Raw genomic sequence first — 288,358 nt, forward strand, 5'->3', positions numbered from 1 at the left:
ACACCCACATTATTAAAGTGCTACATTGCACCAAGTATAGCCAGCATAACATATATATATATATATATATATATATATATATATATATATAATCCTTAGACTGAATATTAGCAGTTGTATGTGTATTTTATGACTCCTCTGCACTTGCCCAAGTGTCGTGATGTCACCCTACAAGCCCTGTCCCTATGTGTTTCATCACAGGGGCATGTGGGTGGAGCCCTGAACCACTGACAGCCCCTTGCTTATAATGGTAAAACCTCAACACAAGATTAGAGGCTTCTTCCATCCCAAAGCTCTTCAAAGCCTCTGAACTCCAGATCTCAACCTGGAAATTACAAAACCAAGAGAAAATGCAAAACCCAATTTTCTCTGCTCAAATTAGCCATTCTGGAGCATCTTAGTCTACATCCTCGAGAACCCTGTGTGCCATTGACCTCTTCTTCCACAGTGGCATGGCCCAACACTGCATAGTCAAAATCATATAAGGAGTGGGAGCGAAGTGCAATGATAGGAGACTTTAATTCAAAGTTTTCCTGACATGACGCAGTAAATGAAAACAAAATAAGGAACAATAGTTTTGAGCTTCCGTGCCCTTGCTCAAGTTTAGATTTGACCTGAAGGAAGGGAAGTGCCTCCACCATGTATTTACAAGTGACTCCACCATATATTTATATTTAATAAAAGTACATATTAAAAGGCTATTGTTTTTAGAACTATTGTACAGTTATGAGTACGGTAATTCAACTGTAAGATAAATCTTTGTAAAATATGTTTTTCTCTTGCAGACAGGCTGAGTTTGTTTCCTATCTTCCCCACTCTTATGTTACTTTTAGATTCAGTATGTCTCCTGATGGGTTTATCCTGTTAATGCTGTATCCAGATCAGATTGGGAGGTTCAGGGATTATAGACTGCCAAGTAGCAAAGAGATTAAAAATCAGAAAAGATAGATAACAGATGTCAAATACACTATGATTTACCAAGGGGAGGAGTGTGGCTCACAAATCAATTTTAACAGGAATCGGGCCTCCAACACTCTTATATGATCAGCCTTGCTTGACTCTAATGGGTTGTTTCTTTTGTTTTGATTTATCTTGGTTGGCATATTTCTCTTTCACTAGTAAAGATTTTTGATTAATGTTTTTAAATATATTGTATTGGTTGTATAAATGTAAATAGCTATATAGTGTATAAATGTATAAAATTGCACCTTATTAACCCCTTCAGGAAGGAGGGTAAAACAAATCTTAACATTTGAACACACTTTTGCAACTTTGATTGTGTTAGCAAAACTGTACATATGATTGCAATTACTTAGTGTATCCAGGTGGATTATACCTTGTTCTTTCTGGACAAATTGGGCTTTTATTTGGTCATAAATGGTAATGGATACCTCCAAATTGTTTTATTATCAAAGGAAAACTGGCACAAAATAGTAAAAAAGTATACTTTTTAAAATTTAGCTGTTTATTTCTTGCTACTACCATAACCTAACACCAAAGAACAACCAAAAATAAATTTTCCTGATTCTGACAATAACAGCAATACCACATACAGTAAGTGTATATTATTTGTTGTTTGTACCAGTAGTAGAGCCCAGAGACAATAGTGAGCATTTTGCCTTTTTATCTTACCTAAAACACACTGACACTAACTGACATTGATACTAAATTTAAAAAAATTTTTTTGTTTCATTCTACCTAAAATACATGGACGCAGACCACTGACCCTGACTCAAGCCTCTGACCATGACCTTTGACCCTAAACTTGACCATAACCCTGACCTAGATCAAACCTTGGTCTAGCGATTTGTTCTTTATTCTTTCTTTTTTTTTTCTTTTTATACACACCTCTTTGTTTACACTTTTCTACTTTTCTCCTCTAGCAAGGAGAAAAAGATTCAGTGTATCTTTTTCTCTATTCAAGAGGAGAAAAAAAACACAGTGACAGGCAGAACAGTGACTGGTCACTGTGATAGCCAATCAGAGACAATCAAAGCGATCAGGTAATCAAGAATCAGGCCTCCCAGTTCCTGATCGTTAGTATGAAACTAGTGGCTCTTGGTGAGAATTCTGTCTTTGTGCTGGGAGTGATCTCTCTTCTATGATTTGAAGGTTGTAAACGAGTTCTACCAATTTGAACCCAACTGGTTTTCAATGGGGGTTGTAATATACATGATTGCTACATGCACTATGCCATTCTGTTACAATACCATGCAAGTATACAGGAGTGCTGTGAATTTCAAACATCCGGTTTACCAACTGGACACTGACCCATGCCTGAAGGACATCATAGAAGGTGAAAGTAGAAGACATTTTTTAACTATGAACAGGCACAGGGAAGTTTTCTAGGCCTACTGCTTTAGGGGTATAATGTAGGGGTGTTGCCAAGTCTGTTTGTCAGCTGGACTGTTGGGTAGTTTGGCTTCTCCATCCCATGGTGAAGATCCAGTGGTAACACGTTATCATGGGTCAGAAGATGGCACGAGGGATAAATTACTGATGTGCACATGGTTTGATGTTATGAAAGCAGAACTCCAATTTATTTTTGTTTTGAACTTAATCGGGAGGATTCAATAATCTGCCATCATTTTAATGATGTCAGTGTACCTGTTGTGGACATTTTATTTCTTATTTGTCCTGTTGACAGAACAGGAAATAAGGAAATCTCACCAAAGGGGACACAGACAGCAACCGTAATTTAACAGAGGTTCTAACCCTTTCCAACTCTATTCATTAAATTGCTTTTATTGCTCTGTGCTTATAAATCATACTAATAGAAGAAAAGAGACCCTAAAAAAGAATCTAATCTCCTTTTTTGCTGTAAGTCTACTTCAAGTGTCACTGCCAATTCACAGAGCTCAGGGAGTCAAACATGATCTAATGACAGCACAGCATAAAGTGTACTAATTTGTTGTGCTGTATATAATATGAAATACATCCATGTGCAATCACTCAGCTGATCTACACTTCAGCAGACAGACATCCATGTACTTGGCTATTTGTGTGTCTTCACATGCTAAGACGCTTCATTGGCTGAAAGAAACACCCAGGATACTCACTGTAGTCAGAGAGTTTTTCTTTTCTAAATAATGCTAAATTACCTTCAAATAACTCTTAATTTCTCTTTTACAGCTGAAATGCAAATGCCCGAGCAAGAGCCTAGGAGTCGGCAGAGGCATAAGATGCCATCTGTTCATGAAACCCATCAATTGGCTGTTGCTCCAACAAGGCAAAGCAGAGCCCTCTTTCACAGTGGAACCAATAAGTACGCAGATCTTTATAGGATAAGTATTAAAAAGAAGGTTGTCACACACAAACTAATTTTTACTAAACATATGTGACAGACTGGAACATTGCTGTGCCTTTTACAGATAGTGTAGGGGGCACAGAAATATCCCTGCCTGCAGGAAAACCTCAGAGACTAATTTGTTGATATTTCATTTTCCATGGGAAACAGAAATAAGAATGAAACTTTCTGTGCATCAGACACTATGGTGCACAGTTAGGATTGGCAGTTGAAGTGAAAAGGTACAATGGTACATGATACAAGCTCTGTGAAGTCTAGGACATGTGACTTTGGCCATCATGATACGGTGGAAGGTATGGGAGCAGGCACATCTTGCTTCTAGATTTGTATTCTATCTGCTCTCCCACTGCATGGAAAGAGGAAGAAGAGGTTCAAGATTGTATTGAGGAAGTTAGTCAATGTTGAATAAAAAAAAAAAAAAACCTTGCAATGGATAACTCTTCGCCCCCCTACATTGTAAGGGTGAATTGCTTGTTAACTCTAAGAGAAGCCTAGCCCTAACCCCTCTGTTCTGGGCTGTGGGCAGTCCCTCTTTGTCATCATGCACAATAAAGGAATATTAGTCCTACATTGTATGTGAGGAGCAGGGGCGGACTGACAACTCATAAGGCCCTCGGGCAATAGGGGATCATGGGGCCCCTGTGTCCTTGCCCAAACTTAAAAAAGCCTATGAAAAAGGTACCAAGGACATCTCATGGGGCCCCCTACTGACCCCGGGCCCTTGGGCAGTGCCCGAGTTTACAAATGGTCAGTCCGCCCCTGGTGAACAGGCAAGCATGTGACTGTGGCTGGTAAAGTCTTAGAAAGAGGCTGCGGGGGATGGACTGCACAGGTGAAGGTAGTCAAAGTGAGGAATAAAGTGTTACATGTTATTCCTCTACCCTTAGGCAATAAATGACCCCCACAAACACACTCACACACAGCAAGGGCATATATCACCTGTTTCTAGAGTTGGGCTTTAAACAATATTCTGATGTTTACTTGGGTCAGTAATCTATAAATACAGAATCTTATATTTGTTTCCTTCATCAGCGATAAATAGAAAGGCATTTGATATTCCAGGAGAGAAAATGCCTGTGTTCCTATACATCAACAGGTTGTGAGCACACCTGGGAATCTTCCAAAGACATTGATGTCATCTTCAGAGGACCCAGATGAAGAAAGATTTCTTAGATTTGGACACCGCTTCATGACATGACATAATACCCGGACTGGACCTACATACCGATATATTCATGAAAAATTTGGAGAGGGCAGTTCATCTGTAAAGACATCAATATAATCTTTGGATGATATCTAAATGAACCAAGATTCCTCATATTTGGGCACTAATTCTTGATGTGACATAATACCCCGACTGGACCTTTACTACACCAATATATTCGTGAAATATTTGAGGTACCCAAAACAAAAAATTTATAACATCAACTTGCATTCAATATTCATAAAACAGCAAGTTTTAAATTGAAAACCATGAAAAGATATTAGGATGTCCAAACAATCCCCCACCTACCCTACCCACCCTATACAGCGTGCCATGAAAGAGCACACTGAGCCTGTGGAGGGGGTTGTGAGGGCTGCAGACTGAAAGTGGCTGCTTGTTGCCGCTGTGCGTGTTTGGACTCCAGAGGGGCTTTGATGGACACTGTGCTGCTTGGTCCTTCTACACTCCCTGGGCAGGAGACAAAGCCTAAGTTAGGGTGAGCCTGTGCCTTGGGGGGTCCATGAGTGGCAAATGAGCTGTGAACTCATTCTCTGCTCTGGTCACTACCCCGTCTCTGTGCCCCCTCTCCCTGTGCCCCCTTTGCTGTGTCCCTCTCTGTGTCCCCCTCTCTCTCTGCATCCGCCTTTTTCTCTTCAGAGGGGGGGTCAAAGACAAAAGAGAAAGAGGGAGACACAGGGATCTGGGAACATGTGGGGGAAACAGAGCAGAGGGGAAGCACAGAGAGAGAGAGGGGGCACACAATGAGAGAGGACATGGGGAAGACACAGAAAGAGGGGAACAGAGAGCAGGGAACATGGTGGGACAGCAGAGAGAGAGAGAGGGGCAAAAAGATATAAGAGGGACAGAGAGAGGGGGAACACAGAAAGAGTGGGCATGGAGAGAGCAGAGAGAGGGAATGGAGTAGACACAGAAAGGGGGGCATAGAGAGAGCAGGGAACATGGGGTTAGACTCAGAAGAGAGATGGCAAAGAGAAAGAGGGATGTAAGAGAGAGAGAGGTGGACGGAGAAAGGAAAAAGGAACACAGAGGGGGGACAGAGAGACAGAGGGGATGGGAGTGCAGAGAGAGAAAAAAGAAATGTAGAGAGAGAAAGAGAGAGAGCGAGTGGGGGACATGGGTGAGACACAGCAGAGGGGGCACAGAGAGAGAGAGCATGGAGGGGACACATAGAAGGGGACATAGAGAGAGCAGGGGACATGGGGGAGACTAAGTAGAGAGATGGCAAAGAGAGAGAGAGGGATGCAGAGAGAGAGGGGGGCAGAGAGAGAAAAATGAAATGTAGAGAGAGAGAGAGGAGAGACAGAGAGAGAGTGAGGAACATGGGGGAACACAGCAAGGGGGGGGGCACAGAGAGGGGAAGGGACACAAAGAGAGGGGGACTCAGAGATGTGAGGTAGTTACCAGAGCAGAGAATATGTTTTCAGCCCACCCACCTCTAATGGACCCCCCTCTCCCGCCCTAGAGCACAGGCTCTGCTTATCTTAGGCTTGGTCTCCTGCTCAGGGGGAGTAGAAGGACCAAGCCACCCAGGGTCCACACACACACAGCATCAGCAAGCAGCCACGTTCAATCTGCCACCCTCACAACCCCCTCCACAAACTCATGTGCTTTCTCATCACATGCTGGGTAAGACGGTAGGGTGGGTTGGGGGTTTGTTGGGCATCACAATATCTTTTAATAGCTTTTATCTTAAAGCTGGTTGTTTTATGAATATTTAAAGTGACTCTAAAGGCTCAAGGTTTTTTACCTGTATGCATTCTATGCATGACGTCACTCATCTATCTCCACCCACTGCGATCTGGGCCAGCTAGCTGTTGGTAGACCATGGGACTCTTAATCTTAAGGTTGTGGGTTTGAGCCCACATTGGGCGCATGACGTTGCAAACTTTTGACCGGAGCTGGGTGACATCCCCACACTGTTCCAGGAAGTGGATGAAAACCATAGTGGCTAGTTTTCAACAATACCTGATTGATTTTTTTGTGTTTTACTCACGTACACTAAGGGTTTAGAGCACAAACCAATGTGAGTGTAATTCTTTTAAATGTTTTTAACCACTTGTTGTTCATAGGGGCCATATGCTGTATATGGCTTATGGAACAAGTGGTTATATCAGGACCATGACTGCAGCCATAATCCTGGTATAAGATAATTCAGTTGGTGATTAGCTTTCTAGTAAGAGTGATCTGAGTGGCTTTACAGCCACTTTATCAGTTTTACAAGGCTCAGAAGACCCGGCCCCACTCCCCATTCCAGGGCTGACAGGTACCTACCCCCATTTCTGCTGCAATCGCCTGGTGATCGGAAGCAGACGTTGTCCTACCCCTCCCTCCCTGTATTCTTCTGGGACACGTGTCAGGTCCCAAAAGACTACAGAACCATTCAGAAAATGTAACGCGCAGTGGACACCAGCCTGTGACAGAATTACTTTCTCAGGGTTCATCCCTGAAGAAGTCAGTTGATTGATGTAACCCATAGGGCGGAGCCAGTGCTACCAGGAAGTTTGTGAGCGGTTTACATATCTGTTTGCTGGTTATCTTCAGTGCACTGATGTAAAGTGCTCTATTTAAGCTATTAAGTTTTGTAAGTATTTAAAGTTTTTTAATTAAATATCAAACTGGAAGCAGAGAGCACTATGTATTCTTCTTTTCTGAGCTTTCTTATGTCCTAGTCTGAAGCGTTATGGGGGATGGATCTGGATTGTAAATCATCTTGTGTCTGGAGTGGTGATCGATGCTGTGATATATAAGAAACACAGTTAAAGGGGAAGGTGCATATGGCCTCATTTGCAAAATGCAAAACCAGAACAGGTAAGTATACTATGTTTGTTATTTCTTTTAAAAAACATTTTTTTTATCCTTTACAATCATGGTAAAGTGATAGTAAACTTGAGTTAGCATAAAAAAAAATCTTCTCCCTGCAAGGGAATGTCATGAAAGTCTTACCTTAGACCAAAGCTCTCCAATGGCATGCTGTCACCACTGACATGACTTCAGTCTTCACCCAGTTTTCCTTCCGGGTTCACGAGATCTGGCTGCTTGATTTGCCAGGCCGCAATGACGCCATTCCCATGCATGCGCACGGGAGTCACGGCCGCGGCAGGGAACTCTGAAGGAGCGGTATAGGTATTCTGTTCCTTCAGAGCACATGCGTTGGTGACGTCACCAGCTGCAGGGACACTGAATATCTCCCAAACGGTGCATGTCTAGGAGATATTCCTTGTATCTATAGGTAAGCTTTATTATAAGCTTGCCTGTAGGTGCAAGTGTCCAGTGGGTCTTTACTCCCTCTTTAGTTTGTGAGGAACAATCTAGTTTACACAGCTTCAAAAGCACAAATGTTTAACCACTTGCCCTCCAGAGGATTTACCCCCCTTCCTGGCCAGGCCATTTTTTGCGATATGGCGCTGCGTCACTTTAACTGACAATTGTGCAGTCATGCAATGCTGCACCCAAATTAATTTTACTGCCTTTTTTCCCCACAAATAGAGCTTTATTTCAGTGGTATTTGATCACCTGTGCGTTTTTGTGCTATAAAAAAAGACCAACAATTTTGAAAAAAAGACAAATATTTTTGACATAAACATGCCCAGTAAAAAAATTTGAAAAATCAAATTTCATCATAAATGTAGGGCAAAATGTAATCTGCTACACGTATTTGCTAAAAAAAAATCCCAATACGTGTAAATTAATTGGTTTACATGAAAGTTAGAGTGGCGGTATATATACTGGGATTTTTCGAAAAAATTTTTACTAGTAATGGCAGTGATCAGCGACTTATACCGGGACTGCGGCAGGCATTCTGACACTTAGAGGAACTGACTTGGTGTCATCCTCAGTGACACCAATAGTGCTAATAAAAAGCACTGACACTGTACTAATGGCACTAGGCAGGAAGGGGTTAACATGTGGGGTGATCAAAGGGTTAACTGTGTGCTGTGTGTGTGCTTCACTGTAAGCACACTGCTTTGCATGGCTCTACGATGGAAAGCCTTGCATAGCAGTGTGCAGGAGATGACAGGGGAGAGAACTGTATTGTTTACTTACAGTTTTCTCCCTCCATCAGTAATGCTCCTCGATCACCGGGTGCCGGCGAGTAATCACAGTCCGGGACCTGGTGATTGACAGCCGAGGATGCGAATAGCACCATGGGTAGGGAGTATGTGCCCCACACCCAGAAATGCAAAATCACATATATATATATACGTGATTTTATGTACCCATGCCGCCCTGTAGCAGTATTACTGCTATAGGGCAGATGGGAAGCGGTTAATATGTGTATATGTAAATATCTGAATTAGGAACATACTGCATTATGGCCACTAGATGGAGCAGAGGATCATAGAAAATACACATATTAGACACATTACAGGACTTGTTTTGGCTGCGCCAATGCTGTGACATTTGGAGAGCTACGTTTTTGTAAATAGCCCATATACAGTGTCATTGATCAATTTTGAGCAAATACAACCAATTGCATTGAAATTATTCTGATTGGTCTGCATAGAAAATTCAGTTTTAGAAAAGCAGGCTCAGTAGATTGATATGATTGTTAAGTGTATGGTGCATAATATTTTTCTCCCAGATGGGAAATTGAGCAAAAATACGATCAAATATAAAATCATTTGGTGTATGGCTACCATAAAATGTAATAATTCTTGTTATTGTTTTTGCTGCAATCATTTAGTAAACATATTGCAGGGGTGGAATTCAGAGAGGGAATTATGCAAAGCACTGTGTTCTATTGGGTTTAAAATCCATAAAGAGACCATTAAGAACAGATTAATTCATTGGGTATGCAGATATGGTAATGCAATCTTTTAGCTATATATATTTATTCAATATTTATATTTGCAGCATTTGGATAATAGTGCCCTTTAAGCGGAATGGCTGTTTCAGATGAACACAAGATCACTTGGCCAGCATTAAATATAATCCCTTAGTAAATTAGCTTCAATCTCTCCTTCTCTGGTGCTGTAAATCCAACACGCAGTTAACAGACTACGAGGAATTGGCTCTGCTAGCATCTTTGCCTCGTGCAGACTCCCCACAGCAGCATCCAGCATTGTCCTATCGGGCAACATATACATCAAAAAGCTTTGCTAGAAGACGCATGTGATGGATTGACAAATCCTCGTAGTAGTAATAATACGATGAAGAAAAACATGCTTAATGCACAGATGCATGAGCGTGCCAACTGTAGTGAAATAAACATGGAGCTACACTGCCTCTTAATACTCTGGTTTCTTTTCAGATCGTATAAATCTTCCGCCTCTTAATATAAAGTGGTGAGGGAAAATCAAAGCAGCATGTGACATAAGCTCTTTCTCGTTTTTAGCTAAGGCGCCTCCCTTTCATTGGCTATGTGCAATGAAGCGACAGAGCTCTCCCGTATAACAAGAAATTCAGGAGCTCCCAGCCCATCAGAAAGAGAGAAATCCTCATGCAGCCACTGATGTGAAGCGTCTTCTCTGCACACTGCTAGAGACTTTTGTTTTCTCTTTTCTGCCAGCAGACACTACATAGGATCCCACCTTCCCTCAGTGCATGGGCATTAGGATCCGTCTGCCTGGCAGCAATCCCTGCATGCTCTTTTGTATGAGAAACCCAATCTGATGGAGTGCTACTACATAGTCATCAGCTCCGCACACCTGAGCAAAGGCCACTTTCGCAACATCAAAGGAGTTTTTAGAGGACCTCTCACTGGAAGCAAAAGTCTGGTGAGCATTATGATCTCGCTGTCTTAGCCCGCATGCTGCTTTGTCTATGTTTGCTTTTGATGTGTAGATCTCCGGACTTCCAAGCTGCAGGTTTGAATTAAAACCCTTTCTTTTCAATGGTTACAATAGATTTTTTTTTAATAAAGAATTCCAATTCCGAAATGCTATCTGAGAATATGAAAAATAAAGCATTACATGCCATTAGGTAATAATTTAAAAGGTTGTGAAATAACCATTATTATTTGAAGTACTGTGAGTATGCGATAGTTCAGACAGGCTAAATATATATTTTTATTATTTGCATAATAATACTTAATGATAATATTTGTGAGCTATTATATTTTTAGTGTTTCATTGTAGGCTTCTATCACCTTTATCTAGTATTGCCTGTAATGATTGCCTCTAAAAGATAAAGTAAATGTGGAAGGTATATTGATGCTGCTGTGGAATCCCCTTTCGTAATTAAGAGATAAAGTTCACGCTGCCAAGAGTAGTGGGATGACTAGCAAACATTCATAATGATCGCTTAATGACAGCGGTAAAGAAGTTACTCTGTATAGCAGTGATAGAAAAGAAACCTGGCATGAAGTTGCTGATGATGCACTTTCTAATTGTTGAAGCTTTGGCTTGCATTAATGTACATCATTAGCTGGAGGAGAGGATGGATTGCATTGTGCATGGTGGGTGTTAATAACCTGCGGGTGAAGTCCCAGAGTAAAACTTGGGTCACCATGATCCTCCTCCTACAAATGAAATGTACTGTAAATACATGAATTATTAACCATGTCAATACCTTGTGTGTGTCCCTGATGTTTTATGCCTTTGACACTAATATACCTGAGCTATTCAACAGAATAAATTACTAGTAATGAGTTCACACAGTATGACTTCCTATTTTCCCAAATACGTGCTCTATTCAGTTGTCTATTTAATCAAAAGGATTGCCTATAGTGAGCATGTCCTTACTATAAAGGAAAATAACTTATTTTAAGTGTACTTTTAACACAGAGCCCTCCAACCCAAACCAACCCTCCCACCTGCACTAACTCAAGCCACCCAAAACTCTTCCTTACCTCTTTATAGAGCTGTGTCCTTTTAACTGTTTTCTTCACCTTGGGTAGAAATTCTCTTCAGTATCGTGCCTGCAAACCGACCCCTTATAAACTTGTATAAGGCTTCCCTGAATGGAGGAGCTACATCCTATGCAAACATTGTACAGGACATTGCTCTGCTACAGAGTAAGACGCTGGTTATTTCAGGAGCAGTGGGGAGGTGGGTTAAAGCTTTTTTTTAATAATTTAAATAGGGAATGTTTTATTAAGCTTTCCTAGATATTCAGAGTGCAAAAGACATAAAAGAAAAGTCAGGATCGCTCCATGACATATGCTAGTGTACAATGTAGTACATTTAAAGTAAGCAGTTCGCTAAGTCTAGGTGATCAAAGATGGTAAATTGGGGTAACATTTCACATTGTGCTTTTGCACCAAGAATGATAGGCTTGGCCCCCAACGTGATCAGAGGATAAGTGTGCTCTCAAGTGATCCATAGGAATCATGTAGATAGAGGAAAAGAGGGAAGAAAAGGAAAAAAAGGAAAGAAGAAAGGAGGGGTAGAAATTTATCAGGAAACTATAGCTGTATATAAAAGAAGATTGCTGAGACCTCTACTAAACACTTATTACATTCAACTGGTCACTTAACCTAACCAAAATGCATGCATGACTTTTTTTGTAAATTTTATGCCTCTAATATTTGCTCATCTGTAAAAAAAAGTTGGCAAAAACAGGACCTGTATGGGGCCTCTCCTAAATGCCCAAAAAAATGTATATGGTTCATTAAGGGTTCTACAATTTACTTCTGTATACTCAATATTGGGTTGTGTATAGAATGGCACAGACATAACCTAACATCTGTTTTAATTATCTCCTTGTGGCAGGATCTCCAGTTCATATATTCCCCAGACTTATCATCAGGGTATTATAACTTTGTATCAAGTTGGAAAATCACTGTCAACTAACTGTTGCTAACTGCTAACTGCTTACTTCATACAGTATGTTTAGGAAGACCTTCGTCTGTCAAGTATTTTTTCTGTCTGTGTCCATATTTGGGGGATTTTCCCTCAACTCTTCCAAAAGAGAGCAGTAACAACCAAAAATGTTTTTCCTGGATTTCAGCTTTAAATTTGCACTCACCTTTGCAGTACTGAGATTAAGTTCCAGGTGCATTACTACAATTTGACTGACAAGGAGAGCCCCTACTGAGAAAGCCATTTAGGAGAACAAAAGCTGCTGCAAACAGCAGCAGATCAAGTGTACAATGGGCTCTGGGTTATTTCTGGTTCAATTACCCTTCTACCCATTACTCTCAGACATGTCAGAAGGGTTATATATCATATACAAATTAAGAATTTATTATGAGTTAATTAACAAAAGCTACTTCCTAGCATGTTATTGGATTACTAGCCCCAGCATTATGTGCTATCACAGTCAAGTAATAAATATGGTGCCATAACTGATTAATAACTATTGTGCTACTTTCCAACTCAGTCAAATGTGTCCCTACATTAGCTCCCTGTGCCAACTCCTTCACCCCACTTCAGTTCAATATGCTCTCTCCTCTCTCTCTCTTGCACCCTGGGTCCCCCCTGCACCCCACTCCCCTTTGACTTCCATTCTCCACATGTATTCACTCCCACACAATGGGATTGATTTACTAAAGGAAAATAGGCTGTTCAGCCTATTTGAGGCGAAGTTCTGCTGACATTTATCCTCTGAACATGTGTAAGCAAAAATGCTGTTTATTTTCCTTGCATGTGAATGGGTACTCTTTGCAAAGTGAATTTTCAACACATTGACTAGACTAGGGGGAAGTTCACGTGCAAAGTAAACAACCTATTTGCCTTTAGTAAATCAACCCCAATGTCTTAATCTCAACCCTAGCCATTAATAATTGCCCAATTGCCACTGCATGATATAATGAAGCAAGTAGTTGGTTAATTGTTGCATAAAGTATGGTATGCAGATTTCTCTCTCAGAGCTTACGGTACTTCCTCTCTTATTGACTGGTTGCATCAAGACCGAGTTTTACAGTTACACTAGAGAGAAAGTAATGTACGTCCAGGGAAAAGATAGAATAGCTCACTGGCTTTCTTTTATATGCCAGAGGGGTAACATATTTTTAATTAATAGGTACCATCAGACGGGGGGACTGGGAAATAATTATAAAAAAGTAAAAATGGTCTTCTTTTGAGTCTTAAGCCATTGGCTGTCACTGTTAGTATACCTGATAATGATAATAATGTTTCCAGGACCTGTATTTCGAAGATCTAAAGATATGCATGCTATTTTTACTTCTTACAAGCTGCCACACCAAAGGAAATCTACACAGACATCCAATGTCCAGGATGGAAGACGCAGTCACACAAAGGTGTCTCACTGGCACATTGCTTCTATTACAGTTGGTGCCAAGAACCCCTTTTCGTCATGTTTGTCCCTTGCCATCACTTGCGGTTTGGAGAATTTGCCCAGCCCCGACTGACCACCTATGAGCAGCTTAGTTGCAGGGGAAGCAATGGAATTGATGGCATTATATGCTCTTGTGTTTAGATGTATGTATTAAATATACCTGTAATTTGTTATTTAAAAAAGTATAGAGAAATTTAGAAAATTCGAATTAGAAACAAGTGTAGATTTTAAACTTTAGATGCCACTAGATGTCACTGAAAAGGATACTGCCATTGGCCCCTGACAGAATCCTACAGGATTATACTATCAGATTTAAAATTGCAAATGCTAAAGTGGTTTTAGTAGACTGGTAATGCTTTGTGAGTGCTATCAATTCAGGGCCAGGCAGGTTTTTCCACCATTAAGGCCTATTATGCTTAACAAGTTTCACTTTAGCCTTACTGCCATCACTAACCATAAATTCTCAGAACTTAATGAGAATGACTCATTACACTACTTTAGAATGCTAATAGCTGAAAACCACACTCAAAAAGAAAAATCTGTAAACCTGTTCGCAAGCCAGATAGGAAATTAATATATTTAGAATCCTATACAGCTTCATGTTTGAAAACATTTAAGAACCAATAGTAAGGCATTAAAGACAAGATTCACATTACTCAGATTGTCCACTTGGTTGTTCCCTTGTGAGGTACCTGAGTGGTGCTAAAACATTAGATTGTAATGGTCACAATTCAACAGATGTAATGTATTTGGATATTCAGGCTTCCATCTGGCTTGCCAATTAGTTTTCTATACTTGGATTGATTGATTATGTTTGGAGCTCCAACTGTTATCTAATGCACTGTATGCCAGTCATGAGAGGAATGCAGTGTGTGCAAAAGCTGCCATAGATATTAGATGGTAGCCTTCTACAGTGGCAGTTTTCAGGTGCAGCAATCTCATGTCTATAGAGAGCCCCTGACCATCCATTGCCACTAGGGACATCGGCCGGGCAAGTTACAAAACTGTTGTTCCAAGTGATATAAGTGGCAACTTCAATGTCTGACTATGCTGCTTATCCCTTCTCCTGCCATAGGTATGACCAGTAAAGTTCACATTAAAAAAGAACATTGTCGTTTATGTGGTTCTATTCAATGCTTCTACCTGATGGCAGCCACATTTTTCCTGCAAGTCCACCTGACCTGTAAAATGTATGCATGTCCTAAGTGATGGTCCACTTCATTTGTTGGCATGTACATTTCAATGATGACTTCTGTTCTGGTTCTTGAGATTTTATTAATGTGGTAAAAGCAAAGTATAGTATACCCGGGGCAACCCAGTAAGAATTAATCCCTCATTGATCCAACTTTGGTAAACTGAACTCTGTTTGATTGCTAAGTGTTATTACTGAGTTTACTGATTAATAGCATACAATGAAAATGTTTTCTAATGTGGATTAACCTTTAGATTGTAAGGATGGTGGACAGTGGGATATTCCACAGCACAGTGAAGACAAACTGCCTGCAGCAGGCCAACCTTTCATCGCTATAATGATAGCAAAAGTAATCTTTCCTTAGAAACTTCCTCGGCCTTTATGAAAAGCAATTTTCCAGTGATGAATATGCATTTCTGTTCATATATTTTTCAGCTCCTTTTCTTGGCTTTGCTCCCCTAATGACTGCTAAATGCCTTTGACAATATAAATCGCACAATTTCTGTTACTCTCGGGGGATTGGCTAATGTGCTATTTGCGTTTATGTAACACTAAACAATGTCAGCATTAGAAATAGTGGGTGTTATTTGCCTCTTGAAATATTAAATATGTTCTGTGGTGCATTAGTTTCAGGCAAATGTTTGTCAAAAGTACTGCACAGTTGGTCAGTGGGATACTTGTGGTTAATTATCCATTTCATTTATTCATAAAGCAATAGCTAAGGAAGAGATGTTTGAGTTGTTTTTTGTATAATTGCTCAAGATAAATACTTCAATGCTGAATAGTTACTTTTCCATCTCAAGCCAATTATTTTCAGTTAAGAAAATTCCATATAGTGTCTCTCCAGCAAACTAATGGCTGCTTTTGATTTAAGCTTAGTTTCCTGTAAATACTTAGTTCAGGCGAGAGTGTTATTTCATTTATAGGTGGAATCTGACAGGTTATGTTAGCCCTTGGCTATTTATATCATTTGAGGGCTCCAAAGGAGAGGTCTCTTTGCCAAAGTTGCTTGTAGCCTAATTATTTCTTACAGGTACTTATATAGCACCGCCAGTTTATGCAGCGCTTTACATATATATTGTACATTCACATCAGTCCTGAACCTCAAGAGCTTACAATCTAAGGTCCCTAACTAACATTCATACGTACACATGCTAGGGCTAATTTAGGCAGGAGCCAACTGACCTTTCAGGAAACTATAGTATCCTGAAAGAAACTCATAGAGGCACAGAGAAAACATGCAAACTCCAAGCAGGTAGTGCCGTGGTTGGGATTCGAACCAACGGCCCTAGTGCTGCTAGGTGGAGGTGCACTGTGCTGTCCTCATAATATAAAGTAAATTAAAAACCAACAAGGATAAATAAACTATATATGTTACAAACTCACGCACAGAGATCTCACACTAGACGTCCCTGAGAGTTATAGGAAACTGATGAGTTGCTTGAATCTGTAACATTTGCCAAAATCTGAAGCAGGGCTAGTGCAAGCCTTTTTCATTTGAACATAATACTGTTTAAAATCATGTGTTTGAATATAAAATGCAGCATTTGACAAAAAAAATGCACCAAATGCACCTTAATAGAACCTGCTGCATCCGAAGGAACACAACACAATGCATTGTAGGTCAAATGTAGCATCTGAACTTGTCATCCACACTACTGCATTGACATCAGTAGGAATCTCCTGACCTGCATTTGATATGCATTTCAAATGCATGTCAAATGCAGGAAAACAACACCTGTGTACACAAGCTTTTATTACCCTTGCAATACGTTGTTTCTTGGTGCTAGCAGCCCTTGACTTAGGTCTTTCAACACCAAAATAGGCAAAAAATTAAAGTGCAGAATAATGGCCTTGAACTGTAACCTATTCCTAATTCCTTCAACAGAACTCAATACTGCATTGTCATCAGTGAGAATCTCCTGACCTGCATTTGATATGCATTTCAAATGCATATCAAATGCAGGAAAACAACACCTGTGTACACAAGCTTTTATTACCCTTGCAATACGTTGTTTCTTGGTGCTAGCAGCCCTTGACTTAGGTCTTTCAACACCAAAATAGGCAAAAAAATTAAAGTGCAGAATAATGGCCTTTAACTGTAACCTATTCCTAAATACTTCAACAGAACTCAATACTGAACCTAAACCTTAAAATTAAACCTTAACGGTAACCTAGCCTTCTAAATTAACACTTAAAACTTAAGTTAACCAATAGCCTGAAGTCTAGCACTTAATCTAACTCTTCAAATTAACAATTGACCTAAAATTTAGCACTTAATCTAACCATTCAAATTAAAGGATCCTAGATTGTAAGCACGAAAGAGCAGGGCCCTTGACCCCCTCCTGTTTTGTTTTGTTACTGTATTGTCTCATGTTCTGTCCCCCACTATAATGTACAGCGCTGGGCAAACCTTTTAGCGCTATATAAATACTGTATAATAATAATAATATGTTAGTCTGCTGCTTTACCAGTGGCACAATCTTTGAAGTGCAACTGCTCTTTATTTTAGGGAAGTTTCTTCCTCCCTGGCAGAAATGCTGCAGAATCTCGATTACTAGCAAGGAAGTAGTGATAGAGTGACATCTCACTGGTATGGTCAGCAAGGCAGCAACTCCTTACAACTCCTTAGGAAAATGTAAGTGAACTCTGAGCATGCTATAGACAATTGGCACTGTGACTTGGACTAAGGACATTTAAGACCTCAGCAGCTCAACTCCTGCTATACTTTCTCAAATGTCTCGCTTTCAGCATATTTTTGGATCACTTGCACTTTGTCAGGTAAGTTCAAGTGTCCAGAGGTCCTTTTACCCTTCATAAGAAGCAGGACACCTCTTCTTTAAATACCATAAATCTTTCAAAGTAATTTTCCTCAGTACCTGAGATGATGTGGCACCAATGATATGTCATATTCATGACTGTCAGAGTTTCTTGGATGCGCAGATAGAGAATGCCCTTCTCTTCATGTATCAATGTACTACCACAAGTAAAATTACCTGAAAGTCCATCTCATTGTTTGCATTGTCTTGACCCTTAAGTGGCTTTTTCAAGGCGGGGTTCTTTTGTCTATACATGCTCTGTTCTTGAAGGATCTTGTCCAACTACTTTGCTTCTGAAAGCGGTCAACTCCATAACAAATGTTATTCCACAGATGGTGGATTACAGTACAAAAATATTTGCTTTCCTTGTCTTCCTGCTCACAGCTATAGTAGGACAAAGTTCTCAGTTCTAACATTGTAGGCACTTTGCTGTAGAGCTGTTCTAGATAATTTACAATAATTGTAGCTGTGCTAATAGGCAACAAAAAGAGGACATCTTTCCCTTCTCTCTAAACCCTGCCGAGTTCAATATATTTTGGAGAATTGAGGAACTTGGTAGTCTAGCAGTACTTCTCAATCTTTCAGCCCAGTTGCCAAATAATTTTTATTGTAGTCATCAAACTTAGGGATAGAAGCTTTTATGTTATCCATAAGCATAATCATTGAAGCAGTAGCAGATATCACGTTGTTGGAGTTTCCATGGCAAAAGTAGTTGTTACTATTGGTAGATGCCGAATGTATGGGAAGAATTGAAAACATTAAGGAAATAGTACTGTAACCTTCTTAGGCTTTTTCCATATTCTCCAACGGAAACAGTCACGGGATTTGATTTCTGACACTGTGATTCACCCGATCACATGGTACCACTGAGAATAAAATCACACATTTCATACATAATGCAAACATATCACAAGCACTCTTTGAGGTGCCTCTACTCCCTCTCTGGAGACTTGGTAATTATAAATTGGCAGAATTTATATATCACTTCTGAAGGAGGCTAAGGCTGTCTGAGGGGTCTCCAGTGTCCACCCCAGACCAGAGGTTGGATCCTAAACCTGGCCAAACATTAGTAGATTTCTCAATGAAAGTTTGTATTGACATATACATGAAAATTCTGATCCGTGCATTCAATGACACAACGAATGCTGGTCGAAACTACTTCAAAATGTAATTTGCTTTTAATTCAATTTTGAAATGAATGCAGTTTTACAAAGGAAAACCACATTCACTGTTGGAAATTTGTTTGATCAAAAGAAATTTCCATTCTTTTCCTTTTACATTTCTTGTCAATGTGGTCAAGAGCGAGCATCAATTTGACCACACTAACCATTAGGAAAACAAAGAATGTTCTGAAAATGAAAATTTTCTAACAAAATTCTGTTAGTGTATAGCCAGTTTAAGGCCTACCTCTCCATTCAAGAACATAATGTAATCCCAAGGATTATTCAATTTTGCATAAAAATTGCAGAGCTTTTTTCCCGTCAATCTTTAGCTGTCACAGAGAGGCTGTAAAATTGTACCTGCTCACCGAGCAAACAGCATGGTCTGATTGGCTGACACTTATCCAATCAGCAACCTGCTGCTAAAGCTTCACATGACTGCCTGCACAACTAGTTTTTCTACAAATGGGTCCCACAAGCTTGCTCAGTATCACATTGTAATGATGATGTGAAAGTCTCCAGTTTAAAGTGGTCCAAATCATCAGGAGGCCACTTATATTACATGAAAAACTATTAGGCGATAGATATATTTTAATGCCTTTCTAAACCACTGTGCTGTGTTCAAGTATTTAGTGACTTTTGAGACACGTTAGTAAAAATGAATTTCCAGCTGTTTTCATCATCATCAATTTGCGCTTGATGGGATTTTATTTTAATTACCGTCGATGTAAAGTCTTTTAATTAGCACACATCACACTTCTAAATAAAGAAATAATACAATGGAAGAAAGGGAAACAACTAAGCAAATGACACAGTAAATGTGCACACATGGAATTTGAAAAATGTAATCTTTAGCTGTACATGCCTGAACATCTCCAAGCCCAATATTCACACATGAGTTGTTTTATAATTCTCACACTTGTCAGAGCTTCAACGCAGTTCCATTTGTTAAATTAACATAGTTTTCAGTTGGGACCCTTTGACATGCTATGTGTTAGACTGCTTGTCTGGGCAAAAAATGCAGATCTGCTGTGCTCAGCATGAATTGGAAAATTGTTTTGATATAATTACTGGAGATAGACACTTCATGTAATTAAGGGGTTTCAAAATTGCACGTGTAAGCTTTAATAGTGCAATAAAACATATGTGACAATGCAGCAGTAGTATGAAATGTAAGAATGATGTAAAGGCGACCATCCAAAAGGAGGATGATTGTTCTGAATGAGCACACATGAAGGCAGACACATTCAATTATTTTATAAAGCAGCTAAATTAAACTGCAAATTTCATATTTCTCTTTAGTAAAGTATTTACTGATGGGTTTACATTGATTGTTTCTGAGTACTTTTTATGTATTTGGAAAGCGTTGGTTATACCATCTGCTCTAACTGACCTTCCTTCGTGTCCTGTAAAGGGTTATCGTTTCTGGTCAGCTTCTGGTCTGTGAAGCAGAACATATAAAGCCCAGATTTAATATTATTTAGACTCTTGTATGATTTCTTCTACCTATAGAGAGTCCCAGACGGCTTCCAAGAGACCACATAAACTGAAAATAAACCAACAGTGAGTTGACAAGGCAGACAACAATAGATGATCAACCCACCAGTGCGGAACAAGGAATTCCAAGGTGCAGGACCTGGGAATATTATTTCGTTACTTAAGCTTTTCATGGTGAGGATGGATTTAGGTTGCAGAGTACTGCCAAGCTACAAGTTTTGGGATTGCCTACTGAGGACAGTGACAGTTTGAGCCATAACTAAAGTAAACAGTGGGATAACACTTGTAGAAATTCTATTCTGCCTAAAATGAAACCTATTCAATAGATTTAACTTTAAACTTTAATATCATCAATATTTTCCTTGCAGTTGTGGGAATAAAATAAGTTTAATCATCAATGAAACATTCAATCTCCTATAAACATAAAAATATATGCAAGTATTATTAACTGGAACTATAGACAAAATACAAAATAGTGTAAAAGGGTGACAACACCATGGTCATATCTGCTCATTGATGTTACCACCATTCCCACCCCTTCCCTTTTATATAGCTGTTGTCAGCTCAGGGAACTGTAATTTGTCCAGTGGTACCATAAGGATCTGTCATGTGCACTGGGTTGACTTTTTTTGTCTAGTTGTTGGCAGCATGCATCATGATTGATGATGAATTTACAAGCTGTGTTTACCATAAATAACCTTATCCAGAAGGTGGGCTTTTAACCTGGGTGCCACATATAGTATATGAGCACCGCATATATTCATTGCCAACTTCAGACAAAAAAAAAACAGAAGAAAAAGCACATAGAACTCCCTCAAAAGGTCCCCCACAATCCCCCTAATTTTTTTTAAAGCTGTCAATGACATGTCATTTGATGGCAGCTTTAACCTTTTAGTGCCGGCGTCTCCCTGCTCTTTAGGAGTTTCAGAAGCCGGGAGGCAGACAGGGTTTTAGGGTCATGCGACTGCTGTGATTCGCCGTCACGGCAGTCACATGATCATTAAAGGTCCCGATCAAAAGGGGAGATCGGGACCTTTCCATGAGTCACGGACATATGTGCTGGGAGAACACAGGGCGTGCACTCTCAGATCATATGTATTTTCTAATTGTACACAAATATGCGGACGCTTGGCGTCAGGGCCCAGATGCCGAGAGACCGCATATTTGCATGCGCTCGGCTTCAAGGGGTTAAACACTTCTTTCCTTTGTCAATGTCAGTACCGCTCTGCAGCACTTTCTGTAAATCACAGGGGTGTGCTTCTTCTCAGCCAGTATTAGGACACTCCCATGCATGTAATTTAAAGAAATTGGGCATTTTTAATGTTTCGCTTTAAACATTTAGAAAAGGTATTTTAATTTGACAGATTCATCTCCAATTGACTTAATTGGGGTTCAGGTTCTATGTAATTTGATGGCAGTTTTAAACACTTTTTTCCTTTGTAAATGTCAGTAATATTCTGCAGCACTTTCTGTAAATCACAGAGATACATAGCACAGCACTCTTCCAGCACAGAGACCCGGAGCCCCGGGTCTCATACTAGCGATCAGGCTGTCTGTAGTCTTCAGCGGCAGACTGATTATCAGGGTAATGCAGGAGAACAATGGAGAGGCAGACAGGGATCGTTGTTACCCCATAACAGGAAGTGCCTAAAAGGGGACCTTCATGACAAAATCACCAGGTAAAATTTTATTGAAAGCCGCAGATTTTAACAGTTTGAAAATGACTTTTGAAATGACTTTAATATCTTAAGATCTATACTGTGTGAGGTTTTATTCAGTGGGATTGCATCCACTGTAACAAATTCTCTTTTTGTCGCCTGCTGCTGTTTTGGTGCATTTTCACTTTTTAAATGATGATGCCTGGGTGCTATTGCATCTCAGAAGTAATACTTATAAAAGAGAAAGAATTTTGTGTTAGCTCCATCTTTAGCCTTCCTGACTGATACAAGACACCAGTTCTGTTGCGGTAGTGTTGTATCCCAGGGGAAAGAAAGAGTTGCTTCAAATCATTCCAATTTTGTCACCTTCCCTGCCCTGTCCAGAATGTTATTAATGCTGTTGCATCCTGAAAAAAAATAAAACAATATTCTAATTTGACTTCTTAATTTTTTTGCCTCCCTCTTTGTGCTCTGATCCATGCCACTTAAGCTTCTATGATGCTGCTGCATCCAACAGAAAGGGATTTTAATAAAATAATTCTAATACCAGTCTCTCGTCCTGATCCAATATACTGATGCTGCTTGCTGTCACACCCAAAAAAAAATGATACAATAATTCTGCTTTTGTCATCTTGTTCAGTCTTCTTGCCTGGTCTGTGATGATGCTGCTTAAAGCGGAGTTCCAGTCTCCTAGCCAACATTGCATTAATAGCATTTTAGGGATCATTGTAATTCCTCATAAGCAGAATGGATAATGTTGCCCATGTACACAGTGGCGTCCCGAGGCAGGTGCGGGGGGTGCGCACCGGGTGACACCGATCGCACGGGGTGACATCGGCCCCGCTCCACAAAAAGGTCAGTTGTAAAGCAAGCCGACGATCCCCGCAGGATAGATCCGATCCATCCTGCGGGGATGGTCGGCTTTCTTTACAACTTATCTTTTCTTGGAGCGGGTCCAGTATCACCCCATATAGGTTGCATGCCGACGATCCTGCGGGGATCGTCGGCATGCAACCTATACGGGGTGACACGGGACCCGTTCCAAGAAAAGGTAAGTTGTAAAGAAAGCCGACCATCCCGGCAGCATGGATCAGATCTGTGGATTGAGCATAATGGATCGGAGTCCGATCTATTATGCTCAATCTGCAGATCTGATCCATTCTGAGGGGATCATCAGAGGGGGTGTCACCCAGTGTTACCGCACCGGGTGACACCAACCCTAGGGATGCCTCTGCATATACACATTGTAACTACTTACAAACTTCTTATTTTACTTTTGTCCCCCTCAATTCTGGCTGCGGCCATACAGGATTTGCGCAGCTGAAGCCGGCCTGGCTTCATTTCCTGGATTTCGTGCAGCTGGCTACCCAGCATGCACCCCGGGATCTCGCACATGCGCAGTAATGATACTGCGAGGAGTGCTTTGTGTACCCGCATTACCTGTACAAAGACTCCTGCGATCGTAGATATCCCAGGAGTCAACGGACCAGGAACATTACTAAAAAAAAGGTACTTTCTGCGGGAAATTTCTACATTTCAGGATCCATATCTTGATTAACTAGCGGTGTACATTACAATGTGGGTAATTCCTAAAAATGACTGGAGATCCGCTTTAAGTCTCCTATATTTTAGATAAAAATGTAAAGGGAATTTTATTTTCTATCTCATCACAGGTGCTGTTGCCTGATTTGTGATCATGAAGCTTTCTGGAACAAATTAGTGTTATCTATAAACTGTTTGGTCTCCTTTTGGTGCTATTTCTGGACTACTGTTTTAGATTAAACATTAAAAACATTTTTCTCTTAACAATGAATTGTCCCTTGTAAAAATCCCTTTAAAAAGTTGCAAAAAATGAGTAATCTACCAATACCCTTATTAAAACCTACATTTGTGATATATAATTTTATAGCAGGCATCTGTCAAAACCGAGAAAGATTGCAGAATAGAGCTACAAGCAAACCATCAGCTTTGACTCCATATCTGTTTGATTGACAATGATTAAAAAATTCAAAAGGCACAGAGGAACCACCTAATTTATATTGTCTGTACTGGCATGGCCTTTTCCCATCAGAAATCAAATCCCTTCAAGTGTAGTTACAGCTTAACAGGGAGATTTTGCTTCCAAAAGAAAAAATGATTGGTAAAAAATTCCTGTAGTGGGAAAGCTCTGAACCTTCAGAAAAAAAGAAAAAAAAAATACACCAAATTTGGATCAAGGAGGTGAAGAGTATGTTAAGTGACGGAGGACTAACTACAGATTTTTTTCCCCTTTTCTTAACCATGTCTATCCCATAGACTAAGAAAAGGGTTTACAATGGTATATTTCACAAATTTACAGTTTATGAGTAAATGTAAGTCTTGGGTTGCCTTCTTTTCTTTGCTCCATACCAGTGTTCATTTGGTTGAAGAAAATATTCTCATCCTAATTTTCATCAGTGGAATGCTTATAGTGACAAAAACTAAACGAAAATCAATTTGAATTTTCCTCAACTGACGAAAACCATGACAAAAATCAATTCCAATTTTCATTAATGAACAAAAAATGGAACGAAAATACGAGGGAGGGATGTTTCTCGTAATGAAACTTGGTTTTACCTATAAAGACGTTATGTTATGGCTAAATCTGTGTCTGTGTAGTTTGTTCAAACCTTAATATCATAAATAATGACATGTTATTAGATTTTTACTCCAGGAGTACTATATAATGAGTGTGGAAATTCTAGAGAAATGCTTAAATAATGCATTACAATTACAATTTAACTAAAACCATTAGATTTCAGTAATCTAAAATGTACTGTAGATTTTAGTCAACTAAAATGTAGGAGATTTTAGTCAACTAAAATGTACTAAAACAAGTCAGATGACTAAAATACGAGTAAAACTAAAAATGGTATTTTAGTCAAAACACTATGACTAATACTAAATTTAAATTTGATGTCAAAATTAACACTGCTCCATACAGAGAACTCTCAACCAGTTTGCGCATAAGCTGACATTATTCCCCCTACCCCAGTGAGCTTTCACACATCTATTGTTACTAAACCACATACCCAAATAGTGGATTTTGAAGCTGAACTCCAACGTTTTAAAAACTGTACACTAGAGTATTCTCACTTATATAAATTCATGCAATGAAAATGTATAACGACTGGATTATCCTGATTTCCACTGAGAGGTGTTAAGTTCACATTACACTGATCATTGGAAGGAATTCCACAACATGCTCCATAACAAACTCCTAAAGTACTGTAGGTGAAAAGTCCAAGACTGAAACTTTGGTTCTCCAAACCCCCCCCCCCCCCCCCTCCACCGTTTACCCTTCTGTGCAAAAGGACACATGCATGTAACATTTTCAATCCATAAGTACATGTGTCATTAAAAGCTTATGAATGGACCCAATTCTATTGTGGTCGTCAAGCATTTTGCAGTTCAAAAACCACTGGCTAGGTTAGACTTGGTAGGTCCAATAAATATCTTCAGTAAACAGGCACTGGAAAAATTATAGCATGATAATTGTATAGATGTGAACATTTATATTACTACTGCTTTCTTTTCTCACTGGAGTTTTGCTGTAAGGATTATCCACTTCTTGGAAATGTTGGCAGCAAGTTCTGGATGGAGATAAAGGGATTATAGAGAATGAAATAAAAACAATGGATTTTAAAATTAACATAGATTTGCAAAGTCAAACCTACAGCTTCATACAGTATATGTTTATTAGCTATAGATGCATTCATTAATTTCTGCTTCACTTATCAAAATAGCACAGTTAAATACAAATAGATTACCCTTCATTTTCTGCTTTTTTATACTACTAAATTATGTCCAGATTTGCTTTAATGATCTAATAACATTGTGCACAGCTTTCTATATGTATAACTAAAGCTATAAAGCAGAAATTCTAAGCTGCAAAACTCGCAATATATTGTGAACTGACCATCTGCATAGTAAAAATTTATATTTTTTATGTGTGCATGCTTTTTATATTTTTGCAAAGAGGAAAAAAATATTTACCGAAGAATTATGTTATTCACCGTTTTGATGGGATGCTGGGAAAGTTCAGGTCAGCTTTAACGTTTTAATGTAATTAATCATTTTAAATCTGCAGCTTCCACTAATATAATATATGGTGATCCTGCCATCAAAGGCCTTGTTCAGATACTTCCTGTTGGGCTCCTATTTGCTACCCTCTCACATGGGCTTCCAATGGACCATTTCAACAAACATTAAAAATTACCTAGGCACAGGGGCAGACTGACAACTCATGGGGCCCCCCTGGCAATAGGGGATCATGGGGCCCCTGTATCCACATGAACCCACTGGGCTCTTAAAGTGGACATGAGCCATCATCACCAGCGCTATATTTTTGTACTTACCTCCTCTTCACTCCTCCACCACTGTTAGGCCATTGTACAGCCTTTGGAATGAGGATAAGAAGTTCTGTTCAAGTTTCAAGCAGGGGCGGACTGACAACTCATGGGGCCCCCGGGCAATAGGGGATCATGGGGCCTCTGTGTCCATGTACAAACTCAAAAAAGCCTATGAAAAAGGTACGAGGGGCATCTCATGGGGCCCCTTACTGACCCTGGGCCCTCGGGCAGTGCCTGAGTTTCCAAATGGTCAGTCCGCCCCTGCCTAGGCATGATCCATTATTGTCACTATCACAAAAGCCACCCTTAGATATTACTGGAGTGCATGCATGTAGACCGAAAGTGGCGGCAAAGAGGTTGGAGGACAACAGCAGCACTGAGATGCAACAAAAGGATGAAAAAAGGCAGAGAGAAGAGGAAGACTGGGGCTACTGTGTGCAAAACAATTGCACGCAGCAGGTAAGTATAACACGTTTGTTATTTTTTTTTAATTTATCGTTTACAATCACTCTAAAGCAAACCTGTCATGAACAAATTATGGTGGGGGGGGGGCTATTTCTGACCTCCTTCCAAACATTTTAGATAGTTGGCTAGGCAGACCACTTTGTTTTTTTACTTTAAGACTTACTGACCCAAACAGGTATACAGCTCTGGAAAGGTCCATATATGCATCCTCTGTTTGGATCGGTGAATCATAGTATTCAAAAGAAGATCTGTCATGGTTTACATTTTTTTTTACAACAGGAAACAGGAATTGGAGTGATCTTGCTATTACATAGAAATAGACGTGTTCAAACATATGGGAAGATGCAGAGGGTTAATTCATATTGCGTATTACATAGAAAAAGCAATCTCTCTTTATTAAGGAGTTCCATATTGTATTAGCTCCTAAAATACTTTAAATGTTTTATAAAGACACTATACTCGTCGATTTGTAAGTAAAACCACTAATAGCAAAAAGACTTGAACGTCTGGTTTTCAAGCATAGATTATTTACATTCATAGACAAGGATGCTGTCTGAGACTTGGCTGTAATGATTCAGTATGAAGCTGATTTTTCCTGTTTTCCTGTCAATTGGTTGCAAAAACTGCCAGTGGCCAAACTCTGTACACAGAGATAATATGAAATTCTCTTGTGCTAAGCTGGTGCAGCTTAATACACTACAGGTTGGTATTAGATTCTGTACTTGTATCTCCCTGTAATGTAACAAAATGTATTGGTTTACTACTTTAACGTTTGGATCTGAAATGAGGGAAGCAATAGGAGACTTTTTACTTTGCTACTTTTAATTCTCAATATTCTCAATTTTGTAGAATGCTATACATATGCTAAACTAAATTTGTTTAATTGGGTGCCTATTTTTCAAACTTTCAGTTCCTAGATCTTCTAGGCAGTATAGATAACAAATAGATCATTAATTACATAGAATTGCCCTGGTTATTTGTAGGTTAGCTGACTTTGTATACTTGGTCATAAAGGTTCTGGCATTTGACATTTGAATTGCAGGGGGTAGGGCTAAGTACTGGGAGGGGCTGGACTTAATCCTGAATTGGAAAGAAGTTCAGGTAGGACCCACAGCCTGTCAAGGCCACAAAAAAAACAAATAAAAAATACAAGCACGTACATAACTGCTTACCAATCAGATTCCAACCTGAACTGAATACAATTAGAGACAGAGAATCAACTTGTGAAAGTGATTGCAAGCTTCGGGGGAGCAGAACAATTTTTCTGTACAATAAGCAGGACATTGCTTAAATAGCTCTACTGTAATCCACAAAGAACCAATCACCACTGTAATCCCACTCAATTTCATCTCCTCCAGTTTATGGTGACCATTCACTCCCATTTATCAGGGACAGTCCTTATTTTGTGGAGCCTGTCCCTGCTAAACAACTGTCCCTGGCATTGACACGTAAATGTACATTATGCAGGTGTCTCAGTCACTCCAAAATGGCAGTGCTTGACTCTGTAGCCAGTTGTGCATTAGTGACAACACTTGGGCAGCGGGCCAGCTTTTCTTTTACAACTTTTGATCACAGAGTCCAGCAGCAACATTTTGAAGTTGCCTAGGTGCTTGCACAGAGCAGGTCAGTCTACACAGCTGGAGCTGAGGAGCATGATCAGGTCATCAGGAGGGATTCCTAGTCCACAAGTGAATCGGGGTAAATAAACTAAATATATCATACACAGCATAGATCTGGTTACTACCTGCATTCTAACTGGGCTCACAACAATGAAGGAAACATTTTTGCCACAGAGGCAAGCTCCTGGACCTAGAGTTGCCTGTAGCAATCAATCAATTTATCGATTTTCTTTTTTTTAAAATTTAGGTGTAAAACATGAAGACCAGCATAAGGATATTTGATAATTAAGCAGACAGTTTCTAAATAATTGTATACTGATCTTCACTTTTCTAACATGAACTATGAAATCAGAAAAGCTCTAAATTGACTGGATGCCATAGACAACTCCAGGATCTTAAATTAAAAGAAAAGGTGAAGCTCTCAAATCAATCCCACTGTCCCGTAATCAAAACAATATATAAACACATCTCAGGATCAATCAATATTATATTTGTGCTAAAAATTATTATGCAAATACATAGGTGCTACATATAAATAATCTGCTTCATAAATATAGAAATTTATCAAAAACTAAAAAATTGGTATTCTCAAAGAACATTATGTGCGATTGTCCAAACATGATAATTATCAGTCCCCAAACACCATCCTATCTTTATGTGATAAACAACATCCAATTTCTTCTTTGTGTCACCAGAAAATCCCTCTACTCACTACTTGGAAAAAGACACCGTTGTGACCACCACCAACACACTCACCCTGTATGTCTCCTCACCTAAACAGATAGACCCCACAGGTAAACAGAGGTCAAAAACACTTGGTATAACCAGAGTTTGCATCCAAAGGACTCTCTTAATGGTCACCAGTTTCTCCAATATAGGTATCATACAAGGCATAAAGTGAAGACCATATAGTACAGACTGCAAATCACTGATTTTTATGAGAAAAATACATACTGTATATACACTCACATGGTAAAGACATCAGAAAAGCTTGTACTAACACGATGAACTCCAACAAGATAGTGTCTTGGCTTTGCCTCGCGTGATGACGTCACTGCCTGACTAACTCGTTGCACCGAATTGGCTTTTTCAAAGGCACCTATTTAGTTGCACAATAATTTTTTGCACAAATCTATTATTGATTGATACTGAGATGTATGTGTTTACATATATATATATATATATATTTTAATTATGGGACAGTGGGATTGATTTGAGCACTTCACTTTATCTTTTAATTCTATATGAGTGTGGTGATTGCATTTTTAAGTAGCAGCTGCTCAATAGTAATATTGAGTCTTATATTTATGTAATTTAATTTATTTGTATATATTTTTATGTCTCTATACTAGCATTACCATTAAGCACAGGGTTTTTTTTCCTATATATTTTTTCAGCTCCAGGAGCTTGCCTCTGCAGCACAAATGGCAGAAAAAATGGGAAAATGTATTGCCAAAGTGTAAAGCTGGCACAATCTCAAAGGTGACAGCCAAGGGAAGCAAAGGTTTCATGGGTAGGAAGCTGCAAATGCACAATATGTACTATATAAATACCATAAACACAATTTTTTTTATCTTGTCTTACTCCTGACTTCTGCAAACTATGCGTTATTTATTCCTGACCTTTGCCCTCTATGCATTACTTACTCTTGTTACACTGTTCTCTGCGAGTTTACTGATTTTGACCTCTACAATCTATGTGATATGTACCACTGCACTCTGGTGTAATCATGACCCATAACAAGAGTAGATTCAGGTCCTTTTTATCCATACCCCTTTAACACCCTCCCACTGTTACTTCAATTAAGCCACACACAAAATTTGTCATGGCACGCATAGTTCATCACGTAATTGTTCTCATGGTGCACAAGGCATTTTGTCTTTACACTTTGAATGTCTGACTTTTGTTCCAAAAGTCTGTCATCAATGGTTTCAGGATTTTGCAGGCCTGGCTACAAATGGTGGTGCCATTTTTTAGGAGTGGTTAAGTAGGTTGTCCGTGCATTTCATTTTAAAATCTGGTAACCTTACTCTAGCAATATGATGTGACCATTTTCCACCATTTTTAGGACATCATACCACCAAAAGTGGCAATACCTTGGTTTGAGCCTGGCAGGAAGATCTCATAGTAGCCCTGAGAAAGATCTGTTAAATGTATTGCATCTGTCCACCCTACCTCAGCACATCTAGGCCACTGACTAGAGTGACTACTATCCTGACACCCATAGCACTTATCAAGTGGCCTGGAGTCTAATAACAATTCTGCTCAAAAAAGGGTAAACTATGCATAGTCTACAAAAATAATCAACAATAATAAAGAAAAAATAGTTTACATCTGTACCTTGGGACTTTGAAAAGGATTCAAACCCCAGAGGAGGAATGAAGGACAAAATGGACCTCCATGGGGACTGTCCCCAGGAAATGGAGACTAATGATAACCCTTAGCAAAGAAATCACATCGTTCTTAACTCACTGGAAGACTGGAGTCTTCTAAGCTACTTGGAGTCTAGATAATAATTATACTTTATAATTTATTGTAACAAAAGAAAAATCCAAAGACTGTTCTGAGGTTTGATGCATTTTCATGTTTACAGGCAAAGTACATTAGCATAATGCATTGCAAAAAGTGGTTATTTGTATAGATTACACTGGAGAGCTAATTATTTTGGCTGTTTATGGCATAAAATGAATGGGCAGAAAAATGCCCTATTAAAATATAAATAATGATAACGGACACTTTTTTAAATCCTTCATCTCAATTAGGAAAATAATCTTGGTTCATAATATATTATATGTCCCAAATATAATGCAGCATGTGTTGCTGTTGGCAAATCTTTAAAGTCTCTTAGATAATCTATTTAAATCCATATAAGAAAGGATATGAACTATCACTGGATGCTTATGATTCTAGCACTTATGTTGTCCTGATTTTATACTCCAAATGAAAAACTTTGGTTTCATTTAAAAGTCTAATGAGAAGAGAGCTGAAAAAAAGGTTACTATTTTGCACTTTTCCTTACTTTCTGTTAGGGTAAAGTCCCTTCCACACATGTTCACATTTTTCTGCGCGCATTGACATCGGTTACATTGAGAATGCCCCTGAATACTTTTTTCCAGTGCAACTAAAGGTAACAAAAAGCAATATTATTATTATATTATTATTTCTTGTCTTCCCCCCAGCCTGGACACCACCCCCCATTGACTTCTCCATCACGTCCATCAACGCCACCATCAAACCCGCCCCGCAGGCCAGAGTACTTGGTGTCATTCTGGACTCCAACCTATCCTTCCAGCCTCAAGTTCAATCTTTAACAAACTCATGCAGACTCCACCTCCACAACATCGCCAAAATACGCATGTTCCTAACCCCAGAAACCACTAAACAGCTCATCCACTTCCTCATCATATCACGACTTGACTACTGCAACTCCCTCGTCACTGGCCTGCCTCGCCTCTGGCTATCCCCGCTTCAGTCGATCCTGAATACGGCTGCCAGACTCATTCACCTTTCCAACCGCTCCATCTCCGCCACCCCCCTCTGCCAATCCCTCCACTGGCTTCCAATTGCGCAACGGATCAAATTCAAAATCCTAACACTGGCGTACGAAGCTGTCCACCATACTGCCCCGAACTACATCACTGACCTAATATCCAAGTACCGCCCAGCACGCACACTTCGCTCCTCACAAGACCTCCTTCTCTCTAGTTCCCTGGTCTCCTCCTCCCACGCCAGCCTCCAGAACTTCTCCAGGGTGTCACCCATCTACTGGAACTCCCTGCCCCAACCCATCAGATTATCACCTACTCTCCTCTCCTTTAGGCGGACCCTGAAAACCCACCTCTTCAGGGAAGCCTACCCCACCCCCTGCTAACTTGCCGACCTCCTCCACTCTTCCTACCACTCCATCCCCCACAGCTTTCTCCTTCTGTGCCACCATCCCCTCCCTCCTAGATTGTAAGCTCGAAAGAGCAGGGCCCTCGATCCCCTCATGTTTTGCATTGTATTGGTATTGTTCTGTCCCCCTTTGTAATGTACAGCGCTGAGCGAACTATTGGCGCTTTATAAATACTGTATAATAATAATAATAATTATTATACAGTATTTATATAGCGCCAAAGGGTTTGCTCAGTGCTGTACAATAGCAAGGGGGACAGAACATGAGACAAAACAGTAACAGTACAATACACGAGGGGTTTGAGGGCCCTGCTCTTTCGAGCTCACAATCTAGGATAAAGTGCTTATTTTTTACTCATGTATACAAATTGGGGTGCCATTAGAAATGAATGGCACAGAATCTCATAATGCATGTGATCGTACCAATGAAAAAGCTTCTGTATGTATTGCACGTGTTACCGCAGTCTGAGAGCAGAAAGTACTCAGGTCCCTTTCACACGAGATGCAGTGGGACTTCATTGGGCAGATATTCCAGCACAGTCCCACTGTATGAAAAGGCAAAATGCCTTGTCTCCTTGTCTGCCTGGTTCACACCACTGTGTTGCGGTAGCGCGCTGCAAAAAAAAAGTACCATATGCAATACTTTTTTCCAGCGCAAAGAAGTGCAAGGCAATCCACTGCCTCGCACCGTACAGCTGCCAGTTGAACTTTATGAGATGTCTTAGTTTTTTTTTTTAACATTGTGGAGGAACATTGTGATGTGCTGAGATTGGTACATGAACAGGTTGGACTGCACTGCTCACAAGTCACTACAAGTCACTACATTGTAATGCAGCGTCTGGTATGAACATACCCTTAAGCGCCCCAAGTTCTAAAATTTGGTGTGCTCGTCCACTCCACTGTAACATGGTGTCTGACAGCACAGCTTACACTGTGCAAAGTTTATTTTTATTTATTTTATTTATTACAGGTGCTGTCAATTTATGCAGCACGTTACATATATTGTACATTCACATTAGTCGCTAACCCTCAAGGAGCTTACAATCTAAATTCCCTAACTAACATTCATACATATACATACTATGGTCAATTTTAGACAGGGGACAATTAACCTACCAGCATGTCTTTCGAGTGTGGGAGGAAACCTGAGTTCCTGCAGGAAACCCACGCTGGCACAAGGTGAACATGCAGACTCCATGCAGGTAAGGTCAAGGCTAGGATTCGAACCAACAGCCCTAGTGCTGTCAGACGGAAGTTACAATATGGGAGCTGAAATTATTTCCTGGTTCAGATGTTTTCAACTATGACATGCTGGGGACATTCAACATTTTGTATCCCTCTACCATGTGATGAAACTCCAAAATAAAGATAGATGTAAATTACCCAATTACTGCCCAGCCTGCCCAGAACTGGGAAATACATACACTCAAGAGAAGCCAGTCAGAGGGAAATTGGGTTAGGATACACCTGAGGTGTGTATTTATATTTCACAATTTCATGGGGACGGTGCAAAGAAGGATACAAGGTTTTATATAAAAATATACTTACCCTTTAAGATTCATACAGGGACAGTAGGAGGCATGGAAGCACATTAAAAAGTTAATTTAATGTCACAAAGGATGTGTTGGGTTTTTTAACTATATTGAGATTATGTTTCATTACCATTTTAGTTTAAAATAGTATTTAAGTTTTTTTATTGAATATCACAGTAGTTCAACAGAGGCCCTATCTCATAACTATCAAAGCCTGGTTGCATCACATGCATCACCTGTGAGGTGGACTGTGAAGCTGAATACACTTAGGAGAAAGAGTGTTGGGCTGCTTATGACTGTGACATGGATAAGCTGATGGTGACCTGGTCTTTGGGACCCATGAGGCAGGAGGGGATGTAATCCTGTTAAGAGACAATGTTTGTGGGCGGTGAGCCAAAAGTTTGATACCGCAAGGGTGGACTATTTTATTTTGTGCTGCAATCAAGCTATTTTTTTTTACTTTTGAGCAATATAAAGTGTTTTTCTTGTACCAACCTGCTTGACGGATAATCTCAGGCTCCCCAAGATCATAACACACTTAATCATTTTATTATAAATCTGTAGTAATTGATGTTGCTTTTAAAATTGCCTGGAGTTCACGTTAAAGCGGTTAAATGAAAACATATCCTGGCTAATCTGATATATTAGGAACTCCTGTGATGAAGTGACTGCTCCCAACACACAGCTGTGGTCATTGCAAGGTTGTCCTTCTTGTTACTGTCTCCTGGTTGGTCTTCCATGATGTAGAAAATTAAGGATTGAATTATAGGACTACAATGCCATCACCAACCATGTGAAATAGCGGTGGAAATCTCACCTTCAGGTTGACACAGTGAAGTACTAGTAGGATAATTTAACCCAGCAGAGCCATAAAAATGAAAACATCAGTTTTGGTTAATATGATCTATAAAACCAGCAGCATCACCGCGTTGATTTGGTTTATAATGTTGGACAGAGCCATATTAACTGATCTTATTAATACCAGCTTTTAGAGCATGTGATCTACTTCCATAGTTCTGTAGAATGCCACATGCCCTGACTCATATTAATTGTGAAATATATAGCCAAGTTTATGATTCGGTAGATCAGAAACCATAGAATGACTAGCACGGTTAACATGCACTAAAGAATACTGAAATGTGTGGGAGTAAGTTATAGAAGGGATAAAAAGTCACAATTATTAAATGCTTAATATAAGTGTTTTGCAAGCTATAAAGAGAAACGTATACAAATCAGGTCAGACATTCATCACTAATATTGGTTTAATAGACAAAACTGGAGAAACACTAAGCAATAGGATACTGCAATTATAAGACATCAGCAAAATAAAACCTAGGCTTTTGGAGCCTCCATATTATCCATGGTGCTGTCATTTCAGGGGCTGTTTTCAGCAATGAAATTGAAAAAGAATTACAGTCATGCAATATTAATGTGTGACTTTTTTCAATTTTCTTTAATGGTATTAAATGTTTTAGATGATTTGTGTTAATACCATAGTTATGAATACAGAATCATATATTTTATTATAATGTTATAGTATTATTGCAGTTCAACCCTCATCTTTGTAGATAATGTGTTTTTTAAAATTGGAGTAACTCTTTAACCACTTGAGCTCCAGAAGGTTTTATCCCCTTCATGACCAGTCCATTTTTTGCTATTTAGCACTGCGCTACTTTAACTGGTAATTGCGCTGTCATGCAGCACTGTGCTCAAATGAAATTTATAATGTTTTTCACACATATAGAGCTTTCTATTGTAAGTATTTGACCATCACTGGGTTTTTATTTTTTTTTTCTGTATTAACGAAAAAAGACCGTCAGTTTTGAAAATGAAAAAAAACCCACAACTTTCATTTACTTTCTGCTATAACATGTATCCAATAAAACAATTAAAAATCTAATTTCTTACCTTAAAAACGTTCTTCATAAATTTAGGCCAAAATGTATTCTGCTACAAGTCTTTGGTAAAAAAAAAAAAATCCCAATAAGTGTATGTTGTCTGAAAGTTATTCTATGGTGTATATATAGTGGAATGTTTTTATGTATGTATTTATTTTTTATACTGGTAATGGCGGTAATCAGCATCTTATAGTGGGACTGTGATAGTGCGGTGGGCAATCTGTCACTAACTAATGTTGACTGGAAGGTACACTGATTGTCACTGACATCACCAGTGACACTAATACAATGATCAGTGATAATACTTTACTCTGTCACTGTACTAATGACACTGGCTGCGAAGGGGTTAACATCTAGGGGCGATCAAAGAGTTATCTGTGTGCTTAACAATATGTAATGTGTGTAATGCATGCTGATTTTTACTAAATATCTGTTTGTTCCTTCTCCCTAGATTGCAGGGAGAAGAAACAATCTGGTCATTCCCTCTGTACAGAGTTCTGTCATCACATGGCTCTGAGCTGTGATTGGACACTGCAAATCAGCAGGTCTCAGCCATTGAATCATTGGCTGAGACCTGTTGACAAAATCTTGCTGTTTCCAATCACAGTGGGAGTCAGTCGCGTGGGCCCTGAACCTGGAAGCCACTGCTGACGTGCAGGTACGTGACTGTGCCTGTACCAACCGACCACCTGCAGTAAAGAAAGCCAATAGATTCAGTTATTTAACCACCTCCCACCCTCCGTATAGGGAAATGAGGAATGGGCGGGAGCTCTCTTGTTATTTGACGTCCTCCCACTCTAGCTGCGCATGTGCGCCCCTGGGGGCGTTCAGCATGGCAAACAGTGGTGCGCTCGGTGCAATAAACAGTGGTGTGCTGTGTCCCTAGGACACAGCAGATCACTGATCGCAGTAAAGAGCCGATGACATAGGCTCTACCATGTGATCAGCTGTGTCCAATCACAGCTGATCACATGTAAACAGGAAATGTTGGCTATCAGCAGTCCTCTCCTCACGCTGACAGCGTATGAGGAGAAGAGAGCTGGAAAGCTGCATTCCTCAGAGGGAATATCTACAATGATAATCAGGGCATTGATCATCAGTGCAGCCCCATCAGTTCTGCCTTTCAGTGCCCATCATTGCGGCCGATCAGTGCCCATCAATGCCAAATATCAGTGTCCATCAATGCCACCTATCAGTGCCAATCCGTACCAGCTATCAGTGCCAGTCAGTGCCGCCTATCAGTGCCCATCACTGACACCTATCAGTGCCCATCACTGACGCCTATCAGTGCCACATATGCCAATCAGTGCCAGTCAGTGCTGCCTTTCAGTGTCTATCAGTGATGCCTGTAAATGCCATCAGGTTGTTGTTCTGCCAATCAGTGCCTCCTCATCAGTGCAGTCTATCATTACCCATCAGTGCCACCAATCAGTGCCAATTAGTGCCACCTATCAGTGCTGACTATCAGTGCCACCTATCAGTGCCAGTCAGTGTCGCCTATCAGTACCCACCAGTGCAGTCTATCAGTGCCACATATCAGTGCCCATCAGTGCTGCCTTTCAGTGCCCATCAATAATGCCTTTCAGTACCCATCAGTGCTGTCTATCAGTGCCTTTTATCAGTGCTGTCTATCAGTTCCACCTATCAGTGCCCATCAGTGCAGCCTCATCAGCATACATCAGTGAAGGAGAAAAAATAATTATTTACAAAATTTTATAACAGAACTAAGAAAAGCTTTTTTTTTTCAAAATTTTGTCTTTTTTTGTTTTGTTTAGCAAAAAATAAAAAAAAAAGCAGTGGTGATTAAATACCACCAAAAGAAAGCTCTATATGTCTAAAAAAATGATACAAATTTGGTTTGAGTACAGTGTTCCATGACCACGCAATTGTCAAAGTGCGACAGCGCTGAAAGCTGAAAGTTACCCTGGGCAGGAAGGGGGTGAAAGTGCCCGGTAGGCTAGTGGTTAAGATGTATGGGTTTCATTTCTCACCCACCTTCAGTCTGTCTGCCATAACATACTGTGTATGGTTGGGATTTCACTCAGTATCACACCACTAGGGTTAAGGTGTATGGAGACGTCTACAACAGTAAGAAAGTTGGCAGCAGGAGATAGAGGAGTCAGGTTTGAATTACCACGTGCGCTGTATAGATTGGACAGATCAAAAGCATATTGTGTAGCCTTAGTGAACTAAACAATGCCATAAAACGTTTCACATTAGCTAGCTGCATCACATATGCAAGGATCTGCTTAGTTTTGTTACCTCCACTGGAGAGTCAACTTATTCAAATGTGCTTTTACAGCAACCTGTTCATTGTTCTGTGCTCTGGGGGTGGTTCCCCTCCTGTTTGGTGCTAGTTGGTACAGCCTTTGGCTAGACACTCCTATCTCACAATACTTTCCACTGCAAAAATAGGACTCAGAAAAGTCGTTGTCTTGTAAATTGGTCATACATTGGAAAGCTTTGCTGTTTGGATGTACAATGCTTAAGTGTTATCTGCAATGTCTTTTCATAGTATATGGTAAAATGTTTCTATTGACACTCTTATGTATAATATCATTCTGATGTATTTCTATTGAAAAACTAAAGCTTTAAAAATAGAAAACATACTCACAATGAAAGGGAGCTAGTATTGGGAGAAATTTGTAGGCTGTCTTCGCTGATTCTTCCTAAAAATTCTAGCTGCCTGGCTTTCAGTAACTTTAATACCTTAAAGCAATATTAATCCAAAAACCAAGTGGTGAATGTTTAGATTTCTCTTTTTTAGCATTTAGTATTTTTTTTTCACCTGGTGATCCAACTATTAAGTCTGTTATATTTCAAGTTCCTTTAACAGACCAAGCTGCCCAGTAAAAATGGCGGCTGGGGGATCAAGACAAACCAAACTCTGAGAAGTGGTACCTACAATTATCAGCTTTTGTTCTTTTATGTAAACCTTTATCCCAAAAGGAAAACAACACACTGCTTAACCACCTCCGCACTGCCCTATAGCAGAAATACTGCTACAGGGCGGCACGTGTGCGCAAAATTACATATATATAATATACATGATTTTGCAGTTTTGCCATTTGCGGCCTCGGTTGTCAATCGCCGGGTCCTAACCAGTGATTCCCCACTGGCACCCTGCGATCTCCAAGAATTACCAAAGGGGGAGAGACCTCTGTATAAACAACATAGATCTCTCCCCTGTCAGCTCCTGCACACTGCTTTGTATGGCTCTGCATAGCAAAGCCATATAAAGCAGTGTGCTTAAAGTGTAAAGTACTCACACAGCACACATAGTAACACAGCACACAGTTAACCCTTTGATTGCCCCACATGTTAACCCCTTCCTGCCCAGTGCCATTAGTACATTTCCAGTGCTTTTTATTAGCACTGATCCCTGTATTGGTGTCACTGGGGATGTCAGTGACACCAAGTCAGCTCCCCCTGTCACAATGCCCGCCGCAGTCCCACTATAAGTCGCTGATTGCCGCCATTACTAGTAAAAAAAATTATTTTTTTAATTCCAGTATATTTACCGCCATTTGTAAATGCTCTAACTTTCACATAAACCAATTAATTTTCACTTATTGGGATTTTATTTAGCAAAGACATGTAGCAGAATACATTTTGGTCTAAATTTATGCTGAAATTAGATTTTTTAAATTTTTTCACTGGACATGTATAATAGCAAAAAGTTTATTTCTGAAAATTGTCGGTCTCTTTTTGTTTATAGCACAAAAAATTTTAAAACTCAGAGGCGATCAAATACCACCAAAAGAAAGCTTTATTTGTGGGAAAAAAAGGATGTAAATTTCTTTTGGGTGCAGCATTGCAGGACTGCGCAATTGTCAATTAAAGGAACGCAGCGCTGTATCGCAAAAAATGGCCTGGTCAGGAAGGGGGGTAAATCCTCTGGAGGGCAAGGGGTTAAAGTGTTTGGCTTTAAAGTGTAACTAAAGGCAAATCTTTTTTTCATTCTGGATAGAGTAAGGGAGGGTTATAACATCTGTGTCCCATTAGAGAGGTTTCCCTTCACTTCCTTTCCCATAGCCAAAACAAGAAGTGAGAGTAAATCCCTCCACAGTGAGGGTCATCAGTGTCCCTATTGGGAGATTTATTAGCTTTCTAATGTAAAACCAAAATTTGAGGTTTTATTTTACTTTTAATGATAATGGTGAACAGGACAAATAGAGAGGGTGAATTCCCTTAATGGGGGCACAGACAGCCATAAAAACTGACAGGGGTTCTAATCCCTCTCCACTATATCCAAAACTAAAAAAAAAATATTGAGTTCAGGTACAGTTTACTCTAGTTCAACCTCCATCTAGAGTGGAGACACCCTGGATGAAGAAGGAAGTGTGTCACTGGCCAGATCACCATATGAAAATAAAGGAAAAAAAAACATAAAAAATAATACTAATGCAGGCTTTCCATTTGAAGATTGGTAAGTGTCAATATATATATATATATATATATATATATAATTTTTTTTTTTTGTTTAACCTCCCTGGCGGTATTCCCAAGTGTAGCTCGGGGTAAAGTTTCAGCACCACAAGCGGTAACCCCGAGCTACACTCGGGAATACCCTGCAGCATCGCTCCGGGATCTCTTCTGGACTTACCTTGTCCTGCGCTCCCGCGATGTCCCCGGCAATGCCCTCCGGCCGATGCCAGCATCTGTCTTCCAGGTTCCGTTCCATGCAACGATAGGACGTTCAGGGGGACGGAACGGCGGGAAATTTAAAAATGTGAAAAAGTGACATTCACTAAATACACTAAAATCACATAGTAAAACATTACTGTATCAAACCATTTCACATACATTTTGTCCCGAGTGCTTTGTCCTGTGCCCTGCCTGCATTTTTACTGTTCTTTCTGACTGGAAACTGAGAAAAGTCCATGGCGTCCAAAAAGCATCCCTTTAGGTCAAAAGCGGGTTTAGATCAGCTAGAGAACAGCGATAGTAAATCAGAACCACTTGTAGAATTGAGTGATAATGACTCGTGGGGAAATTCGTCATCAGACACTGATTTTGCGACTTTGCTCAGTGATGTGCGAACTTGGCGCTCTATTTCAAATTTCAGTGTTTTTGGTTTGATTATATTATTGAATTAAATATATTATTATTATATTATTATTTTTTATGATTATTTATTAAATTATAATTTATAATTATAATTTATGATTTTGTGTTTCAAATTTTAACATACCCGGGATGTTTACTAGACTCTTGTTTGGACAGATTTCAGTGAGTTATTCCTAAAAATTACAGGCCTACAATAAAAAAAACAACATATTTCCATGCAAAAAAATGTACCGCTTTGAGCACAGAAATACTGACATAATCAGACCGCTAGGGAGGCTACTGTCACTTTGAGCCACTGACCAGGAACAAGTATGCAACAATTGAGATGAAGTTGAGATGAAATTGAAATTGAAGGGTCAGGAACTTTTTTGAATGCAAAAAGTTGTGTTTTTGGTTCTATAGACGTCAATGGAAATGCTGCAGAAAAGCATGTATTGCATTTTGCTGAGTGTTTTGTGCGTTTGTGCATTTTGCGTCTTAAATCTGTCTAGCAACAAGAAAAATAAAAAAAATGAAAAAAAAAAACGCAACATGCATTAAAAACGTGTAAAAAATGCAAAACGCAAACCACGATGCAGAAACGGCTCAAATGCAACCTGCAAAGGTGTGAACCTAGCCTTAGGTAAAGTGGAAATGGATTAGAACACCTGTCAGTTTTTATTGTTGCCTGTGCCCCCTTTAGGGAGATTCATCCTCTCTATTTGTCCTATTTACCATTACTATTAAAATTGAAAGGAAAAGAAAATCCCAAATTCTGGGTTGTCCCCAGAAAAGATGGGAAATCTTCCAATGGAGACACTAGTTCTGGTGACCTGGGGGGCCCCAAGAGATCCCCTAACTTGCAGGTATTTACTCTCATTTCCTGTTTTGGCTATGAGACAGGAAGTGAAGGTAAATCTCCCCAGTGGGAAACAGATGGCAAAAAAAAACCATGACAGGGGTTATAACCCCTCTATCCAAGATGAAAAAAAAAAATGTTTTGCCTATAGTTCTACTTTAAAGTACAAGTTTGGAAGGCCACCTCACTGAAGTGGCAGGAGGCATAGAGGTATGCATGGGTACATTGGGGGGAGCGGGTACCTGGTTTTGACAGGTACCCACTCCCACTTCCAGCTCAGTTTGCCGTGGCAAAATGAGTCGGAAGTTCAGCCCCCTCCTCCCTCCCGTAATCTCCTGGGAACCTTCACAGGTCCCAGAAGACTGCTGGACCAATTAGGAGGAGCAGCGCAACTCGCACATGCTCAGTGGACACCAGGCTGTGAAGCCGCAAGCTGTTACAGCCTGGTGCCCACAGTTGAGATGCCAGTGCCATGGAGGAGAGAAAGGGAGAAGGGACGGTGCGGGTGAGAACATTGCTGGACTCCGGGACAGGTAAGTGTGTGTTTATTAAAAGACAGCAGCTACAGGGACCATAATGGATATGCTTCCCATTGAGTATGGCTGTTGTGGATGGAACTGGTCTACATTTAAATGTTGCTGCACATGAGTAGCAGCCAGGGCATCGGGTACTGGTGTCATTCTGTCATTTATTGGCTTTTAGTAACAGTGCTGCTGATATACTTTAACATACAATGATCTTCATATATAGCGGCAATCAGCTCCTAGCACAGGAAGCCACCCAGGACTAATCACTTATTTATGGCTTCTACATGTCACATGATTTACCAAGAGAGACGCAAAAAAGTTATTAATGATGGGAGACCTCCTGTACGTGTAGGCAGGTGCAGTATGTTTTCTCCACTGTAGGTGGCGCTCAAACTAAGTGGTACCACGGCATGGAGAGGAAGTATTAGGTAAACCTGGTTTTTCTATGGTTTCCTGGGTCAATTGGAGCAGTGTTCCAGTTGGCTACACAGCGGCTATGTGACATTCGGTAAACACCTTGGGTTAAGCCTTTGCCCTGGGTTTTGGTGCATTTTGTGAGTGGCTAGTGTAGGGAGAGAGACCCCGCTTGTTAGAGAAAGTACCTAGCAGTAGGGAAAGCCTCCCCTTTTGGTACCGGACCGAACTAGCCAGGCCAACTTCACCGTCTGAAACAGACACTGTTGGCACCTCTTCTCAGCCACATCTGACTGCATTGAACTGTGAGTTATTTCCCTAGCGGCGCTCTCAGGCCAGGTTGTTTGTAATGTTGGCATTCTGTTTAATACAAGTCCCAAGTGTTACTGCAACTGGACTCTGTGTATTTACTTCCCGCATCATGCTGTACCTCCCCACATGCTAGCAGCTGATTCCTGAATGTTAGAGGATATTAGCAGCACTGTCACTGAATGCTGGGTCAGGGTTCTTCCTACACACTTACAATAGAACCACATAGTCTTCAGTGGGACTGGAAGATAGATCAACCTCCTGCCCCATATTGGTCTAAGTCTTTCTACTGAGTATGCATAGGCAGTGGGAAGTCGAAGATGCACTGGCCACAGGTAAATGTTGTGGCAGAACACTGGTAAACTCAGTGCCAGAGATGTAGGAGCTGTAAGAGGACAGCGGAGGAGGGGTAGGGTGGATTAGATCTACCTTTTTTATATCCATCTACTTAGCTGTGTTTTTTCAAAACAGTAGGCAACAAAGTACAGCAAGTAAAAAGTCAGCCTCTATCTTTGATTAGTAATTTAATGGAAGAAGATAACCTTGTCAAGAACAAGATGCTGCTCATTCGACAGGAAATAAATATACTGTAAGTTAATAATGAAATCATAGAATTGACTACTGCAGCAATATCCTTTCACAGTGATAACCTTTTGAAATCAATAAACTGACTTTGACCTGGTATTTGATATGCAAATAAGTTTATAAATTTAACAATGCAGATGTAAAATTTTATACCGTACATTGTATAGGCTGATGCAGGTGACTCGATGAGTTGATATGCACTGACATGACTACATAGGTAAATAAGATCTAGATTTATATTGTGGCACAAACATTACTTGATAAATGCATAATATAAAGTAGATTTGAAGTGAACCTATGTTTAGGAAATTTAAGTATTTATATGTTCTGAACAAAGAGTAGAATACCCTCAAAACAAGTCCTCACTGACCATTGTAGCTGAAGGCACTGTGGAGTAAACCATTCCCAAAGTTCACTGCAGAATCACTGAAGTCATTCAAGTTGCTCTGTCAGTGGGTCATTTCATCTTGGTCTCTACTCCCCCTTCCAGCAGTGACTCCGTAGTCTTGCATACTTTTAATGCAGTGGTGCTCAATTTGAGTAAATATAGGGGGCCTCAAGTGTGACTCCCAACAAGTACAGAGGGACGCACAATATCTTGCAGCCCTCTGTACTTGTCGGGAGTCATGGTAATAATGTTACCATGATGTTAAGATAAATTCAAGTCAGGTTGGCATGTACAGAAAGTAGAATACTGGAGACATTTTCAAGGGTTTGCGCTCATCCAGGGCATCCAGCATATTTCTGGGGATTAATGGGGAGTGGGGAGTTTTTAAACTGATTGTATTAATCTGCAAAATTTGAATAATTTCCTTTTTTCTGTTTGTGAAGTTGAGATCAGGTATATAATTAGATATAATGTACCTCCTGCGCTTCTATATTCGTGATAAATAATATGTAAGCTGCTAACACACAAATCTAAACCTTATCGGTGTACGTGCAAAATGTTTAAATAAAATAGTGTAGCGCTAATTTCATATAAATAAAAAACCATACATATAGCATAAAAATGAAATAATATATAAATAAATATATAAATAGACAAATCCAACGTGATCTGATCCAATCGGGATCTATTTGTGACACGAAAAACGTTAAATTAACAAGATGGTCCCAAATTGGACCCCGTGTGGTGAAAAACCAAATGACACCAACAACAAACCCCCCAAAATCCCTAAATGGGATCAATCCATTTAAAACAAAGACTAGTGCAAACAACTGTGAATCCACAAAAATGGGGGATAATCAACCTAATCAAAGTGACAGGTGCTTAAATAATAAATAAATAAAACACTCAATCAAAGACCATATGTAAATATAAATAAACACAATGTTGCAATATGAATAAATGAAGTGAAATATATCAAATAAAATGCACATAAAAAGTCCACAAAATATCTGTGACACTAAAGCTCAGCCATTTATTGAAAATAGTTTCCCTACTGATACTAAATCACCAATAAATGCATTATATACCTGCACATAAAAAGTCCACAAAATATCTTATAAATAACAAGACATGATCCAATGAAACAGATTCATGCAGGTGATGAGGTGAATGTGCATTCACACTAACGGTGAAATCCTCAAAAGGCTAAATTGCCCCCTCACCTCCTTTCTGCGACCCACTGGGCCAGCACGCTTTCAGGGTCACACCAGGATTCTTCACAGGCAGTAACTCGTCACTGGATGGTATCCATAAGAAATCCCCTCAATGGTGGCACTTACACATCTCAGGTCCCCTCCAGATACAGGTAGCCGTAATAAAGCTCAATCTCCCATCATACAAGTAAATGGCTGCTCCCCAGACTGTCCTGCACAGAAATTTGGTTCCATCCTGGAACCAAACTGGGCCAGCGCGCTTTCAGGATCACACCAGGATCCTTCACCGCCAGTAATTCATCACTGGATGGTATCCATAAGAAATCCCCTCAATGGTGGCACTTACACATCTCAGGTCCCCTCCAGATACAGGTAGCCGTAATAAAGCTCAATCTCCCATCATACAAGTAAATGGCTGCTCCCCAGACTGTCCTGCACAGAAATTTGGTTCCATCCTGGAACCAAACTGGGCCAGCGTGCTTTCAGGATCACACCAGGATCCTTCACAGGCAGTAATTCATCACTGGATGGTATCCATAAGAAATCCCCTCAATGGTGGCACTTACACATCTCAGGTCCCCTTCAGATACAGGAAGCCGTAATAAAGCTCAATCTTCCATCATACAAGTAAATGGCTGCTCCCCAGACTGTCCTGCACAGAAATTTGGTTCCAGGATGGGGAGCAACCATTTACTTGTATGATGGAAGATTAAGCTTTATTACGGCTACCTGTCTCTGAAGGGGACCTGAGATGTGTAAGTGCCACTATTGAGGGGATTTCTTATGGATACCATCCAGTGACGAGTTACTGCCTGTGAAGGATCCTGGTGTGATCTTGAAAGCACACTGGCCCAGTGGGTCACAGTAAGGAGGTAAGGGGGCTATTTAGCCATTTGAGGATTTCACCGTTAGTGTGAATGCACATTCACCTCATCACCTGCATGAATCTGTTTCATTGGATCATGTCTTGTTATTTATAAGATATTTTGTGGACTTTTTATGTGCAGGTATATAATGCATTTATTGGTGATTTAGTATCAGTAGGGAAACTATTTTCAATAAATGGCTGAGCTTTAGTGTCACAGAAAAGACATGACAAAATGATATGGAAAGCAAATTTGAGTGACCAGACTGGTTGGGGGTCACAAAAGTTGAGCTTGTGACCATACTAACCTATTTAAAGCTAAAATCCAGGAAAAAATAAAAATAAATTACCCTTGCAGTGGAGTTTCCTTTGGGTTGCAAAGATTAAATGTTTGTTTCGTCTAGAAGAAATAAAAAAACAAAACACAACACTTATCTTATTCCTCACCTCCCCCTTCTCCTCTCTCTGATGCTCATGGTTATGAGCAGTCTGGTCTTGCATTACAAGTGATAACATTCGAGTGCCAGCGACTGACAGAGCTGCAAAGTTGAGATATAAAAAAATAATACTGATATATTTTAAGGATTAACATTCCACATCATACTTAAACTGGCATTAAACCCAAAAGCAAACATTTATTATATTGCAGCTTACCAAATCTTATATATGATGACTGCGTTTGGGTTTTTTTAGCCTTCCTTTCCTTTAGTTTCACCTGATGATCTAGCTCGTAAGTCTGTTGTTTTTCAACAAAACAAGCAGCCTGCAAATGTAGTAGTAAAAGCACTTTAAAGCAAACCCTCACTAACCTCTGCAGCTTAAGACATTGTGGAGAAATTCACCTTCAAATTCCCAACAGAGGCACCTAAAGCTGTATTAAACCCCTAAACTAAACATGTTATATTGCAGCCTACCAATTCTTAGACGTGATGGCTGCATTTGTTTTCTTTTTTTAGGCTTTTTTTCTATTTCACCTGGAGATCCAGCCAGTAAGTCTGTTGTATTTTAACAGAACAAGCTCAGAATGTATCAATTACAGACAACCATTTACCACTGTCAGGGGTGCTTACAATGATCAGCTTTTATTTATGTAAAATGTTTATCCCAACAGGAAAAAAAACTGTTGTTGTAACTGTGTGTAACTCCTACAAGTATAAGGTAGAGTTTGGCTTCAATTTGCTAGCGTATCGAGATTTGCTAGTATTGCTAACACTTCCCTCCACCCAGTCTGACAATGCTGCTACCTAAAGGTGTCTATGTTGCTCCTTTATCCAGAGTGGGGGCATGCTAATACAGGAGGTCAGGGGTGGACTGACAACTCATGGGGCCCCCGGGCAATAGGGGATCATGGGGCCCCTGTGTCCTCGCCCACACTCAAACCACACCCAAAAAAGCCTATGAAAGGTACCAGGGGCATCTCATGGGGCCCACTACTGACCCCAGGCACTCAGGCAGTGCCCGAGTACCCGAATGGTCAGTCCGCCCCTGCTGCTACCCAAAGGTGTCTATGTTGCTCCTTCATCCAGAGTGGGGGCATGCTAATACAGGAGGTGTTTTTCTAGCCAGATCACCAGGTGAAAAAAGGGGAAAAGCCAAAAAGAACTAATGCAGCCACCACATTGAGTGATTGGTAAGCTGCATTATATTACTTTTTTGGTTTGGGGTTTAATATCACTTTGATATTAAATTATATTTAGGTGAAAAAGTCACATTTTATTTTGTATATTTCATTTATTTCAGCTTTTGAACTTTTCACCTTGATGAAGGTATAAGGAAACATGTTCTAGTCTTTTCCAATGTAAAAGTATGTCAGTAAGCATAGCCTTAATAGCCTGTAGAGCAGATTGGATCCTCATTCAATTTAAATTTCTAAACTAGCTGAGAGCTGCAAGGAATGAGTAAGACAAAACATGCTGTCACTTTTAAAGCTTTCCTTGGCCTAAAGCGGCAGCTAATGTGCAATAAAGTTACATAAATGTCAAATAGCTAATATTACTCTGCAGATTTAGGCATATCACATACATGGCATACATTTGTTGCTGACATTGGGAGTCCATCGCTGTCAGTTTTCTTCACAAGGTTCTCAGCACAGACAAAAAAAAAACAAAACAGCAGCCTCCTAAGACTTTTTTTTTATTTAAGAAGAATCCTTTTGGTTTTTGAATAGAGTGGGAGAAAATTAAACTTTCTGTCAATTTTTGTATGTGACTATAGCAGTCTATTTGAAAGATTTCCCTCACTTCCTGTTCCCTTAATACTTCAGCATGACATGGGGGTGCAGCTGTCACCAGGACAGGAGAGATTTCCCATCACTTCCTGTGCTGAAATCATAAAAATCTGGCAGAGGCTCCAAAAAAGCTTTGCCTGGACTTAGGCTTTAACCACTTTAGGACCGCCCTATAGCAGCTATACTGCTACAGGGCAGCACCTGTGCACAGGATCACGTATATATAGGTCATTCTGCATATCTGGGTAAGGGTCACACGTGAGCCACGTGCGTGCTCTAACCGTGCCTCCATTCACGCCTGTGGATGCCAATCACCGGACCCCGGACGGTAATTACCCGGTGATTACTGAGTATCTCTGATGGGGATGAAGATTGTTTTGCTTACAAACAATCTTCCTCCCTGTCAGCTTGAGAACACTGCTCGGGATGGCTGTGCACAGTGCAGCCATTCAGAGCAGTGTGCTTACAGTGAAGCACACAACCCCCCCCCCGGCCCGTAGTAAAACACTCTGAGCACACAGTTAACCCTTTGATTGCCCCTCACATTAACCCCTTCCTGCTCAGTGTCATTAGGACAGTGTCAGTGCTTTTTTTAGCACTGATCACTGTGTTGATGTCACTGGGGTGTCAGTGACATCAAGTTAGTTCCCCCAAGTGTCAGAATGTCCGCCGGCATCCAGTGATCGAAGAGCATTACCAACGGAGGGAGAGAACTGTAAGTAAACGATACAGTTCTCTCCCCTGTCAGCTCCTGCACACTGCTATGCATGACTTTGCATAGTAGAGCCATATGAAGCAGTGTGCTTACAGTGAACCACAAACACACAGAGCAAACAGTTAACCCTTTGATCACCCCAGATGTTAACCCCTTCCTGCCCAGTGCCATTAGTACAGTGTCAGTGCTTTTTATTAGCACTGATCACTATTGGTGTCACTGGGGATGTCAGTGACACCAAGTCAGTTCCCCCCATTGTCAGAATGCCTGCCGTGGTCCCGCTAAAAGTCGCTGATCGCTGCCATTACTAGTAGAAAAAAAATCCCCATTATCTATACCACCATTTGTAAATGCTATAGCTTTCACGTAAACCAATTAATTTACACATATTGGGATTTTTTTTAGTAAAAACACGTAGCAGAATACATTTTGCCTTAAATATATGATGAAATTTGATTTTTAAAATTTTTTTTACTGGACATGTTTAATAGCAAAATGTCCAAAATATTGTTTTTTTTTCTCAAAATTGTTAGTCTTCTTTTGTTTGATCGCCTGTGCATTTTAAATTTTTTGCGCTATAAATACCACCGAAAGAAAGCTCTATTTGTGGGAAAAAAAGGATGTAAATTTAATTTGGGTGCAGCGTTGCATGACCACGCAATTGTCAGTTAGAGTAATGCAGCACCATAACACAAAATAATGGCCTGGTCATGAAGGGGGGTAAATCCTCAGGAGGAAAAGTAGTTATCCTAACTATCAAAGTGACTAATTTCACAGCTTAAAGACATGGGAAACATTCCTACCTGCAAATAGACACCAAAGTGTTAAGTATGCAAAGTAAAAATAATTAAATAAATAATGCTGTTTATAATCAAAAGCTCTAAGGCTCCATTCACACTAGGACACTTCAAATCGCGGGCGGAATCACTGCGATTTTGCCCGTGATGTGGAAACACGCTGCAAAAATGTGAAAATGCGTGATTATGTGTTCAGGTGCCATTCACTCTGATGGCACCTGAAAGCGGGCATTTTTTCCGTGACCATGGCTCATTTTTCCACGTGACAATTGTGCCAACAAATCACGAGACATGCTACACCCAAAAATGGTTCCGGAACCTTTTTAACACATTTTCTGCTGCTATTCGTTATTCCACTGTATCTGTGGAGTGAGCCAACATCAAACAGGTCTGCCTTTGCTCCTCTCCATTACATGGGGGTAATGAGATTAGTAGTATACACACATAAGATAACATTGTTTTAGGCTTCCAAGTCAACTCACAGGAAGTGACAAGGGCACTGCATTTCAGGCAGGATCAACACGTATTTTCTATACTCTTAGATTGTAAGCTCCAAGGAGCAGGACCCTCCTATCCCTCTTGTACTGAACTGTATTGTTCCTGTATTGTCTCCCGTTATATTGTAAAGCACTGAGCAAACTGTTGGCGCTATATAAATCCTGTATAATAATAATAATATAATACTTGCTGAAAATGTTCTCAGCTTGAGAAATGAGAACTAATGCAGCTTCCACATCTAAGTATTGAGAACATAATGCTCATGTTTCTTCCTCCCTTGATGCAGCACTAGTTCCTAGATCAGTCAATTGCCACATGGAGGGTGGGGAGAAAGACCCCTAGTCTGGCCATACATTATACAATCTTCTTGTACAATTTTACCAAAACCATAAAATAAGAGGTCAAACCTAAACACTTTTAATTTGTATGCAATCAGCCAGGCCCTTGCACTACATAGTTGAAAGTAAATCTAAAGAAAATTGAGCAAGAAAATTGCATAATGTATGGCCAGCTTTAGTCCCCATGTAAGCTGTGACCAGAATGACTTAAACAGAACCTTTTATTCTCATTCCAAAGGCTGTACAATGGCCAAACAGTGGTGGAGGAGTGAAGAGGAGGTAAGTACAAAAATATAGCGCTGGTGAGAATGGCTCACGTCCACTTTAAGAGCCCATTGGGTTCATGTTGATGGGTGATACATCTCCCCATTGTCCAATTATAGATGAAAGCAGTGTTAAAACCAAAACCAAAAATGTATTATATTGCAGCTCACCAATCTGCTGTGGTGGCTGTATCAGTTTTCTTTTATTTGGCTTTCTTCCTCCCTCTGTTTTCACCTGGTGATCTGGCCAGGAACACACCCTCCTGTATTAGTGAGACACCACTTTGGAAGAATGAGCACAGGACACAGCAGACAGCAGCACCGTCAGTCAGGGGAGAGGAGCGTGTTGAACGTATTAGCAGATTTTTAATACAATAACAAATTGAAGCCAAAATCCAGCTAACACTTTATAATCATTTACTGCAGCCTTTTTTTCCTTTTGGTATAAGCATTTTACATGAATGAATAAAAGCTGACCATTTTATTCATCCTTGCTAGTGGTAAATAAATGTTCTAACCTATGTAAACTAATACATTCTGCTGGAGAACCTGAGCTTCTGAAAACCAACAGACTTATGCTACTTTCACACTGAGGAGTTTTTGAAGCGTTTTTGCATTAAAAAAAGCACCTCAAAAGCTCAAGAAAAATGCTTCCCTATGTATGTGAATGTATATCTATGTATGTTTTTACACTGAGGCGTTGTACTTGCAGTGAGGTGTAAAAACTCCTGCTTGCAGCATCTTTGGGGCATGTTTGGTGAGTTAAAAAAAAGCCTCCAAAACGCCTCTTACCATTGAAATCAATGGAAAACACCTGAAAAACGCCTGAAAAGCGCCTCTGAGAAGCATTTTTGGTGCACTTTTTAAGTCACGTGTCCTTTAAAAAACGCTCAGAAAGCACGGCAAAAGCACAGTAAAAATGCAGTAAAAACACCTCTGCGTTTTTGCGGTGGATCAATGTGAAAGTAGCCTTGCTGTCTAAATCAACAGATAAAAATAGAAGATAGAAAGCCTAAAAAGGGAAACTAATGCAGCCATCACATCTAAGAATCGGTAAGCTGAAATATAATAAATGTTTGCTTTTGGGTTTAATACCTTTAAACTTTTTATAAAAATAACAAAAATAAACATAGTATTCCAGTAAATAAAAAAAAAGGACGGCTCTTTAAGAGAAATATCCGACATACGTGACTCAATCATAAATAAATCATTTTCTCTCCGACTTTAAAGAACATTGTTTTTGTTGGTTCAGCAATTAAATCAAAGCAGATGCTTCATTTCTTAAATAGGAAGTCGTTTGACACCAACACCATAAGCTTGTTTTGCTGGCTTTTATTTAGCAGTCATTAACCACTGCAGTGAAACTACTAATTACTACACTTCAATATGCTATATTTATCATTCTCATATTTAGCTGTGATAACTTCACCAAGTGCTATTTTAGAAAATATTTACATTTTTACAGCACAAGCTTTTATTTTATTTAAGTGCTATAAGAACTCAATCATGGAAGAAGGGTTATTAGCAAAAAAAAAAACAAATCTCAGCTACTGAACCATCTGGAAGATTTAAAGAAAGGATGTATTTTGTTCTTTATTTATTATAATTAGGAATAAATTGTAATGTTTTCATTTTTTTTACAGGTAAATACGACATAACAAATGACAAGAAAAGAGCTTGTGTTTTTGAATTCTTTTTTTACTTAGTAGCTGCACAGGCCCCCTGAGCTTTTAATGAAGCTGTTACTGATGCACAGCAAGTTACTTTTTATTCTCACCAACTTCAGAACATCAAATTATTATACATTATAAATTATTGCATAATAATAAAATGTTGTCTTATATTAAGCCAGCAGATGGTGATCTCAGCCCCTTTTCACAGGTTTTCATGTTTCTTCACACCTACTGCTGTAAAACCCAGTTGCTTACAAAACTCTGCAACTGAATGTGAAATGAACGCACACAAATTAATGTGACAGTGACTCATTCTCTCTTTCTCCACCTCGCTCTCTCTGTAGGGCTCCATCTGAGGTTTCAATCAGACAGAGCAAGCCTAAAAGCAGATAACTACTGCTGTGGTCAAAAGTGCTCTTGGAAACGTTTGTCATGAGTGCACTTTTTAACATAAAGATTATATATTAACAATATATAAAAAACAGTTTACAATTATAAAAACTTAAAATGGCTGTAAATGCTATTTTTTTAATTAAAATAACAAACATGTTATACTTACCTGCTGTGTGCAGTGGTTTTGCACAGAGTAGCCCCGATCCTTCTCTTCTCAGGTCCCCCGCCAGTGCTCCTTGCTTCTTCACTCCTTCTAGTGCTAAGGGAGCACTTATCCATGCTCGCTCCTGAGTCCCGCTCTGTGCGTCCATTGGTCCATAGACACACAGAGTACAGTTCAGCCCCGCCCCCTCCTCCCTCCTCATTGACTGTGATTGAGAGCAGTAGGAGTCAATAGCTCCCCCTGCTGTCTCTATGCGAATGAAGAGGGAGCAAGCCGAGAGAGTTGCTGCCTTTGTTTACATCTCTGGATCAAGATAAGGTAAGTGTAAGGGAGGACTGGAGGGGGAGGGAGCTGCATGCAAAAGGTATTTTTGCAAAGAATGCATTAAGGTTAAAAGAATAACTTCTGCCTGTAGAACCACTTTAAAAACTTAAAAATAAAAGTTTGACCCCTTATAGTTTACCCTTAAGATACATGTTTTGCATGCTTGATCAAAAACTGTAGAACTGCTCATGACTGATCTATGTACATCTATCAGCATGTATCAATAGGTATTTATGGTACAAATTAGCTGTATCTCTGTGGCCGAAGATAATAGTCCTGCTATGGGGACTATACTGGCTTCATACTGTTTTATCTATGTAACAATATGATACGGCAACAAAAAAATCTTTGATGATATAAGTATATATTGACATCTTTCTGATTGCTATGAAAGAAGGTAGCATGGGGCAAAGTTAGCCATTGTTTTCAACCTGCACAGATCTCAGTAATGGGATCGCCTCTAAAACTAAGACTGGAGATCCAGGTGACCCTAATGATTTTGCTTGGGGGTCCTTGACTACAATTACGTGCAGCATCATTCATGTTTTATTACAGCTCTCGGCTATCCTGCCAATGAAAACATAAGCGTCCACATTTTTACACGGGGCAGTAAGTTGAAGATAATTTTCTATATCACTAAACTGCACACTTCTACACTCTTAAGCTACCCATAAAAGACATTTTATGAGTTGTGTGGGAATGTTTAGACCCTCAAAAAATTCTTTTTTGGGAGGAACTAAAATCCAGAAAGCATATTTTAAATGAGATTTCAATTTTAAAATTAAAGCAGGCATTGCAAATAATATTTGTTATAGTTTAATGAATTAGGTATATTGTCTCATACTGCTGTTGTGTGTGAATGGATAAACAGCAGCAGCTCTTGTGTTGAAATGTATGATTGTGTTTTCTAGTCTTAGAAAGAAACAGTAAGTGCAGTTAGCCTTCATCTCCTGTTATGCCAAGGTGGAACTTTTACTGGTCCACTTTTAGGACTTATGTGCATTGACATCACAAAGTTGTAGAATGTTGAAGTACTTGGGATGAATCTGAGCTGGGAAGCAAGGATGGAAAAGGACACTCAGAGCCCCCAGGAGGATGGAGATGGGCTCCTGCCAAGCTGCAGACTCTGGAAGCACCTGATCTTCATTAGATTCCCTGATGGTGAGGCTGGAATGCAACAAACACTGTCCCCTGGATGGCTTCACTTTTTGTGAACAATAACTAGACAGTTTAGGAATTGTACAGAGCCTGGTAGAGTCAGTGACAGGCCCCTGCAGGTAGACAGGGCACCTGAGTCTATAAGCAGTGCTGATTCAGTGAAAGTGACTGAAGACTAGCAAAGCCAAGAAAAAGAACCAGAACACTTTTGAGTAGAGGGATCTAATGAAAGATCCTTCACAGAATGAGGTGGCAAGGAGCAAGAGTTCCTGACAGGATGTCCATGGACTTTCTTAGCCAAACCTGTACAAAGGAATGATTTGATTAGCAATGATGGCTTTTTCCCAGCCAATCACTATTTCCTCCCCAAGTAACCTTAGCTGGCTTCTGCATCTTCTCCTTCTTCTCCAAAGGCTCAAATGTCTATGTTTCATTCATGGGACAATGTGTGCTGTATGGTGCTCATTCATTAGAAAGCCTGTTTCACATCATGCATGTGTGGCTGGCCCCCATGCAGCATCAATGCCTACCTTCAGTCATCAAAGCGTACACATAGCTGAATGCTCTCTAGATCACTACGATCTGATCATACTTTGCACACAAGGTAGTCCATGTTCACGTCTATAGTGAATGGATGTTGTTAATGTAGATCAGCACTGCAATGTACTAAATGGACGTCAACTACACAGCAGTATATTAGTGTATCCACCAATGAATGTTGGCTACAATAACACATCAAACAGTACAGAAATGTTAAACTATGTGCTTTAATGATTTATTTGATATCTACAACCCCTGGCAAAAGGTATGGAATCACCACTCTTGGAAAATGTTCATTCAATTGTTTTATTGTGTAGAAATAAAAACAATCATAGACATGCCTCAAAACTATTGTCATTTAACATGCCAACCTTCTGGCTTTAAGAAACTCTTAAAAAATAAAAAAGAAAGAAAACTATAGTCAATTGCAGTTGTTTTTGCAGAGCAAGCTGAGGAAAAAAATTGGAATTACTCAATCCTTAGGAAAATATAGAATCATGAAAAAACACTATTACCACCACTAGTACTTTGTTGCACCACCTCTGGCTTTTATTACAGCTTGAATTCTCTGAAGCATGGATGTAACTATCGACAAACAGTATTCTTCATCAATCCAGCTCCAACTTTCTCTTATTGGAATTGACAGTTCAGCTTTGCAGGTTAGAGCCTTGTCATTGACCGTTTTCTTTAATTTTCACCATAGATTTTCAATTGGATTGAGGTCCGGAGTATTTGCAGGCCATGCCATTGACATTATGGGGTTTATTTACTAAAGCTGCAGAGTGCACAATCAGGCTCACTTCTGCATAGAAACCAATCAGCTTCTAACCTCAGCTTGTTCAGTTAAGCTTTGGCAATGAAACCTGGAAGCTGATTGGTTTCTATGCAGAAGTGAGTCTGATTTTGTACTCTTCAGGTTTAGTAAATAAACCCTATATGTCTTTCTTAAAGGAAAGTTTTCATGGCTTTTGCCCCATGGCAAGATGCATTATCATCCTGAAAAATTATGTCATCATCACCAAACATCCTTTTAATTGATGGAATAAGAAAAGTATCCAAAATCTCAATATAAACTTGTTCATTTATTAAAGATTTAATGACTCATCTCCCCCGTACCTTTACCTGGCATGCAACCCCATATCATCAATGATTGTGGAAATTTGCATGTTTTCTTCAGGCATTTGAAAATTTCATTGGAACGGCACCAAACAAAAGTTCCAGCATCATCACCCTGCCCAATGCAGATTCGTGGTTCATGACTGAATATCACTTTCATCCAGTCCTCAGCAGTCCATGACTGCTTTTCTTTAGCCCACTGTAAACTTGTTTTTTTCTGTTTAGGTGTTAATGATGGTTTTCAATTGACTTTTCTATATGTAAATCCCATTTCCTTTAGGCAATGTCTTGCAGTTCGGTCACAGAAATTGGCTCCATTTTCTGCCCATTTGTTTTGTTGTGCATTCTCTATCTTGACAATCTGATGTCTTCCTTGTTCTACCAGCACACTTCCCTTTTACAACCTTCCCATTTGATTTGTGTTTGGTCCAGATTTTAGACACAGCTGACTGGGAACAACATATATCTTTTGCAATATTCCATGATGATTTACCTTCTTGAAGAAGTTTTATAATCCTCTCCTTTGTTTCAACTGGCATCTCTGGTGTTGGAGCCATGATTCATGTCAATCAGCTTGGTGCAACAGCTCACCAAGGTGTGCAAGCACTCTTTTAACTGCAGACTAATTTGCAGATGTAATCTGATGCAGATGTTTGTTTTAGAACTCCAAAGTACATGGTGATTCCAGAATATTTTCCTCAGAATAGAGTGATTCTGCTTGATCTGCAAAAACTGTTGCCATTTATTACAGTTTTCTTTCTTTGTCATTTTTTTAAGTTTTCTTAAAGCCAGAAGGTTGGAATATTAAATGAAAATAGTTTTGAGGCATGTCTGTGATTGTTTTTTTTTCTTCACAATTAAACAATTGAATGAACATTTTCCAAGAGTGGTGATTCCATACGTTTTACCAGGGGTTGTATGTGCATAAGCCCTGGAAGTGGACCAATAATGGAGATAATGATAGTTGTCTTAAACACCACAACCAGAGTAAAATACACCTAAACCCATGAACAAATATTTAAGGGTTGATTCACTAAGGCCCCTTTCACACAGATGTTCTGATCTGGTTCGCCTGCCCATTTTTCAGGTGGACCCGATCAGAACCTCTATTCTCCTCTATGGAGCGGCAGGTGTAAATGGACATGTGTCAGTTTACACCCGCCGCCATCGAATCCGATCCACTGAAAAGAGACAGACGGGGTATTCCAGACAGATATTCCCCTTCCATACGTTGGATCGGATGGCAGTCAAATGGAAATGGACAGCGGGCTGTGTCCATGACCGTTGTGCATAAGCAGATCAGATACAGACCTGTCATCTGCTTGCTAAGTGGGGAAATTCCACTTTAAAATTGCAGGTTACTAGTCCTTAGATGTGACGTCTGTGCTAGCTTTGTTTTTTTTAGCCTTAATACATTTTGTTTAAGTACAGAAAAAATATCTGTTGATCCTGCCAGAAATCCAGTGTCCTACTGCACCCAGTTAAAATCTCAAAGTCTTAGCAGCCTTCCCAATTTTCTGCTTCCTGTCTGAACTACAGAACACCCCCTCCCAAGTTATGGAAATGAGAAGAGTGAGAAGTGTTTGTAGTTTAAGTTTAGTTTGACAAGGCTGCTCCTCCATAGATACAGTACAGTACAGATACAGTACAGTGGGTGTGTGTTGTCACCTTGACAGGTAGTGTGTTGCTGGTTGGATCACTAGGTGAAAGCAAGGAGAAAAGAGCCTGAAAACCCCCCCAAAATGAATGAATCTACTGTATCTAAGGACTTGAAAGCTGTGATATATCATATTTTTGTTCTTGGATTTTGATACACGGTCAGTGAATCAAACACTGTAATATCCTCTTAGAACTGCTAACTTGTGATGCATATCACTGACAACTTGCAAAGCTAACAGTGCGGTGTGAATGACAACCTCTATTCAGGTGAAGGGGGACCTTGTATATGGAGTGCACCTGTTTGTACGCAGATACATAAGGGAAGACTTGCTGTTTCTTTTGTAGTGCAGTTTCACACCTGTGTGCATGAGCTTCTGGTTTGATGTAGGGAACTTTTCTAGTTAAACCTGTCCCATTTGTTATACATTTCTTCAGCTACTGTAAATGGCATTGAATTCCAAGTTGTTGTCTTTTTTTTAGCTATTACACTGTCCCATAATCAGTATTTCTAATTAGCAGTAAACAAATTACATACCGTAATCTCAGTAAAGAGCATCTTGTGAAATTTGCAAATATACATAGTTACACCATTTGCACAGTTCAACAAGAGTCTGGAAGTGTGAAATTATACAATATATGTGTATTAATTAGTAACCAGAGCTGAAGAAAATTTCACATTGTGTTTCTTAAACTGGACCTGCGCTCAGATCATACAAACTATTGATATATTCTAAACAAGCAGCGAAAGTGCTTTAAAACAAATCCTCATTCATCTCTGTATCTGTAAGCATTGTGGCTTCAGAGTCTTTGTTGTGATCTTAAAGGATCTTTGAGAATAAATATTTTCCCATTAAAAGCAGCTAGAGAGGTCAAGGATGGCTCATTTCTAAACCGCATATCATGGTGGTGGGCAAAACAGAAACTAGAAGCTGACTGGTTTAACACGCATGCCAGCACATAAACAGCCAGCAGTATGCACATACCAAGGTGACAACACTGTCCCTGCAGAGGCACAAGCTCTGTCAGTGTTGTCACCCTGGGACAGAAAGTCTTTACTGGCAGTATCAATAGGTCAAAACTGGGATAATAAAAGCCAACTTGAAAGACAATGGAGTTCCCTATGGTGATGTCCCCTGCCACCAGGGGCGGACTGACCATTTGGAAAATCGGGCACTGCCCGAGGTCAGTAGGGGGCCCCATGAGATGCCCCTGGTACCTTTTTCATAGGCTTTTTTGAGTTTGGGCAAGGACACAGGGGCCCCATGATCCCCTATTGCCCGGGGGCCCCATGAGTTGTCAGTCCGCCCCTGCCTGGTACCTTTTTTGTAGGCTTTTTTGAGTTTGGGCAAGGACACAGGGGCCCCATGAACCCCTATTGCCCGGGGGCCCCATGAGTTGTCAGTGCGCCCCTGCCTGGTACCTTTTTCGTAGGCTTTTTTGAGTTTGGGCAAGGACACAGGGGCCCCATGATTCCCTACTGCCCGGGGGCCCCATGAGTTGTCAGTCCGCCGGTATTTTAGGAAAGTTCACAGTGGGAGTAGGGAGAAGTTGGGCCTGAGAAAGAGATAGAGAAGTAGAGTATGAATAGACATACATTTGCTTTCTCCTTCAGGAGAAAACTGGAACATAATTGGTCCGCTAGTTAGAAAGAATCTAGATAGTACATTTGTTTAAGGGCAAGTAAGTTGTCAATCGCCCTTTTGGGGTGGAGGGTTACATTATTTGTGTTTTAAGATCTACTGTATATCTTTCATAAGTTGTAATGTACAGCGCTGAGTGAACTGTTGGCGCTTTATAAATACTGTATTATAATAATAAGTATCCCTAGTTACAAAAAAAACACTCTTTCATGCATAGCTTGGGATCAAGTTACAGGAATTCCCTACAATGAGAGTTTCATCCCTGGTAAAATATTTGTATGTGTGTGGATTATGCAATTTAGTAAAGGAATGTACTCCCAATTAGCAGCTAGTTTCAGAAAGAGCACCAGCAAGGGTTCTCTTAGTATCTCTTGTATGGTTTCTGCAATAATGTTTACTAAAATCCTCCTTGCACTATACCTAGCTAAAAATGAGTGGATTGTCTTTTCTCATAATACCTAGACAATGCTTTAAATATGTTTTAGACAGTTATTTCCTCAGGCTCTCCTCTCTAAAGCTGAATCAATAATGCTATGAATGCTCAATGAACCCCTGATCCAATGTAGAAAAACAAAAAAGTTCGGGGATATAAAATAGCATGTAGGTACCTCCTGGGGTTCATCAATCCAGCAATGCAAAGATGGATTGCCAGGTAGTTGTGGTCCATAAAATTCATATCAGTGCTACCTTACTTTGTCTGTAGAGAAGTTTCATGAATAGTAATAATGTGTCCGTGGATGCTTAGAGGTCCTTATAGACATCAGATGTCCAATATCTATCTTCAGTTCTGACAGATTCTGGCAGTTATTGGACTGTGAGCTATGAAAGGATTTGTCCTCTGGTGGTTGCTATCAGGGGATTGTCAATTATCTTGCCTAGAAATTTTTGGATGACAGCCTATTGTTCTTCATTAACATTTCAAAGATAAGCAAACCACCATGGTACACACAGAACATGCTCCCTCATTGCACAGGATGTCAGTGCAAGTTTCAGGAGAGAGAGGAAGATATTTGGCTGGTTGGATAATTGCACACTGTCTGACTGCCATCTATTATCCATTGCCAATTTAGTGTGTGTTTACTGAGCATGTACTACGCCCCATGTTTAATATACAGTTAAAGTACATGCATAGTGGTTTTGTATATACTGATGTATATCTTTTTTATTACAGTCAGGAATAAAATATTCAGGAATGAAATATTACATGGGTGATAGGGCAAAAAAAAAAGATACACGCCCATGGAGATTAAGTTGAAATTCACAAACATATCTACAGAGTCAGAGCAGTAAACAATCTCCTTTTCTCTCCTCCATCCATACGGTTTTTACCAAGGTTCCCATCAAAAGACAGACTGAAACAGTCTGTCACTGTCCTAATATAGAGGTGAGTTTTGACTCACAAAAGAGAACTGGGCTAGTCAGCAAGGGAAAGTCATGGTGCAAGGAGCAGCCTGTGTGTAGACAATCAGTGAGTGTGTATCCAGGTCTAAAGGACAGGCACTTTGACAAGGCTACTGCCAAAGGGAAGATCTCTAGCCCAGGAGGCAATCGATTGAGGGCTTAAGTAGCCCAAAAAGCCAGGAGGCTGTATTGTTGAGAGTGATTTCAATGACTAGACCAGTGTTTCTCAACCTTTTTTCAGCTAAGGCACCCTTGTAAAATTATGGACAGTCCCGGGGCACCCTTTCAAATTATGGACAGTCTTGAGGAACCCCATTCTAAAATGGAGTGCCTCAAGACTGTCCATAATTTTAAAAGGGCACCCCATTCTAAAATGTGAAAAACTATTCTAATAGTTTTATATACAGTGATGCAGCAACATCCACACATGTAGGACACCCAACATCAGAGGTGATTTATTCTTCCAAAGCAAACGCACTTCTGCACACTGGTACTGACTAGTATTCCACTGTTTCTCTTCTCCCTCAATTTTTCTCCATCACTGAGTCAATGTGACCCCAGCACTGATGGAAAGAGGCAGCAGAGGATCAAACTAGGATGCTGTGCAGGGCAGGCAGCTGAAATCTTCCTTATCAACTGATGATGTCATTGGTTGTCAGGATGTCAGTGACTAGAAGGTCGTAATGGTGCACAATGAAAACCTGTGGCTTTGTGTACCTAAAAGGGAGGCTTGTTCCACCCGCTGGCTTGTATACATGTTTTGGACAATTTTTAGACAATTTGCCAAGGCACCCCCGAAGAAACCTCAAGGTTTCTGGGCACCCTGGTTGAGAAAGGCTAGACTAGACTGCCTGATGAGAAGAGAGTATAATACTGTTCAGTACAAAGAGAGACAGTGCTCAAAAAATAGACTGAAAGCCTACAGAGCCTAAGGTGGGCAACTCAATAGCCAAGAGGCTGAAGTTTTATGTTGTTGTTTGTAAACGTGATAATCCCCTCCAAAGAAAACTTTTATCTAAAATAACTTTTCTTTTAAATGAAAGCATTAAAAAAAATGCAGGTTTGTGAGTCCTTGAAGCTCTGCACTTGCAGCTAAAATCTCACAATATATATCTTAACAAGAAAGGGAAAAATATATAAGGAAAGAAAGGAAAAAAAATGTAATCCCAAACTTCTCTTAGGGCCTCTATCCATTGTGCTGAGCCTGAGTTGTCCAGTACAAGCTCAATACAGTAAAAAGAAATGCCCGTAGCGAATAGGGAAGAATGGAAATAGCGCAGGGCATACATGACTAGGCCCAGAGTGGTAGGGAACGGAAAGGGTTAAAATTTAGCTCCAAGGGGTGGGGAATGGATTGGGAATTATGGGATTGGCAGATGTGGAGTGTAGGAGGTGTCTGTGGCACCGTAGGGTGGGGGTTGCTGCGGAAGGGGTGTCAGTGGAGCTGGATGGGTGCAAGGACCAGAGCTTCATGTGAGCTTGGTCCTGAAAATTCCCCCTCCTATCTGACCTGCGGCATGGAGGTTCTGGTGGCACAGCTGCGGGTGGCAGCAGAAGAGCAAGGTATGGGCTGGTTGCAGGGCCGGTGCGCCCACGTGCTCGGAGGTCTAGGCCTCCGGAGCACTTCAGTCCGGCCCCGCCCCCTGGAGCTCAGCACCGCATTGGGAGCCCCCCTCGGGACCCTCCGGCCCCGCTGGCAGGGCGCTCACTGGCCTCTGCGAGCGGCGGTGCCGGGAGGAATCCCCGGCGATGGCGGAGCTCGGCGGGCGGGGTTTCGCCGAGTGGCCCCTCCCCCCCGCCCGCACGGAGAGGAGGACGAGGAGTGAGCTCGGCGGGCGAGGTTTCGCCGAGTGGCCCCTCCACCCCGCCAGCACGGAGAGGATGCCGGGGAGTGAGCTCGGCGGGCGGGGTTTCGCTGAGTGGCCCCTCCACCCCGCCAGCACAGAGAGGAGGCCGTGGAGTGAGCTCGGCGGGCGGGTTTCGCCGAGTGGCCCCTCCCCCCCGCCCGCACGGCAGCCTGGTGAGTTACCTGTTCCTGTGTCTGTCTCCTTTTCTTCTGCGTTGCGGGATCTGCTGGGGGGCGGTCAGGCCGCCCCGGTGGGTGCGGCCTCGGCGGCGTTCGCTGGCGGCGTTCCCCTGTCTGGTTTTGGTGGGGGTCTCGGGGAGGTACTTTCCGGTTTGCGGGACTTGGTGCGGCGGCTGGAGTGGGGCGGTGTTGGGACCCCTGGGCCTGCTTCTGCGTGGCTCCCGCCGGCCGGTGGGGACGGGCTCACGGTTCCGGGACAGGACAGCGGGGTAGTGCGGGGCCTGGGGGTCTCTTCTCCGCTTAGTTCTGGGCCTGGGGTGGTTACCGCGGAGTCTGGGGTTATGGGTTCTGCGGTTCCTTCCGCGGTTTTGGGGGAGGGTTCGGGGGTGTCCGGACCTGTCGGCATGGCGGACTCTGGGAAGGGGGAAGTGTATGTGTGTTTTGAAGGCCCCTTGGGTGCGCATTTGCAGTCGGCCGTGCGGGAACAAATTTGGAACGGGGAGTATGTGGACATATTCACGCTCTTGCCTTTGGAGCGTTTTCCGTTTGATGGGTCCCGGGTTGATGACGGTAGACGGGAGGATGCGGAGCGGCGGCGTTTTCGGCTTATCCCCCGTACTTTTGCGAATTGGTTGCAGGCTTTCGCAATCATGGCCAGTGTCATTGGGGAGAAAGCTCCGGAGCATTGCTCGGCGTTGTTCTGTTACCTGGACGCCATTAGTGAGGCTCACAGGGTTTACGGCGGGTCTGCGTGGCTTCGGTATGATGAGCAGTTTAGGCAGCGGAGGGCTGTTCGCCCGTCTTTGCGTTGGGACCACAAGGACATTGGCCTCTGGATGCGGCTCATGGCGCCGCCGAGGGCTCCTGGTCCGTTTTTTCAGGGCGGGGCCGGTGGTTCGTTTTCTTTGGGACAATCGGCCGCCAAGCGTAGGGGTTTCTGCTGGCAGTTCCAGGAGGGCACTTGTCGTTTTGGAGGGTCCTGCAGGTTTAGGCACGAGTGTTCCGGGTGCGGTGGATCCCATCCTTTCTCGCGCTGTTTCAGGCGGGGTAGAGGCCCTCCCGGAGAGCCTGCGGGTAAGAGGGACGACGCCGGTGCGGGTGGAAAGGCAGCGGTGCTGCTGGCAGCAAGTTTTTTCGGAGGGTTTTCGCATCCCCTGTACTTTGACTTTGGTCCCCCCCTTAGCTCGGAATTTACGGTCGGCCTTGCAGCATGCTGAGGTGGTTTCGGCTAAGTTGCGGAAGGAAGTGGGGTTGGGTCGTATGGGTGGTCCGTTTATTGTGCTCCGTTTGCGGATCTGGTGGTTTCTCCCTTGGGGGTTGTGCCTAAGAAGGAGCCAACTGCGTTTCGGTTAATTCACCACCTGTCCTTCCCTAAGGGGGGGTCGGTGAATGACGCTATAGATCTGGAGTCGTGTTCGGTGTCTTACACGTCCTTTGATGCGGCAGTGTTCTGGGTTCGTCGGTATGGGCGCGGTGCCCTCATGGCGAAGTCCGACATTGAGTCGGCGTTCCGGCTGTTGCCGGTTCATCCGGACAGTTTTCGTTTTTTGGGTTGCCGTTGGCAGGGCGCGTTTTACGTTGATAGGTGTTTGCCCATAGGTTGATAGGTGTTTGCCCATTGGGTGTTCTATCTCTTGTGCGTTGTTTGAAAAGTTCAGTTCGTTCAGGGGGTGGGTGGTTCGGGATGTTTCAGGGGTGAATTCGGTCATCCATTATTTGGATGATTTTCTTTGCGTGGGTCCGCCGGCTTCCGGGGTGTGCGCGGTTTTGCTTGCTACGTTGCAGCACGTTGCTGACCGTTTCGGGATTCCTTTGGCGGCTGACAAGACGGAGGGTCCGGCTTCGGTGATGACTTTCTTGGGCATCGTTTTGGATTCTGGCGCAATGGAGTGCCGGCTGCCGGAAGAGAAGCTGTTGGCCCTTCAGGGTGAAATTCGTGCGGTTCAGGGGAAGCGTAAAATTCAGCTGCAGCCCTTGCAGTCATTGTTGGGACAACTTAATTTCGCTTGTCGGATCCTGCCGATGGGTCGGGTGTTCTGCCGCCGGTTGGCGGCGGCGGGTATTGCCTCCCCTTTTCATTTCATTCGGCTGACTCGGGAGCATCGGGAGGACTTGCAGTTGTGGCACACCTTTTTGGATTCTTTCAACGGGCGGGCGCTTTGGATGTCGGGCCCGGTTAGTAATTTTGACTTGGAGCTGTTCACGGACGCGGCGGCTTCTGCGGGATACGGGGCCTTTTTCCGGGGTCGGTGGAGTGCGGCCTCGTGGCCGGCTTCCTGGCTGGAGGCAGGTTTTCTCAGTAACCTAGCGCTGTTGGAACTGTTTCCAGTGGTATTGGCGGTTGAGGTTTGGGGGGAGAATTTTTGGAATCAAAAGGTGCGTTTTCACTGCGACAATTTGGGGGTGGTTCAGGTCATCAATAGGGTCTCGGCTTCTTCCCGACCGGTGGTGGCCCTGCTTCGCCACTTAGTGTTGCGTTGCTTGCAGCTGAATGTTTTTCTCCATGCGGTACATCTCCCTGGGGTTGACAACACCTTAGCTGACGCTTTGTCTCGTTTTCAGTGGGACAAATTCCGGGAGTTGGCGCCGGCGGCGGAGCGACACGGGGTTCCTTGTCCCAACTGGCTGTGGGAGATTGCCTTGGAGTCATTGCGGGTTGGATCCGGCGGTCGGTGAGTGAGGCGACTTGGTCTGCTTACTCTACAGTCTGGCGGGAATGGCTGGAGCTGTTGCGAGCGACTGGTAGCTATTGATCCCTGGGGGCCGGAGGTGCGTGTGGCAGTGTTGTACTTCTTGGCGCGGAGTTTGGAGCGGGGGGTGTCGGCATCCGCGGTGGATCGCCGTCTAGCGGCATTGGCATTTTTCTTTAAGTTGCAAGGGTGTCGGGATTTTACTAAGGATTTTTGGGTTCGACAGGCTCTGCGGGGTTATCGGAGGGCTCATCGTTGTAGGGATTCTCGTCGTCCGGTGTCATTCGCGTTGCTGGGGTCTTTGTTTGAGCATTTGCGGACTGTGTGTTCTTCGGATTTTGAGGTGGTTTTATTTCGGGCTGCCTTTGCGGTGGCTTTTTTTGGGGCTTTGCGAATTGGGGAGCTCGTTAGTCCGTCCAAGTCGGTTCTTGGGGGGTTGTTGGTGGAGGAGGTTGTGTGCTCCGGTGATTGGGTGGAGGTTCTGGTCCGTCGGTCTAAGACGGATCAATTGGGCAGGGGTGCGAAGGTGCGTTTTTTCGCTCTTCCGGGTTCACTGGTGTGTCCTGTTCAGGCGGTTCGGGAATTTTTGTCCCGTCGCCCTGGGGGGCGGGGGTCCTTTTTCAGGCATGTTGATGGATCCCCTTTAACGCGTTTTCAATTTGTGGCAGTTTTTCGCCGGTGTTTGACGGCTGCTGGTTTGGATGCGTCTTTGTATGCTTTGCACTCGTTTCGGATAGGGGCTGCTACGGAAGCGGCCAGGTGGGGGCTGTCGGAGGATGTGGTGAAGCGCATTGGTAGGTGGGATTCCCAGAGATTTCGCCTGTACGTTCGGCCGCATTTGTTGCGGGCTTAGTAAGCGGTCCTGTGTTTTGTTTGTTTGGGTTGTGGGAGGTTGTTGCGGTTCTGTCCCTGTGCTGTATTGTTCTGGCGGTATTGTTTCTTTTCTTTCAGGTGGAGCGGTGTGCCTGGTGTGGATCCTGGGTCACTCGTATGTGTTTTGGGGGGCCAGGCGGGCTGATGTTCGGCCCAATGGCAGGCAGCTGGGGTTGGATAGACAGGAGGTTTGTGTCCGCTGGTTAGGTGTGCCGGGCATGTTGTGGAGTCGTGTCGTGCCAGAGGTGCGGCGTTTTGCGCGGCTGGATAGGCCACCGGATGTGTTGGTGATTCACGCGGGTGGCAACGATTTAGGGGGTAGGTCCATGCGGGAGCTGGTTAGAGATGTCAAGCTGGATTTTCTTCAGTTGCGGCGTGAGTTTCCGGGGATGGTGGTGGTGTGGTCTGACATGGTCGCCCACACTTCTTGGCGCTTGGCGCGGTCACTGGAGCGGCTCAACAAGGCTAGGATTAAGGTCAACCAGGAGGTGGGGCGCTTTTTTAGTCGTAATGGAGGATTGGTGGTTCGGCATGTGGAGTTGGAGGTAGATACTTGGCGGTACCTTCGCAGTGATGGAGTGCATTTGAATGCGGTGGGCACAGATTTGTGGTCCCTGGAGCTGCAGGACGGCATACTACGGGCGGTTCGTTTGTGGCGTGGCACGCATGGGTAAGGGCTTACCCAGCGTGCTGTGGCGGTTGTTGGTCTTGGAGGTGGTTCTCATCTTGGAAGGAAAACAATGGTGTGGGACCCCATCCGTGGTATGGGGGGCCGGTGGATATTCCCAGTTAACCAAGGTTTAACTGGAAGGTGGTGGTGCTGCACTGCGGACGGTATGGTTGTCTCCGAGCTGGTTGGTTGCAGCTGGAGGCCTAGTGTATAGGGTTGTCCGCAGGTGCATTTTGGATCGTTTGTGGGTGCCTTTGAAGACCAACAACAATTCTTTGGTTTCCGTTAAGGAACGGTTGATGTATGTAAAATGTGAAGTTGTTAATAAAAGGCCATGTTGGCCATTTACTCCAAAATGGTGTCATGTTTTTGTAAAGTTTATTTGGTTAAAGGGGGGGTTTGGAGTGGTATGGATAGGCAATGGTGGAAGTAGGAGTGGACAAGCCTATCTATGGTGCAGTAGTCAAGCCAATGTTTGTTGTTTCCAATAGGCCAGTTCATACCAACACACTCCCTTGGTGTGTGCTGGCTGAAAATAAAACATGCTGCAACATGAAGTGGCGCACATTAATGAACAAAAAATGAAGTACTTCTGTTCCTGCTGTAAAAGCACATCAACGTATTAAAAAATATGCGGGTCGACTCCAGTCAACGTAGCTTGTAAACACAATGCAACCATGCAAATCCAGCACAATGACTGCAACTGGCTATTTTTGAACCTTATCCCATAGGATACTCAATATATCTTATATACAACATACTGTATATACAGTGCATTGTTTGAATCCTGAACATAGACCAAACTATAATCCCTTCCAATTTTATGCTGTTAAAGCTGGCATGAATATATACACCACATTATCTGCACACAAGATGTGGCCAGCAAAGTAGCCAGCTGTCACTTGCTATAGAAACTCTGTTGTAGTGCAGAATACACATAAATAATGCTGTACACTTATGTTTAATGACTCAAAAAAATGCCTAAAAATTAAAACCAAAGTTACTGTACACCTTTCATAAAGTATAATACATTTCTGGGAACACAAATCATTTGCTCCTTAAGTTGAATCAGCATTAATGTAAATATTTTCTTTTGTTTTGTCAACTCTTTCATTTTAAGGAGTTTAATGTTTAAAAATCCTAGATTTTTTCAGTAGATGTTCTGCACATTTGGGGGTGTGCCAACCGCCAAGCTGCGCTTACTGAATTGAAGCATTTGGCACGAATATTATGTTAATGAAAAAGCCTGTACAAAACAGATGCATGAATTTTCCTAATACATAAAGAGATTATGCGGATTTAATGTTTGGATTAGTCATAAGGGTTAAACATCACTCAACCTAAAAAAACTGGATTGTACCCAAAGTGAAATTAGTTGACTGCCTAGATCGTCCATCTGTCCAGAAATGTTTTCTACGCAAAAGCTAACAGCAGAGCAATGACTTGAATTAATGTGGATATGCATTACTTGTCCAAAACAATAGCTGGAAAATATGCATAGGTTTCAGGAAGTCTGCAGTCTGAAGTCATGCAAATAGGACTTAGATTTTCCCTAATATATACACTATATACTCATGCATGATATTAACAGTAGTGGTGTGAACCTCCTGCGCTCCCAAGTGTTTCAACTGTATAACAAACACCAGGAAAAGCTGCTAACATTAAATCATATACCAGTGATTGTGATAAATAAATACAATAAAAAATGTAGCGCTACTCCTTTAGGTACATACACACATATATATATAATAAATTAATTAGTAATGTGTAAACTCAAAGTTACATTAAAAAAAAAAAAAAATTATGTGATAGTGATATCAATTAAAATTAATTAGTGCCCATTACTCATTAGATCTACAAAGTAAAATCAGGTAACTTAAAACGTGAAAAAAACATTTTCATATATATATATATATATATATATAATTCTGTGAATATAAAATCACACGTGCCTCTCATGTAGTGAAAAAAACACAATATAGCAGTAAATAAAACAGTGCTCTCAAAGTCCAATAAATGCTGATAGTGACCAAAGAATAAAAAACACTCGTGCTTCCAATAACTACTGATGGTGACCATAAATTAACAGGAACTCGTGTAGATATTTGGGTGCATGTGAATATGACAATCCGACCACCATCTGGATAAGCCTCTCACCTCATCACTTCGACCCTTGCGGATCAAAGCTCCAAGATAGCTATCACTCCAAATGTTTTGAATTGGATACGGCTGCCACGTGAGTGAGGAAGTTTTTGTTATCTGTCCCTACTTCATAAATAAAATATACTGCACTATGGGAGGATCTATTTTATGTCTCATTTGAGAGATTGATGCTGCAACTTGCCTGGAGAGGAGCCATTGGAGGAGTATTAACTTCTGAGAGATTTGGGTGCAACAAGGAGCAACATTTGGAGTGATAGCTATCTTGGAGGATCCGTGAGGGGGATCCACTAAAGCGCTTTGATCCGCAAGGGTCGAAGTGATGAGGTGAGAGGCTTATCCAGAAGGTGGTCGGATTGTCATATTCACATGCACCCAAATATCTACACGAGTTCCTGTTAATTTATGGTCACCATCAGTAGTTATTGGAAGCACGAGTGTTTTTTATTCTTTGGTCACTATCAGCATTTATTGGACTTTGAGAGCACTGTTTTATTTACTGCTATATTGTGTTTTTTTCACTACACGAGAGGCATGTGTGATTTTATATTCACAGAATTATATATATATATATATATATATATATATATGAAAATGTTTTTTTCACATGTTTTAAGTTACCTGATTTTACTTTGTAGATCTAATGAGTAATGGGCACTAATTAATTTTAATTGATATCACTATCACATAATTTTTTTTTTTTTAATGTAATTTTGAGTTTACACATTACTAATTAATTTATTATATATATATGTGTGTATGTACCTAAAGGAGTAGTGCTACATTTTTTATTATATTTATTTATCACACTCATGATATTAAACCCTCAGGTTTTCTCTCATTTTAGCAGCTGATTAATCGATTACTAAGCATGTAGCATCTTTCTCTTTTAATCCTTGCCTATGTTATAGTTTAAGCTGGTGCCATGACCACTGCCCCAAGTTTCTTATTTCAGGGTGGTTCCTTTGTATCCTATGGAACCACCCTGGCATGCAGGAACTGCAGTTAAGACTCCTTATTCCAGCCTTTCTCAACCTTTTTAAACCAAAGGACTTCCTAAAATAATTTTCAGGCCTCAGAGAACCCTCACTAAAACCATTTAACTGAGGTCAATAGCACAAATGCCCTTTACATTGGTGGTCATTATGAAGAATGCAACTCTTACAACAGTGTCCTCAGTGTCTGCCACCCTTGCAGACAAATGAAAAGATAATTAGTGTCATGTAGCTGGCTTTGCCAAGTGGTGTTGGTCTTTGTAATATTCAAGCGCCATCAAGTGGAAGGTAAATCAGCCATAGCTCAAGGAACTTCTAGCATTCTCTGGAGGAACCCAAGGGTTCTATGGAACCATGGAGGAGAACATCTGCCCTACACTATTTTCATCAAAAGAAACACACAGCCTAATGGCTAGGAGCTCCCCTGCTCCTCTTTCTCTTCCTCTCTCCTCTCCCTTCTCCAGACTAACAGACTGACTTGAGACTGCGCTGTTCATTGTTTACTTTATCCTGTGAAGGCTGGAAGTTTAGGGAAGAAGCACTGAGAGAGGAGGAGCTGGCAGCATTGAAAGTTGTAAACTGCAAGTTATGGGGGTAACAATTTAACAAATGGTTTACGAGGGTTTAACCTCCTTAGCGGTGTTCCCGAGTGTAGCTCGGGGTAAAATTTCTATACCAAAAGCGGTAACCCCAAGCTACACTCGGGCTTACCTTGTGGCGCTGCTCTGGGGGTCCCTGCAGCACTTACCTTGTCCTTCACTCCCCCGATGTGTCCCCTCCAGCGTCCCCGGCCATCTCCTCCGGCCGATGCCAGCATCCGGCTTCTGCGTTCCGGTCCCTGTGATGTCGGGACATATGGGCGCCGGAACCAGCGGGAAATTTGAATTTTTTAAAAAATGTCATTTTTGCTGTCATTGCTATTTCAATGCATTTCACATACATTTTGTCCCTACTGCTTTGTCCTGTGCCCTGCCTGCATTTTGAATGTTCTTTCTGCCTGGAAACTTAGAAAAGTCCATGGCGTCCAAAAAGCGTCCCTTTACGTCAAAAGCGGTTTTAGAACAGCGATAGTAAATCAGAACCACTTGCAGAATTGAGTGATAATGATTCGTGGGGAAATTCGTCATCAGCCACTGAAAACGATTTGCGACTTTGCTCAGCGATATGCGAATTTGCCTCTGTATTTCAAATTTCAGTGTTTTTGGTTTGATTATATTATTGAATTAAATTTATTATTATTATATTATTATTTTTTATGATTATTTATTAAATTATAATTTATGATTTCGTGTTTCAAGTTCTATCATATCCGGAATGTTTACTAGACTCTTGTTCGGACAGATTTCAGTGAGTTATTCCTAAAAATTACAGCCTACAATAAAAAACTACATATTTCCATGCAAAAAAATGGTACCGCTTTCAGCACAAAAAATCGGAAAGCATCATACCGCCAAGGAGGTTAATATTACTTTAATTTTGTACATGCAGTGGACCTCGGTCATGTCCAGTATATGCTGTTTTTTAATCTAGTTTGATATTTTATCTTCCAATTTAAATACCCCTCTGTATACTGCTTCACAAAGATAAAATATACTTGAAAACGTGAACGTGACTTTCACCAAACATCCTCTGGTGGGGAATCAATCACTGGAAGTTTTACCTGCAGAGAATGTTTGCTGGATGTCAGCTAAAAGCCTTATGATTCATAAACAATTTTCATGATTTTATTTTCATAAAATACTGTTTTTGTCTTTTTTCATCCTTTACTGTGTTTCAGTGCTGCTGTTCTCCGTTTTCGAATGATTTTCTGATTACACCCACTTACTCCAGCCTCTGCTGCACATACTTACTCTGGACCCGAGTTTATCTTCAAATCAGTTTGGGATGGAGAGTGCTCTTGATCGCTAGCTGCAAACAGTTCTGACCTGTCTAAGTTGAGTATAGGGACATACCAAGCTGGCCATAAACAAAATGCACAGATTAATCAATTCACCTTGCTTGTGTGAATCCTCCCCATTGTATTGTGACAGTGAGGACTCTCTGCTGACAGAATGCACTGATGATCCCAGAGCTCATTGCCTGCAGCCGGTTGATCAAGAAAATTTTCAACAAGCCTGTTCAACAAAAGTCATCTAATGACTGATTTCTGTTAAACAGGCATGGCCACATATGAGTTGTAATTTGGACAGTTCTTGCTGAACCAACTGAATTCTGATACATCTATGGCCAGCCTCACTCTCAATGCTAAGCTATACCCCACCATTTAACACTCCAGACTTGGGAAGTGAAAATGTTGGTACTGGGCTATTAGATGGTAGCTGATTCTATTTTGAACTGAACTTGGAAAGTTTTATTGTCCCTGGCTCAGTGTAACAACCAGAAACAGAACATTTTCAGAAATACATTAGTAATTGCAGCCTGCATATTATTCTTGGCACAAGATACCAGCAAGCAAGATGTAAGGCTTGGAGCCATAAAGGTGCGCAGGACCTCATAGCAGTCAACCAGAATGTAACTTCCATTTGTCCACAACAGTTGGATGGGTAAAAGAGTAATACTGTTTAGCCAATATGAGTTTCTTCTTTTGTACCATTCCCTTTGTCAACATTTGCTATGTCACCATTATAGTTTTGTGTCTCCAAAGATTGTAATGTGTTTACTGTAATAAGACACAGGGAATGGCACAAAAGAGGAAAGTCCAATGCTGAATTTGTAAAAATCATTAGTGAAATCTCTTTTTCTACCAATTGATTAGAGCTGAATCTCACTTTAAGGTAAAAGATTTTGAAGGGTGCATTCTTATGAGGTGATTGTTTATCCCTCTTCTCTGCTTGCCTCCTTCCCATTCCCTTTCTTTCCTGACCACAATGCTCCATTATGTGACCACTGCATATCCTGCCGGTTGCTCTTAGAAAAGCTATGTAAGGAAGGCTTTTGCTGTCTTTTCTCTTTAGTGGTGATATGCAGTTTGCTCTACTCAGCACTCTGCATTGAATATTAGCTGCTGGGGATAGAGTGATTTATAAGGCACTTTCTGGCTTCCTAGGCAGGAGATACTGATATCATTTGCTCTGCATTCTTGTGCAGCTCTTGAAATTACACATGACTGTAGAGCAGTCCACTAGTATTACGATTCATAGATGGAATGTTTGTAATTTTATAGTGTAGTTTTTATATATACATAGTATACTGTATATCTAATGGAAAATAGCAAAGTAGATGTGATAATTGGTAAAATTCATGAGTTCAAAACTTATTTACTTAGAGAATATTATTTTACTGAAAGAGAAGTTGATTCTTGTGTGGCACAACCCCCTTAGGAGTCGTCAGAGATTTGGGTACCCCTTCAGGCCTGCACAGCCAGGCAACACACATTTCCTTCCAGACTTGCACTCCAGAGACAGTAAACAGTCCTTGAACTTATTTTTTTTTGGATTTTATTAGAGGATTGAAACTTGGATGGCGATGAGCGGTACATGGGATGCCCAAGGATCTGTAAACTGAGTATAACTTCCTGGAACTATGTACAAGTAGTCAGAAAGGTTTACTGAATACCTCCTCAGACCCCAGATGAAATCACCTCTTCACCCAGCAGCCCGAGGGAATCCCTGGCCAAGAGGTCCCAGAAGCTGCCACCCTAACCTGTTCCTAACTGAGCTATAGCTGAAAGACAGCTACAGCGGATCGGCTAGTTCTGGGAGGGCGCACGTGGAGGTGCACACTGCACACCTCCTGGGGTGAACACTGCACGTGACCTGTGATCTCTGTTTCCTTCAGACACAGCTGATCACATGGCTACGAAACAGGCCAATCACAGCCGCATTTACCCATGTGACCAGATGTGTTCAATCACAGCTGATCACCGGGTAAATAGGAAATGCCTTTATCGGCGGTCCTCTGCTCACACTGACAGCACGTGAGGAGAGCTGATAAGCGGTATTTCGCGGGGGGGAGACATCTACACTGATCCTCAGGGCACTGATCATCAGTGTCCTGTGATCAGTGTAGCCCCATCAGTGCGGTCAATAGTGCCCATCAGTGCCCATATGTGCTGGCAATCAGTGCCCATTAGTCAATCAGTGCTGCCCATCAATGCCATCTAAAAGTGCCCATCAGTGCCACCTAACAGTGCCCAACAGTGCCACCTATCAATGCCCGTCAGTGCCGCCTAACAGTGCCCATCAGTGCCACCTATCAATGCCAATCAGTGCCACCTAACCATGCCTATCAGTGCTGCCTATCAGTGCCCATCAGTGACACTTAACAGTTCCCATAAGTGCTACCTATCAGTGCCGCCTATGAGTGCCCATCAGTGCCACCAATCAGTGCCACCTAACAGTGCCCATCAGTGCCGCCTAACAGTGCCCATCAGTGCCAACAATCAGTGCAGCCTCATCAGTGCCCATCAGTGCAACCTATCAGTGCCCATCAGTGACTCCTCATCAGTGCCCATCAGTGAAGCCTATCAGTGCCCATCAGTGAAGGAGAAAAATTACTTTTTTTTCAACATTTTTGTTTTTTTTAGTTTGTTCAGCAAAAAATAAAAACCCCAGTGGTGATCAAATACCACCAAATGAAAGCTCTATTTGTCTATTTGTCCTTTCCTGCTTCCCTGGCTGTCCTCTCTCAGGGGATGGTGAGGCTGAGAGATTCTCCCTTCCAGCTCCTTTGCCAGTAGGTAGGCCCCTCCCTTGGACCCCATTACCCAGGCTCTACACTCCATCCTGCTCAGTCCTTCTTCCACCCAAACTCTCCTGCTGCCGAGCAGGCTTGGACACTCTTAAGGGCTGTTCTGACCCCATGCCAACCTTCCTGCTTGAGGATTTTTCAGGATCCCTTGAGAGTACAGACCAGCCACTCCTTACTCCTGGCCACTGAATTTTAGAGACTTTTCCAAGTCTCTAAATCAGGGGGACATTCCAGAGAGCTGGTCTGCAGAGCCTTTCAGCCCTGACCCCCTCTAATCTTCCAGGCTGCTACTCAGCCTCTAACTAAAACATAATCATCTAGCTCCCCCTAGCTACCTAGGAGGGTGCTACACTTGGATTCGAATTCAGAGGTAGTGAGTCAGTCAACAGCAAGTGAATTGAAACATGCTTGGGACAAAGTTATCAAAAAAATATAAAGCATTTATAAATAAAAAAAAATGGGTCAGACTGCCAAAAGCAGAATGTATAAAGTCTAGGTTGATTTTATTCAGATTCTTATATCATAAAAAGCATAGCCAGCTTAACTGGAGCAATCATGCTAAAAACCCCTCAGGATGCACATTTTGTTCAATAGTACCAAACCCTGATGAAAGTGGACCTGTTGATCCGCTAAAACTAGTTGGCTTTTTATGATATAAAATCAAACTTGGACTTTATGTATTCTGTTTTTGGTGCTTTCTTTCTTGTATGTCCAGTCTCTACTCGAGAAATGAAATGCTGACAGAAATTGGACATTTTTCCCACTCTAGTCAAGACTAAAAAAAAAAGTTTTAGCTTTAGATGTACTTTAAGTCTAATGTGTATATGTTCTTATGCTATGCTGTCTTTATTGGTGCAAATGTAGTATATATGTTTACATTACATTTACCTTTACAGTTTTAAGATTTACTTTTCTTCATAAGTAATTCATTTGGCAGATGAAGGAAAAAATTCCCAGCACAGTAAGTAAGAATTTGACATTTAAACTACTTAAATCATTAGGATGCTTGACCTGGTTCAACAGTTTTTTACTTCTGGCTCATAAATATTTTGAATCACCAGCTTAAATGGATGAAATTACCGAATCTTTGAGATCTGTTAATCATATATTAAGAATATTACTGGAAATGATAATTAATATAAAAGATTTGGTACATATAGAGTATACTTCATTCAAAGCAGCATAGCTGTCCCTGTAACCACAATGAGTTGTACTAAGCTGACATTTTGTCAGGTAGACCCAAGTCACCTGGCCTGTAAAATGTCACCAGCTTGTGTTGGTTTTAGAACAGTCTAGAGCACAGCTGTCAAACTGGCGGCCCTCCAGCTGTTGCCAAACTACAAGTCCCATGAGACATTGCAAGATTGACAGTTACAAGCATGACTCCCAAAGTCAGAGGCATGATGGGACTTGTAGTTTTGCAAAAGCTTGAGGGCCATCAGTTTGACACCCCTGGTCTAGAGCATTCCATCTTGGGATTTTTTTTTTAAGAAAAAGTATTCTAACCACATACAGTGTCTCCTCTGCCCCAGCTAACTAGAGTCTACATTTCCAATCACCCTGACAATCCTGTAGTGAGCAGAATATGGTGTAATTACCTAACTTGATATAAAATTAAGGACAGGAGGTGACATACCTACATGACCAGCAATTCTGAGAGAGCTTTTTTCTTTGGTTGTGCAGAGATCTGTCCCAGGTGGGATGACTCATTGAGCTTGAGGCCAAGAGGGCACATCAAGACAAGAGGGAAGGGAAGCCTATGATAAGTGGGCAAACGCAATGGCTACATTGAATGGCATGCCGGTTGATCAAGTTAAGAGTCAGCTGAAGTGCAGAAAGCAAAGATGCCTAAGCCAAAGGAAGAGGTTAGATGTTTGAGCTTGGATTCTGTAGAATGAGTTAAACTCTTGCCACTAACCCTATAGTGAGCTTCAGAAATCTAGGAAACCCAAAGCAGAAAAAGGTTTTGGGAGACGAAAAGGTAGGAAATATTCAGAAAGGCACTCGCTAGAATTGCTGAAAGCAGTTTACCATTGTCCTGGTCTGTGTTAGTCTAGTGTGTCTAACAGGTTACATGTGTATGAATTCTGTGCTACATGATGTGTATGAATTCTGTGCTTCTGTGAAGAGTGTTCCAGCCACATATGGACAACATCACAATTCAATGATATAGCAGTTGATGCAGCTGAGCTATTTAGGAGGAAGCAGCAGAAGTTTATCAAAAGGTCCAATATTTCCAATCACTAGTTATTCCAAGGAGCATTACGATGTTAATCAAGATTATTCTGATGAAATATGGAAAACCCCAACCCCCATACCATTTGATTGCTATCTTCCTCATTCCCTTAAATATAAATCTTACCTCCACAGCTTGTTGAAAAGAGAATTATTCTGCAGCTATAGCACTGTGTAGTACTATACAACAAACCAAGCTGGGCTGTTTAAGTGTGATTGTACCTCAACAACCTCTGGTAATATATTGCAGATGTACTGTATATACACTTTCATTTGCTGTATATTCCTCATAACATATAGTATTAACCTTTTGTTTATACATCCTTGTTGTATGGTATTAAGTATAACATTTTTTTTTTTAAAAAAATGGGCATCCCATGTCTTTATTAACGTTTGTGGGCCAAGGCTTTTCACATGCACGGTCATTGCTCCTACTGTGACCCTTATGTAAAGAACATTAACCTCCCTGGCTGTATGATTATTGCAGATTTTTGGTGCTGAAAGCGGTACCATTATTTTGCATGGAAATAAGTAGTTTTTTTATTGTAGGCTGTAATTTTTAGGAATAACTCACTGAAATCTATCCGAACAAGAGTCTATTAAACATCCCGGGTATGATAAAATTTGAAACACAAAATCATAAATTATAATTTAATAAATAATCATAAAAAATAATAATATAATAATATAATACATTTAATTCAATAATATAATCAAACCAAAAACACTGAAATTTGAAATAGAGCGCCAAGTTCGCACATTGCTGAGCAAAGTCGCAAAATCGTTTTCAGTGTCTGATGACGAATTTCCCCACGAGTCATTATCACTCAATTCTGCAAGTGGTTCTGATTTACTATCGCTGTTCTCTAGCTGATCTAAACCCACTTTTGACCTAAAGGGACACTTTTTGGACGCCATGGACTTTTCTCAGTTTCCAGGCAGAAAGAACAGACAAAATGCAGGCAGGGCACAGGACAAAGCACTCGGGACAAAATGTATGTGAAATGGGTTGAAACAGCAATGTTTGTTATGTAAAATTTGTTTGGAAAAAAATGACATTTTTTAAAATTTTCAAATTTCCCGCCGCCGGCGCCTGAACGTCCCAACGTCACAGGGACCGGAACATAGAAGCCGGATGCCGGCATCAGCCGAAGGAGATGGCCGGGGGCGCTGCAGGGGACACATCGCGGGAGCACAGGACAAGGTAAGCTCTGCAGGGAATCCCTATGCAGCGCCGCATGGTAAGCCCGAGTGTAGCTTGGGGTTACCGCTTTTGGTACTGACATTTTACCCCGAGCTACACTCGGGAATACCGCTAGGGAGGTTAAGGTACAATACTGAGCCTTTTTATTAACTTGGAAAGGTGATATTATCTTTTAGTACTGTATATTAGTGCGTACATGATTTGTACATTATAGCTGAATTTTAGGTATACTGTATATTTTTGCAAAGTTACATGGGTCCAGCTGGGGCCCATATAAATATGCATGTGTCATACATGGAAGATACCCATGCTGAGAGGCTGTCCTGCTGCTTAGTGTTAGTGAGCACAGGAGGAGGTTGCTTGGGTATCGTTCAAATAACACTTCACAATTTCTCTATGAATGCATAGTGGTTGATTTACTAAAGCTGGAGAGTGCAAAATCGGGCACAGATCTGCATAGAAGCCAGTTTCCAGGTTTTTTTTTCTGTCGAAGCTTAATTGAACAAGTTGTAGTTTGAAGCTGATTGGCTACCATGCACAGCTGCATCAAATTTTGCACTCTCCAGTTTAGTAAATCAACCTCAAAGTGTTCTCTCACTGGATGGGGTGGAGATCGTAATTTCATGGCCCCACTTCTCTACCTTGCTTACTTGATATGGGTGCCATTCAGAGAATGGTTTGCATTCATTGAGAAAGTATTCTCCTAATAGTGCCCTTACCAAGCATGCAAGCATTTTGTTCAGTAAGCAGCAGGACAGCTGCTTGGCAGTACGGTACTAGTGGTCACTGCAGTAGTGGTGCCTAGTACAGTGATTTCAAGCTTCCACAGGGATCTGTTGGTATGACACATGCATACTTACATTGGTCCAACCTGGACCAATGTAGCTATGCAAAAATATGCATGCCTATATTTCAGCTTTAAAATGGTATTAAACCCTAAACAGTTAATAGAAATGACAGCAGCTTACTTCAGCATTTACCTTGTCTGGTGTTTATTTTCTTTGAATTCTTAAATGAGCCAGTCCAAACATTCCTGTTCCAAAATTTCTTTTCTGGGGTGTCTCCATTGCTTTGCAGGGTGCTCTCATGAACCCAGGAGAAAAAGCCAATACTGGTGTTAGATGCTATGCCAACATGCAAAGACAATCAGGGTGGCCTGGATGTGGTGTGCATGTGTGGTAGGCCTTGGAATTATGGGACTCGTATTCCTGAGGATGTTTACTGTACTTATGAGTGCACACCAGCCTGCTGGAATTTTGGGGAAGCATGATAAAGCAAGCTGGAGGCCAGCAGTTGCAAACAAACCAGGTTTAAGCATTCCAGAATTTAAAATGCTTTAGGCCTCATTCACACCATACGTGTAGAAAAACTGATGGAAACTGACATGCAGATTTCACTTGCAGAGACAAGGCAGTTTACGTCAGTTTTCATGTGTGCCTCAATGAGTTTTATACACTTTGCAGATTCCTGAGCAGAAAAAATCTGCATGTGATACCAGTGTTGTGGTGTGAACAGGGCACATAGAGAACAATTGATTTTGTTGTGCCCTTGAAGAACACGTGCAGAAAAACTGATGTCTCTGCACCATGGTGTGAACGAGCCCTTAATGTTCTATGCTCAACTGGCCTAAACAGATGTAATTATATTAAACAGGTGAGACTTTAGTAATATTTTATTGAGTAAAGTCCAGGCCAGTTCAGAGGGTGATCAGACCAAAGTAATTCATAGAAGGTTCATTGGTGTCCTAGCATCAGTGGTATTTTAATTTCTGTAGGGTGTACGCAGTTGTGGACTGAGGTCTTTAAGTACCAAGCAGAGGTGAGTGATATCTTGAAAGTTTACATAGTTGTGATTCAGGGCAAATCATCATCTATTTTCATTGTTTCCCTGCTAGTTTCTTTAGACATTCTAAAATCTTCTTTCCAAGTTAATGCTTCACCAACATATACAGCCAAAAAACAATGAACACAAACAGTTTTAAAAGAGGTTAAAATGTGTTGCTCATTTTATAAAGAATTGAGTAATCAATATAAAAAAGACCACACTTGTGGAAATATTTTGGCAGCTTAGCAATTCAGTCATCCCTTGCACAGAGTTCCCATTTAGATTCTTCCATTATTTCCTCCTATTGCTCTTCATTATTATTGTAGCACATCTGGTTTGAAGAACCTCAGGCCAAGAGAATCATTATACCAGAAAACAATTACCAATCTGCAGCACATACGGGCCTCCTAATTGACCTTATTGGTCAGTGTCTTTCGGTTTATTTGCAGTAAATCTTTTAGGTCTGCAGTTTTTCGTTACTTCTCAATCAGCTTACCACTTCTAGCTAAAAGAGAAGCAGATGAAATAGAGGCCCTGGAATTGGGAGCAAAGACTGTAAAAATTACGAATGAGGTTACTATAAAGTGGATTAGGGCTGCTCTCATTGTGGTTCACATAACACTAACAGTACAATAGAAATCCATGAGACAAATACGTTTTTTTTCCCCAGCTGAATTTAAAGCTATAAAATACTTACATATATATTGTATAGCGTCTAAGCCTAAGGACTTGATAAAAGAAAAAATAATTAATCACAGCTATACAAATATTTGAACCAGTCTATTTAGTCAAAGGCTGTGCTGTTCTATTTGTTAGAGAGTAACATAAAAACATTTAAAAAAAATTATTAATTCACAAATTCTAACAGGTGAAAAAATTAAACAAAAATTCCATTGTAACTGTCGAGTCAGAATCTGAATTATTTGCAATAAACGAAATGTGACCTGGTCTCAGCTCAGGTATAATGCCCCAATCTTGACCTATAGATAAGACACCATGTAGAGAAAAAGTAGTGTTTATCTCTTACTTGGGTGTCCCCATAGATTAAGTGCACAAACTATTATACCTTGGAGAATCAAAACATATGACTTTACCAGGGCAATAAAGCTTGTCATTGTCAGCACTAAATCAGAGAATAGCGGCTAATCAAGTGGCGACTAAATCAGACAATTAATGCAGGAGGTTAAACATGAACTGTAGCCAAATAACAGGCAGAAGGCCTGTCGATGCAACAAAGGTCTGATAGTCAGAGTAAGTTAAGGTCTGCAACAGAAATACAGACAACTGAACCCATAAGCCAGAAAGGTCTGTGGATGATTGAGAGACGTTAAATAAAACAATAATAAGTGCTCATATTCCTTTAAATTCAATCACATAGTGACCCCAACAGATGAAAAATATACCATTAAAGACCCAATGCTAGTATAAATATTACAGATGACTAATTTAAAACATACAGTATATATGTGTGTGCCAATGAGTCCAAAAAAAAGGTGCAAATACCAAGTGCAATGGGGTTTCAGGGAATATGTAGATAACCACAGTATGGGCAGCTCCAACAACTCATCAAATCAGATAATACAGTAACAATACAGTTCAATACAAGAGGGTTCAGAGGGCCCTGCTCCTTGGAGCTTACAATCTAAGACGGAGGGGCTGGTGTTACAAAAGGTATTAACTGTGGGGGATGGATTCGTAGGAGGAATAAAAGATTTTGTGATTAGCTGAAGGCAGAATAGGCTTCCCTGAAGAGATAAGTTTTCAGAGATTGTTTAAAATTGGGCAGAGTAGGCGATAGATAGAAATGAGCACAAAACAACAAATAAAGGAGTGCTTCCAACCCTGTGGAAGTTAGTAGAGTCACAAGCCCAGGAACAGTTAAAATCTAAATTCACTCTGATGTTGGGTTAAAAAGCATGACATGTAGGAGTGCCCAGATTGATACATCTCCAAGCCAGTGGAGAGGAGAAACACATATTCTCAGAAACTGGAGGATAACACATGATCCTGGACCCAACAGTAGGTTGCTCAGCCCAGGAACCTTAGGACAGTGGGAAGGGTGTATGGATGGTAGCTGCTAGGTTCACTAAGATGGCGCATCAGCCGGAAGTCATGTGTCCCAGATCCAGTTCTTCTGTCATACACCTGGCAAGAGACCACCCAAACAAGGGCTGGTGAGCTGGAAGCCTAGGGGAGCACTCAAGCCATGTGAAACCAAAGGAGAGAAGTTGATCATCATAATAACATTATGTTTCAGGGATTTACCCCTTCCTTAGATCATGTCGACATGTTCCAGTTCCTAGGTTTGTGACTCTATTGACTTCTACAGGGTTGGGAGCGCTCCTTTATTTGTTGTTTAGTGCCAATGAGTTCAAGAAACTGTATCAAAAGTACACCAGTGAATTAAAGTGCTTTATGTGATATTTAAAGTTCTTACAGTGTTCAGGTGCCATTCCCCTATGTTCCCCTATGCACAGCCTCTTACCAAAAAAATCACAAAATGCTTTATAAAATACCGAGGGTCCATGCAGCCAGCTCCAATATGGTAACACCAAAGGGCATCTCTGTCTTTAACCAACACTCCGGTCCACTGGCAATACCCAAATGAGATAAAGAAGTCTCATAGTGCAATAAAGCTTAAAAGGTATTTATATAAAAGATAATGCACTCACATCTCAGTAGGAACAAATAAACAATATGAGTATGTACAGCACTACCACAGGACCTGCCGGCCTGCATGATGATGTCACAGAACAGCTCCTCCTGATGTCAAGCGTCTATAGAAGTAAGCCCTTGTAGATCACCAAAGTGCCTAAGAGTCTATGCCCCAGTCTGTTTCTTCACCAGAGCCCATGATGGTGGTGGTGGACTTGCAGCAAGCTAGAACCAGGTCATGTCTCCAAGGTACGCCCAGCTGAGGATGCAAAGATCACTTGTGTGTGCAGAGTACAAACAGCAGGTGACTAAGAAAATCCAGGAGACAAGCTGAGGTCAGGGTGGGCAGTAATCAAGCACAGATGTCAATTGAAGACAGGGTTGGTACACGGGTAGTCAGGCACAGGATACACAAGTAACAAGTGAACGGGAGCTCAGAGAACTGTGAAGTTGCTCAGGCAAAGCAGACTGCACTGAGCACGTGTATATATAGGGAAACAAACTGGGAGTGACCCAAGAAGTAATAGAAGGGAAAAGGATATAAATCCACAGTGGAGCAGGGGACACCCATAAGTGAACAGAGAAGCCAGCACACATGTGAATGAAGTCACAAATCTAGCAGAACCACTGCAGCAAGGAGGTAAGAAATGCACAAACAGAAATCCGCAGGCTAGACCGTGACACCTGAAGCATTTTCCCCGTACAGGCGTCTTCAGGAAAAGATGCCTGACACTCGAGTATCCACTGCAGGTCAGGTAAGGGCAAACATGATCCATGATCCAGAAAGGCTTGGCTGTCTTATTCAGGACCAATGGGGTCAGGCCTCGTGACAATTTTTAAGGCAACTCTTGCTGCAAAATCACTGCATTTGGGAATTTGGCGTCCCTGTGCCTGAAGATTAGCATTACACACAATATTAACTTATCATAGCATTTAACCAGTGGCCAACTAACATTGTAAAACTTTAGGACAGCTTTATTCCAGCATTTGACTGTACGTTTGTTTGTATCGGGTAACCAACTTGATTTACTGAAAGTCCTGTCCACTCAGATAAATTGGCTTCTGGCAACCAATCAAAACACATTTTTAAGATGGAAACTCATATAAAAAAAATTGATTATGACCCCTTGGTGTGATATTGGTATTATTATCATGCAGTTGGCCGTTGTCACAGTAGTAAAAAAGAGTCAGAAGTGTGGTCATGTTGTGATACAATATTCAAGAAGGAAATAAGAAAGCCAAGCCACAATCACCTACAAATCCTCTTAGTTTCAATGGAAAAGACTGCTCAAAGCAGTGCCAAGAATGCATCTGTGAACTATGGGACAACCTTGGAACTCATCACCATGCCCCTCTATTGCAAATACAATGAAGAAACAAGAACACAGATCCTTAAGCGCCAATCACACAATTGGGGTAGCATAAAATCTGAAAGACAAAAAACAAATATATATAGAAGACGGTAGCTGTGCATTATATCCTTTTAATATTTATATCCTATTGTTTTAATATATTAATGGCTTAAACTGCAGGCTGTTTTGTGCTTTTTGGTTTGTTGTTTGCAAATTCAATGACTTATCATAGAGAAAAGAGTTATTCTCCATTATGAACTTAGTGCTTGATCTTAAAAAGAAATCTCTTGCAATGTATATAACCTGATATTTGTAAAAAAAAATTGATACAATAAGCCTTTTTTTAAGCTTTGTAATTTTTTTCCACAACATCAGAAGAATTTTGTACATATGCTTTAGAAGGTGGTTCCAAAGGGGCTAAAATTCTATCCAGTATTGTGGTTAATAGAACCTACTCCTGTCAGTATGGGCTAGCTTGATAAAGTGGGATGTTTATGGATTTTTGTGTGTATAGTACAAGGGTTATAGGATATTGCACATACAATACAAAGAAACACAATTGTTTGTGATTTCCTTCTTAACAACTTCTTAAAAATAAAACTGCTTCTTTGAAAAGTGTTAGGTACTTGCCACCATCTGCCAATTGTGATAATTTTTCTGACTCATACTAGGCTATTTCCATAACACCATAGAATTTCTCCTTGTTAGTTTGTGTAGTTTACCTACAAAAAATACAAAATGAGTGCAAGGGAAATGACTTACTTTCAGTGTGATGTTTCCCATGTTCTTCTGTTGAGTAGAAATCATCTGTCCTCCAAAGTCCCTTTCCCCCATGTAATTTTCTGATGTGGTGGGAGTTAATAGAACTAAGGAGCTCTCAAAGGCTCTGATCAAAAGTGCCTGATTTTGCTTGCCCCTTCTGCCCAGCTCCTCCATTTATATAAGGCGTAGTACAACTACTTTGATTGAAAGGAGGGACCGGTCCATTTTCCATTCACAAGCTCTGTTTCATTTTTTGAAGCTTCAATAACTGCTTCTTTCAATGTAGAAGCTGGGCGGAAATGGTGGGCCTAGTTTGGCACTTTTGATGAACGCCTGTGACAGATCCCTCTGTTCTATTAACCCTCACTGTACAGGAAGATTTCAATGATGGGTATGGGGGGGGGGGGGGGGAAACAGAGGATAGAAGATGTTTTACTGAACTGCAAGAATAGAGCATAAGGGACATATCACACTGATGGTAAGTAATATCCCTTATTCTTATTTTACATCTTTTTTAGGTACACTTATGCTTTAAAGTGTATGTACACCCTAAAGCAGAATGTCTCTTAATTGATAAGTGCAAAAAAACTGTTGATCTTGTCAGAATTTCAGTGCTGTCCTGTGTCATCTGTACACTTCCTGTGCTATCCTTCCCAGGTATTATCATGGAGTACAGAATAAATGGCCTTTATGTTGTAGATATCAGAGAGTAAAAGTGTTTGAATAGTTTAGCAAAGCACATTGGACAAAGCTGACACCACTCCGTCCACACAAATGCTGTGTGTTTTCAACTAATAACAGGACTTGGCAGTTAAGTGCATTTCGGACAAACCAAAAGTTATTTGCATAGTCTTTAAAGTTTATACTTACCTGCTCTGTGCAATGGAATCGAGCGGCCCCTGAACCTTCTCTTCTTGGGTCCCCCACCTGCGCTCCTGGCTCTTCCCCTCTACCAAGTACCCCCATAGAAAGCCCATAGAAAGCTCCCAAGCCTTGCTTACGGACAGCGGGATTTGGCCTTGTCCCCAGTTCCCTCGTCACTGACTTTGATTGACAGCAGCAGGATCAAATGAATCCCACTGCCTCAGCAAAGTCTGTGAGACCAGTATGTGAGGGGAAAAAGCCGCTGCACACAGGCACAGCACTAGATCAAATGAGGGCTCAGGTAAGTTAAAGGGAGGGTAAGGATGATTCCGGTACCTAAACATTTTTTACCTTAATAGAAGGAATTCATTTAGGCATTTAGACAATTTGTAGGCTTTATAACCACTTTAAAGGGATGAAAAGTGGGAAAATGGACATGTAATACAGCAAAACACTGCATATGTGTTTTCTTTTTCTTTTGCCTTGGTGTACGCTATAATAGTTGAATATCTATCACAGCTAGAGACATATATTTGGTAATGGTCAAGTAGGTCTACTCTACCAGAAAATGATACCTCCTTTTGTACAGCAACTGCTGAATATGTGGTAGGTAGGATCATTTTCCCTTTTCTTGGAAGATTAAGAATCTATATAGGAGTTGTTCTAGTAGAACCAAAAAGCTTCCATTTAAAACATTAATACCATCTAATGTGATAGACATTCCCTTGTTGGGGTATAGAAGACTGCTTTTGCTTGTTAAGTGGAGCCTCTGTTAAACAAGAGTCTTTACCCTCCCTGGTGTTTTCTTGCATTGGGCAGCCTCGGGCAACCTCTGTGTCACCAGTAAAAAACAAATGATGAAGAAGCTCCCAAAACATTCAGCATGCCTGAGGACAGATCAGCTGTGTCTACTTTGGAGGCAGATTCAAGATCCAGCTAAATTTTTGCATTATCACAGTCAAGTGTTTCTTTTTTTCTTATATTGTAGTTGGTAAAATTAATTAACTGCTGCAAAGTATTTTCCTGTTGTGCCAAGAACTCCTGAGCTGTCACAGCAGACCTATTAGATCTCTCTCTCATGTATATGTACTGTATATATCAGTGATGGCGAACCTTTTTGAGCCCGAGTACCCAAACTGCAACCCAAAACCAACTTATTTCTTTCAAAGTGCCAACACTGCAATGAAACCTGAATATCGAGCTTTTGGTTTAGAAAAAACAACTCGTACAGTAGTGCAAACTAATTAACAGTACAGGGATGACCAGAGACTGCGGACACAGTACAGGGATGACCAGAGACTGCGGACACAGTACAGGGATGACCAGAGACTGCGGACACAGTACAGGGATGACCAGAGACTGCGGACAGTACAGGGATGACCAGAGACTACGAACACAGTACAGGGATGACCAGAGACTGCGGACACAGTACAGGGATGACCAGAGACTGCGGACACAGTACAGGAGATGACCAGAGACTGTGGACACAGTACAGGGATGACCAGAGACTGCAGACACAGTAAAGGGATGACCAGAGACTGTGGACACAGTACAGGAGATGACCAGAGACTGCGGACAGTACAGGAGATGACCAGAGACTGCGGACACAGTACAGGAGATGACCAGAGACTGCGGACACAGTACAGGAGATGACCAGAGACTGCGAACAGTACAGAAGATGACCAGAGATTGCGGACAGTACAGGGGATGACCAGAGACTGCGGACAGTACAGGGATGACCAGAGACTGCGGACACAGTACAGGGATGACCAGAGACTGCGGACAGTACAGGGATGACCAGAGACTGCGGACACAGTACAGGAGATGACCAGAGACTGCGGACACAGTACAGGGATGACCAGTGACTGCGGACAGTACAGGGATGACCAGAGACTGCGGAAAGTACAGGAGATGACCAGAGACTGCAGACACAGTACAGGGATGACCAGAGACTGCAGACACAGTACAGGGATGACCAGAGACTGCAGACACAGTACAGGGATGACCAGAGACTGCGGACACAGTACAGGAGATGACCAGAGACTGCGGACACAGTACAGGGATGACCAGAGACTGCGGACACAGTACAGGGATGACCAAAGACTGCGGACAGTACAGGAGATGACCAGAGACTGCGGACACAGTACAGGAGATGACCAGAGACTGCAGACAGTACAGGGATGACCAGAGACTGTGGACACAGTACAGGGATGACCAGAGACTGCGGACACAGTACAGGGATGACCAGAGACTGCAGACAGTACAGGGATGACCAGAGACTGCGGACACAGTACAGGGATGACCAGAGACTGCGGACACAGTACAGGGATGACCAGAGACTGCGGAAAGTACAGGAGATGACCAGAGACTGCGGACAGTACAGGGATGACCAGAGACTGCGGACATAGTACAGGAGATGACCAGAGACTGCAGACACAGTACAGGGATGACCAGTGACTGCGGACAGTACAGGGATGACCAGAGACTGCGGAAAGTACAGGAGATGACCAGAGACTGCGGACAGTACAGGGATGACCAGAGACTGCGGACAGTACAGGAGATGACCAGAGACTGCGGACACAGTACAGGAGATGACCAGAGACTGCGGACACAGTACAGGAGATGACCAGAGACTGCGAACAGTACAGAAGATGACCAGAGACTGCGGACAGTACAGGAGATAACCAGAGACTGCGGACAGTACAGGGATGACCAGGGACTGCGGACACAGTACAGGGATGACCAGAGACTGTGGAAAGTACAGGAGATGACCAGAGACTGCGGACAGTACAGGAGATGACCAGAGACTGCGGACAGTACAGGAGATGACCAGAGACTGCGGACACAGTACAGGAGATGACCAGAGACTGCGGACACAGTACAGGAGATGACCAGAGACTGCGGACACAGTACAGGAGATGACCAGAGACTGCGAACAGTACAGGAGATGACCAGAGACTGCGGACAGTACAGGAGATGACCAGAGACTGCGGACAGTACAGGGATGACCAGAGACTGCGGACACAGTACAGGGATGACCAGAGACTGCGGACACAGTACAGGGATGACCAGAGACTGCGGACACAGTACAGGGATGACCAGAGACTGCGGACACAGTACAGGGATGACCAGAGACTGCGGACACAGTACAGGGATGACCAGAGACTGCGGACAGTACAGGGATGACCAGAGACTGCGGACACAGTACAGGAGATGACCAGAGACTGCGGACACAGTACAGGGATGACCAGTGACTGCGGACAGTACAGGGATGACCAGAGACTGCGGAAAGTACAGGGATGACCAGAGACTGCGGACACAGTACAGGGATGACCAGTGACTGCGGACAGTACAGGGATGACCAGAGACTGCGGACACAGTACAGGGATGACCAGAGACTGTGGACACAGTACAGGAGATGACCAGAGACTGCGGACAGTACAGGAGATGACCAGAGACTGCGGACACAGTACAGGAGATGACCAGAGACTGCGGACACAGTACAGGAGATGACCAGAGACTGCGAACAGTACAGAAGATGACCAGAGACTGCGGACACAGTACAGGGATGACCAGTGACTGCGGACAGTACAGGGATGACCAGAGACTGCGGAAAGTACAGGAGATGACCAGAGACTGCAGACACAGTACAGGGATGACCAGAGACTGCAGACACAGTACAGGGATGACCAGAGACTGCAGACACAGTACAGGGATGACCAGAGACTGCGGACACAGTACAGGAGATGACCAGAGACTGCGGACACAGTACAGGGGATGACCAGAGACTGCGGACACAGTACAGGGATGACCAAAGACTGCGGACAGTACAGGAGATGACCAGAGACTGCGGACACAGTACAGGAGATGACCAGAGACTGCGGACACAGTACAGGAGATGACCAGAGACTGCGGACAGTACAGGAGATGACCAGAGACTGCGGACAGTACAGGGATGACCAGAGACTGCGGACACAGTACAGGGATGACCAGAGACTGCGGACACAGTACAGGGATGACCAGAGACTGCGGACAGTACAGGGATGACCAGAGACTGCGGACACAGTACAGGGATGACCAGAGACTGCGGACACAGTACAGGGATGACCAGAGACTGCGGAAAGTACAGGAGATGACCAGAGACTGCGGACAGTACAGGGATGACCAGAGACTGCGGACACAGTACAGGAGATGACCAGAGACTGCGGACACAGTACAGGGATGACCAGTGACTGCGGACAGTACAGGGATGACCAGAGACTGCGGAAAGTACAGGAGATGACCAGAGACTGCGGACAGTACAGGAGATGACCAGAGACTGCGGACAGTACAGGAGATGACCAGAGACTGCGGACACAGTACAGGAGATGACCAGAGACTGCGGACACAGTACAGGAGATGACCAGAGACTGCGAACAGTACTGAAGATGACCAGAGACTGCGGACAGTACAGGAGATGACCAGAGACTGCGGACAGTACAGGGATGACCAGAGACTGCGGACACAGTACAGGGATGACCAGAGACTGCGGAAAGTACAGGAGATGACCAGAGACTGCGGACAGTACAGGAGATGACCAGAGACTGCGGACAGTACAGGAGATGACCAGAGACTGCGGACACAGTACAGGAGATGACCAGAGACTGCAGACACAGTACAGGAGATGACCAGAGACTGCGGACACAGTACAGGAGATGACCAGAGACTGCGAACAGTACAGGAGATGACCAGAGACTGCGGACAGTACAGGAGATGACCAGAGACTGCGGACAGTACAGGGATGACCAGAGACTGCGGAAAGTACAGGGATGACCAGAGACTGCGGACACAGTACAGGGATGACCAGAGACTGCGGACACAGTACAGGGATGACCAGAGACTGCGGACAGTACAGGGATGACCAGAGACTGCGGACACAGTACAGGAGATGACCAGAGACTGCGGACACAGTACAGGGATGACCAGTGACTGCGGACAGTACAGGGATGACCAGAGACTGCGGAAAGTACAGGAGATGACCAGAGACTGCGGACAGTACAGGGATGACCAGAGACTGCGGACACAGTACAGGGATGACCAGTGACTGCGGACAGTACAGGGATGACCAGAGACTGCGGACACAGTACAGGGATGACCAGTGACTGCGGACAGTACAGGGATGACCAGAGACTGCGGACAGTACAGGGATTACCAGAGACTGCGGACACAGTACAGGGATGACCAGAGACTGCGGACATAGTACAGGGATGACCAGAGACTGCGGACACAGTACAGGAGATGACCAGAGACTGCGGACAGTACAGGAGATGACCAGAGACTGCGGACAGTACAGGGATGACCAGAGACTGCGGACACAGTACAGGGATGACCAGTGACTGCGGACAGTACAGGGATGACCAGAGACTGCGGACAGTACAGGGATTGCCAGAGACTGCGGACACAGTACAGGGATGACCAGTGACTGCGGACAGTACAGGGATGACCAGAGACTGCGGACAGTACAGGAGATGACCAGAGACTGCGGACATAGTACAGGGATGACCAGAGACTGCGGACACAGTACAGGAGATGACCAGAGACTGCGGACAGTACAGGAGATTACCAGAGACTGCGGACAGTACAGGAGATGACCAGAGACTGCGGACAGCACAGGAGATGACCAGAGACTGCGGACAGCACAGGGATGACCAGAGACTGCGGACAGCACAGGGATGACCAGAGACTGCGGACAGCACAGGGATGACCAGAGACTGCGGACAGCACAGGGATGACCAGAGACTGCGGACAGCACAGGGATGACCAGAGACTGCGGACAGCACAGGGATGACCAGAGACTGCGGACAGCACAGGGATGACTGCTGACCTTTGGGGAGGGAGGGGGAGCGGGTACCTGAATTTGACAGGTACCCGCTCTTACTTCCGCAGAGTTTTTTTTTTTTATCTTACCTGTTCCTTTATCCAGCCGCGCGTTGTCTTCCCGGCTTCTGTAGTGTGGGCGGACAGCCGGATGCCCAGTGCGCATGCGCGAAAAGCGCTGCGCTTTGTGATTGGTCCGGCGGCTTCTGGGATCTGTCATGTGTCCCAGGTACCGCCTTACCATTCACAAAGAGCACTGCTTCTTGTGCATGCGCACTTGGGACCCGGCTGTCACGCACACTACAGCCGGGAAGACAGCGCGCCGCTGGATTCTCCTGGCGTGCCCACAGATAAGGCTCGGCGTGCCGGCTGTGGCACGCGTGCCACGGGTTCGCCATCACTGGTATATATGATATCTTCAAGTGGCCAGAGATTTCCTAAAGGCACAGAACAAGGTAAACAATATTGTACTGAGGCTTTATCCCATTTACTGCAATTGACATAAGGGGTATTGTGAATCAGAACAGTTTGCAGCAGGTCGTCTCTATATCTTTTATGTCAGCTGTTAATATGCTTAGCAATGTAGTGAGCTCAGGAAGGCAGATGATATGATAGTCTATAGAGGATTTTGGATTTTTGTTGAAATATTTGGGTCAGTCAGTGGTGGATTGTTTTTTTACCATATCAGAAAATGAGATTGGGTCAGATTTGGGTTTTTGAAAGGGTTAAAGGGAATTTACATAGATTAGGGAGAAAGGTGTAGAGGGGGAAGAGAAAGAAAAAGAGGAGTAGCATGTGATAGGAAAAGAGGGGAGAAAGAGAGGGTATGAGAGAGCTGGAAGATGAAAGATGAGGGAGGTGACTGAGGATGATAGCGGTTGTAAATAGGAAAAAAAAGGGGTGTGAGGGAAAGACAGAAAGCGGTAGGGTGGGGAAGGGCAATGAAGAGGAAGGGAAGAAAGGCTGAGTATGTAGAGGTAGGGTGAGGTTGCAGGGTGGTTGGAGAAGAGGTGAGTTAGATGGTGAGAGATGTATCTCTCTCTGAACCAGGACCTGAAAGGCACAAAAATTGCAGGATGTACAAAATCAGCTGCACCATCTTTTTTATTCTACAGGTCCTATGCTTTAGGAAAATATTTGGTTTGGAGGGGATTTTACAAACTTTCAAAGCTGTAAGTAAAACATTTTGAAACATAATAAAGAAGGTCAAAAAACACAATAAAATGGTCTGGCAACCTAAGGTTGAAATTGGAGAGCAAGACCTGGCAGCAAAAGGGTTAAAGGAAATGTGATCACATCCTATACTTAACAGAAAAGCAGTTGCTTTAATATGTAGATTAAAATCTGTCCAAGTGAACCTGATGTGAATTTTAGCATTTTTGTAAAGTTATGTGCATGAGGTTTATAATATTTTTTTATATGGCGTTCTCTGGATTTCCTACATTATTTGTCTTGTTCTTTCAGCATGAATGCATGGCTGATGGGCATCCTGTGACACTTGTTATGCTTTTCTACAATTTGCTTGCACTGTTACCATTATTACTACTTGTGTCACTTTCATCCTGTTTGAACCAAAAGTTCATATTGACATAGCGTCCTGCCCTAGACTGGATATATTTAGCTTTTGGAGTTGCTGTGCCCATCTGAACAGCAAATTATTTTTAGGACTGGTAAGGTCTATCTGACCTCAGCCAATCCCTAGGAGCGGGGCTCAGAAGGTGTGGCTGGGGAGAAGATAAATATTTTGGAGGATTTGTTCAGAGCTCTCTCTGTTCCTGGGGCCTCTGCACATAGGATGCAGCCTGTGTTACTTAAAGTGTTACTAAACCCAGGACCCTGCATTCACTCTATCTGGTCTCTCACAGTACACACTACATGGAAATGCAATTATTTTAGTAAATATCAACTGCTACGTAACTACCTTTTCTCATCAGCAGTTGGAGCAGTCTTGTGACTTCTATCAGTGTTTAGCAGAGCACTGGTTAAAGCTTGTAAGAGGGGTTTATTTCTACTGTAGGAAAATGCAGAACCCCTGACCTCTGACAGTGCTGATTGGCCCTGTGCTGATCACCTGCACTGTCCAAAGAAAAAAAAAACCTTTCTAGCAATACACACCAAAATGAGCATGTGCAGAGTGTCTCTACATGATATGTCTTATCAGGAAATAAGATGGGGACACTGGAAGAAGGGGAGGATCAGAGAAGTCAGGTTCAAACAGCATTCTTACACAATGCAGATGATTAACCTCTTAGGTTCCACAGTGAGTATAACAAGCATGCTTTACTGCATATACAGACTGATTTTACTGTTGTGGGTTTAGTAACACTTTAAGAACTGTTGCTATTAGCCCTCAGCATGTGCTTGGCTGAGGGCCTGAAAGAAACTGGACTTAAAGACGTTAGCTGGAAGATGCTACCTTAGGAAGTTGGGCTGGAGAAGGACCCCTTTCATTGAGTGTCATAGGGAAGTTGGTTGGGAGCTGTCTTTGGACATACTGAATAGGACTTTTACCTAGAACTCCAGGTGTGCTTGTGCTTTGAGGATTAGATGCCACAGGTTGCTACAAGGACTGTGACTGCTCTTACAGGGTCTCAGACTCACTGACTGTCCCCTTTACCCCTAGCAATACTTAAGGCTGCTACTGAAGGTCTTTGCTTGAAAATCTGTCCTCCTGCACTTGCTTGTGTTTTTGGGGTATCCTGTACCCTCATCCCTCTCCCATGTGCAAGTACTGCAATAAACCTTTGAAAAAGTCACATTGAGACTGAGCCTGTATTTGTAGGTGTGCGCTGGAACTCATACCTGGGCTTGCAGCCTCTGAACAGGCAAGGGAGACCTGGGTAATTTCCAGTGGCCTCTTCGAGGGTGAACACTACACTGAGATACTACACTGAGATACTGTTGATTAACACAGCTTAAGTAAATAGTATGACATGCAAAAAACAAATGTCAACTGCTTTAAAGTATATATATATATATATATATATATATATATATCAAAAACTTTCTATTCCTGTGGATAGTGTGGTGAAGGGATTAGAATCTCTGTCAGGTATGACTGCGATTCAGTGCTCTGTTAGATATTGATGACGTTTTATCAGAAAGGAAGTGAAGGAAAATCTGCAGCAGGAAAACAGACAACAGTAAAAAGTTAACAAGAGTTCTAGCATTCAATGCCTTTTTACTTTTGTTTGTAACGCTGTTGGAGAGTTTCTTTCATTTCTTGTCTAATGACAAAGGTTGTCCCCTGGAGAGTGAGTAAGGCAAGAGCATTTCATAACAGAAGCTCCAAAATGCTCAACCTCCAAAATATATACTGTATGATATGTAACATATGAGTGCTTAGACACCTGTAACTTAATGCCTGATGCTCAATTTTCATGCACTTTTCAAGCTTTTTGTTAACCTGTAAAAACTGGTCTGCCCCTAGTGCTTTTCATTGGCTAAACAGAAAACACCCAAAGCTTGAATACACATATAAAATGCTTAAAATACGCTTCTTAATAGCTCATAAATGGGAAAAAAAAAGTGAAAAAACAGTCAAAAAATATGCCCGAAAATCACTTTGGTTAGGTGGTACAGCCTTATGGAGTCCTGGACAACATTAAACTCTTACAGGGGTTAAAATCCTTCCACAGTCTCAAAAACTAAAATAAAAGTTTTGACCATAGATCATACTTTCAAAAGTCCCTCATTTGGAGGGACCGTCCTTCTTTTGGAACAAGATCCTCTGTTCCCCTTTCCTTTCCTCCTTAGTTGTCCCCCCTTTTGGACAGATGTGTAGGCCCCTATAACATATGCAATACCAAAAGTGTTACACTACACTAAACCCTTCATACAGGTTTTTATAATATAACATTATTATTATTTTAAAATCCAGGATAAAGGAAACATAGGGATGGAAAAATCACTTGTTGGTTTAACCAATCATTTGTTGCTTATTATCTTCATAGTTCATTTAGCTAGGGGTGTGGCAGGGTGTGTGTACTTTGTCTGTTTAGCTTTTATTAAAGGGTGTCCCTCTTTCTTTTTTTAGAAAGTTTGGAGGTATATTAAAGATAAAGATAAAGATTAATGTAACCCAATCCTGTGTGAACCTTATAAAAATAAATGGACTGCACACTAATGATGTCACCAACGTTTCAAAGCAATTTAATTCAGAAATACACAGCATAGCATCCATGGCTAAGATCCATGATTAAGCCCTTTTTTCAGGCAAAATGCGTTGTAGTGGGTGGATGACAGGTGGGCTGCCATGACTGGATTTAATTGCTTTAAACATTGGTAACACCATCAGTTTGTAGCCCATTTAGTCTTCTGAAGTTTGGTTATAGAGTGGGGATTTGCTCTTGGTCAGGCACCTGATGACAGCTGGAGAATCAAGAAGCAGAGACCAGCATGGATTACTCTTTGTTCCATTCATGTGTAGTGGTTAATAATGTAGGTGTGTGCTGCAATCCTTTGAATTACTATGTGCATTGCAGTGTATGGCCAAAGTTATGCGGACGGACACCCCTCAAATGATTAAGTTTGGGTGTTTCTGGTAAAGGATATGGTTAATACTACAGCATACAAGGACATTTTAGATAACTGGATGCTTTTACCCTTGTAGAAGCAGTTCAGGAAAGGCCCTTTTGTGTTCTACATTGACTTTGCTTCTGTGCACAAAGCCATCTCCATAAAGACATGGTTTGATGAGTTTGGTATGGAGGAACTCCAGTGACCCACAAAGATCCCTGACCTCAATCCTACTGAACAGCTTTTGGATGAATCAGAATGTGACTGAGAGCCATTTCTTCATATCCAACACCATTGCCTGACTTAACAAATACTCTTTTAGCTGAATGAGCACATATCCCGGTACCATGTCACAGGGAGCACATATCAGTTGTAAACAAACAATGGCTTGTCATTCATAGCCATTGGGGGTTATTTTCTAAAACTGGAGAGTGGTTATTTACTAAAACTGATGTTAGAAGCTAATTGGCTACCATGCACAGCTGCACCAGATTGTGAGTGCACCAGTTTTAGTAAACCTACCCCACTGTATACTATTGTGATGTTGTGATTGGTCACAGTGAACACATTGTACAGGATCAGTCACAGCGGACCTGTTCCATGTGATAGCTGTGGCCAATCACAGCTATAAGAATAGTACACAATGGCACATGAATGAAAACCCTTTGCAGTGTATACATGACCGCCTATACAGTGATCATCACTGTAATATGCAAACATTTAAAAAAATTCCTGATCACCTCCCCAGACCAGTACAGTTTCACAACTTCAACAAACTCAATATGCCTTTTACTGCTTTCCAAAACTGAGTTATTTTGGGGGTATTTGTACTGTACTGTCCTGGCATTTTAGGGCCTCAAGAAATGGCATAGGCTGTCAGTAAATCAGTACTAATGCATTGTCAAATACACTGTATCTACCATAGTTTTTAGAGTCTATAACTTTCACAGAGACTAAAACATATACATTGATTTGCATTATTTTTGTGACAAAAATGTATCAGAATACATTTTGGCTTAAATTTACGAAATAAGATAAAATATAAAAAGATAATAATAAGCAAATAAAAAAACCCAGTGATGAATAAATACCACCAAAAGAAAGCTCTATCTGTATAAAAATTATAAAAGTTTAATTTGTGTATAGTGTTGCATGACTGAGTAATCGTCATTTAAGGTGGGACAGTGCCAAAATATGAAAATTGTCCTGGGCAAGAATAGGGTGAATGTGTTTGGTACTGTAAAAAAAAATAAAAAAATTATATATATATATATATACAGTCATGGCCGAAATTGTTGGCACCCTTGATATTTTTCCTGAAAATCAAGTATTTCACACAAAAAAGGTATTGCATTAACACATGTTTTGCTATACACATGTTTATTCCCTTTGTATGTATTGGAACAAATATAAAACAGAGGCAGAAAAGCAAATATGACATAATGTCACACAAAACCCCAAAAATGGGCTGGACAAAAGTATTGGCACCCTTAACTTAATATTTGGTTGCACACCCTTTGGAAAACATAACTGAAATCAGTCGCTTCCTATAACCATCAATAAGCTTCTGACACCTCTCACCCGGAATTTTGGACCACTCTTCCTTTGCAAACAGCTCCAGGTCTCTCTTATTGGAAGGACACCTTTTCCCAACAGCAATTTTAAGATCTCTCCACAGGTGTTCAATGGGATTTAGATCTGGGCTCATTGCTGGCCACTTCAGAACTCTCCAGCGCTTCTTTGCCATCCATTTCTGAGTGCTTTTTGACGTATGTTTGGGGTCATTGTCCTGCTGGAAGACCCAGGATCTTGGACGCAAACCCAGCTTTCTGACACTGGGCCCTACAGTGCGACCCAAAATCCTTTGGTAATCCTCAGATTTCATGATGCCTTGCACACAGTCAAGGCACCCAGTGCCAGAGGCAGCAAAACAACCCCAAAACATCATTGAACCTCCACCATATTTTACCGTAGGTACTGTGTTTTGTTCTTTGTAGGCCTCATTCCGTTTTCGGTAAACAGTAGAATGATGTGCTTTACCGAAAAGCTCTATCTTGGTCTCATCTGTCCACAAGACGTTTTCCCAGAAGGCTTTTGGCTTACTCAAGTACATTTTGGCAAACTGTAGTCTTGCTTTTTTATGTCTCTGTGTCAGCAGTGGGGTCCTCCTGGGTCTCCTGCCATAGCGTTTCATTTCATTTAAATGTCGACGGATAGTTCGCGCTGACACTGATGCTCCCTGAGCCTGCAGGACAGCTTGAATGTCTTTGGAACATGTTTGGGGCTGCTTATCCACCATCCGGACTATTCTGCGTTGCAATCTTTCATCAATTTTCCTCATCCGTCCACGACCAGGGAGATTAGCTACAGTGCCATGGGTTGCAAACTTCTTGATAATGTTGCGCACTGTGGACAAAGGCAAATCTAGTTCTCTGGAGATGGACTTGTAACCTTGAGATTGTTGATATTTTGCCACAATTTTGGTTCTCAGGTCCTCAGACAGTTCTCGTCTCCTCTTTCTGTTGTCCATGCTTAGTGTGGCACAGACAGACACACAATGCAAAGGTTAAGTGAACGTCTCTCCTTTTTATCTGCTTTCAGGTGTGATTTCTATATTGCCCACACCTGTTACTTGCCCCAGGTGAGTTTACAGGAGCATCACATGCTTGTAACATTCTTATTTATCCGCAGTTGTGAAAGGGTGCCAATACTTTTGTCCAGCCCATTTTTGGAGGTTTGTGTGACATTATGTCGAATTTGCTTTCTTTCCTCCCTTTTTTTGTTTTGTCCCAATACACACAAAGGGAATAAACATGTGTATAGCAAAACATGTGTTAATGCAATACGTTTCGTGAGAAATACATGATTTTCAGGAAAAATATCAAGGGTGCCAACAATTTCGGCCATGACTGTATATATATATATATATATATATATATATATTGCATGTACAGTATGCTAGTTCAACAACAGTTGCATTTTACAGTTTATATTTACATTTTTACGAAACATTCAAATAGAAATAAAATAATCCAAATGATATTAAGTTGCTGTGTGATTCACAGCCTGCGTCGGTACATAAAACATTGAGCATTGTGAACGCTGTTACTTCCTTGTAAGCTGCCAAAGGACTTCCCAAGGTCTTTATAAAAGTTTTATTAGACAGAAATGTATTATAAAGAGGCAGCAGTAAATAATGACGAAGATCCACCTCCAGGGGATGCTTACCTAACTAATATTGATTCACAATGTGATGGATCTCTTCATTCTTGTCAAATGCACAGTTGTAGAAGTGTATTTAATTTTTTATGAAAAAAGCAGATCAGTTTGGTAACTGTGACCATATGCAAAGAAGGCTCTATTTTACACCTGGACCATACATAATACTTTCACAACTCTGAGTAACTTCCAACTTACCTCTCAGCTCAGCATTACTTACTACTGGCACCTGAAATCAGTGTTACTCTTTGCTGACTCCTGAACACTGGGTTACTTACTATTAACCCCTGAAGTCTGCATTAATCCTGACCTCTGAACACTAATTGGCTTATGCATGCTCCCCTATTAGTAAGTCCTGTTGAACCTGTTGAAGCTACTGAAATTTGAACCATCTATGGAGGGCCTTGTGGAGCCACTTGCTGATTGTGTCCAAGTACAGACAATTTCTGTCATATAGTACAGCAATAGTTATGTATCTGGATAAAAACACAGTCTTGGCAGGATGTTTTTGATCAGTTAGCACTGAAAATGTTCCACCATCGCGTTAACATGAAGATAAAAAAAAGTTTGGTTGTTGGAATTTATCCTTATATCGGCTACCACCTAAATACTATGGCTAACTGAAAACAGAATGTTTCTAAAAGCAAAGATTGCACTGGTAGGTCCCACCAACTGTATGTTCATGTCAGAGTATCATGACCAGTATTAATATGTTCTTAATAGAACTAAATTTTGGGAGCAGCTATCATGGTTTTAAGACAGCAAAACTTTGAAAGTTTTACTTAAACTGGTACATGGTTGAAAAGACCAAAGAATGTTTACCTTGTCTTGAGAAACTGCTGCTCTGTGATCCCACTGAAAACAGTCAGTGCCTAAATTCCCTAGTCATGTGATCTCTGCCAACGTGGATGGTTAGACTTTTCCAGCCAAGTAAAGAATGTTGTGTCTTCTGTTACTGTCTATGGGTATCTTGTTTTGATAAAACATTGAGTGTAATGCTTAGCTTCTTACCTGGGCTTACAGACACGTTCCTATTCTCTAGACCCCTATTGCCTTCTTATGAAATTTACAGACACTAAGCTTACTGATGAGTTGCAATGTATGTCATTCTACCTCTTTTAGGGTAAACCAAAGGGTTACTGAGAATAACCATTGGGACCTGATACAATCAACAAGGGTCACTTGTCATGTTTTCATTATTACTGTAACTACAATATGCACAAATACCTTACATAGTATTACAAACCTGTTACAGAATTCATCTTCATGGTCAGCATGATTTAGAATTAAGCATGAGCTTGGGGGTGTCAATCAAATGTAAGTTTGACACAAACCCAGCACATTAGCAGTTTCACAAACCACTGTACAAACATAGTTAGACAGTTTGCCAACGCAAATCCATGTCAGCTGTTTATAAATAAGCTAGCAAGGGATCCCAGGCAATGTCAATGACCAAATATAGTCTTGTCCATATTTGATGTATGAGGTCGAACCATTACAGGTTAAACTGGATGAACTGGTGTCTTTTTTCAACCATACTAACTTTGTAACTATGTAACTATGATCCCTGGCTGGTTGGTTTGCAAATAGCAACCAGGATTCTGTAATTTAATGGTGGTAGTGCACAGCCAGACACCATTGTCGGTCATCGTGTCGGTGAGGCAACATAGTCAAGTGGTGGGTCATGTTGGCAACAAGGCAACATTGTTAGGTGGCGGGTTATCATAGTGGCTGGTCTGTGTCATTGATGATGAATCTAAATTGCTGGACAATATGATTGATGTTTGATTTATATCATTGGATGTCATTTTTTATTTTTGTACAAAGGGCTTTTTCATGTTGTGGGAAGCTTTATTTACATTGGACTTTTTTAGGAAATAGGTAGTTAGGTGTTAATGTACTCAATACTCATTTCCCTGGTGTGGGGGTTGATATCTGGGGCCCCCTTTATTGAAGGGGAGCTAAGAGCTTCTGCTAAGCTCCCCCACAACCTTTGCAAGTGGAGTGGCTTTGCCAGCCTCCCTTGCAAAGTACCCCCCCCCAATGTTGAAAGACACGTGACCTGGTTAAGGAAGGGTTGGGGGTACATGCTCCCTGCCCTCCCTTTTTTGCCACCCAGGCTTTAACAGTAACCTCACAATGATACATGTCTCCCATGGCAGAGATGAGCTACCCAATTTTTAATGATAGCTTTCAATAGCTTTCTTGAAAAAGACCAAAAGAATTGATAGGATTTGGCTCTCATGGCCTTTAGTAAGATTTTGCACTATGTTTGGGATTAGCCAAGCTCCTGGGGTCACATAACCTCCAGTGAAATAAACTTTGCTTGGTTCTCTCATGTATAAAGCATAAAGGTCACAGGTTAGGGAACAACATGTCTAGATGTACAAGATAAGACACATAAGACATATAGTTTCACTGTGTTTTAAGCAGTATGCAATCCACTTACCTGCACTCTGTACATTAGAAAGTGCCCGATCTTTCACTTTAGGTCAATGTTGACTCTTTTCTGAACTGTTAGAGAAGGGTAAAACTATAATTTAATAAAGGCAGTTTTGTCATTTAACCATTTGGTAATGCTTGATATCAACAAGAGCCTCACACAGAGAAAGGGTTGGCCTAATGGCCTTACAGCCTAACACTCTGGTTTGAAGGGTAAAGAATACAAGGAAAAAAGTAATTGGAGGAAATGCTGCTGAATTCTAATAATTAAGGAAGAGAGATTCAATGTTATTGGAAATGTCCCATGATGACTGGTTCTCTGTAAAAGCAAGTCAACCACCCCCAGCATAAAAGCAGCAATAAGCTTTTCCCTCTCGGTTTTCATCTGGTGCATTGCCAGTCTGGGGGAAGTGGAGTGTTAGTCTGTACTAGCAGATTTAAATACACTAACAAATTAAAGCCAAACTTCCTTACACAAGCAGTTACAGCAACTGTTTTTTGTGGGATAAAAGTTTTACACATATAAATAAAAGCTGACTGTCGTAAGCACACCTATCTAAAATCCCGGAAAATTTGTTTACTATGATCATTTTGCTCAGCGGCGCCGCAACTGATTTCCAGTTTCTGGAAGTCCGAGTCGATTTCTTCACTAGCACAGTGGGTGGACATAATTAAAGACATTATGCTGATGGAGGAGATGCAGGAAAATGAATTGGACTCCTTGGATAAGTTCACTGCTTTATGGTACAGCTGGATTCACTATTCAGCCTCTGAAAAATTTAAAACTAGTCTCCTGCATTGGACACCCTGAGGTCCCTTGGTGATGGGCTTCCTTTTTAGATCTCCCCTCTGCAGATGAGTTAGTGACACCTACTACAAAATTTTATATGGGATATTACTGAACACCTGAGCATTCACAGATGGGTTGCATGGATTTCCCTCTTATTTTTAACCCCACAGTTTAGACTCTACAGGCTTTGGCCCAAGACAAGATTGACCTACCTAATTGCCCATCCTTTCTTTTCTTCCCCCTTTCTCCTCCTCTTCTCCTTTCTTTTTCTTTCCTGCTCCCTCCCCCCCCCCCTTCTTGGTTAATGATTATATCCTTCAGTCTCCAGGTTATACCCATAATGTATCCATTGCACTTCACAATTCATTTTCTCAGTTTCCCATATGTGATGTGCAGCTGGCCTGTGGGGCCATATATATTATGTTAATTCTTGCCTTTTGTATATGTTACTCACATGCCACATTTGAATTATATGTTCGACTAAGAACATGTGCTGTGCTGGAGTTATCATTTGATACTTTTCAATCTTACTCTTTTTACTGTATCTTCAATTAACATATATTCAACCTAAAATATAAAACTAATGCAGCTACCGCAAAAGTTTGTTTTTGAGTTTATTGCTGCTTTAAGCCCCCCTTCTCATAATCTTGTTTGGTTTGATATTGTAAATAATGGGAATACAGCAAAAATAAAGTCCCATATTCCTCCTTTTACAATACAGGAAGAAAACTCTTACTTGTCTAATCACAACAATTGCTCTACCTATCTGTTTTTTATATTTTATGGAAACTAGTTTATACAAAAACAACCCTGCTATCTGTATATCTTTTCTATTTTCAGCTTCATTGCATTATACCAAGTAACTTTTAAAGTGCATGTAAACCCTAACAATCAACGTCTCTTATTTACTCAGTTTTGATCTGCTAAATATACCATTGAAAGCATTTTGTTGTATCTGTTTAATAAGTTCAGAAAAACTGCTGATCCTGCCATAAATTGTGCAAACTTGTAACTGTGCGTGGTTTCTTTTTTCACAGACTGTTATCATTTACCTTAGTTCTTAATTCCCTCTGTGGACTACAGATCCCCCAATGGAGAGGAGAGTGGGAGGTTTTCTGTAGTCCTAACACTTCCTTTCCTAGAATGACAGCATTTCTGTTCTATAGATACAATACACTGAGTAAGTCTTGTCACCTAAGGAAAGGAAATGTGCTGCAGGCAGGATCACCAAGTGAAAATGAAGGAATGAAACCTGAAAAAACAAAAGCAGCCACAACAGCTAAGGACTGGTAAACTGTAATATAGTAAAATTTTGTTCTGAGGTTTAGATACGCTTTATTGCATACATGTGCCCATATGTGTGTTTACACCGTGTACTGCATGTATTTGATGCATTCCATATTATAATTTCCCTAATGGATTACAGTAAAACCGTGTTTCTAATTGTGAACCCAGAATAATGAGAAAAAAAAAGTATATTATTTTCATTTTCTGATAAACGAAGCATAGTTTATATTAACAATAAATGTAGACTATTGCTGATTAGGCCTTCCTTGGCACATAGAGCCAACATCCATCACCCTGGATAATTATCCACCAGTTTGTTTTCATATCAGAATTGACATTTTGTAGTAATTAATGTTACACAGGGGTCTCAAGTTCAAAACTTTATCCTTTTTGGACATTAATTGCAATTAATAAACTCCAGATTCATATACAGTGGAACCAAATATATACAAAAACAGCAGAATAAGCCAAGCGCCAGTAGCAACATCTCAAGACAGTTTATACTTTTGCATAAATTTCATGATAATAATCAGAATAATTATCCCAGAATGTGGGAGCTACAAATAAAATCAGATGGGGTAAAGGGTTTAAATGAGTGGTTTTTGGTGTGGTAGAAATTATGTGCTAGAGCAGGGGTGTCAAATGCTGGATGTATCTGTAAGACTAAATGTCCAGAGCACCCCCCATTACATCAGATGTCAAGAATCCCACACCATCCCTAACACCACTGTGCACCCCTTTTGGGGACAGAGCTGGAAAGCAGAAAGTGCAGGGTCTGGAGGAGGACCAGAGGAGAAGTGGAGTCAGTTAACAGAGTCTGCTGAATGCTGAGACTAGGGAGGTAGAGATGAGGGGGTGCTGCAGCTGCACTGAGAGGTGCAGGATATGGCAGAGGAGTTCTGTCCTTCTCTCTTCTGCCGATTGTTGAGACAAGGTGGAGGCGGACACAATCGGGTACCTGCAGGAGAGGTTCAAGGGCCACATGAAATGGCTTGGATGGCCGGATTTGGCCCACAGGCCTTGAGTTTGACACCTGAGTGATAGAGCCAAACTTACCCATGGTTTTCTATTAAAAACATTCTTTTATGCTAGAGCCGTAATGCTCTGGTTTGGTGCGGATTTGTATAGGTTTGTTTGAGCATTTATATTGTTTTAATTTAAAATTCAGCAGTAGGAAGAAAAAGGTAGGCCTTGCATTTGTAAAGTTTTGAAAATATTTTAAAATAGTAATGTTAATGCAAATTTGTTGCAAACTCAAAGAAAGTTACTGTCCATGAAAACTACATGTCAATGTGGTCAGTAGATACCGTGTATAGAAAGGCATAGGTTATTTGGAAATCTCAATTAATCCTGTAAATGTGTAGTTTGACCAATTCCCTTCCCCCCCCCCCCCCCCTTAGCCATCTATTGGTTTCCTTATGTCTTGGTCTGGTTACAACTCAAAATTTTGGCTTTTCTCTCACTTTCTGTCCTGGTGACAGTGGTCATCATGACCAAGATAGAACGAATCTCCTTAGCAGTGGAACAGGCAACCATAAGCACCTTAGAGGGTTCTAATGTACTTATCACTCTATCCAAAATGAAAAAAAAGTTTTGGCTTGGTGAAATGTTCGTTGTTTTTGTCACTCTTCTAGGATCTTATATGCTACTACGTGTAACAGACAAAGTGTTTGGAGGTACATAGAAGAACTAGGGTAGGGATTAACATGACACGTCCAGTGTACACCGATACTCAAATCAATGGAGGAAACAAGCACACCATTTACCTCCCCTGAACTCGTCCTTTACGCCCTTCACTTTAAAGACAGAACAAGCTTGTGTTTTGCAATAATGGAACAGTAAAGAAAAACTACTGCTAATACTGATTCAATGGGCCAGTTAAACTGAAGCAATCTGCTAACTGTGAATGTCATTAGTCGAGTTTATAAAAAAGTAAAAAAAAACTTTTTCACCTGCTTCAGCCATAAACATGACAGCACTTGGCAATTTAAATTTTTATTTTTTCAATTAATTAGTGTGAAACGAAGTTTAAAGTAAGTTATTGGAACAAAGATCTACTAATAAGGGCAAGAAGTATGGCACTTCAGTAGTAATTAAGAACTTTTAGCTTATCAATTCTCTGTTAAAAACCTCTCTTCTAATGCATCTTTCATTAGATATAACAACATTTTATTTTCAATTATTTAAATTGCACTTAATTTGAACATTTAAATAGAATGGCGCAGGAAATGGTATATGCAAATGAAATAGCTTATGTTAATGAAGACAATTTAGAGTGTCATTTTGCAAGGCTTTCATTTGATATGGCAAAATAGCAGTTGTTTTCATGTGCAAAACATTCTGGCATTTGCCTTGATTCTATACCCTGCATTAAGATCATTTTAAACACAATTGAATATGTGCACCGAATTCTAATAAAAATACGCCTGCCATCAACAGCTAGATAGCTGACAACATGGTAACAATAACGTTTTGTCAGAATGGGAAGTTAAGATAAATTACAGAGAGACTTTTTAAATACTGAGAAACAGAATACAAATAAACGTGCTAAATTTGATATTATTAGGTGACACAAAAATGAGCTACATTTGTAATAAAAGCTGTTGGTAGGAAATTTTTGAAAATATGTGAGCCGTGGTTGCAATATGCTCTTCCCACGCTACCCCCCGGCTAGTCTGGGGTTGTGATGTTGCTCGATATTGGCGTTCCCGAACCCCAATCCCGAATCATGGTCTTGTCATCTTTTTCCTTTTGTACTCCTCCTTCCTTTTCTATTTCTGTTTGTTTTTGGTGTGGCAGTGAATAGCTGCCTTTGGTTTGAGTTACTGTTGATGTTATACCAATGTTTTTGTCATTTATGTGCCATTGATAGCCCCTGCTTGGGCGCATCTTTTGCTCTTTTGGTGTTAGAGCACTGTTTTCTTTATTTGTTTGTGTGCAATTGATGGCCTTTGCGTGGGCGTGTTTTGTTGCTCCTGTTTTTTTTTTTTAAATGTTTATAAACTAATAAAAATCATTGAAATACAAAAGCTGTTGGTCGGTAAAAAAGGGGTTGATTTACTAAAACTGGGGAGTGCAAAATCTGGTGCCACTGTGTATGGTAGCCAATCAGCTTCTAACTTCAGCTTGTTTAATCAACTTTAACCCCAGTCCATTTCTGGCACTTTTTGTTTACATTTCAAAATCAGTATTTTTTGCTAGAAAATTTCTTTGAACCCCCAAACATTATATATGTTTTAAAGCAGAGGCCCTAGAGAATAAATTTGTGGTTTTAGTATTTTTTAATGTCAGCGCAGCTGGTTTTTCAAAGGCAATTTTTGGGGAAAAAATACACTTTTTTGAATGTTATTGCAAAAAAAAAACATAACCCATTTTTTTGTAAAATATAAAAGATGATGTTATGCCAAGTAAATAGATGTCATGTCATGCTTTAAAATTGTGCATGCCCATGCAATGACGACAAACTGTGTAAATTTTACTATTCGTAGACTTTAAATGCCTTAACAGGTTACCACTTTAGATTTGCAGAGTAGCTCTAGTGCTATAATTTTTGAATGCTTTCATATTTTTAAAAACGGCAGCTAAAGTTTCCAAGTAAACCGGAAGTGATGTCAGGTCATCGCTTCTGATTTACAATAAAGGAGAGCTGACTAAAGCTGGCTTTGTCCGGCTGTCCGGCCAGCTGGTGGACACACTGGCTGGTTGCTCGGGACTTCGGTGGAAGGGAAGATCGCAAGAGAGAAGTGGCGTGGTGGAAGATCCTGAGAGAGAGGCAGGCATTGTACAAGCAACTGAGTGGCTAGTACCACTCTGATTGCTTGTACAAGAGAGCTGGCCACCGGCTCTAAAAAAACAGTAATGGGGTGATGCCTACAGCTGCAGGCATCATTCTGGTTCAACCATGAAAATTCTAGTAACATATGGGTACATCCTTGGTTAAGAAGGGGGATTTAAGCTTTAACAAAATAACCTGGAAGCTTATTGGTTTCTATGCAGAGCGGCACCAGATTTTGCACTCTCCAATTTTAGTACATCTCCCCCAGTGTCTCTATTAAGAGGCAGCCATCATGGTGGAGGCAGAACTTTGCTATCTCATGTCAGAGCCTCCATATAAGGAGCACATTAGTGACATCACCAAATAGTAGAGGTAGTAGTGCCTTAAATTTCACACTGCAAACATTCAGCTATGAGGATGTAGGCACAGGAGTGCCTAGGCACACTCACATACTAGGGATTGCGCTGCCAATTTTCAAGAAGATTTCAAGGCAAATGGTAAATGTTTCAGTGTACTGCTTAGGCACAGTTAACAGTTTTAGATATTCCCTATAACATAGCAAATTTCCATTTTTTTTATTTCGGTTCTCCTTTAAATAACAATTGACCTAAAATCATTGATAGCCCTTTACATGGAAAGATACAATCCTTAACAAAAACACAACTGAAACAAAATATCTTTTTCTTCTTGCAGCAAAACAATCTATTGCTAAAATGTGGAAGCATCGGTTTGTTCATTTCTCTGAAGGGAAATTTAGATTAAATAATTTCATGATTAATCTGACATAACATTTTTTTTTGCAAATCTGGTACCTCTGGATTGCACCTGGTCACCTATAGTTTAATTTTTGACATGTATCTGCTCCCTTTCATGGTAATTCATCATCCAACTTATTCCTATTCCTAGACTCTCCTTTTTATACTTTAAATTATTTATTTTAAAATTATTGATAATAAAACTGGACTTTTATTAATATCTATATTTGGGCTCCAAATTTTAGAACTCAATATAATACTGATAATACAGTGAGATGGAAACATAATTATGCAAGCCCATATTGACCGAGCATACATTTTTACTGGGCTTATCTTAATTGAGCATTGGTGATGGCCTAAAAAATGTATTACAAATATAATGTCTGTGAAGGCTGAAATTTATCCAGGTCATGGATTTGCTTTCATATGATTGAATGACAGAAGTCAGCCGAGTTACACCTCATTCAATATGGGGTAAATGCCCTTGCAAACTGCAAATTCCCTTGTAATGTGAACAGTCCATTTGCCTTTAGTAAATCAACCCATAAAGTTCAACTCTTGTTGCACTTGCTGCACTATTATTATTGGATCACTATTGATAGATGGAATGCACTCTAGTGGCATTTCAACCATCCAACTTTCCAGGGGGGAAGCTTTGAGGCACAATGTTGTCAGTACCACCATCACCAAATGTATTATTTTTGGCAGCTTTTATTGAATGTTTGTATCTGGGGGTAAGGCTGAAGGGAGCTCAGCAAAATGGACTTTGCATTTTCATGCAAGGTCCACCTAAAAAGCTATGATTTTTCTCATTAAAAATCAGTTCTAGAGCTTCAATGAACAGATTTTGCCTAGGTTGATTGATGTCATCATTCTGTTGAAGGCTTGAGGGAATATTTCTTCAGTCTTCTTTCCCCCAGTGATCAGACTACAATAATATAAGTTTATAGAAGGTCACAAGGTGAGAAGCTGTAGCAGGAGCTGCTCTTCATCAGACATTTGTGGATGCAAAGGCAAAGTGTAGGAAAAACAATAATACTGCTCCAGTTTGGTCCTTTGCAATCCACAGCTAAGTGCACATCCAGCTTACCACTGTGAATAATATTTCAATCAAACAACAGATGACAACACAGTCAAACATATGGTGTGGACTCCTTCATATATATCCTTTATATTAAAAGGCAGAAAAAGACCTCTCACACTTTTCATGTTAAAAAGTGCTTAATTGTGGTGAGCATGGGAGAGACCCTATAGAGTTGATTTACTAAAGGCAAATAGATTGTTCATTTTGCAAAGGAATTTGCCCTAGAGTGGCAAGATGAAGCTTTCCTGACTTCCATCATCCAATCATATGCAAGCAAAAAATGCTGTTTTTTTAGTTTCCTTGCATATGATTGGGTATTCTTTGCCAAGTGAAATATTATCACATTCACTAAGCTCTGGGGAAAATTTGCCTTTGCTTTTATTTAAATCAACTCCCATGAGTAAATACTTTGTAGCTTGTAGTGCTTTATAGATCTTTTGTTACTTTTATGTATCCCATTTTAATATAATAAAGAACTTTGCATTATATGTTGGATTGTGCCATGTATCTAGACGGTTTAGTGTGGATTTCAGATTTAAAGTGTATCTAAACCTAAACAGTTAAAAAAAAAAAAAAAAATATATATATATATATATATATATATATATATATATATATACACACATATGTATCATTCCTTGAGTTGTAATGACATTCTTAGCAAATGTTTCATCAGTATGCTTACTTTTTGTAAAGAAAACAAAAAACATGTTTTAAATAATTGTGTCCAAGCCACTTCCTATATGTTCATCTGCACACATGTTGTGGATTGAAATATGTGCAATGCACCCACACATCCAGCCTGAACTGCCATCTACCCTTAACATGCTCCCATGCTGCCCATTACTTGTCAGTAGACAGAGACATGCATGTAAGTTACTAATGTGTACTAGCATCTACACCAAACTAGTAGCAATGTATAAAGTAAAGCATTGAATTTAAATAATAAATACTTTAAATAATTACTTGGTTATTTCTAAGCATCCTCATTTTTGCAGAAGGGTTCAATTATACTCTAATGAATGCAAACATTTTAGTTCTCATATCACAGGTCTCAATCCAGTTATTTCATACTCTTTTACAAGTAAAGTTATTTTAACAAAATTAATTCATTTTTTGCAGTTCCAAGGAGGCAGCAATCAGTCAGATTAAATGTAGTATCAACCACGGGCAATTTTTCATTGAAAAAGTAGTGGCGATATTTCAGCTAGGTGATAACAGCTGCCAAGATTGACAGTGCCTGAAGTAAATTCAAAGACAAAATTAGAAGCAAAATATAGACAGAGCAAGATAGCTCACTAGACGCATAAAGAATTAGTCAGGGGAATGAGCTTTGTCAGGATCCTGGGAACAGGTCAAGAACAGCAAAGTGCTGGAGCAATAAAGTGAATCACGTTGGTCTGACAACCCATGGATGAATTAAAATACAAATTGGAGGAGAGGGAACCGTCGGGTGTCAGAAGTTTTTACAAACTTAAAGTATTACATGGGTTGGAAGATTTTTTTCTGATCTAACCTACTGTGGTATTGTAGTATCTATAGTATGTAAAGTAAAAGTTAGTTTGCTATCAAACTTGAAAATATAAATCTGCATCAGGAAATAAAGTTGGCCATCCACTATATACAGTGGGGTAGGTTCACTAAAACTGGAGCACTCAGAATCTGGTGCAGCTGTGCATGGTAGTCAATCAGCTTCAAACTTCAGCTTGTTCAGTTAAGCTTTGGCAATAAAACCTGAAAGCTGATTTCAGGGGCGGACTGACAACTCATGGGGCCCCCGGGAAATAGGGGATCATGGGGCCCCTGTGCCCTTGCCCAAACTCAAAAAAGCCTATGAAAAAGGTACCAGGGGCATCTCAGGAGGCCCCCTACTGATCCTGGGCCCTCGGGCAGTGCCCGAGTTTCCAAATAGTCAGTCCGCCCCTGGCTGATTGGCTTCTGTGCAGAGTTGCTCCTGATTTTGCATTCTCCAGTTTTAGCAAATAACCCCCAGTTACTTAGCCAACTGCTGGGTGAATACGTCTTTATTAGATAAATATCATCTAAAAGATGTGTATTTCCAAGCACAGTGCCCATATCATGATGGCTATAACAGTGGCAATATAACAATGACTGCATTCACAAAAAGATTTTCTCCTGCACTGTATGTGCTATCCCAGCTTTCAGTTGTTGATGATCAACTATTGATTTCCACCAGAATTAATATTCCTCCTGTTCCCCTGTCAGGTTATCACACCTGTATCCCCATTGAGTGGATTTCTCATCACTTCCTGTCTGATGACCATACTGAGAGTGAGGGTTCATTCATAAAAACCTGTCTGAGGTTCTGACCCTTTCACATCCCACCACAAATACTGCTTTGCTATGTACAACCCTTTTGGATGAATCTCCTCTCCTCTTTTCTGTCCCATGCTTAGATTTCAATCTTTTTTCCTCTTCACCCAAAAAAAATGGCCTTGACTGGAGCTTCACTTTAAAGGCAAAAAAATCATAATATGTTGTGATAATTGTACCCTTTTTAGGCATGTTAAGACAATTAGAATATTTACAAAAGTAAAGAAAAAGCTACCAGAGCAGAGCTGCCAATCACCCAAAAATGCATGAGCAATCCATAGAAAATGGACATTAAAAACCAACTTATTTATTAATGTTTCACTCAAGATTCACACATTTTCTAATTGGATTTATTTGAAAAAAGTGAGAATCCTGGGTGCAAGTTGAATGAAACATGGGTGAAAACATTTATAAATAGATGTCTTCACAGTTCTATAAAATAATGGCCATAGGGGTGAATTTACAAGGCAGTGTCATTTACAACACATGCAACAGGAAGATTCACTTGCACTGAATATTTGGTGAATGTCACATTTACTGCTTTATAAATATACAAACCGTAGCATTGTACTTTCTTGCTTCTTAAAACCTAACAACAGCCAAACATTTTTCTCTTTTGTTTATATAGAGTAGAGTCAATGTTAAAAAATGTTGTCGTGTTTTTAATTTTGCCCATGGTTAGGATTGGAGATACACTGGCCATACACTAGTAGAATTTTGTTCCAAAATGGTTTGAGAACATTTGTTTGGTTTTCATACGTGGGGTCATGTTGAGATTCATATTTGACCACAGTGACAAGAAAATTCAAAAGAGAAGGATGCTTGTTTTTTCCTTGAATGATCACATTTCTAGCTGTGAATGTGTTTGTTGCTCAAGGAAGTCCATTCACTCCAAAATAGGGTGGTAAGGCATTTTATTTTTTTTTTAATTCTTTATTTAACAGTTTTGGAAGATAACAAGATACAATGATGATCAAAAGAAAAAGAAAAAAGCCTTCATTCCAAGGGAAGACCTGTGGAAAATGTGGAGTAAAACTAATAAAAATAGAACAGAAAGTAAAATACCTTAGTACACATACAGTCTTGCAAACATTGATCCTAATAACAGGGATGCACCAGCAGGTTGAACCACAAAGGGGTTCAGATCTATAGAGAGGATTCATTTTTCATATTTCGAATATAACTGTGATATTTGTCGTTGTGCTATTGGGGTACAAATATAAAGGGGGGGAGTGTATAGGGGTAGGGAATTGGGAAAAAATCCCCCCACCATCACATACCTGGTAGCAGTCTGACTCGTGGGTCCTTGGTAGTGTAAACAGGAGTGCAGAGTGGCATGCGTGCCTGTAAATCTTGCTAGCAACAGTAGGTATCTACACTGGGCAGGTGAAGTCAACAGGGATCTTCAGTAAGGCAGGCAGACTGGCAGGCAGCTGGGCAGCAGACTGAAGAAGACTGGTACTGGCGATAGCGGACAGATGAGACAATGGTTAGTAGCAGATTGTAGATCGGCAGGAACAGCAGAGTGGTGGCCAGGTACCAGTGGCAGCAGGCAAGTAGCAAAGTCAAACAGGCCAGGTCATACATAGCCAGAACGAATCAGGTACAGGGTATGGGCAGAAGCATGGTCTAGGTACAAGCCAGGTCTAGAAGCTGATCAGTGGAGCAGAAGCCAATTGAACAGACAGAAGCAAAGGTTAGAGGACAAGCCGAGGTTGGTGCAGCCAGAGTTCTGGGGGTAGTCATGATAATCAGAGTCAGCAACTGGAATCAGGATACAGGAACACAGGATACACAGGAGGCTGAAGACAAAGCAGCACTGATCCTGAGCACTAGCCCAGTTTAAATATCCCGTTTGGCACCAGCATTTGTCACAAGTGCACTGTACACCTATGCTCATGTGTATGCGCAGGGTATGAGCACCAATGTTTGTGCGCATATGTAAATTAGCATGTGCCCAATTTATGCGAACACAAGAGGGAACATGTATTAGCCTGTGCACAGAAGTCTGCCCAGAAGAGCCAGCTTGTCTATTGGCATGCCCTTCCTGACACCCCGTCCAAGCTCTGCCAACCTCACCTAAAAGCAAACATTTTTTTTAAGTACTTTTGAACAATATTTGTCAAATTTTTTTAATGTAATGTTTAGGATCTTCATATGAATATTCATGCAAATGTGCAAAATAGTGTACGGCCAACTTTAGACTATGGGTATTATGCAATCACTGCTTCTGTATCAAGGTCATCTGATTCAGGATGTGTTTGGTGCTTGTTTCCTGAACAGAGAGTTCTCTGTATTTATCCATGGTTAATTCGTGAAAGTGATGCTTCCAATCTGAACATTGATTCGGACAAACAGCTAAAAGCTGTGCCTTTTCTTGGGGATTATAACAAGTAGTGACAGTCAGAAGTTCTCATTACTGCACATAAAGTTTCAAGCTTGTGGGAAAATTTATTTTTAGAAAGGTGAATATGGATCCCTTTTCTACTAAGAAAAGGAAAGTAAAGTATGACAATGCATGTTCCACTAACACTTGTTTGACTTGTTTGCCACAGAGAGGGTCTCGGAGGTCCTTGCAAACTAGTATTTTATCATGGATACATGATAGCTTTCATTTTTGGGGTTGTATTTAATATAAGCAAAGAGAGATCACACAAACACTTGTAGGTTTAACATTTAATTAAGTAATGACAGATGCAGATAAAAATGTAATATTATTAGAAAATATAACAAAAATACCTAAAGATACTAAAGATGTTTCGCCATGGAGTCCCATGCGTGAACAGATGATTGGACCCAGGCACATGCTCACATTGGTAGAGACTGAATATTCCAAGTTTTAACTGTAGTATATAGGACTTGTGTTAAGGAATGGCCAAACCTCGGTCAACTCCCGTTGCAAGCAAAATGACCTTTTAAGGATCTGGTCAGTTTGCAATGATATTCCTTTGGTAAGAAGTCAGCTAAGGTAACCTGGATATTAGGAGCTATCTTAGTTATTTGTGAGCCAACTAGACAACTTTAATAAGGAAATTTGAAATTAAATTTCCCCATCAACTAGCAATAAGGTTGATAAGTTATTCTATACTGTACAGAGTGATTTCCACTTGCCTGAACATTGGTTCTGTCATGTGTAATAGTTTACTGTAAGTCCACCTCCAGTTTTAAGTGCCCCCTCTCCTGCCCACCTCCCCTTCCCCAATGTAATGGTGTGTGAGTGCCACTGTGTCCAATCGTAAATGAACCGAGGCCGAGAAAAACTCCCTGGAGGCTTGTCATGACAGCTTGGGATCACATAAAGTGGGTTAAATAAGGCTGGCTGTCATTCAACCTGAAAATTTGGCAATATGGTAACTGTTGGAGAGAATATTGCAGCATAAGCTGCTTTTTCCATTTTTAGGACTTCTAGGCTTCATAATTTTTAATAAAAAATATAACTGGAATCCTACTTTAAGTGATCATTTATAATATCATGACTAAATTATTGATACTAAAGTAGCACTTCTATAAATTAGACAGCACAGTGATGACACTAATGTGCAGTTAAGACAAATAACAATGTGCAATAACCCATACAGGCTATTGATCCGGGCATGTCATCATTTCTGTTTGTTCTGTTTTATTAAATAAGTCTGAAAGTTTAAGAAAAATTAGATTGTCTTTTGCCTCTAATAAAAGTTAACAGTTATCTGATATTTTTACAAGCCTCAGTCACAGGCTGCAAATTAAACACGCATATAACAGCTGATGTTTTGTGATATTGTCATATACAGCCACATTGATTGCAGGAAACATTGAAACAAAAAATAATGAGGAAGGTAATGCCATGGGCAGTGTGAACGAAAGCAATTTTTAGTGTCATTGACTTTATTTTTAAGCATATCACTCCATATCATGGAGAAAACACATTTTAAAAATTCCAAGTCTAGGCATTCTGGGTAATAGATTTTATTTTTACCATACAAGAACATTTTCTAAATTGTGTACATGTATCTTTCTAAATATTATTAGCAACTTGTTTTTACCTTGGGGCTAGTGCTTGTGTCAGCGTTATAAAAATAGTAAGTTACAGAATCAGTTAGACTTGTCAGCATAATTAAAGGAAACCTGTCATAAGGGACTAATATAGGTTGCTGATGCTGACATCCTTCTAAATACTCTCGCTGTCACACTGACATTGAGTCCCTTACCTGGAACAAGTATGTAGCTAGTGAAGTCAGAGTGAAGTCAATACTTCTTGTAAAAAATACTTGTTCCAGGTCAGTGTCTCATTACTGTAGCCCCAAGATCACCATGACATCCAAGAACAAAGCATTTTCTGCTGGAGGTCTGCAGTGGGAGCCCATATGACAGGTTCCCTTGAAAGGGTACATGCAGTTATTTTCACATATTTTGTCTTTATATTGGAATTTTTCATAATGTTCAGAAAAATAAAATATTATTTTAGCAAGGTAAGTATAAAATATTGCACATGAATATCTTATATCTACAGCTTGCAGCCAACAATTTAATTAGTACTCCTCCAATTTTGCTAAAGTTGGGCATAGACAGGTCTTTTTTTTTCCCATTCAGCCAGTGGTTTACTCCATCCACACAAATGAGGTGAATGGAGGAATCCCCCCCCCCCCGCTAGGACATTGTATTCTGACAGCAGGACTCTCCTGTTACGATTGGCTGCAACTGCCAATCGACAAAAGTTTTCCAACATTCTCATTCCACAAAAGTTGATCTAAAAATCAACTTCTCAAAAACAGGGAAAGCCACAGATGGATCGAAATTTCAATCCATCTATGGCCAACCTAAGTCATTTTCCTGCTCTGCTTTGAAAGGCTGTAATTGATCTGCTATTCACAACACAAACACAAAATACATTATCAGAGGAGAGGACACATCCTCCTCTTCCAGCTCTTCCAGACTAACAATCTGTTTCATTCAGATTAAGACAGAAATAGAGCATTTACTACTGGAATTTCTTATTAGAAGGTTCCCAGCAGTAAAGAAAGTAGTTAATAATATAAAGAACTAGATTATAACTTGTAAACAGTAATAATTAAAGAGGAATGAAACTCTGACAGGTAGAAGGCAAGGGACTAGTTACCAGTATTGGCTGTGGTCTCCCTCCATTATTGACTTACTGGGAGAGATTTACTAAAGCTGTTTCACTCAGAATCTGGTGCAGCTGTGCATGGTAGCCAATCAGCTTGTTGCCTCAGCTCGTTCAATTAAGCTTTAGCAATAAAACCTTGAAGCTGATTGGTTTCTATGCAGAAGTGCCTGAGATTCTGAGTGAACCAGCTTTAGTAAATAAACCCCACCATGTCTTGTTTTGCACTGGAGGGGATTTTCTAAAACTGGTGCACTCAGAATCTGGTGCAGTTCTGTATGGTAGCCAATCAGCTTCTAACTTCAGCTTTTTCAGTTAAACTTTGACAATAAAACCTGGCAGCTGATTGGTTTCTATGCAGAGCTGCACCAGATTTTGCAATCTCCAGTTTTAGTACATCTCCCCCACTGTCTCTATTAGGAGGCAACCATCATTGTAGAGGCAGGGCTTTCTCATGTCAGAGCTTCCATGAAAGGAGAACAGTAGGGAGTACATTAATGACATCACCAAATAGTAGAGGTAGTAGTGCCTTAGATATCACACTGCAAATATTCAGCTATTTGGATGTAGGCACAGGAGTGCCTAGGCACACTCACATACCAGGAGGTGTGCTGCCAATTTTCAAGATTTCAAGGCAAATGGTAAATGTTTCAGGGTACTGCTTAGGCAGTTCCTAGATGTTCCCTATAGCATAGAAAATTTAAATTTTTTGAGTTCACTTCCACTTTATATAACAGTTGACCAAAAATCATTGATAGCCCTTTACATGGAAAAATAGAATCCTACAAAAACACAACAGAAACAAACTATCTTTTCCTTCTTGCAGCAAAACAATCTATTTCTAGAATGTGGAAACAACAGTTTGTTCATTTCTCTGAAGGGAAATTTAAATTAAATAATTTTATGATTAAAGCGGTAGTTAAGTCCGCTGTCAGTTCTACTTTTTGGGGGCCCCTAGGTGGTCTATGTCATAATGTGCTAGTATGGACAACATATTAGCACATTATGGCATGCTTACCTGTAAAACCAAGCCCTCCAGAGCTGCACTGTGATTGATACATTGGGTCCCAGGATTCCATCTTCACCTAATCTTCCTTTTGGGTTCCGTGCCTTGGCCAGGACACAATGACATTACTCCCATGCATGCAATGGGAGTCACATCACAGTGGCACAGATAGGGGCAGTAAATGTTCTCTGAGTTGCACATGCGTGGCTCAGTGTACATGACAGCTGACAGGCAGGAGGAGGCATTTGTGACAGAAAAGACTGATATGCTCTCCCCTGTCATAATGACACTGCCTGGTAGTACCGGGTGTTGCGTCTATGGGAATGTGTGGAAGTAGTCGGCAGTGTGACAGCTGACACCAGTTTTTCATTTATGAGGTGAACTGGTGGTGAGAGTTGTATTCTGAACGAGGTGTCAACACCTGAAATCCATCAAGTTGATCTTCAGTGTCCATTGTGGGACCAAAAGTGCAGTTAGACCAAACATAATACTATGTGAGGTCACACTGCTGGAGGTGAGCAGACATCTGGTGGTGGAATTATGCACTCTTGTGTTTTAAGCATTTGGTGATCGCAAGAGGAAGGGAGTACCATAAAGAAGACATTTTTGGACTTTTTAATTTTAATATATATAATTTAAAATTTCCTTTAACACATTTGGATTCAGGTTGGGTTTGGTTTGTAGCGCTGCACTGCTTTCACTGTGTATATTAAAATTTAAGTTTACTTCCGCTTTAATCTGATTTATAACTTTTTTTGTAAATCTGGTACCCCTGGATTAAGTATGGTCACCTAGAGTTTAATTTTTGACATGTATTTACTTCCTTTCATGGTAATTCATCATCTAACTTCATTTCCGAGACTCTCTTTTTTATACTTTAATTTTAAATTATTGAATTTAAGATTGGACTTTCTGTAATATCTAGATTTAGACTTCGAATTTTAGAAATTAATATAATAAAGTGTTATATTAATGCCATAAATAGGTAAATCTGATATTTATGCTATCTTTCTATGTCTAGCTTTTTCTGTTATGAAATACTCCTTCTGGCAACTTGATTTGATATCTCTTACTTGAAACTAACAAAAACCATACTAATTTCTCTTTAAAGCTAGACTCAAAAGACACAAGTAGTGCAGTGCTATATTCTTTAATATAAAATTACATGTATTTGTTAAATGCAAGTAGTGTGAGTATATATATATATATATAAAAAAGAAAGCTGCGCTGAAAGTGTCTTTTCTGTAAACAAGCCGCCAGCTCTATATATAGGATACACTATACCAAACAATTTGTTAAACTGCTAAATTGTTTGCAGCGCTAAGTGAAAAACTGAAAAAATACCAGAAGTACTGTGACCCTTGTGAAAGAAGTCAACAACAGCATTTGTATACAGTGTCAATCCACCAATTGGGTCAAGTGCCCTTGATAAAGTCATTTATGACATAACGCGTCAGAGGGAGCTGGAGGCCGTCACATCTATGCACATGCGTGAGTTCATTCTGAGGAATTCTGGGATGTGTAGTTTTTTACTGAGATGCCTGTATACACTGCTAACATGAATGCTTTTAACCATTTTAACATTAAACTTGTACCGGATTTACACTAATAACATTTCTTTTTTTGAACATGTGGTTTATTTGGCCTATCTATATATATGGGAGGAAATCCGATAGGAGGACACCTATCTGTTGGTGATCAGTTGGCGATTAGTGGATTGATATACAAATGCTGTTGTTGACTTCTCTCACGAGGGTCCCAGTACAGGTAAGCATCAGATTGGCTGGTGAAACACATGTGGTGGTTTATATTCAGACTGCATTGAAATGGTGAAGAGGATCGCTTCTCTATCTGTCACTTTCATGCGCTTGATGGAGTTTATTTATAGGAAATTTGAACTTTCATTTTATTTATTTCTATTTATGCTATTCATGTATTTTTTCTATTCATGTTATTTCACGTATTTTTTTCACTTTTACATTTAGCCCTGCACAAGTTAGTTTACCAAGTAGTATGAGTACCAACATTTGATGTGGAATCCACCTCTTGCAGTCCCTGTATAACAGAGCCCTGGCTGGAAAAAGAGGAAGCAGCACAAGGAGGCGGTCGTTTGTGCTGCAATGCTAGCAATGTGCATGCTGATAAGGGGGGAGAGCAGAGTGGCAGCAAGATGAGCTCCTCATTATGCTGTTTCTCTGTTCACTGTCCAGTCACTGGAGGAGAAAAGAGACCTGCACTTGTTTCTGAACTGCAGCAAAGAATAATCAGGCATCCTGCCATGTCACATTGAACAGTGTTGTTATGCAGAGCTTTGTAAATTTTAGGACACAAGGGACAGATATATAAATCTTTTCACAGGTAAACAGCTATATTTATTTCATTTGTGTATTTAGCTGCTTTCCTATTTGCCATCTGCATTCCATTAGGGAGATTTCTCTTCATTTGCTGTCCTTTAGACACAGCAGGAAGAGAAGGAAGGAAGGCATATTAATGTTTTTCTGTTGCTCTTAGCAAAAATGAAGAGTGGAGAAAACAAGAGAGGTAAGGGAGAAAGATAGAATAGCCCTTTATACTGTAGTTTCTTTGGTTGTTCATAGCCACACATTGGAATAGTTAGTGCAATGATATTACTTACATCTGGGTAGGCTGCAGTAGGGCAGGGGCCTCCAAATTTTCTAAACAAAGGGCCAGTTTACTTCAGATTTCCTTCAGACTTTAGATGGGGCAGACTGTGGCCAGTGGGAATAAACAATACTTGGCACTAAAAAAATTACATGTGTGGTCAGTAGGAGGAATAGTGTTCCATCACTGGTATTAGTGGGAGGAGTAGCGTCCATTGGTATCAGTTGGGTGCCCCATTGTTGACATCAGTGGGAGGAATAGTGCCCCAATGTTGGTGTCAGTGGGATGAATATTGCTCCATCATTGGTGCCAGTGGGATGGACAGTACCAATTTGTTAGTATCGCTGGGAGTAATAGTGCCCCATACCTACGGTCAGTAGGATGTGGAATACTATCCGATTACTTGTATTAGTGTTAGGAATAGTGCCCCATCATTATAATCAGTGGGAGTAATAGTGCCCCATTATTGCTGTCAGTGGGTTGAATAATGTCCCATTGTTGGTGTAAATTGGCAGAATAATGCCCCGCTGTTGGTGTATGCAAAAGGAATGGTGTCTCATTGTTAGCGTCAGTGAAAGGAATATTGCCTTCTATCAGCAGGAGGAATAGTGTTCCAAGGGCCGTATAAATGCATGTAAAGGGCCACATCTAGCCCAGGGGCCACACTTTGGAGACCACTACAGTAGTTCATCAATATGGTACACAACCTTGTCATGAAGCATGTGAAGAATATGTCTCTCCACACTTAAAGTCACCTTGAGGGTGTAAGTTCTGGTTCTCCCTATGCACTGTCAGGAGTGGTGAGTGGGATAAGAGATGCGCTAAAAAAAGGTTCTGAAATGCTTGTGTTGCAGAGGCGCCTGGTGATGGTGTATTTTGCATATAAAACAGGCAGTTAGGAAGCTCTTACATCCTTGATAAAGTCTATTTTTTTTTAGTTACATTATGACACCATATAATGTGTTTTGTGACTACTCATCACTTCTTCAGAACAGGTGAGTCATATGTATTTCAGTTGGGGCTTTGAAAGAAGTTGTCCACAGTGAGAAGAGTGTGTTATGGCTTATGTTATGCTGTTGTAATTTAACAACAGCAATGAAATTTTATTGTAGACACAAGAACTCTCTAATGGTTTGCTCCACGCCCCTAATTCAACAACACCAGGTACCTCTGCAATACATGCATTTCTGGATCTTTTTTAGTATACCTTTAAGGGAGCATACCTTTAAGCATCTTTATTTGAAGATATCCCTATAATTCCTGTTCTGGGGAAAAGTCAAAGTTTTGAATTTACCCCACTTAGTCCGATGACTGTCATCACAGTGGGGACACAAACAGCAATACAAAACCTTACATGGGTCTAACCCCATCACTCCTTTATGCAAAGCTCAATATAGGTTGGTATTTAGATACACTTCAAGATAAGTTACTGGGTATCTGTAAATGGACTATGAGACCTAGGATTTATAGACAAGGTAGTAATAAATATCAGGATAATCTATTACTTGGCACAAAAAGCAGGGGAACCTGAATAGGAAAATTTGTGATAAACGATTTAGTATATTTTTTTTATTTCTTGTATTTGCATATATTTTCTTTTGAGAAACATTTGTTGTTATATGTAATTAAATATACAGTATAAAATAATACATACAAAATAACATTAAAATAAAAACTGCATATTGTAAGTAAGATAAGCCAGCAGCACTGTAGTGCTTTAACAATATACACTAATATAACCATCTGTGTCAAGGAATTGATGTCTTAATGCACTTAGATGCATTCAGCTGGGAGAATAAGAATTTGAAGATAATAATCTTAAGTGCCAAATGCACATGGTAAGTGTATTGGATGCATTATGACACAGAACATCACATTAAAATGAAATATAGTGTAAGTTTTTGGATTAGTTTTTATAAGGCCTGCACTTCAAACTTGTTAGATGATACCAACACTAATGAGAAATAATGCATTTGAGGGATTGAAAAAAATCTAAGCACCAATGTTTTTAAATGATTGTTCAGTTAGGAATGATCAGAGTCTCGGAAGATCAGTTTTCATGTAATGTGCACAGCCGCTGGACAGTGCAAGTTGAGTAATGTCATCTTAAAGGCTACAGGGTGTTAATCTGATTGCCACTGAGGTTAGGAAAGATTTCTTTTTAGCCTTGCCACTTTGAGGATACATTGGCAACAGTCTCAGCAAACTAACAACAGTGCTGAAGTGTAGACACCTTGTAGTGCCTACCAATGCCCATGTTAATCTTCAAATCAATTATTTTCTCCCTGTGGAGTCTTCTTGGATCCTAGGCCCATGCTGTACATTGTAACCCAACCTCTGGAGTAGAGATTGTGCGTAGCAATTTTTTCTGTTGCCCCACACCATTGCTATCCTACTGTGAAACTACAGAAAATGTACAGAAGAATGGGATTTTCAAGGTGTCAACAAAAATTTATACAAAATATCACATACACATATTTAAAAATAACAATTTAATAAAAAACAGCACAAAGTGCTATTAGGCATAAGCAGTACCTAAAGCTTGATATGTTTTGCCAATCACTGGCTTCCTCGGGAGACTTTTGAAATACTGCATGGAATGTCACTAAAGACAAAAACATTATATATGAATACATGATGTACATGAAATATATTTTGATACAATATTAGTGCATCACTTCAATTAACACTCATAACACTCTAAATATATACAGATATATATAGATGGATTGGATGGCTCTCTAACCTAGGGTGCTCAGGAATATTTGTATCAGATAGGAAAAATAAATACTGTATCAAACGGATGGTCTCTGGGTATACTGTATCAGTAGGCCATAGCAGGGTACACAGCCCAACCACAGCCTAGAAATGAGGAATGGCAAAAAATACCAACTACAATATTACATCATTGTGAGAGAAGTCTCAAAAAAGCCAAAATATACTGTACCTGCCACTTATTTCTTAACGATGAAAAAGACAAAAAGAAAAGATAATTCTTTTGTCTTTTTCACTATGCAGTCATATTGTATCAAAATATATTTCATGTCCATTGTGTATTCATGTATTATGGTTTTATCTTTAGTGGCCTTCCTCAGGAAACTCTCCTGAGGAAGCCAGTGATTGGAGAAACATGTCGATCTGAGGTTACTGCTTATGTGTAATAGCCACATGAACACTTTGTGCTGGTTTTTCTGAAATTGTTATTTTTAAATATTTGTATATTTCAATAAAATTTTTATATTTTTATAAATTTGTGATGGCATCTTGAAAATCCCATTCTTTTTTATATTTTTTTTAATCTATTTGGTGGGATGTGGTGCCTTTGAACCTCAGAAACCAGGTAACCTATTATTCTGTGAAACTACAGAACTTTAGTGGGCAATAGAGGCAGGTTTATTGCTTGAGGATGTGGGGCTTGTTGGCAGGTGCAGTCTGCTTCCTCCATTGTAGATGGCGCTTGACTGGAGCAATACTGGAAGTCAGGGGAAACCTGGTTTCTCTATGGTTTCATGGGCCCCTGGGGCAGCATTATGATTTGCTACTCTGCATCCATGTGACCTCTGTCAGCCATCTTGGGTCAACAGAGCCTTTTTTGGTCCCTGCCCCCAGGTTTTGGCATGCATTTGTGAAGTGGAGCGTGTAGGGAAAGAGTACCCATCTGTCAGGGAAAGGGATTCGTGACAGAGAGACATTCTGAATGAGTAGGGACAGGCTAGGGATACGTCATCTTTTTCGGAAGCCCCCATTGGGACCGGACCAGCCAGGCCACATTTCGGCCTCTGAGACAGATGCTGTTGGTGCACCTGAACCTGCTGTATTCTCATGTGTTTTCTCCTGGCGTGGTTCTAGTCCTGGTAGGCTGTTTATAAAGTTGACCCATTCCTTCAATACAAGTTTTTGATATCTGCAACTGGATTATGTATAATTACTATGCCATACCATGTTGCAACTACTCACAGGTTTAATTCATGCTTGAGTATAAGTTGAGGTTCTATGGATACTAGGGTCAACAGAGATGCTTGCAATCACCCCAAGAGGTTTGCATTTCAGCATTTTTGCTAGTAAAACACCAGCAGCTTCACTTCAAGACAATCAATAAATGTTGGTGTTTTAATACCGTATATCATTGACAGTGAGTAGACTTTCCTTTCTGTAGAACAAGAAGGCAGTTATAGGACTTGTTGCTATGGACACGCAAATATGATTTCAAAATTTCAAACAGAAATTATTAAGGTCCTATATACACAAACTTTAAAATCGATTGCTTGATTTGCTTTTTTCACCCTTGCCAAGGACTGCTTGATGCCTGGGGCAAAATATGTTTCAAGGAGCACATGCTCTAGGCAAAGGATCCGTGCTGCATGGCTCTTAAAAGCAAGAACGTGAATTGCAGCATCTGTGTTTTTTTGATGCTGAAAGTTTGGAGTATTTCATGTTCATCCCTTTACATCCAGAACCTGTGTAATGCCAAATTGGTTTAAATTCTAGATGTGCAGCAAAGACAAATGGAGAAAATATATATCTGATACCAATTAAAACAATCAATGCCCACAAAAAGTGTATTTATTTTGCAAATAGGCCTTCAAGACAAGGCAATTGCAATCAGTTTATCGCAGGTGCAATGTACAGGCTCCTACGTACCCCTCCTCTAGCTCCTTGTCTGTATGGACATTCAGTTAGAAAGATGGAGGAAGTGTCAATGGACTACAAGTGCAAAAATCACTGGACTGTTCCACTGAGAACTGGAAGTCTGTCAAAATTAAAAAATGACAGCTGCCGCAGGGGAGAAGAGTCCCCACATGCTGTTGAGGGGGCAGTTTGGGGGTGGGGGGCATAGGCTTGCAAGCATGTAACATCCAAAATATGGGTGTATATTTAAGATGGTCTCAAAAGATGGAGTAAGCCTTTAAAGCTAGTTGGGAGTGTTAGCCCTTTCCTCCTCTACCCGAGGATTAAAGCACAATTGGCTAAAACCGAATGTCAAATATACACTGTCAGGCCTCTAAAGATATTAAAACACAGAGAGGTTGATTTACTAGAGGCAAATAGACTGTTGACTTTGCAAGGGAAGTTGCTCTTTGCAAGAGAATTTTCCTCAGATCTTACTGAATGAAGTGAAGCCCAACACGCAATCATGTGCAAGCAAAAATGTGTTTTTAATCTCCTTTAACTGCCTCCCGCCGTATTGGCAAATGACAGATGGGTGGGAGCTCTCTTGTTCTGGGAGGACATCATATGATGTCCTCCCACGCTTGCCACACTGGCACGCCTGGCACATGGCGATCGGTTGTGCGTTGCTTCCCTCAGACACAGTGAATCACTGATAGTGGTAAACAGCTGATGACGTAGGCTCTTTACCATGTGATCAGCTTTGTCCAATCACAGCTAATCACATGTAAACAGGAAATGCCGGTTATCGGAAGTCTTCTCCTCATGCTGACAGTGCTGATAAACAGCAATCCTCAGTGTCCTGATTAACAGGGCAATCTCATCAGTACCCATCAGTGCTGCCTTTCAGTGCCAATCATTGCCATCTTTCAGTACCACATATCAGTGCCCATCAGTGCTGCCTTTCAGTGCCCCTCAGTGTTGCTTTTCAGTGCCCATCAGTGATGCCTGTCAAAGCCCATCAGTACCGCCTATCAGTGCCTCCTCATGAGTGCAGTCTATCAGTACCCATCAGTGCCGCCTTTCAGTGCCACCTATCAGTGCCAATTAGTGTCAGTCAGTGCTGCCTTTCAGTGCCCCTCAGTGTTGCTTTTCAGTGCCCATCAGTGATGCCTGTCAAAGCCCATCAGTACCGCCTATCAGTGCCTTCTCATGAGTGCAGTCTATCTGTACCCATCAGTGCCACCTATCACTGCCAATCAGTGTCAGTCAGTGCTGCCTATCAGTGCCCATTAGTACCGCCTATCAGTGTCCATCAGTGCTGTCTGTCAATGACACCTATCAGTGCCCATCTATCAGTGCCCATCAGAGCCACATATCAGTGCCTGTCAGTGATGCCTGTCAGTACCCAACAGTGTCGCCTATCAATGCCTCCTCATCAGTGCCGCCTATTAGGGACGTCTATCACTGCTGCCTATTAGTGCCACCTATAAGTGCAGCCTCATCAGCACACATCAGTGAAGGAGAAAAATTACTTATTTACAACATTTTATAGCAGAAATTAAGAAAAAAAAAATTTTTCCAAATTTTTGGTTTGTTTAGAAAAAAATTTAAAAAACAGTGGTGATTAAATACCACCAAAAAATAAGCTCTATCTGTCAAAAAAAAAATGATACAAATTTTGTTTGAGTACAGTGACCACGCAATAGTCATTGAAAGTTTGACAGTCCTGAAAACTGAAAATTGGCCTGGGCAGGAAGGGGGTGAAAGTGCCCAGTAGGCAAGTGGTTAAAGGTGATTGGACATTCTTTGCAAAGTGAAATTTCAGCACATTCACCACATTCACTAGGTTCTGGGTAACCTTCACTTACACAGTGTAAAGCCAATTTAATGATTCAAACCTACAGTATGCTCATTTCTCTAGATGCCCCTTTGTCCTACTGCCCGTTCAGTTCAGTGCTACAGCCTTTGTAAGCCTTTTCAGCAGTTGACACTTCTGGGAGTGTCAGATGCTTGTGTGCTGTGGTGCTCAGCGGTAGTATAGTGGTAGGAGACAGCATTTGTCAGGGAAGGGGGGGGGGGGAACATGCATTTTACAATCCTAGAAGTGTTGAATGCCAAAGAGACTTATGAAGGCTACAGGGCTGAAATGATAAGAAGAACAAAGGGGCTGCTTCTTCTATTACAGGACACTGCCATTTATGTATCTTTCAAGACCTGATATTTAGGAATGAACTTGGTTCAAATCCAAATTCAGCCTAAACCAAGTTCACTCAAACCCGCAAGAATCTGTCGCATGATTGAATCCCCCTAGCCAAGTGGTGGGCAACCTTTTTTTTCAACTGAGCCAAATCTCGCCAAAACTACGATTGAAATTTATTTTGAGAGCCACATTTTTAAAACTGAAAATACATCCCCATATAGTAATTCATCCCCCATAGTAATTCATCCCCCATATAGTAATTCATCCCCCATAGTAATTAATCCCCCATATAGTAATTCATCCCCCATAGTAATTCATCCCCCATAGTAATTCATCCCCCATATAGTAATTCATCCCCCATAATAATTCATCCCCCATATAGTAATTCATCCCCCATAGTAATTCATCCCCCATATAGTAATTCATCCCCCATAGTAATTCATCCCCCATATAGTAATTCATCCCCCATAGTAATTCATCCCCCATAGTAATTCATTCCCCATATAGTAATTCATCCCCCATATAGTAATTCATCCCCCATAGTAATTCACCCCCCATATTAATTAATCCCCCATATAGTAATTCATCCCCCATAGTAATTCATCCCCCATAGTAATTAATCCCCCATATAGTAATTCATCCCCCATAGTAATTCATCCCCCATATAGTAATTCCTCCCCCATAGTAATTCATCCCCCATATAGTAATTCATCCCCCATATAGTAATTCATCCCCCATAGTAATTCATCCCCCATATAGTAATTCATCCCCCATATAGTAATTCATCCCCCCTATAGTAATTCATCCCCCATATAGTAATTCATCCCCCATAGTAATTCATCCCCCATATAGTAATTCATCCCCCATATAGTAATTCATCCCCCATAGTAATTCATCCCCCATATAGTAATTCATCCCCCATAGTAATTCATCCCCCATATAGTAATTCATCCCCCATAGTAATTCATCCCCCATATAGTAATTCATCTCCCATAGTAATTCATCCCCCATATAGTAATTCATCCCCTATAGTAATTCATCCCCTATAGTAATTCATCCCCCATATAGTAATTCATCCCCCATAGTAATTAATCCCCCATATAGTAATTCATCCCCCATAGTAATTCATCCCCCATAGTAATTCATCCCCCATATAGTAATTCATCCCCCATAGTAATTCATCCCCCATATAGTAATTCATCCCCCATAGTAATTTATCCCCCATATAGTAATTCATCCCCCATAGTAATTCATCCCCCATAGTAATTCATTCCCCATATAGTAATTCATCCCCCATATAGTAATTCATCCCCCATAGTAATTCATCCCCCATATTAATTAATCCCCCATATAGTAATTCATCCCCCATAGTAATTCATCCCCCATAGTAATTAATCCCCCATATAGTAATTCATCCCCCATAGTAATTCGTCCCCCATATTGTACTTCATCCCCCATAGTAATTCATCCCCCATATAGTAATTCATCCCCCATATAGTAATTCATCCCCCATATAGTAATTCATCCCCCATAGTAATTCATCCCCCATATAGTAATTCATCCCCCCTATAGTAATTCATCCCCCATATAGTAATTCATCCCCCATAGTAATTCATCCCCCATATAGTAATTCATCCCCCATATAGTAATTCATCCCCCATAGTAATTCATCCCCCATATAGTAATTCATCCCCCCTATAGTAATTCATCCCCCATATAGTAATTCATCCCCCATAGTAATTCATCCCCCATATAGTAATTCATCCCCCATATAGTAATTCATCCCCATATAGTAATTCATCCCCCGTAGTAATTAATCCCCCATATAGTAATTCATCCCCCATAGTAATTCATCCCCCATATAGTAATTCATCCCCCATAGTAATTCATCCCCCATATAGTAATTCATCCCCCATAGTAATTTATCCCCCATATAGTAATTCATCCCCCATAGTAATTCATCCCCCATATAGTAATTCATCCCCCATAGTAATTAATCCCCCATATAGTAATTCATCCCCCATAGTAATTCATCCCCCATAGTAATTCATCCCCCATATAGTAATTCATCCCCCATAATAATTCATCCCCCATATAGTAATTCATCCCCCATAGTAATTCATCCCCCATATAGTAATTCATCCCCCATAGTAATTCATCCCCCATATAGTAATTCATCCCCCATAGTAATTCATCCCCCATAGTAATTCATTCCCCATATAGTAATTCATCCCCCATATAGTAATTCATCCCCCATAGTAATTCACCCCCCATATTAATTAATCCCCCATATAGTAATTCATCCCCCATAGTAATTCATCCCCCATAGTAATTAATCCCCCATATAGTAATTCATCCCCCATAGTAATTCATCCCCCATATAGTAATTCCTCCCCCATAGTAATTCATCCCCCATATAGTAATTCATCCCCCATATAGTAATTCATCCCCCATAGTAATTCATCCCCCATATAGTAATTCATCCCCCATATAGTAATTCATCCCCCCTATAGTAATTCATCCCCCATATAGTAATTCATCCCCCATAGTAATTCATCCCCCATATAGTAATTCATCCCCCATATAGTAATTCATCCCCCATAGTAATTCATCCCCCATATAGTAATTCATCCCCCATAGTAATTCATCCCCCATATAGTAATTCATCCCCCATAGTAATTCATCCCCCATATAGTAATTCATCTCCCATAGTAATTCATCCCCCATATAGTAATTCATCCCCTATAGTAATTCATCCCCTATAGTAATTCATCCCCCATATAGTAATTCATCCCCCATAGTAATTAATCCCCCATATAGTAATTCATCCCCCATAGTAATTCATCCCCCATAGTAATTCATCCCCCATATAGTAATTCATCCCCCATAGTAATTCATCCCCCATATAGTAATTCATCCCCCATAGTAATTTATCCCCCATATAGTAATTCATCCCCCATAGTAATTCATCCCCCATAGTAATTCATTCCCCATATAGTAATTCATCCCCCATATAGTAATTCATCCCCCATAGTAATTCATCCCCCATATTAATTAATCCCCCATATAGTAATTCATCCCCCATAGTAATTCATCCCCCATAGTAATTAATCCCCCATATAGTAATTCATCCCCCATAGTAATTCATCCCCCATATTGTACTTCATCCCCCATAGTAATTCATCCCCCATATAGTAATTCATCCCCCATATAGTAATTCATCCCCCATATAGTAATTCATCCCCCATAGTAATTCATCCCCCATATAGTAATTCATCCCCCCTATAGTAATTCATCCCCCCTATAGTAATTCATCCCCCATATAGTAATTCATCCCCCATAGTAATTCATCCCCCATATAGTAATTCATCCCCCATATAGTAATTCATCCCCCATAGTAATTCATCCCCCATATAGTAATTCATCCCCCCTATAGTAATTCATCCCCCATATAGTAATTCATCCCCCATAGTAATTCATCCCCCATATAGTAATTCATCCCCCATATAGTAATTCATGCCCATATAGTAATTCATCCCCCGTAGTAATTAATCCCCCATATAGTAATTCATCCCCCATAGTAATTCATCCCCCATATAGTAATTCATCCCCCATAGTAATTCATCCCCCATATAGTAATTCATCCCCCATAGTAATTTATCCCCCATATAGTAATTCATCCCCCATATAGTAATTCATCCCCCATATAGTAATTCACCCCCCATATAGTAATTCATCCCCCATATAGTAAATCATCCCCCATAGTAATTCATCCCCCATATAGTAATTCATCCCCCCTATAGTAATTCATCCCCCCTATAGTAATTCATTCCCCATATTGTGTCAATTCACTTACCTTTTCTCCGCGCGTTCCTCTCGCCGTGTTCCCGCGCCGTTCCGGTCTTCAGGGCGGACTGTGAGAGGAGAGGAGTTCGTCACGCTGCCCCGCCTACATCCTGACAGCCAATGTTTGCCACGCTCCGCGGGCCGGATTAAAAGGTCCGCCGGGCCGTAGTTTGCCCATTGCTGGGCTAGCTGCAGAGTCCTGACTTTTGGGGCGGCCGCCCGAGAGGAGGGAGGGGAGCGGGCGCCCGGCACACAGAAGAGCCGCATTAAAGTGTGCAAAGAGCCGCATGTGGCTCGCGAGCCGCGGCTTGCCGACCACTGCCCTAGCCCAATGAGTCCATTGTCATTTACCTAATATGGCCATGAGGCGATATCAAGGATATCACACATATCCTGGCCCCTTTGTATATGTGCAGCTGAGGGGAATCTCCTGTCCACAGCTCATTGGACCAGACCCACTTCAGATGGAACCCAAGCTAATCCCTGCTGTCAAGGGTCTTTCTAACTAATGGTAACAGTGTGCATAATGCCCTGTTGCAGCAAAAGGGTTTAGCATGCTGACAACTATGGGAATTTACAATGTTTTGAAGTCTGCGGTTGGTCCTGCTAGCTGTCTCTACAAATACTATGGAAAAAAGTTTAAAAATAGAAAGAGTAACCCTTATCATGCCAAATACACCCGAATTCCTTCATTTTCATATGTGCCTGTGTGTGACTTCTGAAGCTTGCCTTTGCAAACTGTCTACAAGCATGCTTCATGTACCCCATTCACAAAGCCATCTGCCAAAACAAGCTCATTTTACACTCTACTACATTTCTGCTGTTCCTAAATGACTCATGTGACAGTCAGAATAAAGATTCAACTCTTAAAAAAAAAGTTGTAAATATGACACTAAATACAGTGATTGTCTAGTAATTATTTTGCTTTAATTACAAAAGGGCAAATAGTGCACTATGTTCACATAAGCACAGTGTTTATTAAAAGGTGTGAAATTTCCCTGCAGCTGAAGCTAATTACAATAGATATTTTCAATTCATATAGGGGGGATGAATAAATTGCTGCAACACAATAAGATAACTTATAAATAGATTGTATTGCTCATGCTGCACATCTGAGAATCTTTAACCACTTGCCCTCCAGATGATTTACCCCCCTTCCTGATCAGGCCATTTTTTGCATTATGGCGTTGCGCTACTTTAAGTGACAATTGCACTGTCTTACAATACTGTGCCCAAATTAAATTTACATCCTTTTTTACCACAATTTGAGCTTTCTTTTGGTGGTATTTGTTCGCCTGGGCAGTTTTTATTTTTTGCACTATAAAAAAAGACTGACAATTTTGAGAAAAAAACAATATTTTTGACTTTTTGTTGTTAAACATGTTCAGTAAAAAAATTTTAAAAATCAAATTTCATCTTAAATTTAGGCCAACATTTATTCTGCTACATGTCTTTGCTAAACAAAATTCCAATACATGTAAATTAATTGGTTTATGTGAAAGTTATAGCGTTTGCAAATGGCAGTATATATACTGGGATTTTTTGTTAAATGTTTTAATTTGTGCTAGTAATGGCGGCGATCAGCGACTTATAGCGGGGCTGCAGGACTGCGGCAGGCAATCTGACACTGGGGGGAACTGACTTAGTGTCACTGACATCCCCAGTGACACCAACACAGTGATCAGTACTAATAAAAAGCACTGACACTGTACTAATGGCACTGGGCAGGAAGGGGTTAACATGTGGGGTGATCAAAGGGTTAACTGTGTGCTGTGTTACTAGGGGCTGTGTGTTAGTGCTTCACTGTAAGCAAACTGCTTCGCATGGCTGTGCTGTGCTGCTGTACAAAGCAGTGTGCACGAGCTGACAGTGAGAGTGATGACAGGGGAGAGATCTATATTGTTTTCCCCCTCGTCAGAGATGCTCGGCAATCACCGGGCGTCGATGAGTAATCACTGGCTGGGACACAGTGATTGACAACTGCGGCCATGAACGGCGACGCGGGAAGGGCGCACGCCCCCTTCCCCAAAATGCAAAATCACGTATATATACATGATTTTGCACACCCATTCCGCACTGTAGCAGTACTTCTGCTACAGGGAGGATGGGAAGCTGTTAATCAACTTTAAAAAAAAAAAAAAAGGACTAATGTGTGCTTACACTGTTTACTCTTACAATATTACCACAAGAAATGTATTTGATGGATTATTTATCATTATGACTGCTAAAATAAATAGTGTAGATATTGCCCTGAATGTCAATTATGACCTATCGGATTGGCAAGATATTGCCATGGCAAAATCTAAAGTTTCTATCAATACTACCCTAATTGAAGCAAATTATAAAACGTTCTTACGATGGTTCTTGGTCCCTACTCGGACTGCGAGGATGCATCCATCTGTTTCAGTGATATGTTTCTGGCGTTGTTGCCAGGTGGGTTCTATGTTTTATATCTGGTGGTAATGTCCGAAAGCAACCAGATTTTGGATGTGCATGTTTAAACGGAAACTGTGTAATTTCAGGTCTATGAACAGTGGTTCGTCCCCTTTCCCTTCCACATTTCCTACCTTCCCTTCTCTCCGTTCCCTTCCTAGTTCCCTCCCTCTTCCCTTGCCTACCACTGTGCCAGTCCCCTTTGTATGGCAGATAAGGGTTGTGGACCTTGGTCTAGATCATCCAATAATTACTCTACAGAGTTCTTAGTCTCTGGTTAACTGTTTTGTTCATCTGTATTACCTATTATTTGAAAAATCGTTCAATAAAAAAACTATTGAAACATAAAATAAATAGTTATTTTTATTAAACATTTTTTAACAGTACAAAGCACAGTAAAGTATTTCAGGTACTTATATAGCGCAGTCAATTTATGCAGCGCTTTACATATATATATTATACATTCACATCAGTCCCTAACCCTCAAGGGGTGTACAATCTAAGGTCCCTAGCTTACATTCATACATACACATACTAGGGCCAATTTAGACAGGATCCAATTCACCTACCAGCATGTCTTTGGAGTGTGGGAGGAAGCTGGAGTACCTGGAGGAAACCCACACAGGCACAGGGAGAACATGCAAACTCCAGGCAGGAGGTGCCGTGGCTGGGATTCGAACCAATGACCCTAGTGCTGCCAGGTGGAAGTGCTAACCATTTAGCCACTGTACTGCCCCCTTATGTGTCTCATTCCATTACATATCTATACAAAAGAACAATAATCCAGATTTCAGGACAGTGGGTAGAGCCATTCAAATCATTGCTTTATGCCTTATCAGCCAGGTGCACATTCAGAACCGCTGATGTCTAGTGAAAATATGGGCTAATATTATGGGGCCATTTATTTCAATCTGCATACTGCTGATTCAGGCGTTTTGGCTATTATTGGTGCAGTGTATGGAAACCATACCATCTATGAAATAATGATGACCTGGCTGATAGGACGCAAAGCAATAATTTGAATAACTCTACCCATTGCTGTAGAACAAGGATTAATTCTCCTAATTTTGGGGATATGTAATGTAATGAAGCATGTGAATACCTTCTGTTTTAAGAAGGCTTTACTGTGTACCCACTTATTTAGTTGGGAGCCTTTTTCGAGGGATTCAGTTTCAGGGCTTTTATAGTTGCTTTTTTCCCTTATAACCTGTATAGTTATTTTTTTTCTATTTTTACACTTAACCGATAGATGTATTAATATTGTTTTTGCAACAAAAAATTTTGTTTATATACAGTGAAATGTTCCTTTGAAGTTCTCAGATAAATTAACATATTATACATACATATACACTATATATATATATACACACACACACACACTATATTGCCAAAAGTATTGGGACACCCCTCCAAATCATTGGATTCAGGTGTTCCAGTCACCTCCATGGCCACAGGTGTAGAAAATCAAGCACCTAGGCATGCAGACTGCTTCTACAAACATTTGTGAAAGAATGGGTCTCAGGAGCTCAGTTACTACAAACGTGGTACATGATACCACCTGTGCAATACCTGTATCAAATTTCTTTGATACTAAATATTCCACAGTCAACTGTTAGTGGTATTATAACAAAGTGGAAGCAATTGGGAACAACAGCAACTTAGCCACAAAGTGGCAGGCCACGTAAAATGACAGTGTGCAGACGTCACCAACTTTCTGTCAAATCAATAGCTAAAGACCTTCAAACTTCATGTGACCTTCAGATTAGCACCACAACAGTGTGTAGAGAGTGTCATGGAATGGGTTTCCATGGCTAAGCAGCTGCATCCAAGCCTTACATCACCAAGTGCAATGCAAAGTGTCGGATGCAGTGGTGTAAAGCATGCTGTCACAGGACTCTAGAGCAGTGGAGATGTGTTCTCTGGAGTGACGAATCACTCTTCTCTGTCTGGCAATCCGATGGATGTGTCTGTATATAAAAATGCAGCTGCATTTTTATATATATGTATTGTGGGACTTTATATGAGTTTTCCTTTATGTTCAGCTGCTATCACCATTGACGAGCGCTTACTGTATATTTTACCTTATAGATGGATGTGTCTGGGTTTGGCGGTTGCCAGGAGAACGGTACTTGCCTGACTGCATTGTGTCAAGTGTAAAGTTTGGTGGAGGGGGATTATGGTGTGGGGTTGTTTTTCAGGGGTTGGGCATACCATCAGCATACCAAGACATTTTGGACAATTTCATGCTCCCAACATTGTGGGAACAGTTTGGCGATGGCCACTTCCTATTCCAACATGACTGCACACACTGCACAAAGCAAGGTTCATAAAGACATGGATGAGTGAGTTTGGGGTGGAGGAATTTGACTGGCCTTCACAGAGTCCTGACCTCAACCTGATAGAATACCTTTGGGATGAATTAGAGTAGAGCCTTCTCGTCCAGCATCAGTGCCTGACCTCACAAATATGCTTCTGAAAAAATAGTCAAACATTCCCATAGACACACTCCTAAACCTTGTGGACAGCCTGCCCAGAAGAGTTGAAGCTGTTATAGCTGCAAAGGGTGGACCAACTCAATACTGAACCCTATGGCATCCTTACACTTTTGGCAATATAGTGTGTATATATATATATATATATATATATACACTGTAATATAGTTACGGCTACAAAAAAAAGTTACAAGAGATTTTTTTTCACTTGGGTAAATATATACTATGAGAAATATTTTTTATTTCTACATTCAACCATCCGGTGAGCTCAGTAGCTCCTTTATGATGGTTTCCTACAAGGTTTCAATTAGAGACATAATGCCTAAAAAGAAACATTTTGTGCACTCTCTTTTGAAAACCCATCATGCTTTGAGAATTATTTGTCATGGTTCTTCTATGCCATCATTGTCTATTTGTAAAAGAGATTATCTATAGTAAAATAAGAATAACACAAATACAAAACATAATATTTCCTTTAGTATCCATGAGAGCAGAAATGTGATCTTATTTACATACCATTTTAGTTGCCTGTTGCTTTTCTGCTAATACTTAATGATGGCTGTATAATGGAGTTTTATATTGGTGTAGTTTGGTGGTTAAAGGGGAGTTATATATTTTTTTTAAATTTACATTAGAAATAGATCAACCCAATGCTGATAATTCTATGTGGGTATTATTGTTTTAAAAATGTATTTCTGTATATAGGTTGTAATTTCCAACAGTATGTACATGTAGGTGGTCATATTTGTTCATTACAAGTGCTTGTTGATTGTGCCTTTCTGATTCCCTTATCTAATTAAAATCAACCAAATTAAAATATGCCTGACAGACAACAACAGCCTGTCTGTAGTCTCCAAAGATGTGGAACACCCATAGGCCTTGGTTTTAGGTCACACAAGTAAGCTTGACAGCAGCAGATTTTAGGTAGGGCAAGAACTAGATACTGTTCTGAAAAAATGGATAATGTATTTTGTATTTTGTAATGCTAATATGTACCCCACTGATTCATATGAAGGCTGAATGTAGGTCTATTTTAAAATGGGGGCATAAATTTACTGTTAATTCCAAAATTTTTTAAAACTGAATTTATAGCTTATGTGATAAACTGCTCGCACTACATTAGGGATAAGAAATGTATATCTACCAGACATATTTCTTTATATTTAGTTCCCATCACCCCAGCTAAAACATTTAACACAGGCTTACATTTCATGCGCCTGAACTGAATAATGAAAATGAAGGGCTTAAATAAGAGGTCTGATACACTTTTAGCATTAATTGAAGGTCACATACAAAAATTTTGACAGTGTTATGTATTAAGCTGGCAATACATGAATTTGAGCCAGTTCCTGATGAACAGACTGAAATTTGCTTAGTGAGTGGTCCTGTTGGCTCCTTCCTGCTCAACATCCTTCAACTGAAAAATTGAATGAGCTGGGTGACTGTTTGAGTATTATGACAGACGCTGCTAACAGTATTATGACAGATGCTGCCAACAGCTGTCAAAATACAAGTACCCAGCGGGGGTATTCATCCATCCTTGCTGTATCGGCTGTATAGGCCAGAAGCCAAACTAAATAAATCTAATATTGTACAGCCAGCATTTTACTAGACCAGGGGTCTCCAAACTTTCTAAGCAAAGAGTCAGTTTACTGTCCTTCAGGCTTTAGGGGGCTGGACTGTGGCCAGTGGGAGTAGAAAATGCCCTGGCCTCAGTGCCCCATCATTAATTTTAATGGGAGGAATAGTGCTTTGTTGGTATCAATGGGCATAATTGTGCCATATTGATGGTGTCAGTAGGGGCAATGGTGCTCCATCACTGGTCTCAGTTGGTGGAATATTTCCCCAAGAGCCAGATAAAGGCAAGCAAAGTACCACATCTGGCTCCTTGGCCACAGTTTAGAGATCACTGGACTAGACCATAGAGAGAGGTTCCTCAAAGATCGCCAGGCAAGGAGACATCTGACCATCATCTGTAGAAAAAGGACTTGCTATTCTTTCTCATGTCACCTGCCAACAAGGAAGCAGCACATGTGCAGATAACCCCTTCTTCCCTCTTCTCACTTAAGATAAATGGCAAATGCTTTGAAAGAGTCATGCTTAAACTATCCAGATAGCCAGATGTCTCTCCAAGAAAATTCTGATTTGGGTCTGGAGTTTCCATGAAAAAAAACAGAAAGTGGCACAACCTATCAGATTACACCTATAACAGAAGAATTACTGATAAATGGGCAAGCCCATCAAATGTCTGCATGCATACTACTGTAACCCCATTACACAAAATATGAAGCAAACCCTGCCACTGAATTAATGGTCTAAAAGTCCTTGACACAAAAACTCCAACAGAGAATGGTCCAAAAAAGAGAAAATATCCAGTGAGAGGCCATTGTGTGGATGAAAATGCCTTGTTGATGTCCGAGGTCAGAAGAGAATGGGCAGACTGGTTCGAGATGATTGAAAGGCAACAGTAACTCATGTCAGTATGGAACAAAATCTCTGAGGAATGTTTCCAACACCTTGTTGATTCTATGCCATGAAGAATTAAGACAGTTCTGAAGGCAAAAGGGGGTCCAATGCGGTACTAGCAAGGTGTAACTAATAAAGTGGCCGTTGAGTGTATAATAACATGTAGGTAATAAAGTGGTTAGGTCTCTGCTCTCCATCCAGTTCTGCTTTCTTTGTGCTTGTATCCTTTACTCTCAGGTTCATCACTAGGGGTCATATGTCAAAAGATATCCAGTGCACAATTGAGGTGTGAACATTTAAAAAAAAAGGGGGGAGGGGGGGCAGTGGGTAAAAATGTTTGTTTACAACACACATATGAAACTTTCACTGGTGAAGCTCTTTGAATAAAATGCAGGAAACAAGAAAGTGGATTGCGTGGAGATCAGAAAATTAGATCTAAGGAAGTTCATGACTTACATATTAACCACTTATGGAACACCCACATTGTACTGTGATGTACATGCACAGAGATGTGCCTGTAAGTCAGCCTCTTCTTCTAGGTTCAGGGTGTCCCCACTCCACCCCCCCCACCCGCCAACTCCTGCTTTGTTTGGACACAATGGGATTTTGTCAGCAGGTCCCAGCCACTGATTCATGGCTGTGTCCAATCAGAGCCCAGAGCCCTATGCTGACAAACACACAGGACGGTATACGGAGGGAACGTTAGTTAGTAAAAATCGTTAGTAAAAAGCAGCACATATTACACACATTAACACTTGTTAGGCACACAGCTAACCCCTTGATTACCCCAAGATGTTAATCCCTTCCCAGCCAGTGTCATTGGTACAGTGACAGTGTATAGTATTATCCCTAATCACTGTATTAGTGTCACTGATGATGTTAGTGTCAGTTAGTCAATCTCTCACCCAGTGTCAGTTAGTGCAAGATTGCCTGCTGCACTATAACAATCCAACTATAAGTCTCTGATTACCGCCAATACTAGTATAAAAAAATAAATAAATCAAAATTCCAGTACATATACCTCCATTTGTAGATGCTATATGTTTCACACAAACCAGTCAATATACACTTATTGAGTTGTTTTTTGTTTTGTTCTTACCCAGAGAAAAGTAGCAGAATACATTTTGGCCTAAATTTATGAAGACTTTTTTTTTATTGGATATGTTTTATATCAAAAAGTAAAACGTATTTGTTTGTTTTTTTGGGTACAGCATTGCATGACCGCTCAATTACCAGTTAAAATAGCGCAGTGCTAAAAAGCAAATAATGGTGTTGTCATGAAGGGGGTAAAACCCTCCGGAGCTCAAGTGGTTAATATACTGTATGTATATTCTACTGTATGTGGTTATTAACATGTTTAATATATGGGAAATGCCCAGGGTGCTTGGTGCATTTGTGGAGGTAAAAAACTAAAGAGCAAGAGGTATGACAAATTGTAAGGAGCATCCAGATCTTTGCTTCCTACACAGAAAGATATTTTAGACTTTTTAGGCAGTACCAATTTTAGTTCAGGTTTACTGAAATTTAATTTTTTGGTGAACAATTGCCATGCTTTGGATAAATATCGCCAGACCCTGAGGATTATTGAACGTTTTAGCCCAAAATACCCCAATCTCCAATATTACAAAGGACATACTGCAATGATCTAATCTATTATATTTTTTGCTGTACAATCATGTATGTGTTGAAAATCTGCTAGTATTCATGATATTTGAACATACTGCTAGTAAACAAATGCAGACGCACACACAACAGCATAATCTTCCACAACCTGCAAAAGGCTGACAGCAGAAACTAAAACTATGAATACAATTCCCAAATATCAGGCAGTGTGGAAGATCTGTTTCATAAAACCTGGCAATATGTTTTCTTTGTTAAACTAGTGTAGGAAATGCTGCAGGAGATAGCATCCATGTCTGCTACAATAGCTAAAATAACAAAAATGAATAGAAAGTTTACTCAAATTAAATGTTTTAAAAATAAAAATATTAAAATAAAAAAATATATCATGATGAAAATGATAAAATGATAAAAATTGCATAAGAGCTGATTTAATGCTCAATGTGCATGTACTCTGACAAGATTTACATTAGCCATTGAATGCCAAAGACCTGGTATTATGTGTATTGCAGCTACCTTTCACTGCTAGTACAGTGAAGCACATCAGAAAACAGATACAGTATACATAATCTGAACTCGCTGCTGTCTGAGTTGGAATTCTGACTACTGAAATATAGAATGGGTTTGCAATATGTCAAGGGGGCTTTTGATGTCACTCAAAGCAAAGATTTTCTACATAAACATATAATAATTTTATTGTGCATGGAGAACAGCCAGATCATACATCATATGAGACTAATACAGGCATTGGTAATGATCAATCATGTTTGCACTTATCAGCTATTTTTTATTAGAGGTGAGTAAAGGTAAAGAACCTAGGGGGTTTCCATTATTGTCTATTAGGATGTGCTGATTAGATTGCCCCATGACATACTAAATGGCCAAGTCTGACTCAGGTTCTCATACTGTACATAGGAGCAACAAAGCCAGGGTTTCATGAATAAACAACCAACCACTACTTATTTCCTGTACTAAAACTTTGAGACTTTATTAAGGCTTTGGACTGATTCCTATCAATAACACTGACTACAGTTTTCCCTTTTTAAATAAGCCTTACCACTTTTGGGTACAACATAAAGTTGCAGTGGGTATTGATGCTTAAGCTGACCGCATTCAGGCACCAAGTTCAGGATCCAGCCTAGTTTGGGTGCACATTCATGAATTTTCAGCTTGAAAGAACTTGGGCTGTTGTGCATTTGTTATCCGGCTCTATTTTGGCCAGATTGTAGAGTGGTGGGGGTGGCCTTTTTATTGTGCATACCACTAGCACAAGGTCACAGCCCTTTGACATAAGATGATCATTGCCCAATCTAGCTGACAGCAACAGGGAGACAGTTGTATGTCTGTGGGCACACTGTGACCTCTGCAGATACCCCCTGGCTGACTGAATTTTGTTTTACATTTTTAGTTATTAATGTACCCCGATGATGACTCCACCATGAGTCCACATGCACACTTTGTCAAAACAATGCATTGTGTTTATGAGATCAGATCTTCATACTGCTATTTCATGTTAATGAAGAATTCCAAAAATTGTTTTTCCATGCAGTGGGGCTGTGCAAGACTGGTCCCTGCCACTCCTGCCCCCCCCCCCTGTTTCCCCACAGGCATAAAGCACACTCCCACACCATCCCACTCAGGCATCAACAGCAAGGCTCCTATTTTCCATTCATCATACATCAGCATCAGAGGCTGGTCATCAGCTCTGAGGAAAGGGATTCGTCCCCAAAACACGTCAGCCATTTGACCGCACTGACAGTGAGAACACCTTGCCTGCCGTTGTGGCCATTGTCATTTTTCTATGCTTTTTAGATACATGCTTCATCTGTGAGTATGTTTTTATTATTCTTTCACTCCTACAATAAACCTTGGATAATGCACTATGTGTGTGCGCCACCTGTTTTCTCTCTCTGCCTCAAAGGTGATAAAACTTTGTTTTGGGGACCTGATAACGCAAGCTAGAAGAATCTAAATAATAATACTCCAACATCAAATTTTAACAAAAACAATATTCTGCAAAATGATTATTGTAATCTCTCCACCAGATTATAAAAAAATGAATACAAGTTAATTATCAGGGCTTCCTATTTTACCCACACAATCCTAGGTCACTTCTTCATTGCTACATTGTAGGAGTCTCAGAGTATCCCATGTTGCAGTTTACATGCTATGATTATATAATTATTTCATTTATTCTTAGAAAATTATTTACCAAAGCTTTTTAAAATATTTCTTGCTTTTGTCCCTGAATAAACCCAATCCAGGAAAGATTTTGAATCTCTTCTATCTTTTCATTCATCTGAGTTTTCTACCACTCTGTTACCTAACAATGTCATGGATATAAGCTCAGTCTTTAATCATTACTTTCCAAAATGTAAACTGAAACCCATTAAATAGACTTTGTATCCCATATTTCCATCCAGTACTTGTCCCTATTTAAACATATAGTTTGAGGCTTTGTAATCTATCTGAAACCAACAGAAGTGCAATGCACTCTGTCAGATACATTAAATGTTGTCCAACAATGACATTGGCATTGAAAACAGAGAACAGGTTTAGAATTTAATGAAAGCACAATGCATTTCGTAACACACTGTGACATATTGTTTTAGTTCCATTTCAATGCATCATTTGCCACTTATCGTACAGTGCACATATAAAAGCTTTTCCAAATGCCTACCCAATTCCCTTTCATTGTCGCTCTCTCTATCAAACGTGAGAGCAGATTCTACCAGGCTTGGAAGTAAAATGGCAAGTTAATATGTTCAAGATAGAAGTCTTTCTGGCAACAATACTCATCAGTCATTTAAAACATTTTAGTGACAAGAAAATAGCAAATAACTACAAGTTTCATTTCAACAACAGCATACAAAATCTATTGCATATAGAAAAGTAAATGGCCATGGCGCTAATGTGTTGTACAGTTTAATCTTTACAAAAGTTAGCAGTTTAGATCTTTTGGAGGATAAACAATTATTAACCCCATAAATGGAAAGTACTTATAATCCTTTGTATTGGGTCCTGAAAGGTTGAAGGAACATCTGTTTTACTGGTATATAAGTAAAGAAAACAGGCTATTATAACAAAAGGACAAAATGTAGTTTTCTTGGTGTCACCCAGCAGAGAAGAGCACAACCTTGGGCCTTACAGGGCTTGTCCTCTTTCATTTAGGTAATGGAAAACTTTAAGGGCCCCTCCCAAATTCCCATCTGTAAGCTATCCTAAAAATATTTTGGGTTTTTATAACACTTTAAAATTATTTTCAATATTTTCGTGCTTGAACTGCAACACTGTTCCACTAAAACCATACCACCCTCTACACCTCAGCTCTAATCTACCAAAACCACTCCATTTCTTACACCTCACTTTTAATCCCCCAAAGCCACACCATCTGCTACACCACAACTGTAATCCCCCAAACCACCCCACCTACTACACCTCACCTCTAATCACCCAAACCACCCCACCTACTACACCTCACCTCTAATCCCCCAAACCACCCCACCTACTACACCTCACTTCTAATACCCCCAAAACCACACCACATACTACACCTCACCTCTAATCAATCAAAGCCATACCATGGACTACACCTCACTTTTTTTTTGTAGCAAAGACCCTAGAGAATGAAATGGAGGTTGTTGCAATTTTTTATGGCACATGGTATTTGTGCAGCGGTTTACAATTTAATGAATTAAAATAACCAAAATACTATATATACCCCAATTTTTTTGTAAAATATCAAAGTGGATGTTACATAGAGTAAATGGATACCTAACATGTCCCGCTTTAAAGTTGCGCACTCTCGTGGAATGGCAACGAACTATGTTACCTAAAAATCTCCATAGGTGACGCTTTAAAAATTACTTGATTTCAGGTTACTTGATTAGAGTTAAAGAGGAGGTCTAGCGCTAGAATTATTGCTCTCGCTCTAACACTCGTGATACCTCAAATGTGTGCTGCGAATACTGTTTACATAAATGTGCACGACTTGGGTATGAGTTCACATCTGCATGCAAACACGGAGGGATAGGGGCGCTTTAAAAAAAAAATTTCTTATTTATTTAATTTTTTTATTTTTACACTGTCCCTTTATTTTTTTAGCACTTTTATTCCTATTGCAAAGAATGTAAACATCCCTTGTAAAATAAATAAGAATCACAGATCCTCTTGAAGGAGAGATTTGGGGTCAAAAAGAACTCAAATCTCTCCTTTACCTTTAAAAGCAAAATATCAAAGAAAGGTTTTTTTTAATCTTTTACTTTTACTCTAAAAAAGAATAACAATTGTTTGCATCTGGCCTGGACCGGATGTGGCATCATGAAGTCACTCCAGTCCTGTAACACCATAGAGGTAATCAGAGACCATAGAGTCTTTCATGGGAGCAGCCAGCCGCAGTCGGATCATTTCTCGGTCGCACCAGTTTTAACAGTGAGCCTGAGAAACATCTGCAAGCGGTGGGAGGGGACCAGAAAGCCATCTATCAGCGGAAAAAAAAGATATCAGGGTTATGGTTGATATCTTCAGCCATAACCCCGGTAAACCACTTGAAAACCACAAAGTTTTTATATGTATTGCAGTCTTCAAGTGGTAAGACTTTATAGAGGAAATACTGAATTCACGTAATATATACCCAATAACAACTTGGAGTAAATAATCCATAGATATGAGCCTCACTTTACAGTTTCTCTCCTAAAAGCTCATCTTTCAGCCGTCAGTTTGTTAAAAAATTGAGTGCCACCTACATTTGTGTAATGTATAGTAGTGATAGTCATCTCCAGGGCTTTTTTTCTGGCGGAAAGTGCCGGAACGACATTGCAGCACCTCCATTGAAGCACTCTCTCTCTGTCATTTACTGTGTGCTGCTACTGCCTGAAAAAATTGACCATGGCCACAAAGGGATCAAATAGCTGCAGCTTGAGAGCGGAAGGCAGAGTGATCTGCACTCCACTCCGCCTCTCCCTGCGAACCGACTGGAAACTTGTTTTGGCGCCTGTCAACTGTGTGAGAGCACGGTGTGGAACAGCCGTATGGATGACCATTGGATTGGGTGTGAGCAGCTAGCATGTCCTCCTCCTCCTGTTAACTGTTGTGTGTTGCGGAGACAAGTTTTCTGGTGACAATACTGTTGAATGGGGGTTGTGCTGTGCCTGCTGTGACTATCTCTTTAATGTACTGGGCTGTCTCTGTGCTGGACTGAACTGTCACTTTGCTGGATTGGGCTGTCATTGCTAGTCTGAACTGTCTCTTTGCTGGACTGGGTTGCCTCTTTGCTGAATGGGACAGTCTCTTTGCTGGATTGGGCTGTGTCTTTGCTAAATTGGGCTGTCTCTTTGCTGAATTGGGCTGTCTCTCTGCTGGACTGGACTGTGTCTTTACTGGATTGGACTGTCTCTTTGCTGGACTGGACTGTCTCTTTGCTGAATTGGTCAGTCTCTTTGCTGAACTGGGCTGTCTCTTTGCTGTATTGGGCTGTCTCTTTGCTGGACTGAGCTGTCTCTTTGCTGGACTGAACTATCTCTTTGCTGATGTGGGCTGTCTCTTTGCTGGATATTTGGGATGTCTCTCACTGGAGTTTGGGGATGTCTCTTGCTGGATATGGGACTGTGTCTCACTGGATATTGGAGATATCTCTTCCTGGATATTGGGGATGTCTCTCACTGGATATTGGGTATGTCTCTTGCTGGATATTGGGGATGTCTGTTGCTGGATATTGGGGCTGTCCCTTTGCTGGATATGGGGACTGCCTCTTGCTGGATATTGGGGCTGTCATTTGCTGGATATGGGGGCTGTCTCTTGCTGGATATAGGGGATATCTCTTGCTGGATATGTTGATGTCTCTTGCTGGATATGGAACTGTCTCTTGCTGGATATGGTGCTTTCTCTTGCTAGATATGTGCTAGACGTAGAGCTTACTTTAAGTGCTGGATATATCTAATGTATTGTACATTTTACTATATTGCTTTTTATTAACAAACTCCATATAAATTACTTGTATAGCCCCCCAAATTATACTTGGTTCCCTGTTCTCTAAAGTGGGCTGTCGCTAGTAGGTGTTTGTGGGGGTGGAGACAAGGGGCGGTCCTAGGGGCAGTTCTAATGGTGGGTATGGGGCGGGAACAGGCATGGCCTAGGGGTGTTGGGTGAGTTCCTGCACCTTTTCACTGAGAAAAAAAGCCTTGGTCATCTCCATCTAGCGGCTGACGTGCATACTACTTAGCTCAATGTTTTTTCACTAGAGACTAACAGAAATGTGCAATGAGGGCCCCAAGCTTTCAACTGCTTAGGAGCCTCCACAGAGTTTCAGCTGGCACTGAGAAGGAAGGGGAAAAGCCAGCCTTTGATTTTTCTTTCCAAAGTCATTACTTGTATATCAGAAAATCTGTGTTTCCAGAATACTCTAGAAGACATTCCTTTATGTTTTTCTGCATTGTTCCAGTTTGCTTGTTTTGTTTAAAACAGTTTGCTACCTAAAAAAATACTTCTTCACAACTTTCAAAGATCTCCTCGTCTTTATAAATACCCCACTATTTATAGCTTTTCTGTTGTGCCATCTCAACAGAAGCCTGCACTTCACATAACAGGCTACAGCACCATGCCATTCAAGACCTTGTGAAATTGTAATTGTAGAACATGTTAGAAAGTGGAGATATGATTGAAATAATTCCTTTTTGTATACTGTATAATTACACAATGACATTTTCATTAGCAAACTAACACATGTTTAATATTTACCAGTAAAGGTGAATTGCACGTTACAGTAACCCTAGACATTAAACCCTTATAAAAATTGTTTTATATTTTAAGTTTTACCATAATGAGGCAATTACTCGATTCCCTAATGAGAACAGATAGTTAAAAAAGATAGGGCTGTGAGAATAGATTGCCATAGTGGAAATTTTTTGACATTTCCAATAGATCATAACCTAATGTCCATTCTCTGTAGTTTACCTACTGCCAGTGATTTTTTTATTTATTTCAACTCTTATTATCCTACTGTACTGTGGATCTCTGGATAATGATATAATTATAAAAAGAGTAGAGTTGTAAGACCAATGTAAACTTTAGAATGTCAGCTGAGAGACATCTCTAAGTCTTCTGGGGCAGCTAAAATAATTTAAAAAAGATGGCAGCACCCAGCAGCTGTCTCAAGGTTTTGGATGTCTACACACAGACATGCCTAAAACAAAATAAATGTGCTATCATCTTTGGAAAGATTTTTGTTAAAAGAAATGGTCTGGTCACAGTTTCTCTTTAAGAACCCTCATGGCTCTTTAATTCAAAGGCATGTTTCTCTACTGATATATAATAATAACAGCTTTCCAAACAATAGTTAGAACCTGTGTCATTAGGCTTGCGTCTGTAGGCAGCTAGTGGTAGCTAGATTCTAATTTGTTAGTAAGAAGCTGAGTAGCAGCCTGTGTAATAGTCAGATGGAGGTCAAAATCAGGTCAGGGCTGATTGGCTCTGCAAGCCAGCTCTCTGAGACTTCCACCTGCACTGGAACTTTGCATAAAGTTCTAGAAGCAGTGGGCGGAGGGAAGGAGTGGCTGATCTGCACTTTGGAGGGATCCTGGCCAATCCTCAACAGGAGGCTTGGCATGAGGTCAGGACAGCCCTTAAAAATGACAGAGCCTGCTCAGCATCAGGAGAGTTCGGGTGGAACATGAGTAAGTGAGGCTGGAAAGCAGGAGCCTAGGAGGGGGCACAGATGGAGAGGGGCTCACCTACAGGCAGAGGAGCTTAGAAGGAGGAAAGCTCAGGACTTCACCAGCCCCCCAAATGAGGACCACCGTTCAGAAGGGAAAAAGTGGCCCAGCTAGAAGGCCTGGCAGCAGCCACCAACCCACCAGCAGCACAGGAGAAGGACTGAGTAAGTAGACTTGCACCCCCTGGGCCAGTGAGGGGAAGGAGCACTCTGGAGGGAAACTGGATTAGCTTCTACCAGGGACTGTTTCACAGGCCCTGGATCCCCTGCCCAGGAATTCACCCAGTACAGCTGGATGAGGAGAGAATTCATATAGGGTCTGGGGTGGTACAATCGGAGATGCTGGCTAGCTCTCCAATAGAGAATTTTTGCTTTCTGAAGAGACTTGTATATAGTTCCAGGGGGGCTGTCCACAGTTGCTTTTCCCTCTGGGCATCCTATACACCCCTTACTTCATCCAAGTTCAATTCCCCTAATAAAACTTCAAAACAAAATTCAAGGACTAGTTACTGTCTCCTGGATGCACATCTGAGTGAAGGAAATGCATGTTGTTTGGCTGTGCAGGACTATAGGGGGGACCCACACTTCAGCGACTCCTAAGGGGATAGTGCTACATGTCAATGGAGTCAGTTTAACATCAGTTTCACTAGCTGCAAAGATCCTTCATAATTCATTGACAGTTGCATTTGACTAGCAGTTGACTTCCTTCTGAACTGCATTTTACCTATTACAACTTGGTTTTGCATTTTACTAGACTTGTATGGGAATGCGAAACCCAACTGAAGTGAACAAAAGCTAGTCAGCACAGGCCTTAAAGAGTTTCCCAAACTATACAGATTTAGTTTATGCAGATATATACTGTATGACAAATGCTTTTGCAACTTGTATAAACCAATGTGTAGCCAGAATGCTCTGTACCCCCTGGGATTTCTCGGGCCTGTGACAGCTGACTTGCCTATTACAGCTTTAGTTAGACCCCTGTGTCTACCTGTCCTCCTTTCAACTGCTGTTTATATACCAATATATACAAATAAACACACAAAAATCAGTGATATATCAAAATTAATCATAAATCCTCATGTACTGTATATGTCTGAATCTTCACAAAATGTAATTTGCAACAACAAATCGTCCAATATTAGAGTCCCATACACCACCCAATCTTTCTGTGAAATTCATGATCACCTTCACAATCCTTCCGTATTCCAAAATCACAAAATATATTCTCCACCTTAAAACAATCACCAGAGTACCCTTATGGGTGTCTTCTCACCTGGTCTGATGAACCCTACTATACCAAAGCAGGTCAAATGCGATTTTATACATATATCAGTTGTTCATCTCACAATCCTCCTGAAATGTGGTTCACCGATCTACCAGGGATGAAGATGGCATAAAGGAAGTATAAAAGACCAATAGTGCAGACCACTATTTCTTTTTTAATTTAATAAAAAGTAAAAATGCACTCACATATGATAAAAGAACAGTAGGCATCTAAAACAGTGCTGGGGATGACGTCATCGAGTTGGGCGGAGTCAGAACACCATATTTGGATGCCGAGTCTTCTAACACTGTTTTAGATGCTTACTGTTCTTTTAACATATGTGAGTGCATTTTCACTTTTTATGAAATGGATTGTGAGATAAACAACTGATATAGGTATAGATGATTTTGGAACACGGCAGGATTGTGAAGGTGATGAGGATGTCCACAGGAAAATTGGATGGTGTACGAGACTCCTATACTGGACAATATGTTGTTTCAAGTTTCTTATCTGCACAAGTTATGTTTTTGGAAGATTCAATCATACATATGAGAATATATAATTCACTTTGATATATCACTTATTTTTGTGTGTTTTATTGTATACTGTATAAGTATAATGACATTTTGAAATAGAATTGTATTAAGGAAGCACTTCACCAGTTTAGTATGTACTGTATGTGTATGTAACCACACGCAACATCAGACCCCGACCGCTCCAGCCCTGGCAGACTGATCACACCAAAACCCTCAAACGACACAGTCGTGCCCTGGAGCGACTATGGCGCAAAACCAAATCCCAACAAGCCTTCACCCGATACAAATCTGCCTTCCACACCTACACCTCCTCCCTCCATACTGCCAAACAAGCCTACTTCCTGACCCTCATCAAGGCCCTCTCCTCCAATCCTCGCCGACTCTTCTCCACCTTCAACTCTCTACTCTCGCCACCCCCACCTCCACCCAGCACCTCACTCACTGCCCTTGAGATTGCCAATCACTTCAAAAACAAGATTGACACAATTCGCAAGGACATTGCCGCAACTCACACGCCTTCTCAACCCGTCCCCTCTCACACAGCTACCCCCTCATCCCCCCTCCCCCTCGACATAACCCACAGGGACTTCGTCGCTGCTCAAACTCCCTCCAACCCCCTTCCCCCTCACTCAGCTACCCCCTCTACACCCCTCTCCCACGGCCCCACCACTGCTCTTACCTCCTCTCCCACCCCACCCTACATTCCTCATACTGAAGCTCCCCCAACACTCCGCACCTTTGACCTTACTACCATCGAAGAAGTCTCCCAGATCCTCTCTGATGCCCGCCTCACCACCTGCCCCCTTGACCCTATCCCCTCACAACTCCTACAACCTCCCTCCCCCTCCATCCTACGCTCCCTCACCCACATCTTCAATCTCTCCCTCTCCTCCGGCACTTTCCCTTCCCCTCTGAAACATGCACACATCACCCCCATACTTAAAAAGCCCTCCCTGGACCCCAATGACCCGAACAACCTCAGACCCATCTCCCTGCTCCCATTTACATCTAAACTCCTCGAGCGCCTAGTCTACACCCGCCTATGCTCTCACCTCAACGACAACAACCTCCTCGATCCCCTACAGTCCGGCTTCCGTCCCCTACACTCCACCGAAACTGCCTTACTCAAACTCTCCAACGACCTGCTAACCGCCAAAGCTAATGGCCACTATTCAGTGCTCCTACTCCTTGACCTCTCTGCGGCCTTCGACACAGTCGACCACCCCCTCCTCCTCAAAAAACTACACTCCCTCGGCCTCAGAGATTCTGCTCTCTCCTGGCTCTCATCCTACCTGTCACAACGCTCTTTCAGCGTTACCTATAATGCCACCACCTCCCTCTCACTCCCCCTCTCTGTTGGGGTCCCTCAAGGCTCTGTCCTCGGGCCCCTTCTCTTCTCCATCTACACCTCCTCCCTTGGCCAACTCATACACTCTCACGGCTTCAACTACCACCTCTATGCCGACGACACACAAATCTATCTCTCAACCCCCCACCTCACCCCCTCGGTCTCCACCCGAATCACACACCTGTTGAGCGACATATCAGACTGGATGTCGCTCCACTTCCTTAAACTGAACCTCTCCAAAACCGAGTTTCTTGTCTTCCCTCCAGCCCGGACACCACCCCCCATTGACTTCTCCATCATGTCCAACAACGCCACCATCAAACCCGCCCCGCAGGCCAGAGTACTTGGTGTCATTTTGGACTCCAACCTATCCTTCCAGCCCCAAGTCCACTCTTTAACAAACTCGTGCAGACTCCACCTCCGCAACATCGCCAAAATCCGCACGTTCCTAACTCCAGAAACCACTAAACAGCTCATCCACTCCCTCATCATATCACGACTCGACTACTGCAACTCCCTCCTCACTGGCCTGCCTCGCCGCTGGCTATCCCCGCTTCAGTCCATCCTGAATACGGCTGCCAGACTCATTCACCTTTCCAACCGCTCCGTTTCCGCCACCCCCCTCTGCCAATCCCTCCACTGGCTTCCGATTGAGCAACGGATCAAATTCAAAATCCTAACGCTGACGTACAAAGCTGTCCACCATACTGCCCCGAACTACATCTCTGACCTAATATCCAAGTACCGCCCAACACGCACACTCCGCTCCTCACAAGACCTCCTTCTCTCTAGTTCCCTGGTCTCCTCCTCCCATGCCCGCCTCCAGGACTTCTCCAGGGTGTCACCCATCCTCTGGAACTCCCTGCCCCAACCCATCAGATTATCACCTACTCTCCTCTCCTTTAGGCGCACCCTGAAAACCCATCTCTTCAGGGAAGCCTACCCCGCCCCCTGCTAACTTGCCGACCTCCTCCACTCTTCCTACCACTCCATCCCCCACAGCTATCTCCTCCTGTGCCACCATCCCCTCCCTCCTAGATTGTAAGCTTGAAAGAGCAGGGCCCTCGATCCCCTCATGTTTTGCATTGTATTGGTATTGTTCTGTCACATGTTCTGTCCCCCTTTATAATGTACAGCGCTGAGCGAACTATTGGCGCTTTATAAATACTGTATAATAATAATAATAATAATAATGTATATATATATATATATATATATATATATATATATATTTGTGGCACAGTGTAGTGATTGCACATTTTGGTGGAAGCTGCTTTCAATTAGCATATTACGGTAGTTTGTTGTATTATTTTACATATAATGGTGCAGGAGGTTTTTTTTTCAATCTTCTTTTCCTATTATTACCTGGCAAACATTATGCTTTTTATTATATTTATACGTTTTACATGCAGTTGTTTTGATTGGATTGGTATCATGTGATAGTATAAATTCTATTACATACTATAGAATATATTCTACTTGTTACGTAATATTTAATTTACTTTTTCATAGATTAAACCTTGTTTAACAGATTAATCATCTTTTGACATGCAATCCAAAATTGTGGATTGTATCTATTTTATAAGTAGATTTACTTAAGAAAAGGTATGTACATCTTGCCACTGGCAAGATCAGAGGTGTAACAAAAAATCCAGCTCGCAGATAATATGGAATATCATTTTGTCTTTCAGATCAAAGCTTGCTTAAAAAAAAAAGTTTGTAACTGAAAATAGCACTGCATCAGTATATAACATGTCCCTGGTCACAAATGTTACGATCATTTACTCGATCATTCAGTGGGAGTAAGCTAAAAAAAATTAGATATAAGAAGCGAACCAAAGACTCTCTCTCCGATCAACTTAGTGAGTTCTTGATAGAGTTGAACTCCACCAGTTGATACAGTTCAATTAAAGGATCATTTTAATAGATTGTTTAGGTTTATGACTGAGAGATCATATTTTCAATCAATATTTTCAGTCAATCGCTAAGTTCAAAACAATACTGTATGTTGCATTGTTCAATATTTTAATTGATAAAAATTGCTTGTTTGTGATTGATAGTACCTACATCAACTTCAAATTACCGGTACTACCATTAGGTCACCAATGGCCAGCATTAGGCTTATATATATTTTAATGTGGTAGGTTAATTGATTCACAAAAAGCAATTTGGCATTGCTAACATTTTTTTTGACTATATACTCCGGAGTTCTGGGTACTACTATACTTATCTATTTATCTTTAATTTATATAGATAAGGGAACATTACTTTTGGGCAGACTGATTGTTTTTTTAACATAGTGATGATCAGTCCCATAGCTGGACAGCATATTTAGGTGTCCGTTTATGACACAGAGAATAGCTGCGATTCAACAGATCTCAGCTATTCTCTGGTCATTCACAGTTTATGACACTCAGGAGATCATGTCAGCCCTTCGCTGGAGATCTGTGTTCTCCCTCTAGATTCTCCAGCCCAGAGCTGGAGAATCAGAGGGACCGAAAACTAAGCAGAGATAATTTACCTCTGTTTAGTAAACTGATTTTTTACTATAATCTCGAGAGATTATAGTAAAATGAGCCATTTTCCAGAGTTTGTAGACCGTTCTCCAGCGTTTGGAGACCGTTCTCCCTTCGTTTGGAGAACTGCTTCATAAACTGCATTCACAGGAGAACTGTGTTCTCCGAGAATGCCGGAGAACTGAGCAGCGATCTATTACCGCTGGTCCATAAACGGACACCTTAGTTAGCCTGGTTGTGCATGTAGTATGGGAAAGACATGCAATACCTGTTTGAACACCACTTGTGGCAACCATGATAAAGCAGAGAACATAGCACTACAAATTGTGAGAACTGTAGCTAATGGACTATCCACCATTATTTTTCATAGATGCAGGAGACAGAGGTAATTGTCATGGCAGTTAGCATTTCTCAGACAATTTCTGACCAGCCCTAAATACTCTAAATAGTATTGAAAATGCCTGTCCACCATGGCTCACCACTTATTGGTTAACATTTGCAGCAATAAACTTGCAATCAATCATCATATTTTTATTTCTGGATATGTTTTTAAAAATGCATAAACATTTTTAACAACCTAAATTATCAAATATATAAATACCGTTGATAATGCAGGAGTTTGGACCAACAGAATATTTCCCTAGAAATGTAAAAGTGTTTTATGTGCCAATTTATCATGCTGTCAAAGGAAAAAATACCCATTCTGAAAATTTCAACAGCGAGAAAAGTATGAAGGTTATTTTGTATTCTCAGAAGCACTGTGTTCGTGAATAATAAATATTATTTACTTTTGGTGTGAATTAAATCATTTGGGGAGACGCATGTGGTTGTAAACATGTCAATATGCAGAAGTCAAGTTTCTCTAATACAATTTTGAAGGACCTAAATCTTTAAAATTGCTATTTTATAGTATAATGGTAAAAACTAATAAAACAAATGCTGTGCAAAAATGTTGAAAAAAGTTAGCTGCTTAGTTCTGTAAGTCATATAATTCTAAGCAAGCTGACTACTGCTTGCAGAATTGTGTTTGAAAAATTGGCTTTTTGTGTTCCTCATTCTAAAGAAAATATCTACTTCTTTTCACATCTATCTCGCTATTCAGGCTACAATGAGCGAATGTGCTAATGAATAACATTTGTTCGCATTACAGTTTATCTAGATGTAATTGATTTTCCGTTTATTCATTTGCTTCTGGCTGACGTTGAATGAGCTCTTTTATTGGAAGCACTTTTTTATTTCTTTTTTATTTTGAAAGCCTACATTTGTGAATGAACCAGAAAAATAATGCATCTGTCCTTATTTTAAAAAGTGTCTCTGTTTCACACAAGGTGTCAATGTGTATACTTAGAATAACGTCTAGCTCTTAGCTGACCAAGGCAGCTAGACAAAAGTGGTTAGTTAGGATCAACTGATTGACATTATATAGAGGGATTTTTAAGGGATAACAAACCTATCCCATCTCATATACCCTACACTGCTTACCTTAGATCAGCCATTTACCTCCTCCACTGGCCACAATCAAGGCTGATTCATTTGGTTTTTTTATGTCTTTTTCAGGGTGCCAGAAGTCATAACAAGCTGTTTATGTGCAGCTTATCTCCATAGGCTCTAATAGAGAAGCCCTCTACTTGCAAGCCTGCACAGACATCACTTCTCTGTAGGAGGGCACCAGTTCATCTAGGGCAGCGGTTCTCAACCTGTGGGTCGCGACCCCTTTGGGGGTCGAACAACCCTTTCACAGGGGTCTCCTAAGACCATCGGAAAACACATATTTCCGATGGTCTTAGGAACCGAGACACCGCTCCTCTATCAGTCTCCAGGCGGGTCCGCCCACATGCAGATACGTCCACATTTCCCTGGACCGCGATGTGTGCGCGGGATGACATGCCGCCCGTCATCTGGCCACATCCCCAGGATCACTCAACAGCTCCGCCTCCTCACCAATGATTGGCCGCTGGAACTGTAGCTCAGAAGAAGCACACAGGCGGCCAATCACCAGCAAAGAGGAGGAGCCAAGCAGCAGCGCGAAGATCGAGCGAGGGAGCGGCCAGAGAAGGAAGACAGCTGACAGGTACAGTAAGTGTCTGTAGCGTGCAGATGGTGCTGCTGCAGCCAGGTAAGCTGGCTGTAGATGGGAGAGGGAGGGAGCGAGCCCAGGCTGGAGCAGGAGTCAGCAAGGTAAGTATCATTGGTGTCAGTGGGAGGAATAGTGCCCCATCATTGGTGTCACTAATACCAATGATGGGGCACTATTCCTCCCACTGACACCAATGATGGGGCACTATTTCCTCCCCCCCCCCCCACTGACACCAACGATGGGGAACTATTCCTCCCCCCACTGACACCAACGATGGGGCACTATTCCTCCCCCCACTGACACCAACGATGGGGCACTATTCCTCCCCCCACTGACACCAACGATGGGGCACTATCCCCCCCCACTGACACCAATGATGGGGCACAATTCCCCCCCACACTAGTATCAATGATGGGGCACTATTCCCCCCCCCCCACTGACACCAATCATGGGGCACTATTCCTCCCACACTGACACCAATGATGGGGCACTATTCCTCCCACTGATACCAATGATGGGGCACTATTCCTCCCACTGATACCAATGATGGGGCACTATTCCTCCCACTGATACCAACGATGGGACACTATTCCTCCCACTGATACCAACGATGGGACACTATTCCTCCCACTGATACCAACGATGGGACACTATTCCTCCCACTGACATCAGTGATGTGGCACTACTCTCACTGACACCAATGACGTGGCACTACTCCTCCCACTGCACAATTACAGTTATGAAGTAGCAACGAAAATAATTTTATGGTTGGGGGTCACCACAACATGAGCAACTGTATTAAAGGGTTGTGGCATTAGGAAGGTTGAGAACCACTGATCTAGGGTAATTAATTCTGGGTATATACGGGACATTCAGGGTGAAGGAGGGTAGACAGTTCCAAGTTGATTAAAAAGTGTGTTATCTTTTCACAAAAACCAGTGCAGGAATGAAAGTAAAAACAGCAGTGACATATTAAACATTTATTTCATGTTCAATGAAGACGTTGAGGTTTGGGAGCAGGTTATTTAGGTTGTGTAGCACCCTCCTAGATATGTTCTAGATTTATTTTGTATTTTTAAAGGTACATTTATTTGTCTCACTGTAGACAGTGTAGTTGTAATTGGTGTTAGGTAAAAGCATAACTTGCACACTTTAACCAGTGTTACTATGTTCTGTTAGTTAAATCTGCTCAGTATTTTCAGCTGCAGCAGCTGATAGTATCTCTGTATCCAGAAAGCCTGAGAATCTTTTGGATAATAGGTGTGTAGCTATACAAATGGAAGCATGAGTAAAGACATAGCCCTGGCCTATCCCAGCCAAAGAGGCTCTTAACTGCATATATTCAGTGAGCACACTGGGCTCTGTGTTTTTCCTGTATAGGATTGTTCCAGCCTGGAGAGGGCTTGCCGCCCTCACAGGCAATGCTGCTGGAATCTCTGCCGTTATCCTCAGGTGGGCAACCTGAGGGCCTGAATTTTGAGACCTGAGGTTCTGCTAAAGCTGACTGAGAGCCCATCTACTGAAGATCTGGTCTGGTATCACGGAGGAAGGCAACCTGCTGCTCTTGGGATTTGTAAGAACAGACACCTTTGAAGGATATTAGATAAGGTGTGCTTCTGAAACACCTCTAGTGCTAGGGAGTCAGCTGCAAGTCTAGCTAAAGTGGATATCAGCTGGTGTTCCGAAGCGCTCCTACTTCAAGGGACTCTGCTCTAGTTTGCTACTACCATTACTACTGCTGCTTTAAAGCTGAAGTCCACTGTTTGTTTCATGCAGAGACATCATCATAGTTTATCCAAAACACTATCTAAAGTCCTCAACTGTACATAGTTTCTATTTTGGAGAATCCCATCTATTCCCTCAACCCTATCCAAGTTCTCAAAAGAAAAAAAAACAACAAAAACAACACCCTTAGACTAATCATTGATGAAATGTGTGAATGAGCCTATGTGCCTGGCTGTGGGGCAAAGCTTTTGGGTAAGACCTTGACAGTATTCCTGTGGCTCCTACAGGACCACAAAAATGTTCACTTATCCAAAGAGACACCAAGTTGTCAGATTAGCAGTTCAGGCCCTATAGAGATAGTATACACACACATAGACATTTTAGCTTCAAACTCTAGACAAACCCTGTTCTTTTTTTAATCTGTTTTTTGTCCTGTTTACTTAATATATAAATATATATATATATATATACATTTCTAGTACATTGATGCCAGAAGCTCAGAGGCCGTATTGGGCTCTTGGCACCCTCGAATATTGTGCCCAGCAACCCCTTAGGAGATTCCTATCCTTTAAAAACTCAAGGACATAGTTGTAGCTAGGATGTCTAGATAAACAAAGGACTCTGTACTGCCGGACTGAATAACGATTTAGCCAGGCATCGTCACCATCTGGCAAGTAATTTGGATAAAAATCACTATACAGTTCAGGCACCTTAATCAGATTTGTATTGAAGCAATAAGTATACGAAGCTGATATGTATTGTTTTAGAATAGCAAAGATCTCTATTAGAATGTAGGTTAAGCATAAAAAATTTAATAAATATATCATGCTAATATGAATAAGTGCTGCCTAAAGCTCACTGTGGTGTAAACCATAGGCACAGTCTCTTGTGCAGTGTCATCTTCCCATCTGTCAGCTGAGATTTGGGATCCTGCTTTACTTCCTTGCTTCTGTTAACAGATTGACATTCTTTATTGTTTAAATATTTTATGTAAATCTGCTTCCAATACAAACATACTTTTTTTTATATAAGATGGGTTTTTAATTATTTTATCTTGACTTGGGACCAAATCTTACACACAAACAGCCCTGATGAAGAAAACACAGTAATTGCCCCAAAACATGTTGGATATCCACTAGGGATGCACCGATACTGATGCCGGTATCAGTGCCAATAACGAGTATTTTCCTGAGTATTTGTACTCGTAAAAATACTCCAGATACCTTAATCGATACTTTGCGGCACGATTTGCGTTAATGGACAAAAATTGTGCCGCAAAGATTAGCATGCAATTTGAACAGGAATGCGATTTCAGGACAAATTGCATGTGGTTTCCGCACTACTCCTGTGTGAACCCAGACTTGTCATTGCCTGAATTCACAAAGGAGTGGAGCAGGAAACCTCCCTGCAGGCATCCCATTCTGATTCTCAGTGGTAGGAGAGAAAGCGGTGAGGATTTGAAATCTCCACCGCTTTTTTTCCTCTCCTTGCAGCGTTGACAGTTCGAGCTAGACACCGTCTGTTTGGTCAACACCATCCATGTGACGGTGCTGACCAATCAAACGTTTTCTAGCCCAAACTGTCATCGCTGCAAGGATCCTCGCCACTTTTCTTCTCTCCTACCACTGAGACTCAGCATGGGATGCCTGCAGGGAGGTTTCCTGTACCACTCCTTTGTGAACTTGGGCTATGACAAGCCTTTGTTCACACAGGAATAGTGGGGAAACTGCATGCAATTTGGACAGGAATCTCATTCCTGTTTAAATTGTATGCTATTCTTTGCGGTGCAATTTGCTTCTATTATTGCACCGCAAAGTAACGGTAATAAGTATCATCGAGTACTTGAATTTGAAATATAGTGCCAAGTTCGCACATCGCTGAGCAAAGTCGCAAAATTGTTTTCAGTGTCTGATGACGAATTTCCCCACGAATCATTATCACTCAATTCTGCAAGTGGTTCTGATTTACTATCGCTGTTCCCTAGTCGGTCTAAAACTGCTTTTGACCAAAAAGGACGCTTTTTGGACACCATGGACTTTCCTAAGTTTCCAGGCAGAAAGAAAAAAAATGCAGACAGGGTATATGACAAAGCAGTAGGGACAAAATGTATGTGAAATGGTTTGATACAGTAATGTTTTACTATGTCAAATTAATTTCTAAGAAAATGACAGTTTCTAAAAATTTTTAAATTTGCTGCCGTTCCGGCCCCCATACGTCCTGACGCTCGCAGGGACCAGAACACGGAAGCCAGATGCCGGTAATCGGCCGGAGGAGATGGCCGGGGACGCTGCAGGGGACACATCGCGGGAGCGAAGGACAAGGTAAGCGCTGCAGGGAATCCCTGAGCAACGCTGCATGGTAAGCTCGAGTGTAGCTCGGGGTTACCGCTTTTGGTACTGAAACTTTACCCCGAGCTACACTCGGGAATACCGCCAGGGAGGTTAAAGCAAGACTAAACCCTCCTATCCTTTAAAGTGATTCTAAAGCTTTTTTTTTTTTTAAATAACAATCATGTCTATTACTCACCTTTCTTGTGTAAACAAATTATTTTCTTTCTCTGTAACATTTCTCTTCCATGTAGTGCCATTGCTGACAACATGAAATGGGAAGGGGTTTTCTTTGTTAAGTAATGTTCTTTTATAATCAACTGTCTGCTGGACACCTGTTTAATGAATAATTAGACTGACCTGTAGTTGAATTCTTGTTAATTAGAATTTTGTTGTCTAAAATTTAGCATTGCTCCTAAGACTTTCATCGGGTGTATTCAGTTTTGCAACATAGTCTTGAATGAATTTGTTAGGCAAAATACTTATTTGAGTGTGCAAATTAACAAATCTTGTTTGCAATCAATGGCCCACATTTATGGGAGTATTTTGTAGTAGTGTCCCAAAGAAAATGTTGATTCTGAAAGGAAAGCAAAGGTTTTCTGACAAATCTGTAGGGGTGTACTCATTTATGCTTAGCACTGTATATTGCAGCTTATCAGTCTTTAGATTTTGGGTTGCGTTAGTTTTTAAGCTTTTCCTTAATTTTCACTTGATGATTCTGTCAGAAACACACTTCCTGTCCAAGGGTGATGAACATAACTTAACCTACAGTATAAGGGCACCAGAAACAGGACAGGACTAAAGAAAACTCCTCCTGTCCTCTTCTCCTTAACAAAAAGGGGATGGGTTCTCTAGTCCTTAGAGATAACTGAGAACAATGTAACTAATAGGAATGCAGCACACAAAAGAAGTTATCAGCTAACAAGGTTTCTGGCAGGATCAACAGTTTTCTTTTTCGCACTTAAGAAACAGAATACTTTCAAAGATATATTTAACAGACCAAATAGGCCAAAATAAGGGAAGTTCATTATTAGGCCTCATGCACACTGGATGTTTTTGATGCTGCTCCTAGGGGCATCTGGAATTTTTTTTTTCTATCTTTAAAAGCTCTTGCATGTTAGCCTACAAGTCCATTTCCACATAAGCTTTTAGAGGAGGTTAGAGGCAGAATAAAAAAAACAGTGCCAGTGCTTCCAGGAGCAGCAGCTTTTTGGCAGAAAAAGTACTCAATGCCTGCAAACACATGTAAACGAGGGTTAGCATTTCAGCGTTATACTCATTTCGATGGCCAATATAAATTATTATTGTGGTCAATGAAATGATTAATATCCAAGTGCTTGACGTGCCCAAACATGCTTAAATGGGCCTACATGTGTTACACACTTTTCCAAGTGTCCAGAGTTTTTTCTGCCAAAATGCTGCTGCCAGAAGGAAAGGCATAAAGTTTTAGTTGACATACAATTTATGTTAGCATTTGAGTAGTGATTAGTTTAAGTTCTAAATACAGCAGCAAATCTTTTAAACCACTATGTGTGCATTGCATTGCAAGTATCGGCATTTGCAAAGTCCTAGCAGTTTGATTAGACCAGGGATCTCCAAACTATGGTCCTCCAGCTGTTAAAGTACTACAAGTCCCATCATGCCTCTGCTTCTTGGAGTCTTGCCTGTGGCTGTCAGAGTCTTGCAAGGCCTCCTGGGACTTGCAGTTCCTCAACACATGGAGGACAATAGTTTGGAGACCCCTGGGTTAGACTATTTTAATTCTTGACCTTAGTTATTTTGTACCTTTGAAACCAGAGTGATTCCAGACAGAGGTATTTTATTTAATTCCATTTTTCTTTTTCCAAGCCCCACTACAAATGCTTGAGCATGGGCACCGATAGCACAGGCACTGTCTGTGGACCTTGTAACTTTAATGTGTGGACACTCTTGGTGTGGAAGAAAAAAAAAGGAGCTGGTTGGCTTCCTTTTGGTCATTGGATATGCTGTCTATCTCTGGAGGTAGTTACTATGCAATCATCTATTCTTTCACGGTATCCATCAGTGCATCCTGCTGCATTCCCCTAGTGGGTTGATCCATTCCTCTTCACAACTCATGGTCAGGACAGTTTTTTGCTGGTGGGGTGTCCTTTTGTCTCCATCTGTTTTCTTGGGTGGTTTTTCAGCCCTTGTATTAATTTACATATTTTTTTATATGGACTCAGTTGCCAACACCTTTCATTATATATGGCATCTCTACAAGCTCTGTTTTCTCCTGAGCCTTTGCAAAGAGCTTGTGGTACATAACCCATGGATCATAGAGATCTTGCATTTTTATTTGTATATACTTTACAGGTTTGATGTATCATGTGTATTGACTTTTTGGAATGTTTTTGATATAATTTTTTCTAAAAATAAAAAAAATGATTTTTCGGCACAAAGTTCCTTGAGCAACTTTTTCCTTTTCATTATTATTGTATTTGAGACTGGGTCACACCTCATCAATATTCACTACTACTTACATTTGCTGTCAATAAGAGCTGGTATATGAAATGTATGTAAGGAGGTAGGAGAGATAATTCATCTTGAACTGCTTCTAATGCTATCCTGTGATGTCTTCACTGAGTAACGGACTGGAGGACATTACTCAGAGTTTAGGAACATTCATAACACACACTTCAAAGTGCAATAATGTGCTCTACATGACTTACATCTACTAATGTGGACCTAATGAGTTAAATGCTTACAGCAGTTTCAGGTAACATGCACACCTAGCCCTCTCGATGTAAACTATGTTCTTGAGACCTTCTGCTAGGCATGGTAGGTAAGGGTACTTTGTCTTACAATACACTTTCCCTTTAAAGTTAAACTCTAGGAATAACAAACATTTCAACATGCAATGGCCCCTCCTGCAACCACATACACACCAACACATATTCAGTCATGCTGCAAAGATAAAATGCTTGCTTTGTCTAGGGCAGTGGTCTCCAAACTGCGGCCTGGGGGCCAGATGTGGCCGTTTGCTTGCCTTTATCTGGCCTTTTGGGGCACTATTTCTCCCACTTATATGAGGAGCTATTCCTCCTACTGGCATCAACAATACAAGGAACTATTCCACCTACCGACAACAATATTGGGGTATGATTCCTGCCACTGACACCAACAATGGGGCACTTTTCCTCCCACTGAAACCAATGAGGAGCTATTGTTTGCTCCCACACTACAACATTTTCTACTCTCACTGACCGCAGTCCGGCACCCCTAAAACCTAAATGACAGTAAACTGGCCCTTTGGAGACCCCTAGTGTAGGGGGATTGAAATAAGCACACAACATAGCTTACTGCTCACTCTCCTGGTAGCTGGCGCTCTTCTATACTCTCCTATCCTCCTTGGAAGTGGGTGTGCTCTTGTGGTCCACATACAGTATACAATGTAGGTCTGCTGGTCCTGCATCTGAGAGCTGTGACTGGTTGAGCAAAGAGGAGCAGGTCTCTGAGGGACAGAGAGCAGGAGTTGCAAAGAGACGAGAAAGCCTGCTAAAGTGACGAATAAGGTATGTACTGTATTTCACATTATCTTTTACCCACTAAACAAAATAAGCATTTACCTTTTGTGGTGCAGGGGAGAAACCCACTGCAAAGTGATATTTTAGAAATTCTAAGTTAAATTTTTTTATTTTTAGAGTAAGATAGCAAAAATATAAACAGGAATAACAGGAACAAACAGAAACTTTAATGTTCATAGAATGCAAATATTTGTTATGCTATAAATTGTATTGCTTATTCCCTATCAATTTACACATACCTGTTATTTTCACAATACGCTGTATTATTACAGTGGAGGTTTGGGTATCTATAAGCTGCTTTTAATCTTTGGACAATTCTATAAAAATAGAAAGAGGTCATTTCAAAGCATAGCAATTCTGTAAATGTTTGTATTTTCAACCTTCACAACATGAAGCTGCAGGCCCCCATTGATCATTTCTTTGAACTCCAATTCCTACAAGCATAGAAGATATTCATAAGAAAATATGAAATATAAATTCCCTGCTGAGCTTGTTTTCTGTATCATTCTCCTCTGACTTCCTGCTTGGAAACAACACGCAGGCACTATCACTTTAGAAATGATAAATGACAACAGCTAGGAAACAATTTAATATCTATTGTCATTCCAAGGAGAAGGCAGTTTAACTTATTGATAGAGTCTTGGCTTTATCACATATATAATATCAAACATTGTGCATTGGCATACTCATAGCAGTTTAGAAAATGCTCCAAAAAGTGTCACAGTTTGTCAAAATTATTTAATTTTCAAGAGTGGTGTGTTAAGGGGAAAATATACCCCATTTGTTACAAGGGTTAATTTGCATTTTATTTTTCAGTGAACATTCAGTACAGAAATGAAAGCATTCTAGTGCATTTTCCATAAAGAATCTCATTATTGAACATTGTATATCAAGTGTTTATTGACCTGTAATGTATACTCACCAAGCAATTTATGAGAAACTCTCATACACCTGCTTATTTACCTGCCTATTTATGCAATTGTCAAATCAGTCAATCATGTGGCATGAGATGCATTACACAACAGTAACAATATGTGTTACACAACAGCAGCTGCTGTTCCAGTGCTACTGATCCAGTGAATTGCTGTTCCAAAGGTGCTGTTGCCACCAAGAACTCCAGAGTCATTTGACTCCAGCTTCAGAGGGGGTGCCTCATATATCTTGTCAGATCTCAAGTGTACATACCAAAACCCTTGGTTAGTGGTGAGATTCTTGTTGGTCATTTATACAGAACTATGTCGCTGGCTACCACAGTTAATGCTGTTGTCCATGTTGAGATGACCTGCAGTTTTGACCTTTGACCCTTCGAATTGCTCCCTCTAGAGAGGACAAGTGCTACTACTAGTAGTCTAAGGATAAAGACACCAACGCCTACAGACTTGTTAGCCACTGGCAAATGCTGTAGGTAGTGTTAATTATATAATCAATCAGGCAGTTTTATAGTTACTTTTTCCATAATCTATTAGCACCTTGTCATTTGATAATAATTGTTCACTATCTCTTTTATTTTGGCATATTATAAGTATTATTTGCTGCTGTGTTTCATTATTCATGGCCCAACAAACCCTATACAACACAAAGGTGTATTGTGAGGTTGGGTTCTACAAAAGTGGATCATAACTGAGGGAAATAGAATGGGCCATTCCAGCTAGCAGCTCTTCCAGGGGTGCCATCCAACTATCAGCTCCTGCACCACACATTAGGCTCCTCCAGGATTTTTTTTGGCCCCTATTGCAGTGTGGTGACCATGCCAAGAATTGCAAACCAAATTTGCAAGAAGGACCACTGCCAGGATGTGCAAAACACAGGAACTGTCTGTTGGAATTGGACCAGCAACTGCTGCCAACAGCTATTCTGAAATAGTCATTCTGAAGGCACAGATGTCTGAAATGACAGAAATGGTAAATCTACTATCCATAACAGTTAAGGCATTACTCGGAGATTAGTCAGAAGCAACACTTTGAATCTCATAGGAGATTCAAGTCCAGTCATCCAGACCTGTTACTTTACCTGCTTCTACCACAGTCCTTGTCAAGTTGATAAGCCCTTCACCTGCAGTGCCTGTTCAGGGAGAAGGAATTTATACAAGAGCTCGCTCTCATTGACAAGTTAAACTGTTTTACAGAGATTTTTTATGACAAGGACCTGAGGTACATAACACTATGAGAGTTTAAACACCTAGAGATTCAGGGATTGAAGCAGAGAATTACCCCTACCTACAGATCAAATTGTCATCTGACCCATTATTCGTCAGACAAGTGGGGACCTTTGACACACTAGCCATTGTGTGTTCTCACCCTTCAGGGTCCACAAGAAGTTCTTTGATTGTGGACAAACAAGGATCTAGTGAGATAACTGCTTGTTCTTATTGACTATTGGCACTATTGGACAGTGAAAGTGCTACAGCTGGAAGAGGTGCCTTTTGGACCTTACAAAGAAATGAGAACTCAGCGTCAAGGAGATTCATCCTCCTCACAGCTTTTAAAAGTTACAGTTAAACATTCTGAGAAACAGTGAAATCCAGACAGCAGGGTTAAATGTCAGATAGGACCAGGGGCGGACTGACCATTCGAGCACTCGGGCACTGCCCGAGGGCCCGGGGTCAGTAGGGGGCCCCATGAAATACCCCTAGTACCTTTTATAGGATTTTTCGGGTGTGCTTTGAGTGTGGGCAAGGACACAGGGGCCCCATGATCTCTATTGCCTGGGGGCCCCATGAGTTGTCAGTCCGCCCCTGGATAGGACCTACCATGGGAACAATTGGTGACTCAGAAGGTGACTGCTCTGAAGAAGTTATTGCTATTGAAGTGTCCCAAGTCCTTGTACCAGGGAGTGACAATCCTTGCCCTCTATACAACTTAACATAGTGAGGACTACGTCTAGATTCATCCAATAAGGGTGCATAGTTTGCAAAACTGTTACTTGGTTCCATGTAATGTTTATTTTCAGCTAAAACTGTGCTTACATTTTTTTTTGTTCCTGGGAAACCAAAGAATTATGGTGGGGTAGGGGTTGAGTGTTGCCCTCCAGAGGATTTACTTCCTGACCAGGCCATTTTTTTGCTATACAGCGTTGCATTACTTTAACTGACAATTGCGCAGTCATGCAACACTGTACAGAAATGAAATGTATGTCCTTTTTTCCCCACAAATCTTTTGGTGGTATTTGATCACCTCTGCATTTTTTATTTTTTACATTATAAACAAAAAAAGACCAACAATTTGGGAAAAAAACAATATTTTCGACTTTTTGCTATAAAACATATCCAGTAAAAAAAAATGTAAAAGAACACATTTCTTTATAAATTTAGGAAAAGATGTATTCTGCTACATGTCCTTGCTAAATAAAATCCCAATACATGTAAATTTATTGGTTTACGTGAACGTTATAGCATCTACAAATGGTGGTATATGTACTGGAATTTTTTTTTTTATATATACTAGTAATGGAGGCAATCAGCGACCTATAGCGGTACTGTGGTGTGCATTCTGACATTTGGTGGGAACTGACTAACTGCCACTGACATCCCAATGACACTAATACAGTGATCAATGCTATTAAAAAGCACTGACACTGTACTAATGGCACTGGGCATGAAAGGGTTAACATCTGGGGCAATCAAAGGGTTAACTGTGTGCTGTTTTAGGTTATGTGCTGTGTGTGTTTTACTAGGGAAACATAATGCTTTGTATTTCTCTGCTGTACAGAGAAATACAAAGCAGCATTCCCTTACCGGCAGGAGAGAGACCTGTGTTGTTTACATACAGGTCTCTCCCCTGTGAGCTTTCCCCAGCGATCGCTGGGTGCCGGGGAATCTGCAGCCTGGACCCGGTGTTTGACATCCCTAGCCACCAATGGCACCGCAGGTAGAGTGGCACGCGCCCCCTACCTGGAAATGCAAATCACGTATATATACGTGATTTTCTGCAGCCCTGCTGCCCTGTAGCAGTAGTTCTGCTAAAGGGCGGCAGGAAAGTGGTTAAACATCAGTAGGCGGCATTAAAAACTGAAAGAGTAATGTTTATTATTTTCTTTCTATTTCTATTTATATGAATGCAGTTTGGAGTACTTGGGGTTCACACTCATTCAGGATGAGGGGTTCCAGTTGAGAAGTGGTAAACTGACTTGCCCAGGATTGGTAAGTCCTTATATGGGATGGAATTTGGAGGCTTAGAGAAACTTTGGGTGGGAAAGAGCCTCCAATCCTCAGTGCAGGGACTTTGGTCCTCAAAGGGCTAACTCACTTGCAGGGAAAGTCTGAAAAGGAACAGGAAGGAGTCACCACCTATCTGTGAAATAAAGTGCAGCTGTGAGCAAGTATGAATTGTCTGGCAACTGAGATGCTGTTTGCTGAATTCCTGTGGTCTTTGTGGCATCCTGAATCAGATATGAACCCGAAACCCTGGTGTGGAACTGGAATACTAGCGGTGAGCCAACATTTTATTTTCATTATACCAGAAATAGGGACTATTTTTGTTTGTTTACAGTTTACTTTTACAAACAGCTTGCTGTCAGATGTCACATACTAGAAACTGCCATCTCCACCCCTTTCCCCAGTGTTGGTTAGTATGCTGCAACAGGATGTCCCCAGATATTAATGCACAAGTGGTGTAGTATGATTCCAGCTTGTTTTAGGTCAGGATAAAGTCATAAACATATATCGGAGGCAGTCTTGCAAAATCTCTTGATCAAAGAGATCAGATTCAAAAATAAAATAGAACAATAAAGAAAAGAGCAAAAAGTATCCTTATTTATGCTCTCCTTACTTATTAAAATAGTTTGATATACTTGGCAACAAAGCATACATTTCCCTTCTATGTGAAGGGGTGAGACAAAAGGGCCTCAATCACCCTTGTCACACTACATTCATCTTGCCATACATAGATTTGAAGACTTTGTTCTGGCTCCACCTGATCTCAGTGCCCACTACAGCAGTCATTATGACTCACTAAAGTTTCAAATTTGCCATAAATTGAGTTACTGCATTCCATTTACTCCAGCCATGCCTGCAGGCTTTGGGTACATATAACAGCTTTAGGAGCAAAGTTCCACAAACCACCTCCAGCTGCCCTTCTACAGTATATAACATGCATATATAAGCAAAAGTCATATACAGATGTGTTGTTCGAGAATAAATTTGATTGCTTAAAGCAATGCTGATAATATTACATCTGATGCCAAAACTAGGGCATGTTTATTTTAAACTGTAAAGACTGGTGCACAGCCATCTGGAAAAAGGACTACTACATGAGGTGATAATGGAAAAATCATTATTGGACCGGATGTATTTCTTGTAACCAGTGATATCCACTTTTATATTTACTAAAGAATAATAAGGATTTTTCTTCTGAGAAATTACTTTGTTTTCTACTAAATTTGTTATATACAGGGAATGGAAATATTTTTATCGTGATGCGTACAATGATTTTTTTTTATTTTTGATGTTATGTTAAGGTTGGCTTTGATGTTATGTTAAGATTTAGGTTTAGAATGTGGTTATGGAACATATTTATGAATTAAAATCATTCTAAACCCCCCCCCCCCAACACACACTCTGGAAAAAAAACATTTAAAGCACCTTTAATAATTTAATATCTATATGTGCCCTTTGCTTTTAATAAAAAAGTATCCTCGAATAGAAAGTACCTGGTGATCTTGCCGTTCCTAAAGCTTCCACCTTTCCAATGGCAAGACTTATAAAGCCACTAAAGTGTTGCTCCCCATTTAGCCTAGTATCTAAGCCATGTATTTGCTATACACAGCTTACTTCCTAGCTCACATGATCATTTTTCTTATTATTACTGCAACATGGCCCAGGCAGGGGCAGGGCTAAACCACAGTGCTTCACATGTTTAGGGACATTCCCTTAGCCATTGCATGCCCTCTCTTCCAGACCATTCAGAGCACAGTCAGGCATGTGCTCTGCCCCCTAAGTATATCAGATGCTTGATTGACAGCTCAGTTTGTTCTGAACGGCCTTGATTGCTGCAGTGATAATGGAAATCTTGATCACATGACCCAAAGAGAATTATAAAAAAAAACTGTTAGAAACACTGCAGTCTTTTAAACTATTTGTATATGTGACTGTGGATGTGTCCTCGCTATGCAAGGGAGGGAGCGGGGGGTAGATTTCTGGGTTTAGAAACTATTTTAGGTTTTTTTTAAGTGTATCTAAGGCCACATTTTTTTCCTGTTAGTTTTAAATAAAGTGGTGAAGGGTTAAATCCCCTTCCAGGTTTTTAGTGCTGACCCTATTAGAGTGATTCAGTCTCTCTAATTGCCCAGGGGACCATCGTCACTTAGACTGAAAGTGAGGGAAAATACAAAATTTTGAATTGTCACCATTGGGAACATATGTTCCAGTAACAACTATAATGGAGTGTTCTTCTCACTTTCTGCTTAATCTACCAAAAATGGAAATCTCTCTTATTAGATACAGATGGCGAAAAAATGATAAGGGTTTTAACAGTTTCTATTTTATATAAAACTGAAAGTTAGTTTTGGCCTTAGATATACTATAAGGGATCAGGCTATGGCTAAGAGATATGGTTTAGATTAATATTAAAAATCAGATACAGGCCCTAATTTGATAGTTAGGGTCTAGATTTTGGGGCTTGAGACTAAAGGTTAGTTTTAGGGGATTGGTTAATGCTTAAAGTGTTACTAAACCCAGAACAGTGAAATCAGTCTGTATATTCAGTAAAGTATGCTTGTTATACCCACTCTGTAACTTAAGGGGTTAATCTTCTGCATTGTGTAAAAAGAATGTTTGATTCGGTCTTCTCTGATCCATCCCTTCTTCCACATTCCCCATTTCATCTTCTGATAGAACAAATCCTTGGGGACACTCTGCACATACTCAGTGTGGTGTGTACTGCTAGAGGGTTATTTCTTTTTCTTGGGAGGGTGCATGTGATCAACACAGAGAAATCAGCACTGTCCAGACAGAGGGTAAGGGGTTCAGCTTTAACCAATGCTCACCTGGACACTGATAAAAGTCACAAGACTGCTCTAACTGCTGATGAGAAAAGGTATTTAGCAGTTTATATTTACTGAAATAATTGCATTTCTATGTTCTACGAACTGTGGGAGACCAGATATTGTGAATGCAGGGTCCTGGGTTTAGTAACACTTTAAGGTAAGGTGTATGTAATTTTCTTGATATTACAGTGGTCCTAGACACAGATATCTCTATATACAGTATATACTTTATTAATATATATGCAAGGGAATAACTATACTGTGCCTGTCTGGTCTCGAACAAGCTACCTAAGTATCATGCCTACTGCAATTCTTACCCAACATTGACATTGATGAATGAGCATTACTTGACCCTATTTTCCGTTCTACTCACTGTGAGTCCTTCCAGCAATTTGGAAAATCTCCCTGTGCAATATCAATCACTTTAAATTACCAGAATTATTCATTTTTGCACCTTAAAACCAGCCCAATAATCACAAACCATGTTTTGAACACAAGAGCATTGCTTGTAATTTTCAAGCTGTCTGCGGAAACCCTAATTTTGATCAATTTATTTTTTAAATGTACTCTGGAATATTTCATAAATAGGTGCCAATATGTATAGTAGAGGAAAGGTGACATACAATTTTTTCTGCTGAAAATGAATGCAATTCTGTCATTCCAAAAATAACCATGGCACTTTTCGGAGGCAAGAGAACAATGCACCACCCAAAATTGTCAAAATCAGTTGTGCTGTGGCTGTAGCTGAGGGGGCTGCTAGAGTTTGTAAAAGGTGAATTTATTGAAAATGTGGGTGTTTGTTTAAACTAGCTATGGAATACCATGGAAATGAAAAACAAAATCTGCTTACCAATAGAGTGGGCACAGAAGTGGAGTCTGAAAGATAAGATTATCTACATAAATCTTCTTTATAGCAACATTTTACCTACTGCATATTTTTCTGTTACTGCATCGTCCTGCCTGTTATTAATAAAAATAATAATTACTTTAGGCTTGCTTTCCGATTAAATTAAATTCTACTTCATGTTTCATTAAAGAAGCCCTAAAATTGTATTAACTTTTCCTCATTTAAATTCTAAAGCAGCCCAGTAATTGCCTGGACAGCATCCATAGCGGATAGATGTTTAGATTTATTAATAATTATGATAAGTCAGTAGGTCTGTGTCGCACAATACTATATCAGACTCTGATGTGGTTTAATATGCTGTGTAATCATGTCAGCCCAAAATTGTATATTGATTTTCATCTAGAAATTATTCAATTATATATCACTAAATCAAAACACAGCTTTCAGTATGCAAGACTGAATGTATCAAGTTTACCAGACAATATGTTATATCCTATTCATTTTAATTTAAATGTTTTGTCTGATTTATATTGAACTGTTAAAAGGAAGAATTGCAAATGTTTTATTACCATATATTATCTTAGATTCTGGGTTCTTATTTTTTCATTCATGCTGTTTAGATTTATAGTGAGATATACAGGAGGTTAGATAAAGGCCAGGTTTTGGACCAAATGTCCTATGAAGATGGGATTTCAAATTTGTGATGACTTCAGGGGGTGTTTCCATGTAGTCCATCAAACTATTTGAAAAATAAACCTGCAGTTTTATGCTGTAGAAAAGAAAGATAGATGTTGTCTTTTGCCAGTTTTGAGGGATCTAGGATAATTAGTCGTTGGTGACTTTTCAAATGCAAATGTTATTTGTCTTGTCAGGCTATCTCTCTGGCTTCAAAAGTTCAAGTCATGATGCACAGCAAGAAGGCAGATAAGAGTGTAAGAATTTATTTATTTCAGGTACTTATATAGCGCCATCAATTTACATAGCGCTTTACATATTGCACATTCACATCAGTCCCTAACCCTCAAGGGGTGTACAATCTAAGGTCCCTAACTTACATTCATACACATACTAGGGACAATTTAGACAGGATCCAACTAGCCTACCAGCATGTCTTTGGAGTGTGGGAGGAAACCAGAGTACCCAGAGGAAACCCACACAGGTACAGGGAGAACATGCAAACTCCAGGCAGGTGGTGCCGTGGCTGGGATTTGAACCAACAACCCTAGTACTGCCAGGTGGAAGTGCTAACCATTTAGCCACTGTGCTGCCCCAGCTTTCCTGATATTCATACTTGTTCCAGGTCTGTGAATTACTGAAGCTAGTGGGTCAGCATAACAGCTATCTGATTACAATTTTAGAAAGGAGGTCAGCGATAGCAGGCCTTATATTTCACTTACTAAAGGTTTACTTTAAATCCCAATTCCAGGTACCATGCTGGCCCTCTCTAAAGGCTCTCCTCCCTCTCTTGAATTCCCGTTTCTCCTCCAAGTCATATTTAATCTTTTTTGTTTAATATTTTTATCTTTTTACAATGTCTAAGGGCCAGTCATGTGGCATACCATGTCTTCTTCTTCTTCAGAACTTCTCCATTGGCAGTTGGTCCTTAGAGATCCAGACAGGTTGTTGGTGTGGTGATGTGTAAAGGACTATGTATTAGCTTTATCTCTGCTTGCAAAGAAATGAGATAACATTGATTAACCACTTGACCTCCAGAAGATTTACCCCCCCTTCCTGGCCAGGCCATTTTTTGATTTTTGGCACTGCGTTACATTAACTGACAATTGTGCAGTCATGCAATGGTGTACACAAATAAAGTTTATATCATTTTCTTTTCACACAGATAGAGACTTATTTTGGTGGTATTTGATCACCACTGGGTTTTTTTTTTTTTTGTGCTATAAATTAAGATTGAAAATGTAAAAAACATATATTTTTAACATATCCAGAAAATAATTAAAAAAATCAAATTTTTTCATAAATTTTGGCCACAATGTATTCTGCTACATATTTTTGCTAAATCCCAATAAGCGTATATTGATTGGTTTGATCGAAAGCTGTAGCATCTATAGTGTATATACTGTATACTGGAATTTGTATTTATTTTTTTCTATCCTTGTAATGGTGATGTTTAGCAACTTATAGCAGGACTGCGATAGTATGGCTGGCAATTTGACACTAACTGACACGTTTGACACTTTGTGGGAAACAGTGAAAGTAATACAGTGACGAGTACTAAAAATACATACTGACACTGTACTAATGACACTGGCTGGAAAGGGGTTAAACATCTAGGGTGATCAAAGGGTTATATGTGTGCCTATCCAGTGCTTTTGTGTGTACTTTCAGGTGCTTTCACTAAGGGATGTGCTGGATTTTATTCCCTGCTTTGCAGGGAAACAAAATCAAGCACATCCCCACTGACAGAACAGAGCTCTGCTTTGTTTACATAGGCAGAGCTCTGTTCTTTCTTTCTCCTTGCTGATCAGTGGGTGTCAGTGGTCATGCTTTGGCCGGCAACCGCTGATCGGCTTGTGCTGTGTCTAATCACAGCATAGCCTAGTCGGCAGTGGGACGAGTACGTAACCCCTACCCAGAAGTGCCGGATCACTTATTGGGTATGTGATCCAGTGCAGGAGTGCCACTCTGCTGCCATATAACTAGGTTATGCGGTCACATTTGGTAAGTTCAACAGTTTTTGCTTTTCCATTAAACAAGAGTGCCTTCAAAATCTGAAATGATCGGATGTTTCTATAGCAAAACTTTTTTTCCTGTAATTTTGTGAAAAGTTCCTCTTGTTATAAAAGCTATATCCATCATAGCATGTCAGTGTCAAATCATCAAACCCAAACCATTCAGCAGCCCTTATGCTTTCCATTCTCATAATTAGATTATTATGCAGTAAGCATAGATTGATAGCTTTGGCTGTGCTATGTGTAAAGCATAACTAATCTGGCTGCATAATAAATGTAATTACCTTATGGGAAAATGTTGCCAGTGTTTAATCAGAAATGTTAGAACTTGGCTCAAAAACACGCTTTACGATAAGGTAAAAGGAGCCAGCAATTTATTCAGTGTTGGATTATTGGGGTGACCAAGACTACCACTAATAAATGTGTTCTGGGTTTGTAGAAATTAAATCATATGGTTGTTTAAAGCTGAGCTTCGGACAGGCATAACAGTTTAACCCAGTGTATGTATTAATTAAATAGCCATTAAATGTTTTTTTAAATACAGCTTTTAAAAGTACTTTCATTGCTGTTAATATTCGCTTCCTAAAATCCCATTGCATAGCACTAGAAGAAGTAGCATTGTAAACCACTTCATGTTAATTTATTAGATTGGAGTGAATTGTTAACCAAACTCAATTAACTACTGTTTGACAGGTTTCTTTGGTCACCAGTTTTGCAGGTAAAACAATTTACATATATATGTATTTAAATTGTGCATTTTGTCATTATACTGAGGATCAGCTGTAACAACTCATTATAATCTGGTCATAACATTTTCTAATTAAAATTGATTTACTTAATCAAATTATTTGATACTGGTGTTTATGAAAAGATACAATTATAATTACCAGTGCGATGTAATAGAATATCAAATGATAGAAGCTAACATAATGTTATTCTAGCCAATCAAACAAGCGTAGTGTTTTTGTACTATTGGATATATTGAGATCGTGGATGTGTATAATATTTTTTTTTGGATAGCATGTGGGGTTCTTTTTGGAGTTGGTGCTGTGTAACTATTTTAATGTGTAATGTATAAAACTGTCAGTATAACACATTGAATTATTTCTTCACCATCATCACTTACTTTTAGAGTTTCAGCGCAGGTTTTGCTTGCTTGGCAGCTATGATAAAGTTTGAGGTTACCTAAGGTCAAGCTGGGAGGCTCTACAGGTTAGGGCTTCTTGAGCCCTCCCACCCTTTTAGAACACTCTGGCACTTTCTAAATGAGGGGAGGAGGCCTGAATTTGCATGTTTGAGGGAATCTAGCCAATCCCCAGGCAGGAGGCCTGGCATGGTTGCTAGGACAACCCTTAAATGTGGGGAGAGCCTGAGTAGCAGAGTAGTTGTTGGAGTCGGGTAGAAGATAGAGTAAAGGAAGGTGCTGGTGTGTGGAGCCTGGGAGGGGGCCATAGCCAAGGGGGGGGGGGGGGCTACCTACAGGCTAACGCTGGATAGAAGGATCTTCACTGCTCTAAAATCTACTAGGAAGGACAGCCTGTCAGTGGGAAAGGGGCCAGCCCAGTGTAAGGCCTGAAAGCAGCCACAACCCATTAAGCTACAGGAAAAGGACAGTGTGAGTACTTCTACACCCCCTGGGCTAAAGAAAGGAGAGGGTGGTCAGGTGCCATACCCAACTAGTTCTCACTGGTACTACTTCACTGTAGAACTTGGAATCCCTTGCTCAGGGACACCCTCAGGATGGGTGCATGAGGAGAGTTTCATCTGGGGTCTGAGGAGAATCACCAAAGTGGACTCAGTGCTCCTTACAAAGACTGTTGCTGATTTTTGTTCATATTTGCTAAGAAGTTGTCCTCTGAAGTTGTTCAGTTCCTTGGGTATCCCATATACCCATAGACCCTAGCCAAGTTGTTAAGCTCTAATAAAAACAACAAAACCAAGCTCAATGACTGTTTTACTGACTTCAAATGAGAGTGCTGGAAAATGCGCATTGCATGGCTGTGCAGAGATTGGAGAGGGACCCAAAAACTTAGCAGCTCTGAAGAGGGTAGCACTACACTATGAACTTGGTTCTGACACTTTAACAACTCAAGATTTCACTAAGTGAAAGACAGCAGTGGATGTGTTTGGGAATATCCCCTAAAATTTTACAAACAGATAAACCAATGGGGTTCACAGATCACTGCATTACTAATAGTGATTGCACACACTTGTATTTTATTATCCAATCAATGTGTCAATCAAAACAATCAAATCTGCTAACAATCGAATAGTCAAAACTTCAATTTGGACCCGATTTAAATCAGATTCAATTAAACTGAGTTGATCGGCCAGGGCAAGAAATTATTGATAAGTTTGCATCAGTTTGCAGCACTGAAAACTGCATGAATATGATCATATTTCAATTAGATTAGATTACATGGTGGAAACAGAGATGCGATCAATAATTAACAATTGATTGAAATCCACTTTTCCATGTATCGCTTGCATGGGTAAGAGATTGATCATTAAAGAAATCAATCACTTATCAAGACATATATGGCCATCATAAAAGGGACTGGGGTAGACAGCTGCATTGCGTCTACAGCTGGATGAACAACTAAAGCTGTAAGCAGGCAGTTTATGGTTCCTGCATACATTTTTAAATTTGACATTTTCATGTTAACTACTTTTAATTGCTAGTATAATTGTATAATTGAAGCGGAGACGTTAGACTGTAAGATTCTTCGGAATGAAGGACAGACTCAATTGGTACTGCTGTATATATTCTGCAGATCACTGCACACTACAGTATGTGCTGTATAAATAAAATAAGTACAAATCTAAAAGTTGTAAGAGGTTCTATTGGTCATATAGAAATCTGATAAAATTGCAGTAAAGCCTCTTCTTATATCAACTGGTAATAATCTAAATGCTTGAAAAACTGGAATACTAGAATAACTGCATCTATCACTAAAGTGGAACTCCAGCCAGTTTGCATAGAGTAAGTTATAATCCCTTTTGTTCCTATTGGATAAATTTCCCCTCAATTTCGGCCCAAGTAACTACACATGAAGTAAGGGTTAACCTCTCCAGTGGAGATAGAAGCAACAGTAAGGGCTCGTTCACACCGTGGTGGAGAGACATTAGTTTTTCTGCACGCGTTCTGCAAGGGTACAACAAAATCACTTGTTCTCTATGTACCCTGTTCACTCCACAACAATAGTATCACGTGCAGATTTTTTTGCGCAGGAATCTGCAAAGTGTATAAAACTCATTGACGCGTGCATGAAAATTGATGTAAACTGATGTCTCTGCAAGTGAAATCTGCATGTCAGATTCCATCAGTTTCATGCACGTATGGTGTGAACGAGACCTTAATCTTGGGGAAAGGTGAGAACCCTTGACATAAACTATATATTACTGTGGGTGGCCCTTTGGTGAAATTCCACTTCACTTCCTTGAGGTCACTGAAATAGAGAGAATGGGCAAATTTCAATAGGGTCACGGAAAACAAGAAAATCTTGTAGAAGATCTAATCCATTCCATACGCCTTACTTAAACTCTCCAACGACCTGCTAACCGCCAAAGCTAATGGCCACTATTCAGTGCTCCCACTACTTGACCTCTCTGTGGCCTTCGACACAGTGGACCACTCCCTCCTACTCAAAAAACTATACTACCTTGGCCTCAGAGATTCTGCTCTCTCCTGGCTCTCATCCTACCTGTCACAACGCTCTTTCAGCATTACCTATAATGCTACCACCTCCCCCTCACTCCCCCTCTCTGTTGGGGTCCCTCAAGGCTCCGTCCTTGGGACCCTTCTCTTCTCCATCTACACCTCCTCCCTTGGCCAACTCATACGCTTCACCTACCACCTATATGCCGACGACACACAAATCTATCTCTCAACGCCCCACCTCACCACCTCAGTCTCCACCTGAATCACACACCTACTGAGCGACATATCAGACTGGATGTCGCTCCACTTCCTTAAACTGAACCTCTCCAAAACCGAGTTTCTTGTCTTCCCCCCAGCCTGCACACCACCCCCCATTGACTTCTCCATCACATCCAACAACGCCACCATCAAACCCGCCCCGCAGGCCAGAGTACTTGGTGTCATTCTGGACTCCAACCTATCCTTCCAGCCCCAAGTCCAATCTTTAACAAGCTCGTGCAGACTCCACCTCTGCAACATCGCCAAAATACGCACGTTCCTAACCCCAGAAACCATTAAACAGCTCATCTACTCCCTCATCATATCACGACTCGATTACTGCAACTCCCTTCTTACTGGCCTGCCTCGCCGCTGGCTATCCCTGCTTCAGTCGATCCTGGATATGGCTGCCAGACTCATTCACCTTTCCAACCGCTCCATTTCTGCCACCCCCCTCTGCCAATCCCTCCACTGGCTTCTGATTGCACAACGGATCAAATTCAAAATCCTAACACTGACGTACAAAGCCGTCCACCATACTGCCCCGAACTACATCACTGACCTAATATCCAAGTACCACCCAGCACGCACACTCCGCTCCTAGAGAAAAGACCTCCTTTTCTCTAGTTCCCTGGTCTCCTCCCATGCCCGCCTCCAGGACTTCTCCAGGGTGTCACCCATCCTCTAGAACTCCCTGCCCCAACCCATGAGATTATCACCTACTCTCCTCTCCTTTAGGCGCACCCTGAAAACCCATCTCTTCAGGGAAGCCTACCCCACCCCCTGCTAACTTGCCAACCTCCTCCACTCTTCCTACCACCCCACCCCCCACAGCTATCTCCTCCTGTGCCACCATCCCCTCCCTCCTAGATTGTAAGCTCGAAAGAGCAGGGCCCTCGATCCCCTCATGTTTTGCATTGTATTGTTGTTGTTCTGTCACATGTTCTGTCCCCCTTTGTAATGTACAGCACTGAGCGAACTATTGGCGCTTTATAAATACTGTATAATAATAATAATACTCCTTCCAAAACAAAAAAAATCCACTTTATTGTCCTGAGATTTTTTAGTGATTGGATTAGTCATAACATTTTACCAATTTAACAAAACTGTTTGATCATGTTTTTAAGGACTTGGCTGAAAAAGAAAACACCCAAGAAAATGCTCTTGAAGCTCTGAAGGCAAATTTCTACTGTGAGCTGTGTGACAAGCAATATTACAAGCACCAGGAATTTGATAACCACATTAATTCCTATGATCATGCACACAAACAGGTGAGCAAGCTTTGTGTGGTCCTTTATCTAGTTATACAGGTATGAATGTGACAAATGTTCAATTTTATTTTGCCATAGAACTTCAAGCCAGAAATGGGATGATGTAGCCAATCTATAGTACCTAGTACACACGATGAGAAAATCAGATGTAAAAAAACGCTTTCAGAGCTATTGCCCAATAATATTATCGATAGTACACAACTTTGGAATTATTATAGTATTTGTACGAAAAAAAATATAGAGTGACCAAGACCGTGCATGTTTGGGAAAGAAAGACTACAATACAATACATTACATCACATCCGAATCTGTATTCTGTCTTATGAGAATCTTCATAAGACAGAATAACCTACCGTATTTTCCGGCGTATAAGACGACTTTTCAACCCCTGAAAATCTTCTGAAAAGTCGGGGGTCGTCTTATACGCCGGTGCGAGCCGATCATTTGTGTCAGGGCGGCACTTTTTCGAGGGGCGGCGCGGCGCCGCCCCCCCTCCTCCTCCAACTGACACTAAGTACAGGGGTGGGCAGAGGGGCTGCTGTACCTTACCTGGCTCCGGTCCCACGACGATCCGGTCCAGGAAGCGCGGCTGCTCCTTCTTTCAGTTCGGCCGCTCGATGGTCACGCGGCCGCTCGGCTCCGCCTCCTAACCGGTGATTGAGCGCCAGCACTGGAAAGGCACACAGGCGACCAATCACCGGCGAAGAGGCGGAGCCGAGCGGCCCCGTGAAAATCGAGCGGCCGAACTGGAAGAAGGAGCAGCCGCTCCTCTCCCCCACTGACACCAACGATGGGGCACTATTCCTCCCTCCACTGACACCAACGATGGGGCACTATTCCTCCTCCCCACTGACACCAATGATGGGGCACTATTCCTCCTCCCCACTGACACCAATGATGGGGCACTATTCTCCCCATTAATACCAATGATGGGGCACTATTCCTCCCCCACTGACACCAACGATGGGGCACTATTCCTCCTCCCCACTGACACCAATGATGGGGCACTATTCTCCCCACTGACACCAATGATGGGGCACTTTTCTCCCCACTGATACCAATGATGGGGCGCAATTCCTCCCACTGACACCAATGATGGGGTGCAATTCCTCCCACTAACACCAATGATGGGGCGCAATTCCTGCCACTGATACCAATGATGGGGTGCAATTCCTCCCACTGACACCAATGATGGGGTGCAATTCCTCCCACTAACACCAATGTTGGGGCGCAATTCCTGCCACTGATACCAATGATGGGGCGCTATTCCTCCCACTGACACCAATGATGGGGCGCTATTCCTCCCACTGATACCAATGATGGGGTGCTATTCCTCCCACTGATACCAATGATGGGGCGCTATTCCTCCCACTGACACCAATGATGGGGTGCTATTCCTCCCACTGATACCAATGATGGGACACTATTCCTCCCACTGACACCAATGATGGGGCACTATTCCTCCCACTGACACCAATGATGGGACACTATTCCTCCCACTGACACCAATGATGGGGCACTATTCCTCCCACTGACACCAATGATGGGGCACTATTCCTCCCACTGACTAATGATGGGGCACTATTCCTCCCACTGACTAATGATGGGGCACTATTCCTCACACACTGACACTAATGATGGGGCACCATCATTGGTGTCAGTGGGAGGAATAGTGTCCCATCATTGGTATCAGTGGGAGGAATAGTGCCCCATCATTGGTGTCAGTGGGAGGAATAGTGCCCCATCATTGGTGTCAGTGGGAGGAGTAGTGCCTCATCATTGGTGTCAGTGGGAGGAATAGCACCCCATCATTGGAATACCATACTGAAATAGCATACCATATTGAAATGAAATCTGATGTTTTTTCATTTTTATTTGGTGTGCGTTTCAAGAGGGGTAGTCTTATACGGCGAGTATAGCTCAAACCCTATATTTTAACAGGAAAAGTAGGGGGTCGTCTTATACGCCCAGTCGTCTTATACGCCGGAAAATACGGTATTTGTTTTTGATATGAGACTAGACTGGCAAAAAAATGGAAGATCATTCATCCAATATTCTCATCCTGTGTACTAGGCATTAGTTTGATTACATGAACTTGTTAATGTGTTTTTGAAGGTGCATTCTCTGGGGCTGTCATCTTTATCCTTGCTTACTCCATTGGTGAGTCACTGGCCAAGAACAAGAATCCGATGATATACACCTGTCTGGTTTAAGCCTGATATACACAGGCTTGTTCCCGGTCAGTGACTTACCAAGTGGGGAGGAAAAGATCAGGATGACATGTGATACAGCATGTACTTTAAAAAATAATTCAGTAAGCACTGCGGTCATATTTTTTCCTGGGAGTTCCTTTTACCCTTATTTTCAAAAACGAGTGCAAAAAACTGGAGCAAAGGCAGCAAACCTCCTGATACCATGAAGTCTGATTGGTTGCTCCAGGCAGCTTTTACCACAGGTCCTTAGGTACTCAATTGGAATTTTTTTTGTAGGGCAGTTATTTCCCTTTTTCTCTCTAAAAGGGAGCCAAGCATGTCACTCAGCACCGTATTACCAAATAAGCAGAGTAGGCATCGACCTATGGACTCATGTTGTTTAAGAACCCTGAAATATTATATATTATAAAATATATTATGATATATTTGGTCTTGAAAGAAAACTACTTAAACTGTTTACAAATAATGGAAAAAATTACTGAATTTCAAAGAAACAAAAATTTTACATTAAGCACTCTCTAGAAGGTTTTACTCCCTTCATGACCTGGACATTTTTTGCTATTCAGAACTGCACTACTTTAACTGGCAATTGTGCTGTCATGCAGCTTTGTACAAAAATGAAATTATATAATTTTTTTCACACAAATAGAGCTTTCTTTTGGTGGTATTTGATCACCACTGGGATTTTAATTTTTTATTATATAAATGAAAAAAGACAAAAAATGTGGAAAGGAAAAACAATATTTTCTACTTTCTGTTATAAACCATATTCAATAAAAAAGAAAAACAAAAATTAACTTTTTTCATAAATTTAGGCTAAAATGTATTCTGCTACATGTCTTTGGTAAAAACAAATCCCAATAAGTGTATATATATTGGTTTGTTTTAACTAGTCTACAAACTATGGTATATTTGGAAAGTGATCAATCCCTATGCTCTGATGGTCTCATTTCTTGAGGTCCTAAGATGCCAGGACAGTACAAATGCCCTACAAAAGACCCCCTTTTTTGAATGTAGACAGTCTGAGATATTTAGTAATAGGCATGAGGAGTTTTTTGAAGTCATAATTTTTTGTCACAATCTTTTAGAAAATGAAGAAATTAAATTGTTTTTGTATACTGTCACCAATGAAGTATAGCGTCATTATGTGGCTGGTGTGGCGGTGATCAGGGATACTGACTGGTGATAAAATGTTATAAAATTAAAGAATTTTAAATCATTTTTTAAACTTTGTTTTATGTTATTTTTTTTACTTTTTTTTGTACTACTCAGTGTACTACTCTGGGGGGAAGGGAGGGATTGGGGATCTTTTTTTTTACATTGTCATTGCTTATAGTTCAGTGAAGTTAACTGTTATAAGCAGTAGTGTTAGCTGTTATGAATGGGTTAACATTTATGACAGCTTAGTTACTGTTGACATGCTGTGATTGGCTACAGTTAATCACATGGTACAGGTAGCTAGGTACAGTACCATGTAATAGCTGTGAGCCAATCACAGCTTCACAACACTAAGCAAGCAGTCATGAATAGAAACCATTCATGACTGTTTTGTTTACATTGTAATCATGTGATCGCTACGTCCAATCATAGCAATCACATGATACCCTGGCTGCTCATAGCAGCCGGACACCGGTACCCGTAATCCACTGTGTCCACCTCAGCATGCCTATGTACAGGTGACTTTGCTTGAACCTACCGCCAGCTCGCAGTATATTTACTGTGAGTGGTCGGTAAGTAGTTAAAGACTCCATAGAGAAAATACTGCAATCATGTAATGTACCAAATAATAATGTAAAGTATATAAGCCATAGACATCAGGTTCGCTTTACAGTTTGTCTCTGTATTTTTTTATGTAGCCTAGATATACTGTATGTTCAGGCCACTATTAGCCTAGAAATGGGCCAGAACTGATTTTTAACATTTGGCTCCCATTGACTTCAATGAGCTTCGGATTCGGCACCTGAACTTTAATCATGTTCACCGAACCCTGTGTGACCTAAACTTAGCTCAGCACTATTTCCCATAACTAGCATCTCCATTGGGAGATTTCCATACTAGTCTGGTTCTGGTGACAACCCAAAGTTTGGGATTTTCATTTTCAGTGACAATGGTAAAGAGGACAAACACAGAGGTTGAATCTCCCTAATGGGGACACAGACAGCAATAAAAACTTGGTGTTCTAATTCCTCTCTACACTATCCAAAACATTTTATTTTATTTGCCTTTAGTTATACTTTAACAATAGCTTGCAATGCCAGGCTGCAATTTCTAAAGCAGGCAAAATATTTCTTGTAAAAAAAGAGAGACAAAATCTTGCCTCTGTACAAAACAATGTAAGACCTAATCTGGAATGTGCAGTTTTTGGGGAACTAAAGAGAGAGTGCAGAGAAACTATACTAAAAGGCAGGGAGATCTTCAGTTTTGAGGACAAATTAGTTGAACTAAATGGAGGGGAGGTAATTAATAAGGATATGATCACTTTGCATAAATACATAAATGGTCCATATAGTGATCTTGTTGCAATAATATTCATCCAAAGGTCATTGCAAAGGACAAGGGGGTACTATGTGCGTCTGAAGGTAAAGAAGTTTAATTTTCGCATATAAAAAAGGCTTCTTCATAGTAAGAGCTGTGAAAATGTAGAATCTCAGAAATTAGTTCTAGCCAGTTTACTTGATTGTGTAATAAAAGTTTGATACAGTCCTAAATGTATGTATATAACCTGTATTCTAATATTTATAAGTACAAGTACAGTATACCTATAAGTACAGAGATTGCTGATCCAATGAATATCTAATTGTCTTAGGAAAGCAGGAAGGAATTGTATCCCCTTTTGGAGAAATTTGGACCATGCTTTATAAGGGTTTTATTGCCATCAAGTGTGGGTGTAGGGTTTGGTTTATGGCTGTGTAGCACTTACTCCCATAGGAGCCACTGGAAATCTTCCCCAGTGGATTGCCCTGCAGCCAGGCACCTGACACAGTCACTCTTTTCCTCAATAACCAGTCTAGATGTCTTGTTTTTGTTATTATTAGATTTGAATAACTTGGGTAAGCTTGAGGGAATTGCATGGGATACCCCAAAAACTGAAAATATGTACAAATTGAAGACAGTGAACTCATTTCTGTAAGGCTGAAGCAGAAGTCCTTGCATACAGAAGACTGTGGACTTGGCTTTGTGATAAAAGTAGTAAAAGCACACAGGCTTCCTTCTTTACAGCAACAAGAGCAAAGTTCCTTTACAAATAATTAAGCAGACTAAGCTCTTCAGGACACCAGCCCATGTGCCTTTTAGCAAACCCACAGCTGACTCTCTAGCACAAGGGGGAGTTAGGTAGCAGCAGCCCAAAAGTCCCTAAGATCTCTCAGCAGTCACACAATCTCTCAGTACTCACACAATGTCCAGTGGATGTTGGTGCCTCCTTCCAACATCCATCCAAAACCTTCCTTCAGTGATACCAAACTAGATCTTAGCAGACAGTCCCTCAGTCAGCTCTCAGTAGCTTCAGCATCCAGGCCGTCAAGTCACCCACCTGAGGCCTCTCGAACAGCAAGCACATGACAGTATTGCCTTGGAGGGCAGCCATCCTCCAGGCTGGATTGATCCTCAGCAGGAAAAGACCCAGAGCTCAATGTGCTCGGAGAATATCTACAGTCTCCCAGAAGCCTTCAGGGCCCTGCTCCCTGGGATTGGCCAGGGCTGTATAAATGTCCATGCTGCCATCTGCATAGCTCCACACCTATCATCCAGAAAGTTCTACTGATTTCTGGAAAGCAGAGAGAGTTATCAGACTGACAGCCGCTGAGAACACTGAACAGACCTAACTAATCGATTGCAGCCACAATAAATACAGTAAGGCCAGCTTAATTTACCTGACACAAATACTCACAGCTCCACTGAACACAGTGAACAGGACTTGTGTCTTTTATTGATGGGAATTTATTCATGCAGACTTATTGAAACGTTCAGAAAGTCCACTATGTGTAGTAGCTTTGTCTTATTTTCAGTTTTTACGGTAAAAGTTAACCCCTTCGCGTCAGCGCCTCCCGGCCCTTTAAGGGTTTCAGAAGCCGCGAGGCGGGGCAGGGTTTAGGGTCATGTGACCGCCGTCACGGCGGTCACACGATCGGGAAAGGTCCTGATCGAAAGAGATCGGGACCTTTCCGTGAGTACCGGACATGTGTGCTGGGAGCGTGCAGGGCACGCGCTCTCAGCACAGATGTTCTTTTTTTAATAGAACGCAAATGTGCAGCCGCTAGGTGTCTAGGCCCAGATCCCGGGAGGCCGCACATTTGCGTTCGGACAGCATGAAGAGGTTAAAATCACTGAGTTTTGGACAGGGTCTTATGACCAGGGCTGTTTAGGGGGGGTTTAGGACTTCCATTCTAGTTTAGCCATGCAAGAATAAACTTTATACAGATGCCTGAAGTACAGTTCTGTTTCAGTATATAACTGTTGTTCTTAATGAATACATGGGATGATTGCTCTACTGTTTAAAATTTTTTGACTTTGAATATAAAAAAAAGATGACAGTTTTTATAGGAGTCACTAGACTCAGCAAAATCCAGGGCAGCCAGTCGCGGTATATATTTACCAATGCATTAGCATTATCAATGTAGTCTGTGACAGAGGAAAATTGAAAGCTTAGATTTATACTGGAATGTACTTACTCTTGGCAAAGTAAACCTACATACTGCTAATGGAATCAGTGAGCCAAGGTGTAGAAGTCGAGTGCTCAGGGGTGCTTCCAAAGTAATGAGTAGCAGTGATCAGAGCAGTGTGGAGCAGCTCAATGGAACAAGTGCAGTGTAAGCATGTGTTCCCTTAATAGACAGCATCCCGGGGGGTGAACACTCTTTCCTTATATTGTACTAAATAAACTGTGACCTGCTCTCCATTTCCCCAAACCACTATGGCAGAACTGCAATGATGTCCTAAATGAAAGATATTAGACTTGCTCCCCTGTATCTTAAATGGACTTGGGCTGTAATACACAAGTTAAATAAGTGTTTTAGTGATACCCATTGAATTAAAAAAAAAAAAAGTAATTTGGTTTTATGTTACTGAACATCACACTCCAATGCATATCAAAGTAAACCTTAATCAGCATTCTTGTTCCAGATGAGAGACTAAAAGAATTGAAGCAAGAGGGTCCGCATGACAACCAGACAATAGCAATAATAGACATTATGTTTATCTCGTGAAAATTTCCTTTAACCACTTGCCCTCCTGAGAATTTACCCCCCCCCCCCCTTCCTGGCCAGGCCATTTTTTGCGATACGGTCCTGCATTACTTTAATTGACAATTGCGCAGTTATGCAACGCTGCACCCAAATGAAATGTATGTCCTTTTTTTCCCACTAATTGAGCTTTCTTTTGATAGTATTTGATCACCTGTGCGTTTTTTATTTTTTGCGCTATAAAAAAATTACAATTTTGAGAAAAAAAACAATGTTTTTGACTTTTTGCTATTAACCACTTCCATACAGGGCACTTTTACCCCCTTCCTACCCAGGCCAATTTTCAGGTTTCAGTGCTTTCACACTTTGAATGACAATTGCGCGGTCATAAAACACTGTACCCAAACTAAAATGTTAGCATTTTCTTCACACAACTAGAGCTTTCTTTTGGTGGTATTCAATTACCACTGGGGTTTTTATTTTTTGCTAAATTAACAAAAAAAAAGTTCAGTTTTTAAACCTCATGCCTTTTTTTCTCTTTATAGTCCTGTAGCCTTGTATTTTATCATGTTTAAGTGTTCCTGAAGCCAGAATTTTTTCCTTTGTATTGGATAGAGTAGTAAGGTTTTAGAACCTCTGCCATATTGTTATGGCTGCCTGTTTTCCCGTTAGAGAGGTTTATACTCTCTGTTTGGTTTGGTGACCACTGTCTTGGGGAATAAATGCTAGGGAAAATCCAAATTTTGACTTTCAACGAAACAGGAATAAAGGGGATAAATCTTCCCCTAAAATGGGATTTGCTTTATCTGGAGAGATTTCCTCTCAATTTGTATGAACAAGACAGGAAGTGAAAGAAACTATGCTATATGAGAAACATTGCAAAAGAAAAAAGACAGGTGTTTTAATCATTCACTAGTCCATACAAAATAAAAAAATGGTTTGGGCTCTGGATATATTTATTTTTGCTTTGAAATTATTTCAGCCCCGGTGAACTTGAATAATGGAAACATACCTCATCACATTTGTGGGCAGCACAGTGGCTAAGCGGTTAGCACTTCCGCCTGGCAGTACTAGGGGCATTGGTTCGAATCCCAGCCACGGCACCACCTGCCTGGAGTTTGCATGTTCTCCCTGTGCCTGTGTGGGTTTCCTCCGGTTTCCTCCCACACTCCAAAGACATGCTGGTAGGTTAATTGGATCCCGTCTAAATTGGCCCATGTATGCGTAAGTATGAATGTGAGTTAGGGACCTTAGATTGTACACACCTTGAGGGTTAGGGACTGATGTGAATGTACAATATATATAAATATATATATATGTAAAGCATTGCGTAAATTGACGGCGCTAAATAAATGTGTGCTTAGGGTTGCCACCTGCCCAGGATTCACCAAGACTGTTTGGCTTTTGAATCATGTGCCTGGGTTTCAGAGTGCCTGAAATCTGGACACATTATTCAGACCCAACTGGTGTACAGTTCCCATGATGCATGAGAGTCTACCCAGATGAAAACTTTGGAAGGCATCTAATGACAGGATGGTGGTCTGTGTTTGGAAGAGTGTTCTGTATTTAGCTCTGTATTCACTCTGAGACCTGCAGTGGCATTAGTTTCATTTCCTTCGATCTTCTGCCCCTCTGCTGCGATTTCTGTACCTGGGTCCTCTGAGATACGCCCCATACTTCACTGAAATGAGCGACAAGGAAGGTGAGACCTCCAGCTGCTTTGCTTTTCCCTGTTCACTGGAGTCTTTCCCTGTTACCGAAGTTCTGTGCTGTTCCTTGTTTGTGTAGTTCTGTACAGTACTACAGTACCTGGAGACAGGATTGACCCGGAGACAGGGTTCTGCACTGTACCATGGATCCTTTGTTGTTCCTGGGGTTTATTCTCCGGTTTGTGGGATTCTGCACTGTACTAGTTTTTCAACTGTACCCTGTTCCTTTGCTGTTCCTTGGGTCTTCTGTTTGTGAGCTGTTGTGCAGTACTCAGGGTCTTCCAAAGTTCCCAGGGTTCTGCACTGTACCTAGGATTGTTCACTCTTCCTGAGGATTGTCTGGGGTCCTGTGCTAGGATCTTCAGCTTTTTGTGCAGTTCTGCGCTGTTCCCTGGAACTTCTGCTGTTCCCAGGGTTCTGGGTACCTGCACTACATTGTACCCAGGGATAGTCCACTGTTCCTTGGGGTTCTATGCAGTTCACTGGGGGTTCTACACAGTACCTGGGTTCACCCACTATTCCATCTTCCTCTGCTTTTCCCAGGACTCTATGTAGGGTTGGCACCTGTCCCAGATTTCCCTAGACAGCACGGATTTTGAATCATGTGTCTGGGTTTCAGACTTCCTCAAATCTGGACACATTATTTAGATCGGACTGAGCAGTCCAGCCAGTGATGTCACGCACTATAGGAGCTTCCACCAGTGATGTCACACACAATGGGGGATTCGGTCAGTGATGTCACACAGGATGGGAGCTCCTTCCTGTGATGCTGCATGCGATGGGGGCTACTTTCAGTGATGGGGGCTACTTCCGGTAACACTACACAGGATGGGGGTTATCCTTCTACATGATGCCCAAGCCTTCCCCCACCCTGGTAGTATTGCAGAAAGCTGGGTCTTGGTTGAAATGAGGTGAACAGTGCAGGATGACAATGACCCCTGTATAATGGGGAAGGTGACACTGACCCCTGTATTATGACGGAGAGAGTGACATTGACTCTTGTATTATGAGGGGGGGTGACAGTGTTCGGGTTTGACTCAAAGAAAACATGGCAACCCTAGTGCTTGTGCAAACCTATAGTGCGGAGAATGAGAGGGGTTTGTCTGAACAGGTCAGTTAGTGTGTACTGAACAGCGTGACAAGATTCTGGTTCCCACTGGACTGAACAGTTACATTTAGACATACAATGCAGCTGTTATAATAAGATAGTGTAGGAAAGACAATGAAATTAGAGGTTGTCGGTATATTGTCTATCCATGGGTATATCTACTGTATTTCTGTGATTTGAAATGAGCCTTTAAAATGTATCTAAAAGCAAAACCTTTTTCTTTTTTTTAGTTTTGTATAGAGTGGAGAGGGAAAAGAACACCTGTCAGTTTTTTTGTGCTTTCTCCCCCTGTTGGGGAGATTCACCCTCTGTATTTGTCCTGTTTACTGTTTGCATCAAAATAAAATTCCAAATTTTGGGTTGACACCAGTACAGTAATAAAGGGGAAATCTTCCAATGAAGACACCTACAGTCAAGTCCATACATATTGGGACATCGACACAATTCTAACATTTTTGGCTCTATACACCACCACAATGAATTTGAAATGAAACGAACAAGATGTGTTTTTAACTGCAGACTGTCAGCTTTAATTTGAGGGTATTTACATCCAAATCAGGTGAATGGTGTAGGAATTACAACAGTTTGCATATGTGCCTTCCACTTGTTAAGGGACCAAAAGTAATGGGACAATTGGCTTCTCAGCTGTTCCATGGCCAGGTGTGTGTTATTCCCTCATTATCCCAATTACAATGAGCAGATAAATGGTCCAGAGTTCATTTCAAGTGTGCTATTTGCATTCGGAATCTGTTGCTGTCAACTCTCAAGATGAGATCCAAAGAGCTGTCACTATCAGTGAAGCAAGCCATCATTAGGCTGAAAAAACAAAACAAACCCATCAGAGAGATAGCAAAAACATTAGGCGTGGCCAAAACAACTGTTTGGAACATTCTTAAAAAGAAGGAAAGCACCGGTGAGCTCAGCAACACCAAAAGACCCGGAAGACCACAGAAAACAACTGTGGTGGATGACTGAAGAATTCTTTCCCTGGTGAAGAAAACACCCTTCACAACAGTTGGCCAGATCAAGAACACTCTCCAGGAGGTAGGTGTATGTGTGTCAAAGTCAACAATCAAGAGAAGACTTCACCAGAGTGAATACAGAGGGTTCACCACAAGATGTAAACCATTGGTGAGCCTCAAAAACAGGAAGGCCAGATTAGAGTTTGCGAAACGACATCTAAAAAAGCCTTCACAGTTCTGGAACAACATCCTATGGACAGATGAGACCAAGATAAACTTGTACCAGAGTGATGGGAAGAGAAGAGTATGGAGAAGGAAAGGAACTGCTCATGATCCTAAGCATACCACCTCATCAGTGACGCATGGTGGTGGTAGTGTCATGACGTGGGCATGTATGGCTGCCAATGGAACTGGTTCTCTTGTATTTATTGATGATGTGACTGCTGACAAAAGCAGCAGGATGAATTCTGAAGTGTTTTGGGCAATATTATCTACTCATATTCAGCCAAATGCTTCAGAACTCATTGGACGCCACTTCACAGTGCAGATGGACAATGACCCAAATCATACTGCAAAAGCAACCAAAGAGTTTTTTAAGGGAAAGAAGTGGAATGTTATGCAATGGCCAAGTCAATCGCCTGACCTGAATCCGATTGAGAATGCATTTCACTTGCTGAAGACAAAACTGAAGGGAAAATGCCCCAAGAACAAGCAGGAACTGAAGACAATTGCAGTAGAGGCCTGGCAGAGCATCACCAGGGATGAAACCCAGCGTCTGGTGATGTCTATGCGTTCCAGACTTCAGGCTGTAATTGACTGCAAAGGATTTGCAACCAAGTATTAAAAAGTGAAAGTTTGATTTATGATTACTATTCTGTCCCATTACTTTTGGTCCCTTAACAAGTGAGAGGCACATATGCAAACTGTTGTAATTCCTACACCGTTCACCTGATTTGGATGTAAATACCCTCACATTAAAGCTGACAGTCTGCAGTTAAAGCACATTGTGTTTATTTCATTTCAAATCCATTGTGGTGGTGTATAGAGCCAAAAATGTTAGAATTGTGTCGATGTCCCAAGTTTTATGGACCTGACTGTAATTCTGGTTAACCAGGTGACATCCCAGTATTTCATCGCTTTGGAGGAATTTCCTTTCATTTCCTGTTTCAGCTATGGGACAGGAAGTGAAGGGAAATTTTACCTAAGGAACACAGATGGCAAAAACTGACATGGGTTAAAATCTTCCCTTACTTTATCCAAAATGAAAAAAAACATTTTCACTTTAGTTACATTTTAATGTAAATGTAAAGGCTGAAGGCATTCTTTGTGTGCAGCTTCCTCCACAACCCCCTAATACTTAACTGGTCCCCTCTCGATCTAGCAATGTGCACAAGAGCCTAGACTGTCCTGGGTCTCTCTCTTCTCATTGGCTGAGCCATTAACTCCTGCTGCTGTCAATTACAGCCACTGTGGAAAGAGTGGGGGTGGAGCCGAGGCCAAGCTGCAGCTCTATGCATCTTTTGCATGCAAAGTGGGGTTTAGGAGTGAGCACACACCAGTGCCCCCATAGCAAGCGGCTTGCTATTGGGGCCACTTTTCAAGGTGCAGGGTCAGGAGCACCAGCGGGGCACCCAATAAGCAGAGGATCAGAGCTGCTCTTTGCAAAAACACTGCACAGAGCAGGTAAGTATAACATGTTTTTTGTTTTTTTTTATGAAACCTTTAATATCACTTTATGTGAACCTGTGGCCAGGCTATAAATATGTAAGTACAGTATTTACATATTTTAACAAGCCATAAATGAACAGCAAGGGTCACAACAAAAGCATTTGGCAGCATTTGCTGTGTTGCCCAACACAGTCCCAAAACAAGGACAAGGAAAATAGCTTAATTTTGTATGGTTTCATTTTGATCCAATGAGATTCATTGGTGTGCCGGCATGCATTTTTGTGCAGTACATTGCAATGTGTTACAAGGTGCTGTGCAAAATTGCATCCTGTCCTATATTTATGTTGCTGCAGCACATGGTAAGAGCAGATGAGTAAAGTAAAAAAAAGGGTAAAAAGGGTTCTGCAATGCGTATGGAACTATTGATCCTCTAAGTTCCGAAGATAAGTAGTGAACTTCTTCAGGTCTTGTCTTTGGCTCTCCCTTATTTCTGTGCACTTGCTCTGTGTTTTCATTAGAGATATGAAGGCTGACAGGAAGCCAAGTTACTATAGGAAGGGGGGAGCAAAATGAGCATGTAATAGTAAAAGTACATCTGCTGTAAGCTTCAAGAATGAATTATTCCACAGCACCAGCAGCTACAGTTAGGGCTTGTTTTAAGGCCACATGCACACTGGACTTTTTCAGCTGCTCCTAGGGTTGCCTGGTGTTTTTCCTGTCTTTAAATGCCCCTGCATTTTAGCCTATGTATCCATGCACACATAGGCTTTTACAGGGGTTTAGAGGCAGGGGTGTTTAGAGGCAGAAAAACCCCACTGCCAATGTGTCCAGAAGCGGTGATGTTTTAGCAGAACAAAATGCTTGATGTGTGTAAACGCGTCTAAATGCACTTAAACGCTAGGCATATTTTGCACTTGATTCCTCTCACCATTGGTTGAGCTCTTCAAATTTTACAATGCTGTGGAATGGACATTTTTCTTTTATAGTTGCTGGTATATGATCAGCTTATATGCATAGGTCTTAAAACTTCTACTAAAAAAAAATATATGTATACACTATATCTTTTACGATTATTTTCTTTCTCAACAGAGACTGAAAGAACTCAAACAAAGAGAATTCTCTAGAAATGTTGCATCAAAATTAAGGCGAAATGAACGAAAACAAAAGAAATATCTTCAGAGGCTCCATAGACTGAATGATCATAAGAGACAAACAAACTGGTACGTAACTAGGGTTAAAATCCCCATAAACCTGTTGCTCTTGCTGGGGGCTTGTCATGAAAATAGCTGAATGGATCAGCTCCATGTGCTCCAGATTTGTGAAAAGGCTGTAAAACTCAAGCATGGTTGCTATCAAAATTTTCTGCAGATGTGTGCCAAAAAATAAAGACAGCTCAAACTAGTATGGGCATACCATAATATTAGCAATCAACAGGACAAAATGACAATATTAATACAATAACATTAACATTTTAGTAATAGTGTTATTTGTATTAACATTTTATATCTGAGCATTGCCCATACAGAGCAAAGCAACATGTATACTTCAATGGCAGCCATCTGCTTACAGTATATTAACCTTCCCTTTGCTTCCTTGCTGTTCTGTATGGATGGTGGGAAAGCAAATAGTAAGAGCTGGTGTTTCCAGTAATGTTGAATTTATAAGTCTTTCCTCCTATGTAATAGTGTTCGTACTTGGTAATAGGCACCCAATGCCTGCCAGGGCTCAGCCCTATGTAAGTTACAAGTCGAAACTTCCTCTATTTGCTGACAGTGATGTGAGTGAAAAGAAGGTAAGAAGTAGTTGGTGGCGCCACCATTTAAAATACCATGCAATTATTCAACGGAATACGTGTCTGTAAATAAACACCAACATTTTAAAGTCACAATATTGTTTCTTACAAGATACATAACAACACCAAATATGTGCTTGTTGAAAATACACACATAGAAATTTCCTGGGTGCCTGGAACAGTGCACAAGTAGGTTGAACTAGAGTTGAATTTGATTCTGTTGCCAAAAAAACACACACACATGTATATATATATATAATCCCTTCACTGGCTTCCACTAACCCAACATATAAAATTCAAAATACTAACCACAACATACAAAGCCATCCACAACACTGCCCCTAGCTACATCGCCAACCTCATCCACAGATACCGCCCAATTCGACCGCTCCGCTCCTCCCATGATATCCTCCTCTCTAGCTCCCTCATCACTTCCTCCCATGCTCACCTCCAGGACTTCTCCAGAGCCTCCCCAATCCTCTGGAACTCCCTACCACAGTATGTCCGGTCAGCCCCCACCCTGCCTGCCTTTAGGCGATCTTTGAAAACTCACTTCTTCAGGGAAGCCTACCCCACCTCCACCTAAGAACTGTACTTGAATCACCTCCACCAGATCATCCCCTGCAGCTATCACCTTTTGTATCACCTCCCCCTTCCTTTACTGTACTGAAATGTATTGTAATTGTACTATCTCCCTTATATTGTAAAGCGCTGCACAAACTGTTGGCGCTATATAAATCCTGTTTAATAATAATAATAATAATAATAATAATAATAATATATATATATATATATATATTTTTTTTTTTTTCTAAAAAAGAGCCAGCTGGCAAAAGAAAAGGAACAATGCTAGTGTGTTGAATGGCTGCAGCCTCCGCTGCCAACTGTGGTTCAACCTTCGAGCTTCTATGCCACTAGTGTGTCCCTAAAACACATGTATGACATTACAGCCAGCAGATAGTTAGTTGTTCTGCATCAGCAACCCTTTAGAAAGCACTAGTAATACATGTTAAAATGAAAACTGGTCTGCTTGTCAGTAGGGCAAGGGGTAGTTGATGAGCCAAGTGTGAGTCACATGTAAAAACTACCCCTGGGGTGGGTACTTCTAGGCTATGCTAAGCACCTGTAACAGGAACACTCTGCTTCACACATATGGAGTACCTTTACTCTTGTGCCGTTTTCACCAATGCTCTGGGAAAAGACTGAGGCCGATGTGGTGGAATATTCAACCTTAAGGCTGGTCTCTACTTTTAGAGATGAATGTACACCATGTACATCTGCACCACAACTGTTCTCTAGTTAATTCTCGCATCCCTATGTAAATTTACATCTTTCCCCTGTAGCTTGCAATTAGGAGGGACACGCTAAGCCTTGTCCACAATCAGCTGTCCAGAGTTCTCCACTACTGCCTCAGTAACAGAGAGGGCCATGACGTAGTGTGGGCTCCAATATGCACTTGATTTTAACTCATGAGCTTCCGTACCTCTGTACAGGATGGGGACCTCTGTAGTGCAGATCTGCTCCCATTGCTGTGGAAGGCAGAACGCAACATAGAAAGTGTCAGCAACATCTCCCTCACTGCTAGAGGCTAGTCCACCTATAACAGGTACACACTACTGAATGACTCCAGTAACTGACTGTAGATTTCCATTGCCCATTACCCCATAGTGACACAAAACTGTAGCAGTGTGCTGGTTACTTGCATTATTCTCCTTTAAATTACATCAGACCAAGCAGAAGGCAAAGTTTCAACACTTTACTGATGGTGGCAAAATATTAGTATATATGAATCCCACAGATAAGAACAGCCCCTAATCCTAACTCACGCTTAAGTGTTGCCCCGGCATACCTGCAGAGGTAGAGTCCATAAGTAATAAGGTCCATTAGTGGAATTCCCCAATGGCTGCTGACGAAACCCAGGTTCCAGTAACCTTTTACATCATGCCAGTCTTCCAAACAGTTATAGCTACGTTACTCCAGGACCAAGGCTTAGGGCCTCTCTCTCTCCAAACCCCAGGCTATGGGCTCTAGACCACTGCCCCCTTTTATACACATAGGACTAGTGGGTCAGACTCCAGAAACCAGCCAAGTCAAAGGCCCAGAAAAAGACATTAGCCCCAACCCTCCTGTGCAGGGGAGCATCTAACAAGCTAGTTTACAACCCTCTTACATGATAATGTTTGAATCTATTGTTATTTCTAGAATATTGTAATTTTTTTTCATTTATAAATAACAAAAGCTGTGTTACTTTTTTTGCTATAATTAGCAAATATATGGCTGAAAATGTCTTTAGAATGCAAAAAAAAATACTGAAAAAATCTTAATATTGATGGGGATTTAGATACATGAACAAGCACAAAATACACCATAGAAAGTACAAATGTAAACAAAAATATGATCAAATAAAATAATCTGAATAAGTACAGATTGATAAAATGTATTTGCTCATTCCAACACTGGTGAACTAAAGGATTATGTTTTCTAAATTGCTGTTTTTGCAATTTCTGTGCACAATGTAAATTCATTAGTCAGGATAAATATTTTAACATTCTATTCACAGAGGGTGAAATTAAAATTAAACCACTCTATTAACTGTAATTATGCCTATGTAGTTTATGTAATTACCTGTATGTCCACTTTTTACTTTTTTAAGAATCTCTATTTGCAAAAATGTAACAATAAATTACTAAGGAAATTATACATGTTGTTCATCGAAAAGAGACTTGACACCAGGTGGTCTTACAGCATTATGCCTAATCCTCATTCATATGTGGTAGCAGATCTCCTTACACTGCATATCTTACTGCCCTTGATTATAGTAATCCATAGAGTTATTATAAAATGCTTTGGACTATCTAGTGTATTATACAAGATTAAAATATTCTATACAGGGAGAGGGATTTCAGATTGGGGTGGAAGTAGTTTCCTACTGGGATACCAAATGCAGGACTGCAGGTATCCCTTAGGAAACCACTGGGATTTGGTTTCCTACGGGATACCAAATGCAGGAATCCAGCAAGGGTGACCAGATCAGTGGGTGGCACCTTAAGAAATCAGGAACCAGGCTGAGGGAAGGTACATAAATTTGGATTCATTTAGTTTATTTTATTTAGTGTTCTTTTCATTTGTGTTTTTCCTCTTTTTTGTGTGTGTGTATTTGACCATTATTTTGTGTACTGTCACTAAAATGTTTTCCTTGATTGGTATTTCTTTAAATCTTCAGATATACCTGATTAACTTGCCAATTTGCCTTTTTGTTTTTCATTCTGAGCACAACAAGCATGGAAGCTGAATCCTTCCTGCATCTCCTACGGAGATTTAGGGATGCTGTGCAGACATACAGCGTGCCGATGTGTTCTGTAGTCAGTTCAGTTGCCATGCCTTCTTGGCCAGCCCTGTTGTTGTGATTGACAGTGGATCCCAGCTGAAGCTTCACTGTTCGCTGTTCTCACTTCCTGTTATGTCTACAGGACAGAAAATGAAGGGAAATCTCCCTAACAAGAATCAGATTGGCAAAAAATCTGGCAAGGGTTTTGACCATTCCCTATTTTGCCCAAAATAAAACATGTAGTTTAAAATAATCTTTAGTATATATCTGTACTTTTAATACTGTTTATCCTTTAGGCCTTTTTCACACAGGTGCACTTAACTGTACACCTGTGTGGTGGTCATGTCTTCCCTGCATAGGATGCTCAAGTGTTCACTACGTCCCCATTCAGGCAGTCCCATTCATGTCAATTGGGACACCGTGTCTGCACTGACACAGCCACTGCTCCATATTTGACATCTGTGTGGATACTTGTCTCTGAACATAGACAGTGCGAGTTCAGGACATACACTTGCACGCACACAGATGTCAGATTTCAATTAGCAGCTGTGTCCATACAGCCAGCCAAGTGACATGGATGGGACTCTGCACACAGATAAAAGGAACACCTGTGCATTGTGTACAGGCAAACACTGCCCTCAAATGGGTGTATGCTTACCTATGCCTGTATGAACAAGGCCTTAAATGCTCCCCTTCCATCACCCTAGTAATCTCTTCAAGTATTACACTTACTTTTCCCTGGAAAATATTACTATGGAGTCTCATATGTGTCCCTATGGTTGATAGACTTTCCATAACAATAAATGGGGATTATTCTATGCATTCATAGAAGACGCACCCATCTGGGAGACTTCAGAACAAAGAGAACAGAAAGTGTTGCTGGGAAGGAAAAACATTTAAAGGATAAGTTTACTAAATGTACACTCATTGGCCACTTAATTAGGTACACCTGTTCAATTGCTTGGTAACACATATTGCTAATCAGCCAATCACATGGCAGCAGTTCAATGCATTTAGGCATCTAGACATTGTAAAGATGACTTGCTGAAGTTTGAACCAAGCAATAGGATGGGGCAGAAAGGGGAAATAAGTGACTTTGAACATGGCATGGTTGTTGGTGCCAGACTGGCTGGGCTGAATATTCCAAAAGCTGATCCACTGGGATTTTCACGCATAACATTCTCTAGGGTTTACAGAGAATGGTTTGAAAAAGAGAAAATATCCAGTGAGTGACAGTTGTGTGGCCTTCTTGATCTCAAAGGTCAAAGGAAAATGGGCAGACTGGTTGAAGATGATCGAAAGGCAACAGTAACATGTCAATATGGACCAAAATCTCTGATGAATATTTCCAACACTTTTTTGAATATATGCCTCAAAGAATTAAGGCAGTTCTGAAGGCAAAAGGGGGTCTAACCCAGTACTAGCAAGGTGTATCTACGAAAGTGGCCGATGAGTGTACATGTACCCTTAAGGTCCCTTTCACACGTCATCAGCAGAAGCGCTTGCCCAGTGGTGGATCCCTGCTGAGCAAGCGGATGACAGGTCCGTGTCCACTCTGCTTATGCAGAGTGGACATAGAGTCCACTGTTCTCTATGGGCTTTTATATGGAAATGGACTGCCTGTCCATTTCCATCTGATTGCCATCCGATATGCCAGATGGATGGGGAACACATCTGTCTGTTCGCAGCTGATAGGATCGGACCAGATGCAGGTGGGTGTAAACAGACACGTGTCAGAGCATCAGAGTGTCCAATCGGATATGCTTGAAAAATGGACAGGTGGACCCAATCAGTCCATTCACGTGAAAGGGGCCTAAAGCTCCTTTCACACAGGCATTCCTTTTATTTTATTACTTCAGTCACTTTTTTTAAAGAAAAAATTAAGTTTACATCAGTTTTTCATTAGTTTTGCATCAGTTTTTTTTTTCAGTTTCTCATTAGTTTTTACATCAGTTTGTACATTTACTACCAATGTAAAAATTAATACAAAACCAAACCGTTTATCTGTTTGCATTTGTTTTTCATCCATTCCAAAAATAGGGCTTTGATGCTTTTAAAAAAATGGATATTGATGGATACAGATGTAAACAAAAATGGGTGATAATCCGTTTACAGACGTTTTTCCATAGAGATGCATTGATTGACAAATGGAACACCTAGGTGAAAAGGGCCTTAACCATACATCTTCCAGCAATGCCTCTACCAGAGCTAATTGTGTTGACATGCCAACATGTAGCCAAGAACTCTGTTCTAGCGTTACATTTATGATCACATGATCAGCTGCAGGGGATTTTGTATCTGGCAGGTACAGTAACTTGAATAAAACTTCATCATATAGTTTATTTTTGGATAGATGCAAGCAAAAAAACAAACAAACATAGCCTTCTGTTCTAAGTGGAAGATAACTAAGTTAAATATACAAATCTCCAACAGCAAAGCCTGGTACACACGATGAGAATATCGGATGAATGATCGTCCTTTTTTAGCATGCTAGTCTCATATCGAAAAATTAAGAGGTTACTAAAGTTCCGAAAATTCTCATATTACAGAATACAACTTCAGAAGTGATGTAATTTGTTGTATTGTGTTGTAATGTATTCTTTCATTTATGAGCATGCCTGGTCTTGCTCTTCTGATTTGTTTCGAACGAACACTGGAACACTGTACTGACTAAACAAAAATCATAAGATCCGGTATTGAATTTAAAACATTTTCGTGTTTGTCCCTTCGAATAATTTCTGACGAAAGCTGTGTGCTAATAATTTTATCATACGATCGCTTTGAAAGCAGTATTTTTCATCCGATTTTCTGATCATGTGTACTAAGCTTAACTCAGTCTAGTATATTGTCTTACTTATATTATCAATAATTGACTATGGATCTATGTTTTGGGCCTAACCAAAAACAATATCATACCACACATTTCAGCAGCATTTTGCAGACCTCTGATACAATGAATGTAGAAGATAATGCTGCAGATACATAGCCTCCTCTAGTGGGCGCCAATCTGAACTGTAAAGTAGAGAATTGTTTCATAAAACATAAGATAAAGCTGAAAACATGACCATTACTATATTTTTGGCGGAGTAGCAGCTCTTTATTCCACATATCGAGACGCAATTCTATCAGCATTTGACACCACATTTTGAATCTTTTCTGCACAGCGGGATGAGTTTGATTCATGGCTATAGAGCTAGCTTCCCTACTGATTGATAAGTGTCCAACGCATCTGTGGTGTTCCTGGTAACATCTTTTTTCCTTAGGAAGCCCACATACAGTGGTTTTAAGTAAAGGCACAACAGATCTTATTTTTCAAAGTGGCTAAAGGAAGAAATGATTCTGCTGCACATAGTAACCTATCTGATTGTTTTGTTCTGATTGGAAAATAAAATAAATGCAATTTTTCTCAGATTACTTAAAAAATAAAGCTGGCTGTTCATTACAGTATATTTAAAACCATCTATTTTATTTCTTTTTAGCTTGAATAGAGTGGGAACGTGTTGAAATCCCTGTTAAGCTTTTATTGCTATCTGTGTAGCTACTGGGGGGATTAATTTGTTCTGATCACAACTGTCACCCTGACAGAAAGTGATATGAAAAACAACATTTTAGTTGTCACCGAAACAGGACATTCCAGTGTGGACATCTGTAACAGTGTCAACTAAGAGAGAACTTCTTATCTCCCCCCAAGAACTCGATAGCTTTAGAATCCTGGCTCTGTGATAAAGGTAAATAAATACCACTTTATTTTGGAAGTAGAAAGCATATATATTTTATATTAAATGTAGCTTGACATTATATTCTATTTTCTACATTTATTTTATATATGTTTGGTATTATATTGCCATTAAAGGGAACATTTTTCCATAAACAGTACTGTGCAAAGTTTTAGGCTGGTGTGAGGATATACTGTAAAATAAAGATGCTTTCAAAAAATATATTTTAATTGCTTATTTGTATCAACTTACAAAATGCAAAGTGAGCAAACAGAAGAAAAATCTAAATAAAATCAATGTTTGATGTGACCACCCTTTGGCTTCAAACCAGCATCAATTCTTGTACGTACACTAGCACACAGTTTTTGAAAGATCCTGGCAGGTAGGTTGTTCCAGATATCTTGGAGAACTAACCATATGTTCTGTGGATGTAGGCTTCCTCAAATCCTTCTGCTTATTCTTGTATTACCAAACTGATGATGTTAAGATCAGGGCTCTGGGGGGAAGAGGGGGTAAACCATTAAATCCAGCACTCCTTGTTCTTTTTTATGTTGCAGATAGTTTTTAATGACTTTGGCTGTATGTTTGGAGTTGTTGTCCTGCTGCAGAATAAATTTGGACCCAATCACGCACCTCCCTGATGGATACGTATCTGCCTGTATTTCTCAGCATTGAGGACACCATTGACCGTAGATGCAGTAGTCAGTCAAGGAAACTCAATGCAGCAGAAGAAGACACATCATACTTACTTCCCTTCAACATCAGCACAGAACTGGCAGAACCCAGTGGGACATCTACTGCCTCGTGAAGTCTGGAGAGAAGTTGTCTTTATGGAAAAATTACAGCCAAAACCCCATATTTCTGACATGAAAACAAGGCTAAATTACTCAAATATGTACAAAAACACAGCAACTGAAGTGCAGAAAAATGGCACACGTGCTCTGGACTAAGTCAAAATATGAAATATTTGCCTGTAGCATGAGGTATTTTGTTTGTGAATGGCTGTAGAGTGGGACAATAGTGAGTGTCTGCAGGCAACAATCAAGCATGGTGGAAGTTCCATGCATGTTTGGGACTGCATTTCTGCAAATGGAGTTGGAGATTTTGTCAGGATCAATGGTGTCCTCAGTGCTGAGAAATACAGGCAGATAATTATCCATTATGACAACAATAAAGCAAAAGCAAGCCACCAAAAATGACACGAATTACTGATGTCATTAGCATATCTCCGACTCACTTGTATAAGTGTGGATACATAAACCCAAAGAACAGCATACTAAGCAATATGATAGTGTGACAAGGACACACCTATCTGAAAAAGAAGGTTTCTAGATGATCCACGCGGAGTAATATGAATTCAAAGGAATTTTAACAATACTTTATTTGATCACATAGATCATAGGGAGGTTAAACATGAGCACGGTGTACATATGAAAAAAATAAATAAAATCATGTTAAAAAACACTTAGCGTCTTCAATTTAGGGTCATCTTAGCCAACAGAGCACCATATAAGGCAGAGTTGTGTAATGATGAAATAGTTATCCTGGGTTTCCATAGGTTTCCCGCTTTATATTTGAGTGAACCATGTATTCAGTGGGTGTGTTCCCAGTATATGTCAGGGACCTCCTGGAATGCACAAGCTGGAACACAAAAATACATAGTATATGTATAGAAATATGGAAACCAAATCACATCCAAAATTTACCAGGCCTCCCTCCACAATAGTCAATGGATACTGCTGTTACCTTCTCAATAGTGAGACTATCATACCCGCTTCTCAAGTGTAGGGACTTCCTGGATAGCCACCCCAAATGAAACAAGGTCCACAGTACCAAATGATTCTGAGGATATATATAGAAAAAGATAATAAATGTGTAGATCATGGGCATCAGGTGACCCCGAAAACAAAACACACATAGAATGTGGATATATTACCATCAATAAGGATCAAGAAGACTCCTGTCGACTTGAAATAAGATCAGGTCCTTGATGCTTTTTCAAAGATGCATATGGGGGTGAAGAACCAGGTATACACAATGCGTGGATTTCAAACACATATAATGTGTATGTAGCATATAGCAGGCCGTAGATACCTGAGTTTAGTATACCCAATAAAGGGTTTCCAAAAATTGCTCAATTAGAGAAGGTTATTTGCGGTTTTATAAGGATGTGGCTATGTCACAGCAAAAAATACCTGAATAGGATAGCGTATATATATATATATATATGTAGATTCTCCTCCAAAGAGGATTTCCAAAAAATTCCCCGAGTATACAGGGTAAATTACGCCCATAAAACATGCCCTATTAACACCATGTAGGCTCTGTAAATCTCAACAGCCGTAAGCTTTAAATAACTTGCCACCGGTGGAAGGTATGTTTCCCTGAGGGATTGCCGTTTGCGAACCGCTGTGATAATAGCCCACTGGTGGTTCTCAGAGGGTCTTGGGCCTACCTAGCAGGGAGCTGTGACACCGCCGTTCCTTCCCGCCTCGTGGGCGCCGCACCCAGTGAAGACGCCAGGCGTAGTGACGTCAATACGTTGACGCGTTTCGTCCGCCAATCACCGCAGACTTCGTCAGAACTGGAATTATCCATTATGCCATATCATCAGAGAGACGTGTGATTGACCCTAAATTTATTCTTCAGCAGGACAACAACACCAAACATATAATTCAGAACTATCTTCAGCGTAAAGTAGAACAAGGAATCTTGGAAGTGATGGTTTGGGCCCCCACAGATCCCTGATCTCAACATCATCTAATCTGTCTGGGATTACATGAAGAGACAGCAGGATTTGAGGCAGCCTACATCCACAGAAGATCTGTAGTTAGTTCTCCAAGATAATTGGAACAACCGACCTTCTGAGATCCTTCAAAAACTGTGTGCACGTGTACCTAGAAGAATTGAAGAATGTATGCTATTTTGAAGGCAAAGGGTGGTCACATCAAATATTAATTTGATTTGGATTTCTCTTCTGTTCATTTACTTTACATTTTGTAAAGGTGACCTAAAATCTTTCACACTTGCTGTATGTTAGGTCAACGACTCAGAGAGAGCAGTCCTGAGGGCCTTTCTGGCTCCCAATCCAGTATCAACTCTAAGACAGCTGATGGTGCTCCTGCCCAAGGTCCTGATGCTGACAGGCTGGACAGTTGTCCCCTGCTGGAGTCCTTTAAACTCCCCAAACTGTAACTCCTTCCTCTTCATTATCTAGGGGGTAATTTTTTGCAACCATCTCAGACATCATGACTAAAATCATTTCCTTGATAGCTGACTCGAAATACAGGGTAAGCAAGTGTGCATCTGACCATGCTCCTATAGAATCAGTCTCTGATTTGCCTACAATTGAAGCTGTCTCCTAGGCCTGTGACATTCAGACAAGAATCAAGCAGTACCTGTAATAAATACATAAAATAAATACATTTAGAATTAACCCCCAGGTGGCAATATCAAGCACTCCTTGTAACTTCCATTTGTTATCAAGCATGAAGTTATCCCAAAATACCTATCTTTCCCTTTTCTCAGAGAGAAGGTGTTAACTGCTTCAGTCTATTGGTTTGGATCCAGTATCAAAACCTGGCATAAAAGTCAACAGACAGAAAACCTATTTCTAAGGGAAAAATCCATCCATCTTTGGTCAGAGTCCAGATCAGTTATGCAGCATGAAAAAATAGAGTAAAATTAGAATTCTTGATCTGCATTCTTATTCTAGGTCCATGATAGAGAAAGTATTAAAGTATTTAAACACCATTAGGTGATCATAGCAACGAGTCAACTAGCATTTTCAGATGGAGCAGGAAGGGAGGGTTTCACAACAGCAGCCTACACATTTCAATCATTAACTTTAAAACAAATATTTATTCACACAGTACATTGCTTCAGTAAGTGTAAAGTATGCACAAACGTGACATTTTAATCTCATACATTGGGGGTCTTGATATCATGCTTTAATAATAGAAGTTGGTAATCACACATGAATCATAGTCACGTTCTCACACATCTATATGTGTAGCCTTAACAAAGGTCTCTGTCCTAAAAAACAATTTCAAAGTAGGGGGCCACTGGAAAGATAACAGAACAAGCACAAGACTTTGATTGAATATAAGGTAAACATAACAGTCCAGGACCGTGTAAAACAATTTATCCTATTTTACCATGCATTTTCATGCGTTTAAACTGCGCCTTCTTTCCATGGAAAAAAACACCTGAGACCTATGACGCAAACCAAGCTTTGACAAAAGTGAGGGGGGAAGTGCTTCCTGACCACAGAGGAAAAAACATCCATGGAATACCTGTCTGCAGTTTATTAAAATGACGGAATCAAGGTTACAAAATGAAGCTTGAAGCAAAGGAAAATGAGCATTTTACAGGCAAAAGAAGAAAGGGAAAGCTAACCAAAATAGAGGAAAATATAGCATGCAGCATATTTATACAGTATTTAACACTGAAATACACAAGGAGATATATATTAAATGAGCTCAAGCAATAAAGGATATGTAAAAATAAATGTGCTCGTCTTTAGAAGTGACTGGTAAGTTGCAATTAGTTTTCTTTTTTCAGTCTATTTGTTCCTTTATTTTACCCTGTTAATCTTGCCAGTAAAACACTTCCCTCCAAGGGTGACAGTGCTTACTTCTTTATATACAATATACAATCACCATGGACAGTCTTCAGATAGCTGAACTCACCAAACACCTTTTTTCTCATCCAGGAAGATCTTTTGAATGCAGCTTGATTACAGTAGACAACAGGATGCAACAGATGAATGAAAGGACGATATTTACAGATCAAAAAATTGTCACTGCATTCCTCCATGAGTGCAGATTAGCAAGTGGCTGTGAGACTAGCAGCCATCTTTATCCCATAATGCATTGCAAGGAGAAGAAAAAATTACAGTGGATAGAAAAAGTCAACAGACCCCTGTTAAAATGTCAGGTTTCTGTGATGTAAAAAAATGAGACAAAGATAAATCATTTCAAAACTCTTTCCACCTTTAATGTAACCTATAAACTGAACAACAAACTGAAATCTTTTAGGTGGAGGGAAGTAAAATTAAAAAACTAAAATAATGTGGTTGCATAAGTGTGCATACCCTTAAAATAATACTTTGTTGAAGCATCTTTTGATTTTATTACAGCATTCAGGCTTTTTGGTTATGAGTCTATCAGCATGGCACGTCTTCTTGACTTGGCAATATTTGCCCACTCTTCCTTGCAAAAACTCTCCAAATCTGTCAGATTGCGAGGGCATCTCCTGTGCACAGCCCTCTTCAGATCACCCCACAGATTTTCGATCAGATTCAGGTCTGGACTCTTGATGGGCCATTCCAAAACTTTAATCTTCTTCTGGTGAAGCCATTCCTTTGTTGATTTGGATGTATGCTTTGGGTCATTGTCGTGCTGAAAGGTGAAGTTCCTCTTCATGTTCAGCTTTCTAGCAGAAGTCTGAAGGTTTTGTGCCAATATTGACTGGTATTTGGAACTGTTCATAATTCCCTCTACCTTGACTAAGGCCCCAGTTCTAGCTGAAGAAAAACAGCCTGGAAGCATGATGTTGCCACCACCATGCTTCACTGTGGGTATGGTGTTCTTTTGGTGATGCACAGTGTTGTTTTTGCACCAAACATATCTTTTGGAATTATGGACAAAAAGTTCAACCTTGGTTTCATGAGACCATAAAACATTTTCCCTCACGCTTTTGGGAGACTTCAGATGTGTTTTTGCAAAATGTAGGCGGACTGTGATGTTTTTCTTTGTAAGAAAAGGTTTCCATCTTGCCACTTTACCCCATAGCCCAGACATATGAAGGATACGGGAGATTGTTGTCACATGTACCACACAGCCAGTACTTGCCAGATATTCCTGCAGCTCCTTTAATGTTGTTGTAGGCCTCCTGGTAGCCTCCCAGACCAGTTTTCTTCTCGTCTTTTCATCAATTTTGGAGGGATGTCCAGTCCTTGGTAATGTCACTTTTGCGCTATATTTTTTCCACTTGATGATGACTGTCTTCACTGTGTTCCATGGTATATCTAATGCCTTGGAAATTATTTTGTACTCTTCTCCTGACTCATACCTTTTAACAATGATATCCTTCTGATGCTTTGGAAGCTCTCCGCGGACCATGGCTTTTGCTTTAGGGTGTGACTAAGAAAATGTCAGGAAACACCTACTAAAACAGCTGAACTTTATTTGGGGTTAATCAGAGGCACTTTAAATGATGGCAGGTGTGTACTGACTCTATTTTAACATGATTTTGAATGTGATTGCTTAATTCTGAACACAGCTACATCCCCAACTATGAGAGGATGTGCACGCCTTATGTGACCACATTATTTTAGTTTTTTATATTTAATTCCTCCCTAAATTATTTCAGTTTGTTTTCCAATTGAGTTGCACATTTTATAGGTCACATTAAAGGTGGAAAAAGTTCTGAAATTATTTATCACAGAAACCTGACATTTTAGCAGGGGTGTGTAGACTTTTTATATCCACTGTACATCACAGATGGGAGGGAACACAGAAAAAAATGGTGCAATAACCAAAATGACCACAAGACAGCAGCACATTAACCAACTATACTGATGTAAATAAAAATGGCTTAAAGTGTTACTAAACCCACAACAGTAAAATCAGTCTGCTAATGCAGTAAAGCATGCTTGTTATACTCACTGTGGAACCTAAGGGGTTAATCCTCTGCATTGTGTAAAAATGCTGTTTGATCCCAACTTCTCTGATCCTCCCCTTCTTCCAGTGTCCCCCTCTTATCTCCTGATAAGCCATATCGTGTGGAGACATTCTGCACATGCTCAGTTTGGTGTGTATTGCTAGAAAGGTTTTTTTTCTTGGGAGGGTGCATGTGATTAGCACAGGGCCAATCAGCACTGTCCAGACAGAGGTCAGGGGTTCTGCATCCTCCTAGAGCAGAATTAAAACTTCTCCTACAAGCTTTAACATGTGCTCAGTTGGACACTGATAGAAGTCACAAGACTGCTATATACTGCTGATGAGAAAATGTATTTAGCAGTTTATATTTAGTAAAATAATTACACTTCCATGTTCTGCATACTGTGGGAGACCAGATATAGTGAATGCAGAGTCCTGGGGTTAGTAAAATTTTAAGGAAATTAGCTACATAAATTCCCAATTCACAGCAATTTGAACATTAACCATGACTATGCATTGTATTATATTTGCATACAACAAATGTAACAGCACAAATTTAGTTTTCTTTTTTCAGGGTATTTATTCCTTTATTTTAACCTGTTAATCCTGCCAGTAAAACACTTCCCTTCAAGGATGACAATCCTTACACTCTGCTATATATATAAATATGCAAAAACAGTGTTGTCACCATAGGCTGCTTACTCCTAATTTGAACTACAGGCTGATGTGCATCCATAGATTACAGGTCATTAGTAGGAAGTCCCTGGGAAAAGAAGCATGCATGGCACACAGATTTTAGAGAACAAAAGCTTTTAGTTGGGTAACATTTGATGAGTGTTAACCCTGAGGCAAGATGTTGTGGCCTAGGATTTAATTATACTTAAAGTAGAACTACAGGCAAAACGCGGTTTTCATTTTGGATAGAGCAAGGGATGGTCATAACCCGGTCATATATTTTTTCACAATCTGTGTTCCACTGCTGTGATTTCCCTTCACTTCTTGTTCCATAGCAAAACAGGAAGTGAGAGAAAATCCCTGCACATTTATTGGGGACCCCCAGGTTACCAGACCTAGTGTCCCAATTGGAAGATTTCCCCTCTATTACTTTTCTAGGGACAAATTTGGGATTTTCTTTTATTTTCACTTTCAATGATAATGATAAACAGGGCAGAGAGTGAATATTCGCAACAGGAGCACAGACAGCAAAAAAACTGACAGATGTTCTAATCCCTCTCCACTCTATCCAAAACCCCCAAAATTTTAGTTATACTTTTTTTTTTTTTTTTTCAAGCAGGTTTGAGGCCAGAAACAAGGTGGCACTAAAAGGTAAATTTAATAATGTAAGGTGGGTATTGTCTAGAAATCCAACATACCTTATGAAGCATCTTGTAAATACAGTAATGTAGATAGACATTAAGGTTCATACTATTGTTTACAGTATTTCTAAAGACAAATTTTCTCATTTTGGGTAGAGTAGAAGATGGTTAAAACCCCTGCCAGGTTTTCTCTGTCCCATTGTTTAGATTTCCCTTCACTTCCTGTCCTGTAGACACAAAAGAAAGTAAGAGGAAATCACCACAAAGTGAGGAAAATGCCCCCATTGAAGGATCTCCCATCTAGCCTTTTTCTGGAAACAACAAACTCAAAATTTTTGATTTACTCTAACTGGCAGTTCTAGTGACAGAGGTCACCAAGATAAATAAAAAGGACAGACAGTACTTTTAAATTACAGATGCATTGGTCTAGGAAAGGGGTAGGTAACCGGCACCTCTCCAGCTGTTGCAGGACTACAAGTTCCATCATGCCTCTGCAAGTCATAGCTGTAACTGTCAGTTTTGTAATGTTGCAATGCCTCATGTAGTTCCACAACAACTAGAGAGCCACAGGTTGCCTACCCCTGGTCTAGGAGGTCAAACTCTGGTGCTTACTATACTGCAAAGTCACAGACACATTGCAGAATTGTTGAAATGTGGAGATAAGAACGTTAGAATGAAGGTTCTTAGGTAGGTACAAAGGTTATCTGGTTAAAAATCCATTTCTGACTTCAACTGAGCGTTAATTAGTAAATGGCTATTTTTTCTAATATATTTACTATTTATTTTTTCTTATAGTGCTCCAGGAAGTGGCCCTATGTTCAAATCAACCACAGTTACTGTTCATGACCATGTCCACGGCAATCTTCAAAGCACCATTGTCCATTCTGTAGAAAGAGAAACTCCGCAGATTGCCTCCATCACAAACCTTCATAACAGCACAAATATGGCATCCATACTTTTATCAAGCTCAGAAAGTTCAGAAAACAGTAACCAAAACTTTCACAATCAGATTCAAAAAGACAAAAAACAGAAAATAAGCTTCTCTTTTGCGTTTCGAAAAAGGACTCCCATTAAACTTGAAGCCTCAGCTGCTGTGTTCTACGACTTCAACAAAGACATTTCAGGTGGTCATGGGTTAACAAAGAGAAGCAGGTTTCTCCCAGCTTCATTTAGTGTTCAATCATCTTTGCCAATAGAAGGATCTTCATGCCCAAATGACGATCAAAAATCTATATCAGCTTGTGAAAAACAATCACCTAGAAGAAGACATGCTTCCCAGGACACAAATCAGAAAGAAATGGATGAAACAGAGCTAACAACATTTTCAGCTCCTGATGTCTGCAATTTAAAAGTGCCTTTAGACTGCAATGTCCAAGCACAACCAGTAAACTCAGATATATTTCTTCAGTCAAATGAAAAAGGAGACAAATATATTTCTGAAAATGAGGAATTGGCTGTAGAATGGCACAAATCCAAGACCGGTGAAGGAACACAACTACATTGTGATGAGCACAGTTTTTTGGTTCAATCTGTGGAAAACACCATGCAGAAAGAGGAAATGACAGCATGTGATCTAGCATGTGACAGTAGTAAATGTAACAAAAATCCAACAGACAGCTTATCTATTGATGATGGGACACTGGAAAATAAGAATATGTCTCCTATAAGACCGAATAAGGACTTTCTACCAGTGCAAAGCAAAAATGGTTCCAAAATTTTTCAATGGCCTTCTGAAATGATGATGTACACCTGCACACAACCATCCATCTCCTACAGCTGCAATCCTCTGCATTTTGATTTCCGGCTTTCAAAAGAAAAAAAAGTACAGGCAGCTTGCCTGAACAACAGTCTGCCAACCCAGACAAAACAATATTACTGCAGCAACAGTTCCAATACCAAATACAATACACAATTAGGCTATGACTCTTTTACAAATGAAGATGGGAAAGATCCATGTCAGCAAAGAGCCAAGACTCAGAACAGTTTGAAATGCTATAATCTAATTTGCAGCTTTAAAGAAGATCAAAAGCACAACATTTCAAAGTATCTTTTGGACAAAGATTTTGACTCAAACATAAACCAGAGAAGCAAAAGTAATAGAAAATCATCTACAAGAAAAAGAAGGAACTGCAAATATAGAGAACGAGTAAGAACATCCAAATGCAAGCACAGGCAAAAGTGTCATACAAATGGAAATTGTCAAAGTTGCTCAAAAAATTTAGAACAACATGTGCAATCAAAAGACTCGTTTTACTCATTAAAAAACTTGACATTTCCTCATCAACTGTCACATGCTGAGAATGATCACACAGAATCGGAATTGTTAAGAACACCAACTCTACAGATCAAACAAGAATGTCTGGCTTGGAAAGATAATCATAAAAGAACACTCGCCAATCAAACAGAAAATAAACACAGCAAGAACACAGGCTCTTTCAACTACCAATCAAATCTCTTACAACTTGATCACTGCTCTCAAAACATTGCATATTCTCAAACATTTTGTAGCTGGAGTTCAGATAAAATTGGCTCTAATGATGAAAAACATGAAACCTTGTTAAAGCAAAGCTGCACTATCAAAAGACTGCACCGATCTGTTACAGATGAGATTGAGTTGTCTTTTAAAAGACCCAGGCTATGTAAATCTTCCTTATCTTCCCAAGGGGTCATTTTTCCAGAAGAGAGCTTTTCCATTTTATGTAAATCTATACAAATAAGAGAGGCTCAGGTAGTAAAAGACACCACCAGTAAGAATCTAGGTAAACAAATGCCTTGCAAAGAGAAACCTGATTTGGTAAAAATAAGAGAATTTCCATCTGAGAATTTCTGTGAATTAGAAGAGGAGTCGCTGAGAGCAAAGCAGTTACTTGAGAAAATAGAAAAGATAAAAAAAGTGGTAGAAAGCAGATTAGACCAGTTATGTAAGAGTTTAATAGAAATGAAAGGAAATGAAGCAAGTCCACTTTGTTACAATGAAAATATTCATGATGTCACAAGTCCAGTCAAGTGCACAGTGGCAAACAGTTTAATGTCTCCAACAGTAGTCGGTAATAGCATTGAACAACATGGAACCAACAAACCACGTTGTAATAATCTTGAGGAGAAATGCCAAACTCCATTATCATGGGATATATTAGCTGGACAAACTTGTCAAGAGCCAAAGAAAAATTATATGCAAACTAAACCACAGACTAGAAAAAGCCAATTATCAAAGTACAAAGAAGCACATGAGGATCCCGCAACATGTACAACTGAGCAGCTATTATCCCATGTCACCTTACCTTGCCAACAAACACATCTTCCGGGAATATATTCAAAGAAAGAGAATTATCATTGCAACAGATACGAAAACTTAATACAATCCAACACACATCCCAATATGTTTAAATTAGTTTTTCCTACATCAGCAATCCAAACCTGTCCCTCGAACTATCCAGTGCAGATAGAGGCACCCGTTTTTTCTGGGTCTATAGCGGCCTTACAGCACAGCATACCACAGCACCTGGCGGCTCCTTTTCCCTCTGTCTCAGTTGAAAATGTTACATTTATTGGTTCTCAACAGCAATTTTTATGTCCACAGACTCATGGGATTTCCAGAACTCCTTTCTATCAATTAGCGATGGAACCCGCATCCTTACCACAAGTACCCATTACAGCAAATTCTTTGTTATGTCATATTCCTGTGCCTCTTCCACATGTGTCACATCCGATTTTCACACCTGTTCATTCCCAGCTACCGTCTCTTATTCCTTTACATCCTCTTTTTTGAGAAAAAAATATATAATTTGGAGTGTAACTCCAGACATGTTTTTAGTTTTGGTTAGAATGAAGATGAGTTAAAAAATATTTTAGATTCTTTGTCCTTAACCGGTTTAGGCAGAGATCGCTCACTTCCAAAACAGGAAGGTACAAACAGCAATGAAACAATGCCAATAAGGTCTAACACTTCCCTACTCTACTAAAAATATTTTTTTAGTAGTGTTTGCTTTTGAGAATTTTTAAACATTTTCTGTACTCTCCTCAACATTGACAAGAACAGCAATAAAAATGAAATATAAAAAGTTCTGGCTGGAGTTGGACTTTAATGTAATCCTTTCCTGAATACAGAAGCTGCCATTGCTGACCTCCTTTTGAAGTTTGGTAGGTGCATGACTGTTATGCTAACCTACTAGGTTCAATACTTTCTTGGTAAAGTCATATTGCTTATCTGCATACTCATTCTAGGTCATCAACTTAGATTAGCATGATATCCAGGCAACCAATTATTTCCATAAAAAAAAATAGGTAGCATCAACCAAAGGTTAATACCATAGAAGATGAAGAGACCATGCCATCTGAATATAGCTAACACTAGGAATGAACCAGGTACCCAGAATTCCCCATAATTTGATACCAGCTACAGCAGAGTTTAAGGAAGATTCATAATGTTCAGAATTACTTATTAAAAATATACATTGTTCCTTTATTTAGATTAATTTATGTGTCTGTGCCAGACTTTTCAGCTTAAAAGGGTGAAAACAACAAAAGTTCTCTTTAGAGTTGGTGCCTAACTTCAGCCTTTAAAGATATTCCCCAAATGAGGCAAAGCACTTGACAGAGTAATAACAAGCAGATTTCAGGTGACTTTTCACCCCATACTCAACCAAGCTAAAGTGTTAGGCATGAACAAGTACATAAAGCAAAATGATTGGGCAAATATAAATCTTTAATGAGTAAGTCTACACAGATAAATGAATTTTTACACACACTCAATTGTCATTGGTTCTGCTTATTGTTAAAATCTAAGTTTACCCACATACGCTGGGTAAGACAATAGTAAACTGGTCACTTGCCTGCATCTTGTGCCTCTGACAGTAGGGTCCCTAGCGGAATTCCTGGCTAAAGTTAAGCAAGAAATGGGGTGGACCTGGAAATGCCAGCAGTATGTCTTCATTAGAGTAATGAACTGCAACTGTGTATTAGTAGTGGTAGTAGGGCACCATTCTATTAGTTCCCATCATCAATGAAGTATTAGTTTTATACAGGGGCGGACTGACAACTCATGGGGCCCCCGGGCAATAGGAGATCATGGGGCCCCTGTGTTCTCGCCTACACTCAAACCACACCCAAAAAAGCCTATGAAAGGTACCAGGGGCATCTCATGGGGCCCCCTACTGACCCCGGGCCCTCGGGCAGTGCCCGAGTTCCCAAATGGCTTTATAAGAACTTTATTTTTAATGACAGTATTATTATTATTATTATTATTATACATTGACTCAAGAGGCAAGCCAGCTGCAGTTAAGCAAAGAAACAAAGCATTACACAGTACAACTTTGGTGAAATTCAGATCTGGTCCTCATATGTCCTTTTAAATTGGTTGGTTGTCCATTGCTCTGAGCCTTAAATTTTCTGTGCCCATTAGGGTTAGCTGTCTGTACATCTTCCTTTATTCATTTATGCTCCTAGGTCTTACATCAAATTGTGTAGAATTAACCAGTTATAGGCATTTGCACATACCTGCACAACCAGCAAGTATTAAAAGATGGAGGAGAAAAGAAAGAACCATTTTGTTCCATTTTTGCAGGTGCAGCTATCTTTCTGTAGCATCTATGGTTGTATTAGTAATATTATTTATATGAGAATCTATATATCACGAAAAGTAAAATGGGACAGATTGTGAACCGATGTTCTGAGAGCACAAACCAACATGTGGCTAACACTGCTAATACACTATGCTGAAAATATGGCAGACTTACAGTCTAAAAATATTGTTAGTTTCTCATCCCACCAAAGCTTTTATAGTTCTTCTACGGAAGCAGAAGCCAATACCAAAATCAAATGTTTCCTTTTCTCTCATATGCATCCTTCACTCATGATTGTGATTTATTTGATGCAGTTCAGAAATCCTCTACCTCCTTTTAACTCCAAAAACAGCCCCTATATATTAATAAAGATTGATATCAACATGGCATTGATTTAAGAAAAACAGTCATCAGAGAAACAAGTAGGCTGCCTTTGCTGTGCTCCATTTTAAATTGCTAGTTCCCTGGCTTTCTCTGCATTCCATGCTTCGAGTCCTTAAGATGGCAGAGAAAGGGACATAGAAGTGAGGTCAGAACTCCCTATCTGCATATTTGTTCCAGGTTGGTGGCTCAGAAAGTCACAGGATCAGCATGACAGCCAGAGAGATTGCATTTATTTAGAGAAAAGTAATCAATAGGTGCCGAAATATTTCTGCCAATACAGGTTTCTTTTCAAGTCAATCTGTTGCTATTTAAAAAAAAAAACTAAAAAGGTGTTCCCTGCAAAAAACAGTTAATACTTACCTGCCCCACTGTCCACAATGATAATTTACAAGTTTACTTTCTTGAGGATCTTCAACATCTGACACACATGAAAGTGTGTTAAATGCATGGTCCCCCAGTGTATGCTGTGGTGTTTTCCTTCAGCTAAGCTTCACAACTGAATCATGTACTATAATAAGGGATAGTGGATTGTACCACATATAGCAGAGGGGGAGGGAGAGATTCTTCAGCAAGCTTAGTTCTTCCAGAGAGGAAAGATCAGTATCATGGGCAGGAAGACAGGTAAATATAAATTCTATTTGCTGGAAGCACTTTTTCTGTTTTTATATATTAAATTATGTTCTTTTAACAAGTTATCACAAAGAGCAGTGGTACAACCAACAGTTATCAATCAAATGTACATTTTTACATTAAAGTGGTTCTAAAGCCAAAAGGATTTTTTTTTTTTTTTTACCTTAATGTATTACCTACATTAAGGTAAAAAACCTTCCAATAGCTGTTCCCCCACCCCCCTCTCTAAATACTTACATGAGTCTTGTATAAACCCAGCACTGTGTCCATCTGTAGCAGCTCTGGTGTCTCTCCCTGCTCTCACAGACAGACTGAGAGAAGCAGGAGTCATTGGATCCTGCTGCTGTCAATCAAATCCTGTGAGGAGGAAGACGGGTGTGGCGATAATGGTCTTAGGAGCATACTTGTTCATGTGCCCCCATAGCAAGCCGCTTGAGAAGAGAAGGAGCAGAAAGCACTAGCAGGGGACCCCATAAAAGGAGGTAGGAGACTACTCTGTGTAATACCCTTGCACAAAACAGATAAGTATAACCTGTTCTTTATTTACATTTTTAATTTAATTTTATTTTTAAAAATCTGTGACTTTAGTATCACTTTAATGTGGGCTGAATAATGAAACGATTGTTGATTAGCTGTGTTGGGTTACTGTATTTTATACAATGCTCTCTGCCTTGTTAAATGAACAGCACATTTGTATGTAGAAAGTGTGGAAAATAAACTATATTAGAAACTCCATTACACATAAAACTGAAGCAATTTAGATGGAACACATTATATAATTTACTCTCTGTTATCTTTGCATTTCTTTTCTTGTACTTTACAACCTTGGTTAGCTGTTTTATATACAGATCAGGTTTCTACACTGACCTTCAGTTGTTTATATTTTTTTTCATAGCTCTTGGTAATTCAGAAAACAAAATAACTTTTTTGAATACTTGATAATTATACTGTTCTCAAATGAATCCTTAGAGGAAAGCTGCACTGAATGAACATGCAGGCTGCCATTGCTGACATATCCTTCTGAAAATGCTAGATACCTTGCCTCTATACTGAACCAGCAGATTCAATGATTCCTGCTTGGCGACCCAGAAAAAATATACAAATTAAGAGTTTTGACTTTGACTTTGCTCTGCCGTGACCCGCTTGTTCTGAGTAAAGCTGGCCATAGGTGGATCGAAATTCGAATTTCAACCCCTCTATAGCCATTCCCATTTGAGAGTCAGCTTATGTTCAACTCCTCCCAAACAGGACTGTGTTCAATCAGCACCTGCAGCCAATCAGCTGCAGAGCTGATCAGTGTATTCTGACAGCAGAGAAATCCCACTGCCAGAAGACAATAGCAAAGTGGGGAGGACATGAGTACAGCTGAGAAAAAAATAAGAATCATCTAAGGCCAGCTTAAGATGCTCAAATATTGTAACCAGAGCTTGCCAGGAAGCTAACATCTTCATAAAGAGGTAAGCACTGACAGGTTGTATGTATCTCTATATAGGTGTACTTTAAACTTCTTTAAGGTTTATATGCATTTGAACTTTCAACATAGCATAACCACTTTACAATCTACAGCCCTTTCTGCAAAAAAAAAAAATAAAAAATTGATGGTGTCTCCATTCCTGCTGCTGCCAGAGCTATGTGGGAGTATTTAAATCATTGCAGGTATGCAGGTCCACTATTCTGTCCAAGCATGGCATAGCTGTGTCAGATTTGCATACTAAGCTAAACAAGAAACTGGACTACTCTAGATCTGAATCCGACCCATATTTGCTTGAGTCCTCTACATGTAAATAAAAGGATTATCAGCAATGAGACACAGAAAGTCCAACTAATGGTTTCCTGGGGTACATTAGTAAGAAGTCTTGTGGAACCCTTTACTAGTTTATGCCAATATCCACTCAGCAAAGCAAAAAATGTCATATTCACTCAACACTAGTCTAAATCAGCAAAATGTATAACTCCTATGATGCAACTGGAGTCTTTCTTAGTGTAACACTTACTGCAAATAACATAAATCAACTGGGATAGGTTATGTCATCCAATGCAGAAGTCTCAGCAGTCTATGGACAAACAGTTTCTTTAAATTAACTCATTACACATGGAATATTTTCAACAAAAATCTATTTACTTATAGTAAAATTAAAATTACCACAATGTTAAGTCATGAAAACTTTGAAGATGTGTCTTTCTATCCATTATGACCTTATATTGTGCTGATTTTAAATGCTACAAATAACATATTTTAATGGATTTGCTGAAGGATGATTCCCATGAGTTGCTTTCACCTTGAAGAATAATTTTTTTGTGGTGTACGTTGCGCAAGTTGTGTCAGCTGACAACATTATGAAGTAGGGCGTCAGGTACTGGAGTGCAATGGAAGGGTGGTCATCGACCTCTTGGGGTAACAGACACTAAACTGCAGTGAATAAATGAGCACAGACACAGCCAGGTTGTCAATTTATGAATTACAGTGAAGAGATACTACAGATACTGTTAGGGTGGCAGCTACTGGATAGCAGTAAAAGAATTGGTCCAGACATAGTTGGGCTTCCAGTTTCTGGACTGCAATGGAGGGATGAGACAGGCACAGTCAGGTTGTCAGGTACTGGATTGTAAAGAAGGGGGCAATCACAGTCAAAGTCAGGGTGACAGGTGCTGGTTTGTAAAGAAGGGGTGGCCACAGACACAACCAGGGTGTCAGGTACTAGAATACAGTAGAAAGATGGGCACAGACACGGGGTTTCAGGTTTTGAATAACAGTGCTGGGGATAGACATGGATACAGTCAGAATGTCAGGTAATGGTTGTAATAATTGGGTGGCCAAAGACACATTTGTCAGTGTTTCAGGTACTGGATTACAGTAGAGGGATGGGTACAGACACAGTCAGGATGTCAGATACTGAGCATCAATAAATGGGTAGGATCAGACATAGTCAGGGTATAAGGTATGGGACAGGAATGAATGGGTAGGTAGGGTCAGACACAGTCAGGGTGTAAGGTACTAAATAGCACTGGAGGCATAGGCACAGAAGAGTTAGGGTAACAATTACTTGATAGCAGTGAAAGGATAGGCTCAGACCCAGTCAGGATGTTGGGTACATGAATAGTGGAGGGATGAGCAAAGACACAGTTAGGGTGTCAGATCCTGAAATGTAGTAAATAAATAGGCTCAGAAACCATCAGGGTGTATGGAAATGGACTGCAATGGAGAGGTAGGACAGACACAGTCAGGGGGTCAGGAATTGGAATATGGTAAGGGGATGGCCACAGACATAGTGAGGGCTTTAGATACTAGACAGCAGCAAAGGGATGGACATGGAAACAGTCATGGTGCTGGGTGCTGGACAGCAAGAAAGGGTTGAGACAAATTCTGCCAGGGGTTCAGGTATTGGATTCTGGTAAGAGTGTGGCCACAGACACAACCAGGGTTTCAGGCAATGGAAAGCAGTGAAGGGACTGGCATTCACACAGTCATGGTGCCAGGTATTGGATAACAGTAAAGGGATGGGACAGACACAATTAGGGTTTATAGTGTTGGATTACTGTTGAAGGATTGACTCTGTGAGGGTGTCAGGTGCCAGACAGCAGTGAAGGGACGGCCACATACACAATCATGGTTTTTGAATTCTGGATTGCTTTGGAAGAATAGATCGGGCACAATCAGGGCAGCAACTACTATATTGCATATTACGTCTCCTAGTCCTAGTTTAGGTTCTATTTTGTTAGTTAATGCACTCACCCATGTCTAATTCTCCTTGGTAGTTCCAGCACAGAGAACTACTGACTGTAATGTTCCCAAGTTATCCTACTTGTGGCAACCACTGTTATTGTGGTCTGAAACTCTCACTGAAAGGAATGTGTAATTCAGAGGACAAAGACTTTGGAATTGCAATTGAATGAGAACAAAAAAGTCATAGAAGTAAACAGCATGGAACCCAGGAATTCCTACTGAACATTGTACTCTCTAAGATAGGCATCTATTGATGGTGTTATAAGATGTTAATAATACTAGTGGAAGTATACAGTATAAATATGTTGTGTGCATTAAAATGGCAGAGACATGAAATAGGCATAAATAAAAGTGTATTCAAATATTAATATCAAAAATGTACCCCAAGAAAATACTTATTTGAAAGATGAACATGCCTTTCAATTTGTTAACAGACGTGCACTTATTTTGTCCTTAGAAACTTGCACTACATTTTGTACTATGTTCTTATGAACCTGGATATTTATTGTTAAGATACCCTGCAAGATTCAGTGTTATGTACTAAAATATGTCAACAAGTAAAACATTTTAATTTACTATATGGGTGATGTGGATTTATTTTGCATGAAATCAAGGCCACATTTATATTTTCTGCCTCCTTTAGCCAAGTATGATGCCTTCTTCCTACAGTCAACTGGTATGTGTTCCCCTTAGCTATTGTTTAAGGCCAACCACAGGAATGCCCAATCATTGGATAAACATGCAGATATGGCTGAAAGCATGTTGATGTGATGGTCACTTTGCAGAATGATTGTTCAGTGACATTGGGTCTTACAAAAGTCAACAAAATGAGGATCATTGATGTAGAGATCACATCAACACCAAATCAACTGATCAATAAATGTTTACATCACAATACTGATGGCTCATTCTCCACAATCATACTGATGCAACCTGGAAAGAAATTCTGTTACAGAGAAAGAACCTGCTAAATTAAATGCTCTATCATGTTGGATGTCAGTAATCCTGAAAATAGGCAGTGCTGGTGGGGGGTATCTAGACTGCTCCATAGAGGAGGTGAATGTTGCAGACATAGTTGTTGAGTCTTACATGTCTGAAATGAATAGGAAATCAGCTAGACGTTTAATAGAAAAATATAATTTAGCTGCATTTTCATGCAGTTTTCTGCATCCTATACTGTACCGATTGTACTGAGAGATTTCATGATCACAGCTCACAGCTGCTCTGTGTGTCTATTACTGGTCATACATCAGTAGAATTTTGTTTTCATAATATTCTGTCAGTTTTCTGATATAGTTAATGTGATCAAATTGACAATCATTTTTAACCATAGTGACTAGAAAAATCAAAGGTGAAGGATGAAATGTTTTTCTCAGACACACAAAATTCTAACTGCATATGTGGTTTTTCATTTTTAAAAATCATACTTATTGTAATAGTAAATCCAGTTCATAAAAGGTACTAATGAATGCTCTAACAAACAATATTTCTACATTTATATATAAATACAATTTTGGTGGTTTATGGCCAGCTTTATTTCTCTTCATAGGTTTCAAGACTTTATTTCAGTTTATCCCTTCTCTCCCTTGTGATTTTTTTTAACATTTGTCATTTCCAGAAGCAGGAAAAGTGGTAAATGAGTCAATTGACTGAAAAAAGTGCAGAGTTGTCTGTACCAGGGGCGGACTGACCATTTGGAAACTCGGGCACTGCCCGAGGGCCCGGGGTCAGTAGTGGGCTCCATGAGATGCACCTGGTACCTTTTTCATAGGCTTTTTTGAGTTTGGGCAAGGACACAGGGGCCCCATGATCCCCTATTGCCTGGGGGCCCCATGAGTTGTCAGTACGCCCCTGGTCTGTACAGTATAAATCGGAGCTACAGTAACTTAAACTTAAACAGTATCTCTTTGTCTATGAACTCTTTGCAGTCTTTTGACATCTTTTTATGTTTTGTTCACACAACTAAATAAGATTATAAATGTATATGCAGAGCATTCAGTACACATCTGAAAATGTTGTCACAAAATAGGTGTGACAGCTCACACAGTCCTGTGTCTGTACATGGCTGATACAGAATTCACTGCCAAGGCCCAGGAACATATGTCCTCCGATCCCAGCTTTTATCTGATAATTATGGATAGGATTACTTCTTTAGGAACTGCCAAATCAATCTCTCCCCAGCTGGGAAAGTTCCCGTCTTTCTCAAAGCTTTCATCTAGCCCCAGCTGAACTCAGCTTGGCTGAAAATAACAATCTCTGGAATAATAGCATGGCACTGGGTGACCACTGACAAGCTGAACTGCTCACACAACAAGATCACCCTTATCTAGAGCAGGTAGGATCAGGATTAGATTTCTGTATCACTAACATACGCCACAGCCCAGCATGACATGGTTACCAGGGGTACCACACATGTCGCTGATAGTAATACATTCCCATGTACGTCCCAGAAGGTTCTCATTAATCCAGGTCATGGTATATCTATTAGTAGTTAGCTACATCCTAAGCGTGGCTAAGGTTGTGACATCACCCTGGTGTTGAAGACTATGCTTGCATCCAGAGGAGAGCGGCTGAGGCTGGTGTTCACATGTTTTGTGATTAACCTCCCTAGCAGTATGATTATGTCAGTATTTCTGTGCTGAAAGTGGTACATTGTTTTCAATGGAAATATGTTGTTTTTTTATTGTAGGCCTGTAATTCTTAGGAATAACTCACTGAAATCTGTCCAAACAAGAGTCTAGTAAACATCCCGGTATGATAAAATTTGAAACACGAAATCATAAATTATAATATAACAAATAATCATAAAAAATAATAATATAATAATAATACATTTTATTCAATAATATAATCAAACCAAAAACACTGCAATTTGAAATAAAGCGTCAAGTTCGCACATCACTGAGCAAAGTTGCAAAATTGTTTTCAGTGTCTGATGATGAATTTCCCCACGAATCATTATCACTCAATTCTTCAAGTAGTTCTAATTTACTATCGCTGTTCTCCAGCTGGTTTTAAACCGCTTTTGACCTGAAGGGATGCTTTTTTGGATGCCATGGACGTTCTCAAGTTTCCAGGCAGAAAGAATGGTAAAAATGCAAGTAGGGCACAGGACAAAGCACTAGGGAAAAAATGGTTTGACACAGTAATGTAATACTATCAGATTTTAGTGTATTACGTGTATGTAAAATTTTGAAATTTTTTAATCTCCCGCTGGTTCCACCCCCTGTACATCCCGATGCTCGCAGGGAACGGAACCCGGAAGATGGATGCCGGCATCGGCTGAAGGACATGGCTGAGGATGCAGTGGAAGGACAGCGCGGGACCGTGGGACAAGGTAAGATGCTGCAGTGTAATCCGGAGTGTAGCTTAGGGTTACCGCTTCTGGTACTGAAACTTAACCCCAAGCTACACTCGGGAATACCACCAGGGGGGTTAATATCCAGTGACAGATCAGACACTTTTAAATGTCAGTTTATAGTACAATCTTTTCCTTTCACAATAAATATACATTTTTATGCGATGAGGATCTCTTCTGTTCTTCCTTCTCTTAACATATAATTCTGCATTGGATACGTCTGAGTGACAGTAATTGTCTGTGGTCTACATATAATACTTGAACAACAATAGAATTACCACGGGTTTCTGCGAGTATACTGTTTTTTCCGTACACCGGCCACTACATCTGGTGAGTGAATTTTGGTCAAATGTTGGTGGAGATCGATTAAGGTGGTGGATTGGATCAAACACATACACAAGAAATGTGACACAACTCATCATCAATTTTTTTTTTCACCTTTGTTTCCAGAAGAACATTCATTTATTTATTAATTGATTTACATTTTAAATCATTTTTACAAGAACACATACATACAGTATGATATATATTATTGTTTTTGTTTTTCACATTTTGGGACTGATAAGAAAAGCACTAATAAAGGAAGTTATTGAGATTATTTGCACCGTTGTTGTCTATATACATACATGAAATTTTGAATGCTAATGTTTACATAATTTGTGTTACTTTGTTGTCACTGTATCACATCAGATTGTAGTATATATTACAATAACATCAGAGAGAGCGCTGTCAATTTTTGCAATTTTTGCTTACATTTAGTCATATATTCAGCTGGACTTGTTTTGCAATGTTGAAGACGTTTCATAGCTTTTTCAAACCTAAGAGTCCTCAAAGTCCACAAAGAAGCCAGGTTATAGCCAGACCATTATTCCTTTTTTTAATGGACAACTTAGTAACTGGAATGGTACCAGCTGATTGGCGCAATCGGCAGTGTCAGTGAGAAGTGTAAACATTATTTTTTAAAACTCTTAGATTGGCATTTTAACAAATGCTATATACAGGGATATGGGAAATGGTTTTGACATAAACCCACACAGGTTGACATTTAATTACGGAAGATGCAGGAACAATACAAAGAAATTTGAAGGCTTTGGAGACAGACCGCAGGGCTTCCCTCAATGGGCATCAAACAGTAGTTCAAACTATAGAAATACTGAAAGGGTTGCCAGCCCAAATTGAATAGGAGTCCAAGATCATTTTAATTTTTAAAAAAAAAGTCATATTAAAAATAGCCAGCACCATTCGGGGGCAACACCACTCCCCCTTACTTCCTCTTAATCAGGGCTCAACACAGCCATTGCTGCTCAGCAACTGCTGTCAGGTTGTTCAATACTAGAGCTCATATTGATCTGCAAAGTCACTGTTTTTTCTGAGTCCATTCAAGTTTTATCCTGTGTTGAGCCCTGTTAAAGGGGGATTGATGATTCCCCCAAAATACACTGACTGTTTTTATATGACTTTTTTAATCAACATTTAAAATGATCTTGGACTTTTTTTTTATCTGATTTTGTTCTGGCTCTCCTTTCTGTGCTTCGATGGTTACTGATGGTCTCTCCTTGAGGGGCAATTACTGGATAAGATCAACTCAACTGTAAGCAGAGTTTATATTAAACAATGCACATACCATTAACCCTAGGCTACATTACATTATAGAAGGAAATGCATGCTGGAACTTGAAGTTATACCCAATAAAATGCTGTGTATATTAACTGTAATGTTACCCATATCACAAATATAATTTTGGTGGTTGAACTTAGTGAAATCTGCTTTCTGATAGATTGACCTGAATGACTTCATATTACTGCTTTTTCACAGTTTACTGCATGTTTGTGTGTGTGTGTGTGTGTGTTAGTATGTTTTATGGAGTCTGTGTGTGTGTGTGTGTGTGTGTGTGTGTGTGTGTATGTGTGTCATGAAGTGTGTGTGTTGGCCAATCCTACTGCTGAAACTTCTCTCTACCTACTAGAGAGTTGAGAAATATTTACACTATATTGCCAAAAGTTTTGGGACGCTCCTCCAAATCATTGGATTCCGGTGTTCCAATTGCCTCCATGGCCACAGATGTATAAAATCAAGCACCTAGGCATGCAGACTGCTTCTACACACATTTATAAAAGATTGGGTCGCTCTCAGGAGCTCTGTGAATTCTAGCATGGTATTGTGATAGGTTGCCACCTGTGCAATAAGTCCATCCGTGAAATTTCCTTGCTACTAAATATTCCACGGTCAACTGTTAGTGGTATTATAACAAAGTGGAAGCAACTGGGAACAACAACAACTCAGCCACGGAGTGGTAGGCCATGTAAAATGACAGAGCGGCGTCAGAAGTCACCAACTGTCTGCAGAGTCAATAGCTAAAGACCTCCAAACTTGTGTGGCCTTTAGATTAGCACAACAATAGTGCATAGAGAGCTTTATGGAATGGGTTTCCAAGCCATCACCAAGTGCACTGCAAAGCATCGGATGCAATGGTGTAAAGCACGCAGCCACTGGACTCTAGAGTAGTGGAGACGTGTTCTCTGGAGTGACAAATCACGCTTTTCTGTCTGGCAATCTGATGGACGTGTCTGGGTTTGGTGATTGCCAGGAGAACGGTACTTGCCTGACTGCATTGTGCCAAGTGTAAAGTTTGGTGAAAGGAGGATTATGTCGAGGGGTTACTTTTCAGGGGTTGGGCTTGGCCCCTTAGTTCCAGTGAAGAAAGACTCTTAAGGCATTAGCATACCAACACATTTTAGACAATTTCATGCTCCCAAATTTGAGGGAACAATTTGGGGATGGCCCCTTCCTGTTCCAACATGACTGCACACCACTGCAAAGAGCAAAGTCCATAAAGACATGCATGAGTGAGTTTGGGGTGGAGAAACTTGACTGGCCTGCACAGAGTCCTGACCTCAACCCCATTGAACACGTTTGGGATGAATTAGAGAGGAGACTGCTCTATGAACATTTTATACAACTGACCCTTATACTCTGTCAGTTCCCCACTCCTGACCTCTACAAACTCTGTGCATTGCATACACTATGTAAATAACATACTCCTGGCCCCTGTAATTGGTACATTACATATATTGTACCTGATCCTAAACTCTGTACATTACATACAAATGACTCCTGCAATATGTACATTACATACATCTGACCCCTGCAGACTGCACTGCACTGCTACATATTTTTGAATCCTGCATGTAGGCTCAAGTTTTAACCTCTTGCCGACCGCGCATAGCCGAATGACGGCTTCACCGCGGCCGGCCAGTTCTGAGTGGACGTCATATGACGTCCTCCCAGAACGCGCTCTCCTGCGCGCCCCAGGGGGCGCGCACCCGGCGATCTCCGTGATCGCTGTGTCCTACGGACACAGCTGATCACGTGATGTGGTGAAAGGCCGATCCCACCGGTCTTTTACCACGTGATCAGCGGTGTCCAATGACACGCTGATCACAGGGAAATGCAAGTGCCGGTTCTCGGCTGCACTTTCCTCACGCTGTCAGATCGTGAGGAAAGTACTGCCGAGAACCGGCAGTTGTCAGAGCGGGGATCGGCATCGATCATCAGGGCACTGATGATCAGTGCCCTGATGATCGGTGCCCAGCAGTGACACCCGCAAGTTCCGCCCAGCAGTGCGCCCACTAGCCCCGCCCACCCGTTCCCAGCAGTGCCCCCACCTGTGCCCAGCAGTGCCCCCACCTGTGCCCAGCAGTGCACCCACCTGTGCCACTCTGCAGTGCCACCTACCTGTGCCCAGAAGTGCCACCTACATGTGCCCAGCAGTGCCACCCACCTGTGCCCACCCACCTGTGCCCACCAGTGCCACCCACCTGTGCCCACCAGTGCCACCCACCTGTGCCCACCCACCAGTTCTGCCCACCAGTGCCACCCACCAGTGCAGCCCAGCAGTGCTGCCAGTCAGTGCCACCAGTCAGTGCCCAGGGGTTGTGCCAGTCAGTGCCGCCAGTCAGTGCCCAGAAGTGATGCCAGTCAGTGCCGTCTATCAGTACCCATCATCAGTGTCACCTATCAGTGCCGCCTATCAGTGCTGCATATCAGTGCCGCCTATCCGTGACCCCTAATTAGTGCTGTCTATCAGTGCCGCCTATCCGTGCCACCTCATTAGTACTGCCTATCAGTGCCCTTTAGTGCTGCCTATCAGTGCCCATCAGTGCCGCCTATCAGTGCCCATCAGTGCCGCCTCATCAACGCAAATCAGTGAAGGAGAAAAAATACCTGTTTGAAAAATTTTATAAAAGAAACAAATAAACTTTTTTTTTTTCACATTTTTTGCACTTTTTTCAATTTATAGCGCAAAAAGTAAAGCGCCCAGTGGTGATTAAATACCACCAAAAGAAAGCTCTATTTGTGAGAAAAAAATGATCAAAATTTCATATGGGTACAATGTTGCATGACCGCGCAATTGTCAATCAAAGTGCGGCAGCGCTGAAAGCTGAAAATTGGCCTGGTAAGGAAGGGGGTATAAGTGCCTGGTAGGCAAGTGGTTAAGCTCTTCCCACCATTAGCACAACTTGTCCACATTTGCAATTTGCTGTGTTATGCTAAGCTGTGTTGCTGTGTTATGCTTTGCTTTTCTCTTCTGGGTGTCTCCAAATGTTTACACCCCTGTGGTGGGGGCCCTGTCAGGTAAGCTGTAGGGAGTCCTGTGATGTCTAATGGTAGTTCTGGCTTATACAATTATCAAAATGGTGAAAACTATTCAGTCTCAAGTCCCTTAAAGGAGAAGTATAGCCAAAGCTTTTTTGGCTTTACTTCTCCTCTGAGTGCAGTTCATTCTGTACTCCTGCGACCTGTTTTCAGTCAATAGCAGGCTAAAGCCCCCTTATGGCTGATGTTACAGAGCCAGTCCAGACTCTGAAAAGATCCTGACCATCCACCCAGAAGCCTGAACTGGCACCTGGCTTAGCCTCTCAATGAGCCCGAGCCAGTCGCTCCCGCCCCTCCATAGCCCAGTGCTCCAATGAGTTCTGAAGGGGCAGAGCAGAGAGTGATGATTGACAGTCACAGTTCTCTGCTCAGAGCAGAGGAAAGAACTAAGCAATCAGAGGTGTTTGATCACTCAGTTCTCAGTGCAGAGCCTGCAGGGAACAGATGCAGCATCAGATCAATGCTGCATCCCCCTAGGTGAGTATAACTGTTTTTTTTTTCAAAGCCCATACTTCTCTTTTGAAGAAATCTGACCACTCAATAAAGCTGGACTGGAATAGGGGGTTCTTTGCTGTTAGTGAAGTAAGGATTGAATCTCCCTTCCACATTTGGTGTTGTCCACAATTTTAAAAACCTCTTATATGGGCATCTTAATCAACGCAATATACAGGGATATCGGAAGTGGTAGAGACATAAATACATACACACTCATAAACCCACCCAAACAAAGGTTGAACTGGATGGGCTGATGTCATTATCCAACCTTATCAACTATATAACTTTGTAACATTTACATCAGTCCCTACTTTCAAAGCACTTGCAATATAAGGTCCATATTTCACACATATATTACCCACTGGAGCCGCAGGAGACAATTAGCCTACCAGCAGATATTTTTAGTGTAGGAGGAAACCTATGCAATCAGAGGTGACCATGCAAACTCCATGCAGATAGTGTCCTAACCAGGATTCAAACCAGGGATCTCATTGCTGGAAGGCCAAGGACCCCATTATTGCAAACCACTGAGCTGCCCACAGGGATGCCTTGATGGGTCGAAAAACTGATATCACAGAACATAGAAAGACATTTGTAGTTATGCCATAGCTACAAATATAGTTTCACTATAAAGGCTTAGCCACAAAACTATTTTAATGCATTCCCCCCTCCCAGAAGCACATTCCTTTCCTACTCTCAACTATCACTCATTGGAAGAGAGCTTTGTCAGCTCTGAGGTGTCCTAGTTGGAGTTTGCACAGGGCTTAGGAATGTCTTCTCCATTTCACAGCACTAGACCAACAAATTACAAAGTGTCAGCACTGTCACATGAGATGAAGTGGAATCAACCATATTCTCTTCTATCTAAGGTCCAACCAGCCAATCACAAAGTGTCAGCACTGTCACATGAGATGAAGTGGAATCAACCATATTCTCTTCTATCTAAGGTCCAACCAGCAAATCACAAAGTGTCAGCACTGCCACATGAGATGAAGTGGAATCCACCATATTCTCTTCTATCTAAGGTCCAACCAGCCAATCACAAAGTGTCAGCACTGTCACATGAGATGAAGTGGAATCAACCATATTCTCTTCTATCTAAGGTCCAACCAGCCAATCACAAAGTGTCAGCACTGTCACATGAGATGAAGTGGAATCAACCATATTCTCTTCTATCTAAGGTCCAACCAGCCAATCACAAAGTGTCAGCACTGTCACATGAGATGAAGTGGAATCCACCATATTCTCTTCTATAACTACAAATACCAGGTATTGCCTTTACTCCTCCCAGCTAAACAGAACTATGAGTGAAAGGAAGGTAAGTATGCACTGCTGCAGAGAAGTAAACCCGCTGTTTTGAACACATTTGCTTTATAGTGTATCTGTCTAAACTACAGTCTCAAAAACCTTTAAGAGAATTGGATGTTCTCTGACCCATGGGCCATATACTAGTTTTGGGGCAGTAACATGACCTTCAGTAAAGCTTTACTACCCTGAAACCTTCACACATACACTAAAACATTTTTGCAGCCTAGGAGCTTCAGAAAGATTATTAACATTTTCCTGTGATATGAAAATATTATGGAATGGTTTGTATCCTGTTTAGCATAGCAGTTTGTTGGTTCTCCTCTACCTAGAGAAGTGTTTCTCAACTCCAGTCCTCATGGACCCCCAACAGGTCATGTTTTCAGGATTTCCATTATTTTGCACAGGTGATTTGATCAGTTTCACTGCCTTAGTAATTACCACAGCTGTTTCATCTGAGGGAAATCCTGAAAACATGACCTGTTGGGGGTCCATGAGGACTGGAGTTGAGAAACACAGACCTAGAGGGACTTTATTCAAGACATGTGGGCAGGGGACAGTAATCAGAAGGGGTTGACTTTCTTGCAGAAAGTAAGATATATAACAACTATGCTTCTGAGACAGGAATTTATCTGACCCTTCAAAACCTAACTATAAAAAGAGGTTCGGGAACATCTCACCTCTATAATAGAGCTGTCCTTCTAACCAAAATTATTACACCACAAACTAATATAACCTAAAAGGAGGCCACAGGACAGAGGTTACAGAGAGGGACAAATGCAGTACAATTTATACCTGTAAATCTATTGATAACATAAAAAATATATGCAAAAAATATAATAACAATAAATCTTTTCATGACCCTCCTCCAATATTAAATGACAATGTTTAGATTTTTTGTGTGTTTGACACCACTTTTACCTATACCAAGATAATTAAAATAAAGCTGGAATAACAGAGACCCCTGCAATTGTACAATGCCATTAAGCAACATGTTGGGAGTATGAAGAGTTCTTGGGCTTTATGGTAGCTTAAAGGGGATCTAGAGGTTTAATTTAATACTGAGCACTAAATGTTGCTCACATTATACTAAGTGACTTCAGAAACATTGCTAAATTGCTGTAAAACATTTTGTCTGATCATTAGCAAATAAAGGCAACTGTAATTATTTTGAGAAGAAAAATGTTTTTAATTCCCAAATGTTTCTATGTGTTAATGAGCTTTGTTAGCTTCTACTGTATAATTAAAAGCACCCAATTCAGTAGTTCACACAAACCAACTATGAGGGTTTGTGTTGCTAAGGACTGGGCTGATGGGGTGGTCACTTCAGTTAAAGTTTCTGGTGGTAAAAAATAAAACAGTAGATAGCAGTGTTTGTCATGTCATGTGCACTAATGCTCATAGTTTAGGCAGCAAGCTTTATAAGATGACAGCTTCTATGTTTAGAGACAACTTGGACCTTGTTGCAATTACAGAGATGTGGTTCAAGGATTCAAATGACTGGGAAATAACTATACCAGGGTATACACTATACAGGAAAGACAGAGTAGGAAAGAGGGCAGGTGGAGTTGCAATATATGTCAAAAATAGCATAAGGCTAACATTAATTAAAAAAACAAATGAAATACAGTACTAAAAACCCTCTGGGTCTGCCTTCCAACCAGAGAAGGATCTTCCCCTAGAATTGGTGCAAATATACAGACCCCCAGAACAGACAGAAGATTATATCTTTTTGATTGACGAGATAACTCAAATGGCAATGAAAGGAAAGGTTTTAATTATGGGTGACTTCAACATGCCTGACATTAACTGTAATTCTCAAACTGCTATCACAAGCAGCAGCAGCAGGGAAGTAATGGAAACACTGAATGGGCTTTCTCTAAGACAGTTAGTAAAAAGTCCAACCAGAGGTAATCATATTCTAGACCTAGTACTGAAAAATGGGGATCAACTGTCTAATATTGAGGTGGGAGAAAGTTAGGGTTCTAGTGACCGCCAATGTCTTTGGTTTGATATTAAAATAAGAAATGAAAAATCATATAAAAAAACTAAAGTTTTAGATTTCAAAAAGCCGAATTTTCCTGAAATGGGTGAATTTCTAAAAAATTAATTGAAAGGTTGGAGTAAAATGATAGGAGTAAATAATTAGTGGGCACTGTTAAAGTCTACCATCCTTGTGGCAACTAGATTATATGTCAGACAAGTTAGTAATAATAAATGGAAGAAAAAAAACAATATGGTTCACTAAAGAGATAAGTAGGATAGTAAAGGAAACAAAAATCCGCATGTAGGAGATTTAAGAACTTAAAATCATATTGGTTCTAGTAATGATGGTTCATTTTCAGGATTTTCAGAGAGATAGCAGAGGAACCTGCTCAGTTAAAGATTAATAAAGCAATGGTCCTGATGGTATTCATCCCAGAGTTCTAAGAGAACTTCAAGGTATAGTTGTTGGACCATTAAGTGGTCTTTTTAATCAATCTCTTCTAACAGGAGAAGTTCCCCATGACTGGTGGACAGCTCATATTGTACCTATCCACAAGAAGGGCAGCAAGGTATAAGCTGGCAATTACAGGCCAGTGAGTTTAACATCAGTTGTAGTCAAGTTAATAAAATTACTCCTGAAAAGCAGGATCATTGATCACCTAAAACCACACAACTTGCTAGATCCAAAGCAGAATGGCTTTACTGAGAGCATATCATGGTTTTTTTTTACTATATTACCAATGTTTTAGACCAGGGTGGTACTGTGGACATAGGATATCTTGCTTTTAGCAAGGCATTTGATACAGTTCCACATAATAATCTAATACAAAAGTTCCACAAGCCAAGACTTAATCCTTGGGAGGTTCAGTAGAAATGCAGCTGGCAAAAGGATAGATACCAGAGTGTGGCTGTAAATGGTATTCACTCGGAAAAGAGACCAGTCACTAGTAGTGTACATCAAGGCGCTGTACTAGGTCCTGCTCTATTTCATCTATATGTAAGTGATTAGCTAAAGGTTTGTTGGGTAAGGTATGTATTTTTGCTGATGACACAAAGGTGTTCAATAGGGTTGATATCCCTGGAGGTGTCTGTAACATGGAATATGATTTGGCTTTGCTGGAAGATTAATCAAAAAAGTAGAAATTGCAGTTCAATGTTTCGAAATTTAAAATAATGCACCTAGGGAAAAAGAATCTCTTGAGAAAGTACAATATTGGGGGTACAGTGTTAGCCAGCACTTCAGAGGAAAAGGACTTGGGAGTAAGTAATTTAAGATGACTGCAAAATGACTGGAAAATGAGCAAACAGTGTGGCCATGCAGTGGGGAAATCAGATAGAATTCTACACTAGAGGGCCACCAGCAGGAGGAAAGAGGTCCTGATTCCCCTATATAGATCTTTAGTTAGATCTAATTTAGAATACTGTGTCCAGTTCTGGAGACCTCACTTACAAAAAGATATTGATAGGATAGAACGAGTCTAGAGACGGGTAACAAAATGGTGAAAGGTCTTGGGGATAAAATACATCAAGAGCAACTTCGGGAAATTAACATGTACAGTCTGGAGGAAAGAAGGGAAAAGGGAAACATGATTGAAACCTTTACATACATCAATAAGGTTCAGGAGGGCAGTATTTTCAATATGAAACAAAAATCAAGAACATGGGGACATGACCTTAAACTAATTGCAGGAAAGTGCAAAACCAATCTCAGAAAGTACTATTTTACTGAAGGAGTAGTTGATGCTCGGAATAAACTTCCAGCAGAGGTAGTGAGCCAGTCAATGGTAAATAGCTTCAAACATGCCTGCGGCAAGCACAGATCTGTACTCAGATGAAAAGTTAACTAAAAAGTTAACAAAATCCCCCCAAAAACACCGAAAACGACAAAAAAAAAACAACCCCCCTCCCCCGCCCCCCAAAAAAGGGCAGACTCGGTCTTTTCCTGCTGTCACTGTTCACTTTTCTGTTAAATACGTTTTTAATTATCAGTCTACGGTTTTGCAGAAAGAGGTATTTAACTTCACCTTGCCTTTACAAAACTGCAAGTACAACAGCTGCTGACTTTTAACAACACATACTTACCAACCTCTGAAGTCCAGCATTGCCTACTTTGCTCCTGCCATCTTATATTCATGAGGATGCTGTCACTTCCTGATGAATCACAGCTGGCTCTCAACTGCACATGTGCAAGATCTTTGCTTATGAAAAGACTGTCCTGAAGCCTCCTGAGATATGTGACCCAACTTAGCCACTTCAATACTGGGTACTTTTACCCCCTTCCTGCCCAGGCCAATTTTCAGCTTTCAGTGTTGTCACAATTTGAATGACAATTGTGCAGTCATGCAACACTGCACCTATAAAAAATTTGTATAATTTTTTTCACACAGATAGAGCTTTGTTTTGGTGGTATTTATTCACCATTGAATTTTTTTATTTTTTGCTAAATAAACAAAAAAAATTTTTGAAAAAAAAATGTGTTTTTCTTCGTTTCTGTTATAAAACTTTGCAAATAAATATCCTTTCTTCATTAATTTGGAACAAAATGTTTTTTGCTACATTTCTTTGGTGAAAATACTCTGAATTAGTTTATATTATTTATTCTGTAGGAATGTTATAGAGTCAACAAACCATAGTATATATATCTGACAGTCGATCAATCCTGATGTACTGATGGCCAATCTCATTTCTTGAGGTCTGAAATTATCCATTTTTGGAAAATAGACAGTCCAAGGTCTTTAGTAAGAGACACAATTTTTGGGAAAATGAAGAAATTAAAGAAAAAAAATTCAAAATTTGTAATTTTTAAATAATGTAAGGAATAGATGGCTCGAGACAGATGATGATGTAACTGCCAGCTTCCAAAAATACTATAGGAAAATGCAACAAAGAAGAATCCCCTGGGACTTTGTAAGGCAGAACCGCACATAAAGAAGATATATCTAAAAGGCCAAAAGCCAATTTTTATTAGAAAGAAAAAACATAACATTGTGAAAGACACATGTCTCTTATAAAATAAAAGTAGCCACAAGGCTAATATCAATGTACACGTGCAATGAGATACAAAAAGTGGATATAACCCATCCTATTACATTGTATCCCTTCAATACTTGAGATGAACTGATGAAATAATTATAGGTGTACACTCCAACCAAATCCCAACATATTTTGGAGAAATATTCTTCTTCAGGAGAAGGAGTATGAATATGAGTATCTCTGTAATGTGACAAAACACAAGTTACTCATAAAACAGAACACATATAATATATAAATATAAGGAAATAAATATATACAAAAACAGGCCATTGTTGCTTGCTTACATTTCAATACAGATGCATATATTGTACAACAGATTCTCATTAGGTGGAGCTGCTATTCACCAGAAGACACCAGGTTCGGCCACGTGGCCCCTCAAGGGCACTTCAAAACCCACAAGGATTTCCCAGTGATCATACATACAGGGAAAACACAAGATATCTGTAATATATATCAAAAAGGTACATAAAGTCCCTTTACTCTGATACCCCTAACCAATATCTAGTGGAACCAATTGCATTCAGAAGTCTCCTGATTAGTAAATAGAGTCCACCTGTGTGTAATTTAATCTCAGTATAAATACAGCTGTTCTATGAAGCCCTCAGAGGTTTGTTAGAGAATATTAATGAACAAACAGCATCATGAAGGCCACGGAACACACCAGACAGGTCAGGGATAAAGCTGTGGAGAAGTTTAAAGCAGGGTTAGGTTATCAAAAAATATCCCAAGCTTTGAACATCTCATGGAGCACTGTTCAATCCCTCATCTGAAAATGAAAAGAGTATGGCACAACTGCAAACCTACCAAGACATGGCAGTCCACCTAAACTGACAGGCTGGGCAAGTAGAGCATTAATCAGAGAAGCAGCCAAGAGGCCCATGGTAACTCTGGAGGAGCTGCAGAGATCCACAGCTCAGGTGGGAGAATCTGTCCACAGGACAACTATTAGTTGTGAACTCCACAAATCTGGCCTTTAGGGAAGAGTGGCAAGAAAAAAGCCATTGCTGAAAGAAAGCCATAAGAAGTCCCGTTTTGCAGTTTGCAAGAAGCTATGTGGGGAGCACAACAAACATGTGGAAGAAGGTGCTCTGGTCAGATAAGACCAAAATTTAACTTTTTAGCCTAAAAGCAAAACGCTATGTGTGGTGGACAACTAACACTGCACATCACCCTGAACGCACCATCCCCCACCGTGCAACATGGTGGTGGCAGCATCATGTTGTGGGGATGCTGTTCTTCAGCAGGGACAGGGAAGCTGGTCAGAGTTGATGGGAATATGGATGGAGCTAAATACAGGACAATCTTAGAAGAAAACCTGTTGGAGTCTGCAAAAGACTTAAGACTCTATGGGGTTTATTTACTAAAGCTGGAGAGTCCAAAATCAGACTCCCTTCTGCATAGAAACCAATCAGCTTCCAAGTTTCATTGCCAAAGCTTCATTGAACAAGCTGAGGTTAGAAGCTGATTGGTTTCTATGCAGAAGGGAGTCTGATTTTGGACTCTCCAGCTTTAGTAAATAAACCCCTATGTGTTGGCTATCCTCTGTACCTCTTCTGTTTAAAATTATTGCTGATGTGAGACAGATGGAATACCTGATTGCTCTACATGCCTGTTTGATTGATGTGTTCGAGGCAGTGTGGCACCCATGGGATAATTTCACCTCCTCCCACCTTTCTCCAAATGTATGGTTCTGATGGCCTCTCCACTGTTGCTATGTGACATTTTGTTTGTAACCATGCAGATTTTTCCATCGATGTGCTCCCCCTTTTCCTGTGTTCCTTTTTCAATTCACTGCTTGTATATATATATATATATATATATATATATATATATATATATATATATATGTGTGTGTGAAAACCAATAAAAATTGTTAATAACAAAAAACAAAAGTCTTAAGACTGACACGGAGGCTCAGACCTAAATCCAATAGAGAATCTGTGGCAAGACTTGAAAATTGCTGATTTTGCTCTCCATCCAATCTGACAGAGCTTGAGTTATTTTGCAAAGAAGAATGGGCAAAAATGTCACTCTCTCTAGATGTGCAAAGCTGGTAGAGACATCCCCAAAAAGACTTGCAGCTGTAATTGCAGCAAAAGGTGGTTCTACAAAGTATTGACTCAGGGGGCCTGATACAAATGCACACTACACTTTTCAGACATTTATTTGTAAAAAATTTTGAAAACTATTTATAATTTTCCTTTCAGCTCACAATTATGTGCCACTTTGTGTTGGTCTATCACATAAAATCCCAAAAAAATACAATTACATTTTTGGTTGTAACATGACAAAATGTGGAACATTTCAAGGGGTATGAATACTTTTCAAGGCACTGTAAGAAGGTGGGGAGCTTGTAAAGTATATATATCCATTGATTGAGGAACAAGTAAAGATATAAACAAATCTCACCAATCTTTTAAATATGGTTGGTTAATTGGGGTAGATAGAAAAAATAGTCTCCAAAGATTCTGTCATTCTAATAGATCAACTGCAGGCAATGCCATACCGGCAGATAGGTCCCCCAATAGGCAACTTAGCACAGTCAGCCCACCAGATTGCCACTTGACAGGCGGGTGCTAATAAAGAGAGAACGTACGTGGCACGTGGCGTGACCTCACCCAGTGACAGAACGACGTCAAAGGCTGCCAACAGAATGACATCATGCGCCACCACGCTGTTGACACGCAAAGAAGGCTAGTGCATCCCAGGAGAAGGACACCATGATGGAACACCATGTGGATCAACAGGGTCCCAACTGGTGAGGAACCCAAGCTAATGCCACATCTACGGTCAGCAAAAAGGGCCGTCCTCGTCAGACTGGTGAGGGAAGCCTTTACTTGTCAGGTGGGAAAGTGGGCATGTCAAATCCGAGCAGTCCCTCTGGAAATTCCAAGAATTTTTATATATCAATCCTATCGATCAAATCAATTGATTCATTTTCCTGGAGTATAGAAATTAAATGATCCAAGGCACAAAGGTCATTCAAAACATGGAGATCAATGTAAGAGGTTTGGAAATTTTCTGTGTGGGGTATGTGCATATTGCCAATATATGGATACGCAAACATATGTCCAGTTGCCCAATGGACGGGTTTTCGCACCCTAAACACTATATGAATTGTAGAACCTTAGGTATTGTCTATCTCTTTACCTGTGAATGTGAGTGTTTTTATATTGGAAAAACCAAATTGAATTTTGGAGGCGGATTTACAAACACATAGTCAGTATACGGAAGATAGACGAAGATAGACCCAGACTTATGACCGTGGTACATAGTGAATCCATTCCTACAGTACATTTTTTGGAATTGAACATATAACTAGCTCCTGTTTGTGGCCCTTTCACTATGATTTCCGTTCTTCCCCCCCGGTTTTCAAAGTTGTATTTCCTTTTCTTTTTGCCAATTTTTTTGTGTGTGTGTGTATATTATTATTATTATACAGTATTTATATAGCGCAAAAAAGGTTTGCTCAGAGCTGTACATTATAGTGGGGGACAGTACATGAGACAATACAGTAACAATACAATACACGAGGGGTTCAAGGGCCCTGCTCTTTCAAGCTTACAATCTAGGAGGGAGGGGATAGTGGTACAGGAGGAAGTGGCTGTTGGGGATGGAGTGGTAGGAGGAGTGGAGGAGATCGAGATCGGCTGTTAGGTGAGGGTGGGGTAGGCTTCCCTGAAGAGGTGGGTTTTCAGGGTGCGCCTGAAGGCGAGGAGGTTAGGTGACAGTCTAATGGGTTGGGGGAGAGAGTTCCAGAGGATGGGGGAAGTCCTGGAGAAGTCCTGCAGTCGGGCGTGGGAGGTGGAGACCAGGGAGCTAGAAAGTAGGAGGTCTTGTGAGGAGCGAAGATTACGGGTTGGGTGGTATTTGGGTATCAGGTCTTTGAGGTAGTTTGGGGCAGCGTTATGAATGGCTTTGTATGTCAGTGTTAGTAGTTTGAATTTAATGCGTTGGGCAATCGGGAGCCAGTGGAGGGAATGACAGGTGGGGGTAGGGGAGAGTAGGGAGTTGAAAGTGGAGAAGAGGAGGCGAGGACTGGAGGAGAGGGTGTTGATGAGGGTTACGAAGTAGGCTTGTTTGGCGGCGTGGAGGGAGGAGGTGTAGGTGAGGAAGGCAGATATTATATATATATATATATATATATATATATATAATATTAAATATATATAAGTATATATATATAAAATATATTTTTTTTTTCTTTTAATATAAAATATAAATTTTATATTAACAAAAAAATTATATATATATATATATACATATTATAATGCGATTGTAGAGATGGAGCTGTGTTCTACCAGATCTCCACGGGGGGGGGGGGGGGCTTACAGGCAGGTCACCCTACTTTCCCACCTGACAAGTGAAGGCTTCCCTCGCCATTTTGACAGTGCCAGCCCTTTTTGTTGACCGTAAATGTGGAATCAGCTTGGGTTCCTCACCAGTTGGTAACCTGTTGATCCACATGGTGTTCCATCATGGCGTCCTTCTCCCGGAATGCAGTGGCCCTCTTTGCATGTCAATGGCGTGGTGTTGCGTGACGTGAATGTGGGTGTTTTTATATTGGAAAAAACAAACCAGACTTACCACTGGGTCGACACATGGCCTTGGTACATAGTGAATCCATTCCTACAGTACATTTGTTGGCATTGGATAGGATCCATCCCAGCTCCAGGGGAAGGGATTTCAACAAAACCCTCCTACAAAGGGAGCTGAGGTTGATTTTTGAACTAAATGCCACTTCACCTCTGGGGTTAAACGAAGCCTTCAACTTTAAACCCTTCTTAAAGGGATTCATATCAGGGGTATGTGAATTGGACATGAAACTTGTCCCTGTTTGTGGCCCTTTCACTATGATTTCCATTCTTCACTCTGGTTATATTTCTTTTTCTTTTTTGTGTGCAATTTTTGTATATAGTATTTATATATATATATATATATATATATATATATATATATAATGGTGTGATGTGGCTGTGTTCTGCCAGATGTCCACCGGTGGGTACAAGCATGTCGGCCCCCTTCCTTTTGGTCACACCACTTTCCCACCTGACACGCAAAGGCCGCCATGCTGATACTCCTTTCCCTGAAGAAGGATATTTCTCCAGAACATGTTGGGATTCAGTTGGAGTGTGCACCCATACTGATTTCATCAGTTCATCTGAAGTATTGATGGGATGCAATGTAATAGGATGGGTTATATCCACTTTTTGTATCTCATTGCATGTGTACATTGATATTGTATAACTAGCCTTGTGGCTACTTTTATCTTATAAGAGACATTTGTCTTTCACAATGTTATGTTTTTTTCTTTATAATAAAATTTGGCATTTGGCCTTTTAGATATATCTTCTTTATGTGTGGTTCTGCCTTACAAAGTCCCAGGGAGATCTTTGTTGCATTCTTTCTGGCTTTTTAAAGGGTTGGTTATTCTGGTAGCAAGGATTACCTTGCCATAAAACCCAACATTGTTCATGTCCACCTGGAATTTTCAGTGTCTACCCTCAGATCTGTGTGTTCCAGCACTCTTTGATGTATTCACTCTCTATAAAATGAAAATAATCCAACTGGGAGAATAGGGAATGCATAAAATGGCCACAGTAGGTGTGCAGATCTAGGATTTAAGCACAGAATGATTTAAGCACAACCAATAGAGTCATGATTTTTTAGAAATTGGCAGATGGCTTATCTCTGCAGCATCCTCCAAAACCTGATAGATTTTACTCTATTTTTTCTTTTTTCTGGTGACTGTTGTCACTGAGATATAAAATACCAAATTATAAAGGTGTTCCCAGAACAAGAGGTAAGGGAAAATCTTTCAGTGGAGACACCTGTACGGGTGACAACTTCCCTTCACTTTGCAGAGATATCCTTTTACTTTCTGTTGTGTCTCTGGGACAGGAATTGGAGGAATATTCCTTAAAGGTACATAGACTGCAATAAACTGGCAAAGAGACTGACGAAAACACAAACTGAAAAGAGAAAAAAAGAGATTGTTTTAGAGGCCTAAAAAATAATGAACTGATTTTGTTGTATATAATCTCTAAAGCACAGTACAGCATAATATGGCAGATCCATATAAATATATATTCATGGTCAACCTACAATATTGAAGACAACGAGCTTAGATAATGTGGATCATCAAGAAGCTGTCCCTGGAAATGGTGGCACAAATACTGCAGTTTGAACATTAAGATTTTTACAACTTTAAATCAGTTGTTTATTAACGAGGAACTTCACTGTATCTAAGCAGCACAAACCAAAAACACTATTTAATTCATTTTAATATTCAAAGCAATTTCCCTCATCCATCCATGCTCCATTCTTTATTTTTTTTTTGAGAAATCACTTTGAAAAACAACCCTCTAGCATTTCTGGTCAAGGCCATCTTAATTTAGGGCAGATGAATTTACTTCCTGGAATCTGCAATCCATCTTCCTTAGCTCCCCTCCTGAAGACTCCTGGGATGTATAAAATCATTTGTACACAAAAAAAAACAGAACGTAACTGAAAACGTTTTTTTAAAAAGTTGAAAACAAGTCAATATCATATACTTTCCTATCTATTTACTAATGCTAGCAGCATACGGATTATAAATAGTTAATGTTGATTGAGGGAGTGAAGTTCTGCTTTAAATACTGATTGCCGTGCAGACATCACTTCCAACTTTTCATTTTCATCACATTATATACACTGAAGAAGTGCTTAGCAAATTAGCCTCTAGATGGCAGAATCTTCATTCTATATCACCACCACTGCAGCTTTTTTCTTCCATGCAGTCACACAATAAGTGAGCAGGTTAGAATGTTTGATATTGTTATTCATTTTTGCCTTTTTTGTATTTTGCAAAAGCAAGAATGAGTAGGCAGAAATCATTTTTGGAGTTAGATTGTGCACATGATTTATGCCACGCTAATCTGTCATCTGAGTGGACAGAAGCTAGAAAAAGGACTTGCCCCAGGAGGCATTTTTTGTTTATTTTATGGGGTTTTTTTTGTTTGTATGTTTTGTTGTTTGTTTGTTCGTTTTTTCTTTTTGTTGTTTTTTTCCCTATCTTTAACCATTTACCATTTTTCTTTCATTTCTAGACTTCTAGCCAGTTGTTATACTTTTTACCACTTTGCATTCTGCTTTTTGGTGTCACAATTTTTCACAACGGACATTTATGTTCTAAAGAAAATGTAGAAAAAGCAGCTGGAGCACAGCAGCAAAATCGCGCACAGTGCTGTAACAAAAAAGGCAATTATTTTGCCAACCGCTGTAATAGAAATGTTGCAATGCACACCACACTCAAAAGAGTTAGACTCCATGCATCCTCAGGCGATAAAGACATGCTGCAAATTATGTCAAAGGAATTCCAAGAATGTATTTTGATAATATGTGTTTATAGCACTTAATAAAAGCAATGCTTCATTGTAATGGACTATAACTGTGTTCACATTAGGGCACATTTTTCCTTTTCATTTCAGCTACTACGTATATCATTCTTATGACTCAATGTGCAAAACACTGATATGGTTGTATATTAACAGGAAACTGTCGGAGAACAATTGAACACAAAGCTGAAATACTTTTCTTACTTATCTGCAAACAGATTTTCAAATCAATTCTTGTGATTCACACCAAACATCCAAGCAACGAATATCCTATTCCTTGGTTTGGCTCAACAGCTTTCTTTATCCACCTTCTCACTGGGCAGGACTATCACTGATGATATGGGTAATGCTGAACTAGGAAATAGTGGTGTCACTTTCCTAAGAACTGTAAATCCCAAGAATGGTTGGATTGAATTACAAATCAACTGGCGTGTGGGACAGTTAAAGAGTTACTAAACCCAGGACCCTGCATTCACTGTATCTGGTCTACCACAGTACACACAACATGGAAATGCAATTATTTTAATAAATATAAACTGCTAAATACCTTATCTCATCAACAGTATATAGTAGTCTTGTGACTTCTATCAGTGTCCAGCTGAGCACTGGTTAATGCTTGTAGGAGGAAATTTAATTCTGCTCTGACTGTCCTGTGAGGCTGCATAACCCCTGGCCCTCTGTCTGAACAGTGCTGATTGGCCCTGTGCTGATCAAATGCACCCTCCAAAAGGAAAAAAAAACTCTCTAGCCTTACACACTAAACTGAGTATGTACAGAGTGCTTCCTAGAGCTTGGTAATATCAGCAGATAGGTTGAGGACATTTGAAGAAGGGGAGGATCAGAGAAGACAGGTCCAACAGCCTTTTACACAATGCGGTGGATTAACCCCTTAGTCTCCACAGTGATAATAACAAGCATGCTTTCCTGATATACAAACTAATTTTACTGTTGTGAGTTTAGTAACACTTTAATTTATTTGTTTTAACCATATATTTAGCTTTTGCCTGGATTCTACTTTAACAAAGACTCATTTTTGGATCCTGGGAATTGAACCAGCTTAATGTTTTTTCTATTGCTCAGGATCTTCAAAGCTGGGATCTGTGATCTTGTAAATGATCTGAACTCCTGTCATGCCTATGAGAGCTATGAATTTTAAATTTGTTTGTGTATATTTACTAGTAACAGTAAGATCATGCAAGGTGTTGGGAATAGAACTAGAAACTATGGCACGGAGATCACATTGCAGGAGGTTCCATAAGATATGGGAGGAAAGAGAAGGCCAGGAAAGACCACCTACAACTGAAATGTCAGTTTTAGGTGGGCTAACTCTAACTATGGCAAAAGGCATATTAATGTGCTTTTTTTTACATAGCTCCTAACTGCCCATCATTTGCAAGGACTATCCCTCTTTTGAGACCAGATCTCTCTCTCCATTGTTCAGCCTCAATTGTCCCTCTTTTTACTCTGATGGGTATTCGCTATACAAAATGTACTATTTTACTGCCAAAAGCATTATGCTGCACTAAACTTTTTATCCAACCCCGATATTATGGTATTTGTTTTTTTGAAAAGTCAACCACTTAACGGCTACGGCGCTTGACTTCAAGTGGTTATATCAGGGTGATGCTTGCAGCTGCAGGCATCACTCTGGTACCATTTTTTAGAGCCGGTTGTCGGCTCTCTTGTACAAGCAATCTGAGCAGCTAACTGAGCAGCTAACTCGCTCGATTGCTTGTACAAGCAGCAGGAAGGCATATCCCCCGACCGCCTTCCGCTGCGCGGCTCGCTCGGGTTCTCCCATCCCGTCGGAACACCCAAGCTACCAGCTGGCGCATCCGGGATCAGCTTTGATGGGGTCTCTGCTATGGTCACCCAGAAGTGATGACCTGACATCACTTCCAGTTAACCAGGGTGTCATTGGCGCCAATTTAAAAAAATCAAAAGCACCGATCTTGGTGTTTTGAATACTTTTGTGGGCAGAGGAGGGATTTGGGGTCTTGTAGACCCCAGATCCCTCTATAAAGATTACCCATCACGTGCCTATTGCTGTCACAAGGGATGTTTACATTCCTTGTGACAGCAATAAAAGTGATCAAAAAACATTTTTTTTGAAACAACAGTGGAAAAAACAATAAAAAAAATGAATTAATACTAATAAAATAAATAAAGTGTCCCCATCCCTCCTAGACATCTGGTGCTAGAATTACTGACCAGCATATGATGTTCATGGTGATACCTCACATGTGTGGGATAATCACTGTTTGCTTGCAGGAACAACACGTGCACTCGCCTTTGCGCGCAAGCATGGGGAGAAAGGGTTACTTTATTTTTTTTTCTTTAGTACATTTTTTTTAATCACTTTTATTGCTGTCAGAAAGACAGCCATAGGCCTGTGACAAGCACTCTTAACAAAGGGATCTGGGGTCAATAAGACTCCAAATCCCTCTTCTGCCATTAAAAGCATTAAATCATACCAAGACAGGTATGACTGAATGCTTTTATTTTTTTTAAAAAAGGAACCATGTATTTCCGAGTAAACCTAAAGTGATGTCAGATCATTGCTTTCGGGATTCTATTTAATGGAGCCTAACAAAGCCGATCAGGTCACTGTTTGTCTCTGTGACCAGTCAGTGGGATGGGAGTTCCTGTTAAAGCCGTGGAAGGTGGCTGGAGGGGGGACGTCCCTTCCCCGACTTGTAATAGCAATCAAGCGGCTAGTTCTTGCTAAATAAAATGCCTGCTTACACCTGCGGGATTTCTTTTCTATGCTCTGCATTCACTGGCTACACATTTGCATTTCAGGTTCTTCCACAAAGCTTACAATTTAATTAAGCAAGTTTTATTTTTAATATCATACTGCCTTGGGCAGACATACATGAAAAAAACCCATTCATACAGAATCTAGCTCTTTCATCAACTATTCTTCCCTCTATCATCTGTGATTAATAAATCCCCAAACAACTAGAAATTGTTTTACTGAAATTATACTAGATATTAGTTAATGTCATATGTAACAGGGATGCTGGTGATGCCAAATAACAAGGGCTTGAAAATTTCTAGGCTTTGTGTGTAACCTGGACTGTAGCTGATAACTGCTGTGAAACTATTTTAGTTTTTTTGCTGCTGTATTATCCTTCTGCAGTGTGGACAGGGTTAAATAGAATATTCATTAAAGTGGAGCTCCACCCAAAAGGGGAAGTTCCATTTAATGCAGTGTCCCCAAATTCCCGTTAAGGATTGGCACCTTTGGGGAGCGAGGGCAGGGAGCATGTATCCGAATTTGATAGTTACCCACTCCCACTTCCACTGCAATCACCTAAGGCAATCGGAAGCAGAGGTTGTCCTCCCCCTCCCTCCCCATAGTCTTTTTTGACACGTGACAGGTCCCAGAAGACTACAGGACCATTCACAAAGTGCAGTGCTACTTGCACATGCGCAGTGGGCACCCAGCTGTGAAGCCGCAAGCTGTCACAGCCGGATGTCCACACTGAAGATGCCAGCACCGGGGAGAGAAGACAGCCAGTGAAACCAGCCATGGCGAGGACACCACCGGACCAAGGGACAGGTAAGTGTCTGTAGTTTAAAAGTCAGCAGCTACAGTTTTTGTAGCTGCTGACTTTTATTTTTTTTTTTTAAATCAGCTGGAACTCCACTTTAATGCAGAAGTGCAGAAGCCATCTTTAAAAAGACCGTTTTGCAATGCTCATCTATGGAGTGTCTCCAGTGCAGGGGGAAGCCATCTTAGCTGAGTCTGGGTCAATCCATGAAGCACAGTGATTAGCTTTTGCAGCAAAGCAAGAGGAGGAGGGTCGACAGGCTAATGAGAGGAAAAGGGGGGGCAGTCCTAAAGGAGATGAAAAAAAGAGACTGGACTGCTGGCTGAATGGTGAGACTGGACTGCTGGCTGAACAGAACTCTACCATAGCTGACCACAGTTGGGTGAGACTGCTCATCCCAAAAGACTCTGCTATAGAGGTGAGAACTTTCTCCCTAGAAAGGTGTGATTTAGATGCCTGGTGAGGTCAAACTGTACTACAATGCACTTCCACCACTTGTAAGGAAGGTGTTAGGGATCCAGGTATGACCAGAGATGTGTTGACTGACACAGGGAAACAGCAGGCTTCAGAAATGATTAAATAATAATAATATTTATTATGAGCTGCACAAAATAAACAAACACAGTGCAAAACAAAACAAACCTTAAACTAATAGGTACAGGTGCAGTCAGGCAGGGCTGGAGAGGTGGAGTGGTCAGGCAGGCCGGGTCAGGCAGAAAGGTACAACGGGAGCAGGCAGAAGAATGGTCAGGAATAGCCGGGGTCAGTGCAGGCGGAGTTCTATCAGAGTCAGAGTCAAGCAGGAGAGTCGAGCAGGCAGGAGACAGGATAAAGGGAACAGGGCACATGGGAAACAAACACCAAGGCACTGACTGCAGGTCTGGCCATTCCTTAAATACACCTTCTGCAATCAGCCTCAGGTGATGGCTGATTGCAGGAGTAAGCTTCTGGTTGCTGAGAGCACCCGCTGGCCAGCCCTGGTACTGCAGCCCACAAGGCAGGTGAGTCCCACCACCATTGGCGAGTCCATTCCTGACAGAAGGAAAAGAGGGACTGTCTCAGCAAGACTAAAAGAGAAAAATCACAGTAACATCATGTCTGTCTGAGGCCTTGAACTGAATCAGAGCACATGTAAAGACCCAGAAGAGGGAGGACTGGGTCTGATATGAGAATAGCATTGTACAAGTTAGTTAGTTGTCTGCTGGAAACTGTTGTGCTTTTTGCAAAGGACTCAACTTTGCCGACCATTTTATTTATTTTTTTCATTTTTCATTATTCACTGTCCAGTGGGATAAAACAGCGACTGCTATAGCAAGTCAGGATTGTCTTAATATTCTTGCTAGGTAAAAGCAATTCAGTTCTGTTAGTCAGAATACTGCAGGTATTTAACCACATCTCCCAGGGTAACGGTATTGTCTTATTGTGATTATTTGTGTAAGTACACGTGCTAATCCTCTCTTCATTTAGGCTATGTTTGGCCTCATAAATTCTTTTACATATATCAAGGTGTGTCAGTAAATGTTGGGTGAGCAAAGTGTGCCATCTTCAGATGTGCAGAGAAATCACAAGACAATTCAGCAGCTCCTCCAGGGGTAGTTATACATGTGAAATTATTTACAAAGGGCTTATATATTCTACATTGCTTCACTTTTCAGGAAATCAGAAAATTAAGGTACGAAGATTATGGAAATTTAACAGACAAAAGAAATATATGGAAGAGCTTTAGATCATAAGCTCCATGGGCAGGACCCTCCCTTCTTGAACTCTATTGTAATTGTGCTATCTCCCTTTAGATTGTAAATCCTGTATAATAACAACAATAATAATAACAATCCTCGATTAGTAGGGGGACTGAGAAGATTTAGTGATCATTATTTCAAAAGACCAGTCATGTGTAATTGTATTTGTCATATTATAATAATTCAACATGAACTAGTCTCCCAGCTAGAATCTTTGTTATGACGGAGAAAACAGATGTAGTTGATAACAGATGTTGATGAAATGGGATAGCACTGGCAGAAGGCATGATTGTGACTAAGGGTAAGAAGTGGTAATAAGAACCAGTAAATATGATTACATTCAATTTTAACTGGGGCCCATATTTTTTCAAGGTGTGGGACATCGAAGCAGCCTCCTAAGGATTCGGCAGGACCACTTCGCCAGTTCATTCTTAGCCAACAGTCCACTGAAACCTACAGAGATATTCACCAGTTCAGAGTTGCCCGGTGAATTTGCTCCTCACCAATGATTATCAAGGTAACTGGTAAACAACAATAGGAGAAAATCTGAATAATCTACCTTAGCGTGTATAATGTTACGAGGTGAAAGACAAAGTCATTTAAACTAGTCTAGATACTTTTTTTTCTTTCTGAAAAGGTGATTGTACATTAAAAGTCTTCTTGACTATTTACAACACCGTTTAAGTTGCTAAATCATAAACAATGACCATTTTTATTTCTTTTAGAGAATACTAAATAGGACAAGTAATTGATGTATATAAATGTCAAAAAAGTATAAATGCACACAAGTGGAAATAGTAAAATTGATTTAAGAAACGAAGCGAAATACATACAATGCACATTAATAGTGCACATCTTGTGAGTGTGCATTTCTTATATTAACACAAGGCACAGGCACCGTTTTGAAGCCATGGGACTTTTCCATCTTTTTTAAGGATATTATTATTTCACTTAGTTTCTTAAATCAATTTTACTATTTCCACTTGTGTGCATTTATACTTTTTTGACATTTATATACATCAATTACTTGTCCTATTTATTGCTCATCATAATTTTAACCATCTTTATTACAGATTTCTGTTGGTTGCCTTGAGTGTACAGCTGCTTATTGGAAAAGCGCTCACTTTTATCTACCTATACCTTTTAGAGAATACTGTTTTCACTTTTTTCATCCTCCAATGCATCACAGTTCAGCCTCTCTGCAGACGCTTTGAGGTTGATTTACTAAAAGTGATAAGGCTGTTCACTTTCCAAGGTAATTTACCCCTAGCTTAGTTAATGGGATGAAGCTCTGCTGACTTTCAATGACAACTAATGTGCAAGGAAAAATGCTTATTGGGTATTCTTTGCAAAATGAATCTTCACTACATTCACTAAGCCTGGGGAAAATTCCCTTGCAAAGTGAACAGACAATTTGTTTTTCATAAATCAATCCCTGTGTCTACATGAACTCTACATGCCATAACCACATTTCATTGATTTTGGCAGGTTTCATGATGGTCACACCAGTGGACCATACCTGGCATGGCCGTCTAAAGTCTTCACTGGAAGCTCATATAACAGGGTGACAACAGAGGAGCACAACTGATGGACAGAGACAGAACATTGTGACCCTAGAATGAAAATTACTAGAGCAAGAACCCTAATTCCAAGATCACCAGGTATTGTTTTTTAAAAGCAGTAGTTTTAAAAAGACAAAGTGATTTTTGAAATTACATTAACTGAAGGATTATATGAGATTTTAGCTATCGTGTTTACATCTACTTTAGAGTGCAATGTGTTTATTCATTTTAGGGAAGAAAATAAGAGCTCACTTTGAAACAATGTATGCATAAGAATATAGAGATCAGAGACATTTCAATACATACTAAAGGGAGATACAGACAATATAATCCCATAATTGTCAAAAATATAGAATACTGTTTCAACTGTTAACAAACGATGATTATAAAAACATTTTGATTTGAAGACACAGTCCAAGTTCTAACCTAGCAGGTTAGAAGTGGTTGTTGTCATAGCAAATATTAAATCAAATTTGCCATAGCTACTTAGCTTTCACCAACCTGACAACCCAAAATTGTTCCAATTGTGTTGAGTGTCATTTAAGATACTCATTCATTTGTTATTAGTCATAATCCTGTTAAGCTTATGTTTGACAAGATTAAGAGGAACTGTAGGTTTTCGCTCACCACAAGCAATATGAGAAATAAGCCCTTGGAATATCTGAAAATATACTGTATGCATCATGGTGCCTTCAGATGGGAACCCCCTAAAACACTTTGAGGAAGCTTATGGTGCAAATTTTACAACTGTGGTGGGGACAGGGTAGCACCTGAGCATCAGCTTTTAGCTGGCTGTGGGCAAAGATGAATTTATGGAGCTTTTTGAGATACTTACAGCTCTAGTTTGCCATTTCAAGAGATCAAATTGCTTTTCAAGATCATGTTCCTATTGATTCCTATAGGGCAGTGTTTCTCAACCTTTTTTCAGTCAAGGAACCCTTGAAAATTATGGACAATCTCAAGGCACCCTTTAAAATCATGGGCAGCCTTGAGGCACCCCATTCTAAAAAGGAACAAAACTATTATAGGGGGCATTGCCAAGATGGCGCTCTGAGAGGCTATGTCTGCCGGAGCTCTGCAGGCAGTGCAATTATTTTCTCCTGTTCTAGAGTGCGAGTGAGCTGAGCGGTATCTCCCTGCTTGTTGGATGCCTAGCAGAACCCTCGGAAGACAATTTAAGGGGAAGAGGCTCTGCTTTCCGTCCCTGACAGAGACATCTTCCCCGGTGCTGGCTGGCCACGAGGAAGAGCCCGATAGGGCCTTCGCCAACATGGCATCGCAGAACGACCCAGCTGAATCTGCTGACCCTCCATCTCCCAGTCTCCAGGATATTATGGTGGCTATTGCCGCTTGTCAGGCCACACTTTCCACCAAAATAGAAGCGGTGCAATTGGATGTGGGCCTCCTCTACCATGCCATTGCTAAAATTTGCTCCCGAGTCATCACCGATGAGCAGCGTTTGGTCCAGGCCAAGGACTCTGTCACGGAGCATTCCACCGCCATCCACTCCCTACAAACAAAATTGCAGGCCCTGGAGTACAGAGCAAAGAATATGGAGAACTGCAACCCACGGAACAACGTCCACATTGTGGGCCTAGCTGAGAGTGGTGAAAGTAAGAATTCAATGGGTTTTGTGAAAGAACTCTTATGCTCCTTGTTACCTGAGGCCTCTTTCTCTCCCTTCTTCACCGTGGAGAGGGCCCATCGCATCCTACAGTGCCCAGCCCCCCGGGATCTCCGCCCCCCCGCACCTTCATCCTGAAGCTACTCAATTTTTTGGACTGGGATGAGGTTCTTAGGGCTGCGCACCTCAAGAGAGATCTCACCTACCAATATGACAGATTCTTGTTTTTCCTGATTATACAGTGGAGACGCAGACGTTACGAAAGTCTTTCGATCAGGTGAAGGAAACGCTCTGGCCTCGGAGTATTCACTACAGTGTTCTTTTCCCAGCTCGTCTGAGGGTCCAAGATGGTGTCCACTTTTTTTACTTCTCCACTTGAAGCTACCAAATGGGTGGAATCCTTACCCCTTCATCGCTGAGCTTGTACCTGTGAGGTTTTTTTTTCTTCCAAGTCCAAGCGCATTGCCTGATGTTTTCTCGTATGGAGAATATACCCCTGCCTGCCTCCACCATTTGGTGCCTTGATTTTGCACTAGTTTTTATTGTTGAGATTAACCTAAGATTGTACCCCTGGTTTATCCAGGTGAACTGCTCTATTATCACATTATGACATTATGAGAATGATCATGTCCTGATATACTCACCTTTCTTGTCCGTTGGACCCATAGACTGTGTTTAGCTGAATATTTTGCTATTACTCAACTCCTTAGTGCCGATTCTCTGATACCAGCCACGTCTGTGCCTCATCGGGACTGCACACTTCTCCAGCTATTTACTTCACTGCCCTTGTATTGCTACACTGCAACTACTCTCTTGTCCTTGTGAGCCGACCCTTGTGCTCATGCCCTGTCTGATTGACCTTTCTGTTGGGTTATGTTTGGGGATACTAGGTGGACCATGATTGGGATGGTTCTGCGGGGTGGGGAAGAGAGTTTCCCAGCTGCTGTCCTTAGGCTGGGGGGGTTGGGATGTTTTTGTATGTTTTTGGGGTCTTTAATTGTGGTACTGTATCTCAGGGTTTTTTATTTGACATGATATGGTTACTCTATGTATGTATAATGTCCAATTGTACTCAGGATGGGAAGTTGAGGACCTACCCGCTCGGGTCTTTAGCGTGATATCACAGACCCCCCCAGTTTGGTTGGGATTTTGGTTTCATTTACAGTTGTGTTCAAAATAATAGCAGTCAGACATCACTAATCTGATCAATCACTGTTTTTGGTAGAAATGATAGTTCTACATGGCAAATAATTTATTAGCAGGTGTAGTAGAGTAATAGAAATCCAACAGACCCAACAGTCATGAAATGCATGCTGCTGATTCTGTGTAATTGAATCACTAATTGAAAGGGGCATGTTCAAAATAATAGCAGTGTGGAGTTCTATTAGTGAGGTCATTCATTCTTTGAAAAACAGGTGGCAATTATTGCCCTTATTTAAGGAAGGAAGGCAGCAAATGTTGTACATGCTGGTGACAGTGCATTTCTCTCTGAAATTCTGAGGAAAATGGGTCTTTACAGACATTGTTCAGAAGAACAGCGTACCTTGATTAAAAAGTTGATTGGAGAGGGGAAAATATATAAAGAAGTGCAGAAAATGACAGGCTGCTCAGCTAAAATGATCGCAAATGCTTTAAAATGGCAACCAAAACCTGAAAGACGTGGAAGAAAGCGAAAAACTACCATTCGAATGGATAGAAGAATAGCCAAAATGGCAAGGACTCAGCCAACAATCAGCTCCAGGAAGATCAAAGAAGGTCTAAAGTTACCTGTGAGTACTGTTACAATTAGAAGACGCCTATGTGAAGCCAAGCTATCTGCAAGAAGCCCCCGCAAAGTCAAACTGTTGAAAAAAAGACATGTGCTGAAGAGGTTACAATTTGCCAAAGAGCACATTGACTGGCCTACAGAGAAATGGCGCAACATTTTGTGGACTGATGAAAGTAAGATTGTTCTTTTTGGGTCTAGTGGCCGAAAACAGTTTGTCAGACGACCCCCAAACACTGAATTCAAGCCACAGTACACTGTGAAGAAAGTGAAGCATCGTTGAGCGAGCATCATGATATGGGGATGTTTCTCATACTACGGTATTGGGCCTATTTATCGCATACTAGGGATCATGGATTAGTTTGAATACATCAGAATACTTGAAGAGGTCATGCTGCCTTATGCTAAAGAGGAAATGCCCTTGAAATGGGTGTTCCAACAAGACACGACCCCAAACACACCAGTAAACGTGCAACATCTTGGTTCCAGACCAACAAGATTGACGTTATGGAGTGGCCAGCCCAATCTCCAGATCTTAATCCAATAGAAAACCTGTGGGGTGACATAAAAAATGCAGTTTCTGAGGCAAAACCAAGAAATAGAGAAGAACTGTGGAATGTAGTCCAATCATCCTGGGCTGGAATACCTGTTCACAGGTGCCAGAAGTTGGTTGACTCTATGCAACACAGATGAACAGCAGTTCTCAGAAACAGTGGTTATACAACTAAATATTAATTAAGTGATTCAAAGGAAAGCAAAATCTTCAAACATTTTTTGGTTTATATAGTGAATGTTTGAGTTTGTAAAGAAGAATACAAACACTGCTATTTTTTTGAACAGTCTAATATTCACTTTTCTTCAATTTTTTTAGAGGAACAACACAAATTTGATATATTTTTCTTCATAGTTTGATTTGGAATAGAATGTGTAGTGTTCCCAATGCATATGTGTGTATGGAAATAAAAGCTATTAGAAGGATTTTGAGTTTTATTCACTTTTTTCAACACACTGCTATTATTTTGGACACAACTGTATTTCTTTGTCAGGCAATGTCTAAGATAATTATTGTCTCTTGAAATGTCCGTGGTCTCAATTCAGCCATTAAGCACTCATTGGTTTTCCACTTTCTACTGTGACACCGTCCCCAGATATGTGTTTTTTAAGAGAAGCATTTCTTGGGATCCAAAATTCTTAGTTTGCGAAGGCCATGGGTTGGTTTGCACTACCATGCCACATACTCTAATTATGCCCGGGGACTTTCTATCTTGATCCATAAGTCCCTTCCACTGCATAATCTAAATGTGCATATTGACCCACAGGGTAGGTATGTTATGCTCCATGTTTGTGTTTATGATCCTACCATGGTGCTGGTGGGACTCTGCCTGCCGCCCCCGGATAATCTTCAGGTTCTTTATGATATCATGCAGTTGACTGTCCATTATGATTCTGATGCTGTTTTACCTATTGGTGATTTTAACTTGGCCCCTTGCCCGGACATAGACTTACTCCATGGTGCCATATGGTCATCTCCTGATCTTTCCCATTGGGCATCTACTTTTACCTTTACAGATGTCTGGCGCCATTTCCATCCCACCAATAGAGAATATACGTGTAATTCGACCTCACACAGGACTTTGTCCCGTATTGATTTAGCATATGCCAGTTCTGCCTTTCTTCCCCATGTACATGAGGCCAGTATTCTCTCTAGGGGCATCTCCAATCATGCCCCCTTGTGTTTGACCCTGTCCCTGTCACCTCCCCCTTGGGGCTCGTTTATGGCATCTGTTTCGGCTTTGGGCAATGGATACGAGCTTGATTGAGCCTCTTACTGAATCCCTCTGTAACTACTGGGTGCTGAACGAAGATTCCAGACCAAGAAGACTCTTTTGGCCTCAGCTCAGAGGGTCTTTGAATTCAGGGATAAAAATGACAAGTTATTTGCGTGGTTGGCAAAGGGTCAATTCCCCGCCACCTGCATTGGTAGTGTTTGAGATGCGGGGGGGGCATTACTTTCCTCCCTGGCTCTCATTAATGCCCATTTTCTTGAATACTACCAGGCCTTCTATTCCTCTAGAGTTAGTTTCACTGTTGGGGACCAGATCGCCTTCCTAGACAATGTTCCCTTCCCTATGATTGACCCTGTGGCCAGAGAGCGGCTCGAGGCTGAGATTTCTCTGGAGGAGGTGCAGGAGGCAATAGGCTCTCTCCAGTGAGGAAAGACACCTGGGATGGATGGCATTCCAACTGAATTTTACTCTCAATTTATTGATCTTTCGGCCCCTAGAGTAGCTTCCCTCTTTGCTGAGCTCCTGTCTCTGGAGACCCTGCCTGCATCCATGGAGGAGGCTATTATTGTTTTGGTTCCCAAACCCAGAAAGGATCCATTAGATTGTGCCTATCAGCTGATCTCGTTGCTTAATGTTGATGCCAAGATATTTGTTAAAATTCTTGCCACCTGTCTGTCCACGGTTATTGAGGATTTGATATATGTGGATCAGACTGGATTTATACTGGGGAAGGGTACTGATATCAATTTACGGCACCTTTTACTTAATTTGTCCCTGCAACATGACAACCCTAGTACTCTTGTGATTGCCTCCCTTGATTCCGAAAAGACTTTTGATTCTGTGGAGTGGATGTATCTGTGGGAAGTTTTACGATGGTTTGGCTTTGGTCTGAGGTATCTTCGTTGGGTTCAGCCTCTCTACAGGGCCCCCAAAGCGAGGGTCCGCACTAATGATTGGATTTCTGATCTCTTCCCTCTACACCGTGGGACCCGGCAGGGTTGTCCATTGTCCCCTGGCCTTTTTGCCCTGGCCCTAGAGCCTATAGCTATTTTGGTTAGGGAATCCCATTCTATTAAGAGCTAAGGGTGGGGGATCTGGATGAGAAACATACGTAGATGATGCCTTGCTGTATCTGCATGATATGGGCCCGTTGCTCACCGTGGCTCTAGAGCTCTTTGATCTTTATGGCTCATTCTCAGGTATACGTATTAACTGGGATAATTCTCTGCTTTTCACCCTAGATGATAGTGCCCATGTCGGGGCTGCTGACACCCAGCTTTCTTGGGTAGAGGAATTCCACCACTTAGGGATCCAGATGACTAGCGATGTGACCTAGTACCTTGGCCATAATCCTCTCTCCCTTCTGTCCCTTCTGAGAGAACGATGTCGGGCCTGGTCAGCTCTGCCCCTAAATTTGAAAGTCCTTATCAGTCTAGTGAAGATGATGATCCTTAACTATTTCTTTCAAAACTGCCAAATTTTGATCCCTGAATCTTTTTTTATCGAAATAGACTCCTGTGTGACCCCTTTTCTTTGGAAGGGTGCAATACCCCATCTTGCGAAATCCACCATGCATCTCCCTGCTGAAATGGGGGGTTTGGCCCTCCCAAACTTTCAAATCTTTTATTGGGCGGCAAAGTTGGTGTCGGTTTACTGGTGGTTTGGCAAATTTAGATCCAATGATGCCATCTGCCTGGAGGCAGCCTACTTGGGATCTTTAGCAGATCTACATAACATCCCGTATTGGGGACGCAGGGCTTATGACACCATTCCTGCATGATATTTCCTTCAACCTAACCATATCTCCCCAGCCCAACCTCTTCGGGGGAATCCTATACTCCCTCATTTCCACTCCATCCCAGACTCCCTTTGGGCCAGATATGGTATTATAACCCTGGCGGATATTATGCCCTCTGGGGTGCTAGTAACATTCTCTCAACTTTCACAGAAGTTCTGTCTCCTGCAGAATATGTTCTTCCGTAATTTCCAACTGCGACATGCGGCCATGACCCAATTCCTGCAGCCACCTATCCTTCAGGGGGACCCTGCTGAGGAGCTGTTGACTCAGGAGGACCTCCCCAAATCACTGTCTGCCCTCTATAGAACATTGCTTGGTGTTAATTCCCCAGGTTTGAGAAATTATAGGCTATATGGAAAGAAGATATTCCTTCTCTGGATGAGGAGGATTGGGCGGAGGCTCTGGAACAGGGTCCTATGTTGTTTATTTCCTCCAGGGATAAGCTTATACAGGTCACAGTTTTACATAAGGTTTACTTTACCCCATTGAGGCTGTCTCGGATATATCCAGAGTGGGACCCTACCTTTCCTAGTTTTAGGTTACAAACGGCGTGGGGTCCCCCCCCTCCATCCATACCAAGCCCTTCAGGTCTGGTATGGTTTTGAGGGGAACCCCAACGCCACAACTAAAAAATAAAATGGCATGGGGTCCCCCCCTCCACCCATACTAGACCCTTATCCGAGCATGCAGCCTGGCAGGTCAGGAAAGGGGGGGAGGAGTGAACGCCCCCCCCCCTCCAGAACCATACCAGGCCACATGCCCTCAACATGGGGGGGTGCTTTGGGGCAGGGTGAAATCATGCATGTGACCCCACCCCCAAGTAACTTCATCGACTGGGGCATGCTGGGTCAATGATGTAACACGGGGTGGGGTAACATACATGATGTCATCGGGTGGCACCGCTCCTTACATATTTAAGAACTGTCAAGTCAGCGGAGCAGTCAGACGACAGGGGAGCCAGCGTCAGAAGCGGAGCCTTTTTTTTTTCTTTTCTCGGGTAGCGTGGCGGCAGGCATCATGATTAACATTAAATGTACTTTGGGGGAGATTCTTTTATTTTACTTCTTTTAATAAAGGACTTTTCAAAGACTGTCTACTGTCTTTTTTCACACTACAGTTTTTTCTGTGTGAATGGGTAGTAGTACCATGTACCCCATACTCATTCACATGGGGGGGCCGGGATCTGGGGGCCCCCTTTCTAAAGGGGGCTTCCGGATTCTGATAAGCCCCCACCCACAGACCCCCAAAAGCACTGGCCAGTGTTGTGGGGAAGAGGCCCTTGTCCCCATCAAAATGGGGACATGGAGCTTTGGGGGAGGATACCCCCACCCAGTCAGTGCTGACAGCTGATGACTCATAGGTTGTTAGGGACTCAGCAGCCACCCACTCCTTAACAAACCATGACAGTACTGACAGATACCAGTACTAGAGATGAGCGAATCGAAGTATCCGAAGTGGAATTCGAGTCGAATATCTGAAAAATTTCGATTCGTGCCGAATCCGAAAAATAGCCTAATTCGGACGCGCGAATCGAAATTTTTCAGAAAATGGCGGCTGACATGTGCGGCGACGGAGCGGGGATGTCTGGGAAGGCGCGCAGACAAGGCGCGCTGACCCATAATGCATGCCTCAACTACATGTGATCGCATCAGCCTATCAGCAGCCAGCCAGCCAGCACTGTGTAATGGTCGAGCTATAAATAGCGGCCATTTTGGAATTCTTCATTTGCCTGCAGTTATTGAACAGAGGCAGACCGCTCTGTACTAGGGACAGGGACAGAGTTAGGGCCACAGAAACGATAATTGGGGACAGAGAAAAGTTACTTAGGGACAGAGAACCATTACTCAGGGACACAGACTTGTTAATGAGGGCCACAGAATCGTTATTTAGGGACAAAGAAACGCTAGTTAGGGCCACAGAATTCATAATCAGGGACAGACAGAATTGTTACTCAGTGCCAGAGAATTGTTACTTAGGGCCACAGAAACGTTATTAGGGCCACAGAATTGTTACTCAGGGACAGACAGAATTGTTACTGAGTGCCAGAGAATTGTTACTCAGGGACAGACAGAATTGTTACTGAGTGCCAGAGAATTGTTACTTAGGGCCACAGAAACTTTAATTAGGGCCACAGAATTTTTACTCAGGGACAGACAGAATTGTTACTCAGTGCCAGAGAATTGTTACTCAGGGACAGACAGAATTGTTACTGAGTGCCAGAGAATTGTTACTCAGGGCCCCAGAAACTTTACTTAGGGCCACAGAATTTTTACTCAGGGACAGACAGAATTGTTACTGAGTGCCAGAGAATTGTTACTCAGGGACAGACAGAATTGTTACTGAGTGCCAGAGAATTGTTACTTAGGGCCACAGAAACTTTACTTAGGGCCACAGAATTGTTACTCGCACAGACACAGAATTGTTACTCGCACAGACACAGAATTGTTACTGAAGGCCACAGAACTGTTACTTAGGGCCACAGAATTGTTACTCGCACAGACACAGAATTGTTACTCGCACAGACACAGAACTGTTACTGAGGGCCACAGAACTGTTACTTAGGGACAAAGAAACGCTAGTTAGGGCCACAGAATTGTTACTCAGGGACAGACAGAATTGTTACTGAGTGCCAGAGAATTGTTACTCAGGGACAGACAGAATTGTTACTGAGTGCCAGAGAATTGTTACTTAGGGCCACAGAAACTTTAATTAGGGCCACAGAATTTTTACTCAGGGACAGACAGAATTGTTACTCAGTGCCAGAGAATTGTTACTCAGGGACAGACAGAATTGTTACTGAGTGCCAGAGAATTGTTACTCAGGGCCACAGAAACTTTACTTAGGGCCACAGAATTTTTACTCAGGGACAGACAGAATTGTTACTGAGTGCCAGAGAATTGTTACTCAGGGACAGACAGAATTGTTACTGAGTGCCAGAGAATTGTTACTTAGGGCCACAGAAACTTTACTTAGGGCCACAGAATTGTTACTCGCACAGACACAGAATTGTTACTCGCACAGACACAGAATTGTTACTGAAGGCCACAGAACTGTTACTTAGGGCCACAGAATTGTTACTCGCACAGACACAGAATTGTTACTCGCACAGACACAGAACTGTTACTGAGGGCCACAGAACTGTTACTTAGGGACAAAGAAACGCTAGTTAGGGCCACAGAATTGTTACTCAGGGACAGACAGAATTGTTACTGAGTGCCAGAGAATTGTTACTCAGGGACAGACAGAATTGTTACTGAGTGCCAGAGAATTGTTACTTAGGGCCACAGAAACTTTAATTAGGGCCACAGAATTTTTACTCAGGGACAGACAGAATTGTTACTCAGTGCCAGAGAATTGTTACTCAGGGACAGACAGAATTGTTACTGAGTGCCAGAGAATTGTTACTCAGGGCCACAGAAACTTTAATTAGGGCCACAGAATTTTTACTCAGGGACAGACAGAATTGTTACTGAGTGCCAGAGAATTGTTACTCAGGGACAGACAGAATTGTTACCGAGTGCCAGAGAATTGTTACTCAGGGACAGACAGAATTGTTACTGAGTGCCAGAGAATTGTTACTTAGGGCCACAGAAACTTTCATTAGGGCCACAGAATTTTTACTCAGGGACAGACAGAATTGTTACTGAGTGCCAGAGAATTGTTACTCAGGGACAGAGAGAATTGTTACTGAGTGCCAGAGAATTGTTACTTAGGGCCACAGAAACTTTAATTAGGCCCACAGAATTTTTACTCAGGGACAGACAGAATTGTTACTGAGTGCCAGAGAATTGTTACTCAGGGACAGACAGAATTGTTACCGAGTGCCAGAGAATTGTTACTCAGGGACAGACAGAATTGTTACTGAGTGCCAGAGAATTGTTACTTAGGGCCACAGAAACTTTAATTAGGGCCACAGAATTTTTACTCAGGGACAGACAGAATTGTTACGGAGTGCCAGAGAATTGTTACTCAGGGACAGACAGAATTGTTACGGAGTGCCAGAGAATTGTTACTCAGGGCCACAGAAACTTTACTTAGGGCCAGAGAATTTTTACTCAGGGACAGACAGAATTGTTACTGAGTGCCAGAGAATTGTTACTCAGGGACAGACAGAATTGTTACGGAGTGCCAGAGAATTGTTACTCAGGGACAGACAGAATTGTTACTGAGTGCCAGAGAATTGTTACTTAGGGCCACAGAAACTTTAATTAGGGCCACAGAATTTTTACTCAGGGACAGACAGAATTGTTACTGAGTGCCAGAGAATTGTTACTCAGGGACAGACAGAATTGTTACCGAGTGCCAGAGAATTGTTACTCAGGGACAGACAGAATTGTTACTGAGTGCCAGAGAATTGTTACTTAGGGCCACAGAAACTTTAATTAGGGCCACAGAATTTTTACTCAGGGACAGACAGAATTGTTACTGAGTGCCAGAGAATTGTTACTCAGGGACAGACAGAATTGTTACGGAGTGCCAGAGAATTGTTACTCAGGGCCCCAGAAACTTTACTTAGGGCCAGAGAATTTTTACTCAGGGACAGACAGAATTGTTACTGAGTGCCAGAGAATTGTTACTCAGGGACAGACAGAATTGTTACGGAGTGCCAGATAATTGTTACTCAGGGCCCCAGAAACTTTACTTAGGGCCACAGAATTTTTACTCAGGGACAGACAGAATTGTTACTGAGTGCCAGAGAATTGTTACTCAGGGACAGACAGAATTGTTACTGAGTGCCAGAGAATTGTTACTCAGGGACAGACAGAATTGTTACTGAGTGCCAGATAATTGTTACTCAGGGCCCCAGAAACTTTACTTAGGGCCACAGAATTTTTACTCAGGGACAGACAGAATTGTTACTGAGTGCCAGAGAATTGTTACTCAGGGACAGACAGAATTGTTACTGAGTGCCAGAGAATTGTTACTTAGGGCCACAGAAACTTGAATTAGGGCCACAGAATTTTTACTCAGGGACAGACAGAATTGTTACTGAGTGCCAGAGAATTGTTACTCAGGGACAGACAGAATTGTTACGGAGTGCCAGAGAATTGTTACTCAGGGACAGACAGAATTGTTACTGAGTGCCAGAGAATTGTTACTTAGGGCCACAGAAACTTTAATTAGGGCCACAGAATTTTTACTCAGGGACAGACAGAATTGTTACTGAGTGCCAGAGAATTGTTACTCAGGGACAGACAGAATTGTTACCGAGTGCCAGAGAATTGTTACTCAGGGACAGACAGAATTGTTACTGAGTGCCAGAGAATTGTTACTTAGGGCCACAGAAACTTTAATTAGGGCCACAGAATTTTTACTCAGGGACAGACAGAATTGTTACGGAGTGCCAGAGAATTGTTACTCAGGGACAGACAGAATTGTTACGGAGTGCCAGAGAATTGTTACTCAGGGCCACAGAAACTTTACTTAGGGCCAGAGAATTTTTACTCAGGGACAGACAGAATTGTTACTGAGTGCCAGAGAATTGTTACTCAGGGACAGACAGAATTGTTACGGAGTGCCAGATAATTGTTACTCAGGGCCCCAGAAACTTTACTTAGGGCCACAGAATTTTTACTCAGGGACAGACAGAATTGTTACTGAGTGCCAGAGAATTGTTACTCAGGGACAGACAGAATTGTTACTGAGTGCCAGAGAATTGTTACTTAGGGCCACAGAAACTTTACTTAGGGCCACAGAATTGTTTCTCGCACAGACACAGAATTGTTACTCGCACAGACACAGAATTGTTACTGAGGGCCACAGAACTGTTACTTGGGGCCACAGAAACGTTAATCAGGGACACAGAATTGTTACTGAGGGCCACAGAACTGTTACTTAGGGCCACAGAATTGTTACTCGCACAGACACAGAATTGTTACTCAGGGACACAGAATTGTTACTCAGGGACACATAATCGTTTAATTAAAGAGTATGTCAGACAACATGCAGAGGAGTGGCAGAGGAGGCAATGTTTTAGGAGCGAGCAGACGTGGCAGCAGAGGAAGGGGTCGAGGCAGCACTATTCGCAGCCAGAGGCCAGTGCTCCCGGTGTCATCCAGCGGTCGTGTCTCCACCGACAACCCTGCCGTCGTCGATTGGTTGGCTCGGTCGTCTTCCTCTTCCCAGGTCACCTCTGACACCTACAGCCAACGGTCGGTGGGTACGTCAGACACAACCGTTAGTTGGCATGGCCCGGGACCAAGCCCACTGAAATTACGTGTCCTCTACCTGCCCCTGTCCTTTGGTGTTCCCTCACCAAGCGAAGTATCGCATGCTGTGGGCTCAGCCCCACTGTACAGTGAGGAAGAGCTAACAGAGGGCGGTCAGGAACGGGGGGAGACATCCGCCTTTTCAGCAGCCAGGCGAAGAAGTAGTGGCGAGGAGAGTGGCTCGGTAGCCGGTCTAGAGACAGGTCTGTCTCCTGACCCAGACGCAGCCGAGGGGGCTAGTAGTGAGGCGGAGACCCTACTTGATGATGAGGAGGTTGATCGCACTTGGCAGCCTCGTCGTCATCAGGCAATTTCTTCCGCATCATCAGGAGAAGAGGGTGGCAGCTTGGCAGCGAGCAAAACAGTCGGTGGGTTGCCCAGGAGACAGCAGCAGGGTCGCAGCAGTGTCAGTGGAGCCAAACGGCCACGGAGTAGAGCACCATCTCCACTGCAGCCTACCACCACGGCCAGTAGTGGTGCCGGTGTGCACGGAGGAAGCAGCAGTCAGCCAGTGAGGAGTATCGGGGGCAAAGTTTCCTACTCGGCGGTGTGGCAATTTTTCGTCAAGCCGCCCGAGGAAGTAAACGTAGCCGTATGTCGACTATGTGGCCAGAAAGTCAAGCGTGGCCAGGGGGCCCATGTTGGGACTACAGCGTTGCGGCAGCATATGCAGCGTCGCCATTTGGTGGCCTGGGAAAACCGTGATAAAGATACGGCGGTTCTGCCCGCCCCAGCCCCCGCTCCATCACCCGCTCCGTTACTTGCTCCGTCACCCGACGTCAATCGCCCTCCATCAGCCAGTCAAGGCTCCAACACCTCTGCTGAGGGGAGTTGTCGCTCGTTGGCATCTTCCGCTCGTTCAGATGCTCCTTCTCCTGCTACTCCTCTTCACGGATTCCGTCAGCAGTCTTTCTTGGAATCCGTTTCCAAGAGACAACAGTTTGCGAGCACGCACCCGACGGTGCAAAAGCTGAACGTCCTCCTGTCCAAGTTGCTGGTGCTGCAGTCCCTCCCTTTCCAAGTGGTGGACTCAGCACCTTTCAGAGAAATGATGGCTTGTGCCGCGCCGCGGTGGAGAGTGCCAAGCCGTCATTTCTTCGCCAAAAAGGCAGTGCCAGCCCTGCATTCACATGTAGAAGACATGGTGGGCCAGTCTTTGAGCATGTCGGTCTCTGCCAAAGTGCACGGCAGCGCCGACGTGTGGAGCTGTAACTACGGTCAGGGACAGTACATGTCATTTACGGCCCACTGGGTGAACGTGGTGCCGTCACAGCCGCACCAGCAACTTGGACAGGTCACGCCGCTTTTGCCTCCACGTTTGCACGTCCTTGGTCCGGCAAAGATGTCCGCCTCTACCACCTCTTCTTCCGCCGTGTCCTCAGCCGCCACCCCCGTGCCAAGTCCCATTACCCAACCGGCATATCACATGTGCAGGGCGCAACGGTGTCACGCTGTTCTGCACCTGGTATGCCTTGGCGAACGTAGTCACACAGGGGAGGAACTTCTGAGTGTAATGAACAGAGAAATCGACAGATGGCTGTCTCCGCGCAAACTGAAAATCGGAACCATGTTGACCGACAACGGAAAGAACATGGTGTCTGCTCTGCGTCAAGGAAGGTTGTGCCATGCGCCATGCATGGCTCACGTGTTCAATCTGGTTGTCAAGCGGTTCTTAAAATCCACCATCCCACTGCAAGACATCCTTAAAATGTCACGTAAACTGTGCATGCATTTCAGCCATTCCTACACCGCAAAGAACACCCTCATTGAGCTGCAGCGGCAGAACGGAATTCCACAGCATCGCCTGATCTGCGACGTTGCAACAAGGTGGAATTCAACACTACACATGTTAGACCGCCTTTACGAACAGCGAAAGGCCATCACCGATTTCCTGATGTTACAAGCGGATAAAGGTACTCCCCTGTGTAACTTAGATGTCAGCCATTGGCAGCTCATGCGTGACACCTGCCGCTTGCTCAGGCCCTTTGAGGAGGCCACGCTATTCGTGAGTCGGCAGGACTATGGGATGAACGACGTCATTCCTCTGTTGCACGTCCTTGAACAAATGCTGTTAACAATGGCTGGTCAGGGTGCGGTAGACGTGGCGCACAGATCTCAACGCCACATGACCCCTGTGGGGGCAGGACAGGAAGAAGAGGAGGAGGTAGAGGAGGACATTTGTGCTCAGGAATTATTGAGTGAAATGGGTGGTTTTTCCACTCAGCGGACAGGAGTGGAGGAGCAGGAGCATCTGGTAGAGGAGGAGGAGGAGGAGACAGAGGACCCAGACGCACCGTGGCAGTATGCTGTGGAGATGGAGGCAGGGAGTCCCTCGCATTCCTTGGCACAAATGGCCCATAGCATGCTCGGTTGCTTGCGTAGCGACAGCCGAATAATAACCATCAGACAGAGGGATGACTTTTGGCTGTCCACCTTGTTGGACCCTCGCTACCGTTCCAAAATGGTGGCCTTTTTCACACCTGCTGAGAGGGAGGCCAAAATAACGTACTATAAAAACCACCTATGTAGTCAGTTGGTCTCTGCCTTTGTGCGCCAACGTCCATCCTCAGACACTGTGGGCCCTGTGCGCTCGCGTTCCGCTGCCATGGCAGCAGGGGAGGGGTGGGGTGGTAGGAGCAGTGGCAGCTCCACCAGCAGCAGCTGCCTCAGTCTGCAGTCGATGATGAGTAGCTTTCTTCACCAGCGCAGTGAGGAAACTACTAACCAGCCGCAGCAGCAGCAGCAGCATCAGGTGGACCTGGAGCAGGACCTCAAACAACAGGCTTGGGCCTACTTGGACAGCACCCTGCCAACCGAGGTAGACAATCCCCTTGACTACTGGGCAACGAAACTTGACCTTTGGCCCCAACTAGCTGAATTTGCCCTTGAAAGGCTGTCATGCCCAGCCAGTAGCGTGGCATCGGAGCGCGTGTTTAGTGCGGCAGGAGGTATTGTAACTCCGCGGAGGACACGACTGTCCACCCAAAGTGTGGAGAGACTCACGTTTGTGAAAATGAATCAGGCGTGGATTAGTCTGGATTTCAAACCACCAGTTCCTGACACAACTGACTAAATCCGCCATGAATCATGCCTCAAACATGTGCCACTTTGAGGTCTCCTCACACACTGCTGGTGTGTAGATTTTTTTGACATAGGGTGCTGGCAGATTATGGGCCTCCTATAGCTGCTGCCAGGCCCCTAATCTGCCATAGGCCCCTATATACCGCTTCCTCATGCTGCTGCCAGGTCCAGAGTCTCTCATGGGTCCCTGTACGGCCTCCCATTGCTGCTGTCTCCATCGCCACACTCTGCCATGTGCCACTTTCAGGTCTCCTCACACACTGCTGGTGTGTAGAATTTTTTGACATAGGGTGATGGCAGATTATGGGCCTCCCATTGCTGCTGCCAGGCCCCTAATCTGCCATAGGCCCCTATATACCGCTTCCTCATGCTGCTGCCAGGTCCAGAGTCTGTCATGGGTCCCTGTACGGCCTCCCATTGCTGCTGTCTCCATCGCCACACTCTGCCATGTGCCACTTTCAGGTCTCCTCACACTGCTGGTGTGTTGAATTTTTTGACATAGGGTGCTGGCAGATTATGGGCCTCCTATAGCTGCTGCCAGGCCCCTAATCTGCCATGGGCCCCTATATACCGCCTCCTCATGCTGCTGCCAGGTCCAGAGTCTGTCATGGGTCCCTGTACGGCCTCCCATTGCTGCTGTCTCCATCGCCACACTCTGCCATGTGCCACTTTCAGGTCTCCTCACACACTGCTGGTGTGTAGAATTTTTTGACATAGGGTGCTGGCAGATTATGGGCCTCCCATTGCTGCTGCCAGGCCCCTAATCTGCCATAGGCCCCTATATACCGCTTCCTCATGCTGCTGCCAGGTCCAGAGTCTCTCATGGGTCCCTGTACGGCCTCCCATTGCTGCTGTCTCCATCGCCACACTCTGCCATGTGCCACTTTCAGGTCTCCTCACACTGCTGGTGTGTTGAATTTTTTGACATAGGGTGCTGGCAGATTAAGGGCCTCCCATAGCTGCTGCCAGGCCCCTAATCTGCCATAGGCCCCTATATACCGCCTCCTCATGCTGCTGCCAGGTCCAGAGTCTCTCATGCCATGTGCCACTTTCAGGTCTCCTCACACACTGCTGGTGTGTAGAATTTTTTGACATAGGGTGCTGGCAGATTAAGGGCCTCCCATAGCTGCTGCCAGGCCCCTAATCTGCCATAGGCCCCTATATACCGCTTCCTCATGCTGCTGCCAGGTCCAGAGTCTGTCATGGGTCCCTGTACGGCCTCCCATTGCTGCTGTCTCCATCGCCACACTCTGCCATGTGCCACTTTCAGGTCTCCTCACACTGCTGGTGTGTTGAATTTTTTGACATAGGGTGCTGGCAGATTATGGGCCTCCTATAGCTGCTGCCAGGCCCCTAATCTGCTATGGGCCCCTATATACCGCCTCCTCATGCTGCTGCCAGGTCCAGAGTCTGTCATGGGTCCCTGTACGGCCTCCCATTGCTGCTGTCTCCATCGCCACACTCTGCCATGTGCCACTTTCAGGTCTCCTCACACACTGCTGGTGTGTAGAATTTTTTGACATAGGGTGCTGGCAGATTATGGGCCTCCCATTGCTGCTGCCAGGCCCCTAATCTGCCATAGGCCCCTATATACCGCCTCCTCATGCTGCTGCCAGGTCCAGAGTCTGTCATGGGTCCCTGTACGGCCTCCCATTGCTGCTGTCTCCATCGCCACACTCTGCCATGTGCCACTTTCAGGTCTCCTCACACACTGCTGGTGTGTAGAATTTTTTGACATAGGGTGCTGGCAGATTATGGGCCTCCCATTGCTGCTGCCAGGCCCCTAATCTGCCATAGGCCCCTATATACCGCTTCCTCATGCTGCTGCCAGGTCCAGAGTCTCTCATGCCATGTGCCACTTTCAGGTCTCCTCACACACTGCTGGTGTGTAGAATTTTTTGACATAGGGTGCTGGCAGATTAAGGGCCTCCCATAGCTGCTGCCAGGCCCCTAATCTGCCATAGGCCCCTATATACCGCTTCCTCATGCTGCTGCCAGGTCCAGAGTCTGTCATGGGTCCTTGTACGGCCTCCCATTGCTGCTGTCTCCATCGCCACACTCTGCCATGTGCCACTTTCAGGTCTCCTCACACTGCTGGTGTGTTGAATTTTTTGACATAGGGTGCTGGCAGATTATGGGCCTCCCATTGCTGCTGCCAGGCCCCTAATCTGCCATAGGCCCCTATATACCGCCTCCTCATGCTGCTGCCAGGTCCAGAGTCTGTCATGGGTCCCTGTACGGCCTCCCATTGCTGCTGTCTCCATCGCCACACTCTGCCATGTGCCACTTTCAGGTCTCCTCACACACTGCTGGTGTGTAGAATTTTTTGACATAGGGTGCTGGCAGATTATGGGCCTCCCATTGCTGCTGCCAGGCCCCTAATCTGCCATAGGCCCCTATATACCGCTTCCTCATGCTGCTGCCAGGTCCAGAGTCTCTCATGGGTCCCTGTACGGCCTCCCATTGCTGCTGTCTCCATCGCCACACTCTGCCATGTGCCACTTTCAGGTCTCCTCACACTGCTGGTGTGTTGAATTTTTTGACATAGGGTGCTGGCAGATTAAGGGCCTCCCATAGCTGCTGCCAGGCCCCTAATCTGCCATAGGCCCCTATATACCGCCTCCTCATGCTGCTGCCAGGTCCAGAGTCTGTCATGGGTCCCTGTACGGCCTCCCATTGCTGCTGTCTCCATCGCCACACTCTGCCATGTGCCACTTTCAGGTCTCCTCACACACTGCTGGTGTGTAGAATTTTTTGACATAGGGTGCTGGCAGATTATGGGCCTCCCATTGCTGCTGCCAGGCCCCTAATCTGCCATAGGCCCCTATATACCGCTTCCTCATGCTGCTGCCAGGTCCAGAGTCTCTCATGCCATGTGCCACTTTCAGGTCTCCTCACACACTGCTGGTGTGTAGAATTTTTTGACATAGGGTGCTGGCAGATTAAGGGCCTCCCATAGCTGCTGCCAGGCCCCTAATCTGCCATAGGCCCCTATATACCGCTTCCTCATGCTGCTGCCAGGTCCAGAGTCTGTCATGGGTCCCTGTACGGCCTCCCATTGCTGCTGTCTCCATCGCCACACTCTGCCATGTGCCACTTTCAGGTCTCCTCACACTGCTGGTGTGTTGAATTTTTTGACATAGGGTGCTGGCAGATTATGGGCCTCCTATAGCTGCTGCCAGGCCCCTAATCTGCCATGGGCCCCTATATACCGCCTCCTCATGCTGCTGCCAGGTCCAGAGTCTGTCATGGGTCCCTGTACGGCCTCCCATTGCTGCTGTCTCCATCGCCACACTCTGCCATGTGCCACTTTCAGGTCTCCTCACACACTGCTGGTGTGTAGAATTTTTTGACATAGGGTGCTGGCAGATTAAGGGCCTCCCATAGCTGCTGCCAGGCCCCTAATCTGCCATAGGCCCCTATATACCGCCTCCTCATGTTGCTGCCAGGTCCAGAGTCTGTCATGGGTCCCTGTACGGCCTCCCATTGCTGCTGTCTCCATCGCCACACTCTGCCATGTGCCACTTTCAGGTCTCCTCACACACTGCTGGTGTGTAGAATTTTTTGACATAGGGTGCTGGCAGATTAAGGGCCTCCCATAGCTGCTGCCAGGCCCCTAATCTGCCATAGGCCCCTATATACCGCCTCCTCATGTTGCTGCCAGGTCCAGAGTCTGTCATGGGTCCCTGTACGGCCTCCCATTGCTGCTGTCTCCATCGCCACACTCTGCCATGTGCCACTTTCAGGTCTCCTCACACACTGCTGGTGTGTAGAATTTTTTGACATAGGGTGCTGGCAGATTAAGGGCCTCCCATAGCTGCTGCCAGGCCCCTAATCTGCCATAGGCCCCTATATACCGCCTCCTCATGCTGCTGCCAGGTCCAGAGTCTGTCATGGGTCCCTGTACGGCCTCCCATTGCTGCTGTCTCCATCGCCACACTCTGCCATGTGCCACTTTCAGGTCTCCTCACACACTGCTGGTGTGTTGAATTTTTTGACATAGGGTGCTGGCAGATTATGGGCCTCCTATAGCTGCTGCCAGGCCCCTAATCTGCCATAGGCCCCTATATACCGCTTCCTCATGCTGCTGCCAGGTCCAGAGTCTCTCATGCCATGTGCCACTTTCAGGTCTCCTCACACTGCTGGTGTGTAGAATTTTTTTGACATAGGGTGCTGGCAGATTATGGGCCTCCTATAGCTGCTGCCAGGCCCCTAATCTGCCATAGGCCCCTATATACCACCTCCTCATGCTGCTGCCAGGTCCAGAGTCTGTCATGGGTCCCTGTACGGCCTCCCATTGCTGCTGTCTCCATCGCCACACTCTGCCATGTGCCACTTTCAGGTCTCCTCACACACTGCTGGTGTGTAGAATTTTTTGACATAGGGTGCTGGCAGATTACGGGCCTCCCATAGCTGCTGCCAGGCCCCTAATCTGCCATGGGCCCCTATACCGACTCCTCATGCTGTGACGTTGCAACAAGGTGGAATTCAACCCTACATATGTTAGACCGCCTTTACGAACAGCAAAAGGCCATCACAGATTTCCTGATGTTAAAAGCGGATAAAGGTATTCCCTGTGTAACTTAGATGTCAGCCATTGGCAGCTCATGCGTGACACCTGCGCTTGCTCAGGCCCTTTGAGGAGGCCACGCTATTCGTGAGTCGGCAGGACTATGGGATGAACGACGTCATTCCTCTGTTGCACGTCCTGGAACAAATGCTGTTAACAATGGCTGGTCAGGGTGCGGTAGACGTGGCGCACAGATCTCAACGCCACATGACCCCTGTGGGGGCAGGACAGGAAGAAGAGGAGGAGGTAGAGGAGGACATTGGTGCTCAGGAATTATTGAGTGAAATGGGTGGTTTTTCCACTCAGCGGACAGGAGTGGAGGAGCAGGAGCATCTGGTAGAGGAGGAGGAGGAGGAGGAGACAGAGGACCCAGACGCACCGTGGCAGTATGCTGTGGAGATGGAGGCAGGGAGTCCCTCGCATTCCTTGGCACAAATGGCCCATAGCATGCTCGGTTGCTTGCGTAGCGACAGCCGAATAATAACCATCAGACAGAGGGATGACTTTTGGCTGTCCACCTTGTTGGACCCTCGCTACCGTTCCAAAATGGTGGCCTTTTTCACACCTGCTGAGAGGGAGGCCAAAATAACGTACTATAAAAACCACCTATGTAGTCAGCTGGTCTCTGCCTGTCTGCGCCAACGTCCATCCTCAGACACTGTGGGCCCTGTGCGCTCGCGTTCCGCTGCGATGGCAGCAGGGGAGGGGTGGGGTGGTAGGAGCAGTGGCAGCTCCACCAGCAGCAGCTGCCTCAGTCTGCAGTCGATGATGAGTAGCTTTCTTCACCAGCGCAGTGAGGAAACTACTAACCAGCCGCAGCAGCAGCAGCAGCAGCAGCATCAGGTGGACCTGGAGCAGGACCTCAAACAACAGGCTTAGGCCTACTTGGACAGCACCCTGCCAACCGAGGTAGACAATCCCCTTGACTACTGGGCAACGAAACTTGACCTTTGGCCCCAACTAGCTGAATTTGCCCTTGAAAGGCTGTCATGCCCGGCCAGTAGCGTGGCATCGGAGCGCGTGTTTAGTGCGGCAGGAGGTATTGCAACTCCGCGGAGGACACGACTGTCCACCCAAAGTGTGGAGAGACTGACGTTTGTGAAAATGAATCAGGCGTGGATTAGTCTGGATTTCAAACCACCAGTTCCTGACACAACTGACTAAATCCGCCATGAATCATGCCCCAAACATGTGCCACTTTCAGGTCTCCTCACACTGCTGGTGTGTTCCATTTTTTGTCATAGGGTGCTGGCAGATTACGGGCCTCCCATAGCTGCTGCCAGGCCCCTAATCTGCCATGGGCCCCTATACCGCCTCCTCATGCTGCTGCCAAGTCCAGAGTCTCTCATGGGTCCCTGTACGGCCTCCCATTGCTGCTGTCTCCATCGCCACACTCTGCCATGTGCCACTTTCAGGTCTCCTCACACTGCTGGTGTATTCCATTTTTTGTCATAGGGTGCTGGCAGATTACGGGCTTCCCATAGCTGCTGCCAGGCCCCTAATCTGCCATGGGCCCCTATACCGCCTCCTCATGCTGCTGCCAGGTCCAGAGTGTGTCATGGGTCCCTGTACGGCCTCCCATTGCTGCTGTCTCCATCGCCACACTCTGCCATGTGCCACTTTCAGGTCTCCTCACACTGCTGGTGGGTTCCATTTTTTGTCATAGGGTGCTGGCAGATTACGGGCCTCCCATAGCTGCTGCCAGGCCCCTAATCTGCCATGGGCCCCCGTACCGACTCCTCATGCTGCTGCCAGGCCCGTAATCTGTCATGGGCCCCTGTTGTCGCTTGTTGGCATATTCCGCTCGTTCAGATGCTCCTTCTCCTGCTACTCCTCTTCACGGATTCCGTCAGCAGTCTTTCTTGGAATCCGTTTCCAAGAGACAACAGTTTGCGAGCACGCACCAGACAGTGCAGAAACTGAACGTCCTCCTGTCCAAGTTGCTGCTGCCAGGCTTGTAATCTGTCATGCGCCCCTGTACCGCCTCCTCATGCTGCTGCCAGGTCCAGAGTGTGTCATGGGCCCCCGTACCGACTCCAAATGCTGCTGCCAGGCCTGTAATCTGTCATGGGCCCCTGTACCGCCTCCCCATGCTGCTGCCAGGTCCAGATTGTGTCATGGGTCCCTGTACGGCCTCCCATTGCTGCTGCCAGGCCTGTAATCTGCCATGGGCCCCCCTACCGACTCCTCATGCTGCTGCCAGGCCCGTAATCTGCCATGGGCCCCTGTACCGCCTCCTCATGCTGCTGCCAGGTCCAGAGTGTGTCATGGGTCCCTGTACGGCCTCCCATTGCTGCTGTCTCTATCGCCACACTCTGCCATGTGCCACTTTCAGGTCTCCTCACACTGCTGGTGGTTTCCATTTTTGTCATAGGGTGCTGCATGGCCTCCCATTGCTGCTGCCTCCACCGCCACACTGTGGCTCCACACTCTGGTTTTGGCCCCGTGATTGGCCAAATGAGTGAAGTGTGCGGTGATTCTAAGATCGACGGCACTCATCTGCATGTCATACTGCCTGACAGTATTATTTCTCTTCCCCAGCAGACTCCAAGGGCATTTAAATTAAAGGTACAGTGTTCAGCACTAATATTAAGTCTCTCTGAAGCCTAGAAACACCCTTTTTTAAGTTAAATTCACAGCGAATATATTCGACTCGAATCGAATTTTTTCTACGAATTCGCCGAATCAGTCGAATCGAATTTTTGAATACTTCGCTCATCTCTAACCAGTACATACCACATGCTTGGACCACTACTTAATTACCGCATTCAATTGTTTATTTCCTTTTGTGATTTGACTTTAAGGTCTTTTTATGCGGTATTTATGAGTGTTTTCGCTATTTTCAGTAAATACCGCATACTAGCAATAGTGAATTGACATTTTCAGTATCGCATGCGATATGTGGTCATGTGACTGACTTAGCTCATGCGAAAAGCTTTAGTGAATTGTGCCCTAACTCTCTTTTCCTCCAGACATAAAGAGTGCCCCCTTGTCCTCTGTGATGACCTTGAAGTGAATAACTCTACACCGAGATCACTATATGGACCACCTATGTATTTAAACATGTTGATCATGTCCCCTCCTTAATCTTCTCTTCTCAAAAGAGTTTTTTTCTTCCTCTGGATCAATTGTGGGTATAGGATTGTGTATGTAGCATTACCCCTGAAGGGGCTGCTGGCTAATGATGATGAGATGTAATAAAATTACAGTCACACAGATATTATAAGTTCTGATATTACTGCCAGTACACACCAGCACACACGTAATACAAACTTTATGCACTGACCCAGAAATCAGACTAGGGGATGTCTATTTTAGGTTTTAATGCCGATTATTATTATACAGTATTTATATAGCGCCAATAGTTTTCTCAGCACTGTACATTACAATGGGAGACAGTACACAAGATAGTACAGTAACAATACAATTCGATACACAAGGGGTTAGAGGGCCCTGCTCCTTGGAGCTTACAATCTAGGAGGGGGGGGATAGTGGTACAGGAGGAAATAGCTGTGGGGGATGGAGTGGTAGGGAGAGTGGAGGAGATCGGCAATTAGTTGAGGGCGGGTTTTTAGAGATGGGATTTTAGGGAGTGCCTAAAGGAGAGGAGAGTAGGTGATAGTCTGATGGATTGGGGTAGGGAGTTCCAGAGGATGGGGGAAGCCCTGGAGAAGTCCTGGAGACAGGCATGGGAGGAGGAGACCAGGGAACTAGAGAGTAGGAGGTCTTTTGAGGAGCAGAGAGTACGTTTTGGGTGGTATAAGGATATCAGGTCGGTGATGTAGTTTGGGGCAGTGTTATGAACAGCTTTGTACGTCAGTGTTAGTAATTTGAATTTTATGCATTGGGCAATCGGAAGCCAGTGGAGGTATTGGCAGAGGGGGGTGGCGGATACGGAGCGGTTATTAAGGTGGATGAGTCTGGCCGCAGTATTCAGGATAGACTGAAGCGGGGATAGCCTGTGGTGTGGTAAGCCAGTGAGGAGGGAGTTACAGTAGTCAAGTCGTGATATGATAAGGGAGTGAATAAGTTGTTTAATAGTTTCTGGGGTTAGGAACGGACGTATTTTGGAGATGTTGTGGAGGTGGAGTCTACATGAGTTGTCAGTGATTGTACCTGGGGTTGGAAAGACAGATTGGAGTCTAGGATGACGCCTAGTACTCTGGCATGGGGGGTGGAAGATAGGCGGGGGGGCGCGGGCTGGGGGGGAAACTAGGAGCTCAGTTTTGGAAAGGTTTAATTTGAGGAAGTGGAGTGACATCCAATCCGATATGTCGTTCAGTAGGCTAGTGATTCGGGTGGAGACTGAAGGGGTGAGGCGAGGGGTAGAGAGATAGATTTGCATGTCATCGGCATAGAGATGGTAGTTGAAGCCGTGAGAGTGTATCAGTTGGCCAAGGGAGGAGGAGTAGATGGAGAAGAGAAGGGGCCCAAGGACAGAACGTTGAGGGACCCCAACAGAGAGGGGGAGTGAGGGGGAGGTGGCAGCGTTATAGGTAACACTGAAGGAGCGCTGTGATAGATAGGAGGAGAGCCAGGAGACAGCGGAGTCTCTGAGGCCAAGAGAGTGTCGTTTATTGAAGAGGAGGGGTGGTCAACCGTGTCGAAGGCCACGAAGAGGTCGAGGAGTAGGAGCACTGAATAGTGGTGGCCATTAGCTTTGGCAGTTAGTAGGTCGTTGGTGAGTTTGAGTAGGGCAGTTTCGGAGGAGTGTAGGGGACGGAAGCCAGACTGTAGGGGATCTAGGAGGTTGTTGTCGGTGAGGTGGGAACTCAAGCGATTATATGCTCAAGGAGTTTGGATGTAAATGGCATCAGGGAGATGGGTCTAAGGTTGTTCAGGAAGGTGGGATCCAGGGAGGGTTTCTTAAGTATGGGAGTGATGTACACATGCTTCAGAGGGGAGGGAATGCGCCAATAGAGAGGGAGAGATTAAAGATGTGAGTGAGGGAGCGTAGGATGGAGGAGGAGGGTGATCGTAGGAGTTGTAACTGTGGAGGGGTATGGGGCATGGGATATTCTGATAAGTGCAAGTTCCAAATAGGAGGACACTAACTTCAATGTCTTGTGGGTAATGCTTCTTGGTCCCTGAGACTAGAAGGAATGGACACATTAGGGACACTGTGAAGACTGTACCCTGTAAAGCACATTGGCCCTTACATCCTTATAGCATCAACGTCACCCAGATTAGCAAACAGTCTTTTACTCACCAGGTCAACAAATAGCAGCCCATATGTAGCTTGTTAGGTTTAATTATCCATTAAGGCAGAAGTAAACGCTGTCAATCAACATTAACTATGTTTAATCCCTATGCTGCTAGCCTTTCTAAAAGGTATATTAAAAACTTTTTTTTAGATTTCCTTAGTTGCTTCCTGATTTCTGGCCTAAGCCAAAATTATGTCATGCATTCCAGAAGTTTTCATTTTTTTTTTTTTCATTTCATGTGAAGGAGGAGAGATGGGGATTTCCCTGCCAAGAATACCTTCTTGCCTGCAAATCTCAGCTAAGGGCAGAGGTACTCCAGGAAGTAAATGCTATATGAATAATCTCTCAGTCAAGAATAGCAGCCTATATGTAGGTTCCTGTTGCCTTCTAAAGGAGTGTTAGCAGACTGGATCCTCACGGGTGATATATCAGGGGTGTGCCACAGCCCGGACCCTGATGAACATCAATGTAGAGCAGCAGCAAGGCCTTCACAGATGATAGCTTCCCAGCTTGTGAATCTCCTAGGCCAGACATGTAGAACTGTATACCAGCACATGCTTGGCCCCTGACAGGCTTCTAGACATAGCAGCTGCATAGACATTGCACCATCAATTTCTCAGGCCTTAGCCTGAGGCAAGAAAGAAAGCACATGGCCTCCCCAAGTATTATATCTTCCCCATCTTGCCCCAGTGGAACCTCCTACTGGGATAACTGTTGGAAATATGAATATTCATAACTCAGCCTGGCAGGGAAACCACATGTAGTCCTGTTTACGGGGGGGTTATGTGAAATGGCCCACACCAAACAAGCTATGGCGCTAACCTGTATACGAGTAGGCAATCCTAAGCCTTCGCTATATGGAAGAAGGGGTTGTGATAATACAAATGGCAGTGCCTCCACCTAGAATAGGGATCCTGCAATTGAGGAGACTCACCCCTTTCTAGGAATGTAACAGGTAGACAACTTAAAGTAACTATACATAGCAGTATTAATGCACCCAGCTTATATTTCTAACATGAAAACATGTCACCACACCTGTATGAGATTAATGCAAAGTTTATATAAAGCAGCCACATAAAACAGGATGCATAAGAATAACATTCAGGAATTACAATTTACCATAAATTGGGAGGTTGCAATTATACCCGGGTATATGTGCATGTAGTATACAGAATACCTCCAACAATGGGTTATAGCGCAGTCCGGTTGCAGGGGCCCCTGGAGAGGTGAGAGTCAATAAGATGCACGCTTCCAATTCAGATGCTGCAATGATGTCCAAGTAACACGTTCTATGCGGATGATTGCACTGCTTGTCTGACGATCAGCGATGCATCACCTAAAAGGATAAAATGCTCTATCTCTCCTTACTTTTAGTCCCTATCCCTAAACTGGGCTGTCACTGCAACCAGGCCTCTATCTGTCTAAGTGGCCGTCAGATGCCTAACCTACCTCTAGCCTAATCTATCCAACGCTCCCTATGCTAATCCTAGCTAAAGGGAGATCCAGACCAATAAGGATGCTATGGCTTTAAGCAAAGAGGCCGCAAAGATACACTGCAATTAACAGAAAGTTCACCTGACAGTCTTATGCAGGTGAAAACACTGATATATATATATATATATATATATATATATAGACAACTATAAGGATTCTGCAGTGTGTAAACAGAATAATGATAATGAACCACAAATCTCTCTCTTACAGAGATATTAGGGTTCCAATACAGAAGTTGAAATATAACAGAGGCAGACCTAATCTGCTTCAGTAACAACTACATAGATAACAGCCTTGTTAATCTGGATCAGTACTCACAGAATTCCCATACAATTCTCCCCAGATACACAGCACATGGCAGGCTGGCACCCTCTGCCTGATACTTCCTGGAAAAACAAACTATATAACATCCTGGGGTTTCTTGACCTCCTAGCAGGGGCAGGAAGCACACCTAGGGACTTGTCTGCAATGGGACATCTATGGTAGTGGCTGTATATGAATGTAAACAAACCACAACTAGTGTATAAAATAACAGTTCCCTACACACATACTATAGCCAGTGGTGCCAGTGACAGCTACTGGCAACAGTAAAGGCTGGTACACACGGGCTGAATATCATTCGTTGCTGGTCCAACAGAAACGTCCGGCTTCTGTCGAATGGGCATGCTGAAAAGCTAGCAGCTGACCAGCATCCGATCAGCGCTTGCAGCCAGTGGATAAAGGAGCTGATCATTGTGTCCTGGCAGGAGATTGGTGGTCCCTCTATCAGAACATGATAGCTAGCAGCTGACACTGCAAGAATGTGTTGTTTCTCCCTACTTGAGCAATTAAAAGAAAAAAATAATGCTGTAGCATGCTCTGGAAGGAGAGAGAGGTTTAACTTTTTTCCTCATTTTTGGATAGAGCAAGGTTGGATTATGACCCCTGTCCAGGGGCGGACTGGCCATTTGGAAACTCGGGCACTGCCCGAGAGCCCGGGGTCAGTATGGGGCCCCATGAGATGCCCCTGGTACCTTTTTCAAAGGCTTTTTTGAGTTTGGGCAAGGACACAGGGGCCCCATGATCCCCTATTGCCCAGGGGCCACATGAATTGTCAGTCCACCCCTGCCCCTGTCAGGTTTTTTTTGGCCATCTGTGTCCCATTGGGGAGATTTTCCTTCACTTCCTGTTCCATAGCCAAAACTGAAACACATTGATTTGTATCTTTTACATTTTGAATAGAGTAAGGGAGGGTTATGAAACCTGTCAGTTTTTATGGCTAACTGTGTCCCATTAAAGAGATTTCCCTTCACTTCCTGTCCCGCAGCCAAAACTGAAACACATTGATTTGTGTCTTTTATATTTGGAATAGAGTCAGGGAAGGTTATGACCCCTGTCAGTTTTTATGGCCAACTGTGTACCATTGGAGAGATTTCGCTTCACTTCCTGTCCCATAGCCAAAACAGGAAGTGAGAGAAAATCCCTCCAAAGTGAAGGGACCCCTGTTTGTCACCAGGGTCACCAAAACTAGTGTCTCAATTGAAACATTTCCCCTCCACTCCTGTTCTGGTGACAGATCAAAATTCAGTATTTTCATTCACCTTCACTCTTGGTTAAGGGTGCCAGAACAAGGGTGCTACTCCCAAGGGTGTACAGACAGGTGTTCTAATCAATCTCCACTCTATCAAAAACTAAAAAAAAAATGCTTTAACCTCCCTAGCGGTATTCCCGAGTGTAGCTCAGGGTAAAATGTCAGTGCCAAAAGCGGTAACCCCGAGCTACACTCGGGCTTACCATGCGGCGTTGCATAGGGAGTCCCTGCAGAGCTTACCTTGTCCTTCGCTCCCGCGATGTGTCCCCTGCAGCGTCCCCGGCCATCTCCTCTGGCCGATGCCGGCATCCGGCTTCTGTGTTCCGGTCCCTGTGACGTCGAGACGTACGGATGCCGGTGACGGCGGCGGCGGGAAATTTGAAAATTTTAAAAAATTTAATTTTTTTCCAAACAAATTTTACATAGCAAAACATTGCTGTTTCAACCCATTTCACATACATTTTGTCCCTAGTGCTTTGTCCTGTTCCCTGCCTGCATTTTTACTGTTCTTTCTGCCTGGAAACTGAGAAAAGTCCATGGCGTCCAAAAAGTGTCCCTTTAGGTCAAAAGCGGGTTTAGATCAGCTAGAGAACAACGATAGTAAATCAGAACCACTTGCAGAATTGAGTGATAATGATTCGTGGGGAAATTCGTCATCAGACACTGAAAACGATTTTGCGACTTTGCTCAGTGATGTGCGAACTTGGCGCTCTATTTCAAATTTCAGTGTTTTTGGTTTGATTATATTATTGAATTAAATGTATTATTATTATATTATAATTTTTTATGATTATTTATTAAATTATAATTTATGATTTCGTGTTTCAAATTTTATCATACCCGGGATGTTTACTAGACTCTTGTTTGGACAGATTTCAGTGAGTTATTCCTAAAAATTACAGCCTACAATAAAAAAACTACATATTTCCATGCAAAATAATGGTACCGCTTTCAGCACCACAAATCTGAAATAATCAGACTGCTAGGGAGGTTAAGGGTAAATGTGGGTGCACAGAGTGTCACATATACAAAAAGTGCTTTGTCTTAAGGCTTCCAAAGGTAGGATATGACATCTTACCTGTCCTTGTAGACAAAACCTTTGCAAGGTATGGAAATTACATTCCACATAATCTCATTACACTCTATTCATGTTCATTTAAAATGAACTCATGAAGCATTTGCATATATGTGACTTTTATTAGAAGCTCCAGGGGAATTCCTTAAATTGATGGTACCCGAGGCAGTAAACTGATGCTGTCCTCAAAGCCTCCCTCTACATTCCCCCCAACCCACCTTCGTTCTGCTTCAGCAACTTAGAGAAAATATATTTACTCTGTTTACTGGTCTTTAGATAGGATTCATATGCAGATCAATTTCTAAGCAAATATAAAAGGTAGATGGTTTGTAAAATCCCAGCTCTCGCCAAAACAGTGAAAAGTAAGTCTACCATCTGGAAATAGTGCATCTTGAATCTCGTTAAAGTAGTTTTGACCAATAGGGATAAGCTTGTTTCCCATGGCAAGGAAAAAGTGAAACATTAACAGTTGAGATTCATCTCCATTTTGCTTTTGCAGTAGGAGTCCAAATTGTTCTGTCTTTTAGATTAATAATTTGCTGGGATTCTGAGAATGACCTTTTCCTATTTCCTCCTCTGCAATGGAAGCATGACATTATGACTCAGATCACTGAATCCCTGGTCTTTTAAACAGAGAGATTTATTGAGGGTGAATAAACACAAACTTGTAGGTGGATAGGAATCCCGTTCCATTATGTATCCCCCAAGAACTAGGTTTATAACATGTTTTGAGTATTTTCTTTCCTTACTGGAAAAACAAAATAAGACAATCTATTTTTTTTAGCTTAGTTATTGTTAAAGCTGAACTGCAGGCTAAAAGCTAAATCCACATTAAATTACATGAGAGATGCATTACTAATTTGAAAGATTAGTATTTGTGTCCATCCAGTCCTGAAATTTGCACAAATTTGCCACACAGCACAGTCCTGCTTGGCAGGGTTGGGGACCAGATCTTTCTATGTTGCTGTTTCACTTTCGCTTACAAGTCTCTTCCCCACCCGCTGACTAGACAGTAAAAGGAGAAGCAGCACACTGATGAGCTTATGACTCTGTTGTTATTATTTAAAGTACTTAAATAGCATCATACATTTTTGCAGCACTTTACATACATATTATACATTCACATCATCCCCTGCCCTCAAGGAACTTACAATCTAAGAATCAAAGGTCTCTAACTCACATTAACATACCAGGACCAATTTAGATAGGAGCTAGTATGAAGTGCTGCACTGCTCAAAAATCATAACATATGACAAAACATAACATAAAATAACAAAAAACATATAACAACTCCAACGTGAAAGTACAGAAGAAGAAAGAAAAAAACTCTTCAGCAAATCCAGATGAAAAAGGGCATCTCCCTACTGGTGACTGAACCCACAGTACCGGTGCCATAAGTCTTCAAATGGTGTGCATCACCACAGTGAACATATAATATAGGTGGACCCTCACCTTCTCAAATGGACCCATGTGAGAGACAGGTCAACCAGACATCTCCCCTTCTAGTGGGGGTAACACATAGGTTTCTCTTCTATGGATAATCCTCCCTTCATGTGTGACCAGTGTATCCTCCAAATGAACCTGTCAGCGATATGGTTGGCTCTGTGGGTTGAACTTAACAACCATAAAGAAGACCATAGTGCAGCACGTTTCTTAAAACTTCTTATGGTTTATTAAAAATATGCACTCACATGGTAACAATAATAAAACTGCAGTATAGATCATGCATTACACTGAACAAAGTGTCCTACTGTGCTCAATGGTGTTCTGGCTCTGACATCACCCGCCTCCTCCTCATGCATATCGTCATGCACCACATGACTTCTTCACATGTTTGCAGCAACTTGTATATATTATTTTTTGTTCATATTTGCCAGTGCACAATCTTTTACATGTTTCAATTTAGATAGGAGCCATTTAACCTACCAGCATGATTTTGGAGTGTGGGATGAAAACCTGTGCAGTCACAGGGAGAACACGCAAACTCTGTGCAGGTAGTGCCATGGTTGGGATTTGAACTGATGACCCTAGTGCTGCCAGGCGGATGTACTGACGCCTTAGCCACTGTGCTGCCCTGGGTCTTCCCCTATCAGCATACATATTGTGCTGCTTCTCCCTCCCTCACCCTGAACTTTGCTGCTGATGGTTAATAGCCCTACACTGATGCTGAGAGACCACCCATGTCCACAGCCTGGAGCTTGTGGACAATGCTGGAGCATGCCAGAGCCAAAATATAAGTAAATAAGGTAAGTGATACAACTTACCTGTGCACCCTTAGACTATACCTTTGCAGTCCTGGGGGGGGGGGGGACTAAAAGGGTTACATTTTTTTAAACAAAACTCCAGGCACAGAGCTTTTTGTAATTTCTTGTGTCTAAACAAACCATAAAAACAGAGAAAAAAAACCCTGACTACAAAAACAATAACTGATAGCACAAAAAAGGGGAAGTTTCAGTTCTCCATCTAAACTACAACTCCAGTTGCAACATTTGTGTGCTTTCTCTTTTTGCGCATTATCTATTAGGCCCCATCCAGACCTGCAAAGGCAGCCTTTACCAATTACATGTGTGAGACCAAGAGTGGGTTATCAATGATTAGCTGCGGACGGCCACCCCATTGAAAGCTATGGGAGGCTGACAGCTCCTGCAGCTAATTGCAGTCACCCGCATGTAATCGGTCCTGGAGCAAATACCTGCAATGATCGGCTCTGGACACAGACTTGCATTTTGTGAACCATTCAGTGAACCATGTATTCTGTGAACAGAAGCTCTTTGCCTGGAGTTGGACTTTAACAAAGCCATTTAGTGTTAGGCTATGGCATCTTAGTGGATGGAAGGGCAGGAGATGGCACATCTTTAGAGAAGCTTTGATCCTGGGATTTGTTTTTTGAGCACATTCCTTACTTCCCTGCAAAAGTAAATATACTGATTACTATCCACAGGATAAATAACACCAGCATGAAAAGTCTTTAGAGTAAATAACCCTATTGCTTCATAGATTAGGACAGGGCAGTTATTTCAGTAGACTCCATAGTAGGACAAACACATAAAGAAGAAGAAGGGCAGATTGGTGAGCTATGGGGACTTAAATAATAAAAAAAGCAATTAGAGACGTCAGATAGGTGAAAATAAACAGCTTTATGTGTCTCAGAGTCTGCTTACCAGTACAACTTTCAGACATATAACCAACCTCATGTCAAGTTTTCTCAACCCTAAAGTCACTGGCAGTCACTCTGTATCTTATGCCATTCACCTGGTCTCTCTGCATAATGTACATCTGCCTCTCATTTTACAGAGACCTGGCCCAGCCCTCGTTCCTGCATAGTGGTAAGATATCCTGCTTTTTAAAAAGACATTTTAATATGTACAAAATGTATTATATGTGTATTTTTCTGGTTTAGTTACTATTTTTAAAATTATAAAGATTTCTTATGAGCAATTCATAGTATTACTTTTGTTATATGTACTGAATACAATACTCTTTTTTTGTATTTGTTTTTTTGTAAATGTGACACAGTATCTATTTTATCTTCTGTATGCTGGGTGTAATTCTTAGCATTTGTTCTTTTCATGAAGGGCCAGTAGTATGTAATATTCTGCCTATAATGCAGAAGTACACACACATATCTGCATTATAGGTGTCAGAAAAATGCCAACCCCTTTTTAACACTGCTGTCCTAACACTGAGGACCTGTCATTACAGCCAACACCCTTGAGCATGCTTATGCTCCATTCCCCTACTGCTCTTGCACCCACTTCCAGCACAATAGTACTCACCTCCCCTGGTTTCCTCCTCCTGCTCTCCACATGGACCCTCGAGTGAGCTACTTGCTCATTTATGCCCATCACACTCTCATTGGTGGGAGGCACATTTCAAATATCTCTACTGGCTACTGCAGGCTCCTATTGGACAGATACATTGTAGGACCTTCCAATTCCTGCCGCTTCCTAGAGCCTGGAGTCTCTGTAACCAGGCAGTTGTGCGACCCCAGGCCTGTCTGCTGATCCAATGGGGCCTGGGCCCAGTGCAGTTGGCTGGCTGTACCACCGTATTGGTAGCCCTGATTCTGGGTGTAATTCTCAGTATCTGTTCCTATTTGTATACAATATATGGATGTTGCACAGTAGAACTTGTCTTGTTCTCCAAGTTAAACATGTAGTAACTAAGAAAATACAAAAGGAGGGTAAACCAAAATTGTAATCCCAGTTAACCTTCCCCTGAGTTAGGTGCTGTCTTTGTAACCCTAAATCCTATCACAACACTATCTAATCCCCATAGAGGGGGTATAGTTGTTACTTTTGAAGACAAAAAATAGGAACTTGTGTAGAACAAGTAAATATAGTTTATTATAATATAAATCCGTTATCAAATTTCAATACCACACATGTAAAAAAAAACATTTCAAAATACCAGTGTGAATAACAAGTACTGACAGCCTTAAGACACATGTAAACACACATATAATACAGGTAAACAGACAAGACAAACACATAAACAAATAATCAAAATTAAATACATCCAGACGCCCGAATGATACCATACAAAGGAATATACCGTGGCTCATGCCACATATAATTGTTAATAATTCAATAGAAAATTTCCAATGAATGGATATTGGGGATATGTAGTGACCACTTTCCCAGTAATTGGTCCATACTATGGTAAGTGTATAAATACATCCGGACGCCCGAATGATACCGTACAAAGGAATATACCGTGGCTCTTGCCACATATAACCGTTAATAATGCGATAGAATATTTTTAATGCATGTATATCAGAGATATGTAGTGGCCACTATACTAGTAATTGGTCCAATAAGTACACTATGAGTCCCATATGGGTAGTTTAAAGGACCCTAATGATGATTAACTCAGGAGAGATGGATAAATGAACCACAGATTATGTTGTGATATTGCAAACTCTTCCATCTATTACTAACAACCTCCTTGCCAAGGCATGATATACTAGTAGGAAGTCCACAGAGAGTGAAATTGCAGTAGCATAGCCGGATCAAGATGAATACCAACCAATTGTTCTCCTGAATGCTGGTAAAGCAACAGTTAGAGGCACAGCAGGAATAAGCCAGGAACATGCAACGCAGTGGCCTAGAATGGAAACAATTCATGCATAGCAGCAGCGGTCAGAGCAGACAGCAAGATGTAAACTAGAAGAGCTGGTGTCACCCATCATTCCAGAATACAGTTCCATTTGTCTCCAGCATATGTGTACGATTAGTCCAGTTAGGCTGCTCATCTATGCTGTACTGTCCATACTGCATTGGTTGTGGCATGTCCCGTGATCGTTGAATGTGCTGGTAAGCCACCACTAACATGGAGTATCCTGTGGTGAAAACAGCGACACGTGACGTGTTGTGTGACGTCAACGTGTTTTGCTAGGAAGTAGCGTAGCTTCATCTGGACGTTAGCGAAGCATAGGTGACCTCTTAAAAGTCTTTAGTCACCACTCAGGCACTGCCCTGGTTTCTCCCTGTAAAGGGACAAAGTCAGGTTTGTTTACCTTTGCCGCAGTAAATAACATAGCTTAAATGTGTATTTCACAGATAAAGAGACAAAGCACTTATCATTTGTAATATTTATAAATAAATTGACTTGATGGCTTCTGTAAAACTGGGGAATGCAGTTACCATAGTATGGCGTGGGACTAGATAATTACAAATCGCTGAAAAACTATTTCAACCTTATTTATTTTTTGATACCTTAATAATTATCAACAAAGAGTCTCTTATACCCGCAGAAAGTTTATACCATAAACTGTAACTAAGAAACAGTAATAGATATTAAAAATAATGAATCACTAGAAAAATGGTTACAGTTAAGTATATATATATATATATATATAGGTTAAGCCTCCAAGAAAACTTGGAGGTTAAAGGTTCATTTCCACATTCAACCTTAACGGGGATAAGGTCTGTAGTTTGTATAAATTACACAGATTGTAGAACAATTTTGATCACACTCAGATTTCATTTTTGGACCTGTGCATCTGCGTGAAAGAAGGAACACTATCAACTAAGAACTATAGAAAAGAAACAGCGGCCAACACGTTATTACAAGCTGATAGCCACCATCCTAAGTGGCTAAAAAACGGGATACCAATTGGCCAATTTCTACGGATTAAACGTAATTGCACAGACCCAAAAGATTATAAAAAAAGAGGTAAGAGATGTTAGTAATAGATGGAATGGACTGCAATATCACAACATAATCTGTGGTTCATTTATCCATTTCTCCTGAGTTAATCATCATCATCCGGATCCGTGAAATTACCCATATGGGACTGTTAGTGTACTGATTGGACCAATTATTATTATTATTATTACAATACAGGATTTATATAGCACCAACAGTTTGCTCAGCGCCTTACAATATAACAGGAGACAATACAGCAACAATACAGTTCAATACAAGAGGATTAGGAGGGCCCTGCTCCTTGGAGTTTACAATCTAAGAGAGAGGGGAATTACTGGGATAGTGGCCACTACATATCCCCGATATCCATACACTGGAAATGTTCTATTGAATTATTAACAATTATATGTGGCATGAGCCACGGTATATTCCTTTGTATGGTATTATTCATACATCCGGACGTATTTAATTTTGATTATTTGTTTATGTTTTTGTGTTGTCTGTTTACCTGTATTATATGTGTGTTTATATGTGTCTTAAGCCTGTCAATGCTTTTTATTCACACTGGTATTTTTACATATGTGGTATTGAAATTTGATAACGGATTTATATTATAATAAACTATATTTACTTTTTTTAAACAAAAAAACTTATTCCTGCGCCAAAACTTTCCAAATAACACTCTAAAAATGCTGCTGTGCCAATCGTCAAAACACAAACAATATAAATATAAATAAACAGCGCAAATTTAGATAATTAATCAATATAATAAATCATTAAAATAAGTGCATAAATTATTCGTGTTTCCCCTTAATAATAAACAAAAACACCCAAAAGTCCATGTGCTAAAGACATAATTAAATTGTAGAAGTAAAAAAATAAATAAAAAATGAAAGTGCCAACTTCTTTTCTTCAAAAAATATTTTCACCTTCCACCAGTGCACACACCAACATTGAATACACTCACCAGAACTTGGTGAGTAAAAGACCTTTTAAGGAATTTTAGGGATCCTAAACCCTCTTTGGTGCCACGCTAGGGAAAATCTTCACCCTCCGAATAGACTCCACCATCCAACCAAAAGAAAAAAACTCACATAGCATAATATTGTCACACCATAGTAACTTATTCCAAATAGAGATTAAGGCCACTCACATGTTAATCACTTGCTAAAGGCATGTTTATTATGTAAAACAGGCTTCAGTTCCAGCAGATATACAACCTTTTCCTTCCAAGACTCTCATATCCACAATGGAACAAGGACAAAACTCCTCTTAGACCAAACAATGAACCAAGATGGCCGCTGGAACGCACCGCTCCGCGTGCGTTCCACTCACCGGAAATGACGTCAGGCGCATAGAGTGTGGACCGGAAATGCGTCAACGCGTTTCGCCCCTCCCATAGGGCGTTATCAAGACACCCATCTCCCGTCCTCACTCACTTAAATATCAATGTAATGCCCTCCCCTCCAATTTAATTGGTCAGACCACCTCCCAGGATAATTACAGAGGCTGCTCCTCCCACTATAAGACGTGAGAGACCTTTACAAGATGCCAATCCACATAACAACAACATGAATTTTAACAATTGATGTAAACAATTCAAATAAAAACAATATCTTTATAATTTAATATAATTCATATTAACAAATGTGTATCTATCTAAAAACAGATTACAAAATCAAATGAAATAAATTAAAATAAAATAAAATAAAAATAAAAATAAAAATAAAAATAAATAATAAAAAATAATAATAAATAAAAATAAAAATAAAAATAATAATAAACATAAAAATAAAAAATAAATAATTAAAAAAAAAAATAAAAAAAATATATAAAAATAAAAATAAAAATAAAAATGAAAATAAATGAAATAAAATAAAATAAAAATGAAAATAAAAATAAAAATAAAATTAAAATTAAAATAAAAATGAAAATGAAAAATAAAAAATAAAAATAAAAATAAAAATAAACATAAAAATAAAAATAAATATAAATACATAAAATAAAATAAAAATAAAAAATTAAAAAATAGTCTTTAAACACTAAATCCTCTACTCTTACCAATCTGACAGGAAACAGTTGATATCTATATCTGAGTTCAACCCCCTGGGCAACAAAGACCCCAATTTTAGGATCCATCTCGTTTCATTCTGTGAGATGGACTTGACCCTATCTCCTCCCCTCCAAGGTGCTGAAACTCGATCGATCCCACAGAATTTCAAACAAGATGGATCCCTATTGTGATAAATTCTAAAATGGTGGGAAAGACTATGATACTTATAACCTTTTTTAATATTTCTAATATGTTCCCCTAGTCTCACTGACAATTTTCTAGATGTTCTCCCTACGTATTGAAGATGACATGGACATTCTAACAAATAGGTGACAAACGAGCTATCACATGATATAAAGTTTTTTATCTTGTAAGAGGAACCATTTGAACAAGAATGAAATGTATCATACCTTCTGATATTATCTCCTTTCATTGTTTTGCATGCCAAACATCTTTTACATTTAAAAAACCCCACACTATCAAGAAAAGTCGCCTTTTTCTTTGGAATATCTGGAACATTTTTAGCTAATTTTAATCTAAGTGTGGGTGGTTTTCTATAAACAAATGAAGGTTTCTTAGGTAATAGGTCATGAAGAACCTCATCCCTTTTTAAAACCTGCCAATGTTTTCGCATTATATTTTCAAAAGCCTTATGCTGATTAGAATACCCCGTTATAAAGGATAGTTCCCCTCTTCTATTTTCCTTCTTAATTTTATTTAACAAATCTTCTCTTCTGATTTTATTTACCTCATTAACTGCACCTGTTAATATCTCCTCTTTATAACCTTTCTCCCTAAATCTCTCTAACAGAGTATCTGCTTGCTTATGAAAGATCTCCTTATCATCACAATTGCGCTTCAGTCTTATCAATTGGCTTTTAGGGATGGATCTTAGCCAATTCCTGTGGTGGCAACTATGTGTGGGGATATATGCATTTCTATCGACTTCTTTAAAATGAGTCTTGGTATAAAACGAAACTCCTTGTTTGTAAATAGTTAAGTCCAAGAAGTTAATTGCTTCTGTACTAATATAGTTTGTAAAGGATATATTATAAGGATTACACCCCATTTCATGTATGTAATCTTCTAGTTCCTCCTTAGTACCCTTCCAGATTATCACTATATCGTCTATAAATCTTTTATAAAGCAATAACTTATGATTCTTCTTTTCAAAAATTGCTTTATCTTCCCACATACTCATAAAAAGATTCGCTACTGATGGAGCGTACTTCGCTCCCATTGCCAGCCCCGTACATTGTCTATAATAACTGTTCAAATGCAAAAAATAGTTATTCGACATTGCTAAATCCAAACATTCAAGAAGATATTTAATTTGTTCAGCTTTTAACCCTGATTTTTCCTTTAAGGACCATTTTACCGCTCTCAAAGCATCAGCATGTCTAATATTTGTATATAATGCATTAACATCTACACTTGCCATGACACAATTACCTTCCATTCCTACTTGTTTTAAAACTGAAATTAAATCACCACTATCCTTCAAATACGATGGAAAGACCGAGACTATAGGCTGTAGGAATTTATCCACATACTCCCCCAGCCTAGAAAAAAGCGAATCAATCCCATTTATTATGGGTCTTCCCGGTGGTTTCATTAAATTCTTATGAATCTTAGGCAATTGGTATATGACTGGAGTAACAGGTGCTTTCGGTACTAAATATTTTGCCTCTCTCTTATTCAAAAAACCTTCTTTTTCACCTTTTTTCACTAATTTCACAAGTTTGTTTTTATAGCTTTTTATAGGGTTACCCTTAAGTAATTCATAAGTACTCCTATCATCCACCAATCTA

At 41.3% G+C, this 288,358-nt stretch overlaps 2 protein-coding genes across 2 annotated transcripts; both read left to right on the forward strand.

Annotated features, from left to right (window-relative positions):
• The first annotated feature begins 9,869 nt into the window (after window positions 1-9,869).
• Window positions 9,870-219,676, forward strand: ZNF804A (zinc finger protein 804A). Its single transcript, XM_089680855.1, has 4 exons — window positions 9,870-10,249; window positions 179,001-179,144; window positions 193,074-193,204; window positions 209,597-219,676. The coding sequence occupies exons 1-4, from the start codon at window positions 10,145-10,147 to the stop codon at window positions 212,568-212,570; spliced, it is 3,354 nt and encodes a 1,117-aa protein (XP_089536981.1). The 5' UTR covers window positions 9,870-10,144; the 3' UTR covers window positions 212,571-219,676.
• On the forward strand, window positions 66,544-67,194 carry LOC149459638 (uncharacterized; the record flags this gene model as incomplete). The annotated part of the gene is made up of 1 exon (XM_089680898.1): window positions 66,544-67,194. A coding segment is annotated over one exon (651 nt), but the record flags the coding sequence as incomplete, so codon positions are not given.
• Window positions 219,677-288,358: the final 68,682 nt, after the last annotated feature.

Source organism: Staurois parvus, unplaced genomic scaffold, assembly GCF_062004578.1.
Source record: "Staurois parvus isolate SC_StPar_1 unplaced genomic scaffold, SC_StPar_1.0 ptg000251l, whole genome shotgun sequence".
NCBI lineage: Eukaryota > Metazoa > Chordata > Amphibia > Anura > Ranidae > Staurois > Staurois parvus.

Coding starts and splice junctions, on each gene's coding strand:
- ZNF804A (XM_089680855.1), top strand. CDS start 10,145: ATGGAGTGCTACTACATAGTCATCAGCTCCGCACACCTGAGCAAAGGC. Junction 10,250..179,000: donor TCACTGGAAGCAAAAGTCTG/GTGAGCATTATG, acceptor CATGTTTTTAAG/GACTTGGCTGAAAAAGAAAA. Junction 179,145..193,073: donor ATGATCATGCACACAAACAG/GTGAGCAAGCTT, acceptor CTTTCTCAACAG/AGACTGAAAGAACTCAAACA.